The 251,480-nt window shown below is 42.2% G+C and overlaps 8 protein-coding genes across 9 annotated transcripts in view; 4 read left to right on the top strand and 4 right to left on the bottom strand.

Moving 5' to 3' along the window:
* Positions 1-1,314, bottom strand: part of LOC308296853 (hemoglobin subunit beta-2-like) — a gene marked incomplete at both ends in the record, with an annotated part of 2,913 nt that extends 1,599 nt beyond the window's left edge. Inside the window, 2 exons of the mRNA XM_080740204.1 lie at positions 879-1,101; positions 1,214-1,314. Coding sequence (XP_080596330.1) covers positions 879-1,101; positions 1,214-1,314 — 324 coding nt within the window. The remainder of the gene's footprint in view (positions 1-878; positions 1,102-1,213) is intronic.
* Positions 1,315-6,258: 4,944 nt separating this feature from the next.
* Positions 6,259-7,085, bottom strand: LOC308296846 (hemoglobin subunit beta-2-like; the record flags this gene model as incomplete). Its single annotated transcript, XM_080740195.1, has 3 exons — positions 6,259-6,390; positions 6,647-6,869; positions 6,982-7,085. The coding sequence occupies 3 exons, from the start codon at positions 7,083-7,085 to the stop codon at positions 6,259-6,261; spliced, it is 459 nt and encodes a 152-aa protein (XP_080596321.1).
* Positions 7,086-26,870: 19,785 nt separating this feature from the next.
* LOC308296839 (hemoglobin subunit beta-2-like) lies at positions 26,871-37,696 on the bottom strand (the record flags this gene model as incomplete). The annotated part of the gene is made up of 3 exons (XM_080740179.1): positions 26,871-27,002; positions 37,258-37,480; positions 37,593-37,696. 3 exons carry the CDS (start codon positions 37,694-37,696, stop codon positions 26,871-26,873), a joined length of 459 nt encoding a protein of 152 aa, XP_080596305.1.
* Positions 37,697-39,620: 1,924 nt separating this feature from the next.
* On the bottom strand, positions 39,621-42,225 carry LOC308296834 (hemoglobin subunit beta-2-like; the record flags this gene model as incomplete). The annotated part of the gene is made up of 3 exons (XM_080740175.1): positions 39,621-39,752; positions 41,787-42,009; positions 42,122-42,225. The coding sequence occupies 3 exons, from the start codon at positions 42,223-42,225 to the stop codon at positions 39,621-39,623; spliced, it is 459 nt and encodes a 152-aa protein (XP_080596301.1).
* Positions 42,226-54,821: 12,596 nt separating this feature from the next.
* LOC308296825 (chemerin-like receptor 1) lies at positions 54,822-55,811 on the top strand (the record flags this gene model as incomplete). Its single annotated transcript, XM_080740155.1, has 1 exon — positions 54,822-55,811. The coding sequence occupies one exon, from the start codon at positions 54,822-54,824 to the stop codon at positions 55,809-55,811; it is 990 nt and encodes a 329-aa protein (XP_080596281.1).
* Positions 55,812-59,618: 3,807 nt separating this feature from the next.
* Positions 59,619-85,187, top strand: LOC308280405 (uncharacterized protein). Of its 2 annotated transcripts, XM_080720675.1 has the most exons (9): positions 59,619-59,822; positions 60,600-60,720; positions 61,136-61,294; positions 64,523-64,614; positions 64,672-64,756; positions 71,210-72,181; positions 74,623-74,724; positions 80,520-80,639; positions 84,403-85,187. In XM_080720675.1, the coding sequence occupies exons 2-9, from the start codon at positions 60,615-60,617 to the stop codon at positions 84,444-84,446; spliced, it is 1,680 nt and encodes a 559-aa protein (XP_080576801.1). In that variant the 5' UTR covers positions 59,619-59,822; positions 60,600-60,614; the 3' UTR covers positions 84,447-85,187. The 2 variants fall into 2 exon arrangements, with proteins under 2 accessions (XP_080576801.1, XP_080576800.1); XM_080720674.1 differs by having other exon boundaries at positions 64,523-64,756.
* Positions 85,188-93,747: 8,560 nt separating this feature from the next.
* On the top strand, positions 93,748-108,190 carry LOC308301096 (ferroportin; the record flags this gene model as incomplete). The annotated part of the gene is made up of 9 exons (XM_080744994.1): positions 93,748-93,850; positions 95,483-95,550; positions 97,314-97,473; positions 98,463-98,578; positions 100,151-100,277; positions 101,041-101,307; positions 102,127-102,374; positions 107,158-107,593; positions 107,931-108,190. The coding sequence occupies 9 exons, from the start codon at positions 93,748-93,750 to the stop codon at positions 108,188-108,190; spliced, it is 1,785 nt and encodes a 594-aa protein (XP_080601120.1).
* Positions 108,191-123,717: 15,527 nt separating this feature from the next.
* Positions 123,718-251,047, top strand: LOC308296816 (rap guanine nucleotide exchange factor 5-like; the record flags this gene model as incomplete). The annotated part of the gene is made up of 19 exons (XM_080740144.1): positions 123,718-123,906; positions 160,252-160,397; positions 161,404-161,510; positions 172,499-172,593; positions 173,684-173,754; positions 174,392-174,527; positions 175,268-175,365; positions 182,603-182,633; positions 183,547-183,625; positions 187,704-187,853; positions 189,169-189,269; positions 190,592-190,723; positions 191,330-191,508; positions 246,000-246,090; positions 246,855-246,905; positions 248,266-248,353; positions 248,942-249,006; positions 249,461-249,515; positions 250,491-251,047. The coding sequence occupies 19 exons, from the start codon at positions 123,718-123,720 to the stop codon at positions 250,607-250,609; spliced, it is 1,983 nt and encodes a 660-aa protein (XP_080596270.1). The 3' UTR covers positions 250,610-251,047.
* Between the last annotated feature and the right edge of the window lie 433 nt (positions 251,048-251,480).

The following is a 251,480-nucleotide window of genomic DNA, read 5'->3' as shown; positions in this document are numbered from 1 at the left end:
TGAAGTGCAAAATTGAAAACACACCATTGAATTGGAACCCACCATGAATGACATTGACTCTGGAGAATGAGCTATTTCTCCTTTTGTAAAATGACTCAGGCCTACTTTGTTCATAGTCAAACATAAAACAGCACAAACATAAAGGTTCAGACCTGAATGTGTAGAGTTTTGAATAGTTGTGTGTTGTGTGTTGATACTTTGAGATTTTACGTCAGAAGTGTGTGCAACAACTGAACATTGAGTGTAGTGTTTCGACAACAAGGTGAGGTGTAATTGACATCCGAGCGTGTTAGTTTGATGCTTTGAGATTTTACGTAAGAAATGTGTGCAACAACCCAACATTGTGTGTAGTGTATTGTATAGAAGTAGACTATAAGATGATGTGTAATTGATATCAAAGTGTAAAGAAGGAAAATCCAAGTCTAATGCATGAAAAGGGAGTGTAAAGTAGTGCCAAATCGGGTCAAGCTATAGGTACATGAAGTTAAGGTTGTGAAAATTGTGCAGAATTTTTGATTTTTGCGCGTTAACAATCGTGAAAAACTGTAACACTGTTAGATACCTGGGCTAGAGGTGAGTTTGTTAAATAGACTTTTTAGACCTTTCTAAAAACGCCTTCGAAATCCTCTACCCCCAAAAAAGAAGACGGAAAAAGTATCTATATCTATATTTATATAGAGCAAAATCTAAAATAACACAGATGCTGTACCAGATTGAAAGCTATAAAGACGTATGTTAAACTTGTCTAAATGAATGGGGAAAATACTGAAATCTCATCTTTAGCAGATAAAGTCTGATAAAGACTGTATTTTTGTTTAGGGGACAAAAGGTGATACATTAATAAAGTTCTTCTTATTAGTTGTTATTATAAATGTTACCCTGAAGTTGTCGGGGTCGACTTTCAGCTTCTCGGAGTGCAGAATGCTCAACTCCTTATATGTGTCCTTGATGTTGTCCATGTTCTGCATAGCTCTGTCCAGACCGTGCACAATCTTGATACCGTGGGCTCCGATCATTGGGTTGGCCATGATGTCCTTGGCGCTGTACAAGTTACCAAAGTTGCCGAAATACCGCAGGCACCAAGGGTACACGATCAGACACCTGGGGAAATTATGACAGAGCAGGTTGAAATTATGTTGAAGGGAACGGTCATAAAACATGTTAGACATAACATCTGATAATGATCTGATTTTGTTGGAGACGAACACTATACCTGCCCAGAGCCTCGGGTCCGACTTCTTCATAGTTCAGACTGTTGAAGATGGATTGAATTAAGCTACGTTCGTTAGCATTAAAGAGCACATCATCATCCATGGTTGCTTCTTGGTGATTTCCTTCAGTCTCAGAAGAAATGCAGACCTACAGTTACTAGAGCCCCTCTACTCTTTAAGTACCTGCAATGTCCTCCGCCCCGACACGAGAAGACTGGTTGGGATAGGTTGGAGATGACAAGTCTCCGATTAGTCTCTGCTTTTCTAGAATATTCTAGTAGATTTTGGCCAGTGGTCACTCAGTGCTTCCACAACATTCTATTTATAGAAACGTCTTATCTCTAGCAGTATACAGTATGACCCACACCCTACGTACATGAGGCCAGTAGGCCAGTTGTGTCATATTTAGTTTCCCAGGGGATGACATTTTTAACATATTTAACCTACTGTGGTACTTTAAGTATTAAGTACATTTTGATACCAATACCGTTGTACTTTTACTCAAGTACATTTAAATTCTGAACTTCTACTTGTGCCAGAGTATTTCTGAATTACAGTACTTAAGTAAAGATTTTTTTTTTCTTTTTTTACTTTTCCCACCAGTGTTCATTAGTGTCCCAGCACCCCTGAGAGCCAGTCATCTCGGGGACTGTCATTATTCCCTGCAGCCAAAATGTTTTTTTTTTTTTTTTTTTTGCTCTTTTTTTTTTAATGCCACAACAGCATCTCATAATATCTAGGCTACATTTCACTTAAACGCCAGAGCTTAACTCTGCATGTAAATAAGACTTTTTTTAATTAATGTGAGAGATCGGTACATAATTCTGTTAGTCCTCCCAGTTTATATTAGCTAAAATGCTAACTAGCCAGCCTTTGTTAGCCGTTTGTAGCCAAATGCGGTAATATCGGGACTCCATTACTTAGTGATGCAACCCACAGTATTTATCCCATTAATTTAATGCCACGTGTGTTCCAAATGAACAATTATTAACCACGTAATGTATGATTTTGTGTATTATTATTTATTATTCTTCCGCCGTTCTTCCGCTGTTTCTTCTTCTACGCTGGTGAAATGATCCGTTCCTGCCTGGAGGCGTCTGTGACGTATGCGTTTGTCTTCTGTGAAGCTCCGGTGCGGAAGCTTCCTTTGTCACTGAGTTAGCTTAGCATTGAATAGATCATGTCGTCCTAAACTATCTAATTCTAACGTTCAGGGTGTTTGTTTTTTTGGACAATAAATTGACAGCCAAGAAAACATGGATGGAATGCAATCGTTCACTCGCCGTCGGAAAGTTGACTTTAGAGTAGACTATTCTGGTTGACTGGCTATGAGTGGCTAACGGCTAACGCTAGCTAGCGTTAGCTAGCGCTAGCTGCAGCGCTAGCTGCAGGCTATAAACAAATAAAACGTGACCCAACTCTATTGTTGCTCTCTTCTACAAGCTCACAACGCGAGGCGGTTAAGCCTGTAGATTGTGTTTTATTATCAGGTCAAATAATCCTTCTGACTGAAGTTACACAAACACTGATTATGCTACATTTAGCACAGTTAGCCCTGTTGCACACGTAATACATTCACTTCAACCTCGTGTTGAGCAGTTAATCCTATTTGCTACGTACGTCTACAAAAAACCTTCATATTTCAAAGATAACGTGCTTACTGAAGTCTCACAGATGTCACAGTATGGTACGCTCAAGCAGAATTACCCGTATCTTTCGTATTGTTTAATAAACTGCATTTTAATCCGATCAGATGCCATTTTCTGTTGTTTTTCAGCCATGCGACCCCATCGGTTGCGAGGTGTACTGCACTTAGATACATTAATACCTTTTTAAGGAAACGACGACCGATCGGATTAAAATGCTCCTCATTAAATAATACGATCATTACGGGACATTCTGCTGGAGCGTACCCTATGGTGACATCTGTGAGCCTTCACTAAGCAATTTATCTTTGTAATCTGACCGTGGTTTGTGTAGACGTATGTAGCAAATTGGTTAAACTGCTTCACGGTTGGCGCACTGTAGCGTCTTTACATTTAGCCCAATAATGCTTGAGATGCTGTTGTGGCATTATCTTTTTAGAGAGCAATAACTAAAGTTTAAAACATACATAAACCACTTTAGCCCTATGTTATACCAAGGCTATTTGAAAATAGACGATCTACAAGCTCACAACGCATTGCGGTGCGACGCGTTGTGAGCTTGTAGATCTGCTATTTTCAAACATTTTGTACTTTTACTTTTGGTACTTTAAGTACATTTGGATACCAATACTTTTGTACTTTTACTCAAGTACATTTTTTATTCTGGACTTTTACTTGTAACAGAGTGATTCTACATTGCAGAATTGATACTTTACTTTATTATAAAATGTTGGTACTTTTTCCACCACTGTGTAAAGGTTTGTGTTCTCATGCCAATAAAGCTTCTTTGAATTGAAGATTGAATTGAAGATTGCTCCCCATGTGGCGGAGTCAGGTCATTGCAGGTTAGAAATTTATTTAAAACTTGAATATCTCAAAAGTACTATTTCAGCATGGCATCATTCTATAAGCCATATCTTCAAAACTGTTGGGTCAATCTCCACAACCAATATATCATTTTGTAGCTATGATCCCCAGCTTTCAAATGAAATGAAAACATGAAAATGAAAAAAATTGCAATGACTGGCTCTCAGGGAGATTGGGACACTGGAGCTAAATTTTAGCTCCAGTTTGCTCCCTACTGCAAACTGGATCGCATCGTTCATTTCAAAGAGCCGTTCAAAAGACCCGATTCGTTTGCAAATGTCCCACCTCCACACCAGATCTTAGCTGCTGGGCACAGAGGGACCTCTGTACTCTTAAATAGCTAATAATAATTAAATAGAGCCTGCCTGCTTTCTCAGGGGATCGGCTATTTTCAAAGCATTTTATATATTTGGAAACGTGTGAAATGGGACATGCTGCATAATGAGTACCGGTACAGGAGTATATTAATGCAAAGAGGTTTTTGTAATTTTACTCAATACATTTGTAATTCCAGACCTTTACTTTTACGTAACAGAGTAGTTCTACATTGCAGTAGATGCTTTTACTTAAAAAAACGAAGAGTACTTTTTCCACCACTGGTTTAGCTACCCTTTGTGGCTGTCACACTGTGATATTATCATGATGTAATGTAAGACAAGTTGAATAAAACAGTGAAGATGACTGCAAGAGCACCCAGAGAGACTTTGTTCCACAGAACTGAGAGCTGCTGCGAATCCAACAAACCCAACCCTGAGTGTAACGTGTGAAATCTGCAGTGGCCCCAAAAATGGAGGAATTCGTCTATATTTCAGCGGCTGTCTCTCGTCTGGACTTGTGTCCATTAGATACCAATATTTCTAGTTATGATGACTCATGGGGTAAGTAATTGATGGAAAATACGTTATCTTTTTGGGATAGCTGGGAGGGAATTCGTGAAAATCGTGCACTTGGTGATACGTTATGGTTATGAAGTTTTAAAAAAACAGCGCAAACAAGTTGGGCTCGCTCCCTACATTGGTCTGTTTGCAATGAATCAAATATTAGATAGGTCAGTATGAAACCACAGATAATTAATGTTAGAGATTTTTCAATGGATTCTGGTGCTATTGGATATGTTAATTATTAAATAACATACTAAAAAGGTAGGAAAAAAATAAATGTAAAGATGGCATCCACAATGGCTGCAAGGAGGTTAAAATGCATATAAACTGGGATTTAATATATAAAAAATCATAACAATTGTGCACTTGGTGATAAGCTTTAGATTTTTGGCATGATGTTAGGTATGGGCATACGGTTTTCAAAAACCATCGCAAACACGTTGTGCTCATCCCCTAGTGGTCTGTTTGCAATGAATCCAATATTAAATAAGTCGATAAACCCCACATAATTGATGGAAGAGATTTTCAATGGATTCTGTTACAGTTGGGTATGCCAAATATCTTACTAATAGTTTAGGTAAAACTAACTACTAGAAAGACATTTTTTCAAGATGGCGTCCACAGGAGCTTAAAATGAATTAGGAGGAAATATGTGCCATTTTGAAAATGATACCTTTCTGGGGGTTAGTTTTTCTTATTTGTTTGGATCGTAACAATGACAAGCTTTTTGCCACAATATGAATACACTCCAAATGTCCGTTCATTTCTTCATCCAATTACTGTAAGGCCTGAGGCCGATTCTACAAATGTCTGCTAAATCCAAACAGTTTTTTATAAAAACCTATGTTGATGCTATATCAGTGGTGCTCAAACATTTTCAAGTCAAAACCCCTAAATGATATGTAGGCTAATTGGCTGCAGAACCCCTCCATCTAAAAATATTTGGTTCCATATTTGGAAGCAAACATTTGGGTTAAAAATGTTCGCTTTAAAAATATCTATATTCTTTCAAAACAAAAGAATTGCAGATTAGCTTCAGCTTTTTCAGCTTTATAGCCAACGCTAAAGTCTAAAATGACACAGATGCTTATCCAGGTCTGAATCGGTCCCAACCCTTCCAGGAGAAGACTGACAAACACACACACACACACACACACACACACACACACACACACACACACACACACACACACACACACACACACACACACACACACACACACACACACACACACACACACACACACACACACAAACTATTTCCACTGAGTTTATTACTGTAATAGACAGACAATTACTAGTAGTTATTTAAATCTTTGTTTTCGTATTTATTTTCAAATTGTGCCAATTAAAATAACCCAGTGGGCAACGAGTGCTGTGCACCGCTTTGCGAGATTTTAGGCCAAAATCTATAGGAGCCGTGTCCAAAAATAAGTTTTGCAAAAATTGGCCTGATGGTGCAACCCAGGTGGCACTAGAAGAGGGCCATGTGAGAAAACACGCACGCACGCACGCACGCACGCACGCACGCACGCACACACACACACACAGTAACACAGTAACACATTACCAGTAGTTATCTGCTTCTCAAGTTTTTATTCAGATGTTGTCATTTCAAATAACCCTGTAAATAACAGTTCAATGAATGATCTTTTAGGCGTACTGCCTGGACAGAGCGGAGCACACTACAGACAAGAACTTCTGCCAGGCGGCCTGCATTTCAGGAGTGAAGGTTTGGACGCCCAACTTGCCGGCAATGACGATGGAGAGGACGTCAGAAAACAGCTGTGGGCAGAGAATTACAGTTTTTCACGATTGTTAACACACATTTTTCACTACAATAACGGCTTTCTCAAAACTGCACACACAAAACTGAAAACCTCACACACAAAATGCTAAACCTCACACTCCCTTCCCAAGATATGACTCTTTGCCATCAAATCACTTAACTGTGTTCACAAAATGGAACTCATGTTTTCATTTGGTCAAAAGGTGATACATTAATAAAGTTCTTCTTATTAGTTGTTATTATAAATGTTACCCTGAAGTTGTCGGGGTCGACTTTCAGCTTCTCGGAGTGCAGAATGCTCAACTCCTTATATGTGTCCTTGATGTTGTCCATGTTCTGCATAGCTCTGTCCAGACCGTGCACAATCTTGATACCGTGGGCTCCGATCATTGGGTTGGCCATGATGTCCTTGGCGCTGTACAAGTTACCAAAGTTGCCGAAATACCGCAGGCACCAAGGGTACACGACCAGACACCTGGGGAAATTATGACAGAGCAGGTTTAAATTATGTTGAAGGGAACGGTCATAAAACATGTTAGACATAACATCTGATAATGATCTGATTTTGTTGGAGACGAACACTATACCTGCCCAGAGCCTCGGGTCCGACTTCTTCATAGTTCAGACTGTTGAAGATGGATTGAATTAAGCTACGTTCGTTAGCATTAAAGAGCACGTCATCAGCATCCATGGTTGCTTCTTGGTGATTTCCTTCAGTCTCAGAATAAATGCAGACCTACAGTTACTAGAGCCCCTCTACTCTTTAAGTACCTGCAATGTCCTCCGCCCCGACACGAGAAGACTGGTTGGGATAGGTTGGAGATGACAAGTCTCCGATAAGTCTCTGCTTCTCTAGAATATTCTAGTAGATTTTGCCCAGTGGTCACTCAGTGCTTCCACAACATACTATTTATAGAAACGTCTTATCTCTAGCAGCATACAGTATGACCCACACCCTACGTACATGAGGCCAGTAGGCCAGTTGTGTCATATTTAGTTTCCCAGGGGATGACAATTGTCACCCTTAGCATTCATATTTAACCTAAAATTCATTTTTGATATGCCGCCATTTGAAAATAGTCGCAACTCGCAACACAACGCATTGTGAGCTTGTAGATCTGCTATTTTCAGATGTTTTTTCTACATTTCATAAATTGGAAAACTTGTGAAATGGGTCATTTTGCAAAGGCCAAATGAGTACTGTGGTACTTTAAGTATTAAGTACATTTTGATACCAATACCGTTGTACTTTTACTCAAGTACATTTAAATTCTGAACTTCTACTTGTGCCAGAGTATTTCTGAATTACAGTACTTAAGTAAAGATTTTTCTTTTCTTTTTTTACTTTTCCCACCAGTGTTCATTAGAAAGGAACGGCTCCCTACTGCAAACTGGATCGCATCGTTCATTTCAAAGAGCCGTTCAAAAGACCCGATTTATTTGCGAACGTCCCACCTCCACACCAGATCTTAGCTGCTGGGCACAGAGGGACCTCTGTCCTCTTAAATAGCTAATAATAATTAAATAGAGCCTGCCTGCTTGCTCAGGGGATCGGCTATTCTCAAAGCATTTTATACATTTGGAAACATGTGAAATGGGACATTCTGCATAATGAGTACATGTACAGGACAGGAGTATATTTTAATGCAAAGAGGTTTGTAATTTTACTCAATACATTTGTAATTCCAGACCTTTACTTTTACGTAACAGAGTAGTTCTACATTGCAGTAGATGCTTTTACTTAAAAAAAAGAAGAGTAATTTTTCCACCACTGGTTTAGCTACCCTTTGAGGCTGTCACACTGTGATATTATCATGATGTAATGTAAGACAAGTTGAATAAAACAGTGAAGATGACTGCAAGAGCACCCAGCAGACAATTGTACAAGTCCCTCTGATCCGAGTCCAAGTCGAGTAGCAAGTCATTTGGTCCAAGTCTCAAGCAAGTCTCAAGTTTTTTCTGTTGTGGGCAAGTCAAGTCGAGTCGAGTCACAAGGTTATGTCAAGTCAAGTCAAGTCGAGTCGAGTCACAAGGTTGCCATGTCAAGTCGCGTCGAGTCAAGTCGCGTCGAGTCAAGTCACAAGGTTGTCAAGTCAAGTCACAAGGTTGTCAGTCGAGTAAGTCACACGCTTTTCAAGTCGAGTCACAGGTTATATCTCAGGTTTATATCTTGAAGAGAGAAACCTTTCTTCCTAAAGTAAATGTCAAAAAATAGCATGCAGATTAGTCTGCAACTCTGCATGAATTAAACCAGTATACAGCTTAAAAGCTATTAATTTATCCATTACATGTCTGATCATTTAGAACCTAGGTAGATGGCAAAGGCTACATTCCATTAAAGAAATGGCATGTTTGACAAATGTTTATTTTCAACATTTTGCAACATTTATTTAAATGTATTTAATACTGCTACAGGCCTATTGCTTTAAAAACAAAAACAAACAAGACACAATAATCTTAACGTGCATGCTTTGTTTTGTACTACTAGTACTGTATATTAATGTCATTTCTCATCAGGCACAAATTTAGCTGCCTATACTCTACTACACGTGCATTTGTTTGGGGTCCCACCATGTTCCAAAAGGATACGGGGAAATCTCACTTTTCCGAACGGACATTATTTCGACCATAGAGTCGGGTGTCGAAAAGATGACATGTAGTAACAGCGACACGCTCCAGCGACAAACTGGAAAATAACAGTGGAGTGGACTAAATTCAACTCTAGCTAAGCAAACCTTGTCTATGGAAGTTTTTTTGCCAATTTATTCTAAATGATATGCGTCAATGAAATAAATAAATGTGTCAATGAAATAAATAAACGTGTCAATGAAATAAATAAATAACACAATGATATAAATAAATAACACAATGAAATAAATACAAAATACAACTAAATAAATAAATGTTTTTTTCAAAATAGTATTATGTTTTATATTTAATTGCGTTTTCTATTTATTTCTTTGTGTTTTTTATATATATCATTGTGACTTTTCAATTCAACGTTTTTTTATTTCATGATGCCACATTTAGCTATTTCATCAAGCCTTAAATGCCCAAAAATAAAATAAATTAATAATGCAATGAATTATATAAAAAACGCAATGAAATAAATAAAAAACACAATGATATAAATAGATCATACAATTAAATAAATATATACGTTTTTTTTTATGTTAGTGTTTTTTATTTAATTTTGCTTTTATTTATTTCATTGTGTTATTTATTTATTTCATTGTGCTATTTATTTATTTCATTGTGTCAATCAACAGCAATGGCTTGGGGCGGGACCTCTTTTTATTTCATAAGGACTGCCTTTACGCATTTCCCTCTGCTGCTTTAACATGACAAGCGCTTGACTTCGGTGTCTGTCAATCAAAAGGAACGGGGCGGGAACATAGGGGGGGGTTTGGTCACATGGACCAATAGGAGCCGCCGCTAGTTATCATGCTTACCATGGCTCCAACATGGCGGAGACCAACGGAGAGGAATAAAAGTCACACACACACACACACACACACACACACACACACACACACACACACACACACACACCCCGCACATCTCATTGTGAGCTTGTAGATCGGCTATTTTTCGCAGTTTGGTGACCAATCCCGACCCTCCGCGGGTCGTTCTGGGTTGTTCTGGCTGCATGGGGTCTGTTATCAAATTATATCGTTGGCCCAAACATGGAATAGGCCTATAGGCTATACAAGGCGCACTTGCGCACGAGTCCACGACGCTGTCTGTCCAGCGGCGTAGATCCACTAAATGCATAGGAGGGGACCTGCGTGCGCGCGCGCGATTTTCGTTTTTTTGCCGTGCAGAGATCGGTTTTCGGCCAGTTTTACCCCCTCATTTTCCTTCAGATAGGGCATTAACGGTTTTATGATGTATTATTTATTTACTTATCAAGTTATCACTAGTACTGCAATAACCAACACAACCAAAGCTTAAAACACACTTCAACACAAACACTGACATTAAACAGTCCTCTCGTCATAACCAACGTTTCTTTCATGTTTCTATGGTTAACTTTTTACCTCAAGAACACCGACTATAGCAGCAATTTGGCACAGCGACCGTTCATCACTCAAAACACTGGCCAGTGGCCACAATAAAATACAGTATGCTACTCAGAACTCAGAAGCATGACAGCCGCTCAGCCGTCAGAACACTGAACACACAATACAATAATACAGTCCACAAGCAGTTGGCACAGCACAGGTTAGAACAGGCCACCAGTCCAGAACACAATACGGTATAAATGTCATTCATTACCTCTCCTCCTCCTCCTCCTCCTCCTCCAGTCCTCGCTCTCACACACAGCCCAAATAACAACACAGTAATCCTTTATGTCCAGGGCCAGGGTGGCAACAAAAACAACAAAGTAATCCTTTCCTTGTCCAGGGTGGCGGCATTCCTTATTAACTATTTGAAATGGCAGAACCAAAGTTATAAATATTGTGTTCTATCGAGTTTCAGCAGCTCCTGTGCTTCTGCTTCCTTAACTATCGTTTCTTGTTGTTGCCAGATTTTGCGAGAGAAACAAGCAGCCAGCTATTTGAAAACCACCCTGGAATATTGTGGTTTTCATATAGCTGGCTGCTTGTTTCTAAGAACTTGGCAACACAGACCAAACCATTTTGCAGGAAAACAGAGGGGTGTTCTCATTATAATAGCATCTGTAAATCGCTTCGATCGTGTTTAGTGCATGATTTCAGAATTTAGACCACTATGTCCCTGACTGGGGGGGACAGGGGGGTCTTCTGGAAGTGAATGGAGGGGACAACATTGAACCTGGAAGGTGACAAAAACCCTTTGTCACCCCCCTATTTTCGCCCCTGTGTCTGTCTGTCTGTCTGTCTGTCTGTCTGTCTGTCTGTCTGTCTGTCTGTCTGTCTGTCTGTCCATCTGTCCGCCTGTCCATGCCTCCGTGAAGTCGTCGTCCCCCCCCCCCTCTACTCATCAAGTTCACAATTCCAACGCACAGATACACAGATAGATTGATTACCCTGGCTGCATATTAATGTATGTCTGTCTGTCTGTCTGTCTGTCTGTCTGTCTGTCTGTCTGTCTGCCTGACTGACTGACTGACTGACTGACTGACTGACTGACTGACTGACGCACGCACGCACGCACATCAATGCATCTGCAGCTTGATAGCCCATCAGTGCCAACGCAGACTTCAAAGGTGCTGCATCAAAGGCAGGGACAGGGTTGTAGACGCACGGCATGAATGGATGGTGATCGAAGATTAATAACTTCCCCATTCAATCAAGACTGATTGAGATGATGTCACGGTTTCTCCTGTGAGCCTTTTAAACAGATATAGTGCTCCCTCTCTCTTTTTGAGCGAGAGAGAGCGATAGGTCTTGCACGCACGCGCGCGCGCGCGCACACACACACACACACACACACACACACACACACACACACACACACACACACACACACACACACACGTAGGTACGGGTCCATTTGGTGCATTGCTCTGAAATTGTGGATTGGAAATCGTCCCTCGGGGACAAATGAATGCATTAACTTGAACTCATATCTATCCATCTATCCATCCATCCATCAGATGGATAGATTCGGCGGCGGCGCGCTGCGGCGCCTCGATCCTCTTCTTCTGCTGAACATCTGGCGCGAGTCCCATCTTTAGAAAGCCTATAGCCTACATTACAACGGTGCGCCTTGTATTGCCTATATTCCATGTTTGGGCCAACGATATCATTTGATAACAGACCCCATGCAGCCAGAACAACGACCCGCGGAGGGTCGGGATTGGTCGCCAGACTCGCCAAACAGCGAAAAATAGCCGATCTACAAGCTCACAACGAGGTGTGTCTACAGACTCACAACATGCTTGCGAGTTTGCAGATCTTTCGGTGAGCTACCCAACAATTTGATTAAAAAAGCAATGTCACAGTGACCCATGTTGTAATTTGGCAACATGTTCTTGAGACTATTTATTGTTAAATCAATAGCGTTTGATTGATTGATTGAGGACTTTATTAGAAGTTTGCATAGGAAAAGGTACAGTTTCATGACGGTAGGGGGAGAGCGGGGTAAACTGAGACACCGGGTAAACTGAGACGCTCCATTTATCTTGGCAATGGAACACATTTGTGGCCATGTGACCATTATATTTTCAAGCCCCTTGAATTTCCCACTTGTCATGAAAAGAGAGACCTGATAGTGCTGTAGAAAACATGCTTTTTTCACAAAAATGTGTTTTTTGCATGTAAAAGTAAATTTTCTTGCTGTCAACATAATCAGCTGTTGTGTCAAAGCAAATTGATGCAGGGAGAACATTTTATATCATACATGTTGATGAACTACCAACTTATAAATCCATGTGATAGATGCTAGCTGAAGATTACCCTGAATTGATAAAAATATCCCTTTTCCCAAAATGTGGCTGTGGGGTAAAGTGAGACAATTGCTTCGGGGTAAAGTGAGACTATCCTTAACATGAAAGACAGGGAGAAAGCTGTAAAAACCTAATTAAAGGGTGTACCAAACTAGTCTCAATTGATTCCTATGTATTTTCCCCTGTAGAATCCATTTTTGATATATATTTCTTTGTATTGTGCATAATTAATGAGATAATTAGCATATTTGACTAAATATGCGAATTATTTCATTAGTTATGCACAATACAACAATATACTTTGCAGAAATAGATTCTACAGGAAGAATTACATAAGGATCAACTGAGGAAAGTTTGGTAAACCCTTCTATACATTTTTTATAGGGTTTTTAGTTTTTTCCTTCTGCCCATGTGTCACATTATTTGACACATGGGTGGAAATGACAGGACAAAGCCTATTAAAAGAATGTCTGTTATGTACATTTTTGTATTGCACATATTTAACCAGGTTAACCGGGTTTTTCTGTTTTTATGGTAGTTTTAAAGTGAAAAAAGTGAGTGGATCACTTTACCCCGTTGATTTCTCTGGTCTGTCTCAGTTTACCCCGGTCCTGGGGTAAACTGAGACACAAGACCACTTTTTTTAAAACAATCATATTTTCTCTGCCTTTTGTCTTGAATATGTTCTGATAACTTCCATTGTTAGGAAACATCCCAAATTACTGGGAAATGTGTATATTTTTACTGATATATCTTTTAGTTCGCCTCTAGGGGAGAAAATGTAAAAAGTGTCTCAGTTTACCCCGCTCTCCCCTACAGTTCACTGGTACAAGGTCTACTAAAAGGAGATCCATGAAAAGACTAAGCTTATTTCCACTGGAAACCATTGAAGTATCTCATATCTATATTTATTTCTCCTAATAATTAACAAATTATTAAGCCAGCAATATACAGCTATGTGATTTCATCTGTTCTGTAGGATATTATTCATTCATTATAATGAGGAACGGAACGCGCATCGGTTGCTGTCCGTGGTCTTGGAGGCCCTAGTAGGGTGTAGGGGGCTCCGGTGGGCCTGGCCCCAGGTGCCCACTTTACGGCGGGGTAGCAGTGGTCCACGGGGCCCGGGGAGCTGTGGCGGCTGCCTGCATGGGTGTCAGACAGCGCCGCCTAGCTCGGTGGGCGCACAAAGCCTTATAGCTCTGTCAATTCTCAACTGTAGGCCTATATCTGTATTCAGTGTACTGTGTATATAAATCATGTTTTAATTGCCCCTCCATCAAACCATCAAGCTTGAAAAAGCGTTTGTGTGTGTGTGTGTGTGTGTGTGTGTGTGTGTGTGTGTGTGTGTGTGTGTGTGTGTGTGTGTGTGTGTGTGTGTGTGCGTGCGTGCGTGCGTGCGTGCGTGCGTGCGTGCAAGACCTATCGCTCTCTCTCGCTCAAAAAGAGAGAGGGAGCACTATATCTGTTTAAAAGGCTCACAGGAGAAACCGTGACATCATCTCAATCAGTCTTGATTGAATGGGGAAGTTATTAATCTTCGATCACCATCCATTCATGCCGTGGTCTACAACCCTGTCCCTGCCTTTGATGCAGCACCTTTGAAGTCTGCGTTGGCACTGATGGGCTATCAAGCTATTCACCACAGTTTTGTTTGTTGTGAGATGATGAGTAGCCTATTGGAGTTGTGTTGTTTTGGTTTGATTATGGCATAGGGCAGGCCTCTATCTATCCTGCTTACATTTATAGTTATATTTCCCAACTTATTGAATTAATTGATTACCAAATTTATGTATTGTTAGTATGAGAACCTGCAGATGCATGTGCGTGCGTGCGTGCGTGCGTGCGTCAGTCAGTCAGTCAGTCAGTCAGACAGACAGACAGACAGACAGACAGACAGACAGACAGACAGACAGACATTAATATGCAGCCAGGGTAATCAATCTATCTGTGTATCTGTGCGTCGGAATTGTGAACTTGATGAGTAGAGGGGGGGGGGGGGGGGGGGACGACGACTTCACGGAGGCATGGACAGGCGGACAGACAGACAGACAGACAGACAGACAGACAGACAGACATACAGCGTCGTGGACTCGTGCGCAAGTGCGCCTTGTATAGCCTATATTCCATGTTTGGGCCAACGATATAATTTGATAACAGACCCCATGCAGCCAGAACAACCCAGAACGACCCGCGGAGGGTCGGGATTGGTCACCAAACAGCGAAAAATAGCCGATCTACAAGCTCACAACGAGATGTGCGGGGTGTGTGTGTGTGTGTGTGTGTGTGTGTGTGTGTGACTTTTATTCCTCTCCGTTGGTCTCCGCCATGTTGGAGCCAGAGTGTATATAAGAGAGTTACGTCACGCTTTGAACTCGCCGCAGACCGGAAGTGGCGTCGCATGGAGCCTGTTCTCATTCTTATCGAGGCTCTGCTGCTCTCCTGCCCGTCCGCCCCCACTATAGCCGAGGTATTTTCAATCACTGGTAAGTAGACGAAATCACGTCTTTTTCACCCTTTTAACGCATTCACGGGCCTCTCGTGAATGTGTGAATGCGTGAATGCGTTAAAAGACGTGATTTCGTCTACTTACCAGTGATTGAAAATACCTCGGCTATAGTGGGGGCGGACGGGCTGAAGAGCAGCAGAGGCTAGCTAGGAATGAGAACAGGCTCCATGCGTGCGCAAGTGCGCATGCGTAAGCTTCCCACCATAGAGTAAATAGGCTTTCCACGCTTACTATGGGAGTCGACGTAAGTGACGTAACTCTCTTATATACACTCTGGTTGGAGCCATGGTAAGCATGATAACTAGCGGCGGCTCCTATTGGTCCATGTGACCAAACCCCCCCCTATGTTCCCGCCCCGTTCCTTTTGATTGACAGACACCGAAGTCAAGCGCTTGTCATGTTAAAGCAGCAGAGGGAAATGTGTAAAGGCAGTCCTTATGAAATAAAAAGAGGTCCCGCCCCAAGCCATTGCTGTTGATTGACAGACACCGAAGCAAATCATTGCATAGTGTGCAATACAACATGAAATAAATAAATAACACAATGAAATAAATAAATAACACAATGAAATAAATAAAAGCAAAATTAAATAAAAAACACAATAACATTAAAAAAACGTATATATTTATTTAATTGTATGATCTATTTATATCATTGTGTTTTTTATTTATTTCATTGCGTTTTTTATATAATTCATTGCATTATTAATTTATTTTATTTTTGGGCATTTAAGGCTTGATGAAATAGCTAAATGTGGCATCATGAAATAAAAAAAACGTTGAATTGAAAAGTCACAATGATATATATAAAAAACACAAAGAAATAAATAGAAAACGCAATTAAATATAAAACATAATACTATTTTGAAAAAAACATTTATTTATTTAGTTGTATTTTGTATTTATTTCATTGTGTTATTTATTTATATCATTGTGTTATTTATTTATTTCATTGACACATTTATTTATTTCATTGACACATTTATTTATTTCATTGACGCATATCATTTAGAATAAATAGGCAAAAAAACGTCCATACTTGTCGGAGGCTAAATGAGAAGGAATAAAGCTTTTGCGTGGGAGTTATTTAGTGAAGTTCTTAACCCTGCTGACGACTGGATGTATGTTATGAAAAGTGATAAAGTGTTGGAAGACGGAGGCTTGCTACCATGATGGATAATTGGATATTATTTATGCAGTCACAGATCAACGTTCGTGACAGTGGTGAGTGACATTGTTGTCTTATTATTAATGTTCAAAAAATGATCGACCGACAGTATATCACCAACACACACATGCACACACGCACACACTTCTAATAATGTTATGTTCTTATGTTTGGTTTCACTTCTCTTCATGCGCCGTCTTCAAGTGGCGGACAAAGTTTGACGTCGTTCCCTCTTTGTCTTTGAGTTTAGCGTTGCATATCTTGCATTAAGCGTTCCTCTGTTTACCATCGGAGTGGAAGTTTTTATATGCAAACTGCACTATTGGAACTGCAGCAGCAGAACCACCAACACCACACCCGTGGCTGCATCAGGCTGGGTAGCAGCAGTAGCCATTCGTGCTGTGTGTGTGTGTGTGTGGTGCCTCCGTGGCTGCTTCCGTGCTTGTGCTCTCGCTTACATGCCTGTCTCCAATCAATCAAATCAATCAATCAATAAAAGTGTGAACCTATAGCGTGGCGTTCACGACTGCTTTGGTGAGTGGCGTAGCGGCAAGTTGTCCGAGTCAGCGTGTCTCAAGTCGAGTCGAGTCGGGAGTCATTGTCTTCCAAGTCAAGTCGAGTCTCAAGTTTTTGCCCTTAATGTCCGAGTCAAGTCGCAAGTCGTCAAATAGGTGACTCGAGTCAGACTCGGCTCGAGTCATCATGACTCGAGTCCAATTGTCTGGCACCCAGAGAGACTTTGATGCACAGAACTGAAAGCTGCTGCGAATCCAACAAACCCAACCCTGAGTGTAACGTGTGAAATCTGCAGTGGCCCCAAAAATGGAGGAATTCGTCTATATTTACAGTCTGGACTTGTGTCCATTAGATACCAATATTTCTAGTTATGATGACTCATGGGGTAAGTAATTGATGGAAAATACGTTATCTTTTTGGGATAGCTGGGAGGGAATTCGAGAAAAACGTGCACTTGGTGATACGTTATGGTTATGATGTTTTAAAAAAACAGCGCAAACAAGTTGGGCTCGCTCCCTACATTGGTCTGTTTGCAATGAATCAAATATTAGATAGGTCAGTATGAAACCCCACATAATTAATGGAAGAGATTTTTCAATGGATTCTGGTGCTATTGGATATGCTAAATAACATACTAAAAAGGTAGGAAAAAAATAAATGTAAAGATGGCATCCACAATGGCTGCCAGGAGGTTAAAATGCATATAAACTGGCCTAGTGGTGACTCTATAATAGGCCAAAGTCAAAAGGGTACCACGAGTTCTAGTCCTTTAACGGCAATCGGACGCTGCATGCGGGATTTGAAGCATTTTATTCCAAAAATGTGTTTTGCAAAAATGTACCCGCTGGTGATGCTATAACAGGCCAATGTGAGAAGGGTGGCATCTGTTCCTTGGCCTAGTGGGAATGTGTGTGCAAAATCTCACACACATAGCAGGCTGCGTTTGAGACATTTTGTTCAAAAAGGAGCAATCCTGCAAACCTTGGAATTCAATGTTAGTCAATTAGATAGATAATGATATCTGAACAAATCCGTCATGATCACATCACTGTAGAGATACTGTGTACTGATTTGTGTGATTTTCGGATACAATCTGAAGGAGCAATATCGAAGAATGTGTTTTACATACTGTAAGTCGGCCTTCTGGTGGCGTTATAAATGGCAGATGTGAAAAATGCATGGCACAGGTTTTTCCTTGGGAAGTGTGCATACAAAGTTTTACACTAATCGGTGGTTATAGGTAAAAGCACAAATTGGCCTTTACACAACATGTATGCAGAAGACTGTAGGCCTATATGCAACAGACATAAAAACTGTGATACTATGCACCTGGACAGTTTGATGATGTACATTGTAAGCCTTGCTGAGCTATGAAGACCATATGAATCGGACGAGCCATGAATCTCATAGGGCAGGAGCCAATCTCCTGTTTCTGTAGCGTAAGGCAGCTTGATGGATAAGTACACCCCATGGACATGACGCTAGTTTGTTGCAGGGAGTTACCCCCAATCCAACCGTTGATGCTCAGTTTCAAGCAGGGAGGCACTGGGTCCCATTTTTTAGAATCTTTGGTATAACCCGACCCGGGTTTGAACCCGGATCTCCCAGTCTCAGGGCAGACACTCAAACCACTAGGCCACTGAGCTGGCACAGGATATCATTGCAATCCTTGGAAATCACAACATAGGTGTAGACATGACAGTTTGTATTATAATGCTTGTTTCAGGAGTTATGATGCAAAATACATTATTTAGTAATGGCGGATATTAAAACAAACACCAAGGGGGATTGGGGGACATTTTTAGGAAGGCTACCAAATGTCTTGGATTTATGCTTATATAAACCCGAGGCGGGATTCGATCCAGCGAGCTTCTGCATGAAAGGCATATGCTCTGACCACTACACTATGCAGCCACAGGATTTGTTAAACATGTTTGTTAAAAAAAAAAAAAAGAAAGAAAAGAAAGTTCTATGTAGGCTGAGTGCCTTGATTTTATTGATTTATTTTTTATATTTTGGAGGCTTGGGGTGAAATCAATCTGAGTAAATGTAATCTGAATATTTCTGACCTGGAGTTAGATCAGACATGTCAACATTAAAGAGTTTGACTTACGCACGTGCCATGGGCATCCAGCATGTTAACATTAACTCAACGCAACATGGGGTTTTAACTCACAAACTTTCGTATATCAGGCACAGGCACTGACCACTACACTACAGCAGTCACACATAATGGACCTGTCATTGAAAAAAAAAAGGTTTCATGTGATGTACTTGACACACTGAGTGCCTTCTTTCAAAAATGAAATAGCGCCCCCCTTTGGCCAATTGGGGTAAGATTGGTTTCAGTGATATTTGGACTAACCCTCTACAGGAGTTCATCATGAAAATTTTACTTTGCATGTATGTTATAGAGGCAGAAGAATAATTTGACATGGCAGTTTGTATTATAATGCTTGTTTCAGGATTTATGATGCAAAATACATTATTTAGTAATGGCGGATATTAAAATACGCATCAAGGGGGGTTGGGGGACATTTTTAGGAAGGCTCCATATCAGACATTGTTCAAGGAACCAAACTGTAAAGTCCACCAAATGTCATGGTATTATGCTTATATAAACCCCAAGCGGGAATCGATCCAACGACTTTCTGCATGAAAGGCATATGCCCTGACCACTACACTAAGCAGCCACAGGATCTGTCAACCATGTTTGTTTAAAAAAAAAAGTTCTATGTAGGCTGAGTGCCTTGATTTTATTGATTTCTTTTTTATATTTTGGAGGCTTGGGGTGAAATCAATGTAATCTGAGTATTTCTGACATTTTCGAGTGATCATATTTTCTTTTACTCAGAAGAGAAAAGAAAACGGCCGGTAGAGAAGGGCTCATTTTAAACATGAACGTGATCTGGAGTTAGATCAGACGTGTCAACATTAAAGAGTTTGACATATGCACATGCCATGGGCATCCGGGATGTTAACATCAACTCAACCCGTGGCGGGGTTTGAACTGACAACCATCCGTATACCAGGCACAGGCACTGACCACTACACTACGGCAGTCACACATTATGGACCTGTCATTTAAAAAAAATAAAAATAAAAGAAAAAAGAAAAAGTTTCATGTAATGTACTTGACGCCTTCTTTCAAAATGATATAGCGCCCCCCTTTGGCCAATTGGGGTAAGATTGGTTTCAGTGATATTTGGACTAACCCTCTACAGTAGTTTATCATGAAAATTTTACTTTGCATGTATGTTTTAGAGGCAGAAGAATAATTTGCATAAAACTTGCAATGTTGATTGAATTATTAAAAAAGCATGTTTCAATGTTTAAAAAATCCGATCTGACAGATCTTTAGATATTGGTCCAAAGTTCATGTAAAAAAAGTTCTGTGCACGTGACGCGAAACATCTGGAATAAAAGCGGGTTTAAGCGTTTTACGAACTGCTCAAAATGGCGGAAAATCTGAGGGCGGAGCTTACTTAACAAAGACACAGATGTCTTCTGCTTGAGTCAAGGCACGCGTGTAAGTAAGTTGCATGTCTTCAAACGAAACGAGGCATGACTTATGCCCCTTTAAAGTTTGAGTTTTCAAACGCTTCGTATAGCGCCCCCCCTTTGGCCAATTCGAGTAAGATTGCTTTCAGTGATATTTGGACTAACCCTCAACATATTTGTCAAATGCCATGAACGTGTCACTTTGCATGTATGATTTAGACGCAGAAGAATAATTTGCATAAAACTGCATTATACAGTGAATTATTCAAAAATAATGTTTCGCTTTAAAGAAAATCCGGCCGCTGTGCGATGACCGTATTGGTCCAAAGTTCATGGAAAAAAATGTTTTGCGCACGTTATGCGAAAATCCCAGGAGGAGATAGATTTTGACTGTTTTTCATATAATTCAAAATTGTGGGAGAAGTAAAGGTCAGAGGTCAAAAGTCAGAGCGTAAAAGTTGTTCGGCATGAGGAGACGCATAAGTGTATACAGGTTTCATTGCTGTACCTAAAACAGGGCATGAGCTACACCTGTTCAAAGTTGGCACTTTCAAAGGCTTCCTACAGCGCCACCCTTTGGCCGATTGTTGCGAGCTTCGCGTTTTAGCCGTTTGGGATAGTCCTCTGCCATACTGCCGAGTTTCGTAAAAAGCGACTGCACGGTCTAGCCGCTAGAGAAAAAGTGGCGGAATAATAATAATAATAGTAAATATAGCTGCAAGCAGCGATAAAGTGGCCAAGGCATAAAAAGCAGGAAAGCAAAAAGGCATCAAGAGAAAGCAAAGAAGACATCAAAGAAAAACTAGAAGCAGTGTTCTTCCGAACAGGACTCCGGCAGGTCAGGTAGATTTTTTTTGGCCTAGTGGTCAACCATCCGTATACCAGGCACAGGCACTGACCACTACACTACGGCAGTCACACATAATGGACCTGTCATTCGCGTTTTAGCCGTTTGGCATAGTCCTCTGCCATACTGCCGAGTTTCGTAAAAAGCGACTGCACGGTCTAGCCGCTAGAGAAAAAGTGGCGGAATAATAATAATAATAGTGATGAAGTCCAATAACAATGAGTGGCCATTTGCCACTTCGTGGCCTTGGCCACTAATTAAGGCCCCTCCTTGGGTGCTGGTAACTCAGTCCCACTCCCACTTGGAATTCAATGTTAGCCAATTAGATAGAATATGATATCTGACAAATCTGTCATGATTACATCACTGTAGAGATACTGTGTACTGATTTGTGTGATTTTCGGATAAAATCTGAAGGAGTAATATCGAAGAATGTGTTTTACATACTGTAAGTCGGCCTTCTGGTGGCGCTATAAATGGCAGATGTGAAAAATGCAGGGCACAGGTTTTTCCTTGGCCTCTGGGAAGTGTGCATACAAAGTTTTACACTAATCGGTGGTTATAGGTAAAAGCATAAATTGTCCTCTACACAACATGTATGCAAAAGACTGTAGGCCTATATGCAACAGACATAAAAAAAACTGTGATACTATGCACCTGGACAGTTTGATGATGTACATAGTAAGCCTTGCTGAGCTATGAATCGGCCAGGCTATGAATCTCATAGGGCAGGAGCCTATCTCCTGTTTCTGTAGCGTAAGGCAGCTTGATGTACAAGTACACCCCCCCTGGACATGACGCTAGTATGTCGTAGGGAGTTATAAATCTAACCCTTGATGCTGAGTTTCAAGCAGGGAGGCACAAGATTTTTTAGAATCTTTGGTATGACGCGACCCGGGTTTGAACCCAGATCTCCCATTCTCAGGGAAGACATTCAAACCACTATGCCACTGAGCTGGTACATGATATCATTGCAATCCTTGGAAATCACAACATAGGTGTAGACATGACAGTTTGTATTATAATGCTTGTTTCAGGATTTATGATGCAAAATACATTATTTAGTAATGGCGGATATTAAAATACGCATCAAGGGGGGTTGGGGGACATTTTTAGGAAGGCTCCATATCAGACATTGTTCAAGGAACCAAACTGTAAAGTCTACCAAATGTCATGGTTTTATGCTTATACAAACCCCAGGCGGGATTGCGGTCCAACGAGCTTTTGCATGAAAGGCATATGCCCTGACCATTACACTAGGCAGCCACAGGATCTGTTAACCATGTTTGTTTAAAAAAAAAAGTTCTATGTAGGCCGAGTGCCTTGATTTTATTGATTTCTTTTTTATATTTTGGAGGCTTGGGGTGAAATCAATGTAATCTGAGTATTTCTGACATTTTTGAGTGATCATATTTTCTTTTCCTCAGAACAGAAAAAAAAACAGCCGGTAGAGAAGGGCTCATTTTAAACATGAACGTGATCTGGAGTTAGATCAGACGTGTCAACATATGCACATGCCATGGGCATCCAGGATGTTAACATCAACTCAACCCGACGTGGGGTTTGAACTGCCAACCATCCGCATACCAGGCACAGGCACTGACCACTACACTACGGCAGTCACACATAATGGACCTGTCATTTAAAAAAAAAAGAAAAGAAAAAAGAAAAAGTTTCATGTAAATCTACAGTAGTTGTGGGGCTCATTTTAAACATGAACATGATCTGGAGTTAGATCAGACGTGTCAACATTGAAGAGTTTGACATATGCACATGGCATGGGCATCCAGGATGTTAACATCAACTCAACCCGATATGGGATTTGAACTGACAACCATCCGTATACCAGGCACAGGCACTGACCACTACACTACGGCAGTCACGCATAATGGACCTGTCATTTTCTTTAAAAAAGAAAAGAAAAAAGAAAAAGTTTCATGTAAATCTACAGTAGTTGTGGGGCTCATTTTAAACATGAACGTGATCTGGAGTTAGATCAAACGTGTCAACATTAAAGAGTTTGACATATGCACATGCCATGGGCATCCAGGATGTTAACATCAACTCAACCCGATGTGGGGTTTGAACTGACAACCATCCGTATACCAGGCACAGGCACTGACCACTACACTACGGCAGTCACGCATAATGGACCTGTCATTTTCTTTAAAAAAGAAAACAAAAAAGAAAAAGTTTCATGTAAATCTACAGTAGTTGTGGGGCTCATTTTAAACATGAACGTGATCTGGAGTTAGATCAGATGTGTCAACATTAAAGAGTTTGACATATGCACATGCCATGGGCATCCAGGATGTTAACATCAACTCAACCCGATGTGGGGTTTGAACTGACAACCATCCGTATACCAGGCACAGGCACTGACCACTACACTACGGCAGTCACACATAATGGACCTGTCATTTTTTTTAAAAAGAAAAGAAAAAAGAAAAAGTTTCATGTAATGTACTTGACGCCTTCTTTCAAAATGATATAGCGCCCCCCTTTGGCCAATTGGGGTAAGATTGGTTTCAGTGATATTTGGACTAACCCTCTACAGTAGTTCATCATGAAAATTTTACTTTGCATGTATGTTTTAGAGGCAGAAGAATAATTTGCATAAAACTTGCAATATTCATTGAATTATTAAACAAGCATGTTTAAATTTTTAAAAAATCTGATCTGACAGATCTTTAGATATTGGTCCAAAGTTCATGTAAAAAAAGTTCCGTGCACGTGACGCGAAAGTTCCGGAATAAAAGCGGGTTTAAGTGTTTTACAAACTGCTCAAAATGGCAGAAAATCTAAGGATGGAGCGTACTTAACAAAGACACAGATGGCTTCCGCTTGAGTCAAGGCACGTGTGTAACCAAGTTGCATGTCTTCAAACGAAACGAGGCATGACTTATGCCCCTTTAAAGTTTGAGTTTTCAAACGCTTCGTATAGCGCCCCCCTTTGGCCAATTGGAGTAAGATTGCTTTCAGTGATATTTGGACTAACCCTCTACATATTTGCCAAATGCCATGAACGTGTCACTTTGCATGTATGATTTAGAGGCAGAAGAATAATTTGCATGAAACTGCATTATACAGTGAATTATTAAAAAATAATGTTTCGCTTTAAAAGAAATCCGGCCGCTGTGCGATGACCGTATTGGTCCAAAGTTCATGTAAAAAAAAGTTTTGCGCACGTTACGCGAAAATCCCAGGAGGAGATAGATTTTGACTGTTTTTCATATAATTCAAAATTGTGGGAGAAGTAAAGGTCAGAGGTCAAAAGTCAGAGCGTAAAAGTTGTTCGGCATGAGGAGACGCATAAGTGTATACAGGTTTCATTGCTGTACCTGAAACAGGGCATGAGCTACACCAGTTCAAAGTTGGCATTTTTCAAAGGCTTCCTACAGCGCCACCCTTTGGCCGATTGTTGCGAGCTTCGCGTTTTAGCCGTTTGGCATAGTCCTCTGCCATACTGCCGAGTTTCGTAAAAAGCGACTGCACGGTCTAGCCGCTAGAGAAAAAGTGGCGGAATAATAATAATAATAGTGATGAAGTCCAATAACAATGAGTGGCCATTTGCCACTTCGTGGCCTTGGCCACTAATGATGAAGTCCAATATCAATGAGTGGCCATTTGCCACTTCGTGGCCTTGGCCACTAATAAGTCGATAAACCCCACATAATTGATGGAAGAGATTTTCAATGGATTCTGTTACAGTTGGGTATGCCAAATATCTTACTAATAGTTTAGGTAAAACTAACTACCAGAAAGACATTTTTTCAAGATGGCGTCCACGGGAGCTTAAAATGAATATATATTAGGAGGGAATATGTGCCATTTTGAAAATGATACCTTTCTGGGGGTTAGTTTTTCTTATTTGTTTGGATCGTAACAATGACAAGCTTTTTGCCACAATTAGTCTAGTAATTCTAGGAAAAAAATCCACTCAGGTTGGAAAAAATTGTGTTATTTAGTTTCTCAACTGATTCTGACAGGAAATTAGGTCTACTAGCCAGGATAAAAAATCTACCATAATCTGCTCACTGCAAATACCCACAGTGGCCAAATCAAGTTAGGCTCCCATCGACTTTCTATACAGGAGGAAAATACCCAGAAAAAAATCTGCTTTAAGTAGGATGTGAGGGGTCTAACTAGGGGTTTGTCATGATGCTGAATCCATTGCAAGCATTTGTTTTGCACAAAAAACATTCCTTGGGCTAAAAATGGCCCCAGAGAATGATGGTTTAGTTACGAAAAGTGTTGAGTCATCACTTTTCATCAGTTTTGTGGACGTTTTCTGGGGCCAAGGAATGTTTTTTGTGCAAAACAAATGCTTGCAATGGATTCAGCATCATGACAAACCCCTAGTTAGACCCCTCACATCCTACTTAAAGCAGATTTTTTTTCTGGGTATTTTCCTCCTGTATAGAAAGTCGATGGGAGCCCAACTTGATTTGGCCACTGTGGGTATTTGCAGTGAGCAGATTATGGTAGATTTTTTATCCTGGCTAGTAGACCTAATTTCCTGTCAGAATCAGTTGAAAAACTAAATAACACAATTTTTTCCAACCTCAGCTTTATTTTTACTGGACTAAATATGAATACACTCCAAATGTCCGTTCATTTCTTCATCCAATTACTGTAAGGCCTGAGGCCGATTCTACAAATGTCTGCTATATCCAAACAGTTTTTTATAAAAACCTATGTTGATGCTATATCAGTGGTGCTCAAACATTTTCAAGTCAAAACCCCTAAATGATATGAAGGCTAATTGACTGCAGAACCCCTCCATCTAAAACTATTTGGTTCCATATTTGGAAGCAAACATTTGGGTTAAAAATGTTCACTTTAAAAATATCTATATTCTTTCAAAACAAAAGAATTGCAGATTAGCTTCAGCCTTTTCAGCTTTATAGCCAACGCTAAAGTCTAAAATGACACAGATGCTTATCCAGGTCTGAATGGGTCCCAACCCTTCCAGGAGAAGACTGACACACACACACACACGCACACACGCGCACACACACACACACACACACACACACACACACACACACACACACACACACACACACACACACACACACACACACACACACACTCACACACACACACACTATTTCCACTGAGTTGATTACTGTAATAGACAGACAATTACTAGTAGTTATTTCAATTTTTGTTTTCGTATTTATTTTCAAATTGTGCCTATTAAAATAACCCAGTGGGCAACGAGTGCTGTGCACCGCTTTGCAAGATTTTAGGCCAAAATCTATAGGAGCCGTGTCCAAAAATAAGTTTTGCAAAAATTGGCCTGATGGTGCAACCCAGGTGGCACTAGAAGAGGGCCATGTGAGAAAACACACGAACACGCACGCACGCACGCACGCACGCACGCACGCACGCACACACGCACACACACACACACACACACACACACACACACACACACACACACACAGTAACACAGTAACACAGTAACACATTACCAGTAGTTATCTGCTTCTCACGTTTTTATTCAGATGTTGTCATTTCAAATAACCCTGTAAATAACAGTTCAATGAATGATCTTTTAGGCGTACTGCCTGGACAGAGCGGAGCACACTACAGACAAGAACTTCTGCCAGGCGGCCTGCATTTCAGGAGTGAAGGTTTGGACGCCCAACTTGCCAGCAATGACGATGGAGAGGACGTCAGAAAACAGCTGTGGGCAGAGAATTACAGTTTTTCACGATTGTTAACACACATTTTTCACTACAATAACGGCTTTCTCAAAACTGCACACACAAAACTGAAAACCTCACACAAAATGCTCAACCTCACACTCCCTTCCCAAGATATGACTCTTTGCCTGTGAGGTCAAAACAGCGGTTTGGTTGGTCTCAGGACGTTGTGTAAACACAATCCAATAAAAAAAAAATAACTTTGAAGCTAAAGAAACAACCGCACTAGCCTAAGGACAATCCACTATGTTAGTTATGCGAAATCTAGCAACAGGGGCAGCCGAAATCTAGCAACAGGGGCAGCTATGAAAGAAATCGACTAAAGCAGGTATGAAGGAGTATGATAAAAGGCAGATTTAACCCTATATGTGTTTTGGTCTGGATGTCTCCTTTAACTGTGTTCACAAAATGGAACTCATGTTTTCATTTGGTACATGCTAAACCTGACACTCCCTTCCCAAGATGACTCTTTGCCATCAAATCACTTACAGTTTTTCACGATTGTTACAGTTTTTCATGATTGTTAACACACGCAAATCTAAAATTCGGCACAATTTTCACAACGTTAACTTCATGTACCTATTGCTTGCCCCGATTTGGCACTACTTCACACTCCCTTTTCATGCATTAGACTCGGATTTTCTCTTTACACTCCAATTTTTGGTTGTTGCACACACTTCTCACGTCAAATCTCAAAGCATCATCCTATAACACACAGATGTCAATTACAATTCACCTTGTTGTCGAAACACTATACACAATCTTCAGTTGTTGCACATACTTCTCAGGTAAAATCTCAAAGTATCAACACAGAACACACAACTATTCAAAACTCTACACATTTAAGTCTGATGTCAATTACGCAAGCACCTTTGGTCTAAACGCACAACTGAACATTGAGACAGGAACCAGAGGCAGAGATGGGCACAAAATACAAAAAGATATTTGAAATACAAAGATACAAATACCAGGATAGTATCTTGGTGACACTATCCTGGTCAATATTACTGTAGACCAATTACTGCCCAAGTATTTGTATGTTTTTTTTTTTTTTTTTTTTTTTATACTTTTTTATATTTTGTTCCCATCTCTGACCGGAGGCATGATGCCTACTGTAAATCTACTGTAAATCATGTACCCAAATAAAACTTTTTGGATGCATATTTGTGTGCTGTTTTATGTGTGACCAAATGGACACTGATAATATTATTTAGGTTATTAATGTGACAACGCCACTCCCAATTACAGGGTGGGAGACCCGCCTAGCATATGCATTTAATCTGTTATCGTTATGACCTTAAATATCCCCACTCAGGGTTGACAAGACGGACAGAGGCTTTTCTGTGTACAATAGATTAACAACTTTATTTAGACAGCATAAGTAAAAAAAACATATCAAACAGTGTACTACCAGTAGTGGACCAGGGGCAATAACAATAAGAACACTGCACACTAGTAAAAAGTAAGATAATGGAATAAATCACTGCAAATAATCACTGCGACTAAGCGCACACACCTTGATATCATTGAATACTGTTAAAAACACTGCACACAAATAAAGAGGGAAGGTCTTAAACCAGGTAGTACAATAAAGGGAATGTTCTTGTAAAAGCTGTACAATAATCAATGGAGGCACTTTGAGATAAACTATAAAACTAAAACTAAGGAAAAGAGCAGCGGCTGCCCTGCTGACCACAAGGTGTCACCAGTTCAGCCTGTAATACAAAAGAGCCAATTACTTCCCTGAGCATATACAATACACATTGAAAACATCTTCATATAGCCCAATAGACATTGCACTGGTGAGCCCAACTTCCTACCTCCTAGGCCCAAGGCAACTGGCACCAACAGGTAGGAGCTCTGGGCTGACCAGGGTATGGCTCTGACAATCTCCAGACTTGGCTATAAAGTGCATGTGTGGGGTTTCTGGTTCCCACACGTCCTGCTGCTGCACAGTCCCACAAGATAGTCTAAAAGTGCATTGACAGCAATGAGTACACACAATAACCCACATAGCAAAACAAAGCTTAAGTGTATAAACATGTTGAAGCGTTTTAAGACATACCTGTCTGTCTGTAGTGAGTTGCACACACACACACAGGTGCTAGCTGCGAGCACACCACCACGCAGCAACCACCCTCGATGCAACGAGATCAAACGTGAACTAACTGTTCTCACGAGAGAGGGCTCCCTATAAAGCAGGCTCTGTTACGCTGCCGTTGCCTACTCTAGGCTCCCAGGTCCTAGAGTCCCACCCGTTACATACACCCCAACTTTAAAAGGTTACCGTCCCGGTAACATAAGTGGCCCTGGCAAAAAGATGCATTAGTGCCATGGCCTGAATGTCACTTGCTGGGAGTTTACTGATGGGGGAGGGGTTTGTTAGGCCAAGGGCAGGGGCAGGTTAAACGGGTTTGAGTGTTGACCGGCAGTGGTTCTGTTTGTGCGCCTTATAACCACCAGCTCTGGCTCCATTGGCTGCGGGACGGTCTCTGATCCTTCAGGGCTGTGTAGTTCGTCCTCGGGGAGTTCTGGGGGGTCTTGAATGGACAGTTCAACAGTATCAGGGGGCGGGGGGTCTGGCTCCCATTCTGTACTCTGGTTTGTCTCCATAAGCTCTGGATTCCATCCATTTTGAGGGGGGGCATTTGGAAAGGTCATAAAACCTGACGAAAAACTGCTGTTGCAGTCATCCTCGTCAGATTCACCTCTCAGAGATGGGGTGTCATCCAGGTGGCTGGGTGGACGGGGCACTGCCAATGGTTCTGACACCAGGGCTCCTCTTTCGGTGATCGGCCTTATTTGAGAGCGGTGGACGTTCTTCTGCTGTTCTGGATCGCTGCGGGACTGGATCCTGTACACTGTGCCCACCTTGTCAAGGCATTCAACCACTTGGTAGACTGTTGATTCCCACATGTCTTGAATTTTCCTTCGTCCAGGTCCGTGGTTCCTCCGATAAACCAGAGTGCCTGCGGGAAGAATGGATGTGGTCGTTGGGGGTTGGCGCCTCTCCCTGGCTGTTGCTGCTGCATCCAGATGTTTTCGGGCAGCTAGATACACCGTAGCCAGGTGATCTTGGTGTTCTTTCACCCAGTCATCTGGTGTAGTAGAAGATGGCTCCTCATCAGCTCTTCCCAGCAGTAAGTCAACGGGCAGCTGTGGCTTCTGGCCAAACATCAATTCGTATGGTGAATGCCCAGTCGACTGGTGGACTGTGGTGTTGTAGGCAAACAGCAACTGGGGGAGCATTTGGGGCCATTTTCGCTTCTTCTCACCTGGTAGGGAGCGCAACAGGTCATGGAGGGTGCGGTTAAACCTCTCACATTGTCCGTTTCCCTCTGGGTGGTAAGGGGTGGTCCTAGTCTTCGCAATCCCATACAGCTGACAAAGGCGCTTGAGTAGTTCTCCTTCGAAGCTCCGCCCTTGGTCAGAATGGATACGTTTAGGGACCCCGTAGATATAGAACCATTTCTCAGTCAGGATTTTAACTACAGTGTTGGCCTTTTGATCTGGCGTTGGATATGCTTGAGTGAACTTTGAGAAGACGTCGGTTACCACCAAGATGTGTTCTCTCCCGTCACTGGCTCTCTCCAAAGTGGTAAAGTCGATGGCTAGCACTTCTAATGGTTTTGAGGCCATTAGGTGTCCCATAAAGGTTCTGACTGATGGTCGTACTGCTTTGGCAATGACACAGCGTTCACATTCTTTACACCACAGGTCGATGTCCAGGCGCATATTGGGCCAATAACACCTCTCACGGACAAGGGCTGTGGTCCTCTCTGCCCCCTGATGGCCATGGTTGTCATGTAGATTGGTCAGTACCTCGGTGCGTAGTGCCTTTGGTAGTAACAACTGGTGCACTGCCGTTCGGCCTGGGGGCATCTGCACTTCTCTGTACAGCACGTTGTCCTTCTCCCTTATCCTCTTCCACTGCCGAGCAAGCTCCAAAACGTGGTCCGATTCCCTTGACCGTTCCACTTTGTTTGGGGGACTCCCTCTCCTCCAGTAGGTAAGGAATGGCTTAATCACCGGGTCAATGGCTTGCAAGGCCTGCAGGTCAGCCTTCTCCCTTACTGGAGCTGCATCCACGGCCATGGTGTTAACAATAAGCCGTGGTTGCCCCACTGGACCCTGGAGGGAGCTATTGGCCACCTGTGGGGGGACGGAGAAGCCCGGCACCATAGCCGGGAGGGACTGAGGCACTGGAGTGTTTGGTTGACGGGAAAGGGCGTCAGCGTTACCATTGGCTGTGCCGGGGCGGTACTTGAGGTCGAAGGTGAAACTTGCCAACTGCGATGCCCACCGTTGTTCTACAGCTGCCAATTTAGCTGTCTGGAGGTAGCTCAGGGGGTTGTTATCGGTGTATACCGTAAACGTCGTCCCGAGGAGATATTCCCTGAACTTCTCCGTAACTGCCCACTTCAGGGCAAGAAATTCCAATTTCATGGAGCTGTAGTTGGACATGTTTCTCTCTGTTGGCTTTAGTCCCCGACTGGCGAAAGCGATTGGCCTGCGTGCTCCATCCTGCTCTTGGGAGAGTACTGCCCCAAGGCCCTGGTGACTGGCATCGGTTTCTAGGATGAAGGGCTTCTTGAAATCGGCATATCCCAGGACAGGGGCAGTGGCCAACTTGTTCTTGAGGGTCTGGAATGCTTGCTCGCAGTGTTCCGTCCAATGTCCCTCCAACTTGGCGCTGACCCTTGGCCGTGGTTTCTTGGGCCCTCCTTCCAACTCTCCGACCAGCCGGTGAAGTGGGGCTGCATGCTTGGCAAATCCGTCCACATAACGCCTGTAATACGAGCAGAAACCCAAGAAGGAGCGAAGCTCAGTGACAGTCGAAGGGTGTTTCCATTCGGCCACTGCTCTGGTCTTCTCTGGATCGGTGGCCACACCAGCAGAAGAGATGACATGGCCCAGATATTTAACTTCCTGCTGAAAGAAGTGGCATTTGGACAGCTTCAGCTTCAGGTTGTGCTGCTGGAGTCGTCTCAGGACCATCTCCAACCGCTGTAGGTGTTGACTGAAGGTTGTGGAAAAGATGACGATGTCGTCCAAATACAGCAGCAGTGACTGGAAACTCTGGTCCCCGAAGATGCGCTCCATCAGGCGTTGGAAAGTACCTGGTGCATTGCAAAGCCCAAATGGCATTCGGTTGAATTCGAAGAGGCCGAAAGGAGTACAGAAAGCAGTCTTCTCCTTGTCTTTCTCTGCCATTGGCACTTGATTGTAACCACTTGCCAGGTCGAGAGTTGAGAACCATTTCGCCCCTGTAAGGGCATCCAATGACTCCTCGATGCGTGGCAGAGGGTAGGCATCTTTTCTTGTCTTGGCGTTCAGTTGTCGGTAATCGACGCACAGCCGGATGTCTCCACACTTCTTCTGAACCACCACAATCGGGGAGGAGTAGGGGCTGCAGCTCACTCTCACGATGCCTCGCTGTAGCAGGTCTTGTATGTGGGCCTTGACCAGTGAGAATTGAGAAGGGGGGAGGCGGCGGTATCGCTGGCGTACAGGGGCCTCGTCCGTCACTGGGATTTCGTGGTGGATCAAGTCAGTACAGCCCAACTCTCCATCCTCAAGGCTGAATGCGTCTCGATACTTCGTTAGTAGAGTCTTGGCTGCCTGTGCGTCATCCGGGGGCAGGTAGGGCCACTTCAGCTCGTCCAGACCAGGGAGCGGGGGAGGCTGCGGGGTACAGGACTGTGCTGACGTGGACTGAATGAATACGACCTGCCTGTCCGGGTCCTCCAGCTGTTCCTCCACAATTACCGACTGAGAAGGGGAATGTAGATCGGCCAGGTGTAGTGACCCCAGCACCGTTCTTGGTTTCAGCCACTGGTCTTCCTCTCCCACATTCACAATGGGGATATTAACTGTCCCCCTGGAAACAGCAAGGAGGGCTCTGGAAATCAGCAGGTTTACTGGGAGGTGACCTTTCCCATAGGCCAGGGGCTCTAGCATTACGCTCTCCAGTGCTGGACCGGGGCTTTGGTTACATGTAGCCTGGACGAACTTCAGGGAGCCTGCTGGTATGCAGATTGCTGGACCTGGCAGTGCCACTGCTTCCCCCACACAGCCAGTCTGTAGGAGGCGCTCCATTTGTTGGCACTCTGATAATGCCCGCACCCATTCTTTCCCAGCTTGTTGGACTAGTGGAGAGGAAAAGAGGTTGTTACCGTGTTCGCTGAACAGTACAGAATAGCAACCACTGATAATGTTCATTCCCAGCAGGCCAGGCACAGCAGTTTTTCGAATTATGGAAACTGGGTCAATAGGATCTTTTACCACCAGGATGCCCATCCGTGGGAGGACTGTGCCCAGAACTTCAACATCCAACTCCACATACCCCAAGTATGGGATGTCCAAACCATTAGCTGCTGTTAGATGAAGCCAGTTACAAGATTTTAATTGTTCATTAGTTTGGGGCATAAGGTGTTGTTCGAAAAAGGCTTGCGTTACTGTAGTCACCATTGACCCTGTGTCGAGCAAAGACGGCACCACCACCCCCTCCATCATGACCTGAACCACTGGGCAACGTCCAATTAGCCTGGATGCTAAATTTGCTTGTTTTGAACCCATAAAACCCCCTCCTGGTGCCGGGTTCCCAGCAACAGGGGGCGCTAGTTTTCCTGCTGTTCGACCACGTTCACCCTTGCCCCCACCCTTTGGCCCTGTCCCCTTGACCCCTCCCCACCTGAGAGCCCACTAGTGTCAACCCGACAAAACCTTGCAATATGACCTGCTCTGTTGCATCGCATGCATATTGGTCTACCATCAGGCTGAAACTTGTATGGCTTCGGCCTATTGCCATTGGGGAAGTCATGGGGATTTACATGGTTAGGGACAGAGGAAGAGGGGCCCAGGTGTTTAAGGATGGCATCGAGCTGTACCTGCTGTTTACGCAAACACTCTTTCAACTCCCCCAACTCATCACTGGGCCTAACAGAGATGGCATTAGTGTCAACCTCACCTTCACCAAAACCTGAGGCATGGGAGTCAAAAGAATAAGCTCTTGCTCTTTGTGTACCAGTAGGGGGCCCCCGCTTTTCCCATTTGATGGCTGCATTACGTATCTCTGTGAATGACTGGTTCGGATGTTGCCGAACCAGGTGAGCCAATTCACGCTGCAATTTAGCATCACGTACATTTTCAATGAAGGTGTCACGGATTACCAACTGTGGATGTACAACACCACGTGGGTCCTTGCATTTAAGCAGTTCCATCAAATGTAGTAAAGCATGTGAAAATTCACGTATGGACTCATTGTCCTGTTGCCTGCGTTGGAAAAACTGCCTCTGCAGTGTTACATAAGTTTGATCACAACCAAAATTATCAAGCAAAATGGTAAAAATTGCCTCAGGGTTGGCTCTATCTGCTGGGGAGCCAAATTTAACTTCCCTTTTAGCTTCACCGTCTAAGAGATCACAGAGAAAGGCTGCCTGTTCGGCTGGGGATGTTTGCCGCACAGACAATGACTTTCGTGCCTCCTCCACCCAATCTTCTACAGTTAAACCATCCTGAACCATCACTCCTGAAAAACGTGGACATTTTCTCTCCCTTGGTGCATAAACATACACACGCTCAGGTGCTGAGCCATTACCAACACTGTTAGCAGCTACATGGCTAGTTGGCTCAGGGGCCTCTACATGTACGGTCCCATTACCCCTGTCTTTGAGCCTATTATTCTCTGCCTGCAGCTGCTCAACAAGTTCAGTCAAAACCTTGATTTGGTCAGATTCAGTCATTTTACTAGGCTTTTGTCACAGCAAAAAAATAATCTGAACACCCAGGTCAATAGCACCACAAGTAATGTCCACAATGTATGAGACCAGACGGTATTGCAGCTAGAGGGCGGTGGATGTCCTCTTGATCTCCTCTTGGACAACCACTGCTCTTTTCCTCCCTAAGATGTTGCTCTACAATCTCAGTGCCTCCAAAATCTCAGTGCCTCCAAAAAATAATTAACACAAAAAGCCTCTGTGTCCACTGCCGACTAACGCCAAATGTGACCAAATGGACACTGATAATATTATTTAGGTTATTAATGTGACAACGCCACTCCCAATTACAGGGTGGGAGACCCGCCTAGCATATGCATTTAATCTGTTATCGTTATGACCTTAAATATCCCCACTCAGGGTTGACAAGACGGACAGAGGCTTTTCTGTGTACAATAGATTAACAACTTTATTTAGACAGCATAAGTAAAAAAAACATATCAAACAGTGTACTACCAGTAGTGGACCAGGGGCAATAACAATAAGAACACTGCACACTAGTAAAAAGTAAGATAATGGAATAAATCACTGCAAATAATCACTGCGACTAAGCGCACACACCTTGATATCATTGAATACTGTTAAAAACACTGCACACAAATAAAGAGGGAAGGTCTTAAACCAGGTAGTACAATAAAGGGAATGTTCTTGTAAAAGCTGTACAATAATCAATGGAGGCACTTTGAGATAAACTATAAAACTAAAACTAAGGAAAAGAGCAGCGGCTGCCCTGCTGACCACAAGGTGTCACCAGTTCAGCCTGTAATACAAAAGAGCCAATTACTTCCCTGAGCATATACAATACACATTGAAAACATCTTCATATAGCCCAATAGACATTGCACTGGTGAGCCCAACTTCCTACCTCCTAGGCCCAAGGCAACTGGCACCAACAGGTAGGAGCTCTGGGCTGACCAGGGTATGGCTCTGACAATCTCCAGACTTGGCTATAAAGTGCATGTGTGGGGTTTCTGGTTCCCACACGTCCTGCTGCTGCACAGTCCCACAAGATAGTCTAAAAGTGCATTGACAGCAATGAGTACACACAATAACCCACATAGCAAAACAAAGCTTAAGTGTATAAACATGTTGAAGCGTTTTAAGACATACCTGTCTGTCTGTAGTGAGTTGCACACACACACACAGGTGCTAGCTGCGAGCACACCACCACGCAGCAACCACCCTCGATGCAACGAGATCAAACGTGAACTAACTGTTCTCACGAGAGAGGGCTCCCTATAAAGCAGGCTCTGTTACGCTGCCGTTGCCTACTCTAGGCTCCCAGGTCCTAGAGTCCCACCCGTTACATATGTTTGACTATATAAAAAAAGTAGGCCAACACTGAGTAATTTTACAAAAGTAGAAATAGCTCATTCTCCAGAGTCAATGTCATTCAAATGGTGTGTTCCATTTCCACGATTGTGTTTTCAATGTTGCACTTCAGTTACAGTAACTGTGTTCACAAAATGGAACTCATGTTTTCATTTGGTACACACACCATATTTTCAAATGATACATACCATTCATTGAGTGCACACAACTAAGCATTTGCTGCACACTACCAAGCATTTACGGCACACTGAAGTGCAAAATTGAAAACACACCATTGAATTGGAACCCACCATGAATGACATTGACTCTGGAGAATGAGCTATTTCTCCTTTTGTAAAATGACTCAGGCCTACTTTGTTCATAGTCAAACATAAAACAGCACAAACATAAAGGTTCAGACCTGAATGTGTAGAGTTTTGAATAGTTGTGTGTTGTGTGTTGATACTTTGAGATTTTACGTCAGAAGTGTGTGCAACAACTGAACATTGAGTGTAGTGTTTCGACAACAAGGTGAGGTGTAATTGACATCCGAGCATGTTAGTTTGATGCTTTGAGATTTTACGTAAAAAATGTGTGCAACAACCCAACATTGTGTGTAGTGTATTGTATAGAAGTAGACTATAAGGTGATGTGTAATTGATATCAGAGTGTAAAGAAGGAAAATCCAAGTCTAATGCATGAAAAGGGAGTGTAAAGTAGTGCCAAATCGGGTCAAGCTATAGGTACATGAAGTTAAGGTTGTGAAAATTGTGCAGAATTTTTGATTTTTGTGCGTTAACAATCGTGAAAAACTGTAACACTGTTAGATACCTGGGCTGGAGGTGAGTTTGTTAAATAGACTTTTTAGACCTTTCTAAAAACGCCTTCGAAATCCTCTACCCCCAAAAAAGAAGACGGAAAAAGTATCTATATCTATATTTATATAGAGCAAAATCTAAAATAACACAGATGCTGTACCAGATTGAAAGCTATAAAGACGTATGTTAAACTTGTCTAAATGAATGGGGAAAATACTGAAATCTCATCTTTAGCAGATAAAGTCTGATAAAGACTGTATTTTTGTTTAGGGGACAAAAGGTGATATATTAATAAAGTTCTTCTTATTAGTTGTTATTATAAATGTTACCCTGAAGTTGTCGGGGTCGACTTTCAGCTTCTCGGAGTGCAGAATGCTCAACTCCTTATATGTGTCCTTGATGTTGTCCATGTTCTGCATAGCTCTGTCCAGACCGTGCACAATCTTGATACCGTGGGCTCCGATCATTGGGTTGGCCATGATGTCCTTGGCGCTGTACAAGTTACCAAAGTTGCCGAAATACCGCAGGCACCAAGGGTACACGACCAGACACCTGGGGAAATTATGACAGAGCAGGTTGAAATTATGTTGAAGGGAACGGTCATAAAACATGTTAGACATAACATCTGATAATGATCTGATTTTGTTGGAGACGAACACTATACCTGCCCAGAGCCTCGGGTCCGACTTCTTCATAGTTCAGACTGCTGAAGATGGATTGAATTAAGCTACGTTCGTTAGCATTAAAGAGCACGTCATCAGCATCCATGGTTGCTTCTTGGTGATTTCCTTCAGTCTCAGAAGAAATGCAGACCTACAGTTACTAGAGCCCCTCTACTCTTTAAGTACCTGCAATGTCCTCCGCCCCGACACGAGAAGACTGGTTGGGATAGGTTGGAGATGACAAGTCTCCGATAAGTCTCTGCTTTTCGAGAATATTCTAGTAGATTTTGCCCAGTGGTCACTCAGTGCTTCCACAACATACTATTTATAGAAACGTCTTATCTCCTGCAGCATACAGTATGACCCACACCCTACGTACATGAGGCCAGTAGGCCAGTTGTGTCATATTTAGTTTCCCAGGGGATGACAATTGTCACCCTTATGCTCTGTCCAGACCGGCGAATTAGCGAAAGCGACGTGAATAAGCGAACCAAAAAGGCGAAGAATTCGCCATTCGCCCTTTTCCATACACACCAAAAAGCGACGCGAATATGTGTATAATATTCGCTTAATTCGCCTAAAAACGAGGGGGCGATATCTGCCTGCATAGCCACAGGAGAAAGGAGAAGAAAGGAGAGAGAGGAGAGAGGAGAACGGAGACAGGGAAACAAATAAAACAATGGAAACTACATGATGTGATGATGTGATGATGAGACCTGGCCGTGGTTGTTAGCCTATTAAATTCATTTCATTCATTGGAAAACTTGTGAAATGGGACATTTTGCAAAGGCCAAATGAGAACTGTGGTACTTTAAGTATTAAGTACATTTTGATACCAATACCGTTGTACTTTTACTCAAGTACATTTCAATTCTGAACTTCTACTTGTGCCAGAGTATTTCTGAATTACAGTACTTAAGTAAAGATTTTGTTTTCTTTTTTTACTTTTCCCACCAGTGTTCATTAGCTCCAGTTTGCTCCCTACTGCAAACTGGATCGCATCGTTCATTTCAAAGAGCCGTTCAAAAGACCCGATTCGTTTGCGAACGTCCCACCTCCACACCAGATCTTAGCTGCTGGGCACAGAGGGACCTCTGTCCTCTTAAATAGCTAATAATAATTAAATAGAGCCTGCCTGCTTGCTCAGGGGATCGGCTATTTTCAAAGCATTTTATACATTTGGAATTTTGTAATTTTACTCAATACATTTGTAATTCCAGACCTTTACTTTTACATAACAGAGTAGTTCTACAGATTGCAGTAGATGCTTTTACTTAAAAAAAAGAAGAGTACTTTTTCCACCACTGGTTTAGCTACCCTTTGAGGCTGTCACACTGTGATATTATCATGATGTAATGTAAGACAAGTTGAATAAAACAGTGAAGATGACTGCAAGAGCACCCAGAGAGACTTTGTTCCACAGAACTGAGAGCTGCTGCGAATCCAACAAACCCAACCTTGAGTGTAACATGTGAAATCTGCAGTGGCCCCAAAAAAGGAGGAATTCATCTATATTTCCAGCCTGGACTTGTATCCATTAGATACCAATATTTCTTGTTATGATGACTCATGGGGTAAGTAAATGATGGAAAATACGTTATTTCTTTGAGATAGCTGGGAGGGAATTCGTGAAAATCGTGCACTTGGTGATGTATGGTTATGATGTTTACAAAAACTAGCGCAAACAAGTTGGGCTCGCCCCATATATTGGTCTGTTTGCAATTAATCAAATATTAGATAGATCAGTCAGTATGAAATCCCAAATAATTAATGGAAGAGAGCACGCATGTGCACTCTACGCACACACACACACACACACGCACACGCACACGCACACGCACGCACACACACACACACACACACACACACACACACACACACACACACACACACACACACACACACACACACACACACACACACACATTCACACAAGTAACAAATTAACTGTAGTTATCTCCTTCTCAAGTTTTTATTCAGATGGTGTCATTACAAATAACCCTGTAAATAACAGCTCAATGAATGATCTTTTAGGCGTACTGCCTGGCCAGAGCAGAGCAAACCACAGACAAGAACTTCTGCCAGGCTGCCTGCATTTCAGGAGTGAAGGTTTGAACGCCCAACTTGCCGGCAATGACGATGGAGAGGACGTCAGAAAACAGCTGTGAGCAGAGAATTAACACCGTTAAGGAGGGACTACAGAAGGCAATAGATCAGATGTGTGGTTTCTGTGAAAAGTGGAAATTGAAAATTAATAGTGAAAAAACAAAGGTTACAGTTTTTGGAAACAGAAAAGCAGACACCAGAAATTTGAAGTTTGACTGTAATGGAGAAAATCTAGAGGTTGTCCATAGTTTTAAATATCTTGGAGTCACCATGAACTATAATGGTTCATTTAAGATTGCTATTGAAGAGTTGAACAAGCAGGCCTCACGTGCCATGTACTCCCTCCTCAGTAAATGTAGAACCTTTAATCTACCAGTAAATGTTGCATTAGACCTCTTCGACAAGCTGGTTTCGCCAGTTATGTTGTACGCTTGTGAAGTATGGGGGTTTGAAAAAATTGAAAGATTAGAAAAGTTACATCTTAAATTCCTCAAATACATTTTAAAAGTAAAAACAAATACCTGTAGTAACATGGTGTATGGAGAGCTGGGGAGATACCCAATTAGTATTTCAGCTAAAATGAGACTTATCGGATACTGGGCCAGGCTGATTGAAGGCAAAGAGAGTAAACTGAGCAGAATAATGTACAACTGTCTGCTTAACCTGTTTAATACAGGCGTATATGTATCACCATGGGTCTCCCAGGTCAAGCGGATACTGGATGACTGTGGTTTGTCCTATATCTGGCTGTCCCAGAAGTGCAACCTTAATTGGTTGAAACTAACGGTCGAACAAAGGATGAAAGACCAGTTTTTGCAAAAGTGGAAAAGTGAACTTAACAGCATGACATCATGTGACATTTATGTGGAGTTTAAACAAGAGTTTAAATTGGAAAAATACCTGCTGTGTGAAAATCCTAACTATCGACGGGCCATTTGTAATTTCAGATTAAATAACACAAGAATACCAAAGGTTACTGGCAGATATAAAGGGTTGGAAAGAAGCCAGAGGTTTTGTAATTTGTGTAATGACAACAGAGTTGGGGATGAGTTCCATGTATTGTTTGAGTGCAAGAACTCTAGCATAGTGAATTGCAGAAAAAAATACTTGCCGAAGTTTTACTTAAACCAGCCATCTTTGTGGAAACTGATATTATTACTACAAAACGACAAGCCCAAAGTTATTTGTAAACTGGGTGCTTTCCTAAAGAGTGTTATACCCTTGTTCAAATAATGTTTGCCATGCCCACTTTTTGCTACGTCTGTTTGAATATTGTATTATACTGTTATGTATTGTATACTGTATGTATATACGGTAATCTGTGCTCCATACCATGTGACCATGGTCGTGAGTAAAATAAATGATGATGATGATGAGATACCTGCGCTGGAGGTGAGTTTGTTAAATAGACTTTTTAGACCTTTCTAAAAACGCCTTCGAAATCCTCTACCCCCAAAAAAGAAGACGGAAAATATATCTATATCTATATTTATATAGAGCAAAATCTAAAATAATACAGAAGCCGTACCAGATTGAAAGCTATAAAGACGTATGTCAAACTTGTCTAAATGGATGGGGAGAATATGGAAATCTCATCTTTAGCAGATAAAGTATGATGAAGACTGTGTATCTTTGTTTAGGGGACAAAAGGAGATACATTAATAAAGTTCTTCTTATTTGTTGTTATTATAAACTAGACCTTACCCGTTCAAAGATATGAGCTCTGAAATGATGTGCAGTGTGTGGGTTATGGGGTGTGCACTGTGCACACAGTATATGAGGGATGGAAAGTAACTTTAACTGGTGCTTGCATGATAATATGTAGGAGCATCAATGTAAGAAATACCCGTTTTGTTTAATGGCTACAGAGATACTGTGTACCGATCTGCATGATTTTTGGACAACATCTGTAACAGCCCACCCGCCCGCCTGCACACACGGGCTTCACAGTTATGTCAGGTGTGTTAATATGCTAATGGTGATGCGATTTCAGATCAATTGCTCCAGCCACTGAGGAGAAACGCTGTGACAGACAGACACTCACTCACTCAGACAGACAGACATTTGGAAAATTATATGTTTGATGTTACCCTGAAGTTGTCGGGGTCGACGTGCAGCTTCTCAGAGTGCAGAATGCTCAACTCCTTATAGGTGTTCTTGATGTTGTCCATGTTCTGCATAGCTCTGTCCAGACCGTGCACAATCTTGATACCGTGGGCTGCGATCATTGGGTTGGCCATGATGTCCTTGGCACTGTACAAGTTACCAAAGTTGCCGAAATACCTCAGGCACCAAGGGTACACGACCAGACACCTGGGGAAATAATGACAGAGCAGGTTGAAATTATGTTGAAGGGAACGGTCATAAAACATGTTAGACATAACATCTGATAATGATCTGATTTTGTTGGAGACGAACACTATACCTGCCCAGAGCCTCGGGTCCGACTTCTTCATAGTTCAGACTGTTGAAGATGGATTGAATTAAGCTACGTTCGTTCTCATTAAAGAGCACGTCATCAGCATCCATGGTTGCTTCTTGGTGATTTCCTTCAGTCTCAGAAGAAATGCAGACCTACAGTCAGAGTTCGAGTTATGTGGGAGCCAGTAGGGGCTTAGCTCCCATAGTTAAAGTCTGGGACCCCATAGTCAACAACCCCCTTTGGGGTCTCTTTTTTTCTAAGTGTGTATTTTTTATTTTTTTTTTTTTCGTTTTCTTTTTTTTTATGTTCCATTGGAAGAATTTATATTATTTATGTTAACTAGATATACTAAATAAACATGTTAGACAGTAAGACTAAACAATGACATCACACCGTTTAATCCTACTATTAATTTTATTATTATAAATCAGGCGCATTTAATGTGGGGTGTGAGTCTTCCTTTACCGTCCGGGTTATAACACACTCGCTGCAATGGTTCCTACTTCCTACCTTTCCCCTAACCTCGCCTACCAGGCTTTCTTTCCCCATAAGCTAGGAACCACTGCGTCGAGTGTCTGTTCTAGCCACGGCCCGGACGGCAAAGGAAGGCGGACACTCGGACAGCAACAAACAACCAAACAACGCTGTCTTGTGAGCAAGACTGTAGCCTGTGCCCGTGACATTGTTTTTTTTAGTAAATAAATATGAACCCGACCCGCCTTGTTTTGAGAAAGAAAAATACCCATTTTAGCCGACTTTATGCTACCAGAACGGGAACTTTTGGCTGGATGGCTCAGAGCTCAGATCATCAGATGGAGGAATTGGGAACTGGAGGCTGAGCAATAATGGTGAGTTAATATGAACAGAAAAGACTGCCTGGAGTTGTCAACATAGCCAATGTGAAGCCCGAATTAATATTGTGAAAGGAAAAATATGATTTAATATAGGAAATACCCGTTTTAGCCGACTTTATATCCGCGAAATACCCGATTTAATATGATTTAATATAGGAAAGTACCCGTTTTAGGCGACTTTATATCCGCAATTACCCGATTACCCCAGAGCTATGGGAGCCCTATTCTGGCGGCGCCTTCGGCGCCGCCAGAATAGGGCTCCCATAGCTCTGTGGGTATAACTCGATCACTGCCTACAGTAACTAGAGCCCCTCTACTCTTTAAGTACCTGCAATGTCCTCCGCCCCAACACCAGAAGACTGGTTGTGATAGGTTGGAGATGACAAGTCTCGGATATGTCGCTGTTTTTCTAGCAGCTTCTAGGAACTTTTGGGAGTTCTATTTTGGTCTTTTTTGTCCACTCCTGTGGTCTGTTTATCTTTTGACTGGCCGGAAGAGATAAGGATGTTTCCAATGATGCATGCATCTAGTCCACAAGACCAAGCTCTGCACCATGGGCGACCGGGCTTCTGCTCTACTGCCTCACGCCTATGGAATGCTCTCCGCAACACCTGCTTTTAAAAATGGACTCAAAACCGATGGGGCTTTTAAGCCGTGACATCATTTTGTAGGCAGAGGAGAATCTGCCCCCAGAGCATTTTCTGTCCCTCGCTATTTAAAAAAACGACTAAAAAATAACGACTAAAGTATAATTCTAACACTTTCCTTTCAACAACAAAGAGAAGAAAAATGTGTAAATAGTAAAAATAGTAAAAAGATTCACGGAAACTGGGGGCAGAAATTCTCCTCTGCCTACAAAATGATGTCATACTTAACAGCCCCATAGCAAAGCTTCTTGATTATTCAATCTTGAGCCTATATTCTTTTTTTTTCTATGCCCTGATTTTGCCTAGTTTTTTATTTGACCCTTTAGCTATAAGTCCCATGTGATTGTTTGGTTGCCTTTGGTGTTTCATGCCATGTTTTTAAACCCTATAGCACTTTGTGATTTCCAAAAATGTGGGGCCCGATTTAGAACGCACTTATTACAGTTTTTTTCGATTGCTAAAACACATTTTTCAAAACTGTACGTTCTTTTCAAAACTGCACACACAAAACTCCAAACATTACACACAAATTGCTAAACCCTGGCATCCCTTTGCAAAACAACTCTTTGCCATCAAATCTCTTAACATGTTCACAAAATGGAACTCGTGTTTTCATTTGGTAAACACAGCCATATTTTCACATGACACACACATACCATTCATTGAATAAACACAACTAGCTTTTGGCTGAACACTACCAAGCATGTACAGAACACTGAAGAGCAAAATTGAAAACACAATTGTCGAATTGGAACACACCATAAATGACCATGGCTCTGGAGAATAAGATATTTCTCCTTTTGTAAAATGACTCAGTGTAGGCCTACCTTTTTCATAGTCAAACATAAAACAGCACACAAATATGCATCCAAAACAAGTTTTGATTTACAGTAGATTTAGGCATCATGCCTCTGGTCAGAGATGCATGGGCACAAAAAACTAAAAAAATATTTTGAAAGAAATTGGTCAGTACTTGGTCTAATACTGACCAGGATACTGTCACCAAGATACTATCCTGGTGACAGTATCCTGGTATTTGTACCTTTGTATTTCAAATATCTTTTTGTATTTTGTGCCCATCTCTGCCTCCGGTTCCTGTCTCAACATTGTGTGTGGTTTTTAGACAACAGGGTGATGTGTAATTGACGCCAGACCCGAAAGTTTAGAGATTTGAATATTTGTGTGTTGTGGATTGATGCTTTGAGATTTTATGTGAGAAGTGTGTGCAAACCTGAAAAGTGTGTGTTGTGTTTTGACAACAAGGTGATATGAAATTGACATCAGAGTGTAAAGAAGGAAAGTCAGAGTCTAATATGATAAGGAAATCTAAAGTAGTAACAAATTGAGTCAAGCTATTGGGGACAGAAGTAAAGGTTGTGAAAATTTTGCCTAATTTTAGCTTTTTGTGTTTTAGCAATCGAAAAAAACTGTAACGGCAGCATTAAGGAGATACCGGCTATCGACAGTCATTTTGGACCTATGAATAACGATGAGCACTTTATTACGTAAGACATTTTCGCTGTTGCTAATTCTGCGCTCAGCCCATGAAAGTCAAGGGCACAATTAGTCAAGGTCGTGTTTGGCCCTTAATTAATTATTTTCAAACCAATCAGCATGCTGCTTGCCATCCCCTAAAACAAGGTCAAGTTCACAGCAGAGGGGCTGCAAAGAGGCGAAGGCGCTCGTCTGAGAGAGAGAAAAAAAAGGAGAGAGAAAAGAGTAGAGCCGCGTTGCTGTGTGTGTGTGTGTGTGTGTGTGTGTGTGTGTGTGTGTGTGTGCGCGTGTGCGTGTGCGTGTGCGTGTGTGTGTGTGTGTGTGTGTGTGTGTGTGTGTGTGTGTCTGTGTGTGTGTGTGTGTGTGTGTGTGTGTGTGTGTGAGTGTGTGAGTGAGTGAGTGAGTGAGTGATATATACCGGTATAAATAGAGAGAGTGAAAGAGAGAGTGTGTGTGTGTGTGTGTGTGTGTGTGTGTGTGTGTGTGTGTGTGTGTGTGTGTGTGTGTATGTGTGTGTGTGTGTCTGTCAGAGTGATATATATATAGAGAGAGAGTGAAAGAGACTGAGAGAGAGTGAGAGAGAGTGAGAGAGAGAGAGAGAGAGAGAGAGAGAGAGAGAGAGAGAGAGAGATAGATAGAGGATCTATACAATATTTGACAAGTAAATGAAGGCTAAAGGCCAATTCCCACTGGGCCAGATAACAGATAAAAACAGATTTTTTATTTTTATATCCACTTGAATGGAAGTGGATGTAGATCTGCTATTTTCACTACTTAATAAGCATTTCTTTTCTAATTTATGGGATTTCTTAGATTTTCCTTTATTTTAATGAAATTACTTAGAGAAATTATAGAAGTTTGTATTATTATTCATGGAAATCTTGTTTTGAAATAATATTTTAAAACAAAATGTAGGATACCAAAAATTAAAGGACCCACAAAAATGTGTCCACAACCCACAAATGGGCCCCGACCCAGTGCTTGGGAAACAGTGGGCTTGCTGTGTGAACCAGTGGACAGCTCCAAAATCTTCCATCTGTTAATATTATTTTACATCAGGTGTCTTTTGATTCATATGTATACAAAGGATAATAAAACGTATTTCAGATATGTATGAATTTCCCCTGACTATGACTATTATTCTTTGGCATTTTTTCATTTCTCATACAGATGTTTCTAATCATTTAATAACAAATCTATAATATACACCATGATGGTGAAATAGATTATATTAACCATCACATATTCTTTGTACTTAACCATATGGATACAGTTTGAACAATACAATAAAGGAAAATACATGTTAATATCTGCTCCTGTTTCTTCAACTGTCACAAAGAAAGACATTTGACATATTTAAAATGTACAATATGTATACCCTTATGTCTAATCTACAGTGTTGTACTACAACAACATATACCTATAATTGGCTGGATTACCATTGAACTTGCTGTGTAAATTTACAGTGTGTTCCCCAGAGGATCATGACCCTAAATAGTTTTCATGGGGAACATATGGGAGATCCTGTCAGGTGAGGTCCAGGGAAGCCACCAACCAAAGCAGCCAACAGGACAGGAATCAGGCTGGTTCTGGGTAAAAAAAAAAAAAAAAAGAAAAAAAAAGACAACACATTACTAGGATCTGATATTTTCTCTGGCTAACATTAATGATTATTTCACAATAATTTGTGGCTTTTGAGGTTATTTAACAGAAGATTTCACAGTAAACCCCATGACATCTGCAACACCTCCAACCATGTCTGGTCCAAGAACACAGTTGCCTGGTTAATAAACCAGACCGAACACAACAACACCCCCTGGCGGTAGTGGTGTTGTAGTACGGTCTGGCACCGATCCATTGAGATTCTATTTCCTCAACCAGCTTCAAGGGTTGGCCAATCAGGATTGTATGCTTATGGGGCACGTGGTTTCTCTAGGCTTGGGGCACGTGGTTTGGGGCAAACCCCAGAAATGAAAACTCTTCCTGAAATCCCAGACGACTCTCCTCCCAAAACGAGGCATGTGATAGAGGCTGGCGCCAGGCAAAGAACACAGAGCACTGTCAGCCAACACCACCAGAGGGAGACATTCTACTGGTAAACGGCGGGAAGAGATCGAATGTACTTCCATCAGAGCAAGGGTCATCATTATGTCCATACAAGGACAAATGTCCTTGGTCTTGTCCGTGGCTAATTTTATATTTTCAGTTTGTCACACAATTATAATTCTAGTTCTTATTTTGATCATAAGACCCATTTTCTGAATGACAAGTATCCAGGTTTTCTCAAGAATATCTATGATACTCATTACTATGACACTACAGTATGTATGGCAAATTATGAGTCCATTAGTAACTAGTGGTTCTCAAATGTTTTATTTGCAAGGACCCCTTTAACTCTGAGAGTGTACAAATGGAACCAAATGGACGTTCCATTCGTTCATTCTTTGAGTTCCCTTTTGGTTATGTTTGCTCATGTTTTTGGATAGGAGTTAGTTCAGCTATTGTTTTTTGGTTTATTTAAGTTGGGGAGTTCAGTAAAGGCTAAAAAAAAGAAAAGTTTATTAAGACCCTGGGTTCTATGCTGCAGGCACCGCTGTACCAGAAAACGGCGGCGCAGCGGCAGCCCTGTCAAACAGGATAGGCACCTGTTAGTTGGATTGGTCCAAATGTCAGTAAACATTTTTTTTCTTTTTTTTTTTTTTTGAAGGGTCAAGATCTGAATGGCTTGTTTCGATCACCACCAGTGCAGTGCAGTTAACTTGTTAACTGCCAGGAACATAGAATGACGAGATTGCTTACATAACCCTCCCTGCCAAAGACGTAATTTGAGTCCACTGTTGGCCACTAGATGGTGCTGTTCACCAAGTCATGCAGTCAGACTGAGTGAGAGCGATAGAGAGGGACACACACCATTGACTCTCATTGATTCATTTTGTGAAAAATGTCTGGAGCAGGCTGAACTTCTTCAGCTGCCGGAGACAGTGGAGGCGTTGTTGGGCATTCTTCACCATGTGTGTGGTGCTGTGTGTTGACCATTTAAGGTCCTCCGTGATGTGTACGCCGAGGAACATAAATCCACTGACCCTTTCCACTGCAACTCTGTTTATGTAAATGTGGGTGTGCTCTCTCCTTGGTATCCTGTAGTGTAGTCCATGATCAACTCCTTGGTTTTATTTGCATTGAGGGTGAGATTGTCCTCCTGGCATCGTAGTGCTAGTTGGCTGACCTCCTCCCTGTACAGTAGACAGTATCATCATCGTGAACAATCAAACGGGGGCACATGGTGCAGTTGGTAGCACTGTCGCCTCAAGGTCCTGGGTTCGATTCCCGCCAGGGGACACTGTAGGCGCTAGGGGCGTGTTCCCTCCTCTGCGTCATCAGCGCCCACACCCTTGGTGGGGTTGGCGCCTTTCTGTGTGGAGTTTGCATGTTCTCCCCGTGTCTCCTAGGGTAGATACCCTCACAAAAACATGCAGTAATCCTGGTCTCAATAATGCCTCCCCCTGGACAGCCGGGGCGCCTGATGCAGGGGAAAGGAACTGGTTGGAATAACGTGTTCCTTCACGCTCTACGTTCATACCGGGGAAAATCCCCCCTGTCAGGTGAAAAGAGACAACTTGGGCTACTCATGCATTGAAGGAAGCGTGAGGTCAGTCCGTTGTCTCCCCAGGCGTGGCAGAGGGAGAGCAGAGCCCAGGATTACTTAGGGGCACCATCGCGGTAGCTGGTAGCATGCATACACTACCGGCCAATCACAGCGCGTCTTGCCGTATTCTCAGGACTCACCGGCTCCTCCGGCGTCTCGAAATGACGTGGAGGAGGACATGACCCCTGCTGCTGTCCACTTTGAGTAACTGAGGAAGTGATCCACGGTGGAAAGCGGCGTTGAGTCGGTCATCACCCTTGCAGCCCCCCGCCCCCCACCTTTGTGCTCAGGGTCATTGTGAAAACCGCAGTCACGCGGCGTAACAGACTAGCAGTAGTCATTTTACAAAGGGAGCTGCAGCTTCCTTTGTCGCTGTTTGTCCACAAGTCCCCCACTGGAAATACCTGCAATACCGCTACTGACCAGTAGCTGAGCAACTTACATAGTAGAGGTTTCACTTTTGAAAACATCATGGAAGTAACACCAACAACACCAGAGAAAGACAAAATAACGCCACAAAAATATTGAAAGAAGACGCTTCCAGCAGGACTTGTTATGGCTACTGCAAGGGAGTGGTTGCGTCACATCCGCTTTATCCCATACTCATCATAAGATTTCCGTTGCCCCAGACTGTATGACGGGAGCATTTGCAAATCACGGCCACGCGTGACTATTTAATCCCTAATTGCTCTTTGAACGCCATAGAATGGCTGCTCACTGCTCCGATAGGGTGGGTAAATGCAAAGGACAATTATCACCTATTTGCAAATATACAGTGACAATAACACCCCAAAGAGTGGCGACCATTATTTTATTTTATGTAAGCTAGTGAAGTGAACACTACTCTGGAAACCAAAGCCATTTTCAGTTCACTGAACAATCACTTGAGGTCACTGTTGCTCACAACTTGTCATGCTGTGACAATTAAGTTCTGTTTTTTTTTCTGCACACTCCAAGTATTTTGGGAAATGACTACATTTCTATACAGCAGTGCATTTATATTAAAAGGTAAATGTACTTTTTAATTCATACTTTTGAATAGGCATGAGTATTTTTTGAAGCAAGTACCCGAGTACTTTAACTCAAAATATAGAAGATTTGACAGAGCAACTCTCACTTGTAGTTGAGTAATATTTGACCAGGAGTATAAATACTGTGACTCAAGCACTGGAGTTGAGTACTTTGTGCAACACAGGTCCAAAGCACAGATCTTAAATATTCTCACATTCTCTTTATATAGCAAGAAATAATAGCTATAAACAACAAAGTTCTCAATCCTTTTCGTGCCAAGGACCCCAACTTTGAAATTGGCCGCGGACAAAAAGTTTTGTGCCAGGGACCCACCAAAAAAAGAAGAAAAAAAAAACATTGACTGCTGTCTCTTCAACAGCATCAGGGACGTGCAGAGAATGTTAGGGAGGCAGGGGCTGAAATTTAAAAATAGCAGACCTCCGCGTCGCGCTGCGACGCGTTGTGAGCTTGGAGGTCAGCTATTTCGGTGATTGATACCACACTGAACTAAGTATAATCAAGTCAATACTGCATGGAGATGTGGCGTATGGCATGGATTTCTACACAGAGGGGGGGATGTGTTTGTCTGAAAGTTCCCTTCGTCACCATTAGCGTGCGGTTTTTACTGAATACCACAGAACTTAGTCTAGTTTCATTTACAGTACACTTGTATGTACTGTATGGTTACATCCCGCCATCATGTGACTAGGACTTCAGTTACTTCCTTCTTTTTTCTTTTTTGATTTTTTTTTTCTTTTCTGATTTGCGCACTGTCATGTCGTGCACTTTATTATATGTATGTTATGAAATTTGAGTTCCTTATTTATTTGTCTCGCAGTTCACTGTTGGCTGGAAAACTTAGTAAGATTTGTGGTTTGAATGTTCCCTTCTTCACCATGAGCAATTTGTACTGAATACCGCAGAACTTAGTCTAGTTTCATTTACCGGTACATGCAGTACACGTACAGTAGGAGATTTCACTTCCTCCTTCTATTTCTTTTTCTCTTCTGGTGAAATGATCTCACCTCCTCCTTTCTGGTGAAATGATCAAATGATTGTCTTACCATGTATCTTGGCACGCAAGCAGGCAGAAAGGGCAAAAGGGCAAAAATGTTGAGGTCAGCAATCGTCATAGAATGACTCGCTTGGTCTTCTTCCGTGTCTCCTCTCTGCCACTGATTGCTATAGTCTCAGGACATGGTCCATCTCCCCAACAAACAGGAGGGGGTCCAGGGCGTCATGGACGCCTCACGCCTGTGAGTATCTAAAACTCGTTAGTCTCACCATCCTATAGCTTGTCACTATTGTCTGCACTGTCATGGCTGACATATATTAGAGTTCTCAAATTCTGCCCGAACCCAATCTGGGAACCCATCGTCAAAGAAGAAAGGGCGACACCTATCGGTCTGTCTCTCTTTATAGCGACTCTGAGGCTGTCTCGAGAGATTAGCCCGAACCCAACCCGACATTTAGGGTAGGGTAGGCCCTAAAATGTATGCTAATTAGTCAGCGTTTTTTTTTTACTAAATTATTTCCAAACCCGACCTTACCCGACCCGACGTTTTCGGGGCGGGTAGGGCCTAAAATGTATCGTAACTCGGGCCGGGTAGGGCCTCGGGCCGGCCCAGTTAGGGCCCAGTTAGGGCCGGGCCTTAATTTTCAGGCCCGTTGAGAACTCTCATATGAAACATGAAAGCTCAAAGACGTTATTAATGGGAGTCCACTTCAAAGTTATTTTAGCATGCGTTATTTTGTGCATTTTAGTTGAATGTAATTAATTATTTATTTAGTTATTACAATGAGTGATTATTTTGCCACTTTTAGAGCTGCTGTCATTGAACTTCCCGTGAATGACTTCACCTTCCAGCCCTCCCCAGTGCGTACGGCTGACGTCACCTCACACATTTCATCAGATCTCATATATAGATAAGAGCTCTTCAGTGTTCAGTGTTCACTGATCAGTTTGAAGAAGACACTTCTCTGGCTGACATAACTTCAACACATTGATACAGGTATATATTATTATTAATCTCTCTCACACTGAATATAATTAAGGATTGTACATTTTATTTCAAACATTATGAATGCTTATGCGGGTCTTATAGGCGGTATTGCGTTATAAGGAAAAGTGCTTAGAAAATGAATTTCGTTCCCACGTCTGGGCACTACTCATTCAATGCATTTTTGCATAGACAATACCCCTGTGGACTTTGGGTTAAAAGTTCTCCGCACGAAACCTGCACGACTTTTGTCACCAGCCAGAATTGTATATAAAAGTGAATAACAAAAAAACGAAAATCTTGTGCTGCTGTTTTTGCTTATAAAATGTACTATATTGATTTTGGCAACACAAAATCTTTCTCAAATTCATAAATACATCTACTTAACATCTGAAACAAGTATTTGTGCCTTAGTATTCTCATATGTGAATTTAGATTGTGAAATATAGCAAATTTGTTGAAGAAAACGCCTCAATGTATGTGATTGGCACCCAGCAAAATGAAACATACACATAGTAAATTTTGCTAAAAGCTTATGTCTCAAACATAACACATCTCACAGCCCACTGTGTAATGAAAGGTACTTTGGCCAGAAATGGATGAAAATCAATCAAACTGCTATCACACCCCCCTAAATTGGAAAAATTCCCAAAATGGACAAGACTATAATAAATGCACAAAAGGTCATGTCAGGTATAAAATATGTATTTAAGTACCACAGAGTGTCCCAACATCTGTCTTTTGTAGGCTACATCAAGACACCCCCCAACCAAAACAAAAACGCATACACATGTTGGCAGCATAAGTAAACGTAAGGCTGTGCTGTGACAAAATACAGCAAATGTTAAGCTTTTTCCTCCCACATGTATGTATTGCATTTAAATGTGATAAAAGCAAATCTTGAAATAAAACGAGTATTTAGCTAATTTTACATGCTGACATGGTGCGTATATTACTCATCCCTATCACTTTCATCCAGGGGTCATCAATATGTCACTGCTACGGACAAAATATGTTAGTGGCTGATTTTATATTTTATAATGTCTTGGTTTTGATCATGAGACCCAATTACTGAATTCAAAGTCGACAGGTTTTCTTCAGAATATCTATGGACATTGTGACATATTAGGAGTCCAACCAGTACTAGTACGCCCTTAACTCTGAGATTGTACAAATGGAACCAAATGGTTCTCAGAGTTACACACATGTTATGGTAATTCAGGGCTTGCTCTTCTATGTGTTTCTGGTATACATTATTGTCCACTCATTTAGTATGTCCGTAGCAAAAAAGATATTTCGACATAAATCTCCACCAAAAGCCAGCATGGTGATGAATGAACCTTGTTTAATCGGAGTCATCATCCCATAAAGCTTGTTTCTTTTGAAACATTCTCACAGTTCTGGCACTCTGTTTCCGACCTGTTCTGGCACTGAAATAAATCAGTACAAAACAGTCTTGCAGACATACTGTACAGGTTTGCTTGTCTTCAACTATAGTGAACAACATGCAAAACACTTGACTGTGGAATCAGCACACTGTCCTGTAGATATGTTGAGCTGTAGATGGGTTAGTGTCCACTGCCGACATGGTGTGGGTTGGAGGAGTGGAGGTGGAGCATAGACTTGAGCTCTGCAGAGACAGGGCTGAGTGTAATGCCATCCAGACCGCCTGCTCCCTTGCATCAGCATTATATGTCTGTTCCAGTAGCATGTCAAAAGAAACACTACTGTTGTGGCTGCCATCTGCTCGTCAGCCAACAAATACACCTGCCATCAGTGCTTCATGTACCTCTGAAGCGGTTTCCGGTAATTTCTTCATCTAAGGCAAAGGTAAAGATTGTTGCCCGTACTTGTAGTGGCCTACTAAAGTGAGGTAGGGTAGCATTCTTGCTGATTCACAGAGATGTCCTGTCCAGTCACCTTCCCGCTCGTAGTAGTTAAACCTTTGGAGAATATCTGACATCTCCAGGAAGTTTGCCCAGAGGACTGCAGTTGATTGCCCTTTGAATGATAACTGACTGCCATCTCTGGATGCCTCGTCATTTCTAACTTCTGCAAGTTATCTCTTTTTCAAACAGGACTTTGAGGGCATGTAAAGTTTGGTAGTATTATGTCTTTTCAACAAACATCTTCTTGACAGTTCCTTCTCGACAAAGACTTGCTGCAACAAGCAGATCATCTGCCCCTGCATCCCTGATAATCTTGTAAATAGCCTTCATGTTCAGTAGTTGTGAGCTTGGTGGAAGCCTCCCAGCAACAGGACTACATTGCCAAACTCATCTTGGTGTTGCCTGATCTCCAGTGATAATGGTGTACTTATGTAGTGAAGAGTCGTTTCATCTCTTTTCTGAGGACAGAAGAATCAGTTGGCGATGCTGGGATGAGTGGAAGGTAGCCAATAATGCTAGCCTGTGGGTGAACGTTTACACAGAATGCTGAAAAGCCAGGTAAACCAGCTACTGCATCTGGAGGAGAATTCAGCAACTGTGATGTTGGAAGCTATTCTACCTAGTAGGTGCCACACAAGTAAAAGGTCTTCAGCCAGGCCATCTGATGAAGTCTCTAGAATCTCCAACTTCCTAGTGCTCAGGAGACCTGGACTTCTGTCTGTCTTTGCTTGCTGACAAGAATCACTTTGGAGTAGGTGGTTCGGCAATGTGATGAATTAAAAATGTCATCTTTAAGATACGTTTAGCTGTATGTACGTTTTCTCCGATTTTTCTCCGCAATCATCCCCACAACTCTTGATAAAATCTGAGGTAAAACTGACCAAATGTGTTCATATTGCTTTTGTCATAACAGCCAGCTGTCAATGTAAAAGTCATAGTAAATACATTTCTGGCTGGTGACAAAGATTGTGCAAGTGACACGCGGAGAAACGTTATCACCTAAACTGTGATTTTAATCAAAATAACAGTTTCCACCTAATAGGTGATAACCTTTTAACCTAAAAGTGGAGTATGCATGGGCCTACTGAGCCCTACCCAGGAATTGAGACGATTAAGGAATGGTAAAAAACTAACCTTGTTTTTTATTTAACTTTTTAGGACAATGGAGATTATGACCACAACTGCTGTCACCATTCTCAGCCTGGTCTTTGTGTTCGGTGTGTTGGGGAATGGTGTTGTCATCTGGGTGACAGGCTTCAAAATAAAGAAAACCATCCCCACAGTTTGGTACCTCAACCTCGCTGTGGCCGACTTCCTCGCTACAGCGTTCCTGCCCCTGGACATCACACAAATAGCTCTGCACGGGCGCTGGCCTTTTGGCAAATCCATGTGCAAACTGAACTATACCGTTCTCATCACGACCATGTTTGCCAACGTCTACATTCTGATGGTCATCAGTGTTGATAGATGTGTATGTGTGGTGTGGCCAGTGTGGGCACAGAACCACCGCAGCGTCAGCAAGGCATCTTGTGTGAGTCTGGGTGTCTGGGTTCTGGCCTTAGTTTTCAGCTCCCCTGACTTATATTTTAGGACCACCCTGCCCTCATTCCATGATAATGACACCACCTACTGCTTAGACTTTACACTGAAAGATGACTACAGTACACACGCAGTGTGGCAGTCGTGGAAGTTTCGTATTGGGGCCATGACCATAACTCATAACTTCATCATGGGATTTGTGGTCCCTTTCACCGTTATCGTCTCCTGCTATTCTGTCATAATCTACCGGCTCAGGCGGAATCGCTCCCTTGCCAGCCACTCACGTCGCCCCTTCAAAATCATAGCAGCTGTTATCACAGCATGTTTCCTGTGCTGGGCGCCCTATCACATCATAACACTAATTAAGTTGAGGATCTTTGCAGAGTACAGTGCAACACTGCATAATGTGATCAAAATTGGGTTTCTCATAGCTGTCTGCCTGGCATTTCTCAACTGCTGCCTGAACCCGCTGTTGTACGTGTTCATGGGTCAGGATTTCAAGGATGTGTTTCGCAGGTCTCCCCTTAACGTATTGGAGAAAGTCTTTGCTGAAGAGCTGCCTCAGGCTCAGACCAACACTTCCACAAACCCAGGGATCACCAGTCCTACCTAGCAAAGAGAAGTCCTTTTCTGAGGCACAGATGTAAGCTCAATTGTAAAATCTTTTTTTTCTTCTGGAAAATAACCAAAATAACATGTTGAAGTTAAGAGTTTAAAAACAATATAATCTGTAATCGTAGACAGTAAAACATGGTTTTGTTGGGCAGGCATATGATGATGATGCAAACTATACATTTTGCTATTTACTTGCAACAAAAAAGAAATCATATTTATAACAACTTTATTCTAAATACTAGAAAAGTCTGCTCATAGTAGCACAGATCTCTTCCAGGCTGGGTTGTCGACCCATTTGCTATTGTCTTCCCTGTGATTATTGTTGTGTCCTGTTTGCGCCAGTCAATCCCTGTTGAATTCACCTGTGTATACTGTATATAGCCTAGTTGGTTTATACCTGTCTGTTTCCCTTAAATGTTTTAGATTGTCAAACAAATGTATACTTTTCTATACTGTTATTATAAATAAAAATATACTTTGAAATATACTTTGTACTTTTTAAAAGCAAGTACCTACACATTTGACAAACAACTTGATGAGTCATATTTGACCAGAGTGACGAAAATACTTTGTCTACTACTGCCTACTGGGCATGTTCTGTATCACCACTGTTGCAAAGCAAACTTAGTTTAGACACAGACTGTATGGATCAAAATAGAAATGTTACAAACGTATATGTCCCCCTAAACATTGGCATTCTGAACATTTTGAGCACATCAGAACATGTGTGGCTCATACAGTTATCCATACCCAGCTAAGCAAGAGAATACTCTAACCGTCGTATTAGTATTATTCATCATTTTTTTGTTGCCAAAATTAATTTGCCCCCGCTCTAAAAAAGCCAGCCTCCCCCATAGCCCCCAAAGTCACAATTCTCTGGAGCTGGCCAGGTCCTCTACTAAAGAGGATATATCATGTTTTGCATCATTAAAATGAATCGCCACAGGAGGATATTCACGATCATTCCTGCATATTGAGCTCCTGTGTTCGCTAACTCGTTGTTTTAAATTCCTGGTTGTTTTCCCAACATAAGCTAGGCCACAGGGGCATAGAATCATATTATAGATGACATGGGTGCTATCACAGGTGATAACACTCTTGATGGGAAACCTTTTACCTGTGTGTGTGGATGCCTAAAGTGCGTTAGGGACAGGTTTTTTTTTAAAGAAGGGTACCCCTGGAGAAAATGTATGTGCCCTGATATAAAATGCCATGACCCTCCCCATGACTGAGAAAAAATCATAAATAAAAACAATCAATGACCCTCCCCAAGAGATAAAAGATAAAAGCTGAACCCTCCCTAGGGGTGTCACTATATGTTGTGCAATGATATATTTTTATATTAAAAAAATATAATGTATACAAAATATAAAGTTTATTCTTTAATAATAAATAAAGGAAAATACATGGTAATATCTGTCCCTGTTTCTGCAATTCAAAATGAAGATGTTTTAAATTGTCTTTAGTTAGCTCTTTAACCACAAAACCTCAATTCACGAAGAAAGACATTTTACATATTTATACCAATAGGCCTATAGCCTAGTAGTCTGACGCCTTAGGGTTTTTTCCAACCCCTGAAGAACCTTTTATTTTTTAGAGTGTATATTGGAATTCCCATATTAGTCTGAGGCCTTAGGGTTTTTTCGTGCTAATCAGTCTAAAAGCGCCAAATTTTGCACAGATGTAGCCCAGGGCTTGCTCTAATGATTTAACTAGGGCGCCCGAGTCGGCGACATTCGGGGTTGCCACAGCTGCCAAATCAAGTTGGGCTCCCATCGACTTTCTATACAGGAGGAAAATACCCAGAAAAACACTTTTTTTTCTACAACACATTGTGGTGTGAATTGAGCTTGTAGATCGCACAACAAGGCGCTAAATAGCACCTCAACCATCCCAAAGAACCACTGAAGAACCCTGAGGTGCTATATAGCACCATAACAATCCCAAAGAACCACTGAAGAACCCTGAGGTGCTATATGGCACCATTAAATATTGGTGCTATATAGCACCTTTAATATTGGTGCTATATAGCACCTTTAATATTGGTGCTATATAGCGCATTTACATATTGGTGCTATATATCACCTTTACTATTGGTGCTATATAGCACCTTAATATTGGTGCTATATAGCACCTTTACATATTGGTGCTACATAGCACCTTTAATATTGGTGATAGCACCTTTACATATTGGTGCTATATAGCACCTTTAAATACTGGTGCTATATAGCACCTTTAAATACTGGTGCTATATAGCACCTTTAAATACTGGTGCTATATAGCACCTTTAAATACTGGTGCTATATAGCACCTATATTGGTGCTATATAGCACCTTTACATATTGGTGCTATATTGCACCTTTAATATTGGTGCTACATATTGGTGCTATATAGCACTTTTAATATTGGTGCTATATAGCACCTTTACATATTGGTTCTATATGGCACCTTTAAATACTGGGGCTATATAGCACCTTTAAATACTGGTGCTATATAGCACCTATATTGGTGCTATATAGCACCTATATTGGTGCTATATAGCAACAAAAAGGGTTCCCCTATGATTACGCCAAAGAACCACTGAAGAACCCCTGAAGAACCTTTTATTTTTTAGAGTGTATATTGGAATTCCCATATTACTGTAACCCTACCCTAACCCTAACACATTGTGGTGTGAATTGAGCTTGTAGATCGCACAAGGCGCTAAATAGCACCTCAACCATCCCAAAGAACCATTGAAGAACCTTGAGGTGCTATATAGCACCATAACAATCCCAAAGAACCACTGAAGAACCCTGAGGTGCTATATGGCACCATTACATATTGGTGCTATATAGCATCTTTAATATTGTTCCTATATAGCACCTTTACATATTGGTGCTATATAGCACCTTTAATATTGGTGATATATAGCACCTTTACATATTGGTGCTATATAGCACCTTTAATATTGGTGCAATATAGCACCTTTACATATTGGTGCTATATAGCACCTTTACATATTGGTGCACCTTTAATTACTGGCGCTATATAGCACCTTTAAATACTGGCGCTATATAGCACCTTTAAATACTGGTGCTATATAGCACCTATATTGGTGCTATATAGCACCTACATTGGTGCTATATAGCAACAAAAAGGGTTCCCCTATGATTACACCAAAGAACCAATGAAGAACCCCTGAAGAACCTTTTATTTTTTAGAGTGTATATTGGAATTCCCATATTAGTCTGAGGCCTTAGGGTTTTTTCGTGATTTCTTTCGTCTCTCTCTCTCTCTCTCTCACTCTCTCTCTCTTTTCAGTGACAGTAGCCCAACCTAGCCTAGTGACCTAGCCCAACCCTACCCTCCCTGCCCCTTCCTTGTATATACTGTACATACTGATTGTTTAGACTTACTGTTACCTGCCCCTTCCTTGTATATATTGTATATACTGTACTTACTGATTGTATAGACCTACTGTTTTCTTTTTTTCTTTACATATCTACTGCATAGTACTGTGTTCTATTTGTCTGTCATTCAATGTTATATGAGATACTTAAATGGTTTCCTGTTGAAATAAGCTTAGTCTTTTCATGGATCTCCTTTTAGTAGACCTTGTACCAGTGAACTGTACCGTCATGAATCTGTACATTTTCCTATGCAAACTTCTAATAAAGCCTTCAATCAATCAATCAATCAAAACAGTTACGTCTCCTCCACCAGCAGGGGGCGAAAAACAACGGCGCTGCCGATGCACGTTGACCCGGAAGTAGCACTTTGTTTATATATCTGTGGTCTTCTTTTCCCATGGTGATGATGTGGATGTGGAGGAACACAACATGAACATAAACATGTCTCATAAACAGACACAGTGTCAACGGCAACGCTCCTGGATTAGACAGGAGTCTCCTCCGGTTCTTTAAAAGCCTTTCTCCTGCTGCTGTGCTGCTGGATTGTAATGTTTTAAAACCTCCTGGATTCCTATGAAGCTTTTGTTCTGTGTCATCTATCTGCAGTGTGGTGGAAGGTAACTAAGTACTTTTACTCAAGCACTGTACGTACTCTCTCTCTAGGTCGTCCTCAGAGTACTCAAGTACAATTCAAAGGAGCTTTATTGGCATGAGAAAACATACGTTTACAAGATTGTCAAAGCAAGTGTCAAAATATAATAAAAACAGTTGAAAATGGGGAACATATACTGTACAGTTGGAGGGGGTACAGCATTGTGTAAACAGCTATGTCACATTTTGTCATTTTATATAAACAGGGTATACAGCTTTTAGAATACGATTTAAATAGTATAAGAAAAATATAAACTCAAATTTAAGTGCTCAAGTACAATTTTGAGGTAATTTACTTAGACTGGACGTTTCCAATTTTCAGTCACTACTATTATTTCTTCTCCACTGACTCTCAGAGGCAAATGTTGTACATTTTACTCCACTACAATTTGAATTATTTGAAAGCTTTAGTTACTACAGTAGTTACTTTGTAGATTTTGATTATTATTACAAAATATGCATTATAACCACTTTATCCCAATACTGTGAGCTTGTAGATCTCCTATTTTCAAAAGATTTTTCATACGCTTTGAAGTTGTTAAATGTGACATTCCTCTACTTTTGGTACTAGGCCTGTAAGTATAGGCCTATTTTGATGTAGATACTTTTGTACTTTTACTCAAGTACATTTTGAAAAATGAGCTTCTACTTGTAACGGAGTATTTCTTGCTGTGATACTTTTACTTAAGGAAAGATATTTAGTACTTTTCCCTCCCCTGTCTACTACTCTATCTGTCACCCAGTGAGCTGTCTGCAACATGTGTCACCCCACCATCATGGAGTCTGTACGGCTGTCCATCAATGATCACCTGACGTCTGTGGGAGAGGAGATCCTGTGTGTTTTAGAGAAACATGGACAGAATGGTAGGCCTGTCACAATTATTACATAATCGTAATTTGACATAATCACAATTATTTTGTCGTACTTGTCATAATTTTTTACATGTTGAAAAATGTTCATATATTTTCAAACATCTTCAAAAATAGTGGAAACAGCAGATCTACAAGCTCACAACGCGTCGCGATGCGACACAACACGTTGTGAGCTTGTAGATCGGCTATTTCCATTATCAATGTTCTTTTTCAAGTATAAAATTGTCAAATATGTCAGTCATTTCTTTGTAATATTTAGGTTATGTGTCATATCTGCCATGTGCAACTTCAAAGCCTAAAAGCCAAACAGAAATGTGATTGTTAACGACAAAAACACTATTAAATTGTTAATCGCAATTATTTGAGTGACAATTAATCGTCATGTAAAATTTCATAATTGTGACAGCCCTACAGAATGGTGCTGCTGATGTCTGCTACATGCAGCTTCACATCAGAGTGTTTGTGTTGGAGCGCCTCCGTGTGGCCGCACAGTTCATGTGCAGCCTCTTCCAGAGAGAGATGGAGACTGCACTGCACAACAGCAAAGTGCACACTGCTGCTGCAGGTATGTCTGTTGATTGATTGATTGATTGATTGATTGATTGATTGATTGAAAACTTTATTAGAAGTTTGCATAGGAAAAGGTACAGTTTCATGACAGTGAAGTTCACTGGTACAAGGTAAAATAAAATGATAAACCCCAGAAAGCCTATTATTGAGGTAATTTTGTTGTTGTTGTTATCTGTTACATATACACAACACAAGCTCTTCCAGAGAGAGAGAGGGAGATGGAGGGAGACGCTAGAAACTCTGCTGACTAAATAAAACTAATGGACACAGTGCTTATACCCACACCTCAAACTACTCCTAAATGCTTCATCTGAACCCCAGTAGATGCTCCTAGCTAAGCTACTGTACTAAATTAACTACATTTCCCATGGCAAGAATTGCAGTTATACATAAACCAGCTCACAATGCATCACATTGCAAAGTTTTGTGAGCTTGTGTATCTACTATTTTTGCTCTTATTTTGTGTGACACACTGTTGTTTTATGATCAAGTAATAAATAAGCACTTGTGTTAAAAGTGCTTCTAGGTTATTCGATTAAAAGACAATTGCTAAGAAAATTGATAGATTATTAGTCCTAAATATGACACCTTGATTATGCTATATTTAAGCAGTTTAACCACTTTAACCCTATATACATTGGCTACTTGAAAATAGCCGATCTACAGTACAAGCTCAACCCAGAACAACTTCAGAATTGTGAACATTTTTGAAACATTTTAACAACACTAATCTTGTATGGGGGTCCTTGATATGAAAACATTTGAAAACTACTGTGCTAAACCAGTGGTTCTCAACCTGTGGGTCGGAACACCCAGGGGGGTCCCCAGATGATTAACTTAATGTGCTAAATTTTTTTCTCACCCGACAGTAAACAAACCAAACTAAAGTTTAAGTGTATAGACTATAGAGGGTATATGCACATTTCTAAAGTGACAATTTAAGGACTTTTAATAACTCTAAAATGACAAATTAATCATTGGCCAAATGATCAAATATTAGAGGCAGAAATTGTGAAAATAGCCGTTCAAGGCGTACGTTGTGAGCATGTAGACCTGCTATTTTCACAAATGTAATGCCTCAACTCTTAGTGCTTGTCAGGGTGGGGGGTCCCCAGTTAAAATATTATTAGATTATTTTGGGGGTTGCAGCCTGAAAAGGTTGAGAACCACTGTGTGCTAAACCATTGGAGCTACAGCTTTTCTGAGGTGCTCAAACTGTTCAGATTTGCCATGGTTAGGTTACATTTCTTATTTGATATTTTATGAGAAAATGGCTAAAAACTGTTTACATATTACCATATACGATGTTACCATACTACTACAGTATCTAGTGGACCCCAGGAAGACTATAGTGACCGCGGCAGTGGAAGCTAATGGGGATCCGAATAAAGAATAAAGAAAAGTAGACATATGCAGCATGTCCAATACAGCACATTTCCCTTGATGTCAAACCCTGCTTCTTCCACTTTACTTAAGTGATATTAATAACCACAATAACCACATCAGTGCTTTTGTAATAATAACAGTAAGGACACTGGTGTGATCTGTTAGCATTCAGATTTGTTTTGACCACATACTGATACAAAATGTACCGTAATTTAAATCACAAGATGTTTTGACACATGCTAGGTTGATGTTTATCTGGTATCTTAGTTTCTTTGAAGAAGTAAAGTATTTTCGTTGTACTTTACCTGTCCATTTACCCTGTGTTTTGTTGACTGGTTCATGCCATTTACTTTGACCTTGCACTTTTAAGTTGCTCTAGATCTGCTGTAAATTGGCAACTCTCCCAAGACAACAGGCCAAACTGTAGACAGCGTAATCTATTTGGGCAGGCTGCCCGAATAGATTCTATGTATGAGAAATCAGTGGTTATTTACCACTGTTAGAGTCTGTTGGTCACTCAAGTATTTTCAGTACTTTAAGTACTTTACACTGAAAAAAATAGACAATACATGACTACCGGGAGCTCCGCCCCCACCTCTCCGCCGAGACCTCCGACGAGAATCACAGCCGCACCATTCACTTGAATGGATATACAGCGGATTTTACACATTAAATATTAATTCCGTTTTGGACCCAGAGCTTCGAAATCTCGTCCAATCCGTCAACAAAGGCCTGGATATGCATTGGAAAAATATGTAGACCTTTAAACTTTTAAAACAATACGACAAAGGAATATATAAGGACGCAACAGCAGAATGAGGAAATCGCCTGTCTGCTGGACCTATACAGAGCCGTTTTCACTTTTCACTGATTAGTTTAGAGGCTATTACTCTCCATTACACAAACAACCAACCAGAATAAACTGCTTCAAATGTAGGCTACATGTTTCTTATCATGCCGATTGCTTATAAATCTTATCTATAACATTTGATATCTCTGGCGTGAAATGTTCGCGATTCCTGACAAGTTTAGCTGCCGAGCCGCAGAGGGAGAGGGTGTCGCATCAAATTCTGGGCCCTGGGTACAAGGATTCGCTGTGGGCCCACATGAATGTTCTTCATCGTGGGATTTCAAAAATAGCAAATCTACAAGCTCGCAGCGTGGCACTCAGTGCCGCGCTGTGAGCTTGTATATCTGCTATTTTTCAATCGATAAAGTCTAAAATAATTAAGGCCCTTCCACCGTGGGCCCTGGTAAGTCAGTCCCACTTTTCCCCCCCTTGTGACGCCCCTACCCACAGCCTGCAGTCGAAAGCAGAGTTGAAATACAACACTTCGCGTCGCTACCCCTGTTCATTCAGACATTCACAGACGTACATTACATATCAGTAACAAATAAGGTGTTTAGGCCAATACAGTCCATTCATATTTAAATTGGTTTGAAACGGCTTTCTGTGGTCCAGCAAACATGGACATGTTCCTTATTCCTCTGCTGCGACCTTATATATTCCTATGTCGTATTGTTTTAAAAGTGTAAAGGTCTAAATATTTTTTCCAATGCAGATCCAGGCCTTGTTGATGGATTGGAAGAGATTTCGAAGCTCTGGGTCCAAAACGGAATTAATATTTAATGTGTAAAATGTGTGTACAATCCGCCGTATTTCCCATTGAAGTGAATGAAGCCAATAGCGGCGCGCTGTGATAGTGGCGGAGGCAGCTTTTGGAGGGGGCGGAGCCGGTAGTCGTCCATTGTGCCAAGAAAACAGTGATCCGATGAGAAAAATCATGTTGTTCTGCTGATGCTACCTCTGCTCTCCTCCTCCTGTCTGTGTGTAAAGAGGCTTCACCTGAACATGAAGAGAGGAGGAGCCCCGGTGTTGTCCAGGAGGAACCAGAACATCCACAACATGAGGAGAGGAGCTCCAGTCTGGTCCAGGAGGAGCCAGAGCCTCCTCAACATGAGGAGAGGAGCTTCAGTCTTCTCCAGGAGGAGCCAGAGCCTCCACAAATTAAAGAGGAACTGGACGAGAAGGCTGATGTGTCAACGTTGACGAGGTGCAGCATTCAATCAGGTAAAAACAAGATCACTTTATCTGCACTAATCTGAAGAGAATAAGGTCCATACATACTGGGAGCTTGACGACTAAACAATCCGCAAATGCCATGGTAATTAATTACGACTCACACAGCAGGTGGATGATGTGTCTACTGAGAAAGTACTCGTCGTTGTGGAAAACCTTGTGTCTCCAAGTTTGACATTTGTATGTTCTTTCGCAAAGTTAAGCCCTGCTTCATCATACAAGGCCGTCGCACAAAAGGAGTGAAAACAGCAGATCTACAAGCACACAACGTCTCGCGGCGCGAGGCGTTGTGTGCTTGTAGATCGGCTGTTTTCACTATAGTTTAAATCATTTTTAAAATGATAAATGCAAAACGAACGGTTTTGGTCATACAAGGTTTTCACCCGACAGCGACGTACTATTCCAATGTAATACAAAAATAAACACCAAAGAATACAATCTGATGATAAAATGAACAAATGCCGCTTATGTTCATGGATAATTTATGGTTATAAATAAATAAATTGGTTGGTCAGGTGGAGTTCGCTTTGGCAAGTGCGTTTGAGTGGGGATTGCAACAGCCTTTAATTCGCCATAAACACAACACGCACTCAGCGTGCAGTGGGAAATGGAACCATAACCTGCCTAGTCCTAGAGGGACGGTGCCCTGTGTGTAGGTTTGAAGGCAGCCAGTCATAATCAACTCCATGAGCAAAAACAGTAGACATCAATAAACAGAATAAGTAAGTAAGTAAGTAGGTCGGAGATGCGTATTGTCGGTATCAGCTGGGAAAGTGGGAGTCTATCCCTGTTTCAATATGCTAGAACCATGGGAGATGGATTGCTGAGGTGGAGAGCAACTTCTACCGTCAGCTCCCAGTACTTTACTGCACGGCTTGCCACACCCAATCCATGCGACTCATACACAGTGAGTTGGCGGTGCCTGGGATCAAACCCATGACCTTGTGGTCCAAAGACCAGAGCTCTCTCTCCCCAACTGAGCTACGCAGACACTAACATATTATTACACAGCTTGGTTGAATGCTTGATTCTGATTGGTCAGTCGCTAAAATCAGTTATTTTTTGATAACAGACGGCTGTGGGTTCAGAAATACCGTCTTTTTTTAAGCTGCTCTATACAATTTTCCTGTTCTATCCCGGAATTGAACCTGGGTCTCAGGTTGGCATCATTTTTACCACTGAGCTAATAGAGCCTGTCTGCATGCTCTGGGGAGAAACTATGCTGTTTCTAGTTTGTCAAACTAGAAACAGGATTGTGTCAAAGGTTGTTTCAAACCTAGACATAGGATCTAAAATCATCAATAGAAGAGCAGGCAGACAAAATACATTGTTGCGACCGTCAGGGAGCAGTTTACTATGAAAACCTCCACCGGCCGTCCGTCGGTCGGTCGGTCGGTCGGTCGGTCGGTCGGTCGGTCACACGTCACACGTCACACGTCACACCTTTGCCCTGCTCATATCTCCGCATCAGTATGACATCACACCACATGTGTACACAAACCTTTGTGTACGTTGCTGTGGCAACAGTCTGTTGTTGCTGGTTTGTTAGTGTACGTTAGCAACCATGGTTTTACCCTAGCAACCAACTGTTTACCCTAGCAACCAACTGTTTACCATAGCAACCATGTTTTTTTACCCTAGCAACCAACTGTTTACTAGGGATGTCAGAAATGGACTTTTACCAAAATCGATTATTCTACAGTACTATTCGATTTTTAATCGAAAATCGACCCCCCCCCCCCCCCCTCCCCTCAAAAAAAAAGAAAAAAAAAAAAAAAAGAAATATTTTTTTTTCTCAATTTTATTTTTATTTCTCTTTTTACTGGAATGCAATGCACCTTCACATGCTTTTTCAAGTTACATGTATAACTTTCAGGTAATGATAAACATTAAGCAACATTTCAGGAAAAAAAACAATAGCCATAAGCCATCATGTAGCCTGCATTAGTTAAAGACTTGGAGGCAATGGCAGAACAATAGGCCAGAACACTTTTTTATATTTTTCATTTACAGTAGCCAATTATTTTTAACCCCATTTTATCCCCAATTCAGTTATTCTAGTTATTTATCGAACAATTTCCCTTTTCTCTTTTTTTATTTAGAGTAGCCAATTATTTGTAACCCCATTTTATCCCTATGTAGTTGTTACATATGTCTAGAATAAAATAAAATACAGTAGGCCTAGCCTAGTTATTTAATAATCACAAACAAAATGAAATACAGTAGGCCTAGTCTAATCAGACAAAAATAACAAATTAAAGTGTCAGTTGCTTTGTTTAAGCATGCATCAAACAGTGAATCAAAACTGCAAAGCCATCAGTAACAACAAAACGTCTCTTGACTCTTACTCGTTTTTGTTCAAAAAGATGAGCTGGTCAACATGCTCAGGGAGTAGGCGTGTGCGCAGCCGATTAACAACAAGTCCTGCCGCCGAAAAAACCCTTTCCGAGGGGACAGATGTGGCTGGCACACACAAGTATGCCCTCGCAAGTTGTGCCAACCTCGCGTACCTGTTCTCATTAACTTCCCACCAGCGGAGTGGATCCAAATTGGGAGCAATGGAGTTTTCGTCGCAGTAACGGCTTAATTCCATTTCAGGCGTTAGTGGCTGCTCCTTGTGATAATCGTCGCCAAACAAGGTTAACATTGCAGACTCGTTCTTGTCATATCGTGGTCTCTTCGCGGCTTCACCACCACCAGACGCCCCTTCCTCCGCTGAGCCCTCCTCCTCCTCCTCGATGACCACTGGGTCGTCGTCTTCGGCTGCTGCTAGGGCTGAAAGCATCGCCGTGACTTTGGCCTTGACAGCATCCTTAAGCACACGGTTAGCGAACTTGAGGTGCTTATGCCGTGGGTCGAGAAATGATGCAATGAAGGGTACTTTCTCTGCACTCTCCACGTCGTCGGGTTTCATTCGCTTTTCCAGTGACTGAGCCACGGCTTGCTTGAACTCCGCAACCTTTTTTGACTCTCCAGGAGTAACAGGCAGGTGTGTGTGCAGCAGCGTTGATGTAGTGGGATAAACCATAGAACAGGAGACCCCAGACTCTCCACTCAGGGCAGTGGTTGCAAGTTGCAGGGCGCGCAACACGGACAGCAGCTCCTCCATCACGGTCCAAGAGTCGTCAGCAAGCTCCAGTGTCCTCGCGTCGGCCAGCTTTGTGACACTTCGGTCCGAAAGGACAGCAGTAACAGCCCAGCGCTGCTCCAGCAGACGCTCAAACATTTCAAAAATGGAGTTCCATCTCGTGCGACAGTATTGAATCAGACAGTGTTTCTCCAGCTTTTGATCAGCCTGAATCAGAATAAAAATAATTAAGAATTAGTTTTGTCACATCACAGGTTTACATAAGCACACACTTCTTTATTGTGTGTGTGTGTGTGTGTGTGTGTGTGTGTGTGTGTGTGTGTGTGTGTGTGTGTGTGTGTGTGTGTGTGTGTGTGTGTGTGTGTGTGTGTGTGTGTGTGTGTGTGTGCGCACGTGCACAAATTAAATAAAGACATTATATTGTTTATTATTTCCATTAAAAAAATAATTAAGGGGGGGGACAAACCTGTTTCTGACGAAGCGCCTGTGTGGCTGTAGTGCTGTGATTGAAGTGTGACACCAGTCGGCTGGCCCCGGCAACAATGTGCTGTACGTGTTTGAGCTTGAAACCATCATTAATGGCTAGTTGAAGTGTATGGGCATAGCATGGACTTGATTCCCATTCCAAGTACTGGTTGTTGGCAAGAACGATATTGCTGGCATTGTCATGGACACATGCAACCACTTTATCTTGAATCCCCCAGGACTCGGTGGCACTGAGAAGCCCATTGGCTAAATTCTCAGCAGTGTGCCTTTCAGGCATAGCCCTCGTCTGCAGCACTGCACACTTCAACACCCATGTATCATCAATGTAATGGAGGGTTATGGTGACGTAGCTTTCAGTTGTGAGTGCCGTCCATCCGTCGGTAGTTATCGCCACTTTTGGAACAATTAACAATCTTATGCGCAGATCATTTGACTCTCTCATGTACAGCTTCTCGATCCGAGCAGTGATTGTTGTTCGGCATGGGATCTTGTACTGTGGTTCCAAAGTTTCCATGAGTTTAATGAAGCCCTTTCCTTCCACGAAACTCACTGGGAGCATGTCCTTAACTATCATATTAGTTATCAAAGCAGTGATTTCTTGTGCACGCTTTCCATCACAAAGACGAGCTGTAGTTGCATAGTCGGTGATACGTGGCTGTGCTGCTTCTTTCTCTGCCTCGGCTACTGTCACGGTGGGGTGCTTCGCACTCAAATGATAATTCATGGCTGAAGTTGAGTTGCGGTAGGACAAAGTCTTTTCACACAGCTTGCATTTTACCTCTGTGTCGCTGATTTTGTCGAAGTAGTTCCACGAGGAACTCTTTCGTGAAACTTTCGGCATCTTGTTTTTAGCGTGTCTCTCACAGTTCTCTTCTCTCTTTGCCAAACAAACAATCGCACGTGTGCCTGTCTGCCTGTGGCAGGGGGGAGGGGTGGGGGTGTATATGCAGCAGTTGAGGTCAGTGCGCAGGCAGCACGCAGCAGGAGTGTGGCGCTGATAGTTTACTTTACAGGTGTGGTGGTGCTAATAAATGAATGGCCATACTATTATTATTAATAACATTACTATTATTAGCCTATATTTTGTTTAAAAACGAAGCCATGAAAAAAAAATATATATATATATATATATTTTTTTTTTTTTTTTTTTTTTTTGATTTTCGATTATGAAATATTAAAATCGAATAGTGGCGGCCCGAACGAATAATCGAAAATCGATTATTCGGTGACATCCCTACTGTTTACCATAGCAACCAGATACGCAGAGCAGGGATCTCCATATATGGGCATAAACAGGTGACATTACACTGATGTCAGATACTCAGAGCAGGGATTTCTCCATAATATATGGGCATAAAAGGGATTCTGTTAGGGATCTCCATATATGGGCATAAAAGGGATTCTGTTAGGGATCTCCATATATGGGCATACAAGGGATTCTGTTAGGGATCTCCATATATGGGCATATTAGGGATTCTGTTAGGGATCTCCATATATGGGCATAAAAGGGATTCTGTTAGGGATCTCCATATATGGGCATAAAAGGGATTCTGTTAGGGATCTCCATATATGGGCATAAAAGGGATTCTGTTAGGGATCTCCATATATGGGCATAAAAGGGATTATGTTAGGGATCTCCATATATGGGCATAAAAGGGATTCTGTTAGCTGTTAGTGATCTCCATATATGGGCATAAAAGGGATGCTGTTAGGGATCTCCATATATGGGCATAAAAGGGATTCTGTTAGTGATCTCCATATATGGGCATGAAAGGGATTCTGTTAGGGATCTCCATATATGGGCATAAAAGGGATTGTATCCCAGATGATGCCCTGTTAGGAGATCCACACTAACAGAATCCATATATGGTCCTACCGACAGCTGCTATAAGCCAACCCTGGCGATAAGGTCTGAGTCGAAGAAATGCTTCTTTCCTGGCAAGAATTGCCCCTTTATACTGTAGGGCTCGTTTGTGTATTGTATGACATCACGCCACATCATCGGCTGAGGACTGTGTGATGTCATCATATCTCCATATATGGAGACATAAGTTGCTCATGCCCAAATATGGGCTGGTGAGGTCAGACTTAGTGTGATGCGTAGGTTATCTCCATATATGGAGATTCAACTTCAATGAGTAACCATGGCAAACTGTCAACTGCCCGTATGTCTTGATAATTGGTAAAACAAATTTTTTGGCCTATTTGTGGAGATAAGCGACCAACGGTCGCTTATCTCCCGATTAGGGAGTCTTACTGGTTTTAACATACAGATTGGACAAAATAAAATGTTATACACTAGAGAAATTACATACAGTTACTATCAAAACCTCCTCCGGCTGTCAGTCACGCCACGTCTCGTCAAACTTTTCCCCTACTCATATCTCCGCCACCGTTGCCCCTATCTATGCCACACTTTGCACACACACTCCTTGGCTGGCAAACCACAACCTCCGCCCCTGATTTCTCACATGCCCCTCTTCTAGCGCCACCATGAGGTTGCTTTTTGCAGACAACATTATGCAACCTGACGGTCGCTTATCTCCCGATTAGGGAGTCTTACTGGTAGAGTTTTAATGTTTTTCACATTCACCATACAGCCTTCGTTTAACCACTTCGTAAACCATATGTACGTTGTCGACTAGAGTCCCCCAGGGGTCTTATACTTGGTCCCCTCTTTTTTACTTCCACACCAAAATGTCTTATATTTGTCAAATAGTTATACATTAAAACCTGCCCGTGACAGAGATGCTAGTAGGCTTCATGTGGCTTCATGCTAGGCTTCATGTGCTAGGCTTCATCTCTTGTAGAGATGAAGTCCATTTCTCTCATTAAAGCCATTTATTGTGAAATGTGTGTCTTTTGCCTAGACCTCCTGTACCTCCCTGTGCGTGAAGAGGAGAGTGATCGCATTCTGCTACAGGAGGAACCAAAGCCTCCACAGATCAAAGAGGAACAGCACAAGCTTCTCCAAAGACCAGAGGAGGCTGACGGCTCAACAATGACATTACTAGCAGTGAAAAGGGAAGACGAGGATGAAGACGGAGAAACGCAGCCTCTAGATGCTTACGGGTCAATGCTGACTTTACTAACAGTGAAAAGTGATGATGATGATGAAAACAGAGAGACAGATCTTGTAGCCAACACCTCAACTGCACACGTGAAAACACAAGCTGACGTAGAGGACCGTGGAGCACCACAGCCAACTAGTTCACACCGTTCTGAGTCGGGCGACACTGAAGACAGTGATGATTGGGAGGAGACCAGGGAAGATCAGTCCTCGAGCAACATGCTGTCCCAGAACCTGGAATCATCCACACCCACGAGGGGTCGTCCCAGGAGGAAAAGCTGTAGTTGTAGCGTTTGCGGCAAAGTCTTTGGTCACATGGGTACTCTGAGACGCCACTTTCAGAGTCACACGGGCGAAAAGCCCTTTACTTGCATCGTTTGCGCCAAAGGCTTTGGTCACAAGGTCGACCTGAAACGACACATGACGATTCACACGGGGGAAAAACCCTTTACTTGTGAAGTCTGTGGCAAAGGCTTCGGTCACGTTGGCGATCTGAAGCGACACGCGAGGACGCACACGGGGGAGAAACCCTTTACTTGTACGGTTTGTGGCAAAGGTCTCGGCCGGATGTTTGAGCTGACGCTTCACATGAGGACACACACGGGGGAAAAGCCCTTTAGTTGCACGGTCTGTGGCAAAAGCTTTCGCGGAACCGGTAATCTGGCGCAACACATGAGGACTCATACCGGGGAAAGGCCCTTTACTTGTGCAGTCTGCGAGCAGAGATTCAGTCTGTCGACCAATCTGAAGAGGCACATGAGAACACATTCAGGTAAAAATGACAGCAACAGAAACTACTATTTGTAGTTTGTGTCAAATGATTTGGTCTAAATGCAGCTTTAAAGAAAGACGTGGATTCATACAGGAGAGGAATTGTGAAATGCTTTTTTCCAAAGAAGCAGTCTGGGCTAACACATACTATCTTAATACAGAACAAACGTATCGTCGCGGTCGGTGCAGAAACCTTGATTGTCTAAAACCATTACTTTTCAGGAAATTGGAAAAAGAATAACCTATGTTCCAATGGGTCTAATGTAGCTATTATTTAGTCACAAGCTCTTGTTATATAAAATGCCCAAGCGCAACTTCGGTTGATTTTTGATTTGTCACCTTCACAACAAGCTACAGTCAGCTAAACGTGTGGTATAGTGCTGCCCAAAAAATGCCCAAATCACCCAATATGCTTCAGTTTTAATCGCTCTCGTTTTAAGCGACCTGCCAGCATGCGAGTTTCCGGACACTGATACTTTTTCTGGACAGATTACTTTTCATTGGTTAAATATTTTATAAACCCACACAGACATACTTTAAACCTGCCATCCAATTCTGGGAATGTCATTCTAGGCGAAACATTTCTTTCTACTAGCAAAATAGCTGATCTTCAAGCTCACAATAGCATCGTTAGCTTTTGATCCCGTTTTTGCTCCTTTTGTGTATTCATTCATGAAAATAAATACATTCAAATATTAATATTGAAGAGATACAAGGTTTCTCCCAAAAGAGCAACAATATTATGGCAACCCAACATGGCAGTTACATACTTAAGGGGAGTTATTACACAATGATGAATTCAACCTGTTTAAATCAACACAGTTATTCTTGTATCATTGCATTTTAAAGCTATTCTAATTTTGTTCACAATATAATTCTCCCCAAACCTTTATGTGCATTTCCATCATGAATAATAATATCGTCTCTGTCAGATAAAAACCTCATTATGTCCAAAACTGTAAATGTTCAGGATTCATATTAAAACATTAGTCGAGCTTGTTACTTTTAATGCTTTTGTGTAACACTGTAGTAGGATCAAGTAAGCATTAATTCAGAACGGGTACACATTATGGTGTATCATTATTTTATGCTTTAACTATTAAAAATCACACCCGTGTGAAGTGGAGCTGTGTGTGTGTGTGTGTGTGTGTGTGTGTGTGTGTGTGTGTGTGTGTGTGTGTGTGTGTGTGTGTGTGTGTGTGTGTGTGTGTGTGTGTGTGTGTGTGGATCATGTGTACCGATTTTTGTGACATTTGAAGAAAATATGTAGGAAAAGGAGCAAAAAGTGTGTTTTGGAGAAAATTCAAGATGGCGGAAAATCTATCATGGCGCAAATGGGCGTGGCCTATATGGGGAGATGCGTCATGACCCAAGGAATCCAGGGAAAACATATTTTTAATTTTCCGACCTACGGTTCAAGAGTTACAGGCCAAAACGTAAAGTGGGGTGTTATAGCGCCACCATGAGGCCAAATGACACAATTATTTTTTATTTAATCCTTGAAATCATTATGAACCTCCTCTCCAAGTCTTGAAACTGTAGCCCCTGTGGTTTGCGAGAGACAAATAATTGAATGTGAGTTTTTGCGATTCCCATTCTAAGTCAATGGGGAAAATAAATTCACTAATAAATTAATATCAATTAAACTATAGAACCTTTCTCTTAGAAAAGTAATAGCCCACGATTCCCGAGTAAGCCGGTCGATTTGACATATGGCGCGAGTGTTTGGTGGCAAAACTGTGGGACTAGTGGCGTGCCGAAGTTTAGGAAGTTCAGGCTACATACACACAGACACACACACAGACAGACAGACAGACACACACACAGACCCACACAGCCACGTATAGGGAGCCTGTGTTTCACACAGCTCCAAAAATAGCAGATATACAAGCTCACAGCGCTATTTTTGAAAAATCATGAACATTTGAATTTTGACCCAAAGTGTCTTTTGAATCCTTCTAAGGTTTTTTGAAAAACCTATGTTTCTATGTCAGCAATCTGGCTAAACGTCGTCAAAGAAAAGGTCCTTTTCACTTAACTGGAGCTCAGTTAGTCTGTTCTTGAGAGACTACTATGTCAGTGGTGCTCAAACCTTTTCATGTGAAGGACCCCCAAAATGATATGTATTTGGCCACGGACCCGCATCTCAAAATATTTAGTTCCAGGGACCACCCAGAAGCAAAATTTGAGTTAGAAACGTTCGCTTTAAAAATACAAATATTCAAAGATTTGCACACATTTTCACGACTTTTTCAAAAATAGCAGATCTACAAGCTCGCAGTGCGCTGTGAGCTTGTATATCTGCTATTTTTCAATAGTTAAAGCATTCAATAATCCTAGGCCTAAATGGGTTAAATAAATACATAAAAAAACACCAAAATACAGAATATGAAGATAAGCCCGACAAAAAATAACTTTTCTTTTCCATTGCGTGTCTGCCAGCCAATGCCAAGAAGCAGCGACAGTCCTCCTCTGATGGAGACCCTGCTAAGAAGAAGAAGACCCGAACCACCACCAGTGAACTGCAGGGGGCGCCCGTTGACGGTAAGAGAGAGATGATGTTTTTTTTTGTAACTTTTATCATTATTATTATTAGTACTATTATTAATAGTATACAGTACATTTCATTATCTGATTTTCGAGGGCATCATGTACACACCATGTGTCCATTTTGTACAAGGGAGGTCACGGTCACGGGAGCCGAACATCTTTTCTTTCACGAAGAGAAGAAATAATGCAACCGCGATGATCCGAGCATAAGTTATGGTCCATAGAAACCAGGCCGTTTTGACCAAATGCGCGATACAGGAAAATAATCAGAAGATGTATGCATTTTTACAAGTGAATGGACGATAGAATATCCTGACTACATTATTTCGTGAAGCATCATGGGAAATGTTAGGGGTCCCGCCTGTGACCCCAGGTGTATGGCACCCTGTCTTTTGGAACCCTGTGCACTGTGTCTGCTGAGTGGAGAGAGAGAGGCATCCAGCTCCAAGATGGCCTTGGACTGGAGATGACTCATCAAATGCAGCTGGCCACGCTAACGAGCTGTTATCTTCTCTCTGTCTGGGAAACCAACCTTGGACTGAGCGTGAGTGAGACAGGTGCCCGTCCCTCCCTAACGTTCGGGCCGTGCTGTTATCTCTTATCACGTCAACATGAGATATGACATCCTGGGAGAGAGGTGTTTCCCAGAAGCTTCTGATGTGAGAACGGACGACTCCCCAACCTGGCATGGATGGGGGAGTCTAGCCTGACCTTCACCGTCTCGATTATGAAAGGATGTGCGTGTTAGTGCATGCAGAAGTGCGTGAGAGCGTGCAAACGTGTGTGTGCTAAAATATGTTCTGTGTGTAAATCACGTCACTGTGACTGCAACGGACTACTGTATAAAGGAGGCTGCTTCGTGTCTCCTGTTACTTGTTGTCTGAGTTGTTCTTGTCTTTTTGTAGAGTTGAGTTGTTGCAGCTATCCCCGGCCCGTTAGGGGTCGGGGATGGACCTTTTTGTACTTAGTGCAATTTCTGCACCACTTGTTCCTGTACTTGGAGAGACTTTGACTCTGTTAGATTCTCTGTTTTTAGTCAAGTACTTATATTGTACTTCTTCATTATTTCATTGCCAATTACTGTATTGGTGGTTTTGTATTTTGTAACTGTTTTTACCAGTAAAGCTTTTTATTATTCACTTTTATCTGGTGTCTGTCTGAACTCATTTTTTAAGAGTTTACAACTTTTTAAAGGTTTGACTTTCTCTCCTTCCCTACGGGGAAGGCTGCACTTATGGGAGGAAGGTTTTGAACACCTTCAGGCACTCGAATCATCTCCTGGCTGTGGGACTGAGTGAGGCTTTTGGTAAGAATCAACAAGAGTGTTTTCTTAGGTAAAAGTCTTTTCACCTTCTCAGAAGCCAACTCAGCGCGTGCTGAGTTGGTGGGCGAGCTTGGCAGAATATAAGTACAAATCTCCAAACCCCTTAAACCGGATGAACTGATGTTCACACTGGACGGTTTGTACTAATAAGTCAAGCGGCGTCGCTCCCGAGCCCCTGGTGAGAGCTAGGTGTCAGACTCATACTTTACATGGTCTTTGTGGTTTGCATTCTCCATTCAGACCTAAGGTCTACATTTCTAAAGTAAGGTGCATAGCCTGGTCTCTAAAATAAATAGTTGCTGCAGAAAGTAATAATATTCACCAGTTAAAGAGGGTCTCATTGATAGCTCAGCTTTCATTCAGAGAAGTGTATTTATGTTAGTGTTAAATAAGTATATGTAATGTAAATATGTAAATATGTATATGTATATGTGTAATAGTAGGTTTATGCAAATGAGAAAGGTTATAACACCTGTTTGTGTTAACTTAAAGGTATAGTGTAGTGTTAGTGATAGTGTTTTGTTAAAAAAGATCTGGTAACTTCTTGGGCTTAGGACCTGAGGAGGGTTCCGGACGGCGTCGGGGGGTCCCCTAATAGGTGAAGGGGTATCTAGTAACTCGGAGCTCATTACATGGCGTCCCTGGGTGGATTCGATTGATTATTGATTATTGATTAGTAATTAATTTATTATAGGCATAATATTATTGATTAGTAATTGATTAATTATAGGCATAATATTATTGATTAGTAATTGATTAATTATAGGCATAATTGATAAATTAAATTCGTGTCCACTGCCACATAAAGAATAGCCGAGAGACCCTTGGAATATAGTTATTTACTACAGAAGTAAAGGATAGTTAATATTATCAAGGCTTAAGTGTTTTTTATTCACAAAACTCCCCAGAGCGTCGGAGATTTTGAACATAGTGAAGTGGAGGTCGGTGTGTACAGCCGACGGCCAGTTCGGTAAAAACATCTCCATCAGGAACTAGATAAAATAGCAGTTGAGAACATCTAATAATATTTTAACGACTTTGCGACCAACCTAAGTTATATGGGCGTGGACTCGCCAATCCCACCGCCGCAAATAACTACCTCAATAACTACCTCTTAGATAATGCTACCTCAGGGAGCGGTCGGCAGGGCGAGCCCACATTGGCTCAGCTTAGGTTGGAGAACTCGGTAATAGTACATATTGACCAAGTTCGCAAGACCAGGTGAGCACTGAGAAATGGCCGAAGCTTCGGGTTGTACACCCCTAGTTAGGCATGGAGAGGTTGCGCCATGGCATGGGACAGGTAACTGTTGTTCTCGTAAGGAGATGCCCTTTGCCTTGGAGTGTGCCAGACATGAAGTGTTGATCTGTGTAGCGCCAGGACAGTCCCCGCCACCTGGGGACAGTGGAGTTGGAAAGAGTGCCAGCGCCGGTTAGGCGTATCCGATGGTGTGGTGAAGTTGGCCAGGGAAGGCTTCACGCAAGCCTCTCCTTCGCCCTGGTGGCGAGGCCTTTGCCTTTGGGCCCAAGGGGGGACCCAGGGAATGTCGAGCATTGGTTTGCCCGGGGTGCTACGTCCTGTATGGACTGTGCATCGTCCTGGCAGCCTATCCTGTTATGACCGCTGGAGCTGTGGTCAGATGTTCTTGCTCATGGTTGGGCATTGCCCTGGCCGAATGCAAATGCCAGAGGGGGTGTTAGGGGTCCTGACTGTGACCCCAATAATATGGCCCCCTGTCCTTTGAAACCATATGCACTATATGTACTGCATAGAAGGAGAAACACGACCAGATCATTCGCCGGTGGGACATGGAAGATGACGTCCTCTTCGGTACGGACCCTGTGGAGCCTGGCTTGCTCACTGAGGACCCGCCGGAGGAGAACCGGAGTGGCTCTGTCACTCCGGCACCTATGGATGAGCCTGTTGAGCTTCCTGGACCCTCTGATGGGGTCTGGGAGTTAGCAATCATGCCTGCATTAGAGTCTCTGTCTGACGATGAGGACTCTAATATGCCAAGACTGCAGTTTATGGCACCAATGGCCATAAACTCAGAGATGATGATCTTAAGTTCCCCCAGAATTGGGAGGAGATCGTGGGTATCCGAAGAGGACACCTGCCCCGGAGGGAGCCGTTCATGATGCCCCCCTGGGATGACTACTGGGTGATGAAAGCCGCTTCCATCAAGAGATCTGTGATCCTCACACGCCTGGTCGGAGACAACTGGCGCTCCATCAACCCCGCCTGTGTGTCCATCTTTAAAGTCACGGAGGAACAGGTGCGTTCCCAGCACGGCATGGTGTGGGCTACCGTCGAGACACAGGCGGCTGGCCAGAACCGTTTCGGCTGTCTGGGGGCTGTCTTTGGATCTGAGGGAAGTTGGCTGAGCCCCAACTGGGGATTCGGAAGATCGCCCGAGACACTTCACTCTACCCACCTGACTCCGTGGTGGCTGCGGATGAGAGGATCCAGGGTGCCAGAGGGGGTGTTAGGGGTCCCGCCTGTGACCCCAGGTGTATGGCACCCTGTCTTTTGGAACCCTGTGCACTGTGTCTGCTGAGTGGAGAGAGAGAGGCATCCAGCTCCAAGATGGCCTTGGACTGGAGATGACTCATCAAATGCAGCTGGCCACGCTAACGAGCTGTTATCTTCTCTCTGTCTGGGAAACCAACCTTGGACTGAGCGTGAGTGAGACAGGTGCCCGTCCCTCCCTAACGTTCGGGCCGTGCTGTTATCTCTTATCACGTCAACATGAGATATGACATCCTGGGAGAGAGGTGTTTCCCAGAAGCTTCTGATGTGAGAACGGACGACTCCCCAACCTGGCATGGATGGGGGAGTCTAGCCTGACCTTCACCGTCTCGATTATGAAAGGATGTGCGTGTTAGTGCATGCAGAAGTGCGTGAGAGCGTGCAAACGTGTGTGTGCTAAAATATGTTCTGTGTGTAAATCACGTCACTGTGACTGCAACGGACTACTGTATAAAGGAGGCTGCTTCGTGTCTCCTGTTACTTGTTGTCTGAGTTGTTCTTGTCTTTTTGTAGAGTTGAGTTGTTGCAGCTATCCCCGGCCCGTTAGGGGTCGGGGATGGACCTTTTTGTACTTAGTGCAATTTCTGCACCACTTGTTCCTGTACTTGGAGAGACTTTGACTCTGTTAGATTCTCTGTTTTTAGTCAAGTACTTATATTGTACTTCTTCATTATTTCATTGCCAATTACTGTATTGGTGGTTTTGTATTTTGTAACTGTTTTTACCAGTAAAGCTTTTTATTATTCACTTTTATCTGGTGTCTGTCTGAACTCATTTTTTAAGAGTTTACAACTTTTTAAAGGTTTGACTTTCTCTCCTTCCCTACGGGGAAGGCTGCACTTATGGGAGGAAGGTTTTGAACACCTTCAGGCACTCGAATCATCTCCTGGCTGTGGGACTGAGTGAGGCTTTTGGTAAGAATCAACAAGAGTGTTTTCTTAGGTAAAAGTCTTTTCACCTTCTCAGAAGCCAACTCAGCGCGTGCTGAGTTGGTGGGCGAGCTTGGCAGAATATAAGTACAAATCTCCAAACCCCTTAAACCGGATGAACTGATGTTCACACTGGACGGTTTGTACTAATAAGTCAAGCGGCGTCGCTCCCGAGCCCCTGGTGAGAGCTAGGTGTCAGACTCATACTTTACATGGTCTTTGTGGTTTGCATTCTCCATTCAGACCTAAGGTCTACATTTCTAAAGTAAGGTGCATAGCCTGGTCTCTAAAATAAATAGTTGCTGCAGAAAGTAATAATATTCACCAGTTAAAGAGGGTCTCATTGATAGCTCAGCTTTCATTCAGAGAAGTGTATTTATGTTAGTGTTAAATAAGTATATGTAATGTAAATATGTAAATATGTATATGTATATGTGTAATAGTAGGTTTATGCAAATGAGAAAGGTTATAACACCTGTTTGTGTTAACTTAAAGGTATAGTGTAGTGTTAGTGATAGTGTTTTGTTAAAAAAGATCTGGTAACTTCTTGGGCTTAGGACCTGAGGAGGGTTCCGGACGGCGTCGGGGGGTCCCCTAATAGGTGAAGGGGTATCTAGTAACTCGGAGCTCATTACAGGAAACAGAGTCTTTTCCCTCACCCCCGCCTGGTTACCATGGTACCATGTAAGTAACCATGGTAACCGTTACCCCACCCCCCCACTGGAGTGGGGGCGGTGCTACTTGAGAGTTAATTGCATCAAGCGCCCCTCAAAGCTTGGCCAATGTGACCACCAATGTTTGTAAATAACCTTTTCTTTTTGTTCCTCCTTAACCAGTATGGTTCATTCTTGTTTCAATTGTGTTAGCTCAGTTTGTATTCTCTTATATGTTTTCTTCGTGAAATTCTTGTTTTGTTGCCATGTTTCATGTTGTGCAGCACTTTGTGGCTTATGTCTAGAAAGGTGCTATATAAATAAAGTTATTATTATTATTATTCTACCCTGCAGAAGCCCCGGACAGCGCTAGCACAGCATCAGAGAGGCCCTTCTACCCTGCTGAGGCCCTGGGTTGTGCTAGGACAGCGCCAGTAGGGATGACGGGCCCGGCAGAGCTGGGTCTTGTGACAGGTAAGTACTGTTATTGTGTCACAGTGCTGTTATTCTTGTCCGCACCGTCTTACTTTTCTCTTCTGCTTTATTGTTAACTCATTGACTGCCAAGGCCCGAGTTTCCCGAGTTATTACAGTAGTCCCAGGCTGCCACAGCCCGAGTTTCCCGAGTTGGAAGCCATTTTGAAAAAAAAAAAAATCAAAAAAAAAATTTATAAAAAGAAATTCTAAAAATGCCTCAAATGTATTAGGCATGATCGCAATTGCGAAATTGCATGTTTAGCCCCATAACAAACACATCTTTCAAAATGTAAAAAATGGCTGTTTTGTCTGACTTTGAAGGCTTGTATCTCATGAATGCCTGAACGGATTTCCAAGCGGATTTTTTTGTTTGAAAGCTGTTAAAAAGTACTACACATATGATCCATGATCTAGGCATGGGAGTGCACGATCCGTGCACTAAAAATTGATCCGTGCACTAGAAATTTAGGAAGGTGGCAGTGTTTGTTTTGTCTGACTTTGAAGGCTTCTATCTCATGAATGCCTGAACGGATTTCCAAGCGGATTTTTTTGTTTGAAAGCTGTTAAAAAGTACTACACATATGGTGCATATATGGTGCATGGGCGTGCACGATCCGTGCACTAAAAATTGATCCGTGCACTAGAAATTTAGGAACGTGGCATCCTGGTATAGAGCCCTGCAAGCCCGCCGGGACCCGACCAGGGCGCGGCCCGGCCCGCCAAAAACGGGCCAGACGGGCTCGTTTCTGAAACTCACCAACGGGCCTAGGGCCGGGCCGGGCTCAGAACCATGCTCGGAACATTTCGCGCTGTGAATTTCACACATGACGTCTCTGTGTGCGGCTGTGCCCATAGCTAGAATGGAGAGTGTGAGTGAGACAGCAGCTGCCTCGCATAGCCTATAGTCTTCTAGGCTATGGGTTATATCCGTATCTATAGCAACACGGGTACATTAGCCAATGGGCGCGACGAGCCGACTCAGCCGAGGACTTTACGGCTTTTCTTCTGTCACACACTCACACAAACTCTGTGTCTGCGTCTGCGACTCAAACAGCAAGACTAGAAAATTAGGAGCACTATACTGTAGATTCACCCATTTTACAGTCATTTCTCAAATAAATCGCCCTGTAATGATTCCCCGACCTCCCGTATCCGTTCATTACGGAATGCGTCTTTACTCTTTAGTAGGCTAACTGGACGATACTCTGTATTTTACGAGATGGTTTGTAACCACGGCAAGCCGACAATAATATCAATCAATGTCTAATTTTGTGAGGATATACATAAAAAACGGTGGGTGGAGGAAGATTTCTTACTTGTGTTGTGATGTAGACTGACTTATTTCTTTTAATCAGAGCGCAAGACGAGCACAGCTATTGAGGGCTGTACATACGTCTCCCAGTTTCCGTCCTCTCCGACCATAGTTTTCGTCGGAAAGTTTCGACTTTCTGACGTGCGTGCAGCTTTCCGAACTCAAATTAGGAGTAATCCTTTTCAGAAGTTGCAAGAGATGTCATTTTGTAGTTGAACCGGACCTTTCCGACGCAAATTTCGGTGGTCTGTGACAGTATGGACTCCCCTTGACTCCCTCTGAGAGCTGCGCGCAGCAGTGAAAGCCACGCATGGAAATAATTAATTAAATAAGGTGACGGGCTTACGGGCCGGGCCGGGCTCGTTTCTGAAACTCACCAACGGGCTTGGGGCCGGGCCGGGCCTTAATTCCACGGGCCCGGGCCGAGCCGGGCCCCACTTTTCAGGCCCGTGCAGGGCTCTATCCTGGTACTTGGCGGCCATCTTGAAAAGGGCATTCAATGAGTTAATCATCTGTACTTTTTCTGTTAAGCACTTGTGCTTCACTTTTGTACTGCATAGTACTGTGTTCTATTTGTCTGTCATTCAATGTTATATGAGATACTTTAATGGTTTCCAGTGGAAATAAGCTTAGTCTTTTCATGGATCTCCTTTTAGTAGACCTTGTACCAGTGAACTGTACCGTCATGAAACTGTACCTTTTCCTATGCAAACTTCTAATAAAGTCTTCAATCAATCAATCAATCAATCAATGCAGAGCTGCATTTCATGTCATGAAAGGTGCTATACAAATAACATTTATTATTATTACTGAAATTATGAGCGATGGCACTGATAAAAAGAATTCGACAATCGAGTCCTTCTCTGAGTTTGGGTCTTTGTCAGGCCGGCCTGGGGAAAGTTCAGACTATCTGTGCATATACGTTTCACGCATGGATGGTTAACTTTGAATTCCATTTTCAGTAGGTTTTACAAGAGGTTTTGTATTCATGTAGGATGTTGTAGCCTATACCTTAACACTTAGGCTGCCATAGTTTTGCCATAACTAATGTAGATTAACTGCCAAGACTATTTTATTTACCTGATTTTCATTGACGTCAGGGTTTCCTGCAGCACTTTACAGGCCAGGCGCCCCGCCCGGCCAGAAAAACCCCCCGCCCCCCCAAGGGTCTAAAAAAAAAAACTTTTTGGACCTCCAACAATGTACTAGGCATGATCGCGATCGCGAAATTGCATGTTTAACTCCCATACCAACCCTATCTTTCAAACATGGCAGCCATGTTTGTTTACATTTGAAGAAAACATAAGGGCTGCTATCTCCTGAATGCCTGAACGGATTTCCGAGCTGATTTTTTGTTTGAAAGCTGTGAAAAGCGTGTACATGCATAGTGCATCATCTGTGCACGAATTCGTACACCAGCGTGCACACTATTTTTTTAACCCTTTGGTGGCGAACCGGCAATATAAGAGGTCCCACTTTACATAATGGCACCGAAGAAGTTAAAGGACAACTTATTTTTTTTATGTATGTTAATGTATTAATGTATGTTTTATAGTATAAACATTTATATCTCCAAAGTAACAAGTAACTAAAGTTAACTTTGTAAGAGTAAAAGTAAAATATTTGGATCCCAGATGTAGTGGAGTAAATAAGTACTGAAAACAGGAAATACTCAAGTAAAGTACAAATACCTGAAAATCTCCTTTGTACAGTATAAGTACAGTACTTAAGTAAATCTACTTAGTTACTTTACACCAATGTTTTTTTTTTTTTTTACTGTGCTGTATACTTCTATTTATATGGCACAAGTGCTGGTTGATTAACCTGGGGGAAAAAAACAAGTTACACTGTCCAGTGAAAGACGTATTTATTCAATGTTGAATAAATGTGGATGATAGCATGTAGTTGTGTTTTCCGTCATCATGGGCACATTCATGTGTTTTTTATAGGGCAAAAATAAGAATTAATATTAAAAATTAAGTGAATTAATTACTCGAATTAATTAATTAATTATCAAAAAATGTCGGCGCTTCGTGCGTGCGCCATGAGATCCCCCCCTGGTCAAGACTTTTTCCTGCAGGAAACCCTGTTGTGTGCGCGGCAGCTCCCGCTTACGGCTGTTCAAAGTATTTTTTGAAAAAATACAACCGCGTGTGTTCTGTAAGCTGTGGTCCATAGAAAACAGGCCGTTTTGACCAAACAATGTATAATCGCAATATTATACTCAAGGGTGTGCTTTACCGTGATTATCGGCACTTAAACTCTTGTGTAATATTGCTTAATTACGATGTCCAAAAACACTATTGATATAATATAACGCCATTGATATAATATTCATAATTGCCACTGGGGAGTTAATATCCTCTCTCTCTCTCTCTCTCTCTCTCTCTCTCTCTCTCTCTCTCTCTCTCTCTCTCTCTCTCTCTCTCTCTCTCTCTCTCTCATTCAGATCCTCATGAACACAGTGCCTCCAGTCATGCATCACTACATTGACCGTCTCTTTCTAGACCATTACAACGGGAAGGTGTCAATTAAATAATTAGGGCTGGGACTCGATTATTATTTTTGTATCTAATTAATCAGATGCTTAATTAATCAAAATGAATTGCATGTTTAAGAGCATGTACTTTTTGACCCGAGAAGCCTTGTAAAACACATTTTGGTATACTCAATGAGTGAGTTTTCTTTTATTCGAAATTTCCCATCCACTGGGCCAAGCAAAGCGGTTGGTTGGTGCACCGCTATGATCAGTACGCCTGAAACTGAAGATTCCTGGTGCAAAAACTAAGTGTGATTAAAATGCGTTATTTTTTTTTATTTTTATGATTTTCAGAAATCAGTTAAAGTCCCAGCCCTATATACTGTACTAAGTGGATAAAAATCCACATATTGTCAAGTAACCTGACTTTCTCTTCTCTCTTCTCATCTGTATCCTTTAGTATTTGATTTGTATATACTATGCATGCACGCTTTTACAATGATGATCATTTTGTTTTCGGTGAACAATGTTTTTCATGCACTAAACATAGTTTGCAAAAGACAGCTGAACCTACAACCCAAAGAGCTGTATAGGGGCTTATTAATTAACACTAGGCACCAAATGACCAAAAAAAGACCATTAGTGCATCAAAAGTAATCAACAAACGATTCTCGTGGCACATGGCTATCTTTTTGCACCCGAGTTGAGACACACATGGATACTTAGTTAAACTGAGTAACATGTAGGACTGAGTTAATATTGTTGCTGTCGGGCAGAAACCTCCAAATATATATATATATATATATATATATATATATATATATATATATATATATATATATATATATATATATTGTAAATTGATGTCTTATTACTTGATCATTCTACAGCATCACACGGAAGCATAAAAAAGTAGCAGATCTACAAACTAGGAATGCGGTGCGAAGCGAGACGTTTTGAACTTGAACTAGCTATTTTTTATTTGAATCCTGAAAGTGTAGTCTTTGACATTATGAGGTTTCCACCCGACAGATTAGTGTCATATGTGAGTGAGTGAGAACACTTGATTGAAGTTTGAAATTCCAATGTATAATTGCCGGGTAATTGTAATATTGTAATATTTAATTTTCTATTATGTTTCGTTATTAAGTTATGACAACAATCATGAATGAACCATTGATTACAAAAGTTAATTATATAATGACAAGACATTTTATTTTGTGTGTTTGCTTATTGTAGAAAAGAAAAAGAAAGGCTTCAAAACATAGGTACTGTATGTCACATAATTAATAATTAATTAATAACTGTAATTAGCCTCATGCCACACAGGCAGATGTTTTTCCTATGACGTTCATCCATATTGATAGTTGATTAATAAGTAGTCTCAAAGAGCCCAGACCGTTGCCTCCCACGATTATCAAATGCTTCATACAGTCATACAGTCTGGAGCAACTGAAGCTGTGAATAATGATCAGAGGATAAAGCCGATATGAAGCCTCCTCCTCCCTGCCTCCTTTTTGTCTTTACAGTTGCATAAATTTATCCTAATATGAATCAGAATAATCAAAGTATATATACCTTGCTGCTTATCAGAAATGCAAAATCAAAAAAGGAAACATAAAAGGGCAGATATGTTCAAATATATTTGCAATGATGAACAGATTCCATTTTCGGCTTTCAGAATGTGTAGTTCCAGACTCTATATAAAATTCAGGAGGTGTAGTTCCAGACTCTATATAAAATTCAGGAGGTGTAGTTCCAGACTCTATAGCATTCAGGAGGTGTAGTTCCAGACTCTATACAGTAGAGTATACAGTAGCATTCAGGAGGTGTATTTACAGAGTCTACAGTATAGCATTTGGAAATTGTGGAATAGTTGTCTGGCTACGCAAGACTAATTAATAAGTAATGGTTTTGCTTTCCGAACGGTATTGAACAACTGTCAACCTGGCATACTGTTTGACACTGTTGAGAAATGTTGCTCTGTTTTGTTACATACCATAATTATATACATCGTGTACAACTTTTGACAAAATAATGTCTCTACAAAACCCCAATAAAGCAGTGTAAAATCACAAAACAACTGAATCAACTCCATGATGCACCTCTGCAGTGTTTCTTTATACATCCATGCTTAAGGTGAGAACGTCTGAGGTCAACGGTTGCTAATTTATCATTTAGCCCAGTGGTTCCCAAACTTTTCAGGTCGAGACCCAAAAGAGAGATTTGACGTTTGCTCGGGAGCCAAACTAGTGAAAATAGCAGATCTACAAACTCACAACGCATCGCTCCTCGCCATGTTGTGAGCTTGTAGATCAGCTATTTTCACTACTTCTTAAGCTGTGTTCAGACTAGAATAAAGCAAGCTATAAAAAAATTAAGCTAAAAAAACAAAGTACCTGTCACTCAACTCTATGCCGGTCAGCCTGCTTTCACAAAATGGGTCGTTTTAACAGGATCGGATTTGGAAATCAAAAATCTAAAATAGCGTCTTTAGGTGGGAAATACGACTATATTTAGTTACTGCATAAACTAGTTCTGGATAAAACATAATAATAGAACATTCAAACAAACTGTTAAATAACTTAACAAGACGAAATTGGTCGGTACCGCTGCCTGGTCTCTATGAGACCGACCGAGGAGGACGCTTTCTCAAGACGGAGCGCCTCCATGCTGCTGCCTGTGTGAGTGTGTGTGTGTGTGTGTGTGTGTGTGTGTGTGTGTGTGTGTGTGTGTGTATGCATGTGTGCCTTAGTTTCCTGCGCTCACATCTTTTCTATAACTACCAAGTGTTGGATGTCTTTTCCTCTTGAAGAAGACAGACAAGGCATGCCTGATATGGAACTCATCACCCCGTTTAATAGGAGAAAACATGATACTTCATATTTGCCAAGAGTCTTTGTTTTCTTCTGTGCTTCTTTTCTGCTTGTTAGAGCAGAGTCCAGCTTCATTCGTAATACTTTATGTACTATATGTATTTTTCAAGCCGAGTTTCTCTTAACTTTTCCTACCCATTCTGCAACTTTTCATCTCATCGGCCAATGCACATACTTCCTTACAGTGTGTGTATATATACCGTACGTACGCGTTAGATTTATTCTGATCCAACAGATTACTATCTGCTCATTAGTGTGGTTGCCAACCGACTTTATTCCATCCATCCATCTACCACCCCCTCCTAGATATATTTAAAAAAAATTGCCACGCTGCTCCTCCCACTGTTTTGGTGGAACGCACTTGGACCATTATGTCAAAATCCACCGGCTTCATCGGAAATCAATTCAGTGCATTTTGCTTAGACATACATTATATATAGTTTAATTTATATACATTTATTTGTGAATTAATTTTCTCCATTGACTTTAAATAAAAATTTAACTTTTCCCAAATATGGAGATGACTGACATCATAGACCACATGAGACTGACACAGTATGTGTCCATATATGGGCATTCCAAGATATGGGCTTAATATTGATCTCCATACAGTATGTGGGCATGAAAGGGACTGACACAGATCTCCATATATGGCCATTAATTTATTAATTTCCCGATGGACTTCAATGGGGGAAATTCAAATGGTAAGACAAAATTCATTTGCAAGTGTGACTCGAGTCACGCCAACCAAACTCTCTAGTTTCTCATTTGTTCTTTTCATTATTTCCAAACGATTTATTTTTATTTTTATTTATATGTGTACTTTAGCCAAGCTGGCGGCAGAGGGCAGCCTTATGCAAAGAATGGATGTGAATTGGGCCGCTTCGCTTGCCGTCGTTCAGAGCATAGAAATGCATAATCTAGATCAGGTCCGCAGAGAACAGCCAGAAAGTGAATTGGACATCATTGATGTTTACGTGTGGTGGAGATTTGAAAGCAGCATTACGGGAGATGTTTTTACTGTACACACCCGCGCGACGCCTCATCAGCTTACAGTCATCAGACAAGGTAAAAGAACGAGCGTTCGTATTGGCAACCAGCTAGGGTCAAAATTGGGGCGAACGGGAACGTCCAAAGCGGTAAAAGAGTTAATATTCCCCATTCATTTTCGCCATAGACTTTTACAAAAATATTTATAACAATTATGTTAAGCCTCGAACCAAGCCATCCAGCATGGCAGTGAATCATGACCATACAACCTTTGATCCTATGTGAAAACATATTTTAATATTACATGCTTTGATATACTACATTTAATACCCTTTGTTCAGCGATTTTCAAAATGTTCTTTTCATAGAAACAAAGGTTGTATGGACATGATTCACTGCCATCCTGGATGGCTTGGTTCGAGGCTTAACATTGTTATAAATATTTTTGTAAAAGTCTATGGCGAAAATGAATGGGGAATATTACAGTTTTTCATGATTGTTAACACACGTTTTTCACTACACTAACGGCTTTTTCAAAACTGCACACACAAAACTGAAAACCTCACACACAAAATGCTAAACCTCACACTCCCTTCCCAAGATGACCACTTTGCCATCAAATCCACTTTGCCATCAAATCACTTAACTGTGTTCACAAAATGGAACTTGTGTTTTCATTTCACCTGACACTCCCTCCCCAAGATGACTCTTTGCCATAAAATCACTTAACTGTGTTCACAAAATGGAACTCATGTTTTATTTGGTACACACAGACATATTTTCAAATGACACATACCATTCATTCAGTACACACAACTAAGCATTTGCTGCACACTACCAAGCATCTACAGCACAATGAAGTGCAAAATTGAAAACACACCATTGAATTGGAACACACCATATGAGACACACCATATGAATGACATTGACTCTGGAGAATGAGCTATTTCTCCTTTTGTAAAATTACTCAGTGTTGTCCTACTTTTTTTTATATAGTCAAACATAAAACAGCACACAAATATGCATCCAAACAGTTTTATTTGGGCACATGATTTACAGTAGATTTAGGCATCATGCCACTGGTCAGAGATGGGCACAAAATATAAAAAAGTATTTTGAAAAAAATCGAAATACTTGGTCAGTACTTGGTCTAATACTGACCAGGATAGTGTCACCAAGATACTATCCTGGTGACAATATCCTGGTATTTGTATCTTTGTATTTCAAATCATTTTTGTATTTTGTGCCCATCTCTGCACAATGTCTCAATGTTCAGTTGTGCAACAACTGAAACATTGTGTGTAGTGTTTAGACAAGAAGGTTCTTGTATAATTGACATCAGACCAGAATGTATAAAGTTTTGAATAGTTGTGTGTTGTGTGTTGATACTTTGAGATTTTACGGGAGACATGTGTGCAACAACTGAACATTGTGTATAGTGTTTCGACAACAAGGTGAGGTGTAATTGACATGGAGTGTATTGTAGGTTGATGCTTTGAGATTTTACGTGAGAAGTGTGTGCAACAACCGAACATTGTGTGTAGTGTATTGTATAGTAGTAGACAATAAGGTGATGTGTAATTGACATCAGAGTGTAAAGAAGGAGAATCCGAGTCTAATCATGAAAAGTGAGTGTGAAGTAGTGCCAAATCAAGTCAAGCTATAGGTACATGAAGTGAAGGTTGTGAAAATTGTGCCAAATTTTAAATGTTTGTGTGTTAACAATCATGAAAAACTGTAAGTGGCACCAGGAAACCACTTCCGCTGCAATGCTCTATTCTGGTCCAGTGGTAGTCAAACATTAACTCATCTGGTGCCGATCCCGAACTAGTTCGGCTTTATTTCAATCCAATACAATCTTTTTTTTATTAATTCACTTACCCCGAGCTGCTTGTAGAGTCGTGGGTGGTCCTGGCTCGCTAGCCGCTAGCCAGCTAGCCGTTCTACTCTGTCCGACGATATATTCCATTAAAAATGGTTTAAAATACATTTTTGAGCTCCCCAATGTTCACCCGATGTTCGGCGCCGCTTCCGATGAGTACACGAGTGTGCCGATCCCGAAGTAGTTCGGCTTTATTTAATTAAATGAATGAAATGATAAGAGGCCTTCTGAAGCCTGGCCTGATTTTTCTAGCTACTAGCCGAAAGCTAGCAACCTCCCGGCCGGCCGTAATTTGCGAACGCAATCGCCAATCTCCGCCTAATCCAATGAAAGACCGCATCTTTAAAGGCTTATATCTCTTTTTTGTGTTTTAGGGAAGCGGCGCGAGGTTTATTTACGGCGAAATCGCCCAAAAATGATCTTTTAGATGACAAAATGGGAATAGCCATTCTGTTAGCATCTTCATCCGGGACATTTCCATGCCGTGCATGAACGTGAGCACGTCAGGTCCTGGAAGGTGAAGTCCTGGAAGCTAAAGCGCTCGCCTATGAGAGATGCGCTGGCATTCTTTGGCCCCTAGAGGGCGCTGGCACTCAAAGAGTTAAGATTGGTTTTCATGATGATAAACTTATTTCACCCTTTGTTTGTGGGGGGAAAAGGCTGAAGAAGCAGATCTACGAGATCTGCTATGATTTGATCTTGTAGATCTCCTATTTTAAGATTATTGAAATATAATGATAAAGATTTTGGAAAATGTTCACCTTTTAATGACATGCCCACAATTGGGATGCCAGTGTGAGTGAATGAATAAAAGCCCAAAAGGGCAAGTAGTATACAGTGTTACTCCAATAATCAAATAAACGTAGCATAATATAGAGTCAAATGAACACTTAGGATGTTGCTGTGTAATGTTGCATGATGTGATGGTTACAGTAACAGTAGGGCTCATGCACTCCCATTATGCCTGTTGGCTGTGTGTGTGTGTGTGTGTGTGTGTGTGTGTGTGTGTGTGTGTGTGTGTGTGTGTGTGTGTGTGTGTGTGTGTGTGTGTGTGTGTGTGTGTGTGTGTGTGTGTGTGTGTGTGTGTGTGTGTGTGTGTGTGTGTGTGTGTGTGTGTGTGTGAAAGCGATAGCATGAAGTGTGTGTGTGTGTGTGTGTGTGTGTGTGTGTGTGTGTGTGTGTAGAGAGAGAGAGAGAGCAAACACACTGGGTGTGTATGTATGTTTGTGTGCATGTGAGAGAGAGAGCATGGACTCCACGTGCGTGCAAGTGTGAGAGAGAGCATACCGTCACTGTCCAGCAGGAACCTTGTATCTCCAAGTTTCACATTTTCACGTTTTTTGCGTAAATTAAAGACCTGTCATCACACAAGACTATCGCACACAACTAGTGAAAATAGCAGATCTACAAGCACTGCCTCACGGTGCAAGGCGTTGTGTGCTTGTAGATCTGCTATTTTCACTTGTTTAAATCATTTTTCAAATGGCAAATACAAAACGAACGGTTTTTGACATACAAAGTTTCCAGTTCCACCCGACAACAACCATAAACTGTATGTGTGTGCGCGTGCACGCACACGCAGTGCATATCAGTACCCGCCTCATTTACACTTCGTCGTGGGACTGCGGTGTTGCTGACCAAACCCCCCCCCCCCCCCCCCCCCTCTGATCTACAATCTCACAATGTGCCCAAACAACAGCCTTGAGCACTGAGCTTGTAGATCGCCTGTTTCTTTTCACCCGGCAGAGCGACACCATGGCACCACCGTCCTACACCGAAACCCAGGGGCGTCACAAGGGGGGGAAAGTGGGACTGAGTTACTAGGGTCCAAGGTAAAGGGGCTTTATACTTAAGCTATAGAAAAATAGCAGATATACAAGCTCACAGCACAGCACCGATCTGAGCATCTGCTATTTTTTTTATAGTCGTGAAAATGTGTGCAAATCTTTGAATATACTGTATGTGTTTTTTAAGCAAACATTTATAACTCAAATTTTGCTTCTGGGGGGTCCCCGGAATTAAATATTTTGACATGGCGGCCCGTGGCCAAATACACGGGCCCCCATGGGGGTCCTTCACATGAAAAAGTTTTAGGAGTCATTGATAGAATCAGGTCAAAAAATATTCAAAAATTGCTAAACATTTCATGATTTTTCAAAAATAGCAGATCTACAAGCTCGCAGCACGGCACTTGGTGCCACGCTGTGAGCTTGTATACAGTATATGCTATTTTTCAATAGTTAAAACACAAAATAATGCGTTCCCAGTCTAAATGGGTTAACCCCCCCCCCATGCAGAACATTCATGGGGGGCCCACAGTGAATCCTTGTACACGGGCCCCAGAGTTTGGTGCGACACCCCTGCCGAAGCCTAATCCATGCCTTTTCCCCCCACTATGTAATGTTAGGCCTGTGTTTTGTGGCTGGTGGAGAGGGCCACGCAGCGATCATTGTCTCCGCGGCGTCACGTGCCGCGTGTGGAATATGCTGGCGGGCTTTGTTGTCACCCTCTGTCCGTTCTGCTTTTCTGGCACTTTCACACAATGGTGGTGGTTGAGCACTTTAGTACTGATGTTATCCAGCCTTTCAACCTGCTACTGCTACAGCTTGAAGCCTAGCCTCTCAGGAAACACTAGCGTCCCAATGTAAGATACATGGCAACACTCCCATCATCATCATCGTTGTCGTCATCATCATCCTCCTCACCATCGCCAAGGATCGAGCAACCGATCGACCTCAGCAAGGATCGAATGTAACATCAGCACCAAGGTGATTATGGATCCTCTTTTCTTTCATGATCTGACTTAACTGACTTATTCTGACAAATGGTTGATTTTCTTTCTTTTTCATTTAGTCTTTTATCTTCTGGCTGCATTGCATCCCCAGCTGAATGTACATATTTATGAGGCAAAAAAGCAACAAGCTAAAATGAATCGCTACTTTGATGTATTGTTGGGCATTCATATTTCACTTCACGCGTGTATTTGTTGTTTCATTGCATGCGTATACTTTTCTTTGACAGCTGTGTACAACACAATCTAAACTTACTGCAACTTGTGTGTTTGTATACACCTCAGAACAGCAAATACCGTAATCATTAATTAACTGTGACTAAGTACAGTATGTAAACATCAAGTGCTTTATATTGGACACTATGGCATCTCTGAGAGGTTGATGTGGGACTGGTTGTAGGGTTCAGAGATGTAATGACGTTTACAGTGAGCAGGTAGCTTGGTTTCTGTGTGAAGTGATTTAAAATCAATATCCTGTCAGATTTGATCAACTATAGCCATAGAGTGCTGACTTCTGGAATGGCCTCAACACGTATGTGAAAGAGGAACTGACCAGTGCTTGTGTTAACTAGTGGTCAACAACACGTGTTCATGTTAGTCTGCGGAGATGCAAAACATAGGGTGAGAAGTTGCTGTTAGCCGTTGAAAACAAGTCGGTATTAGTAGGTTTTTGTGAGTCGCATGCCAAAAATAGCTGTTTTGTTCATACATTTTTGGCAAAATGTTTATCAGTTTTTCGCGTGGTCGTTGTTGTTTGCGTTGGTCCCACCACAGGCAATGTCCCTGCGAACAAACGCCTCACAGTGTGGAGGGGCGGTGGTCGAATTCGAGTCGGACGACTCGAGCGACACAAGAGCCAGGCCGGCTAGGAATGTACCAGGTAACCTCCACTTGACCTGTGGTGACCCGTCCCTTACAGTGCTGTAGTAGTGTTTATGGTCTCTGTCGGGTGGAAAGCTCATACAGTGTGTCCACAACGGTTACTTTTCAGGATTCAAATTCAAAAGCATCAGATCCACAAGCTCGAAACGAGGCGTAAAGTGGATCTGCCACTTTTGATGCTTTTTGTGACTAAGAACCATTGATTGACATCTAGACCTACTGCATATAGAATGAAACAGAGCTGCTACCTTTAAACACTTTTTTTGTAATACCATTTTAATTATATTGAGAAAAAACATTAAGTGGTTGGGGGCATGCGTACAAGTAGCAAAATATGTCTTTCTAGACACAAGCCCATTCCCAGATGCACCGCAATCTTTCATGGGCAGATGTGACTTAGGGGGCTAGAAGTGTTACTGTAAATAGTAATAAAGAAATTGCCGGCTTATTGTGTCTAAAAATATATATTTTGCCACCTTTACGTATGGTATGGCACCACCCACTGATATCAAAATCGCTAAAACGATAGAAAGCAGTAAATGAAAACATTTTAACTCTCATCTTTTCTTTTCCCTAAGATTACAATCTAAAATATGAACCCTTGTTGTTAAAAAAACTAAAGTTGTCCTTTAATGTAGCAGCGTGCAAGGCAGGAAAGACAATGTTTCGACGTTATTAAATCTTCGCCAGGTCGTGACCTGAGAAAGATCTTAATAATGTCAAAACGTATTTTCCTGCTCCAGTGCTTCTTAGCTGCTATGTGTGTCTAGTGAGGGAAAGTTAGCCGAGTGGTGGACCAATCTGGAAACTAAATGCTTTCCAATAGTTTTCTTCACCAATGTGTTCATAAAGGTGTCTACTATCACCTCTGAACTTTGTCAAACCCAACTCCCTTGACAAACTTTGTGGGAGCCAATCAAAGTTGGGGGTATCCCGAGGGCCTGGGATTAAAGGGTGGAAAATATGAGCATATGGGGTGTGTAATTAGGGTATTTTTGGGCTGCTGAATCTATTCCAACCATTAGTTTTCAGTTAAAATGACTCTGTGGCCATAAAAGGACACCTGTGTCCTGTTAGTCCCTATGTTTTAAACCCTGTGTTTGAGTGTTCCTTGTCAGATTGCATCATGTTATCCTGTGTGTCATGATGTGTGCTTACCCACCTGATCTTGAATAGTTTTCATGAATTCAAACCCTACTCCAACCAATTTTTTTATTGACAATATTATGTCACATGGACACACAAAAGTAGGTGTGGCCTATGTTATGGCCAAGGAGTAATTTTAACTGAAAACTAATGGTTGAAATGGATTCAGCAGACCAAAAATACCCTAATTACACACCTCATACGCTCATATTGTCTTTTTTTTTTATTATTATTATTATCCCAGGCCCTCGCGATACCCTCAACTTTGATTGGCTCCCACAAAGTGTGTCAAGGGAGTTGGGTTTGACAAGGTTCAGAGGTGATAGTAGACACCTTCATGAACACATTTGTGAAGAAAACTATTGGAAAGCATTTAGTCCCCAGATTGGTCCACCACTCGGCTAACTTTGCTCCTGAGACGCTGACGCACCGGTGGAACGTCCCCTTAATCTTATATCATATTGTGTGAACATTTCCTCCTCAGGGTCTCCTCTCATCTACCTCAAAGGTCCCAAGTTTCTCATCTATGTCAGTGGAGCTCTGTCAATGTGGGTAAGACCATTTGATTTGATAGACAGACCAGCTATTGGTGGGGAAAACGGCAGCACTTGCATGCATATTTCAACCTCATCTACATAATTTATAATTGTTCTTCAGTAATAAAACAATTTTCATTTTACAGTAGAGAATAGGGATGGGACGATAATCGTTATTATCATTTATCATTATTAAAAACACTCACAATAATCGTATCGTGGAGATTTAAATTTATTGTGAAATTATCCTCCGTCATGCACTGGGATCAATTCACTTTTTATTTGCCGAGCTGTACAACTTAAGCCCTCTGTAATTCATAAAAAGGACCTGGAAATAACATACTTGATCTACAAGCTCACAAATCTGCTATTTCTGGCCCCTGGATTATGGATGTTAATATTGTAAATCGCAATTATAATTTTTTTGTCTCAATAATCGTGGCATGAAATGTTCATATCGTCCCATCCTTAGTAGAGATGGCACCATTTCTGTCTGGTCACCCTGTGTCTCAGAGGAGGGCTGTGGACAGTTCAGAAACCTGCCCGCTAGTGCATCATTGGTGGTCATTACAAACAACGATTTCAAAGTAAATGTTGTTTTACTGATGCAAGAGCAATGGCTTCTATTTTTGTGTAACTAACTTTCCAGGAAAGAGTTTCATTATTTTGGGAATCCACACCAACGATAGTCTCACCTGCCAGACAACTATTTCACAATATTCCTCTGAATGCGTAACGGAAGCATTTTAAAATTGTGGGAGGCAAGCGTCTGGCTCGAGAGTAGGTTTGAGTACCGAGAACATGTACCATACAACAGGCTTTCCCAAAGTGGGTGCCGTGGCACCCTAGGGTGCCGTGATGCCAGTCCAGGGGTGCCTCTGAATAATTTGATAAGATTTGGAATTCATCAATAATTCACTATAATATCACTTCACTAAAACAGACCTGATTTGCACTGTATTTGTCCATCTACGGCCAACTCTCTTCCCAAAGATAGCAGATATACAAGCTCACAACGCACCACAACATGACACGTTGTGAGCTTGTAGATCTGCTATTTTTGGTGAACCTTTCCCCCAGAATAGGGACACTGGGGCGTTAACCGTCTCATGGAAACAGATATTTGTCTGTGACATAGCCTACCATATCTCAGGTGGAAAGAAGTGCATGTTTATGTTGCGTAATATGATGTAAGATTCTAAAAATCAACAAACAAAAGTAGCCCTGAGTCAAAAAAATGTTTGAAAACCCCTGCCATACAAGAACCAGTACCATACAAGAACCGGTACCATACAAGAACCGTTACCACCACATCCGACACTAGCGATAGCGTGTAGTAGTATAGTATCGAATAGGCACCGCTTTGTATTGCTGTGTAACTTGTGCGAGGATTTAGGCTGATCTAGAATCAGCACTAAGTGCAGCAGCACTGGCAGCATCTCACAATGAAACCAAGTGTCCACCTGTAGTGAAATGAATTATGTCATTGAACTTTATGTATTGAAAAGTATCGGCTCCAGACTGTTTTGCACCGGTATCGGATAAAACCCAGTCGCTCCCTACTTTAGACTACACCGACGGTGTCAGGTTTGTGAGCTGTCCCACCCAGAGCCCAGCTCTTTGAGACGCAGAGCGAGCGAGCAGACAGGGTTAACTGCAGGGGCTGTGTGCTCCTGAACTCTGTGACCCGTTGGACAGCGCGGCAACACGTGCCTTCCTCGCACAGCAGAGCGTGATTAAATTTATTGTTGTTGTTGTTGTTGTTTTGGTCCAACCCAGGGGGACCGCATGTGGCACTTTGCTATCTCTGTGTTTCTGATTGAGCTGTATGGCCGTAACCTCCTCTTGACCGCAGTGTTTGGCCTGGTGGTGGCCGGGTCAGTGCTCCTCCTGGGCGCTCTGATCGGCGACTGGGTCGACCGCAACCCTAGGAACAAAGGTAGGTTTCATTTAAACATCTAACATTGTAACACACTGTATTTTAATCCTAGGAATAAAGGTAGGCACCCGCCAGGTTTCATTCACACATCTAACATTGTAACATACAGTATTATATCTCTGCTGTCAGACAGAAACCAACAAAAACAATTTTACCAATAAAGTTGGTATTGTGCTGACTCTATACATTGTCAGACACTTGAATGTGTCCTTGTATTATTGTCACTTTACCCAAATAAAGCTTGAGTTGTGTTGAGGTGTTGACCATTAATGTGGAGATACAGTAGTTGTTATGTAAAAAAAAAAAAAAAAAAGAGTTGGAGACTGGAGTTTGACTGGCAGTTTGAGGATCCAATAAAGGTTTAGTCAGAAGCGCCTTTTAATAATACATTTCAATATTTGTAAAAACCCACACAAAGACGTAAAGGGTGTTTGTTCAATACACTGATTAATTAAAGAAAATTAAAATGTTGAAAAACTGAGGTAGGAGGTTTGCGCCCAGCAGCGACAATATCAGAATGGGGGTCCTTGAAATTAAAACATGCATTGCTAAGGAACAGCATCTTTGTACAAATCAGAGGCTTGTAAACGTCTGTTCTTGTCTTCGTTGCTCATTCAGATATATTCTGTCTGTTCTTGTCTTAGTTCAGGGGTTTCCATAGCGCGGGCCGGGGGCCAAATGCGGCCCGAGGACAATTTTTTTAGGGCCTGCGGCTTCATTCCTAAATTGTATTATAAGCGGGTCGCCAGCATCGTCAGACAAGAATATTTTCCCTGAGTATAATTTGTCAGGATTCCTTGTTCCCTGTTGTGGCCCCCTTTGAAAAAGGTTTGGACACCCCTGTCTTGGTTGCTCATTCAGATACATTGTATCTGTTCTTGTTGTAGTCGCTCATTCAGATTCATTGTGTTCTTGTTGTAGTTGCTCATTCAGAATCATTGTGTTCTTGTTGTAGTTGCTCATTCAGATTCATTGTGTTCTTGTTGTAGTTGCTCACGCCTCGCTGTTCATTCAGAACATCTCTGTAACGGTGTGCAGCATCGTCCTCATGCTGGTCTTCTCCTATAAACAATCCATTGAGCTGATCTGGGACGGCTGGCTGACAGTGAGTATACCGTACACTTATACCTTAACAATCAGTGGACAATTATTAGAAAACCTGTAGTCACTTTGTAAGTTTAGATTTTTTGATTACACAAAACACACCACTACATTAACCAATTAAGCCCTATATTTCATACTTTGGCTACTCTAAAAGAGCTGATCTACATGCTCACAACGTGCGGTGTGAGCATAATAGAACCAACTGTTTTCGTGTCAAAACTCTCTTTTTCTTTTTTCTTTATTGTGAAATGGGTCATTCATGAGTATTTTTACTTTGGTACAGTAAGTATAATTTGATGCCAATACCTTTCTATTACTGACAGTGTATATATTCTTGTATATATTGGGTTATTGCTTATCATTTTACTTAGAGAACGTTCAAACTAAATCTACTTGTACTCCCACTCGTGCTAACGATCACACTGTCAGTCAGTACTGTTGTTGCTGCTGTGTCTCTTGTTGTCACGTGTAGTAAACATGTTTCATGATAAGAAAAAAAACATGGTCACACTTTACTTGAGCGTGCACATACAGTAAACGTAAAAAGTAAAAGTAGCTCAGTCAAAATGAGTAAAAGATTACTTGCTTTTAAATGTACTTAAGTATTCAAGAGTACATGCTTTTACAAATTACTTAAAGTACAAGTAAGAGTACATTACATGAATGAATTTCTTTCACAATTAATTCTTGTATTATTATTATTTTTTTCTTCATTTTCCCCAAAATAAATTAAAAATAAATTAAAAAGAATATCGAAAAAACATGACCGGGTTTTTTCGATGAATCCATCATGATTAAAATGGAGTTTGAAGTTTTTTGTGGAACATCCCTTTAATCATTAATTCATCATTAATTAAGCGTTAATTATTTGAATGAACTTGCATGCTCAAGTAAAGTGTGGCCACGTCACATGTTGCATCATAAAAACCTTTCTGTTGTCACGTGTAGTAACATGTTGCATCATAAAAACCTTTCTGTTGTCATGTTTTAGTAAAATGTTGCATCATAAAAACCTTTCTGTTGTCACATGTAGTAACATGTTGCATCATAAAAACCTTTCTGTTGTCACATGTAGTAACATGTTGCATCATAAAAACCTTTCTGTTGTCACGTGTAGTAACATGTTGCATCATAAAAACCTTTCTGTTGTCACATGTAGTAACATGTTGCATCATAAAAACCTTTCTGTTGTCACATGTAGTAACATGTTGCATCATAAAAACCTTTCTGTTGTCATGTTTTAGTAACATGTTGCATCATAAAAAACTTTCTGTTGTCACGTGTAGTAACATGTTGCATCATAAAAACCTTTCTGTTGTCATGTTTTAGTAACATGTTGCATCATAAAAAACTTTCTGTTGTCACGTGTAGTAACATGTTGCATCATAAAAACCTTTCTGTTGTCATGTTTTAGTAACATGTTGCATCATAAAAAACTTTCTGTTGTCACGTGTAGTAACATGTTGCATCATAAAAACCTTTCTGTTGTCACGTGTAGTAACATGTTGCATCATAAAAACCTTTCTGTTGTCACGTGTAGTAACATGTTGCATCATGTAAAAACTCACGCAAGGTGGTTTGTTATACGGTGGTGATCGTCCTGGCAGATGTGGCAAACCTTGCAAGCACAGCTCTGACCATTGCCATTCAGAGGGACTGGATCGTGGTCATCACCGGCTACAACCGCGGCCACCTCGCTGGTGAGAGTAGTTTCTGTTTACCAAATAGCTGGAGAGAGACGGCGTGTTTTAGTAAATTAATGCCCTACTTGACTGAGCTTGTAGATCTGCAACTTTTGCTATTTTTGAATTTGAATCCTGGAAGTTAACAGTTTGTTTTGAGGTTTCCGCCACGAAAGAAACAATAATGAAAACCCCTCCAAAGTACTAATGGGTTACATGTTGCCATTCAGACATTCCCAATGTAAACAAGCCATAGTGCTTTTTTGGGTTTAAATCCTATTAGTAGACCTTGTATCTGAACTGTACAAATGTCCTGTGCTTTCTCCTGTGCGAACTGCTAATTAACCCATCAAGACCTGGAATTATTTTATGCTTTAACTATTGAAAAATAGCAGATATACAAGCTTGTAGATCTGCTTTTTTTTTTTTTTTATCTAGATTTTTTTGTGTGCAAATCTTTGAATATATTTATATATATATTTAAAGCGAACATTTGTAACTCAAATATTTGCTTCTGGGGGTCTCTGGAACAACATATTTTGAGATGGGGGTCCGCAGCCAAATACATGTAATTTTGGGGGTCCTTGACATGAAAACGTTTGAGAACCACCGATTTAGAAGACATTCGTAGAATCGGATCCAAAATATTCAAAGACCTAAAAGACAAAAATAGAAGATCTACAAGCTTGCGTGGCTTGTATATCTGCTTGGCTTAAGTGTTCAATCAATCAAACAAACCTTTGCATTGGGGTTGATCTGTCGTCATCATCATCGTCAAAAGGAATGAACGCCACCATGAGGCGGATCGACCAGGTGACCAACATCCTGGCGCCGCTGGCGGTGGGCCAGGTGATGACGCTGGCCTCCAACGTGGTGGGCTGCGGCTTCATCCTGGGCTGGAACCTGGTGTCCCTCATCGTGGAGTTCATCTTCCTGTCCCGGGTCTACCGCATCGTCCCCGCCCTGTCCGTCAAGCCGCCCGCCGCCGAGGACAACCTGGAGTGCGTGCCTTCGAGCCGGGAGAGGGTCAGAGACCGCTCACAAGAAGGTACGGAAGGAGTTGACTGACTGTAGTCCATGGGCCATACGAGATGTCGGTATCGGAAAGGTGGCAAAGGTTATCATGCATTTTTGAAAAGCTCTATATCTGTAGATTATAATTTGGTATGATAACCCTTTCTGAGACGCAGCTAAATTGGTGTTATCAGCCGCTAGAGTTGGTGTCCCATTAATTTTACTTTACAGGGAAAAAAAGCAAAAAATGGGAGGGACACCAACTCTAGCGGCTAGGTAGACCAAGCACCTATTCAGTATGGTCATGTGCTACGGCAAGTGCTATGGGCTCAGGTATTGTCCGAAGAGGTGAGTCTTCAGACCACGGTAGAAGCTAAGGAGTTCTAAGTGTAACAGGAGTTTGTTCCACAGTTATAATAATGGATAATCGTTATTATCGCTTATCGTGATGAAAAACACAAACAATAATCCTATCGTGGAGGTTTAAATTTATCGTGAAATTATCCTCCGTCATGCACTGGGATCAATTCACTTTTTATTTGAGTACCACTGCATATCCGGTACCACTTAAACCCTCTATAATTGGTAAAACTGACCTTTTTTTTCACTCTCTACCAAATCTCTTTTCCCCAAAAAAATTGAACTGATCTCCAAGCTCACAACACGTTGTTGTAACGTGTTTTGAGCTTGAAGATCTGCAATTTTTTGGGGCAAATTTTCCACCCCAGGATAATGGATTTTGGGGATATTTCGATTTTCGCGATATCGTAAATCACAATTTCTTTGGTCACAATAATCGTGACATGAAATGTTCATATCATCCATCCCTATACTCTTGTCTTCTCCCTCTCAGAGGACGAGGCCAGCCGGCAGGAGGTCCCCGCCCTGGCCGAGGAGCAGTGCGACATCAGCCTGAACCTGAAGGAGATCACCAACCTGCCGCTGTGCTTCCAGAGGTTCCGCTGGCTGCTCAGCACCTGCAAGGACGGCTGGAGCGCCTACTACCGTCAGCCCGTCTTCCTGGCCGGCATGGGCCTGGCCTTCCTCTACACCACTGTGCTGGGCTTCGACTGCATCACCACGGGATACGCCTACACGCAGGTAGAGAAAACATGACAAAATCATCTAATTTACAAACACTGTGATGGGATTTTATACATCCATAGTTTTGCAGAATAAGCAATAATCATGTAATAATCTTGCATTTATTTCTCAGATTATAATTGCTATTTTTGTATGTGTGATTATAGGACTACTAATATTCTTATGTTGTTTCGAGTCATCTGTGCCAGAAATGTTCAATGAATGCATTTATAACTAGAAATATTGTTCCTTCGAAACAGTGTGGGCTCGCTTCCACCCAAAAAATAATAGTAAAAGGTGTCAAGGTCCCAGGCAATGCTCTCTTTCATTTTACTGACGGGCCCAGTCAGGCCTGTTCGAAGTGGAGCGGTGAATCTGAGCAGCTATACCCTGTGTGTGTACTGTACTGTACTGTACTGTACTGTACTGTACTGTACTGTACTGTACCGTACCTTACTGTACTGTACCTTACTGTACTGTACCTTACTGTACCTTACTGTACTGTACCTTACTGTGCTGTACTGTACCCTACCTTACTGTACTTTACCTTACTGTACTGTACCTTACTGTGCTGTACAGTACTGTACCTTACTGTACTTCGCTGTACTATACTGTACCTTACTGTACTGTACCTTACTGTACTGTACTCTACTGCACTTTACTGTACACTACTGTACCTTACTGTACTGTACCTTACTGTACTGTACTGTAATGTACCTTACTGTACTGTACTTTACTGTACCTTACTGTACTGTACTTTACTGTACTCTGCTGTACCTTACTGTACTGTACTCTGCTGTACCGTACTGTATTGTACCTTACTGTACCTTACTGTACTGTACTTTAATGTACTCTACTGTACCTTACTGTACTGTACTTTAATGTACTCTACTGTACCTTACTCTACCTTACTGTACTGTACTTTAATGTACTCTACTGTACCTTACTGTACCTTACTGTACTGTACTCTACTGTACCTGACTACCTTACTGTACCTTACTGTACTGTACTTTTATGTACTCTACTGTACTCTACTGTACCTGACTGTACCTTATTGTACTGTACTCTACTGTACCTGACTGTACTTTATTGTACTGTACTTTGCTGTACTCTACTGTACCTTGCGGTACTGTATCTTACTGTACTGTACTCTACTGTACCTTACTGTACACTACTGTATTGTACCTTACTGTATTGTACCTTACTGTACTCTACTGTACCTAACTGTACTGTACATATTCTATGTGTTCTATATCTATGAATTCTATGTGTTTGTTTGTGTGTGTGTGTGTGTGTGTGTGTGTGTGTGTGTGTGTGTGTGTGTGTGTGTGTGTGTGTGTGTGTGTGTGTGTGTGTGTGTGTGTGTGTGTGAGTGAGTGAATACAATTTGACCCTAACCCTAACCCCCCTAACCCTAACCCCAAACCACATTTTGGGAATCAGCAATGCTCCCCCTGGGACCCCTGGGCTTCCCTGAACAACACTTTGAGAACCAGATAAATAGCCAATGAAAAGCTTTTTCATAAACATAACTTTTTCATCTACAAGCTCACAACACTGCACATTGTAGCTCAACTTCATAAGATTACAGTATTAAGTGGTCCATCTTCCTTCCGTATCCTTGTGACCGTCCTTCCGTATCCTCTGTGATGTCAGTGTGATGTCAGCGAGTTGTGACATCACTTCCTGTACAGGGCGGCTACACGAAATGTGGATAACACTATATATGGAGATAGTCCAGTCCATCATGTCATATGGGACTACCGTCATAGAAAGTAGCCATTGTTAGGCCGGAGTCATTGGCTGTCTAAACATGGAGATGTGGATAACACTATATATGGAGATAGTCTAGTCCAATATGTCATATGGGACTACCGTCATAGACAGTAGCCATTGTTAATCCGGAGTCAATGGCTGACTGTCTGTACAGGAAGTGATGTCACATGACATACTTTTTATGCCCATATATGAGTCCTAACATGGAGATGTGGATAACACTATATATGGAGATAGTCTAGTCCAATATGTCATATGGAACTACCGTCATAGACACAGCCATTGACTCCGGCCTAACAATGGCTACTGTCTATGACGGTAGTCCCATTATGACATGATGGACTGGACTATCTCCATATATAGTGTTCTCCACATTTCCATGTTTAGGCCCCATCGCTCACACCCTCGATGGGGTTGGCGATAGGGCCTTTCTGTGTGGAGTTTGCATGTTTCCCCGTGTCTCCTAGGGTTGATACCCTCACAAAAACATGAACAAACTCCCCCCAGAATGATAACAACTAGAATCGTCAGAGAAACACTGTGGTTGGCCAGATAGTCAAGAATTGGCGCGACGCGCATGTCACCCTGAGGTGTCTTACTAGTAGTTTTAACTCAGAATATATACATCACACAGCTTAGATATTTGGATCAAATCAGAGAGCAGACCTGTGTGAACGCAATGATATAAATAGCATATCTGAAGTGTAAACATTGCAGCCACAGCGCCTTAACATAAACATGGGTCCCTTTCCTCTGTCTACACTCTGTCCCCACTCACTAAACCCATTGGGAATGCATTGGGTGCTTAAAGTTAAACATTTTTATTTTTTTATAATTATACTACAAAACATTTCAAAACGAAAAATACAAGCACACATGTCCTCAGTAAGCTGAACACATAACCATTTGAATGGTGTTGAAAGGTGTAAGCGTGTAGGAGATGAATCGCGCCAAAGTTTTGAGGAGATACTGACTGACTGATAGATAAACTAGAAAATATTGTTCCTTCGAAACAATTGTGGGCTCGCTTCAAGCCAGAAAACAATGGCTATAAAAGTACAAAATGTCAAGATTGCAGGCAGTGCTCTCTTTGACTTTACTGACGTCAAAGATTGGTCCATTTTGTTCCAAAAATGTGTTGTGCAAAAGTTGACCCGCTGGTGGCGCTATAACAGGCCAATGTAAGAAGGGTGGTATCTGTTCCTTGACCTATTGGGAATGTGCTTAAAAGATTTCACGCACATTGCAGGCTGTGTTCATGATTTGAGGTGTTTTTGGCTTATTATTTTTTGTGTGTGTGCACTTCATAGGCATATTAGATAAAGGTCCTTAGATTGTGTGTAGAAAGTTTCATGCAAATTGCAAAAAAAATCCTAACGGGTTTAAGCGTTTCACAAACTGCTCAAAATGATATAGCGCCCCCCTTTGGCCAATTGGAGTAAGATTGGTTTTAGTGATATTTGGACTAACACTCTACATCTTTGCCAAATGCCATGAACATGTTACTTTGCATGTATGATTTAGAGGCAGAAGAATAATTTGCATAAAACTGCAATATTCATTGAATTATTAAAAAGCATGTTTCAATTGAAAAAAAAAAATCCGATCTGACAGATCTTTAGATATTGGTCCAAAGTTCATGTAAAAAAAGTTGTGTGCACGTAACGCGAAAATTCCAGAATAAAAGCGGGTTTAAGCGTTTTACAAACTGCTCAAACTGGGCGGAGCTTACTTAACAAAGACACAGATGTCTTCCGCTTGAGTCAAAGCACGCGTGTAAGCAAGTTGCATGTCTTCAAACGAAACGAGTCATGACTTATGCCCGTTTGAAGTTTGAAATTTCAAACGCTTCGTATAGCGCCCCCCTTTGGCCAATTGGAATAAGATTGGTTTCAGTGATATTTTGACTAACCCTCTACATCTTTGCCAAATGCCATGAACATGTAACTTTGCATGTATGATTTAGAGGCAAAATAATAATTTGCATAAAAGTGCAATATTCATTGAATTATTAAAAAATCATTATTTAACGTTCAAACTTCTCACCACATAGCCTGTGTAGATACAGGTTCAAATTTCATGTTAAAAAATTTTTTTGCGCGTATCGCAAAAATCCCAGGAGGAGATAGATTTTTACTGTTTTTCATATAATTCCAAATTCTGGGGGATCTAAAGGTCAGAGGTCAAAAGTCAGAGGGTAAAAGTTGTTCGGCATGAGGAGACGCATACGTGTATACAGGTTTCATGGCTGTACCTCAAACACAGCATGAGCTATATCTGTTAAAAGTTTGCACTTTCGAAGGCTTCCTACAGCGCCACCATTTGGCCGATTGCTGTATAAAGTAATAGCACACGTCGCCACTGTAAGCTGAACACATTGATGTTTTTATTTTCATTTTCTCACTAAGTATGTAGGAGTTGAAAGGTGCCAAAGTTTGAGGAGAACCTGATAGATAAATAATGACAACATCTAAAGTGTGCTCGCCTTACAGGCGAGCCCACAATAAATAATGAAGATAACATACGTGTGCTCGCCTTCCAGGTGAGCCCACAATGATACCTCCAAAACCTGATCAACCCCTACAACCCCACCCGTTCACTCAGATCAGCCAACACAGGGATGCTGACAGAACCCTCGCTAAAAACCCCAGGACAAAAATCCACCCGTCCTAGACAATTTGCCCTCCTGGCCCCCAAACTGTGGAATAAACTCCCTGTCGCACTTAGAACTATAGACTCACCTCTTCAGACTCCACCTAAACCCATAGCACTACTGTAACACTCCCTTTTAGAAAAGTTTTTTACTGATTAGATGCGTGGTCTACCTATGTTATTGTTTTTCTAGATTGATATTCCTATGCATTGTTGTATTGTTGTTGATGTACTTGCTTATTATATTGATGTATTACCTGCTTATTAAAGTCGCTTTGGATTAAAAGCGTCTGCTAAGTGCCTAAATTGTAAATTGCAATTGTAATTGTACCGGTCAAAATGTCTGACGCCTCCCCTCTACGACGTGCTGCAGGGCATCAGCGGCTCTCTGCTCAGCGTGCTGATGGGTGTGTCGGCCATCACGGGCCTCATGGGCACCGTGATGTTCACCAAGCTGCGGAAGGCGTACGGCCTGGTCAACACGGGCATCATCTCCAGCTGCCTGCACCTGGGCTGCCTGCTGCTGTGCGTGTGCTCCGTGTTCGCCCCGGGCAGCCCCATGGACCTCAGCCTGCTCATGCCCCACGCCGACGGCGCCAACTCCTCCTCGTCGGCAGGCATGGCGGGCAAGAGGCAGAAGCACACCTACCCGCTGATGGTGGGCGTCAACCAGCCGCTGCTGCCCGACCGCTCCTCCATCCACTGGACCAACAACACGGTGCTGTTTGACAACGTGCCCGTCAGCACCACGCCCGAGTCCTACATCTCCATCATCCTGCTGTTCCTGGGCGTCATCACGGCACGCATCGGTGAGTAGACTTAAGACCGAAATATCTTGGGGCCAAATTGTTGGGAGATTTTGTGACGTAGTGTGCACCTTTTGACCTGAGGTTGGCACTAGAGGAAAGGTCATGGGGTCACCAAAATCAGTATAGAGGTCATCTACTGGTGAGGACGATGTTGTGCAGCAAATCCCTGAAAACCAAACTGGATTGTTGGTAATTGGAATCCTTGTCCTAATGAGTGTCAGCGTCGGGCTCATGTTGCCCCCCTGATGCAGGGGTCAAGACAGATCCACCTTTGACCCGATGTCGTGTGTCTGTATCTGTGACTGTGTCTGCATGCGTATGTGCGTGTGTGCTCCAGGCCTGTGGTCCTTCGACCTGACGGTGACCCAGCTGCTGCAGGAGAACATCTGCGAGTCCGAGCGCGGCGTGGTGAACGGCGTGCAGAGCTCCATGAACTACCTGATGGACCTGCTGCACTTCATCATGGTCATCTCGGCGCCGCAGCCGCAGCACTTCGGCATCCTGGTCATCATCTCCGTCTTGTTCATCACCACGGGACACATCATGTACTTCCTGTACGCGCGCAAAGCCAAGAGAAAACACCGCCTGGACACGTAAGAGAGAGAGGAGGCCCTGAAGCGGCGTGCAACGCGAACGCAGGCATGCCAATGTGAACCTCAGCGTGCACCGAGTTCCCAGTCCACGCTGCGCCTGTGAAACCAGTCGTCTCTCTCTCTCTCTTTCTCTCTCCCGTTCCTCCGGCAGTGTCAGTGCTAAGCTACCCCCCACCCCCTCCATCCGGCCATTCGTCTCTGCACAAAACACAAGCGAGCCTCTGTCCTCCCCTTGGATGCTTTCGTCCTGCAGGGCCTTAAACGCCACAACTCAGGTGAAACCGGAGTGAGAGATAACCCACCACCACCAGCACAACCCCTTCATAATACACAAGTTGACGTGGCCGCAGCAGGAAATGCTGTTTCCAGATGTGTCCTAACCTCAGGAGCGAAAACATGGGAATGCGTACCAAAAAAACTGTGCCGCCGAGGCACCAGTGCACGCCTTTTTCTTCTCTCTGCAGACCCCACAGGATTACTGCAAGAGCTACTCAACGGAGCAAGTCCACTCGACTGGTACACTAACTCACACAGATGCTTTTATTTCTGGACGGGAAGGGCGGACGGATGATGGATTGAGGGATTTTATTTATTTAATCATCTATTTTTGTAAAACTTCACACGGTAAAGAACTGGGCGTTGTGAAGATCAAACATTTACAGTGATAGTAAGTAGTAAAAAAAAAAAGCAAACAAAAAAAGGCAAAGCAAATCAATGGGAGACGTGAACTTTACACAAGTGGCATAGACGTTACTGATCCGTCCACTTGGAAATACTCCAGGATGTCCAAAAAGGAACCTAAAGGGAACTCGCTGTTAGATTGCTAGATAAGTGACAAAAAGTGACAAAGGAATCCCCCGCCCCTTGATGGACAGAAGAGGAAGGACATAGCGCTGTCTTCCCCTGGCTTGTTTCTCTGTGGATGAATCAGGCAAACAAAGTGCCTCTCTCTTTTTCTCTCTCTCTCTCTCTCTCTTTCAAACTGATCATTAAGCTCACATGTAAACTTGGTTTATGAGTTTAAAACTTAGTTCATGAACAAATTTGTATACCTACCTAAAAAAAAAGAAAAAAAACTGAAGAAAGAAATGAAGGCTCCTAGCAATCAAAGCGAATCATGCTCTCTTGACACAGTTCAGTCAAAAAACACGACTTCAATTGCTTGTGTACGTAGTTAAATGAAATGAGCTTTTAGGTATAAAACGGAGTGATATTAATGCGGTTTTAAAAAAAAAGCGATCCTTTCAGTTTGTGCCACGTTTGAAAATGACTTGATTGTTTTGTATTATGCTTGACTGCAGGTCTATAAGACCGGCATCGAGGGCAGTATTGTATCATATCTTATATTATGCTAACACATTGTTTTAGTTCTATGGAACCAAACATGACCTTACCTCAGAACAACACAACTGACTTGGACATTTATTTTACTCTCAGCTGCTGTTCGTCTCATATCTCCTTTCTACATTGTGTACAGTACAGTACAGTGAACTCTACGTCATGCCAACCAGCACCACATCTCAATATATTTGTTTACATTTCCCTGTGAAGTCTCTGTATCGTTTGTGCCTTTGTCCTCATCTGTTTCAGACTCTTTACGATAAAGACAATAAACACGAATGACAACCACAACAACGCTGCCTGCTCTGAATTTACTAATGGCTATATTGAATCTTCTATCTGCCGATAGTCCACAAAACGATTTCAAGGGTTGCTTTGATGTACTACAGTATACTCTTTTTTTTATAGGCCAACGCAGATGATTCTCAATGCAGATTTCCAACTGTATTTCTGCATCAGGTTTTGGTTAAATTAAGGCATTCATTTGTCAGCAGCTGCACCAGTGGTCCTTGAGGGGTTTCCAGGTGGTCTCCAGCTAAATAATGGAGAGTTGGTAACCAAATGGACCCTTATAGATCTTTGACACTTGAGAGCGTAAAATGAAACCAAATGGACTCTCTCGCTCTCAAGAGTTAAATTATGTTTAAACATCTGCATTACTCAATTTACAAGCATTCTACACAATTAGAGAATGTAGAAGAATTGTTATTTTGATCGTTTTCCTGTTATCTCTCCTATATGGTACCAACATCAATACTGCATTGAATTTTGGACAAAATCTTTTCCAATGATAACAACATATTCTGGGTTTTGGGTCTGAGAGGGTAAATCTCATCAATGTTGTTCCATGGCTCAAATGCCGAATAAAAAATGGACCTTGATATGAAAAAAAAGTTGATAAGTGACGTATGTCACCCATACAGTACAGTACTGTAGATTAGCAAATATGGACCCTAATGATGTCACACTTGTTGTTCTTAAATATTCACCTTATTCCTGGCCTTCTCCAGGGCGCCACCATTGCTTCTAATAAAGACTTCAATCAATCATGTCACTCATAGTTGTGACATCATCACATCCATGTGACCTGGTTCAGTCACAGCCTATAAAGTCCCTTCAGCTCTCATGAGTTCATGTACTGTAGGAGTTGGACTGGTCCCCAAAGAGATGTCCATTATCTCATCTCTTCAATATTTAATGGATAGATTTGTGACATCCAGATTCTGCTGACAAGCTCACTCTGCTTACTGAAAGTATACCCATCACTGGAGAGCATTAATGATGCCAGGTTAGTGTAGTTCACTAACTCAGTGGTATTCAACCATTTTCATATCAAGGTCCATTATTTATTCAGCATTTGAGCCACGGACCACCATTTGATGAGATTCAGCCACTCAGATCCCAAACCGTGGAATATTTTGTTATCGTTGGATAAGATTGTGCGAACATGATGTATTGATGTAGTACACCATATAGGAGAGATAACAGGCAAAACGTTTACGCTACTATCATTTTAACCTATTGATCGTAACATGTACGATCAATAATTCCCAAAATGCCCAAATGTATGTTAATTTTGCAATATCACAAAAAAAGTGTGTGAATTTACTAGTAAATTCCCTGGCTGCTGATTCGAGATCCGTTTTGGCTTTTCAAAATCAGTCATTTTCCAGTTGTGGAAAATAGTTGTACCATCAAACACCTGGTAAAAGATCAGTTAGTATAGCCAGTAGCCACTGATAGTTTCCATATTATCTCTGTAGCAGTGTTCATTTTGACAGCAAGTTTTCATTTAGTCTTTTAGTTATACTCTAGTCATCTGAAAATGTTTAGTTTTAGTCGACTTTTTAGTCGACTAGGCCTAAATCTACAGTTGATTTTATTGACAAAAATGTATTTTGGCAGGCTGTGATGGCTTATTTTACACTTGGTTGCAAACTTGTGATTGTGTTTTGGAGCTTGTAGATCTGCTATTGTCAGAGCACAACCAAACATAAAATGACTTGTCTTTTAGTTCTACTGTATCTCTTCTCCACTAGGCCTAGTGTAGTTTTTATTTGTTGACAGAATTCTCAATAGGCCTATATTTAGTCTTAGTTTTAGTCATCATAACGTTTTGTATTTTCGTTTTCATTTGTTTTTCGTCAGTGATAAAGGTAGTCGATGAAAAATGTTTTGTCATAGTTTTAGTCAAAATTAACTCTGCTCTAGATGAGAAATATGCAATATAAATGTTGGCCTGCAGGGGTCATGATCACACTGAGCTGTCTGATAGGAGAGAACAGCATGCTGCATGCATCAGTTTGGGGTCGTTCCAGGTCTGTGTGCTCAATAATTATTACAATTTAGGCATTTAGCAGACACTCTTAACCAGCTAGGGCGACTTTACTTACAGAAAGAAAGGTAAACACACACCTCAAATGCAGCCTGGGATATCAGACGTCTATGACAGTTGTGGTCCTCAAACATTTTCATGTCAGGGACCCCCAAAATGATATGTATTTGACCAAATAATGACCTCTGAACATTCTTCCTATACCAGCTCCTATCAGGATAAAAGCATATCACAGAAACCTTACTGTATCTCCATATTTTAAACCTTTTGTAGATCTGCTCATTTTTATGCTTTTGAGTTTGAATCCTGAAAATAACATTTTTGGACATAATGAGTTTTCCAACCGACAGAGATTTGGCCGCAGAACCCCATCTGACCTCAGCCTTGGCGTCAGTTCAGCAATAGCTAAGGTATGGCAACATGACTGGTGTCTTGCACGCGCGCTAAGGCGCGCGTGCAAGACACCAGTCATGTTGCCATACCATAGCAACAGGCATGATGAATTTATTCCAAGAAGTACATTTTATTTTTTCCCCCTGTAGCCAAGGTATGGCAGCTGCCATACCCATTTGACGCCTCTGGACCTCTGAACATTCCTCCTAGCAGCTCCTAAAGTATATCTGGATAAAAGGATAGTACTATCGTTGCCATGATGCCTATTAACAGTTATCACACACATTCCCCTTATTAAGGACACGCTTATTGGAGAGAGTCTGACTTCAGGCACTTTGTCTTCTTTGCAATTCATTTGCCAGTGAAACTGGGTCAGAGAGTGGTGGTTGCACATTAAAAGCCTGAGCTCTGCTAATATCCTTCTCTTTTGGAAGAATCCTTCGCTGGGAGGGAACAGGCAAGAAGACGGGGGTGGTTCAGCATACGCCTTTGATACAATTGCGCTCACCCACAAAACATGGCCGCCCCGGGTCAAATCCGACTACCTCAGAACGGTCACCACCAGCTTTTTCTAAATGTAACCTCAGTAAAACTATGCCTAAACCTAACCTTATTCCTAAACGTAACCTCAGCAAAACTAATACAAGAATACCATAACCGCTGGGGGCGAGCAGGCCGCAAAAAAACTATTGAGGTGAGTGTGGCGGTCGGTTACCCGTGTTGAGGCAATTTATATGTCCTATCTACAAGCTCACAACGCGTTGCAGCAACGAGGCATGTTGTGAACAATGATTTGGTGTAGAGAGAGAGAAAAAAGAAAAGGTTGTAACTCAGGTATTTTCAGGTGAGGTAGATTGTATTTAAAGCTACTTAAAACAAATCCTCAATAAAACAGATTCCCCCCTGACCAGATATTGCAGTACACACTCATACAGTAGGTGTGAAATGATTCCGCTCTTCAAGCATGGAGTTGAAACATCCTCACCACCGCAGCCTGCTCTTCAGTATTTATTTAACTCATAGCTTTGGGTTAAAAAATTGATGAGGAACTTCAGAGCAGCTCATTAGCATGTACACTGGGTCAGAGCCAGGGAGGGAGATATTATTATGGCAGTGTCGTCGTCGTGTTTCCTGCTCTTGCACTATACTTCAATTCCTTCCTGCACTAGAGACAATGATTATTGTACATACATGCTCATCTCATCTGTCCATAATCATGAGTCTTTGTACAGTATAGACAGATGATTACCTGTCAGTTTCTCAACTGAACACAACTCTGGTAGTTTGGGCATTTTGTACTCATTGACCAAATAACCTGATTATGTGTTGCATAGTCTCGCGTGGCCAGACTGTTGCCTCCGCGATTTGGTCAAATGCTCCCGGCATACAGTCTGGCAAAGCGGAATAGAAATGATGAGTGCGAGATGAAGCGGAAGTGAAGCCTCCTCGTCACTTCCGTTTCTGTCTCACATCGCACACATTTATCATTATATAAATAAAAATCATATAAACATGTTTAGCTTGCTGCTTAGCAGAAATGACATTTTAAAATATATTTTCTTGAACGGTAATGCCCGTTTCCATTACTCGCCGTTCGGGAGCTGCTGTTCCAGACTCTATATAGCATTCAGAGATTGTGGAATAGTTGTCTGGCTAAGCGAGACTATGTGTTGCATACTGTGCATACACTCACACACGCACCTACCGATGTTTCCTGTTGAGATTGGCACATTTCACCCAGGCTTTTTTCATCTCACTCACAGCACTTTGTCTGCTGACCTCACTCAGCAACGAAATAAACAGAGAATGACCCCATGATGTGCCCTGCAATGTAGTTTCAAATGCACTACATTGCAGGCGCTTTTTGACAGTGAAAAAATAAGAAGACGTGTGACATGTGTGATCTGGGCAGCTTGCCTCAGGAAATGTGCCAATCTCAACAGGAAACAATGGTATGCACGCATGCACCTACACGCACGTGCAAATTGAAAAGCATTGCCTTGTCTTTCTGGGTCAACTTTGTAACGTACATCCCTGGTGCATAATATGAGGTGTTGAGGCGGATTCTAAGCGGATCTGATGGCGTCCCTCAGGGAGTGTAGAATAGTGCTGAATGTGGTCGCAAACACAAGCTCATCATCACACTGTGATTGTCTTGAAGACAGGGTGTCCCCTAACATTGTCAGATATTATGATTATATTCGGGGCAGCTGTGGCTCAGGAGGTAGGGCAGGTATTAGTCCAATCATCCATGGGTCAGCGGTTCAAATCCTGGCTCCTCCTGTCCACATGGGCAAGACACTGAACCCCACATTGCCTCCAGTGGTGTTAGCTTGCCAGTTGCCACCGTTGGTGTGTGAATGTGGGAAGTGAGGACGGTGGCGTTGACTGTTCTCCGCTTCACTTCCCAATGTATGAATGTATGGACATCGTAAAGAGCTTTGAGTTCGCAACCTGCATAGAAAAGCGCTATAAAAATGCCATCATTATTATACTTGGAGGTATTTCAAAAAAGTGTACAGAAAGTGTTAAAATTGTGTTTTTATGTAGCCACACCCACCTGTTCATTAGGATTCTTACTAGGACTAGTTGTTAAAGATCCCTAAATATTCAGCACAACAATTGAATGGGTTGGAGTACTCTTGAGTGGTGTGGAATTTGGCAAAGATCGCGGGGTGCCACCAATACGACACATCATCAGTTGTGTGCCCCGACTTCATTTAGTGTTTCGGCCGCTTATCACAAGACACTCTCTGTCGGGGTTGGCCCACCGCAGACTGATCTGGTCTGGGTGTGTGTCGGTTGGTGGCACCCAGTGGTCATTTACCAGCCCATGTTGCATCCCTACGTTTCAGCCACAGCCAGTGACTGCTCCGTTCTGCTGCAGTGGCAAGTTCTTTGATTGCCTTCCGTTGGGCCTGTCCTCTGATCCCTACTTCCTTCAGGAGCCTTGTAGTGGAACTGGCTACAAAGCCTCTACAGCCCACCTCCACAGGCCACACCTTCACGTTCCAGCCCCGCCCCTCTGCTTCAGCTGCTAGGTTGGCATATCGCAGCCTCTTCCGTTCGAAAGCTTCATCGATGGCCTCTTCCCATGGGACTGTAAGCTCAACGATGAAGACACGTCGGCAGGACTTGGACCAGAGGACGAGGTCTGGGCGCAGATTGGTCGCTGCAATTTCAGGTGGGAAGGTGAGCCTCTGGCTGAGGTCTACACGCATCTCCCAATCCCGGGCTGCGTTCAGTGGGCCTGAGTTTGGAGGTGATGGCTTGGTCCTCCGTTTCTCTCCTTCCCGGATGAAGGTTGTCTTCCTTGGGAAGGTAGCCTGGGCATTTAGAGGCATAGCGTTGGTGGTTACCCTCTTGCTCTCCAGTTCGGCAGCCAAGCACTTCAGCACCTGGTTGTGGCGCCAAGTGTATCTTCCTTGCGTAAGACTGGTCTTGCAACCCACCAAGATGTGTTTGAGGGTTGCAGGGGCTGCACACTGGAAACAGGCTGGGTCCTCTCCATACCAGAGATGTAGGTTGGTTGGAGAAGGCAGGACATCATATGTGGATCTAATGATGAAGCTCAGCCTATTAGACTCCATGCTCCACATCTCGCTCCACGTGATTTTCCTCCTCTCCACGCCTTCCCACTTCATCCAGCAGCCTTGCTGGGCTTGGGAGACTGCCTTGGCACACCTGGCTGCTTCCTCCTGGTGGCGCACCTCCTCTACCACCATGTGCCGCCGTTCAGTTTGAGTAGCCTTTTGCCATGTGGGCGTTGTTGCTTCCAACCCAAGGCCCCCTCTGCCATGTTGGACACGCCCCACTATATCCCGGTGTCTGAGGGCGGTTTTTGACACCGCTACTGCTGCAGATGGCTTCCATTTCCTTCCCGTTGCTAGGGTTGGAGCAGCACCTCTGACGAAAGGATCCCGAGATTCTGTGAGAGTCATTTCCAGCCTTGTTTTGGCACATTTGTACTCCTCCACAAGGCTTGAGATTGGCAGGGAGAGGGCTCCATTGCCATACAGGCCTATGCTGGTGAGGCACCTCGGCAGTCCAAGCCACTTCCTCACCTGGGCATTCACCAGTCTCTCCAGCCGATTGACATGGGATAGGGTGACCTCATAGATGGAAAGTGGCCACATGAGACGGGGGAGCAGCCCAAACTGAAAGCACCACAGCTTCAGCTTCCCAGGGAGAGCAGTGCTGTTGATCTGCTTAAGGCCACTGATTGTGTCCTGCCGGATTTGTTCCACCTGCTCTGAGTCTTTGAGCTCTGCGCTGTACCAGCGGCCAAGGCTTTTGATAGGCTTCTCCAGAACTGTTGGTATTGGCTCATTGTTAACGTGGAACCTCTCATTGACGAGCTGGCCTTTGACAATGGAGATACTGCGGGATTTGCTGGGTTTAATCGCCATTCGTGCCCATTTGATGTTTCCCTGGAGTTTATCCAGCAGGCGTTTGGTGCATGCGTTTGTTGTTGTTATGGTCGTCATGTCGTCCATATACGCTCTGATTGGAGGAAGACGCAGCCCGCTCTTCAATCGCTCCCCTCCAACCACCCAGCGGGATGCTCGGATAATGAGCTCCATTGCCATGGTAAACGCCAGTGGAGAGATGGTGCAGCCTGCCATTATGCCTATCTCGAGGTGTTGCCAGGCAGTTGTGCTGGCCTGTGTTGTAACACAGAACTGGAGGTCCTGAAAGTAGGCTTTGACCAGTCCTGTGATGCCCTCTGGGACTTGGAAGAAGTTGAACGCTGTCCACAAGATCTCATGAGGCACTGACCCGAAGGCATTGGCAAGGTCTAAGAAAACCACATGCAGGTCTTTCTTCTCCTTCTTGGCTGTCTGTACCTGGTGCCAAATGACATTTGTGTGTTCCAGGCATCCTGAGAAACCACCTATCCCTGCCTTCTGGACTGAGGTGTCGACAAAGTTGTTCTTCAGCAAGAATGCTGAGAGCCGCTGGGCCACAACACTGAAGAATATCTTTCCTTCCACATTCAGAAGGCTGATCTGGCGGAACTGGTCGATGGTTGAGGAATTCTTCTCTTTGGGAATCAGGATCCCTCCTGCCCGCCGCCATGCCTTTGGTATCATTCCTTTTTCCCATGCCACTTTCATTAGCTTCCAGAGGTACTTCAAGACGCCTGGCGTGTTCTTATAAAGCCTGTATGGAACGCCGTTGGGCCCAGGGGCTGAAGCTGTTCTTGCCTGCTTTACTGTGCTCTCAACTTCGCTCCATGTAGGGGGCCTTGTTTCCATCTGGTGCTCAGGTGGTTGGATTGGTGGCATATCGTCCGGAATGCTGGCTGGCACATGCCTCTTATTATCAGAGTAGGTCTTTCTCAGGTGCTCCTCTAGTTCCCTTATGGGTACTTTGAGGGTCCCGGTTTTCTCCTTGACAAAGAGGTCTTTGACGAACTTGTAGGGATCTCTGTAGAAGGCAGTCCTCGTCCGCTCTTTCTTCTTGTGTTGCTTTCTCAAGCATTCTGCTCTTCGAAGTGTTGCTAGACGCTGCTTGATGTCGCCCTGTAGTGCCTCAAGTCCTTTCCTTTCCACTTCCGTGGCCTTCTTCCATTGTTTTCTCAGGCCCCTTCTTTCTTTCACAAGTCTCTCAATCTCTTGTTGTCTCCTGGACATGAGATGGGCTGATGGTTCCTTCTGTGTTCGAAGGTTCTCACTTTTAACTCCAAATCTCTCTGCTCCATAGCTGTAAATGATCTCTCCGATCTTGTCCAGCTTTCTTTCCACACACCCCTTCAGACCTTCTAGAAGATAGACGAGGTCTGTGTCGGTGGTTTCCCACTCCTTTTTCTGACAGGATTTAGGCCACAAGATTTGGGGCTTTCGCCCTTTCATCTTCCGCTCTGCTGCTGTCTGTGGCTGGCTGGGCTCTGGCCTCATGTCCGTTGGTGGATCTGTGCTTGGTTGAGCTTCGTCTGGGGTTCTGATACCCTGTGGACTGTGGTGAATATCCTGCCGCTGGGCTTCACTCGACTGATTTGCCCTACCTCTGAGGAAGTAGTGGTCAATGCGAGGCCCCTCGCTAGGCTTTCTCAAGCACTTTTTCCTCCCCTGGTGGATCTTGAGACCGGTCTCTGATGTTACTCTTTTCCAGCCACAGATGCAGCTCTGTAGCTTGTGTCCTGCCGGTGTTGTTACTCCGTCAACTACTGTGCTGATCATTTGATTCGTTGTCGTTTCCATTCCATGGTCTGTTACCGTGTGGTCCGCCGATGAGGCATCTTCCGCCCCCGCTCTCGCAGCCTCAAGGGGTGTTTTTCCTTTTAAACTTTTCGTAGCCATAGTTGGGTGGAACCACGTCACTGTGTAGTGAGAGGCTCCTGCCAACACGGGTAGCTAACCCATGCCAGCCCCGTTGGGGTCTGTTCCCTCCTGTCAGCTGTCTCTTCAAGCTGTCACCAGGACTTTCCCAGGTTGTCAGCTGCCCTTTCGCAGCGGTCACTGGTTTTGACACCAGACATCAGGATTCTTACTAGGACTAGTTGTTAAAGATCCCTAAATATTCAGCACAACAATTGAATGGGTTGGAGTACTCTTGAGTGGTGTGGAATTTGGCAAAGATCGCGGGGTGCCACCAATACGACACATTAAGTATACCTGGTTTTCATGTGGGTGGTGAGCTGGTGACCCACCTACACTGTTGTTATATGGTAAAAAGGGGAGGGGATGATTTTATTATGTCATTAAAGCAGTGTATTTCAATTGGGCCTTTTGACTTGGGGCTTTCAACTTTCAGGAAGAAACCAAAAATACACAGATAAGACATTTTTGCATATTATACCCACACCTGGGGGCCTATTAGAGCAATGTTAACTCCATAGTACACATACAAAACAGGAAAAAAGGACTATGGCACCACACCACCACCTCTTTAAGACAGTGGTTCACAAACTTTTTTAAAGATGATTTATAAGGACCTCAAAATGTCCTTATACTGTATGGTCTTCATATAAGCTCTTCAAACGCACAGAGAAGGACATTGTTGTACAGTAACCGCTCTTCACACAGCAGCTCCACCTTGCACTACCTGCAGATTGGGGCCATTTCTCACCGGGCCGTTTACCATGTCAGCACATTTACGCGGGCCGGTGGCACGGCAGAAGGGCTTTGCTGCACGCGTGCACGGGCCCAGTGAAGCATCACACTGCTGACAGAGCGGGGGAAATATGTAATGGTAATATAGATAAAGTGGCCATGACCGAAAATGAATGTCCTTGCCTTACCGGTGGTCCCCGTATGCAGGGGTGTCGCACCAAATTCTGGGCCCTGGGGGTACAAGGATTCACTGCGGAACCCCCATGAATGTTCTTCATAGGGGGAGGGGGTCTAACCCATTTAGACTGGGAACGCATTATTATGCATTGTTTTGTGCTTTAACTATTGAAAAATAGCAGATATACAAGCCCGCAGCGCTGAGTGCTGCGCTGCGAGCTTGTAGATCTGCTATTTTTGAAAAATCGTGAAAAAAAGTCTTTGAATATTTCAAATCCTTTTTTTTTAAACTATGTTTCTATGTCAGTGATGCTCAAACTTTTTAATGTGAGGGACCCCCAAAATGATATGTATTTGGCCACGGACCCCAAACTCAAAATATTTAGTTCCAGGGACCCCCTAGAAGTCAAATTTCAGTTACAAATGTTTGCTTAAAAAATACATATATTCAAAGATTTGCTCACATTTTCATGATTTTTAAGAAATAGCAGATCTACAAGCTCGCAGCGCGGCACTCGGTGCCGCGCTGTGAGCTTGTATATCTGCTATCTTTCAATAGCTAAAGTATAAAATAATTAAGGTCCCTCCACCCTGGGCCCTCGTAACTCAGCCCCACTTCCTCCCTCCTTGTGACGCCCCTGCCTGTATGTACATTATGCATGCTGCCGGGGATAGGTTTGTTGTTGTTGGTCTTGGTGTAATAATCTCAAGCGGTACTTGGCTCTGACAGGCTTCACATTAAACGGCTACAGTATAACTTGTGACGAGGTGTACCATCTCTTGTAATAAAAGCAAAAGGGTCTCCTGGTGAAAGATGGTGGAAACGGCGGGGCCGGGGGACTCAGGAGGAGGTAGAGCGGCCGCTTGGGAACCGGAGGGTTCCCAGAGTTAGTGCATGTCGAAGTGTCCTTGAGCACGACACTGCACCCCTAATTGCTCCCCATGAGAAGGTTGGTGCCTTGCATGGTTTCCTCTGCCATCGGCAGGGAGAGAGGGCGAGATCATTTAGCGACCTAGGCCGGTCGGTTGATTTAGCGACCCGGTCGCTCGATTTAGCAACCCGGTCGCTGAAAACTACCGACCACGTCGCGTCCCGGTTGTAGGTCGCTAAATGATCTCGCTCTTACTGTCGGCAGGGCTGCTCCTGCATGGCCATTTGGGTGCCCTAAGCATAATATCTTTGTGGTGCAGAAAATATCAGTACTATCAGTTATAGGCAATATATATCGTATTGCCTATAACGGTCTGTGCTATAAATGGTAAATGGTGCATTTATATAGCGCCTTTATCCAAGGTACTTTACAGAGATTGTGCATTACATTCGCCCATTCACACACACATTCATACTGTACACAGATGGCGGAGGAAACCATGCAAGACACCAACCTGCTCACGGGGAGCAGCTAGGGGTTCAGAGTCTTGTTCAAGGACTCTTCGACAATAACTCTGGGGGAGCCCAGGATCGAACTGGGAACCCTTCAGGAACCCTCTGTGTTCTAAGACGGCAACTCCACCTCTGAGCCACTGCCGCCCAGCCTATTTGAGTTCAGCCTTGTAGTTCTGTTAGCCTTAGTTCTGTTATTTTTTTTTTTAATGTAGTCATTTAGCTATTACTGTATGATGCACAGCGCGTGTGCCTAGCGGCGGTGGAAATGTATTGTAAGTGTAAAAGCCTAGATCTGCACAAAGAAGTGTGTTTCTAAATCCATTGGGAGCTACTCTGTAACTGCATTAGCAAGAGGACAGGGCAAACCTTTTAGAGGTCGGGCAGTGACTGTAAAATGTTCAATTTATCTTCGAGCGCGATGAGCTTACTTTGCTATTTCTTTTTTATTTAATTAATTGGATTTTAGAGGTCATTTAGCGTTCACATACTTGAATCATATTTCCCCCATGAGAGGCCACACACTGCACTTTGCGGTGCAAAAAGTATTTTTAACAAAAAAAGTATTGTTGCGGTTGCACAAATTCAACGCAAAATGAGCTATAAGCTATATGGACAGAGAGACTGAGGCAGACTATGATTATTATGACGATTATGTCGCGAGTCATGATGACACCGGCGACCCATAACACGTGTGAGACCTTTTCTTTGTCTGAAAGTGGTGCCTTACAGCTTGATACGGTATGTTCTGTCACCCATCCACCGTTTGATTCAACCTGTTCTACTGTTCTTCGCCCTCCTGCATGGCCCCCAAACTGTGGAATAAACTCCCTGTTGCACTTCGAAATGCAGCCTCACTCCCTAGCTTCCGCCATGGTCTGAAGACTCACCTCTTCAGACTCCACCTTAGTCCATAGCACTTGCCGTATAGCACTTGCCTACCCTCAATGACCATACATTTAATATGAATAGCATTTTTTGATATATTTTATTTTTTATTACGTTTTACTGAATAGGTGTTTGAATGTTTTTCTTAGATTAGCCTACTATTTATTTCCATTTAATGTATTGATGTTGGTGTACTGATATACCTTGCTTATTGTAAATCGCTCTGGATTAAGAGCGTCTGCTAAATGCCTAAATTGAAAAGTGTAAATTAAATTGTCTTTGAGAAGCACTGATGTACAATCAGTGCTTCTCAAACATGTTCATCACAAAGGTCTCCCCGTGATATTTTCCCCTACCTTTCCATGTAATCATTTCCATGAGATTCACGTCCGGACTGCAAGGAAGGGAAATAAGCTGCATGGCCTTGTTAAAGTCATACAGACTGGGAGGTGACTTGTGGCACACAGTGGGTGTTAACCGTTAACTACATTTTAACTACCTCTATTGTTTTCTTAACCACATGAACCCTTGCATCCATATTCTGGGTAGAACATTGTGTCAAGAGAAGACAATCGACTGTATAAGATGACAATGTTGGGTCTGTCTTCTTGCAGACCAGTGGTTCCCACTGGTCTGCAAGAGCAGTTTTTAGCTCAACACCCAAAAGTGAAATTAAACGTTTTGCCCAGGACCCAAACTATAGTGAAAATAGCAGATCTGCAAGCCCACAACGCGGTATATAATGTCTATTTTCACACATTTACTGCCATTGACAAATATATTTTGTCTTCAGAGGATGACAAAATAATACTGAAAGTGAAAACCATCAAAACCTGACGGCTTTGAATCTATGTCCAAAACTGTTACTTTTTCAGGATAGATTTTTTTTTAAATAGCAAAAGTAGCAGATCTACTGCGTTTTCGAGCTTTTGGATGGATCTTCTACTTTTGATGCTTTTGTGTGACGCTGTAGTGTGATCAAGTAGGACGTTATAATTTAGGAAAAAAACACAAACAGTAAAAAAAATGGAGCTAAGAGGTTTCTACACGACAGCAACGACGCACTCAATGTTCCCTCGCTGTTCAGTGAGGTCAGCACACACACACACACACACACACACACACACACACACACGCACGCACGCACGCACGCACGCACACACACACACACACACACACACACACACACAGGGAGGACAAACGCCAGTGAGATGGTTGTGTTTCTATGTGTGTGTGCAATGTGTGTGCTGTGCATGTGACGATGTGTGCGTGAGTGTGTGTAAGTATGTGTGCATGTGCTGACCCTGCCCAGCCCTCAAACCCATGATCCCAGCCCAGCTCTCTCTCTCTCTCTCTCTCTCTCTCTCTCTCTCTCTCTCTCTCTCTCTCTCTCTCTCTACTGCTTTTGGGAGATTGTCAAACTTCCTTTCTAGGAGGGGAGGCTGCTTGGCCCCGTGGGCCAGATGTTTCCTGACTCCCACCATGCCCCCCCCACCCACCCCACACACACACACTCCCCTCCCTGACGGTGAAAGGCACCAGAGGGGAGAGAGAGAGACTCAGGCTCCTCTCACTCTCTCTCTCTTAGTCTCAGTTTAAACACACACACAGTCACACAGGGACACCTGGAGTCAGAGCACCAGAGTCGCCTCCTCCGCCACGCGCTGAGGTCCACCGTCAGCCTCCAGGAATTACTTTGACTGCAGTGGCCGTAACTCACCTTCACACACACACACACACGCGCACACACACACACACACACACACACACACACACACACACACACACACACACACACACACACACACACACTTAGACTTAAACACACACACACCTCTGTCTAATATACACAGTCCCTTGGTTATACACGTCCGGTAAGAGCGCTGCGACAGGGACAGGGACCTTTGCTGCCCGGAGAGAGGAGAGGAGAGGAGAGGAGAGGAGAGGAGAGGAGAGGGATGTCGTGGGACTGCGGCCTGCGCTACATGTTCTCGGTGCCCCCCGCGCTGCAGCAGCCCGGCGGCGGCGGGGACAAGGAGGACCTGTCCTCCCGGCTGGAGATGGTCCAGAGACTGGCCAAGGACGGCTGCCGCTTCCTGCAGAGCCACAGCAGCAGCAGCAACAAGGCCCCGGACAGGACGGGAGAGGTGAGAGCACTCACTCACACACACACACACACACAGGGTCGTGCGGAGAATGTTGGAGAGGCAGGGGCGGAAATGTCTAAAAGGGCCTTTTGGTGAAAATATCGAAAATAGCAGACCTCCAAGCTCACAACGCGTCGCGCTGTGACGCGTTGTGAGCTTGGAGGTCGGCTATTTTTCGGTGAGTTTCTGGAGAGTTTGGACAAGGCAAACGTGTCCAAACATTCAAAATTATCTTGAATGCTGCCTTCAGGTGTGGCATGGAAAGGGGGGCATTTGCATTTCTTTCACCATAGTGAAAACTGCATTCATGGTCTGGAGAAGGCACTTTTTGCAGACGGATAAAAGGGCAGGGGCTCAAGCCCCCATGGAAGTCTATGTGTGCACGTGCCTGCACGCACATGGTTAGAATGGTAAATGGTAAATGGTGCATTTTATATTTACATACCAGGCTTATCCCACACGGGGAATTTGATTTTCATCTTAACCCAGCTGAGTGTTGCCCACAGAGGAGTGCGGAAGGGGGAGCAGTTAGGGGTTAGGTGTCTTGCTCAAGGACACTTCGACGCATTGCTGACTGAGCTGGAATCGTACCTGGGACCTCCGGGATATACAGATCCCTAAAGAAAATATATATATTGTGTAAAAAAAAAAAAAAACATTGCAGATGCCATAACACCCCAAATCATAACTGACTTCAGAAACATCCCACTGGACTTCAAGCTACTCTGATTTCAGAAGGTTGACATTTCTCTATTATAATAACTTGTTTTGAGTGGTCTTGTGTAATATTCTAATATTTTCAAATATGGACTTTTGATATTCATGAGCTGTATGCCATAAACATTCAAAATTGCAACACAAAAAGGGTTGGAATAATTCACGGAATGTGCAATGTATCTAGAATATATGAAAGTTTCAAGAAATATATGAAAGTTTCAAGAAATATACCGTATGAAAGGTTAAAGAAAATGTACTTTTACACAATATTCTAATTTCTTTAGATGGATCTGTATACACACATATGTATAGTGTATAGTGTTTGTATTTGTTGATGACACGTATTTGTGCTATGTTGATGAATTGAATATGCTTACTGGAGGACCACAATGGACACACGTCTCCAGGACTTGTTTGTGTTATCCTTTTAGTCTTACAATAGCACATGCTGTTTTACATTTCTGTATTCGAATTTCGAAAGTATTCATTCAATCAACCAAAACAAAACAAACACATACACACACACACACACACACACACACACACACACACACACACACACACACACACACACACACACACGCACACACACACACACACACACACACACACACACACACACACTCATCGCAGCACTGCATCATTGCCGTGATCCTGTGGGGTTTTAAGCATTGAAACTAGCCAATCTGCAAGATCACAATGTTGTGGGCTTGTGAATCTGCTATTTTCACCAAGTGTTTGCCCCAGGATGGGGACACTTCCAACACATCAGGTTAGCATTTCACCAGGTTAGCATTCACTAGTGTTAGTTTTTACTGAGGTTAGGGTAGGGTTAAGGTCGGAATGAATATGTCGGAGTGCAGACATGTAACCAGGGTCCATGTGATGATCATCAATGCATGAGACTCCAAGTTGCACACGTGGTACTGCTGCTGCACATACTAAACACACTCTAAACACACGCTACCAGCTTAAAGGCGCTGAAGTGATGTTGGATAAATGAAGTGTTAATAGCTCTATGTTTCCATAGTAATCACTGCTATAGAGCGTTTGTTCATTAAACAGGGATCTCCCCATCTGTCCAGATTTAGACAATACGTGTATATTTTCAGGTCGGGATGCAAATTTCATCCAATCATCATGGATCAGGGAGTCCTCATAACGGATAGAAGTGAAACTGGAAGTGATGAAATGAAAGAACGAGCGGATAAAACTGAGACACTACTAGTAAGACGCCGTAAGGGCGAGAAGCGAAGTCACACTGAAACAACAGAGAGACTGTCACAATAGGTTCATATACGGTATGGGCATCCCAGATATGGGCTTAATATTGATGACATCAGGGACCTCCATATATGGGCATAAATGGAATTAATTTGCAAGTGTGACTCGCGTCGTGACAACCACACTGGTTATCATGAGACTGACACAATATATCCATATATGGGCATTCCCATATGGGCTTAATATTGATGACATTAGGGATCTCCAAATATGGGCATATAGGGGACAAGAACAGAACTAATTTGCAAGTGTGGTTGCCGTGACGTGAGTCACACTTGCAAATTTGGCCATTTATGGCTGCATGACATGAGGTGTGACTGACTGACTGACACACACAAGCTGCAGGTTTTCATAGTAAATGTGATCTAATAACATTGAAGCTGAAATCGTGTGTCCCCTGAAAATGTATTTTCTGTTTTGTATTTTCTGAGCTGTAGAGAGTAGAGACCCATATTACCTACTGGTCCAAGCACATACCACATAGGCATTGCCACATAGGCATTGATGCCTGGCGGCATCGCCGGTTCGATTCCCAATCCGGACGACCTTTGCCGCATGTCACTCCCCGTCTCTCCCTCCATTTCCTGTCAGTCTACTGTCTTATCTAATAAAGGCATCAAAGCCCCAAAAACGAATCTTTAAAAAAGAAATAAAGTATAAAATAATTCCAGATTAATGTTAAACGGCGGCAACAAGCAAAGTATCGACTCTTGCTATTTTTAACCAGCCTTATAGACAGAATAACACAGACACTCAACCTTAATTTGAAGCCAAGTGTTCGTTTGACCTCCTTATCGGCTAGTCCTCTAATTATGTGTCTCATTAGGTTTATCCAGCTGAATTAGCATATCGTCTCTGTCGGGTGGAAACCTTGTATGTCCAAAACCGTTTTCTCTTTTCAGGATTCAAATTCAAAAACAGCAAAAGTATAGCAGATATACAAGATCGAAGCGTTGCGTTTCGAGCTTGTGGGTCTGCTACTTTCGATGCTTTTGTGTGTCAATGTATGATCAACTAGGGAGTTGATTTACGAAGTATGGAAGTATGGAAGTAAGAGGTTTCTGCCCGACAGCAATGATATATTCCATTACACTACAGTAACATTGCATGTTTTTGCCCTGGGCAGTGCAGGGCTGCTATAGCGATGAGAACAATTCAGTTTAACAACTCTCTCTCTCTCTCTCTCTCTCTCTCTCTCTCTCTCTCTCTCTCTCTCTCTCTCTCTCTCTCTCTCCCGAACATTCTTTAGCTGTATATTACAGCAGGGTTGGATTTAAGGCGTCTTACTAGGTAAGCTCATCTCAAATACAACAATTCAATATCAGCAGTGGAAAAACTAGATGTTACTAGAAGGATGACCTCACCCATTTACAACCTTCATCAACAATCTTCATCATGTACTTGGTCCTCACTAAATGCTCATTATAATATGGGACCATTTTCTGTCTATACATGGTCTGTGTCTCAGAGGAGGGCTGGGGACAGTTCAGACACCATGCTTACCAGTGACATCATCGATGGGGAATCCAAGCTACTGTATTAGAAACTGCAGGTTTTCTCTTCCTAAAGTTAGGATGCTATGATGGAAAACATTGTTCTCACGATAATAATAAATAAAAATAAACACAAATTCAAATGACGGTGTCACTTTTTCCGAAGTGTCCACAGCCCTGTGAGACACAGGCAGAGTAGAAACATATCGTCACTGTTGGGCAGAAACCTCGTATCTCCAAGTTACAAATTTGTACGTTTCTTTTCGTAAAGTACAGCCCTGCTTCATCATACAAGACTGTCGCACAGCGCTAGTGAAAATAGCAGATCTACAAGCACACAACGCCTCACGGTGCGAGGCATTCACTAGTTTAGATCATTTTTAAAATGATAAATACAAAACGAACGGTTTAGGACATACAAGGTTGCACCCGACAACGACGATAAAGCATAGGAAAATGTTGAATATCAGCTGCCTGCCAATCAATCCGTTAAGAGACCAACAGTCCTGATTGGCTCACGGTGACCTCATCTGCGGGCTCAGTGTTTCCTCTTCCTAGCAAGCAGCTGTATCAGTGCTCAACCTGATGGCTTCAACAATAGCAGGAAGGGTTGACGTAAGACAGTCTGAACAGACCTGCGGTACATGACGTATGCAGGCCTGGCCTTAACCACTGTTGCCACCTCGGCTTATTATAAGCGACTTTGGTAAGTCGCTTGTAAATATTAGTAGTTGTGGGTTGTGGAACCCACAAGATTTGTTAACGTGTGTGGGTGTGTGCGTGTGTGTGTGTGTGTGTGTGTGTGTGTGTGCGTGTGTGTGTGCGTGTGTGTGTGTGTGTGTGCGTGTGCGTGCGTGCGTGTGCGCGCATCTGGCCTTACTGGCCTATTACAGTAACTTTGCGTCACCCGTGTGATCTGGTTTAGAAAGAAGGGGAAAAAAATTGTGGTTCCGGGCATGGTGGTTGGTTCCGGTTGGTGTCGTATTGTTTGTGTTCCCCACAAAATGCGAATCAATTATTTTATTCTCGCTAGTCATGCTACGAGAATAGAATATGGACATACCTATTATCATACCAAAATAAACAAAACGATTATACCAAACTAAACGCATTTGGCATTTTAAACCAGGGGAATCATTTTGGAGGTGCATGGCACCAGAGGTTCCGGTCGTGTGTTCCAGGCCGCCTGATGAAGTTATTTCCGCCTCAGACCGGATCAGAAACACGAAATGGTATTGATCCCAGGGCTTGAGGCTACTATTACATGGTTTTCCAAAGTGGGTGCTGCCCCACCCTAGGGTGCTGTGATGCCAGTCCAGGGGCAGAATAATCTGATAATATTTGGAATTCATCAATATCACTTAATCGATATCACTTCTCTATGCTTAGTAAACAGACCTGATTTGCACTGCACTTGAGTTCTTTTTCCATCTACAGCCAACTCTGTTCACCAAAAAGATCTACAAGCTCACAACCGGTCACGTTGTAATGCACATATTTACGTTGCGCAATATGATGTAAGATTCTAAAAATTAACAGTGTAATTCAGGGGTGCCGTGGATGAGAACGTTATTTACAGGGGTGATCCGAGTCACAAAAGTGTGAAAACCCCTGTACTATACAGTAGGTCTATATAGTCGCTTATTTTGGGCTTGCCTTCATAGACCTGCTTGCTTGTTTCTCTCGCAAAATCTGGCAACGTTGCCCTGAACAAGACTGACATGCCAAGACATTGTCCAGGGTGTGAGGGTGGGCTCCACATAGGATAAGGCCAGGGGTCCTTATCCATGTCCTCATCCACCACAATGACCTTCACTGTGTATCGTGGGTCCATGCCAGATCAGGGCTACGATCAACCTTTTCCTTCAGCAAAACACAATTATGCTGTACTGTAGTATTATTGTTTTAATGGTTAACGTGGTCTGTCCACCACATAAACAGAAAGTAACCACATTTATTCGTGTGCTGTTACTTACTTCTCAGCATTTACAGTTAGTTATGTTGCATTAATACTTAATCAAAAAACTTTATTTTTTCTTCAAAAAATAGCAGATCTGGCAGCCTAATGCATATTGAGCTATTTTAAGCATATTTGTAGGATCATTTACATTGTGGTATTGCTACTTTTATAAATCCAAAATATGAATAATTCTCCCACTTCTGCCCTTAAGGTGTCTCCCATCATTATGGTGTGTATTCTGAGAATAATACGTGCGCATTGTACCTCCTCGTGTAATCATATAGTAATGTTTAGATACTTCTTAGCATGATATTGTCCGGAAATGTCCAGATAATCTGGAGATTATATTTGTGGATCGTTCCCAGATTAGAGAAACGATTTGGAATAATCCAATGATGCTTCAATAATGCATGATACTCATAGTAATACATAAGCTCACACATTAGAATAAATCCATGTTGGCTCAGGCAGGTTGGTCAGCATCAGGAAAGGGGGTCACGCCTGCAGTATGTTGTGGTTGGAGTTAGGTTTAGTTTAAGTTGTGAGCTTAATGTAGATCAGCTATTTTCAACATTCTGATGCCACAAATGTTGTACTTTTGCTCAAGTATATATATATTTTTTTTATTCAGTTATTTTTACTTGTTGCGACCATAGGTCGCATTTACTATGAAAACCTGCAGCTCATGTGGGTCAGTCAGTCACACCTCATGTCACGCTCCATAAATGGCCAAAACAGAGTGTGATGCGAGTCACACTTGCAAATGAATTCCGTCCTTGTCCTTTTATGCTCATATAGTTCCCTGATGTCATCAATGTTAAGCCCATCTGGGAATGCCCATATATGGACATATTGTGTCAGACTTTTTAAGTAAAAAGGTGGAAGCTTGTCGGGTGGAAACCTCATATATCCAAAACTGTTACTTTTCACGGTTCAAATTGAAGAATAGCAAAAGTAGCAGATCTACAAGCTTGACGCATTTACTAGCTTGTAGATCTGCTATTTTGATGCTTTTGTGTGATGCTGTTGTAGTTATGATCAGCTATAGGTGCGTTAATTCATAATGCAATATAGGAATACTCCGTTACGTAAAAGTCTGGAATTCAAAATGTACTTGGTAAAAGTATGAACGTGTTGGCATCAAGATGTATTTAAAGTACCAAAAGACGCAACGCGTTTTGAGCTTGTAGATCGGCTCTTTTCAAATAGCCTAGGTATAAAATAAGACTAAAGTGGTTTATGTATGTTTTATAATATAGAAGAAGTAGAAGTAAAAGTATTGGACATTGGAAATACTCAATAAAGTACTAGTCTCTCAAGAACAGCCTCAGAGAACGCTACGCTACTGAGTCTGTCACACACCAAACTCACGGAAGGGATTTTGGGCGGTACCCAAGTCTGGTGACAGGCAGCGCTTTTGACCAATCAAACATAGTGGGCGGTATCTAATGTGTGCGTTGACTATGCATTCCCCCTCACGGGTGGAAACAAACCATCTTTCAACTGTACATATTCTTTGTGCAGCTAAATAAATCCCTCTGTAGTCTATATAGACAAGCGAATTGCTCCATTTAAATATTCATTGACCCACCCGGTTTTCCACACAATGTATGGGTTTCACATTGCCACTATTTGCACAATCAAAGAATGCTTTTGGAAATCGTTGTGCATAACAATAGAATTAAATGGAAGGAAGAATGGCCTACATTACAATAACGAACTACATTTGTTAGTCTACACAGTAAAGTGCAGCAATATGCCTATATGAATTTAGATTTTAGTGTATTATTATTAGTATAGAGTAAATGTAAACGTTGCAACTTCTAGTCTAAAAGACTCATGTATTAAATTATTATATTATAAAACATACATTAATCAACTAGCCCTATTTTATTCCTAGACAGGCTATTTAAAAATAGCTGATCTACAAGCTCACAACAACGTCGCATTGTGGTTACATTCTGCACAATGGGTACTTTGAGTACTACTTTCTGCTTTTGCAATACTTTTATACTTTTACTCAAGGGCTACATTTTGAATACAAGACTTGTGCATGATACTTAAGTAAAGAATGCGAGTACTTTTCCCACTACATTGCCTAAGCACGCCAGTATTAGTAAAAGCACACATCACAGATAGATTTATAGAGTAATATAAGGCAACTGTAAATGTTTAAAAAGACGACCTGAAAAGTGAAAACCTGACGGCCGTATGCTAACACGCTAGCTTACTGCAGTTAGCCAGCCGGGAGAAAGCCTGGTAGGCGAGGTTAAAGCAGTTATACATTATCATAACATCCCATATTGATTTAAAACATCAATCCACTGTATTGCAACACACCATGACATCCGAGGCTATATAAACGTTTGCTTATTGTGGGTAAATTTGTTGTGTCTTGGTCACTGGTCTGCAGCAGATCCATCATTCATATAAATAAGTGAACCATTTCAATCTAAATGGGTTTCATATTGAAAGTGGCATTCTTTGATTTCACAAGCCATTGTTGACAGTTTGACACATTCCAACACAGCTTATTTAAATGCAGATTGCTTGTATGCTAATAGTCACAACTTCTCATTAGCTTTTCAGTCCATCATCATTCATGTAAGCTTTATAATTAGCTTCATACTAACATTTAACATTAAATATTAACAGTACCATAGGCATACACATTAAGCAACATTATCTGTGCATAGAACGATACATTTGTTAATCAAACCAAATGTTTATTATACAGATAATCATACACATTGTAAACGTAGTATACAGTAGGCCTACATAAATGCAACATAACTTTAGGGTTTATTCTATAAACAATACGGCTAACCATCATCAAATAAAAGGGAAAAAATAGTCTGTTATTGAGAGATTATTCTATAAATAAAAACGAACTGTTTCATAGCATAACATCATCTTTTGTGAGACAGGACAAGATATTGAAATAGCGTACAATCTACACTTATTTAAACACCTTGGTTACATTCTGCACAATGGGTACTTTGAGTACTACTTTCTGCTTTTGGTACATTTTGATACCAATGCTTTTATACTTTTTTACTCAAGGGCTACATTTTGAATACAAGACTTGTGCCCGTATTGCATGATACTTAAGTAAAGAATGCGAGTACTTTCCCCACTACATTGCCTAAGCACGCCAGTATTAGTAAAAGCACACATCACAGATAGATTTATAGAGTAATATAAGGCAACTGTAAATGTTTAAAAAGACGAGCTGAAAACATGACGGCCGTATGCTAACACGCTAGCTTACTGCAGTTAGCCAGCCGGGAGAAAGCCTGGTAGGCGAGGTTAAAGCAGTTATACATTATCATAACATCCCATATTGATTTAAAACATCAATCCACTGTATTGCAACACACCATGACATCCGAGGCTATATAAACGTTTGCTTATTGTGGGTAAATTCGTTGTGTCTTGGTCACTGGTCTGCAGCAGATCATCCAGCTTCATTCAGCGCAGCATATGGGGTAAAAACGATGGGGTCCTTGTTCCTTCTCTCTGGGAAAGCAGGATAACAGGATCCAGGCGGCCAAACATCTCGCCGTCGTCGCCGATCTATCAAGTACTTAAAACAAATGGGCTGAAGAGGTTTTAATTGTTCAATATTGTGTAACTGAGAAACACTTGTAAGCACGCTAGAAAACAGTTCCTCGTCCACAGTAGCATCTATGTTGCGTCGTCGTTGTTGTGGTTGTCTGTTGTGTAACTTGTGTTCCGTGTGTAGAGTCGCAGTTCCGCTATAGTAGTTTCGGGAGGGAACCAAACCAAGGGGCGGACCAGGCTTCAAAGCGGAACTAGTTTTAAAATTCGTTCTCAACCGGGGAATTCCATGTATCCCCGCCCCTTTCTATGTTGGTCCCAGAGTCAAAGGAAGAGAGGCCGACCGATAGGTGTCGCCCTTTCTTCTTTGACGATGGGTTCCCAGATTGATAAAGTACAAACAACTCAAAAGTGCACTTTAGTACAGTACTTAATTAAATGCACTTAGTTACTTTACACCACTGTTATAGAGCAGTTTCAGCTGGAAGTGAGGAAGCCATGGGACATCAGTTACAAAAATCCCTGCTATAATCTCTAATAATATTTACATTCCCCATGCACACCATGCTGCTGTGTGCACCATGCATGACAACACAGACACTTCCTCCTCTAGTTTGCTCCGCTAGAATATCATTTCCTCATGCATGGTTTGCTTTTTATTGACATTATGGTAATGTACTGTATTATTGGCACTATATGCTAATAATAGCAATCACTGCATTCAGATGGAATAAACAACATGGCTGTGAGCTGTGCTTTCTCACATTTCTGCTACGCTTTGATTGATTGATTGATTGATTGAATACTTTATTAGTCAGAAATGTATTAAACAGCGATGGGGGTACGGTAAGACATTTAAAGCTAAAAGGAACATCAAAAAGTCTTGGGGACTTGTTTCTGTTGAGGTCCCATGTAATAAATTAATCAACATACTGTAGCAATTAAAACATCATCATGTCATCAACACACACACACGCTATTATGGAGAAGGGTGAATTACATTGACCTCTCCCTATGTTCTCCTGATAGATTTTTCTTTTCCAGGCCAATTTTGAAAGAAACCAGTGAAACACATCCTTAAAGGATGGTGGTGTCAGAGCGTTCCATGTTTTGGTGGCAGGACACAGACACCAGTAAGACTCCCTAATCGGGAGATAAGCGACCGTAGGTCACTTATCTCCACAAATAGAGCAAAAATTTGTTTTTCCAAAATCTTCCTGAGCATGTTGATGACATGAGTGTAGACATACTGTGTAGTGATTTTCGTGATTTTAGGGCAAAATCTCAATCGGCCTCATGGTGGCGCTAGAGGGCCATGTGAGAAATGAGGGGTGGGGTCTCCGCGCCGCCAAGGCGGACGAATAGGTACCGGCCCCGGCTCTCCCGGTCGCTCCTAGCCCGAGTTACGGCATTTTATGTGAGCTGCAGTGGCAGGGGGTCCTCCACTGGGGGCGCCACCACTTTTGCATCCGTTCTGGAGCACCAGGAGTGGGTGGTCCCCGGGAATGCCCCGTGAGCAGCCCCGTTGGGGTGGTCATTTGGTAATTTTTGCACATGTGCTCATTTTTTACACTTGGGGGTCCCGAGGGAGCTGGGGGTCCCTGGAGCTCCGGGGGTCCTTGGAGGTTGTAGTTTGGCAGGTAAGGAGTGTGTGTGCAAAATCTGGCATGGATCGGGGCAACGGTTGCGGAGATATGAGCAGGGCAAAAGTGTGACGTGTGACGTGTGTGACGGACGGACGGACGGACGGACGGACGGACGGACGGACACCTCGAGCAGCTTTCTGTAGAAGCCTGGGTACCGAGGCTAGTGGCAGAGCAGTATGGATTGAGAACTTTCCCATGTCTGTTGTAACTTTGGGAGGTCAGATCATGGTCTAGTGCAAGGGTCTTCAACAGGGCATCCGGGACCCCATAGGGGGTCCTCAGAGTTACTACAGGGGGTCCTCCAAATCTTTGTGTGATAGAAACTTTCTAACCACTTGAACCCTATGGATCCCCACTACATACATGGGTCAGTGACGTGACGCCCCAAAAAAATTGTTTTTAAAAAAACTTTAAATTGCAGGCATAAAAGTTATTTACTTTTGTTCTACTCACTCTCAACCTTATGGAAATACATTTTGTTTTTAGATATTTTATTGGAATCAGACTTTATTCAGCAGTTTGTTGTACTTGTGCCTAAAATTGTCATATGGTGTGACATGAAAATAATTGTTCATAAAATGAAAATGGAGTACATCTTTCTTAAGTTACTCACTTTATCAAAGTCCTTTATCATAACTAACCAGTGATCCACTATAGTTTTTTGAAAATTAATTATATCTGTATATTTTTTCATAATCGACACTCTGTGTGAGGTCCATGTTCATGATCTTACAACATATTTTAAATGTATTCTGTCAAAACTTTCTCTAAAATTACACAAATATTTGTGACTCTTCCTGATAATATTCTCTATGTAATCCATAAACATTTTTTTGGTTTAATCATTAATAAAGGTATGATTTTTCACTATTTGGAATGTCACACCAAATGATTTAGTGTCACACCGTATGATCATATATTCATGTGTCAAAGCAAACTGTGTTTTAACCTACCTATTAGTGAGTACTGAACTTTACTGATTGATTAAACAATTACCCAGGATAACATGGCCTTAATATTTCTGAACAGGATATTATTGTAGGGCTTTAACATGGGATAAGAAAGAATTGTAGTAGTAGATGGATGATGAGGATGTGCACAGGAATGCTACGCACACCTAAGTCTTCTGCCGGCCCACGGCAGAAGGATCCTAAAGAGACAATAAGGCGCATAGCCACACTTGGAGCCAAGGCAACATTTTATTAACACCAATTAGTGGAAACAGAACTCAGCATTCAGGTAAATTGCTTTTTTCCGAAGTCTCCTGAACTTGAACACAGCATTTTGTGTTGAACAAATGTAATTAGGAATCATGACATTACACCACATCTCCACTAGCTAAAGAGTGCTGGGTTGCGCAACTCCGAAAATAGCTGATCTACAAGCTCTCGCAGCACAACGTGTTGAGAGCTTGTAGATCAGCTATTTTCGCTAGTTTTGTCTCGGGTCCTACCTTAACACTGTCCACTGTCCAGTCCAGTGAGTGAAAGTACAAAAGTATTAGATCAGATTAGATTATACATTTAGACTGTATTGTACATCAGCCAGTCGTATTTGGTGAGGGTAGCAAACCGGCTGCCTTGTTGCGGTTCTGCTATGCCACAGACAACCTCCTGCTCTTCGTAGAAAATGCAGTCTCGCCCCTTTGGCTCCTCTCTCCTTGCTGGGTCATTGTTTAGTTTCTCCCTGTACTTTCTCGTTCTCTCAGCACTTGTCATTTTCCAGCTGACAAAAGAAAATGGAATGTATAGTTTAAGACAAAGAGAAAATATTGTTTAGATTGAAACAATATGTTAAGGTTTCTGTGAAGGGGTTTCTGCTCTGTCTGATGAATTTGAAGTATCACTGAATGAAGCTAAATTACATTTTATGTAAAAATGTTTAAAACAAATGTTTAAATGTACAAAAGAAACATGGAACTTTGTTATTTATTGTTATATCTGTAGTTAAATACAGTATAAATCATATGGTGTGACAATCAAGTCATATGGCGTGACAAGCAGACATGTCACACCATTATGATTAAGTGTCACACCATATTACGTTTTCTGCATTTAGGTTTACCTTGAGGCTACTATGTACACATTAGCATGCTAACAGCATGCTAGCTATAACAAAGCAACCTAGATCTACATGGAAATATGACCAAAACTTCAAATAACTTAAGCTTTTTTTAATGAAAAGGTGTCACACCAACAGACATCCAAAGTGGTGAGTTTGTCAAAGTTTCAACAAGATGGCATTTCATGAAAATGTTAAAATCATAACTCACCTCAGACACCTGTCTTGCAGTTGTGCTGGGAGTGCTGAATAGCCTTACAGAAGAAGGACCTCTCTAGCCAATAGGTGTCCAAATAATTGCCTGTTTAATTTGTCCAAACTAGTGTCACACCAAATGATTTTGGTTTGGGGGACAAAATGTTTTTGATCAGAAATGACTGAAAACATTATGCTTTGAGATATAGGCTCGAAAACAATAAAAATGTAATGATAAAAAAAAAAAAAAAAAAGAAAAGAAAAGATATAGGCTCACAAATAGACATTCTTTTTAGCCTAAATTCATTTTCAAATGATTTTTAGCAATTCTTTTTCTTAGTTTTATTCAAGTTCCCACAACAAGGTCAGGACAGTCACACCATATGAGTTTTGCCATGTTTGGTTGAAAATTCTGAAGAAATGAGGAATGAAATGTTTTAATCTTGAGTAAGTTCACATAAAGCTTAATGTCCTGCACAATATTCAGAAGGTTTTTGACAAATATATTTTTTATTTATACATGTTTGACACCGAGGACAGCGAAAACGTTACGTCACGTCACCCACCCACATATACATATGTATGGGGGGTATATGTATGTAGTCTATGTAGAAGTATATACATATACTTTACAGTAATTAAAAACATTAAAAAATTATTTTTAAAATATATTCATTGAAGCCTAATCTAAACATATATTTTTCAATTAAATAATTACAATCAATGGAAAGCTGTCCTGTAAGATATTTGAGAATGTCACTTACGCCCTTTTTCATGGTCTGGAGGGCACTTTTTTTACAGACGGAATAAAGGGCACGTGCCTGTTTTCCCCCTTATTGCCCCTGTTCTTTTTTTTCTCTCTTCCTGAAAACAACAAAAACAATGGAGCTGGCACAACAATGAATTTCACCTACTGTTTTTTTACACCTGCATGACTCTGACTGTTGATTTGTACGCCTCGCAGCGCGAGGTGTTGTGAGCTTGTAGATCGGCTATTTTCGGCAAAGAGGTTTGTAGAGGGTAAAATAGAAGACTAAGTACAGAGTGAAAGGTCACGTTTATTAAGTATTGACGGCTCAAGTGGTTAAATAGCTTAAAACACAAATTGACATGAATCCAAAATACACTGATGATTGTGCTGTCAAACGATGAAACTATATGGAATCATGAAATTGTTGTGGGGGTCCCTGCTTCATCTCTCTCTCTCAACTAAGGGGTCCTTGGCCTGAAAACGTTGAAGAGCCCTGGTCTAGTGTTGTGGCGGTCACTCACTTTGGAGACGTGCATGCATGGTTGATATTATGGTAATATTTGTGTACTGTATTATGGTATATGGTAATAACAATCACCACATTCAGATGGTCTGGTATCTCTGGAATAAACATTAACACAGCTAATGCAGATCTGTGCATTCATTCTTCACACATTTCTGCTATGCTCATGAACCTTATGTCAAAACTCATGTACATACAGTATAGATAGGGTTGCCACCCGTTCCGTAAAATACGGATTTGTCCCGTATTTGAGAATGAAATGTTGCGTTCCGTATTGAACCAATACGGAACGCAGTTTGTTCCGTAATTCCCAAATGCCCCATAAAGGTCTGTCACTCAAACACTGAATTTAACAATAATGAACTGGCAGCACTCGCGGGAGGCAAGCAGGACATCCTGTGTGCGTAAACATAAAACATCCAGTGGCTCGGTGCGGTGGCTGTGTCTGGTCACGGTCTTTCAGTCTGTGTCTGTGGAGTCCACTAGTAGCCCGGCCGGCAGTCGCTGCCTGCAGTCATTTACACTGCGTTACGGTGAGCACCGCGGATTTACCCCACAAGCGAGCCGCTCTACAAGCTCGAGTGTTTCGTTATTTAATAATAACACTCTAATAGTTCACAGAAGAGAAGTGTAAATTCAATAGGAGACGTTTAAATACACAAAAAGCACGAGCGCACCAAACTCTCTGTGTGCGCCTCTGTCAGGTTGGTGGGAGGAACCAGCAGCCACCAGCAACCCCTCTACCAGGTCAAGATAAGATACAATAAGGTGACATGAGATGAGAAGGAAATTTGAAATAACACAGAAGTATTTTAAGCACACAACTGGTTGCAATGTGACATGGTGTGAGCTTGACATTTTCAAAATGTCTTTGAATTTGAACATTTTATTTTTGAAACATTTCAACAACACAAAACTTGAATGACCTAGCAAAAAATATATATAAACTAGAAAAATTCTCTTCGGAGCACAGGTCTCTGTCTCCGCCCGGAACGCACGCCACCACGCGGCCGGAAGAGGTGTCCCTTATTTCAGTTTCTGAAAGGTGGCAACCCTAAGTATAGACTACATATATGTAGCGGATGGATATGCTACAGTAGGTGTAAATATTTGTGTTTTAGATTATTCCTTATTTTCCCCCAGGGACGTGCAGAGAATTTAGAGAGGCAGGGGCTGACATTTCTAAAAGGGCCTTTTGAGCTAGGAGGTCGGCTGAACCCTATGGGCAAGGAAAGAGGGCATTTCTTTCACCATAGTAGAAACTGCATTCATGGTCTGGAGGGCACTTTTTTTACAGACGGAATAAAGGGCACGTGCCTGTTTTCCCCCTTATTGCCCCTCTCTTCCTGAAAAAAACAAAAACAATGGAGCTGGCACTACAAGGAATGTTTTTTTACACCTGCATGACTCTGACTGTTGATTTCTCGCTGAGAGTGTACGAATGGAACAATTCACAATTGCATTTGGTTTCATTCGTACGCTCTCAGAGTTATCATAAAACAATGCTACTATAGGCTATAACATCGTCTCTGATGGGTGTTAACCTCATAATGTCCAAAACTGTTACTTAGCAGATCTACATACTCAAACCCGTCGATTTGTGCTGCGTTTCAAGGTCGTAGATCTGCTACTTTTGATGCTTTTGTGTAATATGATCAAGTAGGAGCATTACTTTATGAAAAAACAAAAAGTTAGAACATGGAGGTTTCTGCCCGACAGCAACGATATACAGTATAATCCATCAATCTAGATCTAAAGAACGAGGGCCAGTGTTGGATGTGAAGATGATTTCTCATTACGGTCTCCTCCGCAGGCTGCAGGTTACCTAAACCTCAGTGATTCACAATGCAATGCATTTCCAATAGAGCTGTGGAGCAGAACATGGGTATTCATCACCTTCAGAGTAAACGTGTCCTTGTGAATCACTTCTTATTATAGGCTACACACAAACAGCTCTGGCTGTGTTCTGCATCGCGCTGCACATCTGAGTGAATGAATGCAATGTAATGTAATGTATGTATGTATGTATGTGGCTGGCTATCTACCGCCTGCTGTCCTGAATCATGTTTGTTTATTCCATTAAGTGATGCAGAACAGTGCTTGTGTGACTTGGCGCTCGTGTGTGCTGTCCGCGTGTACGTGTTATTGTGGAAGGCAGGGATTGTGTTATTTCTACCTAGGAATGCATATCACTCAAGCAAGCAGCCAATGTTCTGGTTTGGAAGGACAGGGAGTTGCTGGTGATTGTAACCATTATTATTCTTCTCTGGAACATTGCATAACTTTCGGCGGGCAGGCGGGCGGGCAGATGGACACACATCAGTTAAACCCGCAGGCTTGTGTGACTTAGATTTTTGGGGTAATAAGAATTAAAAATAGCACAATCTAATCATTTAATGAAGCAATAACAAAGTGCTTTACGGTGGTTACTGGCCAGGCTGTGCAGCTGTACAGACACCATGTGAAGCGGAGTGCTGTAGTGTTCCATAGTCGTTGGTGCAACTGTTGTTACTATTGAAAGTTTTGCTAGTTGTATTTTGGAATAGCTGACCACCCAAGGCTCTCCCGTAAAAGAGAATGAAGTGACATGAAACAGTATTCAAATTGACATGATATTTATTTCTCCAATGCAGTAGCCATGGTTATTTGTCATGTACTCATGGCTGCATGGCATGAAGCTGGGAACTGTGTTGACTGGTGACTGAATACTGGAGAGTGTGTGTGAGAGTTTGTATAAGGGGCACATCCGGACAGGCATTGGTTGACAACTTCAAATCAGTTATAGCTGACACCTGTCCATTATTGGTGGGGCAGTGACGGGGACCTGGCCACCAGAGGCTGCCATTTCGACAGCATGGGGAAAATTCACAACAGTTACACCACCACCACCACATTAAAGGAATAGCTCACCCGAGAAATTACTTTATTTCTACTATCATTTACCTACAGTTTTCTGCTGTCTTCCTTTTTATTTTGCAAAACATTTTTTATAACGATGAATCCAAAAATGAAAACACCTGGAGGTGAAACCTGCTCATGCATAAAAGACACGCGTGTCTGGGCGCTCCTGTGCATGATGTGAATAAGCTCTGGTTGAAACCTATACGGGCACGTGGTCAGTTGGTCACCCATGCTTGTGTAATACCCGGGATTCGAACTCGGGTCTCCCACGTGAAAGTCCAATATCTTAACCATTGATCCAAAGGGATATCCCTATGGACCGAGGGAGATACTAGACTTTTGATGCCATCAGGCTGAGGCAGTGAGGCAGTGCTACAGGTGTTCTTAATTGCTCGTACACAAGCCGGTTTAGCTTCTGGGTGTTTTAAAAGTATATTTTCTTGCATGCTCTTTAAAGGCTGGTATTGTTCAATTTGTCTAAATTGCATTGCTATCAGTCCTCTGCATTGGACTACTCCACAGGGTGAAGCTTTTTTACCCGTTGCCATTGGTGTATTGTGGCCGTTGGTATGACTCCTCGACGCCTCTTGGCCAATCACAATGTGCAATAGATGTTGCGTAATGTGTGCTATCGGGTGGTCAAGTTATGAGGAGGAGGAATTCTGAGAATTTCAAACATAGCAGCTAGTTATTGTTCCATACAGACCGGTCTGAGACGTACAGACCCTTATAGCCAACTGTGTGTTTACATTATCTGAGCTGAAGCAGGAATGTCAGCCATGTGCCTCTGCTCTGTGTGGAGGAGGTGAAGTGTGTGTCGTAACACTGTTATTTAGAACAGGAAAAAAAACACTGAATTATTTAGATTATTAATAAAACAGAAACAAAAAGTTCTAAGGTATATACAAATGTTAAATGAGCTAGACATTCAAAATAGATCAAAATATGCACTTTGCAATTATCTAAGCTAAAATATAATAACCTCGTGAAAAAGTCAGTAAGGAGCCTGCACATACAGTATGATTGGTGATCTCCTATATCATTGTAGCTTGGGTACCAGTCTGCTACGCTGCGTTCAGTGGATTGGTTTCGTCACTGACGCAGAAGCGAAGTGACAAAACCAATCCACTGAACGTAGCGTAGCAGACTAGTACCCAGGCTAACAGGGACGTGCTGGCCATTGGGAAAAGTGGGACAACTCCCGAACGGCCGGTTCATTTCCTGGCCGGTTCATTTCCTGGCCGGTTCATTCCCTGCCGGTCCAGGCGGGTCATTAAAATCTAGTAGCAGCAGCACTATAGAGAGATCTCTCTCTATAGCGCGCAATGAGGGCCTCTCCAACTCTTTTTCCCGGGATGAATCAGGGGCCCAGCATGTCCCTGCAGGCTAACATCATTGCTATTGGGTGTAAACCTTGTATGATTTTTTTTGCTCCAATGGGTACAATCATGTAGTTATGATGATTTAGTCACAAGCTATTGTTAATACTTTTCGTTGGTTCAATATTTATATAAATATACATTTATATGTATGTTTTCTGCCCAACACCAAGTTAACTGCCAGTTAATAGTACAAAGAAAGAAAATGGCTCCTTCATGTGTTTGTAGTGCAGCACCCTGTCAGAGTGCTGACAGCCTCCAGACCAGCACCCTATCCTATATTACATTCTAGAACTGCAGCCAGCAGTATTTGGTAGACACGACCAAATGCAGCACTCCAATTGGCTAGGACTGATCACGTGGCACACGGAGTTCCTAACCGGAAGTGCGTCCGTCGGTCAAATATGTCCGACCGGAAACGTGCGCTGCGGCACAATAGTTCCGCCACAATAGTTCCCCCCCAAATTATTATTATTCTTTTTTTTTTTTACTTTTTTTTTTTTTTTTTTTTTACTTTATTATTATTATTATTTTTACTTTTTTTTTATTACTTTTTTTTAACTAGATGTGAGCGGCCCGAAGGGCCGCGACCCTCTAGTGCTGTATATGTCTGACCTGCCTTATACTGTAGTTTCACAGACAGAAATGCAGACAGACACACACACACACACACACACACACACACACACACACACACACATGGACGGACGGAAGCCGGACGAACAGGGTTGAAAACATATCGCCACTGTCGGGTGGAAACCTCATATGTCCAAAACTATTACTTTTCAGGATTCTAACTCAAAAGCATCGAAAGTAGCAGATCTGCGAGCTTGTAAATCTGCTACTATTGATGCTTTTGTGTTGTAATATGTAATATGATCAAGTAGGGAGTTGATTTAGGAAAAAACACATAAAGTTAAAATACGGAGATAAGAGGTTTGTGCCTGGCGATTTACAAGATTCCCATGCAGAACTCCTTGCTTGGTTGACAGGGGCCCCTTAAAGAGGCCCTTTATGATAGTGCCTGTTATGATGTAACATCTTATCAGCATCTCTCTATTTTGGGCACGTTAGTCATTATAGCCCAACAAATGTTTTACCCCCTCCAAAAATAAATAAATAGGCCTACACATACTGGTAGTTCAAAATAGTGAAAATATCAGATCTACGAGCCGAGGAGCCATAACCATATCTAACAATTGATATGAGGTGTGTTTGCCTGATTAAAGTCATATAGTGTCCCTGGGATCGACTGCACAGATGTGTTCAGACAGCACCTACAGAGAACTAAAACCATAGCATTTAGCCTTTTTACTATAGCTGCACAAGTTAGGCAAAATCTCAATATTTCAATGTCCCGCTGTTTCGAATCCCCAATTCTCCGGTTAGGGTAAGGGTTAGGTTTAGGGTTATGGTTAGGGTTAAGGTTTAGGCTTTGGGTTAGTATTCACCAGGTTAGCATTCACCTGCGTCGGCAGGTTAGCATTACTACTGGCCGATCGAAACAACGGCACATCGAAACATCACAGTCGCACTGTCCATATTGACGGCAGGGGCGTTTTTATGGGTTATTTCGGTTGTGTTTTTTGTGTGATCATCGTCTTGCTTAATATGAATATATGAACAGTGCTTTACAACTGTCGCTCCGATGATGCATCTTTTACACTAGCAGCTGCTGGCTACTGTATGTTTGGAGGGGGAGTGTTAGTTTATATTTGGAAATGTGTTAATTGCATGTGGGAACTCAATGCTTCGTATTAGCCTATTAACTATTTCATTGATACTGCCGTCCGCACCCGTTTTAACCCCCAAAAAACATAATAATTTACAGAAAAAAAAATAGTAATCCCGAAATTTCAGCCGCGTGCAAGAGTCCCTGCCAGTGCCCACCCTGAAGTTGCCAGGCCCAGCCTATTTCTCTGTTCTGGCTGCACTCCTGATTGACGGCACCGTGCAGAGAACTAAAACCATAGCATTTAGCCTTTTTACTATACTGTAGCTGCACAGTTACGCTGTCCATACTGACGGCACCATGCAGAGAAGTAAAACGACAGCGTTTACAGCCCTCTTACTGTGCTGTAGCCAGCAGTGCCATGGTAACAGCATGGCTCCGGTCACCTCCAGGCTGCCAGGCGAGGGGACATATAGGCCTACAGTCAGTACGTGCAGAGAATGTCAGAGAGGCAGGGTTTGACATTTCTAAAAGGGCCTTTTGGTGGAAATATCGAAAATAGCAGACCTCCAAGCTCACAACGCGTCGCGCTGCGACGCGTTGTGAGCTTGGAGGTCGGCTATTTTCATGGTCTGGAGGGGGCACTTTTTACAGACGGGTAAAAGGGCAGGGGCTCAAGCCACCTCTGATGTCTATGTGTGCCCGTGCCTGCCTGCAGTACAGGGACTGGATAGGAACAGACGGAACTCATTAGCACTGGTGTAAAGTAACTAATACATTTACTTAAGTACACTTGTGAGTTAAGCCACACCAAAGTACCTATTTGAGAGTGGATATTATCCATTCCGCCAATGCATTTCAATGAGAATGGAGCGTTTTTTTTTTGTTTTTTTTTTTTTTACTTTTGGTTTAATTACATTTTGATGCCAACACTTTCATACTTTTACTCAAGTACATTTTGAATTCCGGACTTTTACTTGTAACAGAGTATTTCTACGTTGCAGTATTGATTTACTCAAGTAAAATACATTTAGTACTTTTTTGAGCCACTGAGCATATCACCTCCAGGCTAGGAGGCGAGGGGAGGGCAGCAGCGCCGGACTTATGAACGGGCTGAAGGTGCTGCAGCACGGGGCATCATCAATCACAAGGGGGCACCATCCTCAAGGCTCAAGCATGCTTTTTTTCCCCACACCGTTTTTTTTTTCTGGCCGTGTTTTTTCGATAACATTTTTCATTTACTTTTTATAATCTTTTATTGTATTTAGTAATTTTCATTTCCCCCCCAAAAACAATAGAAATAAATGAAAAATGTTATCGAAAAAACACGGCCTGCTCACGTATCAGAGGGTGTCAGGAGTCACCAGAAAAAAGGACATGTGTTTTCATTGAATCTATCATGAATAAACTGGAGTTTGAAGTTATAATGGGTTTGTACAGGAAGTTCCTGGAAGGTGGAAAATGGGGGGAAATTAATATCAAATATCGAAATACTGAATGAAGAAATTCAAAAACTGTCCTGGGTGTTCCCAAAAGACTGATTAGACGATGAAATGACAAAAAGTTTTTTTGAAAGTGAAATATCCCTTTAAAGACCTGCAAAAAAATACTCTCCCGGGGACAACCAGGACATGCAGAGAACAGAGTGAAGCCTCATTAGTAGCCTCCACTCTGCAGGCAGCTTGCAGCCTCCATTGTGCTTTTAGAGGACAGCAGGACAGGTGGCCACATGGGGTCAACAACCAGCTGCACGGCCGCCATCAATAATTCATGGGCAGGAAAGAAAGGTGTATTGTTGGTGTCAGGCAGAAACCTTGTACACCATGTCCATATTTCAACTTTTTTATGTAAAAGATTTCCCACTGCAGTACTAGTGTTACAAAGACCCTCACTCACCTTCACGTCACGTGGCTAGTCGTTAGGTAGCCATAGCTACACGTTGAAGGTTGAATCTCCATATATGGGGATAACCGTTGCATTTCTCCATATACAGTATGGAGATAACCGATGCATCTCACCAAGTCTGACCTCACAAGCCCCATATTTGGACCCGGACAACCTATAACTCCATATATAGACATAGCTGCTGACATCAGTATGACGTCACATAGTACACAGACGAGCGCTATATAAAGGGTGATTATTGCCTCCCGGGTTTAGATGCGAGCAGCAGCCTGACTCCGACACAACTTAACAGCTCACTAGCCAGTTCTCATGGAGAGAGCCCATAGCCTTCCCCACGAGTTGGGATATCTGGCCTTACAACCCAGATATCTCATAAGCATGAGGGTTTTGACATCTCGGTTAAGTTCTTACCGGACACCACTGCGGCGGGTCCTAACCCTAGAAACCAGTACCTTTGGAGTAGTATTTTACATGGTGCCGAAACCCGGGAATAGGGCCTACCGCAGTAACAAGATGTCGAAATCCTCTCAGAAGGATGGTGTGAGTCTTGCTAGAACCACTTTGAGCAGGAGGAAGCTTGTGCGATCGATCCCTTGGCGTGGTAGAATGGGCCCAAGGGCAGTGGCAGACAAGCAACAAGTCAGCACACAGGACAGGATCATCAGGGAGCTACGGTAACAAGCAAGTGAGTATGTGGAGCAGATTCACCAGATGAAACTCCATTTGCCACCAGAGTCTCAGGGCTCTCTTGGTCCTTTGCCACCAGAGTCTGAGGGCTCTCTTGGTCCTTTGCCACCAGAGTCTCAGGGCTCTCTTGGTCCTTTGCCACCAGAGTCTGAGGGCTCTCTTGGTCCTTTGCCACCAGAGTCTCAGGGCTCTCTTGGTCCTTTGCCACCAGAGTCTCAGGGCTCTCTTGGTCCTTTGCCACCAGAGTCTCAGGGCTCTCTTGGTCCTTTGCCACCAGAGTCTGAGGGCTCTGGTGGTCCTAGGCATCAGGTATCGAGGTGCCAGGGTCCCGAAGATATGGGACCCCGTTTGCCACCAGAGTCTCAGGGCTCTGGTGGTCCTTTGCCACCAGAGTCTGATGATTCTGGTGGTCCTAGGCATCAGGTATCGAGGTGCCAGGGTTCCGAAGATATGGGACCCCGTTTGCCACCAGAGTCTCAGGGCTCTGGTGGTCCTTTGCCACCAGAGTCTGGGGGCTCTGGTGGTCCTAGACGTCAGGCATCGAGGTGCCAGGGTCCCGAAGATGTGGGACCCACTTTGCCTTCAGAGATCGAGGGCTCTGGAGGTAAGTGGCGTCAGCTAGTAGTACACCCAGGGGTGTCGGCAAGTAGACACCCAGGTCCTGAGGATGGGACCCCCCCTGAAAAGCAGCTATTCACTATGCGAATGTGAACAATCGGGACCCCTTCCTACTAACGGGGTGGCAGGCTATCACCTCAGACTAGAACCCGTACGGGGTGGCCGACTCCAGCCCGTTGACAAGAGAGAGGCCTTGATGTCCCTTTAATCTTTGATGGGGTGGCCAGACAACTAAGTGTTTCCGTTCGGGCCTTTTTCGATGTTGTACAGATTTCCACGGGTAATCTGGGGGTGGCTGTTACAAAGACCCTCACTCACCTTCACGTCACGTGGCTAGTCGTTAGGTAGCCATAGCTACACGTTGAAGGTTGAATCTCCATATATGGGGATAACCGTTGCATTTCTCCATATATGGAGATAACCGATGCATCTCACCAAGTCTGACCTCACAAGCCCCATATTTGGACCCGGACAACCTATAACTCCATATATAGACATAGCTGCTGACATCAGTATGACGTCACATAGTACACAGACGAGCGCTATATAAAGGGTGATTATTGCCTCCCGGGTTTAGATGCGAGCAGCAGCCTGACTCCGACACAACTTAACAGCTCACTAGCCAGTTCTCATGGAGAGAGCCCATAGCCTTCCCCACGAGTTGGGATATCTGGCCTTACAACCCAGATATCTCATAAGCATGAGGGTTTTGACATCTCGGTTAAGTTCTTACCGGACACCACTGCGGCGGGTCCTAACCCTAGAAACCAGTACCTTTGGAGTAGTATTTTACAACTAGGAAGCACAGAAATAGTTTTGATGTGACGCATTGTGAACATTGTTTTGTTTGTTAACATTATAGGTAGACCCTCCAGAAAAATGAGATTATGTGATGGCAGAATTTCCCACATAATCAGCCAAATTGCACAGATTATGCACGCGCATTTTTCAGATTTTTTTTTTTTTTAATTTTTCACCTCATAAAATCACATAAATCCCAGCATAGTTCACAACTTTTCGCATATTTCGCAACTTTCTGCATATTTCTCATGTCACATATTCCGCAACTTTCCACAATTTCACAGCATAAAATCACATAAAAACCCTCATATTTCATCGCAAAATCAAGGATTTTTGCCAACCTATAATCAATGATTTTAGTCTGCATAATCAAGGATTTTTGCCCGCATTTTTCTGGAGGGATTAGGGCAGAGACTCTTAGAGGCTTTGTAATTCATTAATCAAAATTGATCGCATGTTTAATCGCATATAAATATTTGACCTGAGAAGCTTTTTTTCTTTAAAATGTGAGTAAAAAGTAAAAAAAAAATTATCTAAATTTCCCATCCACTGGACCAAGCAAATCGGTCTGAACAGCTTCTTCTCCCATTGCACTGGGGTTTGCAGTCTGTTGGTTGGTTGGTGCAACTAATATTCAATGAAAAGTATGAATAAGAACTTGTGAATAATTAATAACTACATCGGACGAGTGAGCGGGCAGCAGGACACCTCGATAGCCCATTAAAAATACCCAGCATGCACCAGGCCGCCGTTTTGCACTGACTGGTGAGATTACGTAATGGTTTTTTTTCCATCTGGAGCAAAAAATGTAAAAGCTGGAAGTGGATTGTTTTCTGGGCAGTACACTCCACTCCGCTCCGCTCCGCCCTGTTCTGGGAAGTTCTCTGTGATTCCTGGGTTTCCTCTCCGACCCCTCCCCTGACCTCAGGTCGAAGGTCATGTGACAGGGATAATACTGGCTGCTGTTATCAGAGAGCCACGCCTGTGTGTGTGTGTGTGTGTGTGTGTGTGTGTGTGTGTGTGTGCGCGTGTGCGTGTGCGTGCGCGTGTGCATGTGCATGTGTGCGACTGTGCGTGTGTATTTCTTAGGGCCAAATGTCCCCACAAGTATAGTTATAAATCGTCGTTGTCGGGTGGAAAACATATATATGTCCAAAACCGTTCGTTTTTATCATTTAAAAAAAAAAACTAAACGCCTCGCACCGCGAGGCGTTGTGTGCTTGTAGATCTGCTGTTTTGCTGCTTTTGTGCGACGGCCTTGTCTGATGAAGCGAAAAAAGCGAAAAAATGTACACATTTGAAACTTGGACATACAAGGTTTCTGTCCGACAGTGACGAAATAGACATTAGACAATATTCCTGGTCCTCACAAGATAAATAGTTATTTCATGGTTTAGATCAGTGGTTTTCAACCTTTTACACATTAAGTTCCATTATGTATCCTGTGTTTGAGCCGCGGATCAACATTTGATGAGATTTTGCATCTCAGACCCAAAATGTTGAATATTTTGTTGCCGTCGGATACGATTTTGTCCACAATTCCATGCAGTATTGAGGTGGTGCCATCACAGGAGAGATAACAGGCAAACACTGATCAAAATAACAATTCTTCTATACATTCTCTAATTGTGTTGACTTTTTGTAAATTAAGCAGTGCAGATGTTGAACAATAATTTAAAGGACAACTTTAGTTTTTTACAACAAGGGTTCATATTTTAGATTGTAATTAAAGAATATAAAAGATGAGTGTTAAAATCATTTCATTTACTTCTTTCTATTGTTTTAGAGATTCTTATTTCAGTGTTTGGTGGCATGCGTACAAGTGGCTAAATATATGTCATTTTACACAGAATAAGCCCATTCCCAAGATACAACGCAACCTTTCATGGTTGGATGTGACTTATGGGGGCTAAAAGTGTTACTGTAAATAGCAATAAAGAAACTGCTGGCTTATTGTGTCTAAAAATACATATTTAGCCACTTGTACCCCATATGCCCCACATTTTAGCACGGTAAACGCGATAAAACAATAGAACGAAGCAAATGAAAACATTTTAACACTCACTTTTTCTTTTCTCTAATTACAATCTAAAATATGAACCCTTGTTGTAAAAAAACAAAGTTGTCCTTTAACTCTTGAAAGTGTCAAATGAAACCATTTTACACTCTGAAGAGTTAAAGCTCTATATAAGGGTCCATTTGGTTACCAACTCTCCATCATTTAGCTGGGGACCACCTGGAACACCCTCAAGGACCACTGGTGGTTGAGGACCACTGGTTGAGGACCACTGGTTGAGATGATTTTGGTATTGCAATTAGGAAAAGATGGAGTATTAGGGTTAGGATAAGGCATTTTAAGAGCTACGTTTTTAGGGGTTATATAGGGTTGGAGTTTATACTCGGTTTTTGGTCGCACAGCTAAAATAGTCGATCTACAAGCTCATAACGTGTACTGTATGTGTATGTCCTGTTCTCACAATTATAGCAACACAAAGGAGTGTGCGTTCACAACACGTGCAAACATGCATACGTGAAGCTTTAGGAGTGAATAATCTTTTGTGTGTGTGTGTGTGTGTGTGTGTGTGTGTGTGTGTGTGTGTGTGTGTGTGTGTGTGTGTGTGTGTGTGTGTGTGTGTGTGTGTGTGTGTGTGTGTGTGTGTGTGTGTGTGTGCGCCGTGCATGTGTGTGCGTGTGTGTGTGGGATAGAGCGTGATTTCACACTCGCTGCTTGATGTCAGTGAGGAGGAGATTCAAACTGGACTCAGAGTCATTAAACTGCAGCGCCGTTGACACAAACATTCCCATTAAAGGTTATTTTCTGTGTTCAGGAGAAACATCTCCGCTGTGAAACATCTCTGCTATGTGAACCATGCACATTCCTCCCAGCCAGAGACTGGGAAGAATGCGGTCTGCGTGCACTCACGCACACACACACACACACACACACACACACACACACACACACACACACACACACACACACACACACACACACACACACACGTGCACACATAGACATCAAAGGGGGCTTGAGACCCTACCCTTTTATCCCTCTGTAAAAAGTGCCCTTGCCAAACCATGAATGCAGTTTTTACTATGGTGAATGAAATGCAAAAGCCCTCCTTCCATGCCATACCTGAAGGCAGCATTCAGACAATTGCCTTGTCCAAACTCTCCTGAACTTGAACGCAGCATCTTATGTTGAAATCAAGAAATGTGTAGAAATCAAGCATTGAAAATAGCAGACCTCCAAGCTCACAACACGCCGCGCTGCGACGCGTTGTGAGCTTGGAGGTCTGCTATTTTCAATGTTATCTCCAAAAGGCCCTTTTAGAAAGGTCAGCCCCTGCCTCTCTAACATTCTCTGCACGTCCCTGCACACACGCATGCACGTGCGCGCGTGCATCATGTAAACAGATCCCAGAACAGCGTGCTGTGCGTTAGCTCGTGCCAGGAAGTCCTACAAGGCCCAGGGTCCCTGGATGCCTCGGATGCGATCGCAATTAGAGCAGAAAAAAAAACGAGAAAAAAAAAAAAAAACTGCAGCCACTTCCAGCCCGTCTGCCTGGCTAATTGCATGCAGGGAGAGAGGATGGGGTTGGTTGGGCTGACTGATGGCTGGAGGAGGGGGGGGGGGGGGATGGAGGGGGGGGGGGGGTGATGCAAGGCCTGCATGGATGCAAGTAAACTCCTCATTAAGATCCGTTCAGGCCTCCAGAGTCCACACCATCCCCCAGCGGCTCTGCCAAGACATCACTGGACATACGCAATTACGCATAAATGTTTATCAAATCACACTGGAAAATCCTCGCTGTTACTTTGAGCTCTTGAGAGTGTATGTGTACACATGTTACTCTCGGTGGTAACAAGTGGATAGGTTGACACTGAGGATTTTTTTACTATTGTACAACAGACCTTCTTTCAACATGTAACACGTACACTACCCTACAAAGGCAGAGTGCGTACAAGAATTTCACTAAAAAATGTGTTTAAAAGTGTTACAGCTGATCAGCCAAATGAGATAAAGGTATAAAAGTGATATTAAACTGATTGTATATCTGTTCTGGAGCTAATTGTTCATCATACCCCAATATCATGAAGACTAATTTGATCTTTGGGCGACACAAATAAGTCGGTGTGTCCGAAAACGTAGTTACTGCACTCTGCCTTTGTAGGGTCGGAAACCTCCTAACTCCAAAATGTTCATTTTCGGGAAAATGAGCTCAAGTGGAGTTAGGAGGTTTTGACCGAAGGGCTTTTTTTTTCTACTTTTCATTGTTTTAACCAACACACAGACGTAAAGGGTGTTCAATAGCACATGAAAAAAAAGAGAGGGCCAATCGGGTGGAGTTAGCTGGTTTGGCAGAAAGTGTGGAGTTAGGAGGTTTTGTCCCAATCACTTTTTACTACTTTCCATTGGTTCAATTTCAATATTATTTGAACCAACACTCAGATAACACTCAGGGTGTTGGCCAGACAGTAACAATATGCAAAGTCCAAAATCAAAAAGCTATTGGACAAGGACATAATTATTTTTGACAGCTTTCAGGCAGATACTGGCCATTATCATACATTCACCACTACCTCCTACTCAATCAATCAAAGCAATCGACTTTATTGTCACAACACAGTTACAGGTAAAAGTGAGGTGAAACTCTTGTTTATGCAGGCTTTCAACGTTGCCGTTCAAGGAGTAAAAAAAGAGAATTCGAAGTATAGAATTGGAAATAAAAGAACCAAACAAGCCTGAAAATAAGCATGTTAAAAAAATCAGTGTTGGGTCTTTTAAGGCGTGGTGTGCATTCATTAAAGTGAATGTCAGCATCATGTGGCTTCTAAGTCCTAAAGGAAGACATAAAACATAATATATGTGTAACATAAGCCAGACCATGAATGCAGTTTTTACTATGGTGAAAGAAAATGCAAATGCCATCTTTCCATGCCATACCTGAAGGCAGCATTGAAGAGAATTGCCTTGTCCAAACTCTCCTGAATTTGAATGCAGGATCTTATGTTTTTTTTTTTTTTATATATATATATATTTTTTTTTATAAGGAAAAAACAACAATACAGCAGAGTGCCAAAGCACCTAAACGGCCATATAGGGACAACAAAGACATGAAAGCTAATAGACATGAAAACAATAATACATGCATAGACACATACATACTGTATACATCTACAACAGGATCTTATGTTGAAAGAATTGCACTGTCTGTGTAGAAATCCATGCCGTTACGCCACATGTCCAGTATTCACTTGATTATACTTGGTGTGGTCAGTGTGGTATCAAGCAACGAAAATAGCCAACCTCCAAGCTCACAACGTGTCGCAGCTGTGAGCTTGGAGGTCTGCTATTTTCGATATTTTCACCAAAAGGCCCTTTTATCATTTCAGCCCCTGCCTCTCTAACATTCTCTGCATGTCCCTGAAAGTAAGTATAATGCAAGCACTAGTACTACCAACCAACATCTACGTACATTTGTAAAGATATGTACCGCTATACGGTTCTGCTTATCGATCATTTTAGTTTTACCCTGAACCACCTCCTAATTGGCATATCGTTCAAGCGTACGAACATTTTCTTTTTAGCCCGGGAGTCGATGGAAGAGAACGCTCATTCATTTTTCAGAGCTGAGCACCCGATCAATAATAAGTCCAGCTTGTCAGTCATCAGCAGGGAGTCCATTCCATTCCCAGACAAACTCCTTGCCGGTCAAATCAATACTCTGTGTGCAATGTGTTGTTTCTGCTGTGATGCAAAGAATCTAGCTACAACCGCAACCTTTGTGTGTTAACTGTGTTTGTGTTGGTGTGCGCGAGGCTTGCGTGCATGTGTACTCGCGTGCGTGATTGCACGTAAACGTGTGTTTACTCCATCTGCAAATGGCTGCATCTCATTAACATCTCCCATACACACACGCACACACACATGCATGCACGCATACACACACAGAGCTCCCTTTAAGCATCCATCCACACACCAGTATGGCGGTGAAACACTAAACATCATTTAACCACATGAACCGATCTACAGGCTCACAACATGTTGCAACCAGACACCGCTGTGAGCTTGTAGATTAGTTGTTTGTTGGCAGAGATTTGGCAGAGAGGGGAGCTGGGGGGCTGTGTAGACTCCTGGGGGACTCCAGTAAGTACAGAGCTTAACCACTTAAAGGTAGGGTGAATGATTTTCTTTGGTTAAATTAGTGTTAAAGGACAACTTTGTTTTTTTACAACAAGGGTTCATATTTTAGATAGTCATTAGAGAAAAGAAAAGATGAGATGTTGAAATGTTTTCATTTACTTCTTTCTATTGTTTTAGTGATTTTAACGATTTTGATCGGTTGGGGGCATGCATGCAAGTGGCTAAATAGGTCTTTTTAGACACAATAAGCCCATTCCCAAGATGCACCGCAATCTTTCATGGGGGGCTGGTGTAAATAGTAACAAAGACATTGCCGACTTATTGTGTCTAAAAATACATATTTATCCACTTGTACGCATGTCCCCACCACTGAAATCAAAATACTAAAATCGCTAAAACAATAGAAAGCAAAAATATCAGTTACACTGATATTTTCTTTTCTCTAATTACAATCTAAAATATTGAACCCTCGTTGTAAAAAAACAAAGTTGTCCTTTAAATAGCTAAACTAAACTAAACCCCAGCAACTTACTGCAGACAGTTACTGTAGCAGATTGACACATTGCAACGCGTTGTAGTCCATCGGCTGGTTTCATTGGCTAATTTTGGTACCGACCTGCGCGCGCATGATCTTGTTCTTATCAGTGTAACATGGACCAAAAATGCGTCTATAGAACCCTGAGGGACTCAACAATGTTGGGTTTAAGTGGTTATTAAGTTGGTGTCTACTGGCTTTCATCGTGGATGTTATTGATGATGATGTTGAGGATAATACGCTAACACAGCTAACAACCTTGGCTGAAACACCGGGGACAACGCTCCACACGTCCCAGCGTAGACTCTTCTCCCTTCTGGCTCCTTAACTGTGGAATAAACTCCCCATTGCAGTTACCTGTATACTGCAGCCTCGTTCCCAATCTGCCACCATAATCTGAAGACGCGCCTCTTCAGACTCCACCTTAGCCTGTAGCGCAGGGTTCCCCAATAGGCGGCCCGCTGGCTGTTTTCACTAGTTAAAATAATTTTTAAAATGATAAATGCAAAACGAACTGTTTTTGACATACAAGATTTTCACCCGACAACGACGATATCTGAACTGTCGCTGGAGTAGCGGGAACGCCACCGTCTTAGATGACTATTGCTATGCATTTGACGTATTACCTTGTGCTATAGCGTGCTTAGTGTAAGTTGCCCTTTACCAGAGGAGGATATGGGCTGCAGCACCAACCATAGCATCTTTATTTTAGGGCCCGACTCCAGGGGGACAATAAAAACATTATAATTATTATCATGCCTATGGTTTCAGCTGAATTCATGAAATTTAAGTTTAATGTCATGAATTCAGCTGAAACCATGTACGGTTTAATGATTAAACCGTACATACATTATGAGGAGAGGGAGGTGGAGGAATGAGAACAAACACATGGTTGGTATCTACAGTGCTTAGAAAGGTGAGGGAATCCCTGACCCTACAGCTGTATTATGATCCGATGGAACACAGTGGATACAAGAGAAGCCTTATGATGCATGACATCATCTCTGATGTGGGGTGGAAACCTCATATGTCCTCATACAGTATGTCCAAAACGGTTGTTTTCAGGATTCCAATTCAGAAGCATCAAAAGTAGATCCACAAGCTCAAAGCTTGTGGATCTGATACTTTTGATGCTTTTGTGTGACGCTGTAGTCACAAAAAAGGTTAGAATATGGAGATAAGAGGTTTCTGCCTGACATCAACGTTATAATGGACAGAGAGAAAGAGAGAGAGAGAGATAGAGAAAGAGAGAGAGAGAGAGAGAGAGGGGGGAGAGAGAGGGAGAGGGAGAGAGAGAGGGGGAGAGAGGGAGAGAGATCATCCTTTTGTTTGAAAATGATTCACACAAAGCAGTTGGTGGTCTATTATATTCATTATATTCAATTCGGCTATTGCAGTAAACTGCGCTTCTCTGGACAACCTTCTCTCCTGTGAGTCCAATAATAATACTGATGCTGTTCTATCTCAGTGTTTCCATTGTCTGTCTCAGTAAAGGCCATATAGGCTCGCTTATATTTATTCACTCATTTATTTATTGTCCAACTCTGCTTGCTTGGGGTTTCAACATTCTTTGTAATGAAACAGGCTTGAAAACAAAGGACAATAACATCCTACCACAAACAAACTGCATCAAGACAGGGTCTAAAGGCATCAACGAAACCACAACCAGTCATGCAGAGACGCTGAAAAACCAAAGATCAACTTGTAAAAAACACAATGTTTTAAATTCACTATACTGTATATCGTCGCTGTCGGGCAGAAGCCTCTTATTGCGACGCATATATATAAGGTCGCATTTACTATGAAAGCCTGCAGCTCATGTGCGTCAGTCAGTCACGCCTCATGTCACGCTCCATATTATGGCCATGACAGGATTCATTTGCACGTGTGACTTGCGTCACGGCAACCACACTTGCAAATGAATTCTGTCCTTGTCTCTTTTATGATCATATATGGGGATCCCTGATGTCATCAATATTAAACCCATATCTGGGAATGCCCATATATGGACATATTGTGTCAGTCTCTGTTGTTTCAACGTTGTTTTTGCTTCTCGCCCTTAGGGCGTCTTACTGGTCTCCATATTTTAACTTTTTGTGTTTTTCTTTTCTCCTGTGAGTCAAACAAATGCATCAAAAGTAGCAGATCTACAAGCTTGATTTTGTAGATCTGCTACTTTTGGCATTTTTGAATTTGAATCCTGAAGAGTAACATTTTTGAAGTGGTGAAAGCCGCTTCCAAGGAGTGGCTTTGTCTGTCCCGTACCTGTTTTTTTGAGGATTCCCATAGATTCTCAAGGAGTGAGAATGTCTGTCCCGTACATGCCCTTTGCATGCAGAATTGAGGATTGGTCAAGCTTCACATGCCAATTTGGCCCCCCAGACAAAATCATTCATTCATTCAGAATTCATAAAAGTGTAGAACTAAAGCACGTAGAAAGTATAGATCTAGAAGACAGAATGTATAGATCTAGAACACAGATTTCAAAGCTCTAGAACACATAGAATAAAAATTCACCGCTTCACTTCGAACCGAGGTTTGATTTTTAATGAGCTTTCCACCCGACAGAGACGATAATACTATAATAATTGCCCCTTAAGACACCGGTACTGTATTAAAGGTACCAAATAAATTAATACTCTCAGAGCGCGGAGATTGTTTAATTAAAATATGTATGAGGGGTTTCTTCTTTTCATGTTAATCCGAGGAATGGGCGTCCGCGATAAAGAGATGAATAATGATGCGCGCAGAGCGGCCTTTCATTTTACACCGGGCTGCACCCTGGCCTCTGATGGAGGCATTGTGATGGAAATCACAGCCCTGGTGGGTGAGCGAGAGAGAGAGAGAGAGAGAGAGAAAGAGAGAGAGACAGAGAGAGGGAGAGGGAGAGAGGGAGAATCCTCTGTCCGCCGGGAAAACCTTGTAACTCCGTATGTCATATTTTCATGTTTTTCTTTTCACTTAAAAGAATGCCCTTGTTTCGTCGTACAAAAGTGCAAGAAATAGCAATAATAATAATCATCATAATAATAGCAGACCTACAAGCTCACACGCCACACGCACGTTGTGTGCTTATCAAGGTTATTATAGTAAACTAAAACTAACGAAAAAACGAAAACTAGAATGGAAAAACATTGTCGTTAACTGAAATAAAAATAAAAACTAAGCTTTAAAAAAAAACTAAAACTAACTGAAACGGTATTGTGTGTTTACAAAACTAACTAAAATAAACTAAAATGATAGAGAAAATCTCCTTAGTTTTCGTCTTTGTCAATTTATTTTGGATGGATGTACAATCTATTTTCATATATCTATCTTCCTCCTTCTCCCTATCTCCCTCTGTGCCAGTTTACCACGCCCCTCGGACACGCCAAAATACAGAACCTGGTATCATGGTGGTTTTGAAAGTTCATTTGGGATTACTTTGAATATGACTGTGTTTCAGATAAGAGTAAATATGCCTTGTAGAAAATGATAATAACAAATCTAAAAGTCCATTTGAACAGCACGCATAAGAAGGCTAACCTAGCCTACCTTGACAAGGTAAAGGACACCGCCCCAGGGGAGCCAAAATACAGAACCTGGTATCATTTCGAAAGTTGGAAAAAAGCGTCCCATTTGGGATTACTTTGAATATGACTGTGTTTCAGATAAGAGTAAATGCCTTGTAGAAAATGATAATACGGCATGCGGTGCATTACTCAAGGGGAAAAATCCCACAAATCTAAAAGTCCATTTGAACAGCACGCATAAGAAGGCTAACCTAGCGTATCTTGACAAGGTAAAGGACACCGCCCCAGGGGAGCCTCCCTCCCCCGAGACAGATGCCAATCCTCGGCCAGGCAGCAGAAGAAGAAACCCATGACCAAAACAGTCATATATTCTGTAATTTTGTTCTGAAAATAAATTATCGCCCTTTTTGCTGGGGACCCCCTGCAACCCCCTCAAGGACCCCTGTGGGTCCTCGGCTCGGAGCCCACTTTGAGAATCACTGGCTTGGTTATTAGAGTATATAAAAACCACCAGGTCAAAGAGAGAAGTTGTATGTCTCAACATTTCTGCCACTCTCCACAATATTATGTTTTGTTGATTTTTTATTAGACAATACTTTTTCCAAGAGATGTTTTAATCTCACCCCTGACAAATACCTCATATTACGTAAAAGACTAAAACTAACACTAAAACTAATCAAAACTAAACTAAAACTAAGCATTTTCAAAAAATAAAAACGAAACGAAACTAGCAACCCCACTTTAAAAACTAATTAAAACTAAACTGTAATGGAAAACAAAACCTCAAAACTAATAAAAATAAAAACTAATGAAAACATCCAAAACTATTATAACCTTGGTGCTTATAGGTGGATCTGCTATTTAAGTGAGATTTCTTTCTCATGACAAATTCTGAAAGTTAATGTGTAAGTTGTTACAATTTATAATTTAGACATTTAGCAGACGCTGTTAATCCAGAGCGATTTACTGTAAGGCAAGGCAAACACGTGGTAATACATCAAATGCATAAAGACAACAATCTACTCGATGAAGGTGATCCAAGAACCCATCATCAGTCTAATTTCAGTATATTAACAGTATCATTTCGTCGTTGTCGGGTGAAAAACATGTATGTCCAAAACCGTTCGTTTTGCATTTATCATTTTGAAAATGATTTAAACTAGTGAAAACAGCCGATCTGCAAGCACACAACGCTTCGCACCGCGAGGCATTGTGTGCTTGTAGATCTGCTGTTTTCACTACTTTTGTGCGACGGCCTTGTATGATGAAGCAGGGCTTTACTTTGCGAAAGAACGTTTACACATTTGAAACTTGGAGATACAAGGTTTCCACCCGACGACGCCGATTTATAATTATCTATTCTATAGGCTACAAACTATAGGATGCCATGGGTCAACAAACAAACTACTACATCTGTCAGCCTTTTTCAACCTTTGGGGGCGGCAGCTGCTTAGGGGTAGAGAAACCGTTATTAGAACACTGAGGGTTCCCAAAGGGTTCCCAGTTCGATCCCTGGCTCCCTCAGAGTTAGTGTCGAAGAGTCCTTGAGCAAGACCCTGAACCCCTAGTTGCTCCCGGTGAGCAGGTTGGTGCCTTGCATGGTTTCCTCCGCCATCGGTGTATGAATGTGTGAGTGTGAATGTAATGCACAATCTCTGTAAAGCGATAAAGGCGCTATATAAATGCACCGTTTACCATTTACCATAAGCTTCAGTTTGTCTGTGTGGGCTTCATCAAAACTGAACCAGTGGAAAGTTTTATTATCAAGAGCTTTTGTGACTTAACGACAACACGATGGCATCACATATAGAATCCGTTGGAACACAAGATAATGTTTTTTCTACTTCCTGAAAAGTAACAGTTTTGGACATACAAGGATTTCCATCCGACATGCAAGAGGGGGAATCTCCTTGGTGACAACACACTCCCCCTCCTCTCTCTCTCTCTCTCTCTCTCTCTCTTTCTCTCTCTCTCTCTCTCTCCCTCTCTCTCTCAGGGTGACGAGGCAGCGGTGAGCGCGTGTGTGAGGGAGAGGGGAGGACGGGACGTGTTGGTTCTCCGGAGAGTGTCGTCAGAGCGCCGGCCGCCGAACCCCCCCTCCTCGTCGGGGAGGGGAGGGGCAGCGGACGAGAGGCAGAGGAGGTAAGCCTTTCAACACACCCCTCCCTCTCTCTCTCTCTCTCTCTCTCTCTCTCTCTCCCTCTCTCTCTCTCTCTCTCTCTCTCTCTCTCTCTCTCTCTCTCTCATCATTCTCCTCTCTCTCTCGTCTGAGGGCTTTGCACACTCACTCAATCACTCCCAGATGCTTACATCACAGCTCCCGGCGCACACGCACTCACACATGCACCCATTCACACATACACACGCTCTCACAGACACACACACACACACACACACACACACACATGCACACACACACTCGCACACACTCTGATGCTTAGACTGAATACATACAGAAGCAGTAAGTCAGTCTAGGCATCATCGTGCAGCAGCACAGAGCTGCTGTGAGCTGCTCTCTCTCTCTCTCTCTGTGCATCCTCCTGAAGAAGAGTTCTTTTGAAGGGGTTTTTGGGGGTCCGGGGGCTTGGAGGGGAGAGGAGGTGATGTGTTAGAGGACTCTGGGTTTTGGGGGGCCGGGGAGGTCTGTCTGGGGGTGTCAGTGTTGGGGTGGGGGGCTGTGGGGGGACGCAGGTGGTCGTTCGGACGGTCGGTACGGACGGATGGGCGGGCGGGCATCCTTAACCGCGGCTAACCCCGCGTGGCAGCAGTAACCGTGGCAACGGCGGATGATGATGACGACGACGACGGCGTTTCCTCCTCGGGACCCCCGCGTCGGTGGCGAGTGGGGGGGCCGCCACGCCGCCCTGGTGGAGCAGGAGGACGACTCAGACCAGGACGACGGGAGCTCCCAGGGGAGTTTCTCCTCCTCATCTTCCTCCTCCTCCTCATCCTCTGAGGAGCCCCCGCCCGCCGCGCCCCCCCCGCCCACCTTCGACGTCCCCTACTTCCGCTACATCGACGACGAGGGGCCCGAGGGCGAGGGAGGAGAGGCAGGGGAGGGAGGGGAGGGGTCCTCGCTGTCCTCCATGGACGAGGACTGGTCGGGTGACCCTCACCCCGGTGCCGCTACTACTGTCCCCCCCCACAGGTTCCCCCTGGTGGCCGCCGGGACCCCCGAGCACGTGCTGGACCACCTGCTGAGACACATGGAGCTGCCGGACCCCTCCGGCCAGAGGACCCCCTCCCAGGAGACAGGTCAGCACACACAACGCCTTCTGTGATTAGAGAGAGAGAGAGAGTGCTGTGTGTGTGTGTGTGTGTGTGTGTGTGTGTGTGTGTGTGTGTGTGTGTGTGTGTGTGTGTGTGTGTGTGTGTGTGTGTGTGTGTGTGTGTGTGTGTGTGTGTGTGTGTGCGTGCGTTCGTGTGCGTGACTGTACAGCTGGAGGCAAAACTTTGCAGCGTCACTGAAATGTGTGTGTGCACGTGTGTTTGTTTGTTTGTTTGTGTGAAAACAGAGAGCAGGGTGTCAAAAGAGTGTGTGTTTGCGTGCGTGCGTGCGTGCATGTGTGCGTGAGTGTTTGTGTGTTCGCGTGTGTGTGAGAGAGAGAGAGAGAGAGAGAGAGACACATACTGTATACCGGTAGTGAGTTAATCAGGTGTTGTCATCATCCCCAGAGTGCATGTGGCACCAAGTTTGGGCCTGTTCGTTTAACATGGCAGTGACACCAAAATGAAGTAGCCTATATTTGTGTGCGTGCGTGTGCCTGTGCGTGTGCATGTGTGCATGCGTGCCGTGCCTGAGTGTGCCTGAGTGAGTGTGTGTGCGTATGTGCATGCATGCGTGCGTGCATGTTGTTTTGGGGGGTTGATGCATTCCACCTGTGTAGATGCAGGTACAGTACAGCCTGCTGGCTGCCTCAGCACCATCCCAAGTATGATGAGGAGTGTCACCACAGAAACCTCTTATCTCCACATTAATATACATACATTCATTCTACAGCGTCACACAAAAGCATCAAAAGTAGCAGATCTGCAAGCTCGAAACGCGGCGCGAAGCGATGCGTTTCGAGCTTGTAGATCTGCTACTTTTGACGCTTTTGGATTTGAATCCTGAACAGTAACAGTTTTGCGAGGTTTCCACCCGACAGAGATGTCTCTCACTGTCTTTCTCTCTCTCTCTCTCTCTCTCTCTCTCTCTCTCTGCTGGATAGGTTCCTGGGCGAGATATAAAGATAGAGGGCAGTAATAGGGCAGGAGGGAGAGATGATGATAATGGTGGTGGTGGTCGTCGTGTGTGTGTGTGTGTGTGTGTGTGTGTGTGTGTGTGTGTGTGTGTGTGTGTGTGTGTGTGTGTGTGTGTGTGTGTGTGTGTGTGTGTGTGTGTGGGGGGGGGGGGGGGGCACATACACATCAGGGAGGTACAGGAATGAGGTATTATGACAAGCCATAAACGGCAAGGAGGCAGGAAAGGAAGGGAAGAGAAGAGAGAGAGAAAGAGAGAGAGGGGGGGGAGATAGACACTGAGATGTTTGTGGGAGATGGATATAGTCACAGATGAGTGGGTCTCCCCCCCCCCCCCCCCCCACACACACACACACACACACACACACACACCCACACCCCCACGGCAGCAGAGATCATTGCTCATCCCTAGGAGGAAGTGTGTGGAATTGATCTAAATGTGGTCTCTGGAGATGAGGCTGCAACAGCAGCTGACACAACCGCACACGCACGGTGCACTGTCACATCCACATGTATACACATGGAGAGTGTACAATGGACCACACGAGGTGGACCCTTACGGGGTCCTTTTGGTTACATGTTGTACACTCTCTCTTTGCACGCTGATCATTTTACTATACTGTGAAGATTGGCCTCGCGCAGGCCAATAGCCAGGTTTCATTACTACAAAAGAATAAATATATTGTATATTCCTGGACATTTCAGTTTGTATGTATTTATAAAAGCATGCAGGTCCTTTGATTGGTGCAGTCACCATGAACACAGCCATAGAAGTACAGCACTTATTGACAGATGACAGCAAATTATGGTTGGAGATGGAGTACGCCTTTCTCAAGTTGACATCAAACCTTATCTCAGCAAACAACGGCATCATCAGCAAACAATAACAACAGCATACATAGCAGCTACATCTCTATAACAGATCATTGCGAATGGGCTTGCATTGCACAGAGTGGACTGAGGTTAGCTAACCTCTCCATTCCCAAACACTGCCATTCCTGACATTGACTTCCATTGTTTGGAATGGCAGGGTTTTCGGAATGGAGACCTGCATGTCCCCGTAGTGAGTTGCATGCAGAAAAACACTAAGGAATGACCACCCAGATGAGCAGCATATTGCCTGTCGGGTGGAAACCTCATGATGTCCAAAACTGTTTGTTTTCAGGATTCAAATTCAAAAAGCAGCAAAAAGTAGCAGACCACAAGCTCCAAACGTGCCGCATTTCGAGCTTGTAGATCTGCTACTTTTGATGATTTTGTGTGATGCTGTAATATGAGTAGGGCGTTCATTTTACGACCAAAAAAAAAAACCCCACAAAAAGTTTAACCCATTTAGGCCTAGTATTATTGAATGCTTTAACCAGTGAAAAATAGCAGATATACAAGCTCACAGCGCGGCACCGAGTACCGCGCTGCAAGCTTGTAGATCTGCTATTTTGGAAAAAGTCGTGAAAATGTGTGCAAATATTTGAATATATGTATTTTTAAAGCGAACATTTGTAACTCAAACTTTGCTTCTGGGTGGTCCCTGGAGATGGGGGTCCGTGGCCAAATACATATCATTTTGGGGGTCCTTCATATGAAAAGGTTTGAGAACCTCTGACATAGAAGTAGTTTCTCAACAGACTAACTGAGCTCCATTTCAAGTGAAAAGGACCTTTTCTTTGACGATGGCTGGCCAGATTGCTGACATAGAAACATAGGTTTTACAAAAAACCTTAGAGGGATTCAAAAGACACGATTTTTCTAAAATAGCAGCGCGGCACTCACAGTGCGGCACTCACAGTGCCGCACTGTGAGCTTGTAGATCTGCTATTTTTTAATCGTTAAAGCATAATAAAATAATAATACAAAATTATGTGTACCCGTTCTGAAATGATTAAATATGGAGATGAGAGGTTTCTGCCTGACAGAGACGAGATGTGTGATAGATGAAGCTCCATCTGGCCTCCGCTTGGATTCCTCCTCCAAACAACCAGCGACATGCAGGGCTGAATGTGTCCTGACACGCCTGCTCAATAACACACACACACACACACGTGTGTCCTGTGTCAACAAACTCATTTAGTAGAACAGCTCAGCGGAGCTCCCTTCTATAGATAGAACTTTATTGATCCCATGGAGGAATTCAGACACAGAACACATTCACACACAGAAAGAAATAATATAGTAAGACGCTTCAGGGCGACATGCGACCTCGACCTGGCCATCTGGCCAGTGATTCATATCGGACCGCAAAATAATCACATTTTAACATGTAGCATGTAGATCGTCTATTTTCACATTTTCGGGCTCAAACAATGTTGCACATTAAGTTAATCCCATGGTGACCCCCCAAAATAATTTGGGGACCTTACTGAGGGTCCTGACCCACAGGTTGAGAACCACTACTTTAGGCCTGGACAGCCTGGTATGTAAGTGTTGTATGAGCTATAAACAGGTATGAATATAAATGCAGTCACAGTGCACTTCAGTGTATTAATAACATGTATTAACAGGTAGAAACATAGTCAAGTGGACATAAACGATCTATACCCAGTAGAGTGGGTCAAAATGCACATCAGTCAAACCACAGTGGATATAATGAGAAATTATTTACAGTACATTACCCTGGTGGTATAGCCTATCGTTGCTGTCGGCCAGCGAAACCTCTTATCATTCTAACTGTTTGTGTTTAAATGCCCTACTTCATATCTTACTACAGAGTCACACAGAAGCATTAAAAGTAGCAGTTTTATAAGCTTGAAACGCTGCGGGAAATGATGGGTATTGCTATTTATTTTTTATTTATTTTTTCAAGTAACGGGTTTCGGACATATGAGGTTTCCACTCGACAGAGAGAGACGATAATGTCTGGTTCTCCCTGGGCTAGGTGGGTGAAAGCAGTGGCGTCAGTTCAGCAAAAGCTAAGGTATGGCAACATGACTGGTGTCGCACGAAGGCGCGCGTGCAAGACACCAGTCATGTTGCCATACCTTAGCAACAGGCATGATGAATTTATTTTAAGAAGTACATTTTATTTTTTTACCCTGTAGCCAATGGCAGCTGCCATAGCTTGCCATACCCAAATTGACACCTCTGGGTGAAAGGGTTGAACATGATCTAATGAATTCATGCAACCGATGCGGGGAGATAAATGTCATTACTGTGTTGCACATGTTTATGGCTATACCGTACGTAATAAAAACATTTCATCACAAGGCAATCTTTCACGACGCGGTGCCGGTATTACATTCATTTCGCCATGGAGACCAGTTAGTTCACTTTCTAGAACCGGTGCAAGGGCATTAAGAATGCAAAAGATGATTTCTGCAAGAGATGGCACTTTTAGAGAGAGCCCCGCAGGCTACACAGTACAGTCCTCTATCGCTAACATACTGTACTGTACAGCAGGTTATCATTCTGTATCTGTGTTGCCAGATTTCACGAGAGAAATAAGGAACCAGCCAACCAGGTCTTTGAAAACACAGCAGCAACTAGGCCAAATGAGCACAATTGGCTATTTTCCACCAAAAGAATCTAGTGGAATCCCCAAAAGAATCTAGTGGAATATTTTATTTTAACACAAATCTCATATGGGGGTCCTTGACACCAGATACCCATTATTTTAGGGGTCCTTGACATGAAAAGGTGTGAGCACTACTGGTTTCTCAAAAAACTATGAAGGATTAAGCCCAGAAGCAACTTCACTTTTAGAAACACGCCCCAAAGAAAACCTGCAACCACCTATTTACAAGCAACTTTACAGGAAAAAAAACAAGCGCAACGTCTCTTATAAGAAGCAGACATGGCAACACTGTTCTATATCCTTGTGAATAACATTCACCACCAGATTGTAAACTTGCCTTATCTCCCTGTGTATCTGAGTCTGTGTGCATTGATTCCACCCATTCACACAAACACAAGTTTGCTTGTAAATTTAAAGGTGTTGCTGGTTGCACACTGCTGCGTTTTTTTAATTCACCCCCATTCGTTTTTCCTATAGAGACTGCTCTATTACTGTAAATCAGATGGTTCATACAGTACATTATAAGGACAGTGCTTTGCATACAGGCATCATCATGATTCACTGCTGTTTCATTGCCAGTGATGACCACTATTGCACGCTAAGCTTGACGAATGAACGCGTCCCACTCGAAGGCCGAGGGCCATTGATCCGTTTGATAACTACCTACTGAGATGCAAAAGGAAACACCGGATTGATTGATGACTTCATTGATTTCCCGATCGACAGATCGGCCAGCTGGATCAATTAATTCCCCTTTGGGATCTGCGTTAACAGCAAAGTAAATCCGATTTGACTCGAGCGATCTGAATGCAGAGATGTGATGGATGGGCATCGTGCAGTGCAGTCATAGTGTGAAGCTACATCGTTAAGTGCAGAGTTCCAAGCAAGAGTTCTGTAATAGTATATCGTCGTTGTCGGGTGGAAACCTTTTATGTCTGTTTGTTTTGTATTTATCATTTTAAAAATGATTTAAACTAGTGAAACAGCAGATCTACAAGCACACAACGCCTCGCGGTGCGAGGCGTTGTGCGCTTGTAGATCTGCTGTTTCACTACTTTTGTGCAACGGCCTTGTGGTGAAGCGGAGCGAGATACGAGGTTTCTGCCCGACAGTGACGATATACTAAGTACCGTATATTGAACATTTAACTTCATCAAGGTATCACCACGCAAGATATACATATCGCGGGAGACAGTATTTATCAAGGTAAATTGAATATTATTATGTCTAGTTGCAGATTGAGCAAAAGTCCCACTAGCCCCTTATGAAACTGACTTCTACTTCACTCCAAAACCAAAAGGATCTATCAATCTATCTGCAGAGTTTCATCACCACCAGAGAGTTATGGACCATGTTGTCCTGCACTCACAGCTACTGTCAAGACTCGCTGATCATGAGGGAAATAAAACACACAAAAAATTAGAACAGTAAAGTGTTGCCATCAGCTCTCACTGGACCTTAATAGGATTTGGTTCTGTTTTATCGAGTGAGCTTAAAATAGAAAACATTCACATGATAGTAGAACTGCACACTGCACAGAAATGCCCTCCTCCTCCTCAGCTGTTTAGATGAAATCCTTGCGGGGGGGGGGGGGGGGGGGGGCATTTGTTTTCCCTTCAATCTAGAAAAGTGGTTCTCAACCTGTGGGTCGGGACCCAAAGGTGGGTCCCCAAATTATTTTGGGGGGGTCCCCAGATGATTAGCTTAATGTGCAACATTGTTTTCTCACTCAACAGTAAACAAACCAACATAACGTTTTAACTGTATATAGAGGGTATCTGCACATTTCTAAAGTGACAATTTGATGACTTTAGGACTTTTGTGAAAATAGCCGATCTACAAACTGACAACGCCTCGCGTTGCGAGGCGTTGTGAGCATGTAGATCTGCTATTTTCACAATAGAACCGTGCTATACAAAATGTGATTCCTCAATGCTTAGTGTTCGTCAGGGTGGGGGGTCCCCATTTAAAATATGATTATTTTAGGGGTCGCGGCTATGGTATAGCTTTGAGCAAGATACCAAAACAAACAAACAAGCTACAAGCAAAATACTTTTTTCCCACAATAAAGCCATTAGGTGAAATTGAAAAAACACAAAAAGTACCGTTACTGTATATGGAGATAAAAGGTTTCTGCCCGACAGCAACAATATATTCTATTTGCCGCCAAACCTTCGCCGCCAGAACAGGAAGGCTGAGGTTCATGTGGTTAATGTTAGCATGTCGTTGGTTTCCATTCAGCCATTTTCCCAAGCTGCCGAGCACGAAGGTATAGGGTTGGCGCTGTCAACACGACTCGACACAAGCAGACATCACGTATTACTCTGTTGACTTCCCTTTGTTATGAGGGTGCGTTACTAGTACTGTATGTACCGGTACGTAGCTTATGTATGTAATGTATGCTGAATGAGTAATGGCTGGCTGCAGCACTCATAAACGCAGGGAGACACGAACGCAGCCACACTGTATGGATTTACATACTGATGATGTGAGGTTAAGTACCGTGGAGCAGAACAAACCACACACACAAAGACCCCGGGAAGTTGGTGTGAAATAAAAAAAAGAAGCAGATTTGACAATGCAGGTTGTGTGTGAGCAGGCACGTGCACACATAGACATCGAAGGGGGCTTGAGCCCCTGTCCTTTTATCCGTCAGGCCAGGCCAGCCAGCAGACGCTCAACGACATGCGTGACAAACGTGATCCGAAGCAGCATTTACGCGTTAATTAAATGGCAATTTGCTTGTCTAGCGTCCCACCGAGGACTTGTCAACAACTGCTTTCAACGTGGAGTCCCTATTTCCCATGTCATTCAATATAGGCACCATATGGCTCAGTGGCATTGTGGTTAGAGTGTCCGCCCTGAGATTGGGGGATCGGTGTTCGATCCCTGGTCTGGTCATGATTAAAATGGGACCCAGTGCCTCCTGCTTGGCACTCAGTATCAAGGGTTGAATTGGGGGTAAGTCAGTCCCTGTGACATACTAGCGTCATGTGTACTTGCAGCCTCACGCCACAGAAACAGGAGATAGGCTCCTGCCCTATGGGAAAACATACTTATTTTTTCATTAATCATTATAGGCGATAATGTTCTGGGCGGGTGCGGGGGGGAGGAGTAGCAGATGTGAGCTTGTAGATCGGATATATTCACTGTGCGACACTGCATGACACTGGCGTACAAAAAACTATAAAACAGTGCTTAGCTAGTGGTTAATCGACTCGGTGGCCAATCAGACAATAAATCATTTAGCAAACATTAATGGAATGATGACACGTAATAATAATAATACAGTACACAGTTCAATCATTGTACACAGATTGACGATACACCATGTACTCAGCATGCTTGCAACCTTGGGAGAGCATCACGCAAGGACGCAATGTCCAGAAGCCCTACTTGTAAAGACATTACAGTGATGGTTAGGCAAATATCAGCTGGCCATTGTGATAATTGGATTGAAAACATTGACTTCATCAGCAGAGAGAGAGAGAGAGAGAGAGAGAGAGAGAGAGAGAGAGAGAGAGAGAGAGAGAGAGAGAGAGTGAGTGTGTAACCTTGACCCTACTGGTCACTGTTGTAAACATTAGCAGACATCATATATATACACACAGTAAGATTTAAGAGATAAGCATTGATTGATTTAATGTTTCTATTGTCAACAATGCATATATAAATGACCATACAATTTCACATCCACGTCCAAAGGATAAAACTAAAAAGCGATCGAGGGCTTATTGCCATTGCGGACCTTTAGGTCATTGGTTCTCAAAGTCCAGGGACCCCGAGGGGTCCTTGGGGGTTCCAGGGGGTCCCCAGCGAAAGTAGTTAATGTAACAGGACACTAATCTTAACCACTTTATACATTTATACGTTGATAAATGGTAAATTGTGCATTTATATAGCGCTTTTATCCAAATCGCTTGTCAGAGACTGTGCACATTCACACACCGATGGCAGAGGAAACCATGCAAGGCAGCAACCTGCTCACCGGGAGCAACAAGGGGTTCAGAGTCTTGCTCAAGGACACTTCGACACTAACTCTGGGGGAGCCCGGGGGATCTAACTGGGAACCAAGCGGCTGCTCTACCGGCAACTCTACCTCTGAGCCACTACAGCCTATGCCGCCTATTCAGAAATAGCAGATAAGCTCACAGCGCTTATATACTTCCACGTTCTACATGGATATTGTCTGAATTATCCTTGTGCTCATTTACGGGCTAAAAGACCTGAGGAGCATATTTTTAATCAGCGGAGCAATTTCTTTTCCAACTTTGGAGTAATATCATGGCAAGGTAACCACACAACCCTATAGCCCTACCAAGTGGTCTTGCCCTTTAATGGACAACATTTTTTTTTTTTACAACAAGGGTTCATATTTTAGATTGTAATTAGAGAAAATAAAAGATGAGTGTTAAAATGTTTTCATTTACTGCTTTCTATTGTTTTAGCGATGTTTAGTATTCTGATTTCAGTATGCGTACAAGTGGCTAAATATGTCTTTTTAGAAACGATAAGCCATCAATTTCTTTGTTACCATTTACAACATCCCCCATAAGTCACATCTGCCCATTAAAGATTGCGGTGCATCTTGGGAATGGGCTTATTGTGTCTAAAAATATACATTTAGCCACTTGCATGCAAATCACTAAAGCGATAAAAAGAAGTAAATGAAAACATTTTAACGCTATTTTTTCTTTTCCCTGATGACTATCTAAAATATGAACAAAAACAAAAGAGCAAAATGATAACTGCAAACTCCTCATTTGTTTTCTGGGCCAGTCATCATCCAACATCTGACCAGGAAAGATGATGTGGGTGGGGTTAGACGGTGGGTGGGTGCGTGGGGGGCTAAAGTGCAGGAGAAAAGGTCATTCACATTACAACCCACTTCTAAAAAGCACTCATCAACAAGCCCTAGCGACCAACGCAAGCTCATTGACATTCCTGGTCAATGAGGGGAGGGGGTGTGTGTGTGTGTGTGTGTGTGTGTGTGTGTGTTTCTTATTGTCATTAGAGAAATGGAACAGGAACGACGGCGCTAATCAAACGGTTTCATGCACAGACACACAACGCAGTTAAACAATAACGGTTTTCGAGGTCACCAGAGTTATCGGTGTTTGCTACAGGCTGCTGTGTCCTGTGTAATGTATGGCTCACACTGGTGAATGTAAGGAGAACCCTCCTTATATCGGCACTTCCTGAAGAGGAATATATGAATGACGGTATGATGCCTCAATGAAGACTCGAAGACCCAATGACTCAACTCTGTCCCGTCATTGATTATAAGAACATCCATCACTACCTATAAAAGACGCTAAGTCAGCCTTAGAGAAGATCTACTAAGGAATCGCCTTGACCCGACGATACTTGGGAACGATTGCTGCCAGCACTAATTGCAACAGAAGGTCGCAGTTTACTAGAGAAACGGCACATCATGTCCGTGTCCGTCCGTCCGTCCATGTACTGACATCACGCTGACTCACGCTCTGACATCACACTCTGACATCACTGTGATGTCTGGGGAACCAAATCCCTTTTATGCCCATATATGGAGATCCCTGTAAGGTCAGGGGACCAAATCCCTTTTATGCACATATATGGAGATCCCTGTGATGCCAGGGGAACCAAATCCCTTTTATGCAGATCCCTGATGATCCCTGAATATTAAGCCCATATCTGTGAATATCTATGGGTACCAGGGGTCTCCATATATGGGTAACTGGTCTGATATACATCACTGGCCAGATGGCGAAGACATGGCGCGACCTTTCCCTTTAGGGCGATGTCGCTTTTCGCCCTTAGGTGTCTTACTGGTAACATAGTATTGTTTACGAACCTGCAGCTCATGTGCATCAGTCAGTCACGCCTCATGTCACGCTCCATATATGGCCATGACAGAATTCATTTGCACGCGTGACTCGCGTCACGGCGACCACACAAATTAATTCTGTCTCTTTTATGCCCATACATGGAGATCCCTGATGCCATCAATATTAAGCCCATATCTGGGAATGCCCATATATATATGGACATATTATGTCAGTCTCTGTTGTTTCAGAGCAACCTTCTCGCCCTTAGTGCGTCTTACTGGTGTATTGTGTGTGTGGAGGTGAGATGATGTTCTGTGCATCAGTGCAGAACAGATGCAGTGTGTGGTGTTCAGTCCAGTGATGTTTCGTGCACAGCATACAGATGGATCAGTAGTACAGTATAAGCCTGTGTGACGAACCAAGCGCCAAGGACACTGGCACCACAGCCAAGTCACTTTGCAGCATCTGCATGCTCTCAATGTATACTGTATACATACATACATTAGACGCTGAGAAGCTAGGAGCTTTACACACGCCAACTTCAAGAACATGAATCACTTATAAAGCCTATGGTGGACCGGAGTCCATCTATATGTACTACTTTCCTGTTTTCACTCTACTCTGTTGATTATCTTTGCTGAACAGCATTTTCATAAAGTGTATGTATGTGTTCTATGTTACAGACACACTCCTGGATGACTTCCTGTTGACCTACCTGGTGTTCATGTCTACCAGTGACCTGTGTCACGCTTTACTGGGACAATATCCTTTATATACTGTATGTATACATGTACTGACATACCTACCCATACAATATCCTTTATATACTGTATGTATATACTGTATGTACTTGTACTGTACTGACAGTGACATACCTACCCATACAATATCCTTTATATACTGTATGAATACATGTACTGTACTGACAGTGACATACCTACCCATACAATATCCTTTATATACTGTATGTATACATGTACTGACATACCTACCCATACAATATCCTTTATATCGTCGTCGTCGGGTGGAAACCTTGTATCTCCAAGTTTCAAATGTGTACTGTTCTTTCGCCAAGTAAAGCCCTGCTTCGTCATATAAGGCCGTCGCACAGAAGTAGTGAAAACAGCAGATCTGCAAGCACACAACGCCTCGCGGCGCAAGGCGTTGTGTGCTTGCAGATCGGCTGTTTTCCCTAGTTTAAACCATTTTTTAAAATGATAAATGCGAAAGAACTGTTTCGGACATACAAGATTTCCACCCGACACCGACGATATACTGTATGTATATACTGTATCTACTGTACTGACATACCTACCCATACAATATCCTTTATATACTGTAGTATACATGTACTGTACTGACATACCTACCCATACAATATCCTTTATATACTGTATGTATTCATGTACTGACATACCTTCCCATACAATATCCTTTATATACTGTATGTATACATGTACTGACATACCTACCCATACAATATCCTTTATATACTGTATGTATACATGTACTGACATACCTACCCATACAATATCCATACTGTATGTATACATGTACTGACATACCTACCCATACAATATCCTTTATATACTGTATGTATACATGGAATGTACTAACATACCTACCCATACAATATCCTTTATATATACTGTATGTATACATCTACTGACATACCTACCCATACAATATCCTGTATATACTGTATGTATACATGTACTGGCATACCTACCCATACAATATCCTTTATATACTGTATGCATACATGTACTGACATACCTACCCATATTATGTTACAACACACTCTCACTCCCTATACGGCCTATAGTGACTTCTTGGGACAAACGTTACCAAACGTCGAACCCTTCCAGACAACAGGTGCCTTCCCGGGCACTTCCACACTAGCTCCAGGAATGCTGGAAGAGCCACTCTTAAACCCAAGGCGTGAGGGTGACTGACGACGGAGTGGAGCCACGAGAGGAGCCTCATTATGTCCAAAACTGTTGCTTTTCAGTATTCACATTCAGAAGCAGATCAACAAGCTCACACTGAGTCGTGCGTTGAGAGTCTTCAAGTCACAGTTTGATGTTTGGTCGCATCTGTCCCAAGCCGTCACCTGTTTGCCGCCTTGGGAGTGAGAATGCGTTGCCTAGCATGTAAATGAAATGTATAATATCGGTCGGGGTTTCAAATTTGCATGTTTTTTTTTCCCGTAAAGTAAAGCCCTGCTTCATCATAGAATACTGTCGCACAAAACTAGTGAAAATAGCAGATCTACAAGCACTTGTAGGTGCACTTGCTTCACTAGTTTAAATCACTTTTCAAAATGACAAATACAAAACAAACGGTTTTGGACAAACAAGGTTTCCAGCCGACAACAACGATATGCTTTGACGTCTTCCAAAATGGGCGTAGGTAGCAAGTTCAGTAAGGGAACTTTCTTGGCGGCCATGCATGCACTCTTCTTGGTTACCTATAGCACGCTGAGCCACCCTATCCTGCTACAAACAAAAAAAAAAAACATCACTCCCTCTCAGACGTTCAGTTGTGGAACCTTAACCGACGGCCACCTATGTCAGCAAGCGGCGGCGAGGGAAGGAGGACAGGAAGGACGCGCTGGACAGGAAGCGCAAAGTCCTGCACCTGGTGTCACAGTGGAGCGCCCTGCGGAGGGGCGTCATGAGGGACGACGAGCACGTCAAGATGTTCATGAAGGTAAGACGGACAGACAGACAGACCCACCGCCACAGCGTCTGTGGGTTCAGATCCACCGTGGTGCATCCGGCTTTGTCGAGCGTCTCTGGTATGCAAATACAACTGGCCTTAGTAATCTGCCAGCGCACCCAGGCCATAGTAGCCACGCAACAATCGCACACAGAAGTTGACTTATAGTCAATGACTGCCTGCTATTTATATATTATTATTATATCACTACATAATGTTATAGCATTGACCTAAATGGCGTTATATTAACAAGGTTATATGATTGTTAAAAAGTGTTATACGGTTGTGTTGCAAGTTGAACAAGGCTTGCTGGCTAGCTCTTGGAGGCCCCCTGGTGGCTGAGGCCCGTTTCAATTGAAACTGGTGAAACATAGCTAAGGCCTCCCCTGGGTATAGGGAAGCTGGGGCGTGCAGGGAGGGTGATAATGGTCACAGCTTGTATTCCTACGGACTGGGGGGGGGAGGGTTCCTCCGTATCCAACGGTGCCGGAGACGTGTCTCGGAGCTCGCCCTTTCTCCACTGGCAGGTGAGCCAGTAGGATGTACAACAGCAGTGACAAAACAGAAATGTGTGTGAGGCGGAATTCAATTGGCATGATGACTAAATTGGGGTGACATTTTTTATTTAAAAAAAGGGGGTGAAAAGCAAGCAAGCAAGCATGGCGGAGGTGGGGATGTAATGAGATCAGCAGGGTGTGATGGGAGAAGTGACCTTCCCTTCCTGCTTTCAGAGCCTGTACCGCTGCGTTCTGGATGACCTGTACCAACACCCTGCTCTGGAGCAGGATGTCAGGGAGCTGCACAGCCTGATACGACTGCACCGCAGCCAGTGAGTTAGCACGCACACACACACACACACACACACACACACACACACACCCTGATATGACTGCAGTGCAGCCAGTGAGTTACCACACTAGGGCATTCACCAAATATTTGAATATTCGAATATCAAAGTCACTATTCGACTTTGTTCACCGAAGTCGAATATTCGTTTATTTAATTTTTTTTATTGTTTTCTCTTTAAAAAATCTATAGTTTATAAAGCTTGGCTAGATAGGAAGTCAGAAGAATGAGTTGTCAATGCCCCTGGTGGATGAATTTGTTAATGCTCTATACCAGGGGTTCTCAAACCTTTTTAGACAGTGACCCCCAAAATAAACATAGCACTTGGAATTGTAGGTATTACATTTAATTTGACTCGGTTCCGCAGATAAATATTGTGAAAATAGCAGATCTACACGTTGTGAGCATGTAGATCGGAATACGATCGAATACTTTGAGGTCGAATAATTCGAATACTAAAAATCACTATTCGTGAATGCCCTATACCACACGCACATGCACATGCACATGCACACGCGCACACACGCACACACACACACACACACACACACACACACACACACACACACACACACACACACACACACACACACACACACACACACACAGACCCTGATATGACTGCAGTGCAGCCGGTGAGTGCATGACCTGACCAGTGACCACACACACACTGATAAACACGAGCGCTAAGCTGAGTGCTTAATCACTTAAACCCTATAGTGGTTGACCCGGAGAGTTCCTCAGGGATCTACACTAGTGTCTTTTCTGTTTTCTGTTATTGTGGGGAAGGCTTTCGCTGAAAATAGCCGATCTGCGTTGTGTGCGTGACTTGTCAATCTGCTATTTCCTACGAAAGCTTTCCCCACACTATAAGGATGCTGGGGTTTACGTGGTTAAAGCTGTTCTGATGTGTTTTGGTTTAACGAAACAAAAAGGTTTGTTTTTCACTCTGCAATAATTTTTTTATACTCTGCAAGCCAAAGAGTACATATTCATGATGTCACTGATCACATGACCCCACAATCAATCCTTCAGTTCTAGGCAACACAGAAAGGGGGGAGGGGGAGGGGGGTTTTCTTACTTCCACACAACAACTCTAAGGTATATTAATGACATAGTTCAATGTTGAAAACGAGTGGTATTCCCCTTTAGGCTACGGAGCTGGAGAGGTGGGGAAACTCCAGTTATCGAACACAAACACTAGTGATCGCAGTGATCGCTATGGAAATACAGAGCTATTTAACAAAAGAAAATCAATTACTGCACACTCTCTCAAGAGTTAAATTGATGCATGACAGCCGACGTTCCTCTCCTATTATAAGGAATAATTCATGAAGATGCATACATAATGCAGCACACAGGGGAGGGGATTACGCATATTTTTAAGTAGCGTGTCTGGGCATCTTTCTTGCAGTGTGGTAAACAGGAAACGTTGGCCGTGCAGAAAGACCATGTTGGGAGAATGTTGAGAATACCAGAACAGAATGAGTCCAGTGACCTCAGAGAGAGAGAGAGAGAGAGAGAGAGAGAGAGAGAGAGAGAGAGAGAGAGAGAGAGAGAGAGAGAGACCCTTCTTTGTGTCCAGTGTTTAGGAGTTCCATCCTGTCAATGGATGTCTTTCATCGATTAAGTCTAATTGGGGAGGTCTGGTGGAGTTATGTAAGGACTCATGAAGGTCATGGAGTTCCACTGCCTTTCCACTGCGTCCGTGGAACATCCATATGGGACTTCAGCCAAACATGTTAGCATCAAAATATACTTATACCCATTAGGGCAGATTCTACCAATGCCTTCTAAATGATTGTTTCTCACACTTTCAAGATTTTTCATTCGTGCCGTGCAGCAAGCTTGTACATCTGCAATTTTTTTTATAGCCAAAGCAAAAATCCAAAATGACATTATGCTTTCCTGTTTTTTATAAGTTAAAGCTATACTGTGTAAGTTGCTCAACTAGTGGTCAGTAGCAGTAGAGCAAACCGCGGTCGCGTCTGCTTTTTTCGGCCGTTTTTCGCCGCGGACCGGGCATTCAGACCACCGCGTCCGCCTCGCCTCGCCGAGACCTATCCATAGAGGTCTTTCGTGTCCCTCTACGAGCCTCGGTTGGGGAGTTACATATGCTAGACTCCTAGCCCAGTGTAAACACTGCAGTGTACTTCCTGAAGAGCTCAGCAGTGTATGATCTGGGCTTTGATTGGCCGGTAGGGAGACACGTGTACAGAATGATGCCGGGAAAAACAGCCCCGGTCACGGCCACCAGGGCTCAGTAGAACACATATAAAGAAAAGGCTTTGGGAGCTGAAATTAACAGAGTGGGGGTTCTAAAACTTTAGCGATTTAATAGTTAGGACAATTTTAAGATATGTTTTATAAAAAAAGTTACATAGTATAACTTTAAAGTAGTAAAAGTAAAACGTATTCATTAATGAAATGAACAATAAAAACTGTAAACCTTTTACCAGTGGTGTAAAGTAACTATACGTACAATTACTTAAGTACTGTACTTAAGTACCATTTTGAGTTATTTGTAGCCTACTTTACTTGGTTATTTCCAATTTCCAATACTTTTACTTTTACGGAATACAATATTGTACTTTTACTCCAATACAATTATTTAAAAACTTTAGTTATAGTTACTTTGTAGATATTAATTAAGGAACCCAGGTCTCCCACATGAAAGTCTAACATCTTAACCACAGACCAAAAGGATATCCCTGTGGACTGAGGGAGATTGTAGACTTTTGAAGGCATCAGGGTGAGGCAGTGAGCCACTCCGCTACAAAATATTAAACTAGTAAGATGCCTCAGGGCGACAAGCGACCTCGCCCTCATGTCTTGGCCGTCTGGCCAGTGATGTATATCGGACCAGTTATATGGAGATCCCTGTACTGTATATGGAGATATGCTGTGAGACCCCAAACATGCTTACTCGGTTATTCGTTATGTGAAAATCCTATGATGTCTATGACATCTGACATCATACATACAATCCATTTTATGACCATACATGGAGATATCGGTCTGAACCAGCCACACAGATGTGGGCTGTCTTCCTCCATATATGGGCATTCCCATATGAAGTCCTGTTAGATATGTGCTTAATATTGATGACATCAGGGATCTCCATATATGGGCATAGAGTGGTTCCCATGACATCACAACATACAATCTCTTGTATGGAGATCCCTGCTCTGAGTATCTGACATCACTGTGATGTCAACTGTGATGTCACAGTGATGTGTCAGGGGAACCACAGTGTCAGGCGTTACCCGGCCGGCCGGATACAGACAGGCTGTGACTGTTCTGACAGTAAACTGCGACCTACGGTCGCGATAATTTATAATGTTCTTTTTGTACAGTTGTACACCACAGCAGTCTGCCTCAGACACCATCCTCCCATTTGGTCACAGCATCCCGTCACGCACGCATGCACACGCACGCACACGCACACGCACACGCACACACACACACACACACACACACACACACACACACACACACACACACACACACACAGGGGGGCCTATAGCTGTGCTCTGCTACCGCTGCACGTTGAACCCAGGCTTAATGAAGATAAGCACCGGCTTGCACTTTGACCTGTGCGTGTAAACAGGCCAGGCCTTTCTGTCACGCCAGTCTCCAGACACAACGACCACGCCCCCTCGGCCACACACCCCCAACCCCCCCCCCCCCCTTCTGCTCCTATAGCTGTCTCCCAGGGCCATCCTCATCATCCTCCCCATCCAGCCAGGCTGCCTGAAGCCCCCATTAAAGGCCCACACAGATCACTTCTCCTGACATCGCTGCTGCTATAAATATATGTGTCGCTGTCGGGCAGAAACCTCTTATCTCCATATTCTTAATTTTTGCCTTTGTTTGTTAGTTTTTTTCTCTCGTAAATCCACCCAGTACTGATCATACCACATACTACATAATACTAGGGTCACACAAAAGCATCAAAAGTAGCAGATTGAGGTGTCAATCTATGTTTTTTTATCTATCCAGAAAAGTAACATTTTTGGACATACAGTATGAGGTTTCCAGCCGACACAGAAGATATGTGGTCTTATTCATTTTGTATATTTTGTATGTCGTAAATTTGGAATCACAGCAGTTATACTCACATACCACTTTCAACCGTGCATCCCTAATATGAGCTCCAATCTCTAATATGAGCTACAAGCTCTAACATGATCTACAAGCACACACCGCCTCGCGTCGCAAGGCGTTGTTGTGTGCTTGTAGATCGTTTATTTTCACAAGTCTTATGCGACAGCTTCGTATGATGAAGCGGGGCTTTACTTTACGAAAAAAAAAACGTACAAATTTGAAACTCGGTTTCTGCCCGACAGTGACGATATAAAATATGGCATTAAGGTGGGGAATATGAAATATGGAGATACATGGTTTCTGCTGATACACAGGGCCAGTAGGGTGCTGTACATCCCCAGCACCCTCTCTCTTAGTGCGGTGGTCATGGGTGTCACAGCGGTGTGTGGGTGTCACTGGCAGAAATCTACCGTATACTATTTAAGAATTTCTCTCAGCCAGGGCAAACAGGAGGACACGAGGAAGGCTGGGACCTCTCTGGCAACCCACTGCCAAGCAGGACTGGCTGTTAAAGTCAAAGCTTTTCTCTTTGTAATCCGGGGAGAAACAAGCCCCAGTCGACCATTAAGCCGTTGTGATCATTTGCTCTCAGAGATGAATTAAGGGTCTCGGGAGGAGCTTAGCAAGGCTAATTTATGATCCGTTGTACGACGGTGTTGCGCGCCGATATACAAGCTCACAACCGGTGAAGGACGCAACGCTTTGTGAGCTTGCATGCCCGCTATTTTGGGCCCGCGTCAAACTAAAGTTTAAATGGGGCTTAAAGGAGCATAGTTCACCCCCAAAATGACTTTTTTTCCTATTGATTTCTCACGCCATGGAGACTTGAGTTCAAAATATATATTTTTTTGTTACCCCCATTGATATTCTGGATGTGGGGTGGGGACCCAAATGCATTTGGGTCTCCATCCGGAATCAATGGGGGTACATTTATTGTAATCAAATGGCATTTTGGGGGTGAACTACTCCTTTAAGGAGGAATATTACGGAGACGGAGAGAGTGGTTCGTTGTCCACCGGTGACTAAATGATGATCTGTCTTTCAAAGAGCTTCACCGATAAAAGACAAACAGTCTCCAGAATCAACCCCACACACCGCACAACCCCCTCTGTTCTTTCTGTCAGTCCCCCCCCCCCCTCCATTCCTCCTCCTGTCCCCAAAAACCTCCGTCAGCCACCACCACCCTTCCTCTCGACTCCAGGCACGTGCACACATAGACATCAAAGGGGGCTTGAGCCCCTGCCCTTTTAACCGTCTGTAAAAAAGTGCCCTCTCCAGACCATGAATGCCGTTTTTACTATGGTGAAAGAAATGCAAAATGCCCTCTTTCCATGCCAGCAAGAGAATTGCATTCCACGGCAGCAAGAGAATTGCCTTGTCCAAACTCTCCTGAACTTGAATGCAGCATCTTATGTTGAAAGAATAAGAATTGCCCTCTCTATGTAGAAACCCATGCCTAGTTCAGTGTGGTATCAAGCACCGAAAATAGCCGACCTCCAAGCTCACAACGCGTGGAGGTCTGCTATTTTCGGTATTTTCACCAAAAGTGCCCTTTTAGAAATGTCAGCCCCTGCCCCTCTAACATTCTCTGTATGTCCCTGCTCGACTCTGCCCTGATATAGCAGCGTTATATAATACACCACAGTCACACACACACTCACACACACACACACACACACACACACACACACACACACACACACACACACACACACACACACACACACACACACACACACACACGCAGCTCGTTGACATTCACGCTCAACACATTTCTCTGCTTTTTTAGGGAGGGGGGGAAGAGGATGAGAGTGAATTAGATGATGGCCCCCATTCCCCCGATACCCCCACATGTTTCATCAGCGAGTGACTTGCTTCCGTGAGTGGGGGGAAGCAAGTCACCGCCCACCCCCAGGGTGGGCGGTGTGCCAGCCAACCAGCCCATTGTTGCAGAGAGAGAGAGAGAGAGAGAGAGAGAGAGAGAGAGAGAGAGAGAGTTGCAGAGGGGAGGCTAATGCTCCAGGGAGGAGAGAACCTCCATCCATCACAGAGTCCCGGGGCCTTTGCTTGATAAGAACAGCAGTGATTAATTGACGGCTTCAGATTGGAAGGTCTAATAGCTACAAAGCACTCTCATCCGGACCGCGTCGCCGCCGCAGCGTTCATAATAGTAATAGACAAGAAAGGGACTGACTGACTGACTGCGGTCCAAGATACTGGAATGTATGTGTAACCACATGAACTCTGGTGTCCCTGTGTTTTCTAAAAGGAAAGTTATCAGGGTATTTTACCACTGGAAACCTATGGGATCTCCAATATTCAACAGAAATGCAACACAACCCATTGAGAGCTTGTAAAGACATTTGCTGTAGACGGGGAAAGAAGAGCGGACCAAGAACAGAGTGAACTCGGGTCAAGTTTACTAAGGGGTCTTCAACGTTTTCAGGCCAAGGACCCCTTAGCTGAGAGAGTGATTCCATAGAGAATTCCAGATTCCATATAGTTTAATCGTTTGACAGCACAAACATGTCAATTTGTGTTTTCAGATATTTAACCACTTGAACCGTCAATACTTAATGAACTTGATCGTTCACTCAGTACTTAGTGTGCTCTTTTTCCCCTCTACACCAAACCTCCTTGCCGAAAATAGCTGATCTACAAGCTCACAACGTCTCGCGCTAGCTTGTAGATCTGCTATTTTTGGCTAAAGTTCTCCGAATATGGACGTTAGGGTTCAAGTGGTCAATATATGTAACTACACGCATGCATATCTCCTGTATGGGCTGTTCTGTCCGTGGCGTCAGTTATCTCCATACATGGAGTTCCGTGCTTATGCGGACACTCATACCGTGGACAGTCGGACACTCGTACATAGGGACCTACACACAAAGCCAGATGTAGGAGCGGTTATAGCACCGCTCATAAATAACCAAAATAGTACATCTATCTATAGTACATCTGTAGAAAATATATAGGGTAGCTTGTGGTCAAAAATGTCTAGTATGTGGATTTATGCTTGTATAGTTGATGGAGAATTTGACATGATTTCTCTCTTTCTTCTCCTCCAACCACCTCCACTCCACTCCCACCTCCACCCTACACACCCACCCAAGTACTACGGATGAATATTCCCCAAACAGAAAGGTAAGACTTTATATCCTCTAATACTACACTGAGCTGCCCTACAAAGTACCACAACACTGCATTTAATTGCCTCAAGATTCAAATCAGCCTTGATAAACAATTACCCAATGAACAGATTACAATTAGTGAAACATCCATCCATCCATCCACCCATCTTCAACCGCTTATCAGGAATCGGCTCGCGGGGGTAACAGTTCCAACTGGGATTTCCAGAACCTGAATTTTAAACCCTTTTTTTTATATATATTCTTAGTTTGAGTTTTTGTGTAGTTACTGCACTTTGACTTTGTATAGGGCAATGGTTTTCAAACTGTGGTAGGCGTACCACCGGTGGTATGCGAGGCCCCCTCTGGTGGTACGCGAAGGACTCTCCGCAAAAAAGAAAATGGGGCTGAGATAACATTCTTTTTTTAAAACATAATATTATAAGCTAGTCTACTATCGAAATGCTGTAGGGCATTGGAGATATTGAAATCACCCCTATACAATAAGGATGTCTAGTAGCGGGCTACGGGGCATTGGAGATATTGATAAAAGTGTTTACCATTTGGAAATCACCCCTATATACAATAAGGCCGTCTAGTAGCGGCCTAGGTGTTTCTCTTACAAATTGCATATACTTTCTTGTGTCATGACAAACACTTAAGCATCCTTGCCTCATTGTGCCGCAGTGATGGTCTCATCCTGTACGATGACGGATTGCATTCTAACTGAAACTGAAAAGAATGCAGCCGTTAACTCCTTTCAAACAAACTGTCCGTACGTGCGCATGCCATCGGGAGCCCATTGTCCTTATATATTTTGAACTTCCTGTTAAAGCCATAACTCTGCAGGGTGGAACAGAAAAAGGTACAGGCGGGAATTTTCACGCTGAAATGCCATGCATTTCCCCCTTGTTTCTCCTCCCATGCAGAGCAAAGCTCCTTTCCACCAATTGAGCCCGAAGGAGAACGGGCTGCGGCCCAGAGGCACACAGAGGGAGACCAGGGAAGGTGAGTGAGTGGTGAAATCAGGGGCGTCACAAGGAGGGGGGGGGGGGGGGGGGGGGGGAGGAGAGGGGTTAATGGGACTGAGTTACTAGGGCCCAAGGTGGAGGGGCCTGAAATTATTTTATACTTTAGCTATTGAAAAATAGCAGATATAGAAGCTCACAGCGCTGCCAAATACATATAATTTTGGGGGTCCTTCACATGAAAAGTTTTGAGCACCACTGAAAGAAACGAAGGATTTAAAAAAAAACTTAGAAAGATTTGAAATATTCAAAGACTTGCACACATTTCAAGATTTTTCAAAAATAGCAGATCTACAAGCTCGCAGCGCGGCACTCGGTGCAAGGGCCTGTGGCCCAGAATTTGGTGCGACACCCCTGGGTGAAATAGCTTTCTTTCTTTCTTTCTTTCTCTCTCTCTTCACACATTCCCCGGCCGCCTCATGCGTAGTTCCCAAAATTGTTGTCGGATTGCGGCGTGCTGTTTGTTTGCACCACAGGGACTTTCCACGGCCAGGAGAACAACAATAGCAATCGCTCAGTCAGTGACAAAACAGACCTGGGTGGAGTGAGTGTAGCAAAAGAAAAGTCACGTTTTGATAATGGCTGAAGTAGAAGTAAAAGCTGCCATTCAAATAATTACTTCAGAGTAAGAAGGAAGGAAAACTTCTGAATGACTTGAGTCATTTCCTTTTTATAAAATATATCACATACAGTATCTCTGCTGTCGGGCCGAAACCTCCTAACTCCAAAATGTTCATTTTCGGGAAAATGAGCTCAAGTGGAGTTAGGAGGTTTTGACCGAAGGGTTTTTTACTACTTTTCATTGGTTCAATATTATTTTAACCAACACACAGACGTAAAGGGTGTTCAATAGCACTTATTTATGAAAATAAGAGAGGACCAATCGGGTGTAGTTAGCTGGTTTGGCAGAAAGTGTGGAGTTAGGAGGTTTTGTCCCAAGCACTTTTTACTACTTTACATTGGTTCAATATTATTATAACCAACACTCAGCTGTAAAAGGATGTTCAATAGCCCTGATTTATGCAAAAAAAAAAAAAAAGAAACTCAAAAATGGAGTTCAGAGGTTTTGGCCAGACAGTGACGATATATAAAGACCCATAACATCAAAATCAATGTTTAAGTTTGTTGACCACACTACAGTATGTCATGTGCTCAACTTGTGTTGAATGCGGTAGCTGGAATGATATTTTAGATGTTGTCTTTTCCTGGAAAACCAAAACAACAAGGATATATTGATGACGACACATAGAGTGTGTTTGCTAATCTATATGGTACCACCAACATGAATACAGCACAGAATTGTGGACAAAATCATATCCGACGACAACAAAATATTCTACGTTTTGGGTCTGAGAGGCTAATCTCATCAAATGGTGATCCGCGGCTCAAATGACGAATTAATAATGGACTTTGATGTGAAAAGGGTTGAGGGAAGGAAAGAGGGGGGCCCCCAAGTACAGACTCCTGGGGGACCCTGGTCAAGGAAGTATACAGGGTTTATGTGTTTTAATCACCGTTCCAAATCAATGCTCATGACATATTAAAATGCATGTGTTGCCATGGCAGCGCTAACAAACCGACCGGGGCAGCAGCTGTTTGTTGGTACCGCTGAGAGGTTACCAAGACAACGTAGCCTTTGTTGATATTATTTAATATCATCTGATATAATACATTTTCAATTATGCAAGTGTAATTATGTTTTCCTTGGAAAGTGGCCACGGCACAAGAGCAATAATGTAGCCTACGTCCATGGAGACCTGATACAGACAGATAAACTCTGCTTCACAGCATGGCGCTCTTCTCTTCTGACTCCTTCCTTATTGCAATTTACCCATTTAGAACGGGTACACAGTATGGTGTATTATTATTTTATGCTTTAACTATTGAAAAATAGCAGATATACAAGCTCACAGCGCGGCGCCGAGTGCCGCGCTGGTAATCTTGTTTGCGTTCATGTCATGAACTATTTCTTAATGACCTTGCCATAAAAATGAAAATAAAACACAGACACTATCAACAAGATTTTAGCCTGCGATCAATGACAACTTCATGGCCCGATCAGTTATCTTTCAGTGCGTAGGGCATTCACCAAATATTCGTATATTCGAATATCAAAGTCACTATTCGACGTTGTTCACCAAAGTCGAATATTCGTTTATTTGTATTTTTTTATTGTTTTCTCTTTAAAAAAAACATATAGTTTATAATGCTTGGCTAGATAGGAAGTCATAAGAATGAGTTGTCTATGCCCTTGGTGGGTGATTGGTCTATACCAGGGCTTCTCAAAACCTTTTAGGCCGTGACCCCCAAAATAAAAATATTTGAACTGGGGACCCCCACCCTGGCAAGCACTTGGAATTGTAGGTATACATTTAATGTGACTCGGTTCCGCAGATAAATAATGTGAAAATAGCTTATCTACATGCTCACAACGCCTCGCACCGAGGGATTTCAGATGCAGAGCTGTAAACTTCACAGCGAAGGGGAAGTGAATGTTTTGCAAACCAAAGCTAATTCTAATCATGGAACATGGCTACCGGTGCAGGGGAAGAAGTGCGCCTTTATTTCCTTCTTTTAAAAAAAATAAAAAAATAATCCTGCAAGCATGTTAAAATCCGTTGGGAGTATCTTAGTTTAACGTAGATGCAAAGGAATATGTGACAATATCGTTTAACAAGCATTTCAGAAGCTGCAAAGAACCAACACTCAAGGCCAGCTCAGATGTATGTCCTATAGCAGTGATAGTATTCTCTAGGGATGCACCCATGTGACCAACAGAACACACTGATTGAATCTGCAGCCTTGATGATCACAAAAGGCTTTTTCATCCTCACACTCAAACACAACTATTAAAGAAATAAAATGTTGGCTAAAAACAATATATTATGTTGATGTCGGTTCGATACTGATATTGCATTTTAAGGCCAACATTGGCCGATATGATGACTGATTAATCGCGCATTGATTAACCCCCTTGTTTCCCCTTGTGGAACCCCCACACGGACCCCTGGGGCTGGGGGTCCCCTCCCCCCCCCCCCCCAGACCCCACAACCGTGGTCCCTCCCTAGACAATATTTTAACCCATGGTTGTCTTCTCCTCCAGGCAAGTGCACACATAGACATCAAAGGCCCTTTTAACCGTCTGTAAAAAAGTGCCCTCTCCAGACCATGAATGCAGTTTTTACTATGGTGAAAGAAATGCAAATGCCCCCTTTCCATGCCATACCTGAAGGCAGCTAGCATTCAAGACAATTGCCTTGTCCAAACTCTCCTGAAAGTGAATGCAGCATCTTATGTTGAAAGAATTGACCTCTCTGTGTTGAAATCTGTTACGCCACATCTCCAGTATTGACTTGATCATGTTCAGTGTACAGAAAATAGCCGACCTCCAAGCTCACAGCGCGTCGCAGCGCGAGGTTTTGTGAGCTTGGAGGCTTGGCTATTTTAGATATTTCCACCCTTTTAGAAATGTCAGCCCCTGCCTCTCTAGACTCTCTAGGTCAGGGGTCTTCAAAGTTTCCAGGCCAAGGACCCCTTAGTTGAGAGAGAGATGAAGCAGGGACGGTTAGGTATGCTAGGGAAGGTTAGGGTGGTTGGAAAGGAGAAAAAAGTTTCTATCACACAAAGATTTGGAGGACCCCCTGTAGTAACTCTGAGGACCAGCTAGGGGTCCCGGACCCCCTGTCGAAGACCCCTGCTCTAGGTTCTAAACCTTGAGGAAGACTGACAACAGTCGAAACGTTGGTTGTTTTAAATGAAACCAAATGGGTTTCATTTGTATACTGTCAGAGAACATACTTGTAAAGTTCAATTTAGACCTCCCAAAAGGAACCCAGAGAGTCTAGTTTTTGTCAAGTAACTTGAAAAATAACCATGAAAAACCAACGTGAAAAAGAATCGTGATAAAATCGTGTATCGTGATACAGCTTGGGAAAATATTGTGATATTGTATTTTTCCATATCGCCCAGCCCTAGCCTCTCTAACATTCTCTGCACGTCCCTGTTCTCCTCAGTGAACATGACTCCTACACAGTGTAACGTGGTCTCCTCCTCCTCAGTGCTGTGCCAGGTGTACGTGAGCATGGACTCCTACATGAGCATGAAGGTCCCTGCTGGAGTGGAGGCCCAGGAGCTGCTGCAGACCCTGGCCGAGAGGATGGACACCCCCCAGCAGGACCTGGTGCTGGTGGCCATCACCTACCCTGGAGGTAAATGCACAAACCATCTGTCACTGCACTACTACCTACTGCACTGGTTCTCAACCTGTGTTTCTGGTCCCCAAATCATTTTGGGGGGTCCCCAGAGGATTAACATATAGGACCACTTCACCTCTGGGACAACCAGATCAACACAATCCTGAGTTATGTTTTGTGGTCAATCTGTGTTTTTAGATATTTTAGTATTTCAGCATGGTACAAAGCATCATATCGTCGTTGTCGGGTGGAAACCTTGTATGTCCAAAACCGTTTGTTTTGTATTTATCATTTTAAAAATGAACAAAACTAGTGAAAACAGCTTATCTACAAGCACACAATGCCTCGCACCGCGAGGCGTTGTGTGCTTGTAGATCTGCTGTTTTCACTACTTTTGTGCGACGGCCTTGTGTGATGAAGCAGGGCTTTGCTTTGCGAAAAAAAATACAAATTTGAAACTTGGAGATACGAGGTTTCTGCCCGACAGTGGCGATATGATGCATTCTGCATCATATGATGCATCAGATGATGCAATATCATGCTACAAAGCATCATATGATGCTTTGGTCTTATGATCAAATAAGAACATTACAATGTTCTTATTTTCACCATGAGCCCCAAAAACGGCAAAAAAGTAGCAGATCGATAAGCTCAAAACGCACCGTTTTCCGCCGCGATTCGCGTTTCAAGCTTGTTGTAGATCTGCTATTTGTGTTGCTTTTGTGTGACGCCGTTGTATGATAAAGTATAGCATTCATTTATGAAAAAAACACACAAAAGGTTATTATATGGAGTCAGAGATAAGAGGTTCTGCCCGACAGCAACCATAGACCATTATGTCAGGGCCCAGATATGAAGAATGTCTGAGAATGTAATCGCACGAAAACCGACCTCAAACGTCCAGCCGTCTCACATATGTCCTGCTACATAAATAAACCTCCCTCTGCAGACATATGGGAGGGGAGAGGGGAGGGGGGGGATGCAGGCCTGATTCATGTCACATCATGGGCTGTTATCTGTTAGCGAACTGCTTGGCTTTCCCACTGTGGAGCCTGGTGGGAGGACCACTTATCTCTGGACCAGAACGCACACACGCACGCACACACACACACACACACACACACACACACACACACACACACACACACACACACACACACACACACACACACACACACACACACACACACACACACACATGGCACGCACGCACAGATACACAGACACAGTAGTTATTTTATGTTCTTGTGACGTTTACCTCCCCTTGTCTCCCACTCTCTCTCTCTCTCTCTCTCTCTCTCTCTCTCTCTCTCCCTCTCTCTCTCTGCAGGGAGGCTGCTCCTCCAGCCACATGACAGGCTGTACTCTGATTGGCTGACGCCGGTGGGCAGGCTGCACGTGTGCAGAAAGGACCTGAGTGAAGTGGCCCTGGTAATGATACATAATATCGATGAGTCACTTCAGTCAGAACGCTTAGAAATACACTGCTGAATACACCGCTGATACTGAATGGCAGGGACGTGCAGAGAATGTTAGAGAGGCAGGGCCTGAAATGTCTAAAAGGGCCTTTTTGGTGAAAATGTCGAAAATAGCCGACCTCCAAGCAAAATTTTCGGTGCTTGATACCACAATGAACTAAGCATAATCAAGTGAATACCGGAGATGTGGCGTAACGGCATGGAATTCTACACAGTGAGGGCAATTCTTTCAACATAAGATGCTGCATTCAAGTTCAGAGATTTTGAACAAAGCAATTCTCTTGACTGCTGCATTCAGGTATGGCATGCATTCATGGTCTGGAGAGGGCACTTATACAGACAGATAAAAGGGCAGGGGCTCGAGCCCCCTTTGATGTCTATGTGTGCACGTGCCTGCTGAATGGTAATATTATCTACTAGTTAAAACCTATGAACTGTCTATGGAATGGATAGAATTATATAATTTAATCCAGCGATTATCAAGCGTTTCTTTTACACTTTAAGCACCTCGATCCTGATATGGTCACGGACCCCCACCTGAAAATAATTGTAATCCTGTGACCCCAATCTAAGAACATTTATTTAGACATGATTCTATCTGATAGGTCTGTCATTTGGTACTGCAGATATAGAGAATGCAACGACATTCTGCTCAAAATAGCCATTCCCATAGTTCTGTATTTGTTGTACTTTGTACATGTAATAATAATGGTGATGATTTAGCTATCAATCATTTAGCTGGGGACCGCTGGAACGCCGCCAAAGGGCCCCTGGCGGACCGCGGTCCCTAGACAGCGCGTTGAGAACCACTGATCTAATTTATCACTAACGAACTGTAGAGACCTGAGGCATTTAACCCTTGGTTGTATAGAAAACATGTGCATTTAACCCCTTGGTTATATGGAAAACATGTGCATTTAACCCCTTGGTTATATGGAAAACATGTGCATTTAACCCCTTGGTTATATGGAAAATATGTGCATTTAACCCCTTGGTTATATGGAAAACATGTGCATTTAACCCCTTGGTTGTATAGAAAACATGTGCATTTAACCCTTGGTGGAATAGAAAACATGTGCATTTAACCCTTGGTGGAATAGAAAACATGTGCATTTAACCCTTGGTTGTATAGAAAACATGTGCATTTAACCCTTGGTTGTATAGAAAACATGTGCATTTAACCCTTGGTTGTATAGAAAACATGTGCATTTAACCCCTTTGTTGGTTGTACTTTACACCACTGGGTTTTAAGACCACTGTTTGTCCATCCTTCAGAGTCCAGTCACAGATAACTCAGAGCAGCAGCAGCAGCAGCAGAGGACGGTCCGCATGCTCAGTATGAACACATGGGACGTGGCTGTGGCGCTCAGCAACTTCGACTGGTCCATCTTCAGCTCCATACACGAGGTCTGTTTGTTTATCAGCTGTTCTAACCAGAGATATTGTGACTGCTGGGAATGTTCAAGGCCAGTTTATTCATGAAATAAGCTGAGCTATACTGTGAAATAATTGTGTCTTGTATTGTATTGAATTGTATTGAATTGTATTGAATTAGCCTACTTGACTTCCTTGACTTCAGCCTTTTGCTCATCTGGGGAATAGGTCGGGTGGAAACCTCATATATCCAAAATGGTTACTTTTCAGTATTCAAATGCATCAAAAGTAGCAGATCTACAAGCTCAAAACACGTTGTGCTGCGTTTCTAGCTTGTGGATCTGCTACTTTTGATGCTTTTGGGTGACGCTGTAGTATCAGTAGGGTATGAAAAAAAGACAAAGTTAGAATATGGTCAATATGGAGCCAGGAGGTTTCTGCCCGACATCAACCATTTACACTTTCCAAATATCCCCATTTGAGCAAGCTCTCTGACATTTCTGCTTGAATTACTGCTATTTCCAAACTTAGGTTAGGATAGGTCTGTTGTTTTTTTATTTATTTTTTGTTTTTTACCACTGGACAAATGAAGTTCCGAAAAGAGTAAAGTCTGTTGATTTCCATCCTGTTTACATGCAGCAAGAGCTGGTGTACTTCATATTCAGCCGCCATGCCGGCGGCGGCCACACGGCGGCGCTAGAGCAGCTCCTGCAGCGCTGCAACGAGGTGCAGCTGTGGGTGGCCACGGAGGTGCTGCTGTGCCCCGCCCTCTGCAAACGAGTCCAGCTCATTAAGAAGTTCATCAAGATCGCCGCACAGTGAGTCATTATTAGCTGCCATCGACTAGCTGCTGAACACCATTGATCTGCTGGGGTTTCAGTCTCACGGTGGATGCTGACTGAACTGTTCTGTACAGCACTCCATACTGCTGGCCTTGAGCACTGGAGGAAGAAGCACCTTTGTTTACGTAGGCCCTATTTAGACTGCAGTCAAATCTGATTTATTTCTCAAATCCAATCTTTTTGAGAAATAAATCTTGCGGTCGCGCTGCAAGTGATGTTTTGGACAGTTGAGTTTGATATGCGACCTGCTTTTAGATCAGGTTACTGCATTCAGACTGAGATGCATCTTCTTTAGTAATCAGATTTGAACCACCTCTGGATGTGGCTCCTCCACCGGCTGTTTGTCGGTCTGTCTGTCATACGTCACACGTCACTCGTCACACTTTTGCCCTACTCATATCTCCGCCACCGCTGCCCCGATCCATGCCAAACATTGCACACCCACTCCTTGGCTTTTTTTTTTTTTTTTTTTTGCCAGGATAGATTTTCCGCCATTTTGAATTTTCTCCAAAACACACTTTTTGCTCCTTTTCCTACATATTTTCTTCAAATGTCAAAAAAATCGGTGAACCCATGCAATGAACATAGTCAAGGGATATTTCGATAGTCCATACCATTCGTTCGTAACAGGCTTCCAAAGTTAGCGGGAGGGGCCCGTTTCGCAAAAAATAGCCATAAATCACAAACAAAAGGTCGAGTCAACACTGAATTTTAACCACAGGTCGCGGATGGCATAATCAACGAATTGTTTTTCAAGGGGAACGACCCTCTCAAAATGAAACACAGACAACTTGGTGGATGGTCTCACAGTCCAAACCGCTACACAAGGTTGCACATTTAGCGAGCTGCAGGCACACTTTTAAAAATTGACTCTGTCAATTCTAGTTTTTTTTATTTTTTTCAGAGTCCCCCATTCAAAGTCAATGGGGTTTTTGGGCGTAGTTTTTTGCGAATTACGTCGCCATGGGAACGCGGATCGGAAATAAAAGTAATAGCACACCATTCCCGGCCGAGCCGCACGGTTTGATGTATCTATTGCGGAGGTGGCGTAAATTGTGCGGCAGTTATTGCGTGCTGAAATTTGTGGGATCATTATTATAATAAGTATGGCGGATTACAATAAGTGTTTTGCCATTGCATGGCAGGCACACTTAATAAGTTCAGTACTTGAGTAAGTGTACTTAGCACCAGTGGCCATGTGCACCGTGCAACACACACGCACACATACGCACACGCGCACACGTGCACGCGCGCGCGCGCAGGCAGGCAGGCAGGCAGGCAGGCACGCACACACAGACACACACACACACACACACACATACACACACACACACACACACACACACACACACACACACACAGTCTCTCTTATATCAGTGGGACAGGAATGCTGCCCCCTCCGGTGGCGGGTTGTTGAACTACAATTTACAATACAGTAAAGAGCATTTAGCAACAGGGGCTCAGAACTTTTCATCTCCAGACCCGAAAGGGAGACGTGGTGTCTTCCTGGGATCCAGACTTAATACATTATGAATTAATCAACTAAGCTATGAAAGACATGTTAATAACCCATAATTTAGCATGCTCTAATGCAGAACACCTAGGACAGGGCAAAGGTCTGACTACAGTAAGCGGTCAAGGAACTATTAGTGCTAGAACAACAAGGTTATCCTACAGTCTGAGTCGTTGGAACAAGTAAGAGACATGTCGTTGCTGCTTTTAGGCAGAAACCTCTTATATTCATAATTCTAACTTCTTGAGGTTTTACATACAGTAAATCAGTGGCCTACTTGATCATACATACTAGAGTGTAACACATAAGCATCAACAGTAGCAGATCTACAAGCTTGAAACGCACAGCAGAGCGACGCTTTTCGAGCTTGTAGATCTGATACATTTGTTATTATTTTGTTAATCCTGAAACGTTTTGGACATAATGAGGTTTCCACCCGACCGACAGAGACCCATAAGAAACGTACAGTACAACACAGTATAGTAGGCCTACAGAACAGAGGCATTCATTGTAAATAGTCAACGACAGTCCAGATGCAACGATGGTAACCTACAACTATAGTAGCAATTCAATTAAAGGGAGCTTTATTGGCATGAGAAAACCTATGTTTACATTGCCAAAGCAAGTGTTACAAATAAAAATATAGCTGCAAGCAGCAATAAAGTGGCCAAGCCAGTAAAAAGTAGGAAAGGAAAAAACTGTGGGAAAAAAGCAGGAATATCAAGAAAAGTGGGAAAAGAAATCAAAGAAAAACTAGAAGCAGGTAGGTTTTTTTGGCCTCCTGGTGGCGCTATAATAGACCAATGTGAAAAGGGTGCAACGTGTTCTTGGGCCTTTCACGGCAATTGGACGCTGCATGTGTGATTTGAGGCATTTTGTTCCAAAAATGAGTTGACCCGCTGGTGGCGCTATAACAGGCCAATGTGAGAAGGGTGGCATCTGTTTCTTGACCTAGTGGGAATGTGTGTGCAAAATTTCACGCACATCGCAAGCTGTGTTCATGATTTGAGGCGTTTTTGGCCACTTGCAGCCATATTTATTATATATATATTTTCCTTTTATATATATATATATATATATATATATATATATATATTATTATTATTTTTTTATCCCATGATTTTGCAATCCATTTTTTTCACCCAGTGCCAATTGCCTATGTAATCCTGGGCTCTGCTCTCCCTCTGCCGCGCCTGGGGAGACAACGGACTGACCTCATGCTTCCTTCAATGCATGAGTAGTCCAAGTTGTTTCTTTTCACCTGACAGGGGGGATTTCCCCGGGATGGACGTAGCGCGTGGAAGGAACACGTTATTCCAACCGGTTCCTTTCCCCTCCATCAAGCGCCCCGGCTGGCCAGGGGGAGGCATTATTGATTCTTTTTATATATTCATTTTTATTATGATTTTTTTGAAAGACAGGACATCACAAACATCAACAAGACATAACAAGACAAACACACCAGACTATCATATACAAGTCAAACACGGGTAATTCACCTATCATATCAAAAAATACAAAAGTACAAAACACGAGTAATTCACCAATTATATAAATAGTACAAAAGTTAGCAACCTCTTGGAAAACATATAGCCGTTATACACTAGACGTCCAGATGCGCCATAATAGGACCCCAGATGAACTCGAATGCAGCATGACTGTCCTGTTTAAAGCATCGAAGCCTCTCCAAATGAATAATTGACACAAATTCTGTAAGCCATCTGTTGAAACAAGGTATATTAGAGGATTTCCATTCAGTTCAAATAATTATTTTGGCGTACCAAGCATGAGTGTCTGTTGGACAGAGTACGGCAGAGAAAGAGAGGGTTCGGAGCAACCAAACAGGACAGTTTGTGCATCAGGCTCAATGCGAATACGATATACACTGCTGTACCAAGCAAAAATACTTTGCCAGAATGAAACAATCCTTGGGCACGACCAGAACGTATGTCCCAGCGTGCCCTTGCAGTGTTGCATCTGTCACAGATATCAGAAACGTTTGGATACATTTTATTCATTTTGACTTTGGAGTAATGTAATCTGTGCATAACTTTAAACTGAACAAGCTGCAGTTATTATTATTATTATTATTTAAAAAGAAATTGCACTTTATAGGCATGTTAGATAAAGGTCCTTAGATTGCGTGTAGAATGTTTCATGCAAATTGCTAAAAAATCCCAGGATAAGCACAGGTTTAAGCGTTTTACAAACTGCTCAAAATGATATAGCACCCCCCTTTGGACAATTGGGGTAAGATTGGTTTTAGAAAATCTAAGGGCAGAGCTTACTTGACAAAGACACAGATGTGTTCCTCTTGAGTCAAGGCACGCGTGTGAGCAAGTTGCATGTCTTCAAGCCAAACAAGGCATGACTTATGTCCATTTAAAGTTTGAAATTTCAAATGCTTCGTATAGCACCCCCCTTTGGCCAATTGGCATAAGATTGGTTTCAGTGAAACAAATAAAAACATTTAAGATGCATATACAGTATATAGAACATGCATTAATGAAACAGAAACACATTTAAGATGCATATACTGTATATAGAACATGTATTAAAACATATACGTTTATTTTGGTTCGGGAGGGCTCCCCGAACTGAAATTATTTAGGTTCGGGGAGAGTCAATTCATACTCTCTTAACGGCTGGCACCGAAGTCGCTTGTAAATATTAGAGGTCCTTTTTTTTTTTTTTTTTTAAGGTTTTGCAACCCATTTTCACCCAGTGCCAATTGCCTATGTGATCCTGGGTTCTGCTCCTCCTCTGCCACGCCTGGGGAGACAACGGACTGACCTCATGCTTCCTTCTATGCATGAGTAGTCCAAGTTGTTTCTTTTCCCCTGACAGGGGGGATTTCCCCGGGATGGACATAGCGCGTGGAAGGACAACGTTATTCCCCTCCATCAAGCGCCCCAGCTGGCCAGGGGGAGGCATTATTGAGACCAGGATTACTGCATGTTTTTGTGAGGGTATCAACCCTAGGAGACACGGGGAGAACATGCAAACTCCACACAGAAAGGCCCTATCACCGACCCCACCTAGGGTGTGGGCGCTGATGATACGGAGGGAGAAACACGCCCCCAGCACCTACAGCGTCCCCCGGCGGGAATCGAACCCAGGACCTTCTAGCTGTGAGGCGAAGCGCTAACCACTGCGCCACTGCGCCACCGTGCCCCCTCACAGTCTTCAACTTGTGATGAATTCCACCAACATTAAAACTGAGATTAGGTTTAGGGTTAATGTTAGGTTTAGACTAGAACTGCGGAGGGATATAATGATGTCTTCAACACCAGAACATTTCAAAAACCACGCCCCCATCGCTGTGAGTTTCCTCATCACATGACAACAAGGAAGTGAGAGGTCGTCTGAATCTCATGAGACCCAGTGAGAGGTCCACTGAATCTCATGAGACCCAGTGAGAGGTCCACTGGGTCCCAGTGAAGGTGACAAGCTTCGGTTGGACACAATATTCTATTTCCAAATAGAGGGTATGCGCAATTGCGCATGACATCATCATCATACCCGGAAGTTATGTGGGAACGCCTACTGTGTGGCAAAAAACTACTTTGTGACCTTGACAGCCCGTACATCCAAACAGTTTATGCATGCGCATAGCCACATACCCTCTATTGCACAGGTTAGCGGGTTAGCTAGCAAGCTACATAATGTAAACAGACCGGCTCCCCAGCCAAAGGGAGGACAGTGTTGTAGCCAATGCAAATAATGGAGGCATCGTTTGTGAAATATTCTGGTGCAAAAGGCAACGACAGAGATGGAAGGAGAAGAGGTAGCCTGACTAGCCTCGGTACCCAGGCTTTTATTTTCATTGGCGTTCGTCTCAAAAAGAAAAGCCTGGGCTAACCTGCTGACATTTCAGACAAATAGGAAGTGGGCATCAACCTTCCATTCCCCCAACCAACCAGAGTGCAGGGGGGCGTCACTCAACATGTGAGGTCAGTGACGAGGCAGCAAAGGTGTCGCATCTGTAGGTGACACCAGGGAGGCTGCAGGTGATGGAGACGACGACAGGGATGCTGCAGATAATGGGCGCAACGCCAGCGATGCTGCAGGTAATGGAAGTGATGCCATGGATGCTGCAGGTGATGTAGGTGACGTTGCTGCAGATAGAGACAGAGAGAGAAAGAGACAGAGAGAGGGAGGGAGAGGAGGGAATAGAGAGAGTCAATTTCACACGCCAAATAACCTCAAAACGAAATAAAATGAAATAAAATAAAATACCTTTCTTGCGCCAAATTAATTCATGGTCTTCTCCTCCAGGGGTCCCTAGTGAGAAATTGATATGGAAAAGATTACATTGTGTGGGTGAAGTATCCTTTAATCTGGATACATAAATACATACAAATAAAAATATAAACACAAAACAAACTCTGAAACTGAAATTGATGTCTGTACAGTCTGTAGGCTATGATGACACTTATTCAGGAGTTCAATTAGACAATCTACAAGCTCACAACGTGTTGATGTAGATCGGCTATTTTCACAATTTAAAAAGATTTTCCAAAATAGTAATAGTGTAATAATGTAATAATGCCTATAGAAAGTTAAGGCATAAATGTGCTAAAATGTCAACATATACATTAACATGAAGTCAACATGCCAAAGATAACGTATAAACAACCTAAATAATCACCCATGTAATAATCCAGGCAATGCTCAAAATAAGCCAAATAAGCTCAAAACTATTACATTAAAATAAATAAAATAGAAGAACATACCTTTCTTCAAAATTAATTCATAGTCGTCCAGGTTAATGTTTACCTCCATCTCCTAAAATGAAACAAGCATTGAATATATATATATATATTAGGGATGCCCCGATCTTTTTTTGCTCCCGATCCGATACCGATCAAATATTATTGCTTCCGATTCGATCCCGATCTTTCCCGATCCGATCTTTAGGCAAGGCATTAAGAAAAAGAAATTCTATTCATTCTATCACTTAGTGCAGCACTGAATCAACAAAATAAAAACAAAGCTTATGAGTAGTGTATAGTGATATAGGCCTACTAGTGCAGTGTTTCTCAAGCATTGTGCAGCGGACCTTTGGTGTGGCCTTTGAAATTTGGCAGTGAAGTCACGATTTAAGGACTTTTAAAACCTGTTTAATACCTCAAAAAATAAAATAAAATAGACCATTACAGCATCAAAAATAATCAACACACTATATAAAAACTGGTAAAACATTGGCCATTTTTTTTTTTTTTTACAAATCTCTTTATTCATTTTTTCGGCAGGGATAGTAGAAGGCATCATAATAAATAATATCATAAGTATAAACTGCACTTATTTTACATATTCAACATCAAAAGTCAGTGTATAAAGATTCAATAAAATAAAGAGAACACACAAAACATGAAACCAAAACATACAGTCGCAAAATCCCATTCACACTTTCAACCAAGACAGGACAAAAGACAGAGGGAAACACGAGGATAGGAGGGGGGGGGGGGGGGGGGGGAGTCTCTGCTCAGGTTAATTGTTAAGTTCGTTTGTGATCGTGAGTGTGCCGATGTAATCCAGCACGGGCTGCCACGTTTTGTGGAAGGATTCCAAGGAACCTCTGAGGGAGAATCTAAGTCTTTCAAGTTTGATACAGTATAGAATTTCGTGAATCCATCTGTTGTGTGATGGGGGAGATGGATGTATCCAATTGAGGAGTATCAATCTCCTTGCTAACAGGGTTGTAAAGGCTTTTAAAGTTGAAACAAAATAAGTTAAGAACCAATTAACCAGTCTGCTTGAAAAGTATGCAGTAGCAGCTAGTTGACAGTGCAGAGAGACATAATTGCCTTCCTTTGATCCATTAACAAGGGGCCATTACTGCTTATTGGCATCAGCTGCCAGCTGGACACAGAGTCTGACACAACCTCCCCTCTGAAGGGCTCTGTGTCTGTCTTATTTCTCCAAAAGCCCTTGAATATGATTGAAAATGATTAAGGATTACTGTGATTATGGTAAGCTTACGTTTCATATCGCATTCACCTTACCTGTAACTTTCACTACTACCAGAAAATATCTTTTTCGATATTTTTTTCCCGATCTCCGATCTTATAAAAATGACCATATCGGCGGCCGATCCGATCACGTGATCGGGATCGGGCAACATATAGAGAGAGAGAGAGAGAGAGAGAGAGAGAGAGAGAGAGAGAGAGAGAGAGAGAGACACAGACAGACAGACAGAGAGACAGACAGACAGCCAGACAGACAGACAGACAGACAGACAGACAGACAGACAGACAGCAGTCCATATTATATAGTTATATAAATATATCTCAACACAGGTGTGATCTACAGACGTCAGTCAGTCAAAAAACAACTGAACAGCAAATGCATGAATGTCGGCACATTAACAGACCTGGAGATATTAAGTTGTAATATGTTTTTCTAAACAGCCCTCTCCGTCCATTGAAGAATTAAAACATGTAGAAATGAAGGTGTCTGTCATGTATCGTTGGTATCAAAAGCAACAATAAGAGTATGATGTGTTTTATGGAGTTGTGAATACACTGAATGATAATAATACACCTCATTGTTCATGATTACAAATTAGTTTTAAAATGTCAAATGACATGACTGGAGCCCATGCAGTTCTCCTAAAACTAACAATATAAATAAGTACCTACCGTCCCGTTCAGTTGGTTGGGCGTTTGATTGAATGTATTTGTTTGGCAGCAGCAGCAACAGACAAGTTTCTTTATTATGTAGATAATGAATACTGCACAGACGATGATCAGAGGGAATGTGGCAATTATCTGGAACACAAAACATACAGTTAAGCAGCGGTATTCTATTCTGTACTATAGTAAATATGACCAGGAAAAACTATTTGACAAGTCAAAACTTAATGAAATTACAAGTTAAGCAAACAACATCAGCATTGCATTAAGGGATTTTAATAGTGTGTATTCTAATGGGATAGATATCATTCATCCCGACTCTAAAACAATTAGGCCTACAGTATTAGGACAATATTGAACCCACCTGAGACGTAGAGTAGAAGAAATGTGTCTGCTGTTCCTGCTTCGTCTTGGCATCATCTGGCAAACACCATCTCAGTGGAGCTGCATCTTTCATAGTCACATATGTACCAGTCCACGTTGTCACGGCACAAGAAAAGTACTGGCCGTCGAGGAGCACCAAAAACAACCAAACACAGGAGGGGACCAGAGCAGAGAAGAAAATTGAACACGAACGCTTACAGTGCTGAAGGCTGCACTCTTTATTGTATTTTGGGATCATCAGCATCAGGAGAAAGGCCATGACGGCAGGAAGAAAGATGAAGAGACATGAGACCACCTCGTTGACCCCAGGAATACATGGACACTCAAAATGCATATCCGCCACCATCTTTAGTCCAAACATGATGAAGCTGAGAGACACTTTTGAAAACGCAGGACTGTCACCAAATGCGTGTTTTAATTCTGTAACCCATTTTGATCCTGATGCTGATGCCATAGTGCCTGAAATGCAACAAGTGTCACACCTCCACTGTCAGTGGTATTAAACGGGAGGGTGTGTCTTCTGTTGTGACATACAACACATGGGGAGGAGGGGTTGTTGTGTATCAACAAGGCAGTACAGCGTCGGCAAGAGACACTATTGTTTCCACTGTGGCTAACTTCCAGACACACTATCCTAGTGCTCTCATTCTGTTGAACGGTGATTTTAACCAGGTGAAAGTCTCCAGTGTTCTGCCTGATTTCTCCCAATATGTCACTTGCGAAACAAGAGGCGAAAACACTCTTGATCTACTGTATGCTAATGTTAGGAATGCATATAGCTGTGTCCCCCTCCCCCCTGTTGATGTCTCTGATCATTCCATGGTGAAACTGGTCCCATCCTATCTACCAGTAGTGAGACGGGTTCCAGCTAGAACTAGGGATGTGCAGTGCTGGTCTGAGGAGGTGGAGGAGAGACTCAGATTTGAATTTGAGATGACAGATTGGGACTCATTTTTCAGTGAGCATGGAGAGGATGTTGATAGCCTTTGTCAGGTCATCACTGACTACATCGTTTTTTTGTGAGAATGCATGTGTTTCTAATGAGAAGGTCCGCTGTTTCTCTAACAATAAACCATGGATGACAAAGGAAATCATTGACCTCCTTAAGAGGAAAAGGGATTTGTTCCTGGCTGGGGATCTAGAGGGGGTGAGGGTGGTGGTGGGCGAGCTGAAAGTAGTCACAGCTCAGGCTAAGGTGTGCTACAAAGCTACGCTGGAGAACTGTCTGCAGGAGAACAACACTAGACAGGTGTGGGGGGGTTTCAGAAAGATCACAGGGTACGGCTCTGCTAACTCAGCTGTGTCAGGCACAGGTGAAATGGCAAACGAGATGAACCTTTTTTTCAACCGGTTTGATACTGCTGATGCGGGGTCAACCGCTGGCAGGAGACATGGTGACCTCAGTAGCCACCCTGTTCCTCCCTCTCCTCCTCCCTCTCCTCTGACGCTCACCATTGAACAAGTGAGGCGCCTACTCGCCCAGACCAACACCAGGAAAGCTGCGGGACCTGACAAGATCAACTCTCGGGTGCTTAAGGCCTGTGCAGAGCAGCTTGCAGTCCCCTTCACACATCTCTTCAATCTCTCCCTGAGGACGGGGAGGGAGCCACAGCTGTGGAAGTCCTCCTGCATCGTCCCGGTGCCTAAGAAGACCCGTCCCTCTGTCTTAAATGACTACAGACCAGTTGCTTTGACCTCACAGGTCATGAAGGTCTTTGAGCGGCTGGTACTGAACCATCTGAGACCAAAAGTTAGTGAACATCTGGACCCCCTTCAGTTTGCTTATCAGGCCAACATCGGGGTCGACAACGCCATCACCTACATGCTCAACAAGGCCCTCACCCACCTCGAAGATCTGGGCTGCACAGTCAGAATCATGTTTTTTGACTTCTCCAGCGCCTTCAATACTATCCAGCCTCTTCTGCTTGCGGAGAAGCTCACGCTGATGGGGATGGAAAGGGGCCTGGTTACATGGATTACGGACTACTTCTCCGGCAGACCGCAGTACGTGAGGCTGCAGAACTGTAGATCTGATGTGCTGGCGAGCAATACGGGTGCACCGCAGGGTACTGTACTCTCTCCTTTCCTGTTCACTCTCTACACTTCTTTTCCGCTTCAACTCCAACTTCAACTCCCCCCCCCCCCCCCCTCCCTGGAGGATTTTAGGGGAGGGTGATGCTATTTTGATTTTACTCTCAGGGAGGGTGATGCTATTTTAATTTGATTCTCAGGGAGGGTCATATTGAATTTAAAATATTCCGGGTTTTTATAGGTCATATTGAATTTAAAATATTCCGGGTTTTTATAGGCCTATATATATTTTACTACAGCGTTCCTTTCAATAATACTATTATTTAATTAAGGAACACTGAAGTAAAATACAATAGTCGATGATACCCCCCTCTGCTTTCTCTTCAATGGTACAGCCGAGCTATCACTGACGCTTCAGAGAAGTGCAGAACTTCAGTCTCTCAATCAGTGCTTGAATGAGCACAGAGAGGAAAGACCCTCTCAAAAGTTTGTGCACGACCAGATTTCAAGATTATTTAACCGGGTCGTATGAGCATTTACACTACACAAACGTCTTGAAGATTATTGGGTTCGGGTTGTGTCCCGCTGTGCGAGAGTCGAGAGACCTGCGAGAGACCCAATCTACGACAAGGGCTTGAGCCCCTGCCCTTTATCCTTCTGTAAAAAGTGCCCTCTCCAGACCATGAATGCAGTTTTTACATAACAGACAATCTGGCCCGACTGAATCGGGTAGAATTTAACACTACAGGATCATTTTTTCAGATTCTCTGACCAGATAATCTAAACGGGCTCACACTTGCAATAATACATAATATAATGAATACAAAATGTCACGGGGCTGTTCTGAGAGCTTCGCCTTGCAACACACACACGCACGCAGTCACGCACACGCACACACAAACACATTAACGTGTTATCCACACAACACACCATCGCATCGCTTCGCGCAATGGAGGAAAAAAATACGCTTCAATAAGGAATTTGTGTCCCATTTTGATGATAATATGAGTTCACTTTGACACGTTTCCATCCATGCCTCTGTTCCTCTCTCTGACTTTTATACCCTCTCTCTCCGCTGCTAAACTGGTCAAGTGCTCTGCGTGCTGTCTGCTTCTCATAGTGCCTGATTTATGATTAGTCGTATGACTGTGTGGCGCACGGAACAGTAGATTTCCAAGATCAAACTGTGTCCCTCCACGCTACGTTGTAGGGTTTGTAGATCAGGCAGTGGGCGTGTACTTGCAAGAGAAACATATAGCGAGTCAGTCAGTCAGTCACCCGTGCGCTGTTCCCATGCTGGTAGTGACTATTTCTGCTGATATAAAACAAACCCGTATTGAGTATTAATTCCCATCGCAAGCAATCATGTGTGTGTGTGTGTGTGTGTGTGTGTGTGTGTGGCACTGTGTGTGTGCTGCTCGCATGCAGCAGCTAACTCAGCATGGAGAAAAAGTCCCACGCTTCAGTCATACAGTATCCTACACACTCACATCACGTCGTGGATGTGCCCGGTGTGACTCTGAGCTTGGAGGTCTGCTATTCTCTGCACGCAACATCATCGCGGGACGGAGATAAATTAGGCTTATCATGACCATGGGCTGCAGCTGATGTGATACTCAGAGCGCTCTCTAGTCTCTGTTTCTCCGTTCTCAGTGGAGGAAAACGTAGGCTACTCCGATGTTTTACTTAGGTAAAATTATCAATAGCCTACTGCATTATTGAAATACTTTGTTACAAGTTAAAGTCCGGAATTCAAAATGCACTTGGGTAAAAAGGCTACGAAAGTGATGGCATCAAAATAACCTCACAACGTGTCACAGCGCAGCGCGACGCATTGTGAGCTTGTAGATTGGCTATTTTCAAATAGTCTATAGGCTACAATGGTGCTAATAAAGGCACTATGTTTTATAATATAATAATTTACATCTGCAAAGTAACTAGTAGCTATGTTTTCATATAATTGTAGTGGAGTAAAAATACAATATTTGTTTCGGAGATGTTGTGGAGTATTGAAAAGAAAAAAAAAAAAACATAGCCTCCCCAAACGTTTGGTTCACCCGCTGCCTATCAACTTAGCCTACTATTTAAAACACTTTCACAAGCAGGCAAGCATCATGTGATGATATTTATGAAAATAATATTAATAGCGACGGGAGTGAGTGGGGACGGAGGAAGAGAGAGGGAGAGTCGAGAGAGGGAAGGAAAAAGGAGGGACTTCACAAATTTGCTCGGTGCGATATCTTCACTAGCCGTCACACACAGGATCACTGCTGTATCTCTACCTAAGTTTGATATTTTCTGCTGTCGGGTGGGTTGTAAAAAATGTCGTAAAAAAGCTAATTAACATATCGGCAGGCTCTTCCACACGACAGGAGAAAAACTGTGCCTCGTGAGCGAATTTGGGCTGTTCCTCGTCACAGTCATAAATTCCTCAAATGCCACAACATTGCGTACGAATTCTGTTATTCTGTGGGGGCCCTTAACTATAAGTTAAGGTTTTAGGCATAACTTTACTGTGGTAAATGTCATGTTGTTAGGGGAGGGTCAATCTTTTTTTTTTAATGCCTGGGGAGGGTCATTGATTTTTCCCCCAATTGAGAGGGAGGGTCATGGCATTTTATATCAAGGCTTATACAATTTCTCCAGTAACACCCCTCAATAAAAATCAACCCCTCCCTAAAAGGAAAAAATATACTGATATATATTCTTGACTTATTTGCACTGACTTTGGTCACTTTTTTTTCTCAGGCCCTGCACTATTGGGTTGTGTTGGTTGTACTGTGTATTATTGCGGTGTTGATATGGCGGTGCGATACTTGTGTTGCATGACTGCATTGACTAGCAGTGACTGTTATGTGCACTCTTTTGTTTGGCACTGTTTGCTAAGTTATGCTTGCGTATAGCTTTTTTGTGTGTGTGACGTGTCACTTATGAGCATTGAATGTTTCGTGGTCACTTTATGTATATATTCTTCTTCTCTTTTTGCAATAGTTTTCGACACTTTATGTTTTATTTATCTTTTTTTGTGCGTGCTCTTTGGACTGTATACTACAGTACTCTTTTTCTTTTTCTTAAGTCTGTAACTTGTAACCTTAACTGCTGTGCTGCCTCTGGGCAACTGAATTTCCCCTGTGGGATAATAAAGGTATCTATCTATCTACATACACTCAGCTTTGAGGTGGGTGTAGGTTTCAAACCGACAAACTGGAGGGAGGCTGTACCAAGAGTAGAGATCAGTGGTGTAAAGTAACTAAGTATATTTACTCAAGTACTGCACAATTTTATTTTATTAATACAAAATATTAAAACATACAATTAGGTATTTTTTACTTTACAATTTTCAATACTTTTACTTAATAATAATAATAATGGATTGCATTTTTATAGCGCTTTTCTACTCTATTACATCTCAGAGGGAAATACTGTACTTTTACTCCACTACAATTATTTGACCACAGTAGTTGCTTATTATTATTATTATTATTATTAATATTATTGCAACCGCCAGGTCGCAGTTACTATCAAAACCTCCACCGGCTGTCAGTCAGTCAGTCTGTCCCTCTGTCAGGCACGTCACACGGCAGTCCCCTACTCAAATCTCTGCCACCATTGCCCCGATCCATGCCAAACTTTGCACACACACTCCAAAATACTTTAGAATATCAGCTATGCATGTAAACAGTAGACAAACATGTATTTACATTGATCATAGCACACTTCAAATACTTTAGAATATCAGCTATACGTGTAAACGGTAAGCAAACATTTATTTACATTGATCATAGACACTTTGAAATGCTTGAAGTTACTGTGCATGGCTCCTATTTCTAGGGGTGTCCAATAGTAACAATAACAACTAAATTATAATAACACTCAATAATAATAAAATCCATGATCCACAGCCTCACCATCAGTCCTCCTCACCTCTGATCAAACTATTGTTACACTGCATTCCTTTCAATCCTGTCATGGCCCAATCACTCATCATGCACATAAATATCTGATTACACGATCAAGTCTTCTTCCATTGTTGGCATACCTCACCTTAGACATTCTCATCAACAAATACTACAGCACCTGTTCACCTTTATGGAAACCACAACTATTAAAGCTACGTTGATAAACTAGTTTAGCTGTAGAAATGAATCTCATCTCTGTGCTGTGCAGAGTGCTTCTGTACTGCATTTTTGTGTTCAGTGTTCTGACGGCCGGGCCGCTGGTGCCATCTGCTTTTGTGATTCCATGATTAATGTCAGAGTGTTTGTGTTGGAGTGCCTCAGTGGATAAGGGTTGGGCGGCTAACACACTGAAGGTGTATGTTGCCACTATCTCTGCATGCCATTCTGGTGGATCTGACGGAGAGCTGGGTAAGAACCTGTTGCTGTCACGCGTTATTACAGCTCATCCACACTGTACGCGATGCAACATCATGAGCAATGAAATTTCATTAAAATACATTTGTTTCAATGAGGACCAGGACGTCCTGACCTACTGCGAGCGACGTCGCGGCACGACGCAACGTCGTCCACCCCTCCTGTTTTCGTTCGAGGTTTCGTGGCGATCTCCATAGAGGTAAATGGCCATTTCCCGCCCCCCAAAATCTTTTATTTTTTATTCATTCATTTATTTGATTGGTTCAGGCTACATCACAACACAATGGCCGACGCTCCATATGCGGACAGTATTTCGCAGGACATCGCGTCACGTTGCTTGCTCGTGTGCAGTGCGGATGAGGTGTTAGTGTGGTTGCCAGTAGGGCAACAACACTATTGTTCTATCCAAGCCCTTGGAGCCTTTAGGGGGAGCTCTGAAGCGCCATGGACATGGTGGCCGTTTGAGGTACTGCAGTTGGGGCTTCTAACACGAACGCGCATTCTAGGCTTCTTTCTTTATATTGGCTGTGTGTTCATAGCGGAAGTGCTCGTTCATGAATTGGAGCCCCAGCGCGTCCATGAACACAAACTATGACACAAAGCGCGTCACAGAAGCCCTATTACATCACGTTTCTGAACGTTTCCAAACGCGGAAATACGCTTCATGCGCTGGGTGAGCAACTCAATGCAAGTGGACGGGCGGGGATATCTGGTGTCCTCTCTATACTTTTTATAACTCTATGGTTCTATCCCATTGTTCATAGTTTCCTGGATACACAATCTGATGTCATCAGTGATGTCATCAGTGATGTCATTGATTCTGACTGGTGTAGTTAGGGTGGCCATACATCCGGATTTTGGCCGGACAGACCGGTTTTTGACCCTGCTGTCCTCCTCCCAGCTCAACCTGTGGCTGGACCTTTATACAGTCTATGGGCTGGTCGCATTCTTGTCCGGCTTTTGTAAATCTCCTGTTAGAATACAGGTCTGACTCTGCACAGCCAGTGCAGTGCCACTATCAACCAGCCAGCCTGCTGGCTTACATTTGCATATCACGGTAATTATCACGTTTCTTTGGTCTAAAAACAGCTTACAGCCAGCCTACTCATTGGTATAGAAAAATAGCAGATATACAAGCTCACGGTCACAGCGCGACACCGCACCGCACCGCAGCGTGTCGTGTGCTAGGTGAGGGCATTTTGTTTAGTGTTCGAGATCTGGGGTCCCCTTCCCAACCAAGAATTAGAAAAATGGGACAAACACCAAACTGAGACTCTGCACGCATAACTCTGCAAACTTATACTCCACACCCAACGGAAAACAACAAACAATGCTTGCAGGGCAGAATTAGGACTATACCAAGTCATTATAAAAGTAAAAAAGAGAGCACTTAAATCACCTACAAGAAAGCAATCCAGACATGCTCCATAACATAGCCCTCAACCATAGTGAAAACCTACTGGGTTGCCCCCGCAGTCAGCTGGCCCAGGCACTCTGTGCACAAACAGAAGCACAACTACCAAACGGAAAACACTCTGGACCAAACCAGATTATAAGAAAACAAAAAGAAAGCTACCTAACATACTGGAAAGAGACAACCAAAAACCAAAGCAAAATGGAATGCTATCTGGCACTAAAAAGAGAATATTAGCAGAATATCTGAATCTGAGCACAGTAAAGGACCCAAAACTTAAAGTGATAGTTCACCTATTTTTGACATGAAGCTGTGTGAAATACATGCCATTAAAATAGTGGTTACAAATGTATTAATTCATTACCAGAGTCCCGTGGTCAGAGTTCTGGTCAGTTTTAGATGAATATAAAGTAGTTCCGGTGATTTGGCAGGGGCTCATGGCCCAATCATTAAAAATAGATGAATCCACAAAACTAGCGTCATTTGTATTGTTGACCTATTTCTACCAAATAGACCAACTTTCGTTCAACTTTGACCCCTCTGTCACATGGTACTATTTTTTGTGTCCAGTATCACTACGCCGCTGCAACGTATTTCCCCAAAACAAGGTGCTTTGCAGTCAGCTGATCAGAACGAAACCTCGCTCTATATGGTAGAAATAGGCCAACAATACAAATGACGCTAGTTTTGTGGATTAATCTATTTTCAATGATTGGGCCACGCCAAATGGCCCCCACCCCTTTGGAACTACTTAATATTCATCTAAAACTGACCAGAACTCTGACCACGGGGCTCTGGTAATCAATTAATACATTTTTAACCACTGTTTTAATGGCAAGTATTCCACACAGCTTTATGTCAAAAATAGGTGAACTATCACTTTAAGAAAGCCTTGACTAGGTACGGACTCAGCGAACACAGCCTTGCAATAGAGAAAGGCCACCACAGACAGACCCCGCTCCCAAGGGCAGATAGACTATGCACCCACTGCTCACAAAATGTGGTAGAAACAAAGCTACATTTCCTAACCACCTGCCCACAATACCAATCAGAGACGCATACTTCACAGATTACACACACCCGAAGTGAGTTTGAAAACATAACCAATGATGAAAAACTCCCATACCTACTGGGAGAAATACAACAATGTGCACACAGCAGCAAGATTTGTGAACTATTGCAACAAAAGAAGGCTAGAAACACAACCACCCTAGGACTACAAACCATGGATTGACATCTAGACCTACTGACACGTCGAAAAAGCGAGATTTCTCCATGTATAGTTTTTTGTGTGTTCTAGTGCTGTGGTATTTAGAAAGAATTGTTGGTTTAGGCGGTTTTGTCTTTTTTTTTGAATACCATGATTTTTGTCTTGGCTAGATTTACTGTTAGGGCCCACATTATGTGAGAATTTGTGCAGGAGGTCAAGGTGCTGCTGTAATCCTTCTTTGGTGGGAGACAGTAACACCAGATCATCTGCGAATAGTAGACATTTGACTTCTGTGTCTGCTAGAGGGATGCCTGGTGTTGTTGACTGTTCTAGTGTTTTTGCAAATTCATTGATGTATATGTTAAAGAGGGTTGGACTCCTCGGCTTTGATGAAAGAAGTCTGTGTGTTTTCCCAATCCTAACTGTGTTGCTCTGTTCCAGTACATTTTATTTTTAAAGCTCCTTTTGCATGTGGCCAGAGCCACATGCAAATCTCCTGTTAGAATACAGGTCTGACTCTGCACAGCCAGTGCAGTGCCACTATCAACCAGCCAGCCTGCTGGCTTACATTTGCATATCACGGTAATTATCACGTTTCTTTGGTCTAAAAACAGCTTACAGCCAGCCTACTCATTGGTATAGAAAAATAGCAGATATACAAGCTCACGGTCACAGCGCGACACCGCACCGCAGCGTGTCGTGTGCTACGTGAGGGCATTTTGTTTAGTGTTCGAGATCTGGGGTCCCCTTCCCAACCAAGAATTAGAAAAATGGGACAAACACCAAACTGAGACTCTGCACTTAAATTCTATAATCACCTACAAGAAACCAATCCAGACATGCTCCATAACATAGCCCTCAACCATAGTGAAAACCTACTGGGTTGCCCCCGCAGTCAGCTGGCCCAGGCACTCTGTGCACAAACAGAAGCACAACTACCAAACGGAAAACACTCTGGACCAAACCAGATTATAAGAAAACAAAAAGAAAGCTACCTAACATACTGGAAAGAGACAACCAAAAACCAAAGCAAAATGGAATGCTATCTGGCACTAAAAAGAGAATATTAGCAGAATATCTGAATCTGAGCACAGTAAAGGACCCAAAACTTAAAGTGATAGTTCACCTATTTTTGACATGAAGCTGTGTGAAATACATGCCATTAAAATAGTGGTGACAAATGTATTAATTCATTACCAGAGTCCCGTGGTCAGAGTTCTGGTCAGTTTTAGATGAATATAAAGTAGTTCCGGTGATTTGGCAGGGGCTCATGGCCCAATCATTAAAAATAGATGAATCCACAAAACTAGCGTCATTTGTATTGTTGACCTATTTCTACCAAATAGACCAACTTTCGTTCAACTTTGACCCCTCTGTCACATGGTACTATTTTTTGTGTCCAGTATCACTACGCCGCTGCAACGTATTTCCCCAAAACAAGGTGCTTTGCAGTCAGCTGATCAGAACGAAACCTCGCTCTATATGGTAGAAATAGGCCAACAATACAAATGACGCTAGTTTTGTGGATTAATCTATTTTCAATGATTGGGCCACGCCAAATGGCCCCCACCCCTTTGGAACTACTTAATATTCATCTAAAACTGACCAGAACTCTGACCACGGGACTCTGGTAATCAATTAATACATTTTTAACCACTGTTTTAATGGCAAGTATTCCACACAGCTTTATGTCAAAAATAGGTGAACTATCACTTTAAGAAAGCCTTGACTAGGTACGGACTCAGCGAACACAGCCTTGCAATAGAGAAAGGGCAGATAGACTATGCACCCACTGCTCACAAAATGTGGTAGAAACAAAGCTACATTTCCTAACCACCTGCCCACAATACCAATCAGAGACGCATACTTCACAGATTACACACACCCGAAGTGAGTTTGAAAACATAACCAATGATGAAAAACTCCCATACCTACTGGGAGAAATACAACAATGTGCACACAGCAGCAAGATTTGTGAACTATTGCAACAAAAGAAGGCTAGAAACACAACCACCCTAGGACTACAAACCATGGATTGACATCTAGACCTACTGACATGTCGAAAAAGCGAGATTTCTCCATGTATAGTTTTTTGTGTGTTCTAGTGCTGTGGTATTTAGAAAGAATTGTTGGTTTAGGCGGTTTTGTCTTTTTTTTTAATACCATGATTTTTGTCTTGGCTAGATTTACTGTTAGGGCCCACATTATGTGAGAATTTGTGCAGGAGGTCAAGGTGCTGCTGTAATCCTTCTTTGGTGGGAGACAGTAACACCAGATCATCTGCGAATAGTACCCGTCGGGAAACGCCTGGACTCGAGATTGTCGGCCCCTCCGAGCGCTCAACATCAGTCAAAATAAACAAAACCGTTTCACTACTCACCAAACCAAAGGTCGTTTTGCGCTGTTGAAAGTCTATTCTCCGCGGTGGTGAACCCCTCAGCACCCCACCTACTCTGTAAAATACATTATTTTTGGCATGAAATAAAGTGCATCCAACTCGACCGCCGCTTATTTCCGGGTTGTGAACCATTGTATCTGCGGTGGCCGCTAGGTGGCCTGAGGTGTGTGCGTTTTATTTCATGACAAAAATAATGTATTTTACAGAGTAGGTGGGGTGCTGAGAGGTTTACCACCGCGGAGAATAGACTTTCAACAACGCAAAACTACCTTTGGTTTGGTGAGTAGTGAAGTAGTTTAGTTTATTTTGACTGATGTTGAGCGCTCGGAGGGGCCGACAATCTCGAGTCCAGGCGTTTCCCGACGGGTCTGTCAGAGCGTCTCCGGGAGGAGACGCGATGGACCAGAGCTACGTCATGTCATGAAGAAGTGCCAAAGTAAATGGTCATATCTTACACATGGACTCTGTCTTCATTGGCTGTGGTTTAACTTGGTCTTAAGTGACAGTTCCCTACACTGCATGAGAACACTACATTAACAGCACAGGACCAGGTGTTGTTTGTGTACATTGATTTTATGATGTCATAAGTTTTTCCCCCAATGCCACTTTCTAGCAGTTTGTACAGTAAGCCCTTATGCCAAATCGAGTCAAATGCTTTTTTGAAGTCGACGAAACAGGAAAACATTTTACTTTTGTTTTTGTTTATTTGGTCGTTGATTAGAGTGTTGAGGGTTTAGATGTGGTCTGTTGTACGAAAGTTTGGTAGGGAGCCAATATGTGATTTGCTCAGGACATTCTTCTCTGCGAGGAAATGTAAGATTCTCTGATTAATTATCATGCAGAGGAGTTTTCCGAAGTTGCTGTTTACACAAATACCTCTGTAGTTATTAGTCCTTGGTTCCATCTGCTGGGGAAAGTCCCAGAGTCAAGGACAATATTAAGGAGTTTTAACATAGCCAATTGGAATTTGGGGTCTGTGTATTTCATTTAAGAAACCGTCTGTACCGCACGCCTTCTTGGGTTTGAGTATTTTTATTGTCTCCACCAGCCGAAGGCAGGGGGAGAGTATGTTTTCGCCCCTGTCCGTGCGTCCGTCCGTGCGTGCGTGCGTCCGTCCTCCAAGTTTGTTAACAGCTAATCTCCGGCACCGTTGGCCCGATCGCTGCCAAAATGAGCACACACACTCCCTGGATGCCAATTCAGAACCTCTGCCCCACATTTTTCAAATGGCCCTGTTCTAGCGCCACAATGAGGCCGATGTTTACAAAACACATTTCTGTACACTACTCCTACAGATTTTGTCAAAAAATCACGCAAATTGGTTGACAGTATAGAGCATCGCAGTTGAAGCCCCACCCTGTCCTCACTCTGGTGTCGGAAGCGTTTTCTCCATTAATTTCTTGCATAGACATTTCATAAAGTATTTATTTAAACGTTTTTAAGCCTTGGACAAAGCCACCTCGGCTGGAGAGGAATCATGACAATATTCACATTTTTTTGAATGCAAAGATTAATTCGAAAGCTGAAAAAAAGGGCAGGGTACAAGACTGTGTACATCATTATTTTTAAAATTGCGGAAACTACACTCCCAGAATGCTTTGCGAATGACAGTCTTGTTTCCTGAAATATAGCCCTTAAATCACGCTCAGTTTAGTTATACAGGCCAGCATATGGCCTGAAATGTAGTGGTTGTCATCTCTGTGGACTCTCTTATCGTCATCTTTAACACAGTGCATCATATTTGTAAAAGAAAGTATTCGCTCACGGAGTTCTGCTGACGTGCAATAATCTGCCGGGCAGACAGGGGGCAGTAAGCTACTTCCGCGGTAACCGCAAGATATGTGAAAGAAGAAGACGCTAGACCAATCACAGACGTCGTTTTTACGTTTAGCAGTATGGGAAATGCAGTTCTTCTCCGTGCGATCTTGATTAAAACGTGTTTTTACTAAAACTAGAGTGATTGCATACATACTCGGGGGTTCTACAGGAGCATATAGAACCATTTTACAACCACCAGCCTAGTGGTAAGTGTACATTGAATTGCTACGACTTTGTGGCTGATAATGAAAAACCCTATGGTAAATATGAATGGCCAGCTTGCTTCCGACACCTCACTGCGATGCTCTATCTCTACAGTCATGTGATCGACATGGATCTGTCTGATGGTCCATATTCCATCCTGATTGGCTGAGATTGGCTTTCAAAGTTTGTAAGATTGGTCTGTTTTGGACAAAATGCCTCAAATTACAAACGCAGAGTGCAATTAACATGAAATCGCGCACACACGTTCCCACTAAGCCAAGGAAGAAATGCCACTTCAATTTTTTTAAATCAGCCTCATGGTGGTGCTATAACAGGCCAATTTGTAGTTTTACCTATAACTCCACCGATCAGTTTCAAACTTTGTAAACGTACTCCGTATAGGCCAAGGAAAAACCATTTCCTTGCATTTTTCACGTCAGACTTTTATAGCGCCACCAGGAGGCCGACTTATGTAAGACACATTTTTGGATATTACTCCTTCAGATTTTACCCACAATTAACACAAATCAGTACACAGTATCTCTACAGTCATATGATCAAGACGGATCTGTCCCATATTAAATATTCCATCCTGATTGGCTAAGATTGGCCTCCAAACTTGGCAGGATTGATCCGTTTCGAACCAAATGCCTCAAATCAAACACAGTGTGCAATTGTAATGAAATTGTGCACGCACATTCACAAAAGGCCAAGGAAGAAATTACATTACAAAATGTTCAAATCAGCCTCATGGTGGCGCCATGAAAGGTCTAAGATTGGTGAAGAACACATGCCACCCTTTTTACATTTGCCTATAGACAACATTCCTGGCCGATTGCAGGAGGGACGCCCCGCCCCCAAGTCGAAAGGGAACTTCCGGGTTCTCTCTGTCAGGCATGCATATAAACGTGTTGCCAAGTCAATTTATTTACCTAAACTATCTTGTTTTTTTTGCTTATTTATATTGCAAGAGTTGGCTTGTTTGGCTTATTTCTCTCACAAATTTTGGCAACACTGCCCAGCGCTGCAGTAAAAGATTATGACAATGAACTGAAAGGGTTAAACCAACGGAGTTTTTTTTTCCAGCTGTCAGATGGTGCGGTGACTGCGGTCATGGTCTCTTGATATGCAAGCGCACCGCTATCTTCGATGTTTTTATTCTATCTACACCAGTTAATAGTATTGATGACATCCTTAACATATCCTAAACTCAGCAAACTCCCCAGAGAAGCAGCACGACTCACAACAACAACAACAACAACAACAAGGTAAAACTCTCATGCTAGCTAATTAGCCTTGTTAGCTACGATCTTTTACTGTATGGGGACTACTCTTGTTACAACTAAGTACAAGTTATTTTCACTTGTGACAACACAACATTGATTATAATTGAAATACAAGCTCTTCGCTGTTGTGTTGTATCTGTGAATGCAATTGTTTTCTGTCTTTCAGACCTGTACTGTACGTCCAGGACCAATGAAGCCAGATGTGAGGGTCTCCTCATCATATTTATTGCAATAAAATATTTATACACACTTTTCTTTGACTTGTCCATGCCTTTTTTTTTTACTGTTGAGGGTTTCAAATGTTGTACTGTATATTGTGTTATTGAGATAAGGAATGTTCCCAATGATGCTTTGAAGGAATGCTTTTAAACACTTGTCATTTTCAATTAATCCAGTTTGTTTTTGTATCTATTAAAGCCAAATGTATTCATTGTTTTGACGTGACAGTTTAGGATTTAATGATTAAATGAGCATTAAATATGAATGGATATTTATATTGCCTTGATTAGGATTAAATCGATGATTTACAGTGATATAGTGAAATGAACACAGCATAGGATGCACATAATAGGTGGGCTAATGTGTATTATGTCTATTCTGGAGTGGGTTGAGTTGTTGACAGGCCTATTTGTAAAAACATTAATGCATATCACACAACACAAGCCAACTGTGACTTCATCCCAGAACAGAGGAGAATGGAGATGACAACGTTTGACATGATCAACCAGCGTTCTGAAGGGAAAAGGTTTGCTAGCTAGAAATCATACAACATTCGCTTCCATGAAATACTGATTAGGTTCAATGCTTGCTTTCAAATACACAAATCTGTTTATTTGTAGGCCTATATCAATTCAATTCAAAGGAGCTTTATTGGCATGAGAAGACATGTTTATATTGCCAAAGCAAGTGTCAAATAAAATAAAAACAGTTTAAAATGGCGAACATATAATATGACATGCAGTTGGAGGGAGTACAGCATTGTGTAAAAAGCTATGTCGCATTGTGACATTTTATATATATATATACAGGGTATAAAGCTTTTGAAACAATTTAAATAGCGTTATTTTTTAAGAAGTTTGCATATGAAAAAAGGTAGTTTCATGACAGTACACTAGTACAAGGTCAACTAAAAGCATACGCCCAAGAAAGCCTATGGCAATTGTTTCAATTGAGATCTCTTTTTTTTTTCCTCCAACTCATAACATTGAATGATGGCAGAACAGGTGTGTATCGTCACAACTCATTTATTTATCAGCAGAGTGGATGAGTGTTGCCATTAAGTGACATTGTTAACATAAGTTACAAAGTAAAATTACAAAGTAAAACAATCCCGTCTCATTAGTTAAGAGGAGAATCAGATCAGATGAACGTAAACAGGAAATCGCGCTACGATCAAGCCCAAAAAAGGGCTTCCGGTCGGAAGTAGGGGGCGTGGCCAGGCATGTTGTCTATTATAGCACCACCAGGACGCGTGGCCTGGTGGAGACATGTGCTCGGAAGAGCACTTCTTCTAGTTGTGGGCTCGCCTGGAAGGCGAGCACACGTATGTTATCTTCATTATTGTGGGCTCGCCTATAAGGCGAGCACACTTTAGATATTGTCATTATTGTGGGCTCGCCTATAAGGCGAGCACACTTTAGATATTGTCATTATTTCTATACTAGGCAGGCAGTCAGTGCAAGTATCAAAAAACTTCGGTTCCTTTCTACTCCTACATACTTAGTGAGAAAATGAAAATAAAAACATCAATGTGTTCAGCTTACTGTGGCGACGTGTGCTATTACTTTTTACAGCAATCGGCCAAATGGTGGCGCTGTAGGAAGCCTTCGAAAGTGCGAACTTTGAACAGGTATAGCTCATGCTGTGTTTGAGGTAAAGCCATGAAACCTGTATACACGTATGCGTCTCCTCATGCCGAAGAACTTTTACGCTCTGACTTGACCTTTGACCTTTAGATCCCCCAGAATTTTGAATTATATGAAAAACAGTAAAAATCTATCTCCTCCTGGGTTTTTTTCGTTACGCGCACGAAACTTTTTGCACATGAACTTTGGACCAATACGGTCAGATTGATCAACCAGATTTCTTTTAAAGTGAAATATAATTTTTTAATAATTCAATCAATATTGCGGTTTTATGCAAATTATTCTTCAGCCTCTAAATCATACATGCAAAGTTACACGTTCATGGCATTTGGCAAAGATGTAGAGGGTTAGTCAAAGTATCACTGAAACCAATTTTATTCCAATCGGCCAAAGGGGGGGCGCTATACGAAGCGTTTGAAAATTCAAACTTCAAACAGGCATAAGTCATGACTCGTTTCGTTTTAAGACATGCAACTTGCTTACACGCGTGCTTTGACTCGAGCGGAAGACATCTGTGTCTTTGTTAAGTAAGCTCCGCCCTTCGATTTTCCGCCATTTTGAGCAGTTTGTAAAACGCGTAAACCCGCTTTTATTCTGGAATTTTCGCGTCACGTGCACAAAACTTTTTTTGCGTGAACTTTCGACCAATATCTAAAGATCTGTCAGATCGGATTTCTTTAAAATTGAAACATGCTTTTTTAAATAATTCAATGAATATTGCAGTTTTATGCAAATTATTCTTCTGCCTCTAAATCATACATGCAAAGTAACATGTTCATGGCATTTGGCAAAGATGTAGAGTGTTAGTCCAAATATCACTAAAACCAATCTTACTCCAATTGGCCAAAGGGGGGCGCTATATCATTTTGAGCAGTTTGTGAAACGCTTAAACCCGTTAGGATTTTTTTGGCAATTTGCATGAAACATTCTACACACAATCTAAGGACCTTTATCTAATATGCCTATGAAGTGCACACACACAAAAAAAAAATAATAATAAATATAGCTGCAAGCAGCGATAAAGTGGCCAAAGCCAAAAACACCTCAAATCATGAACACAGCCTGCAATGTGCGTGAAATCTTGCAAGCACATTCCCAATAGGTCAAGGAACAGATACCACCCTTCTTACATTGGCCTGTTATAGCGCCACCAGCGGGTCAACTTTTGCACAACACATTTTTGGAACAAAATAGACCAATCTTTGACGTCAGTAACGTCAATGAGAGCACTGCCTGCGATCTTGACATTTTGTACTTTTATAGCCATTGTTTTCTGGCTTGAAGCGAGCCCACAATTGTTTCGAAGGAACAATATTTTCTAGTTTATCTATCAGTCAGTCAGTCAGTCAGTCAGACAGTAGACGGGAACTTCGGTTCCTTTCTACTCCTACATACTTAGTGAGAAAATGAAAATAAAAACATCAATGTGTTCAGTTTACAGTGGCGAAGTGCGCTATTATTTTTTATAGCAATCGGCCAAATGGTGGCGCTGCACGAAGCCTTCGAAAGTGCGATCTTTGAACAGGTATAGCTCATGCTGTGTTATACATACAGCCATGAAACCTGTATACACTTATGCGTCTCCTCATGCCGAACAACTTTTAGCCTCTAACTTTTGACCTCTGACCTTTAGGTCTCCCACAATTCGGAATTATATGAAAAACAGTAAAAATCTATCTCCTCCTGGGATTTTCGCGTCAAGTGCACAAAACTTTTTTCACATGAACTTTGGACCAATACGGTCAGATTGATCAACCAGATTTTTTTTAAAGTGAAATATAATTTTTTAATAATTCAATAAATATTGCGGTTTTATGCAAATTATTCTTCGGCCTCTAAATCATACATGCAAAGTTACAAGTTCATGGCATTTGGCAAAGATGTGGAGGGTTAGTCAAAGTATCACTGAAACCAATTTTATTCCAATCGGCCAAAGGGGGGCGCTATACGAAGCGTCTGAAAATTCAAACTTCAAACGGGCATAAGTCATGACTCGTTTCGTTTGAAGACATGCAACTTGTTACACGCGTGCTTTGACTCAAGCGGAAGACATCTGTGTCGTTGTTAAGTAAGCTCCGCCCTAAGATTCTCCGCCATTTTGAGCAGTTTGTAAAACGCGTAAACCCGCTTTTATTCTGGAATTTTCGCGTCACGTGCACAAAACTTTTTTTACGTGAACTTTGGACCGATATCTAAAGATCTGTCAGATCGGATTTCTTTAACATTGAAACATGCTTTTTTAAATAATTCAAACAATATTGCATTTTTATGCAAATTATTCTTCTGCCTCTAAAACATACATGCAAAGTCACATTTTCATGACAAAATAGTGTAGAGGGTTAGTTCAAATATCACTGAAACCAATCTTACCCCAAATGGCCAAAGGGGGGCGCTATATAATTTTGAGCAGTTTGTAAAACGCTTAAACCCGTTTTTATTCTAGGATTTTTTTTTGCAATTTGCATGAAACATTCTACACGCAATCTAAGGACCTTTATCTAACATGCCTATGAAGTGCACACAAAAAAATTATAAAATAATAATAATAAATATAGCTGCAAGCAGCGATAAAGTGTCCAAAGCCAAAAACACCTCAAATCATGAACACAGCCTGGGATGTGCGTGAAATCTTGCAAGCACATTCCCAATAGGTCAAGGAACAGATACCAACCTTCTCACATTGGCCTGTTATAGCGCCACCAGCGGGTCAACTTTTGCACAACACATTTTTGGAACAAAATGGACCAATCTTTGACGTCAGTAACGTCAAAGAGAGCACTGCCTGCGATCTTGACATTTTGTGCTTTTATAGCCATTGCTTTCTGCCTTGAAGCGAGCCCACAATTGTTTCGAAGGAACAATATTTTTCTAGTTGTGGGCTCGCCTATAAGGCGAGCACACTTTAGATATTGTCATTATTTATCTATCAGTCAGTCAGTCAGTCAGACAGTAGACGGGAACTTCGGTTCCTTTCTACTCCTACATACTTAGTGAGAAAATGAAAATAAAAACATCAATGTGTTCAGTTTACAGTGGCGAAGTGCGCTATTATTTTTTATAGCAATCGGCCAAATGGTGGCGCTGCACGAAGCCTTCGAAAGTGCGAACTTTGAACAGGTATAGCTCATGCTGTGTTTGAGGTACAGGCATGAAACCTGTATACACGTATGCGTCTCCTCATGCCGAACAACTTTTAGCCTCTGACTTTTGACCTCTGACCTTTAGATCTCCCACAATTCGGAATTATATGAAAAACAGTAAAAATCTATCTCCTCCTGGGTTTTTTTCGATACGCGCACAAAACTTTTTTCACATGAACTTTGGACCAATACGGTCAAACTAATCTCGGCGGATTTCTTTTAAAGTGAAATATAATTTTTTAATAATTCAATAAATATTGCAGTTTTATGCAAATTATTCTTCGGCCTCTAAATCATACATGCAAAGTTACACGTTCATGGCATTTGGCAAAGATGTAGAGGGTTAGTCAAGGTATCACTGAAACCAATTTTATTCCAATCGGCCAAAGGGGGGCGCTATACGAAGCGTCTGAAAATTCAAACTTCAAACGGGCATAAGTCATGACTCGTTTCGTTTGAAGACATGCAACTTGTTACACGCGTGCTTTGACTCAAGCGGAAGACATCTGTGTCGTTAAGTAAGCTCCGCCCTTCGATTTTCCGCCACTTTGAGCAGTTTGTAAAACGCGTAAACCCGCTTTTATTCTGGAATTTTCGCGTCACGTGCACAAAACTTTTTTTACGTGAACTTTGGACCGATATCTAAAGATCTGTCAGATCGGATTTCTTTAACATTGAAACATGCTTTTTTAAATAATTCAAACAATATTGCATTTTTATGCAAATTATTCTTCTGCCTCTAAAACAGTATGCAAAGTCACATTTTCATGCCAAAATAGTGTAGAGGGTTAGTTCAAATATCACTGAAACCAATCTTACCCCAAATGGCCAAAGGGGGGCGCTATATCATTTTGAGCAGTTTGTAAAACGCTTAAACCCGTTTTTATTCTAGGATTTTTTTTGCAATTTGCATGAAACATTCTACACGCAATCTAACCACCTTTATCTAACATGCCTATGAAGTGCACACAAAAAAATTATAAAATAATAATAATAAATATAGCTGCAAGCAGCGATAAAGTGGCCAAAGCCAAAAACACCTCAAATCATGAACACAGCCTGGGATGTGCGTGAAATCTTGCAAGCACATTCCCAATAGGTCAAGGAACAGATACCAACCTTCTCACATTGGCCTGTTATAGCGCCACCAGCGGGTCAACTTTTGCACAACACATTTTTGGAACAAAATGGACCAATCTTTGACGTCAGTAACGTCAAAGAGAGCACTGCCTGCGATCTTGACATTTTGTGCTTTTATAGCCATTGTTTTCTGGCTTGAAGCGAGCCCACAATTGTTTCGAAGGAACAATATTTTTCTAGTTTATCTATCAGTCAGTCAGTCAGACAGTAGACGGGAACTTCGGTTCCTTTCTACTCCTACATACTTAGTGAGAAAATGAAAATAAAAACATCAATGTGTTCAGTTTACAGTGGCGAAGTGCGCTATTATTTTTTATAGCAATCGGCCAAATGGTGGCGCTGCACGAAGCCTTCGAAAGTGCGAACTTTGAACAGGTATAGCTCATGCTGTGTTTGAGGTACAGGCATGAAACCTGTATACACGTATGCGTCTCCTCATGCCGAACAACTTTTAGCCTCTGACTTTTGACCTCTGACCTTTAGATCTCCCACAATTCGGAATTATATGAAAAACAGTAAAAATCTATCTCCTCCTGGGTTTTTTTCGATACGCGCACAAAACTTTTTTCACATGAACTTTGGACCAATACGGTCAAACTAATCTCGGCGGATTTCTTTTAAAGTGAAATATAATTTTTTAATAATTCAATAAATATTGCAGTTTTATGCAAATTATTCTTCGGCCTCTAAATCATACATGCAAAGTTACACGTTCATGGCATTTGGCAAAGATGTAGAGGGTTAGTCAAGGTATCACTGAAACCAATTTTATTCCAATCGGCCAAAGGGGGGCGCTATACGAAAGGTCTGAAAATTCAAACTTCAAACGGGCATAAGTCATGACTCGTTTCGTTTGAAGACATGCAACTTGTTACACGCGTGCTTTGACTCAAGCGGAAGACATCTGTGTCGTTGTTAAGTAAGCTCCGCCCTTCGATTTTCCGCCACTTTGAGCAGTTTGTAAAACGCGTAAACCCGCTTTTATTCTGGAATTTTCGCGTCACGTGCACAAAACTTTTTTTACGTGAACTTTGGACCGATATCTAAAGATCTGTCAGATCGGATTTCTTTAACATTGAAACATGCTTTTTTAAATAATTCAAACAATATTGCATTTTTATGCAAATTATTCTTCTGCCTCTAAAACATACAAGCAAAGTCACATTTTCATGACAAAATAGTGTAGAGGGTTAGTTCAAATATCACTGAAACCAATCTTACCCCAAATGGCCAAAGGGGGGCGGCTATATAATTTTGAGCAGTTTGTAAAACGCTTAAACCCGTTTTTATTCTAGGATTTTTTTTGCAATTTGCATGAAACATTCTACACACAATCTAAGGACCTTTATCTAACATGCCTATGAAGTGCACACAAAAAAATTATAAAATAATAATAATAAATATAGCTGCAAGCAGCGATAAAGTGTCCAAAGCCAAAAACACCTCAAATCATGAACACAGCCTGGGATGTGCGTGAAATCTTGCAAGCACATTCCCAATAGGTCAAGGAACATATACCAACCTTCTCACATTGGCCTGTTATAGCGCCACCAGCGGGTCAACTTTTGCACAACACATTTTTGGAACAAAATGGACCAATCTTTGACGTCAGTAACGTCAAAGAGAGCACTGCCTGCGATCTTGACATTTTGTACTTTTATAGCCATTGTTTTCTGGCTTGAAGCGAGCCCACAATTGTTTCGAAGGAACAATATTTTTCTAGTTGTGGGCTCGCCTATAAGGCGAGCACACTTTAGATATTGTCATTATTTATCTATCAGTCAGTCAGTCAGTCAGACAGTAGACGGGAACTTCGGTTCCTTTCTACTCCTACATACTTAGTGAGAAAATGAAAATAAAAACATCAATGTGTTCAGTTTACAGTGGCGAAGTGCGCTATTATTTTTTATAGCAATCAGCCAAATGGTGGCGCTGTAGGAAGCCTTCGAAAGTGCGAACTTTGAACAGGTATAGCTCATGCTGTGTTTTAGTTACAGCCATGAAACCTGTATACACGTATGCGTCTCCTCATGCCGAACAACTTTTACCCTCTAACTTTTGACCTCTGACCTTTAGGTCTCCCACAATTCGGAATTATATGAAAAACAGTAAAAATCTATCTCCTCCTGGGATTTTCGCATCAAGTGCACAAAACTTTTTTCACATGAACTTTGGACCAATACGGTCAGATTGATCAACCAGATTTTTTTTAAAGTGAAATATAATTTTTTAATAATTCAATCAATATTGCGGTTTTATGCAAATTATTCTTCGGCCTCTAAATCATACATGCAAAGTTACACGTTCATGGCATTTGGCAAAGATGTGGAGGGTTAGTCAAAGTATCACTGAAACCAATTTTATTCCAATCGGCCAAAGGGGGGCGCTATACGAAGCGTTTGAAAATTCAAACTTCAAACGGGCATAAGTCATGACTCGTTTTGTTTGAAGACATGCAACTTGTTACACGCGTGCTTTGACTCGAGCGGAAGACATCTGTGTCGTTGTTAAGTAAGCTCCGCCCTTCGATTTTCCGCCATATTGAGCAGTTTGTAAAACGCGTAAACCCGCTTTTATTCTGGAATTTTCGCTCCACGTGCACAAAACTTTTTTTACGTGAACTTTGGACCGATATCTAAAGATCTGTCAGATCGGATTTCTTTAAAATTGAAACATGCTTTTTTAAATAAATTCAATGAATATTGCAGTTTTATGCAAATTATTCTTCTGCCTCTAAATCATACATGCAAAGTAACATGTTCATGGCATTTGGCAAAGATGTAGAGTGTTAGTCCAAATATCACTAAAACCAATCTTACCCCAATTGAACAAAGGGGGGCGCTATATCATTTTGAGCAGTTTGTGAAACGCTTAAACCCGTTAGGATTTTTTTTTTGCAATTTGCATGAAACATTCTACACACAATCTAAGGACCTTTATCTAATATGCCTATGAAGTGCACACACACAAAAAAATTATAATAATGAATATAGCTGCAAGCAGCGATAAAGTGGCCAAAGCCAAAAACACCTCAAATCATGAACACAGCCTGCAATGTGCGTGAAATCTTGCAAGCACATTCCCAATAGGTCAAGGAACAGATACCACCCTTCTTACATTGGCCTGTTATAGCGCCACCAGCGGGTCAACTTTTGCACAACACATTTTTGGAACAAAATGGACCAATCGTTGACGTCAGTAACGTCAAAGAGAGCACTGCCTGCGATCTTGACATTTTGTACTTTTATAGCCATTGTTTTCTGGCTTGAAGCGAGCCCACAATTGTTTCGAAGGAACAATATTTTTCTAGTTGTGGGCTCGCCTATAAGGCGAGCACACTTTAGATATTGTCATTATTTCTATACTAGGCAGGCAGTCAGTGCAAGTATCAAAAAACTTCGGTTCCTTTCTACTCCTACATACTTAGTGAGAAAATGAAAATAAAAACATCAATGTATTCAGCTTACTGTGGCGACGTGTGCTATTACTTTTTACAGCAATCGGCCAAATGGTGGCGCTGTAGGAAGCCTTCGAAAGTGCGAACTTTGAACAGGTATAGCTCATGCTGTGTTTGAGGTCCAGCCATGAAACCTGTATACACGTATGCGTCTCCTCATGCCGAACAACTTTTATGCTCTGACTTTTGACCTCTGACCTTTAGATCCCCCAGAATTTTGAATTATATGAAAAACAGTAAAAATCTATCTCCTCCTGGGATTTTTGCATAACGCGTACAAAACCTTTTTCACATGAACTTTGGACCAATACGGTCAAACTAGTCTCGGCGGATTTCTTTTAAAGTGAAATATATTTTTTTTATAATTCAATCAATATTGAGGTTTTATGCAAATTATTATTCGGCCTCTAAATCATACATGCAAAGTTACACGTTCATGGCATTTGGCAAAGATGTGGAGGGTTAGTCAAAGTATCACTGAAACCAATTTTATTCCAATCGGCCAAAGGGGGGCGCTATACGAAGCGTTTGAAAATTCAAACTTCAAACGGGCATAAGTCATGACTCGTTTCGTTTGAAGACATGCAACTTGTTACACGCGTGCTTTGACTCAAGCGGAAGACATCTGTGTCGTTGTTAAGTAAGCTCCGCCCTTCGATTTTCCGCCATTTTGAGCAGTTTGTAAAACGCGTAAACCCGCTTTTATTCTGGAATTTTCGCTCCACGTGCACAAAACTTTTTTTACGTGAACTTTGGACCGATATCTAAAGATCTGTCAGATCGGATTTCTTTAAAATTGAAACATGCTTTTTTAAATAAATTCAATGAATATTGCAGTTTTATGCAAATTATTCTTCTGCCTCTAAATCATACATGCAAAGTAACATGTTCATGGCATTTGGCAAAGATGTAGTGTTAGTCCAAATATCACTAAAACCAATCTTACCCCAATTGGCCAAAGGGGGGCGCTATATCATTTTGAGCAGTTTGTGAAACGCTTAAACCCGTTAGGATTTTTTTTTGCAATTTGCATGAAACATTCTACACACAATCTAAGGACCTTTATCTAATATGCCTATGAAGTGCACACACACACACAAAAAAATAATGAATATAGCTGCAAGCAGCGATAAAGTGGCCAAAGCCAAAAACACCTCAAATCATGAACACAGCCTGCAATGTGCGTGAAATCTTGCAAACACATTCCCAATAGGTCAAGGAACAGATACCACCCTTCTTACATTGGCCTGTTATAGCGCCACCAGCGGGTCAACTTTTGCACAACACATTTTTGGAACAAAATGAACCAATCTTTGACGTCAGTAACGTCAAAGAGAGCACTGCCTGCGATCTTGACATTTTGTACTTTTATAGCCATTGTTTTCTGGCTTGAAGCGAGCCCACAATTGTTTCGAAGGAACAATATTTTTCTAGTTGTGGGCTCGCCTATAAGGCGAGCACACTTTAGATATTGTCATTATTTATTTATTTATTTATCTATCAGGCAGTCATATCAAGTATCAAAAAACTTCGGTTCCTTTCTACTCCTACATACTTAGTGAGAAAATGAAAATAAAAACATCAATGTGTTCAGTTTACAGTGGCGAAGTGTGCTATTACTTTTTACAGCAATCGGCCAAATGGTGGCGCTGTAGGAAGCCTTCGAAAGTGCGAACTTTGAACAGGTATAGCTCATGCTGTGTTATACATACAGTCATGAAACCTGTATACACTTATGCGTCTCCTCATGCCGAACAACTTTTACCCTCTAACTTTTGACCTCTGACCTTTAGGTCTCCCACAATTCGGAATTATATGAAAAACAGTAAAAATCTATCTCCTCCTGGGTTTTTTTTGTTACGCGCACAAAACCTTTTTCACATGAACTTTGGACCAATACGGTCAGATTTATCTCGGTGGATTTCTTTTAAAGTGAAATATCATTTTTTAATAATTCAATCAATATTGCGGTTTTATGCAAATTATTCTTCGGCCTCTAAATCATACATGCAAAGTTACACGTTCATGGCATTTGGCAAAGATGTGGAGGGTTAGTCAAAGTATCACTGAAACCAATTTTATTCCAATCGGCCAAAGGGGGGCGCTATACGAAGCGTTTGAAAATTCAAACTTCAAACGGGCATAAGTCATGACTCGTTTCATTTGAAGACATGCAACTTGTTACACGCGTGCTTTGACTCAAGCGGAAGACATCTGTGTCGTTGTTAAGTAAGCTCCGCCCTTCAATTTTCCGCCATTTTGAGCAGTTTGTAATACGCGTAAACCCGCTTTTATTCTGGAATTTTCGCGTCACGTGCACAAAACTTTTTTTACGTGAACTTTGGACCGATATCTAAAGATCTGTCAGATCGGATTTCTTTAACATTGAAACATGCTTTTTTAAATAATTCAAACAATATTGCATTTTTATGCAAATTATTCTTCTGCCTCTAAAACATACATGCAAAGTCACATTTTCATGACAAAATAGTGTAGAGGGTTAGTTCAAATATCACTGAAACCAATCTTACCCCAAATGGCCAAAGGGGGGCGCTATATAATTTTGAGCAGTTTGTAAAACGCTTAAACCCGTTTTTATTCTAGGATTTTTTTTGCAATTTGCATGAAACATTCTACACGCAATCTAAGGACCTTTATCTAACATGCCTATGAAGTGCACACAAAAAATTTATAAAATAATAATAATAAATATAGCTGCAAGCAGCGATAAAGTGGCCAAAGCCAAAAACACCTCAAATCATGAACACAGCCTGGGATGTGCGTGAAATCTTGCAAGCACATTCCCAATAGTTCAAGGAACAGATACCAACCTTCTCACATTGGCCTGTTATAGCGCCACCAGCGGGTCAACTTTTGCACAACACATTTTTGGAACAAAATGGACCAATCTTTGACGTCAGTAACGTCAAAGAGAGCACTGCCTGCGATCTTGACATTTTGTGCTTTTATAGCCATTGTTTTCTGGCTTGAAGCGAGCCCACAATTGTTTCGAAGGAACAATATTTTTCTAGTTTATCTATCAGGCAGTCATATCAAGTATCAAAAAACTTCGGTTCCTTTCTACTCCTACATACTTAGTGAGAAAATGAAAATAAAAACATCAATGTGTTCAGTTTACAGTGGCGAAGTGTGCTATTACTTTTTACAGCAATCGGCCAAATGGTGGCGCTGTAGGAAGCCTTCGAAAGTGCGAACTTTGAACAGGTATAGCTCATGCTGTGTTATACATACAGCCATGAAACCTGTATACACTTATGCGTCTCCTCATGCCGAACAACTTTTACCCTCTAACTTTTGACCTCTGACCTTTAGGTCTCCCACAATTCGGAATTATATGAAAAACAGTAAAAATCTATCTCCTCCTGGTTTTTTTTTGTTACGCGCACAAAACTTTTTTCACATGAACTTTGGACCAATACGGTCAGATTTATCTCGGTGGATTTCTTTTAAAGTGAAATATATTTTTTTAATAATTCAATCAATATTGCGGTTTTATGCAAATTATTCTTCGCCCTCTAAATCATACATGCAAAGTTACACGTTCATGGCATTTGGCAAAGATGTGGAGGGTTAGTCAAAGTATCACTGAAACCGATTTTATTCCAATCGGCCAAAGGGGGGCGCTATACGAAGCGTTTGAAAATTCAAACTTCAAACGGGCATAAGTCATGACTCGTTTCGTTTGAAGACACGCAACTTGTTACACGCGTGCTTTGACTCGAGCGGAAGACATCTGTGTCGTTGTTAAGTAAGCTCCGCCCTTCGATTTTCCGCCACTTTGAGCAGTTTGTAAAACGCGTAAACCCGCTTTTATTCTGGAATTTTCGCGTCACGTGCACAAAACTTTTTTTACGTGAACTTTGGACCGATATCTAAAGATCTGTCAGATCGGATTTCTTTAACATTGAAACATGCTTTTTTAAATAATTCAAACAATATTGCAGTTTTATGCAAATTATTCTTCTGCCTCTAAAACATACAAGCAAAGTCACATTTTCAAGACAAAATAGTGTAGAGGGTTAGTTCAAATATCACTGAAACCAATCTTACCCCAAATGGCCAAAGGGGGGCGCTATATAATTTTGAGCAGTTTGTAAAACGCTTAAACCCGTTTTTATTCTAGGATTTTTTTTGCAATTTGCATGAAACATTCTACACGCAATCTAAGGACCTTTATCTAACATGCCTATGAAGTGCACACAAAAAAATTATAAAATAATAATAATAAATATAGCTGCAAGCAGCGATAAAGTGTCCAAAGCCAAAAACACCTCAAATCATGAACACAGCCTGGGATGTGCGTGAAATCTTGCAAGCACATTCCCAATAGGTCAAGGAACAGATACCAACCTTCTCACATTGGCCTGTTATAGCGCCACCAGCGGGTCAACTTTTGCACAACACATTTTTGGAACAAAATGGACCAATCTTTGACGTCAGTAACGTCAAAGAGAGCACTGCCTGCGATCTTGACATTTTGTGCTTTTATAGCCATTGTTTTCTGGCTTGAAGCGAGCCCACAATTGTTTCGAAGGAACAATATTTTTCTAGTGACAATATCTAACCGTCATATCAAGTTCTCCTCAAAACTTCGGTTCCTTTCTACTCCTACATACTTAGTGAGAAAATGAAAATAAAAACATCAATGTGTTCAGCTTACAGTGGCGAAGTGTGCTATTATTTTTTACAGCAATCGGCCAAATGGTGGCGCTGTAGGAAGCCTTCGAAAGTGCGATCTTTGAACAGGTATAGCTCATGCTGTGTTATACGTACAGCCATGAAACCTGTATACACTTATGCGTCTCCTCATGCCGAACAACTTTTACCCTCTAACTTTTGACCTCTGACCTTTAGGTCTCCCACAATTTGGAATTATATGAAAAACAGTAAAAATCTATCTCCTCCTGGGATTTTTGCATAACGCGCACAAAACTTTTTTCACATGAACTTTGGACCAATACGGTCAAACTAGTCTCGGCGGATTTCTTTTGAAGTGAAATATAATTTTTTAATAATTCAATCAATATTGCGGTTTTATGCAAATTATTCTTCGGCCTCTAAATCATACATGCAAAGTTACACGTTCATGGCATTTGGCAAAGATGTGGAGGGTTAGTCAAAGTATCACTGAAACCAATTTTATTCCAATCGGCCAAAGGGGGGCGCTATACGAAGCGTTTGAAAATTCAAACTTCAAACGGGCATAAGTCATGACTCGTTTCGTTTGAAGACATGCAACTTGTTACACGCGTGCTTTGACTCGAGCGGAAGACATCTGTGTCGTTGTTAAGTAAGCTCCGCCCTTCAATTTTCCGCCATTTTGAGCAGTTTGTAAAACGCTTAAACCCGCTTTTATTCTGGAATTTTCGCTCCACGTGCACAAAACTTTTTTTACGTGAACTTTGGACCGATATCTAAAGATCTGTCAGATCGGATTTCTTTAAAATTGAAACATGCTTTTTTAAATAAATTCAATGAATATTGCAGTTTTATGCAAATTATTCTTCTGCCTCTAAATCATACATGCAAAGTAACATGTTCATGGCATTTGGCAAAGATGTAGAGTGTTAGTCCAAATATCACTAAAACCAATCTTACCCCAATTGGCCAAAGGGGGGCGCTATATAATTTTGAGCAGTTTGTGAAACGCTTAAACCCGTTAGGATTTTTTTTTGCAATTTGCATGAAACATTCTACACACAATCTAGGGACCTTTATCTAATATGCCTATGAAGTGCACACACACACAAAAAATAATAATAATAATGAATATAGCTGCAAGCAGCGATAAAGTGGCCAAAGCCAAAAACACCTCAAATCATGAACACAGCCTGCAATGTGCGTGAAATCTTGCAAGCACATTCCCAATAGGTCAAGGAACAGATACCACCCTTCTTACATTGGCCTGTTATAGCGCCACCAGCGGGTCAACTTTTGCACAACACATTTTTGGAACAAAATGGACCAATCTTTGACGTCAGTAACGTCAAAGAGAGCACTGCCTGCGATCTTGACATTTTGTACTTTTATAGCCATTGTTTTCTGTCTTGAAGCGAGCCCACAATTGTTTCGAAGGAACAATATTTTTCTAGTTGTGGGCTCGCCTATAAGGCGAGCACACTTTAGATATTGTCATTATTTCTATACTAGGCAGGCAGTCAGTGCAAGTATCAAAAAACTTCGGTTCCTTTCTACTCCTACATACTTAGTGAGAAAATGAAAATAAAAACATCAATGTGTTCAGCTTACTGTGGCGACGTGTGCTATTACTTTTTACAGCAATCGGCCAAATGGTGGCGCTGTAGGAAGCCTTCGAAAGTGCGAACTTTGAACAGGTATAGCTCATGCTGTGTTTGAGGTAAAGCCATGAAACCTGTATACACGTATGCGTCTCCTCATGCCGAACAACTTTTACGCTCTGACTTTTGACCTTTGACCTTTAGATCTCCCACAATTTGGAATTATATGAAAAACAGTACAAATCTATCTCCTCCTGGGATTTTCTTGTCAAGTGCACAAAACTTTTTTCACATGAACTTTGGACCAATACGGTCAGATTGATCAACCAGATTTTTTTTAAAGTGAAATATAATTTTTTAATAATTCAATCAATATTGCGGTTTTATGCAAATTATTCTTCGGCCTCTAAATCATACATGCAAAGTTACACGTTCATGGCATTTGGCAAAGATGTGGAGGGTTAGTCAAAGTATCACTGAAACCAATTTTATTCCAATCGGCCAAAGGGGGGCGCTATACGAAGCGTCTGAAAATTCAAACTTCAAACGGGCACAAGTCATGACTCGTTTCGTTTGAAGACATGCAACTTGTTACACGCATGCTTTGACTCAAGCGGAAGACATCTGTGTCTTTGTTAAGTAAGCTCCGCCCTTCGATTTTACGCCATTTTGAGCAGTTTGTAAAACGCGCAAACCCGCTTTTATTCTGGAATTTTCGCGTCACGTGCACAAAACTTTTTTTACGTGAACTTTGGACCAATATCTAAAGATCTGTCAGATCGGATTTCTTTAACATTGAAACATGCTTTTTTAAATAATTCAAACAATATTGCATTTTTATGCAAATTATTCTTCTGCCTCTAAAACATACATGCAATGTCACATTTTCATGACAAAATAGTGTAGAGGGTTAGTTCAAATATCACTGAAACCAATCTTACCCCAAATGGCCAAAGGGGGGCGCTATATAATTTTGAGCAGTTTGTAAAACGCTTAAACCCGTTTTTATTCTAGGATTTTTTTTGCAATTTGCATGAAACATTCTACACGCAATCTAAGGACCTTTATCTAACATGCCTATGAAGTGCACACAAAAAAATTATAAAATAATAATAATAAATATAGCTGCAAGCAGCGATAAAGTGTCCAAAGCCAAAAACACCTCAAATCATGAACACAGCCTGGGATGTGCGTGAAATCTTGCAAACACATTCCCAATAGGTCAAGGAACAGATACCAACCTTCTCACATTGGCCTGTTATAGCGCCACCAGCGGGTCAACTTTTGCATAACACATTTTTGGAACAAAATGGACCAATCTTTGACGTCAGTAACGTCAAAGAGAGCACTGCCTGCGATCTTGACATTTTGTGCTTTTATAGCCATTGTTTTCTGGCTTGAAGCGAGCCCACAATTGTTTCGAAGGAACAATATTTTTCTAGTTGTGGGCTCGCCTATAAGGCGAGCACACTTTAGATATTGTCATTATTTATTTATTTATTTATCTATCAGGCAGGCATATCAAGTATCAAAAAACTTCGGTTCCTTTCTACTCCTACATACTTAGTGAGAAAATGAAAATAAAAACATCAATGTGTTCAGTTTACAGTGGCGAAGTGTGCTATTACTTTTTACAGCAATCGGCCAAATGGTGGCGCTGTAGGAAGCCTTCGAAAGTGCGAACTTTGAACAGGTATAGCTCATGCTGTGTTTGAGGTACAGGCATGAAACCTGTATACACGTATGCGTCTCCTCATGCCGAACAACTTTTAGCCTCTGACTTTTGACCTCTGACCTTTAGATCTCCCACAATTCGGAATTATATGAAAAACAGTAAAAATCTATCTCCTCCTGGGTTTTTTTCGATACGCGCACAAAACTTTTTTCACATGAACTTTGGACCAATACGGTCAAACTAATCTCGGCGGATTTCTTTTAAAGTGAAATATAATTTTTTAATAATTCAATAAATATTGCAGTTTTATGCAAATTATTCTTCGGCCTCTAAATCATACATGCAAAGTTACACGTTCATGGCATTTGGCAAAGATGTAGAGGGTTAGTCAAGGTATCACTGAAACCAATTTTATTCCAATCGGCCAAAGGGGGGCGCTATACGAAGCGTCTGAAAATTCAAACTTCAAACGGGCATAAGTCATGACTCGTTTCGTTTGAAGACATGCAACTTGTTACACGCGTGCTTTGACTCAAGCGGAAGACATCTGTGTCGTTGTTAAGTAAGCTCCGCCCTTCGATTTTCCGCCACTTTGAGCAGTTTGTAAAACGCGTAAACCCGCTTTTATTCTGGAATTTTCGCGTCACGTGCACAAAACTTTTTTTACGTGAACTTTGGACCGATATCTAAAGATCTGTCAGATCGGATTTCTTTAACATTGAAACATGCTTTTTTAAATAATTCAAACAATATTGCATTTTTATGCAAATTATTCTTCTGCCTCTAAAACATACAAGCAAAGTCACATTTTCATGACAAAATAGTGTAGAGGGTTAGTTCAAATATCACTGAAACCAATCTTACCCCAAATGGCCAAAGGGGGGCGCTATATAATTTTGAGCAGTTTGTAAAACGCTTAAACCCGTTTTTATTCTAGGATTTTTTTTGCAATTTGCATGAAACATTCTACACGCAATCTAAGGACCTTTATCTAACATGCCTATGAAGTGCACACAAAAAAATTATAAAATAATAATAATAAATATAGCTGCAAGCAGCGATAAAGTGTCCAAAGCCAAAAACACCTCAAATCATGAACACAGCCTGGGATGTGCGTGAAATCTTGCAAGCACATTCCCAATAGGTCAAGGAACAGATACCAACCTTCTCACATTGGCCTGTTATAGCGCCACCAGCGGGTCAACTTTTGCACAACACATTTTTGGAACAAAATGGACCAATCTTTGACGTCAGTAACGTCAAAGAGAGCACTGCCTGCGATCTTGACATTTTGTGCTTTTATAGCCATTGTTTTCCGGCTTGAAGCGAGCCCACAATTGTTTCGAAGGAACAATATTTTTCTAGTTGTGGGCTCGCCTATAAGGCGAGCACACTTTAGATATTGTCATTATTTCTATACTAGGCAGGCATATCAAGTATCAAAAAACTTCGGTTCCTTTCTACTCCTACATACTTAGTGAGAAAATGAAAATAAAAACATCAATGTGTTCAGCTTACTGTGGCGAAGTATGCTATTACTTTTTACAGCAATCGGCCAAATGGTGGCGCTGTAGGAAGCTTTCGAAAGTGCGATCTTTGAACAGGTATAGCTCATGCTGTGTTATAAATACAGCCATGAAACCTGTATACACTTATGCGTCTCCTCATGCCAAACAACTTTTACCCTCTAACTTTTGACCTCTGACCTTTAGGTCTCCCACAATTCGGAATTATATGAAAAACAGTAAAAATCTATCTCCTCCTGGGATTTTCGCGTCAAGTGCACAAAACTTTTTTCACATGAACTTTGGACCAATACGGTCAAACTGTCTGGTCGGATTTCTTTTAAAGTGAAATATAATTTTTTAATAATTCAATCAATATTGCGGTTTTATGCAAATTATTCTTTTGCCTCTAAATCATATATGCAAAGTTACGCGTTCATGGCATTTGGCAAAGATGTAGAGGGTTAGTCAAAATATCACTGAAACCAATCTTATTCCAATTGGCCAAAGGGTGGCGCTATACGAAGCGTTTGAAAATTCAAACTTCAAACGGGCATAAGTCATGACTCGTTTCGTTTGAAGACATGCAACTTGTTACACGCGTGCTTTGACTCGAGCGGAAGACATCTGTGTCGTTGTTAAGTAAGCTCCGCCCTTCGATTTTCCACCATTTTGAGCACTTTGTAAAACGCGTAAACCCGCTTTTATTCTGGAATTTTCGCTCCACGTGCACAAAACTTTTTTTACGTGAACTTTGGACCGATATCTAAAGATCTGTCAGATCGGATTTCTTTAAAATTGAAACATGCTTTTTTAAATAAATTCCATGAATATTGCAGTTTTATGCAAATTATTCTTCTGCCTCTAAATCATACATGCAAAGTAACATGTTCATGGCATTTGGCAAAGATGTAGAGTGTTAGTCCAAATATCACTAAAACCAATCTTACCCCAATTGGCCAAAGGGGGGCGCTATATCATTTTGAGCAGTTTGTGAAACGCTTAAACCCGTTTGGATTTTTTTTTTGCAATTTGCATGAAACATTCTACACACAATCTAAGGACCTTTATCTAATATGCCTATGAAGTGCACACACACAAAAAAAATAATAACCAGTAAGACTCCCTAATCGGGAGATAAGCGACCGTAAGTCTCGCTAGAAGAGGGCCATGTGAGAAATGAGGGGTGGGGTCTCCGCGTTGCCTTGGCGGACGAATAGGTACCGGCCCCGGCTCTCCCGGACGCTCCTAGGCCGAGTTAGGGCATTTTATGTGAGCTGCAGTGGAGGGGGTCCTCCACTGGGGGCGCCACCACTTTTGCATCCGTTCTGGAGTAGCAGGAGTGGGTGGTCCCCGGGAATTCCCCGTGAGTAGCCCCGTGGGGGTGGTCATTTGGTCATTTTTGCACATTTGGTATTTTTTTTACACCTGGGGGTCCCCCAGGGACCTGGGGGTCCCTGGAACTCCGGGGGTCCTTGGAGGTTGTAGTTTGGCAGGTAAGGAGTGTGTGTGCAAAATCTGGCATGGATCGGGGCAACGGTTGCGGAGATATGAGCAGGGCAAAAGTGTGACGTCTGACGTGTGACGGACTGACGCACGGACACCTGGTGGAGCTTTCTGTAGTAAGTGCGACCTACGGTCGCAATAATGAATATAGCTGCAAGCAGCGATAAAGTGGCCAAAGCCAAAAACACCTCAAATCATGAACACAGCCTGCAATGTGCGTGAAATCTTGCAAGCACATTCCCAATAGGTCAAGGAACAGATACCACCCTTCTTACATTGGCCTGTTATAGCGCCACCAGCGGGTCAACTTTTGCACAACACATTTTTGGAACAAAATGGACCAATCTTTGACGTCAGTAACGTCAAAGAGAGCACTGCCTGCGATCTTGACATTTTGTACTTTAATAGCCATTGTTTTCTGGCTTGAAGCGAGCCCACAATTGTTTCGAAGGAACAATATTTTTCTAGTGACAATATCTAACCGTCATATCAAGTTCTCCTCAAAACTTCGGTTCCTTTCTACTCCTACATACTTAGACAGAAAATGAAAATAAAAACATCAATGTGTTCAGCTTACAGTGGCGAAGTGTGCTATTATTTTTTACAGCAATCGGCCAAATGGTGGCGCTGTAGGAAGCCTTCGAAAGTGCGAACTTTGAACAGATAGAGCTCATGCTCTGTTAAACGTACAGTCATGAAACTTGTATACACGTATGCGTCTCCTCATGCCGAACAACTTTTGCGCTCTGACTTTTGACCTCTGACCTTTAGATCCCCCAGAATTTTGAATTATATAAAAACAGTAAAAATCTATCTCCTCCTGGGATTTTTGCGTTACGCGCACAAAACTTTTTTCACATGAACTTTGGACCAATACGGTCAAACTGTCTGGTCGGATTTCTTTTAAAGTGAAACATTATTTTTTAATAATTCAATCAATATTGCGGTTTTATGCAAATTATTCTTCTGCCTCTAAATCATGCATGCAAAGTTACACGTTCATGGCATTTGGCAAAGATGTGGAGGGTTAGTCAAAGTATCACTGAAACCAATTTTATTCCAATCGGCCAAAGGGGGGCGCTATACGAAGCGTTTGAGAATTCAAACTTCAAACGGGCATAAGTCATGACTCGTTTCGTTTGATGACATGCAACTTGTTACACGCGTGCTTTGACTCAAGCGGAAGACATCTGTGTCGTTGTTAAGTAAGCTCCGCCCTTCGATTTTCCGCCATATTGAGCAGTTTGTAAAACGCGTAAACCCGCTTTTATTCTGGAATTTTCGCTCCACGTGCACAAAACTTTTTTTACGTGAACTTTGGACCGATATCTAAAGATCTGTCAGATCGGATTTCTTTAAAATTGAAACATGCTTTTTTAAATAAATTCAATGAATATTGCAGTTTTATGCAAATTATTCTTCTGCCTCTAAATCATACATGCAAAGTAACATGTTCATGGCATTTGGCAAAGATGTAGAGTGTTAGTCCAAATATCACTAAAACCAATCTTACCCCAATTGGCCAAAGGGGGGCGCTATATCATTTTGAGCAGTTTGTGAAACGCTTAAACCCGTTAGGATTTTTTTTTTTTGCAATTTGCATGAAACATTCTACACACAATCTAAGGACCTTTATCTAATATGCCTATGAAGTGCACACACACAAAAAAATTATAATAATGAATATAGCTGCAAGCAGCGATAAAGTGGCCAAAGCCAAAAACACCTCAAATCATGAACACAGCCTGCAATGTGCGTGAAATCTTGCAAGCACATTCCCAATAGGTCAAGGAACAGATACCACCCTTCTTACATTGGCCTGTTATAGCGCCACCAGCGGGTCAACTTTTGCACAACACATTTTTGGAACAAAATGGACCAATCGTTGACGTCAGTAACGTCAAAGAGAGCACTGCCTGCGATCTTGACATTTTGTACTTTTATAGCCATTGTTTTCTGGCTTGAAGCGAGCCCACAATTGTTTCGAAGGAACAATATTTTTCTAGTGACAATATCTAACCGTCATATCAAGTTCTCCTCAAAACTTCGGTTCCTTTCTACTCCTACATACTTAGACAGAAAATGAAAATAAAAACATCAATGTGTTCAGCTTACAGTGGCGAAGTGTGCTATTATTTTTTACAGCAATCGGCCAAATGGTGGCGCTGTAGGAAGCCTTCGAAAGTGCGAACTTTGAACAGATAGAGCTCATGCTCTGTTATACGTACAGTCATGAAACTTGTATACACGTATGCGTCTCCTCATGCCGAACAACTTTTGCACTCTGACTTTTGACCTCTGACCTTTAGATCCCCCAGAATTTTGAATTATATAAAAAACAGTAAAAATCTATCTCCTCCTGGGATTTTTGCGTTACGCGCACAAAACTTTTTTCACATGAACTTTGGACCAATACGGTCAAACTAGTCTCGGCGGATTTCTTTTAAAGTGAAATATAATTTTTTAATACTTCAATCAATATTGCGGTTTTATGCAAATTATTCTTCAGCCTCTAAATCATACATGCAAAGTTACACGTTCATGGCATTTGGCAAAGATGTGGAGGGTTAGTCAAAGTATCACTGAAACCAATTTTATTCCAATCGGCCAAAGGGGGGCGCTATACGAAGCGTTTGAAAATTCAAACTTCAAACGGGCATAAGTCATGACTTGTTTCGTTTGAAGACATGCAACTTGTTACACGCGTGCTTTGACTCAAGCGGAAGACATCTGTGTCGTTGTTAAGTAAGCTCCGCCCTTCGATTTTCCGCCTTTTTGAGCAGTTTGTAAAACGCGTAAACCCGCTTTTATTCTGGAATTTTCGCTCCACGTGCACAAAACTTTTTTTACGTGAACTTTGGACCGATATCTAAAGATCTGTCAGATCGGATTTCTTTAAAATTGAAACATGCTTTTTTTAAATAAATTCAATGAATATTGCAGTTTTATGCAAATTATTCTTCTGCCTCTAAATCATACATGCAAAGTAACATGTTCATGGTATTTGGCAAAGATGTAGAGTGTTAGTCCAAATATCACTAAAACCAATCTTACCCCAATTGGCCAAAGGGGGGCGCTATATCATTTTGAGCAGTTTGTGAAACGCTTAAACCCGTTAGGATTTCTTTTTGCAATTTGCATGAAACATTCTACACACAATCTAAGGACCTTTATATAATATGCCTATGAAGTGCACACACACACAAAAAAATAATAATAATGAATATAGCTGCAAGCAGCGAGAAAGTGGCCAAAGCCAAAAACACCTCAAATCATGAACACAGCCTGCAATGTGCGTGAAATCTTACAAGCACATTCCCAATAGGTCAAGGAACAGATACCACCCTTCTCACATTGGCCTGTTATAGCGCCACCAGCGGGTCAACTTTTGCACAACGCATTTTTGGAACAAAATGGACCAATCTTTGACGTCAGTAACGTCAAAGAGAGCACTGCCTGCGATCTTGACATTTTGTACTTTTATAGCCATTGTTTTCTGGCTTGAAGCGAGCCCACAATTGTTTCGAAGGAACAATATTTTTCTAGTGACAATATCTAACCGTCATATCAAGTTCTCCTCAAAACTTCGGTTCCTTTCTACTCCTACATACTTAGTGAGAAAATGAAAATAAAAACATCAATGTGTTCAGCTTACTGTGGCGACGTGTGCTATTACTTTTTACAGCAATCGGCCAAATGGTGGCGCTGTAGGAAGCCTTCGAAAGTGCGAACTTTGAACAGGTATAGCTCATGCTCTGTTATACGTACAGCCATGAAACCTGTATACACGTATGCGTCTCCTCATGCCGAACAATATTTACGCTCTGACTTTTGACCTCTGATCTTTAGATCCCTCAGAATTTGGAATTATATGAAAAACAGTTCAAATCTATCTCCTCCTGGGATCTTTGCGATACGCGCATGAAACTTTTTTCACATGAACTTTGGACCAATACGGTCAAACTAGTCTCGGCGGATTTCTTTTAAAGTGAAATATATTTTATTAATAATTCAATCAATGTTGCGGTTTTATGCAAATTATTCTTCGGCCTCTAAATCATACATGCAAAGTTACACGTTCATGGCATTTGGCAAAGATGTGGAGGGTTAGTCAAAGTATCACTGAAACCAATTTTATTCCAATCGGCCAAAGGGGGGCGCTATACGAAGCGTTTGAAAATTCAAACTTCAAACGGGCATAAGTCATGACTCGTTTCGTATGAAGACATGCAACTTGTTACACGCGTGCTTTGACTCGAGCGGAAGACATCTGTGTCGTTGTTAAGTAAGCTCCGCCCCCCGATTTTCCGCCATATTGAGCAGTTTGTAAAACGCGTAAACCCGCTTTTATTCTGGAATTTTCACTCCACGTGCACAAAACTTTTTTTACGTGAACTTTGGACCGATATCTAAAGATCTGTCAGATCGGATTTCTTTAAAATTGAAACATGCTTTTTAAAATAAATTCAATGAATATTGCAGTTTTATGCAAATTATTCTTCTGCCTCTAAATCATACATGCAAAGTAACATGTTCATGGCATTTGGCAAAGATGTAGAGTGTTAGTCCAAATATCACTAAAACCAATCTTACCCCAATTGGCCAAAGGGGGGCGCTATATCATTTTGAGCAGTTTGTGAAACGCTTAAACCCGTTAGGATTTATTTTTGCAATTTGCATGAAACATTCTACACACAATCTAAGGACCTTTATCTAATATGCCTATGAAGTGCACACACACAAAAAAAATAATAATAATGAATATAGCTGCAAGCAGCGATAAAGTGGCCAAAGCCAAAAACACCTCAAATCATGAACACAGCCTGCAATGTGCGTGAAATCTTGCAAGCACATTCCCAATAGGTCAAGGAGCAGATACCACCCTTCTTACATTGGCCTGTTATAGCGCCACCAGCGGGTCAACTTTTGCACAACACATTTCTGGAACAAAATGGACCAATCTTTGACGTCAGTAACGTCAAAGAGAGCACTGCCTGCGATATTGACATTTTGTACTTTTATAGCCATTGTTTTCTGGCTTGAAGCGAGCCCACAATTGTTTCGAAGGAACAATATTTTTCTAGTTGTGGGCTCGCCTATAAGGCGAGCACACTTTAGATATTGTCATTATTTCTATACTAGGCAGGCAGTCAGTGCAAGTATCAAAAAACTTCGGTTCCTTTCTACTCCTACATACTTAGTGAGAAAATGAAAATAAAAACATCAATGTGTTCAGCTTACTGTGGCGACGTGTGCTATTACTTTTTACAGCAATCGGCCAAATGGTGGCGCTGTAGGAAGCCTTCGAAAGTGCGAACTTTGAACAGGTATAGCTCATGCTGTGTTTGAGGTAAAGCCATGAAACCTGTATACACGTATGCGTCTCCTCATGCCGAACAACTTTTACGCTCTGACTTTTGACCTTTGACCTTTAGATCTCCCACAATTTGGAATTATATGAAAAACAGTAAAAATCTATCTCCTCCTGGGTTTTTTTCGATACGCGCACAAAACTTTTTTCACATGAACTTTGGACCAATACGGTCAAACTAATCTCGGCGGATTTCTTTTAAAGTGAAATATAATTTTTTAATAATTCAATAAATATTGCAGTTTTATGCAAATTATTCTTCGGCCTCTAAATCATACATGCAAAGTTACACGTTCATGGCATTTGGCAAAGATGTAGAGGGTTAGTCAAGGTATCACTGAAACCAATTTTATTCCAATCGGCCAAAGGGGGGCGCTATACGAAGCGTCTGAAAATTCAAACTTCAAACGGGCATAAGTCATGACTCGTTTCGTTTGAAGACATGCAACTTGTTACACGCGTGCTTTGACTCAAGCGGAAGACATCTGTGTCGTTGTTAAGTAAGCTCCGCCCTTCGATTTTCCGCCACTTTGAGCAGTTTGTAAAACGCGTAAACCCGCTTTTATTCTGGAATTTTCGCGTCACGTGCACAAAACTTTTTTTACGTGAACTTTGGACCGATATCTAAAGATCTGTCAGATCGGATTTCTTTAACATTGAAACATGCTTTTTTAAATAATTCAAACAATATTGCATTTTTATGCAAATTATTCTTCTGCCTCTAAAACATACAAGCAAAGTCACATTTTCATGACAAAATAGTGTAGAGGGTTAGTTCAAATATCACTGAAACCAATCTTACCCCAAATGGCCAAAGGGGGGCGCTATATAATTTTGAGCAGTTTGTAAAACGCTTAAACCCGTTTTTATTCTAGGATTTTTTTTGCAATTTGCATGAAACATTCTACACGCAATCTAAGGACCTTTATCTAACATGCCTATGAAGTGCACACAAAAAAATTATAAAATAATAATAATAAATATAGCTGCAAGCAGCGATAAAGTGTCCAAAGCCAAAAACACCTCAAATCATGAACACAGCCTGGGATGTGCGTGAAATCTTGCAAGCACATTCCCAATAGGTCAAGGAACAGATACCAACCTTCTCACATTGGCCTGTTATAGCGCCACCAGCGGGTCAACTTTTGCACAACACATTTTTGGAACAAAATGGACCAATCTTTGACGTCAGTAACGTCAAAGAGAGCACTGCCTGCGATCTTGACATTTTGTGCTTTTATAGCCATTGTTTTCCGGCTTGAAGCGAGCCCACAATTGTTTCGAAGGAACAATATTTTTCTAGTGACAATATCTAACCGTCATATCAAGTTCTCCTCAAAACTTCGGTTCCTTTCTACTCCTACATACTTATACAGAAAATGAAAATAAAAACATCAATGTGTTCAGCTTACAGTGGCGAAGTGTGCTATTATTTTTTACAGCAATCGGCCAAATGGTGGCGCTGTAGAAAGCCTTCGAAAGTGCGAACTTTGAACAGATAGAGCTCATGCTCTGTTATACGTACAGTCATGAAACCTGTATACACGTATGCGTCTCCTCATGCCGAACAACTTTTACGCTCTGACTTTTGACCTCTGACCTTTGGATCCCCCAGAATTTTGAATTATATGAAAAACAGTAAAAATCTATCTCCTCCTGGGATTTTTGCATTACGCGCACGAAACTTTGTTCACATGAACTTTGGACCAATACGGTCAGATTGATCAACCAGATTTTTTTTAAAGTGAAATATAATTTTTTAATAATTCAATCAATATTGCGGTTTTATGCAAATTATTCTTCGGCCTCTAAATCATACATGCAAAGTTACACGTTCATGGCATTTGGCAAAGATGTAGAGGGTTAGTCAAAGTATCACTGAAACCAATTTTATTCCAATCGGCCAAAGGGGGGCGCTATACGAAGCGTTTGAAAATTCAAACTTCAAACGGGCATAAGTCATGACTCGTTTCGTTTTAAGACATGCAACTTGCTTACACGCGTGCTTTGACTCGAGCGGAAGACATCTGTGTCTTTGTTAAGTAAGCTCCGCCCTTAGATTTTCCGCCATTTTGAGCAGTTTGTAAAACGCTCAAACCCGCTTTTATTCTGGAATTTTCGCGTCACGTCCACAAAACATTTTTTTACATGAACTTTGGACCAATATCTAAAGTTCTGTCAGATCGGATAAAAAAAAAATTGAAACATGCTTTTTTTAATAATTCAATGAATATTGCATTTTTATGCAAATTCTTCTTCTGCCTCTAAATCATACATGCAAAGTAACATGTTCATGGCATTTGGCAAAGATGTAGAGTGTTAGTCCAAATATCACTAAAACCAATCTTACTCCAATTGGCCAAAGGGGGGCGCTATATCATTTTGAGCAGTTTGTGAAACGCTTAAACCCGTTAGGATTTTTTTAGCAATTTGCATGAAACATTCTACACACAATCTAAGGACCTTTATGTAATATGCCTATGAAGTGCACACACACAAAAAAATAAAAATAATAAATATAGCTGCAAGCAGCGATAAAGTGGCCAAAGCCAAAAACACCTCAAATCATGAACACAGCCTGCAATGTGCGTGAAATCTTGCAAGCACATTCCCAATAGGTCAAGGAGCAGATACCACCCTTCTTACATTGGCCTGTTATAGCGCCACCAGCGGGTCAACTTTTGCACAACACATTTTTGGAACAAAATGGACCAATCTTTGACGTCAGTAACGTCAAAGAGAGCACTGCCTGCGATCTTGACATTTTGTACATTTATAGCCATTGTTTTCTGGCTTGAAGCGAGCCCACAATTGTTTCGAAGGAACAATATTTTCTAGTTTATATACTATACTATACTAGTCAGTATCTCCTCAATACTTTGGCGCGCTTCATCTCTTAAACGCTTACACCTTTCAACACCATTCAAATTTTTATGTGTTCAGCTTACTGAGGACAAGTGTGCTTGTATTTTTGGTTTTGAAATGTTTTGTAGTATAAATATAAAAAAATTAAAATGTTTAACTTTAAGCACCCAATGCATTTCCAATGGGTCCCCAGAGTGGAGAGAAGGATAATAGACCCATGTTTATGTTAAGGCGCTGTGGCTGCAGTGTTCACACTTCAGATATGCTATCTATATCATTGCGTTCACACAGGTCTGCTCTCTGATTTGATCCAAATGTCTAAGCTGTGTGATGTATAAAACTATAGTTATAGTTAAAACTATAAATAAATGTCCCTCTCCACTCTACTGATTACACAGCTGTGATCAAGAATCAAGTCCGGGCGATGGGATGTAAATCCCATAGCCATATATCCTAGAGCCCGCAGGGACAGTCAGCCATATTAGTGGTTGTTGTTGGTTGTCAGGGAGATATCAAAACCAATGCATTTCCAAGTCAGATCCACAAACACAATAAAAGCCATGCTCCACTCCTCAGTCTGGAGTGGCCACATAGAAGAACGCCTTGGTTATAGACATAGTGGAGGACATATGTGATCTGGGATTGTTAGCCTACAGTATATGCACTCAATATACTCCACTACAGTTGGAGTCCATTTGACAGTTGCTGGTTCCCAAACACAGAATCAAAAATGTAGATCTAGAACACATATAATATGTACAGTACAGTAAGGTTCAGTAGAGTACAGTAAAAGTACAGTAAGGTTCAGTAGAGTACAGTAAAGTACAGTAAGGTACAGAAAGGTACAGTACAGAAAGGTACAGTAGAGTACAGTACAGTAAGGTACAGTAAAGTACAATACAGTACAGTAAGGTACAGTAGAGTACAGTAAAGTACAATAAAGTACAGTAAAGTAGAATAAAGTACAGTAAGGTACAGTGGAGTACAGTAAAGTACAGTAGAGTACAGTAAAGTACAGTATAGTAAGGTACAGTAGAGTACAGTACAGTAAGGTACAGTACGGTACAGTAGAGTACAGTATAGTATAGTACAGTAAGGTACAGTACAGTACAGTAAGGTACAGTAGAGTACAGTACAGTAAGGTACAGTAGAGTACAGTAAAGTACAGTAAGTTACAGTAGAATACAGTAAAGTACAGTACAGTAGAGTACAGTAAAGTACAGTAAGTTACAGTACAGTACAGTACAGTACAGTACAGTAAGGTGCAGTACAGTATAGTAAGGTACAGTACAATACTGTAAGGTACTGTACCTTACAGTACCTTAAAGTATCCTATTTGTTGGGTTGGAATCGAGCCCACACTGTTTCGAAGGAACAGTATTTCTAGTTTTCTCTTGTAATTCGTTCAGTGTAATTGGTGAGTCCGGGTTTTGGTAGTCTTTTATGATTGACTCTAGGTTTTTTAGTTTATCTTGTATTTGCCTTCGTTTTCCTCTATTGGGCCAAAGAGTTTTGAGAATGTCTCCATTTTGGATGGGTAGCTCATCCTGTTTTTGTTTGTTTAGTTTATTCCAATTTTCCCAGAAGTTGTTTGTCATTATTGAGTCCTCAATATCTTGTAGCTGGTTTCTAGTATGCTGGTTTCTTTTTTTCCTTACAGTGTTTTCCAATTGTCAGTGTTGTCTTTGTTCTTTGTTAGGTCGAATTGTAAGGTCGAATATGTTATTGAGGCTTTCTGCTGCCCCGTTTACACTTTCGGGTGTGGCGGGGAAGGTGCTTTTTAGGAACAGTAGCACTGTGTCCAACTGTGGCATCTATCATTAGCTTATGTTAATACAACTTGTGTGTGTGCAGTTGTAGAAGTGGGAATGACAGGCAAAGAGATGTTTTACTTTTGTCATCTTCTTCATTTAATTTTAGATGGTGGCAATACAGCATGGAATTCTATGTTTGAGAGGCTAAATCTCGTCAAATGCTGGTTTGTGGACCTTCATATGAAAATGGTTGAAAACCACTGGTTCAGACCCTGGTGGCTGGAACCTACCATGCGGTTAGAAATGTCCTGTGGCCTCCCTATTCTGGGAAGAACTGAACATAAAATACTTGTGACCTAAAAACCCTGTAATGTACAGTTAAACCGTTCAGTAATGTAAGTCAAACAGATCAGTAACAGTGTTGTTCTGCTCTGTCCATCTGTTTGAGAACAGTACAGTCAATACAATAGAATGTAGTACTGTACAAGTACAGTTGAACATCCCAAATAAGTCCTTTTATGGTCTTTTTTATGTTGGACATCCTTGGAACTGTAAGGTTAAACAGTTCAGTAATGGTTAAACAGCTCTGTAATGTAAGGTTAAACAGCTCAGTAATGTAAGGTTAAACAGCTCAGTAACAGTGTGTTCTTCTCTGTCCAGCTGTAAGGCCCAGAGGAACCTCAACTGTCTGTTTGCCATCATCATGGGTCTGAATACTGCAGCAGTCAGCCGCCTCAGCCTGACCTGGGAGGTAAGCAGCCTCCCTGGACCTCTGCACTGACTGTACCCTCCTGACCTGTACTGTCTGTAACTCTGGACCTCTGCACTGACTGTACCCTCCTGACCTGTACTGTAACACTGGACCTCTGCACTGACTGTACCCACCTGACCTGTACTGTAACATACAGTCCATACAGCGAATGCATCTTAAATCTGCACCTAATTGACAGTGGTATTTTCAATGGGGCAGTTTAATGTCATGCCCAGGACACGCACGCACGCACGCACGCACGCACGCACGCACGCACGCACACACACACGCACACACACACACACACACACACACACAGGTTTGCAGGTTTGCAATTACTACTTTGTGGGGACATTACACATAGTCTACTATATTTGTGGGGACATTCCATTCATTTTTAACCCTAACCCTAACCCTTAACCTAACCCCTAAACACCTTGTGGGGACATATTAATTTGTCCCCACAAGGTTTTTTCCTCCGATTGTACTATCTTTGTGGGGACATGAGGTCCCCACAAAGTAGTAATTCCCTGTCCACACACACACACACACACACACTCACACACACACACACACACACACACACACACACACACACACACACACACACACACACACACACACACACACACACACACACACACACACACAGAGAGAGAGAGAGAGAGAGAGAGAGAGAGAGAGAGAGAGAGAGAGAGCTTGGTTTGTCAGTGAAACTAATACCTTTGATTTAATTCAATTATTATTATTTTTTGTCTTTGCAGAAGGTTCCTGGGAAGTTCAAAAAGCTGTTCTCTGAACTGGAGATGATGACAGTAGGTGTTCACTTCCAAACACTTCATTGTGGTGTGGGATTAGAAAGCTTTAAGCTGTTAATGATGACTTCTAGACCCACACTGGTCTCTGTGGAGGTTGCTCCAGGTTGCTGTGGGCTGACATACATATTCAAGAAAACATGAAATTCCTTGCAGACACAAAAAAAGGGGGTGAAATGAGGTAAACATGGCCCTGGGCCACTCACACAACCTCTTAATAATTCATACGGCAATTCATTACACACACACGCGCGCGCAAGTGTGAGCACGTGCATGCATGTACACAGCAATGCGCGCAGCCACGCACGCACTTACAAAAAGCTTGAGTTCTGCTCTGTTGTGCGCCTGGGGTCGCACACCGAAAAGGCAGATCTAGGTCGGCTATTTTTGATGCGTGACACTAGTGCTGCACAACTATGTATAAATGATAACTCTATAACTCCAACGTCTAAACCTGAACCGTTGAATAGGCTATGCAATCCTAACCCCATAAGACCTCAAAGTAAAATATGCACACGTAAACCTGAAATAATGTTGCTGTCGGACCTTATCTCCATAATCTAACCTTAAGTTTTTTTAATCAACCCCCTACTTGATCATACTACAGCATCACACAAAAGCATCAAAAGTAGCAGATCCACATGCTCGAAATGTGGTGCGAAGCGACGCGTTTTGAGCTTGCAGATCTGCTACTTTTCATACTTTTGAGTTTGAATCCTGAAAAGTAAACAGTTTTGGACATATGAGGTTTCTACCCGACAGAGTACCGACAGAGAGACGATATACTTCATTGTAGTTGCCAGTGTCCCACACTGAACATAGTGAACCTTGTAGGTCTGTTGTTTTCAGAACGCAACACCATCGCATGACAGAACATAAATTACGCGTTACACATGTTATTTCTCTCATATTTCTGACACATATTATTATTATGACCAGGGGTGTCACACCAAATTATGGGCCCTGGGTACAAGGACTGGGAACGCATTATTACGCTATTTTGTGCTTTAACCATTGAAAAATACCAGATGTACAAGCTAACTGCGAGCTTTAGCTGCTTTTTTTATATTTCAAATCCTTCTGTATGTTTCTATGTCAGTGTTGCTCAAACCTTTTCATGTGAAGGACCCCCAAAATGATATGTATTTGGCCATAGACCCCCATCTCAAAATATTTAGTTCCAGGGACCCCTCAGAAGCAAAATTTGAGTTACAAATGTTGGCTTAAAAATATCTGCTATTTTTCAATAGCTAAAGTATAAATAATTAAGGCCCATCCACCTTGGGCCCTAGTAACCCAGTCCCACTTTTCACCCCCTTATGACGCCCCTGATTATGACATATTTATGTGTTCCTCCCAGGACCCCTCTCTAAACCACAAGGCCTACAGGGACTCGTTTAAGAAGATGAAGGCTCCAAAGATTCCCTTCCTCCCTCTGTTACTGAAAGGTGTGTTCATTATCCCTAGTATACAGGCCGCGACCAACCCCAAATAATCATATGTGAACATGGGGACCCCCCCAAAACACTCATATTTGAACTGGGGACGCCTCCACCCTGACAAGCACATGGAATTGTAGAAATTGAGGCACTACATTTAGCTTGACTAATACTTTAGTTTGATAAATAATATTTCAATATTGTGAAAATAGCCACTCTATTTAAGCTCAAAACGCCTCGCGTACAAGGCGCTGTGAGCTTATGGATCGACTATTTTCACAATTCTGTGACTGTGGCAATTTTTCACTGTCCTCATGTATGTTTATATTCTGTTTAAATCATTTTTAATTGCATACATTTATTTTAGCTGCCACATTGTAGTTCTGTGTATGTCACTTCAAATCTGTCCACCAGAGGGTGTCGTAGCTCAACTAACTTGCCTTGTAAAACCCTCTATTGATGTCATTTATACAACCATATCATGTATATTTAGAAACCATATATTTTCCTACAGTACTGTATGTGCTGTGTACAACAAGAGAAAGAGCTATAAACAAATGTGTTACTGATTCTAATTAGAATGGTTGTGTGTTGCAGATATCACGTTCATTCACGAAGGCAACAAAACATTTCATGATAATCTGGTCAACTTTGAGAAGCTGGTGAGTCAACAAAGCCTGAACACTCATATGGTCAAAGTATTGATGAGTCTGGACTACTGCTACAACTATTGATTAATTTCTTATTGGTTATTCTATCAATTACTTTTTTGATTAACTGAATAGCTGAGAATAACATATAACTTAACTATTTTCTTATTTTTATACGGTACATTGATGGACAGATTAGTCTGATTAACGACTAATTAGGCTAAGCCTTATTGTATACTTTGTCGTACAAAGATGTTGTGTAAACAGCGAAAATAGCTGATCTACAGGGGGCATCACAACGTATTGTGAGCTTGTAGAAACTGCTACTACAGTACTGACAGGCCAAAGATTCCTTTCCCCCCGGAAATACATTATGTTTAAATGAATTAGTTAGTTTTTGTTTTTATAGTCGTCTACAGTTGAACAGTGTTGTTGATACAGTATGTTGTTTTGTCATGTCTTGCAGCACATGGTAGCAGACACAGTGCGGCTCATCAGACACTGTCAGACTGATCTTCTAGGTGGGTAACCAGTTTGTGTTGTTGCTTAACCCTTGCAAGGCCCAGCGTTGCTTTTTGGCAACGTTTTTTAAATCATTTTTTATAAAATGTTATAATTACATCACCATTAAATCCTATTGTTTAGTATTACAATGCCATTGGCCACGATATTTGCATATAAATACCCCCCACAGGGGCTGACATTCACACCTCCCAGAGAATTTGAAATTCCAGCGTCTGGACAAACAACATCTCACTTTTTAACTGAAGTTATTCCTCACTAAAACATAAGTAAAATGCCTGTAATATTGTTTTTCGTGATCATTAGAATGTCTAGAACATGTACATATGTTATTATTGTGAAAAATATCCCCAAAATGCAAATTAGAGCATGATTTATGATTTATGGCTATAAAACCTTACAAAAACATTATTAATTTTTTAACATTTCATTTTCCTGTGATTAGGACTCCTACAACACCACCTGATTTTCTTTTAATTTTTTGGGGCCAGTAGAAATTAATTCGGGCCTTGCAGGGTTAACCCAGTGGTTCTAAAAATGACCCCCAAATGTGGTCGCGGACCCCCATCTGAAAAGACTGAAATATTAATTATTTTTCAAAATATTTCAAAAATAGCAGATGTACAAGCTTGTAGATCTACTATTTTCTAAAGAATAACGCGATAAACTGTTTAAAATGATTCTGCCTGCGATATTAGGCTAATTTAGCTGGGGACCTCCTGGTATATCTTTCCATCAAACACTACAGAAATGTGCACACATTTAACCACATTAACCTTAAGGTCCCTATTTTGGCCTCATTATAGGCGGAAAATCTCCAAAATGTACTTAATTCATAATCCATTCTACGGAGGAGGCATGTCGTATGATACGACAGTAGAAACGTCGACGTGGGCTTGCAGATCAGGCCATGTTCCTCGTAAACATAATAATCATAATGTTCTTTGTGTGTTTTGTTTCCTCATCCCTGACAGGGAACGGCATCACAGAGAAGGGCAGCGCTGAAGTGAACTCCTACATCCACCACCTGCTGATCCTCCACAACCAGGAGACTCAGTTTGAGCTCTCTCACAGACTGGAACCTAGGACATAATACCCTCTGTCTCACAGGCTAGAGCCACGGACATGTACACAGAGAGACAGACTAGACACAGAGAGAGAGACAGACTGGAGCTCCGGACATGGACACAGAGAGAGAGAGAGTACCTGAGACAGTACATTCTGTCTCACAAGCTGGCGCCCCACACATAGAGACACACACAGAGGCTCTTTATGCTGGTCCCCACTTGGGTTGGGATCCGGAGGAACCAGGAATCGGTTCCTTCACATTTCGGAACGATTTCCGGAACCGTTTTTTTGTATCACACTGTCAGAGACAGTAGGTGGACTTCACATCTGCTGTACAATTACAATACCGGTGGTTATCTAACTTCAAAATTTCAAGAACCACCACAACTCTGAGTGTGTACAAATGGAATCAAATGGACCCATAAGTGTCCATTTGTACACTGTCAGAGTTACAGACCTGTAAGAGTCCTTTTGGAACGGTTAAGGAATGGGACCGTTAAGAGTTAATCCGTTAAAGGAACAGGAATCGTTACAATTTGATATGATCCCAACCCTAGTCCATCTGCCAGTCAGTCAGATTGTAAGAATTTTGCCAAGGAACCACCACCTCCTCCTCCTCCTACAAACAGTACCAGCTTACTGCTGACTGTTGACAACCATCTTTGATGTCAGATAAGCAATGCCACGCCTCGTCACAGTACCAAAAGGTTTACTGAGTGGGTGCAGGTCGGTCTCTCCACGTGAACGTCAGATCTCGTGAACGTCCGATGGTCGGAGTTTCAAAAATTTGCAAGTGTGTTGACTTCTGCTCTCTCTCTCACACTGGAACACTGGAAAAGGGTCAAAGTCTGGATGTCTTTTGGAGTCTTTGCTGCTGTTCAGCACAATCAGGGACA

This window comes from Nannobrachium achirus, assembly GCF_963921795.1.
Source record: "Nannobrachium achirus genome assembly, chromosome: 2".
Classification (NCBI taxonomy): Eukaryota; Metazoa; Chordata; class Actinopteri; order Myctophiformes; family Myctophidae; genus Nannobrachium; species Nannobrachium achirus.
The sequence above is the reverse complement of the archived record's forward strand: the minus strand, read 5'-3'. Positions and strand labels throughout refer to the sequence as shown.

Coding starts and splice junctions, on each gene's coding strand:
- LOC308280405 (XM_080720674.1), top strand. CDS start 60,615: ATGTGTCACCCCACCATCATGGAGTCTGTACGGCTGTCCATCAATGAT. Junction 64,757..71,209: donor GAGGTGCAGCATTCAATCAG/GTAAAAACAAGA, acceptor TCTTTTGCCTAG/ACCTCCTGTACCTCCCTGTG. Junction 72,182..74,622: donor GCACATGAGAACACATTCAG/GTAAAAATGACA, acceptor CGTGTCTGCCAG/CCAATGCCAAGAAGCAGCGA.